General features: G+C 45.0%; 9 protein-coding genes and 1 long non-coding RNA gene across 15 annotated transcripts; 8 read left to right on the top strand and 2 right to left on the bottom strand.

The window, feature by feature from the left end:
- Positions 1 to 1,515: 1,515 nt before the first annotated feature.
- On the top strand, positions 1,516 to 60,549 carry USP32 (ubiquitin specific peptidase 32). Of its 3 annotated transcripts, none has more exons than XM_065732062.1 (34): positions 1,516 to 1,618; positions 16,803 to 16,930; positions 20,754 to 20,859; positions 21,128 to 21,246; positions 23,394 to 23,553; positions 31,538 to 31,669; positions 32,025 to 32,132; positions 32,716 to 32,831; positions 33,214 to 33,276; positions 34,996 to 35,079; positions 37,377 to 37,438; positions 37,554 to 37,656; positions 38,964 to 39,156; positions 39,671 to 39,846; positions 40,153 to 40,293; positions 42,113 to 42,272; positions 44,468 to 44,622; positions 45,309 to 45,390; positions 47,083 to 47,157; positions 47,652 to 47,790; positions 48,051 to 48,156; positions 48,736 to 48,909; positions 49,426 to 49,600; positions 50,106 to 50,257; positions 50,848 to 50,959; positions 51,443 to 51,654; positions 53,026 to 53,210; positions 53,740 to 53,826; positions 54,663 to 54,783; positions 55,153 to 55,344; positions 55,892 to 56,183; positions 56,562 to 57,007; positions 57,578 to 57,670; positions 58,213 to 60,549. In XM_065732062.1, exons 1-34 carry the CDS (start codon positions 1,561 to 1,563, stop codon positions 58,384 to 58,386), a joined length of 4,881 nt encoding a protein of 1,626 aa, XP_065588134.1. In that variant the 5' UTR covers positions 1,516 to 1,560; the 3' UTR covers positions 58,387 to 60,549. The 3 variants fall into 3 exon arrangements, with proteins under 3 accessions (XP_065588134.1, XP_065588135.1, XP_065588136.1); XM_065732063.1 differs by having other exon boundaries at positions 42,113 to 42,230; XM_065732064.1 differs by having other exon boundaries at positions 38,964 to 39,009.
- A 12,558-nt stretch (positions 60,550 to 73,107) lies between these two features.
- On the bottom strand, positions 73,108 to 90,657 carry CA4 (carbonic anhydrase 4). The gene is made up of 8 exons (XM_065732146.1): positions 90,487 to 90,657; positions 80,655 to 80,708; positions 79,739 to 79,909; positions 77,266 to 77,423; positions 76,597 to 76,689; positions 76,272 to 76,335; positions 75,632 to 75,795; positions 73,108 to 74,795 (listed from the first exon to the last, which is right to left on the bottom strand). The coding sequence occupies exons 1-8, from the start codon at positions 90,542 to 90,544 to the stop codon at positions 74,607 to 74,609; spliced, it is 951 nt and encodes a 316-aa protein (XP_065588218.1). The 5' UTR covers positions 90,545 to 90,657; the 3' UTR covers positions 73,108 to 74,606.
- Positions 90,658 to 97,103: 6,446 nt separating this feature from the next.
- On the top strand, positions 97,104 to 98,546 carry LOC136045904 (lysophosphatidic acid receptor 1-B-like). The gene has a single exon (XM_065732134.1). The coding sequence runs from the start codon at positions 97,578 to 97,580 to the stop codon at positions 98,544 to 98,546; it is 969 nt and encodes a 322-aa protein (XP_065588206.1). The 5' UTR covers positions 97,104 to 97,577.
- Positions 98,547 to 99,765: 1,219 nt separating this feature from the next.
- Positions 99,766 to 101,385, top strand: ZNHIT3 (zinc finger HIT-type containing 3). Its single transcript, XM_065732143.1, has 4 exons — positions 99,766 to 99,846; positions 99,956 to 99,987; positions 100,055 to 100,201; positions 100,821 to 101,385. The coding sequence occupies exons 1-4, from the start codon at positions 99,770 to 99,772 to the stop codon at positions 101,009 to 101,011; spliced, it is 447 nt and encodes a 148-aa protein (XP_065588215.1). The 5' UTR covers positions 99,766 to 99,769; the 3' UTR covers positions 101,012 to 101,385.
- Positions 101,386 to 101,639: 254 nt separating this feature from the next.
- On the bottom strand, positions 101,640 to 116,932 carry MYO19 (myosin XIX). Its single transcript, XM_065732235.1, has 24 exons — positions 116,900 to 116,932; positions 115,759 to 115,903; positions 114,910 to 115,058; positions 114,561 to 114,674; positions 113,690 to 113,822; positions 113,386 to 113,455; positions 113,204 to 113,306; positions 112,897 to 112,993; positions 112,320 to 112,396; positions 111,827 to 111,917; positions 110,680 to 110,851; positions 110,385 to 110,458; positions 110,170 to 110,291; positions 108,851 to 108,964; positions 108,492 to 108,668; positions 108,057 to 108,203; positions 107,502 to 107,609; positions 106,874 to 106,944; positions 105,847 to 105,956; positions 103,957 to 104,117; positions 103,347 to 103,476; positions 103,083 to 103,168; positions 102,466 to 102,759; positions 101,640 to 102,131 (listed from the first exon to the last, which is right to left on the bottom strand). Exons 1-24 carry the CDS (start codon positions 116,930 to 116,932, stop codon positions 102,003 to 102,005), a joined length of 2,907 nt encoding a protein of 968 aa, XP_065588307.1. The 3' UTR covers positions 101,640 to 102,002.
- Positions 116,933 to 118,332: 1,400 nt separating this feature from the next.
- PIGW (phosphatidylinositol glycan anchor biosynthesis class W) lies at positions 118,333 to 120,110 on the top strand. Its single transcript, XM_065732204.1, has one exon. It carries the CDS (start codon positions 118,333 to 118,335, stop codon positions 119,824 to 119,826), a length of 1,494 nt encoding a protein of 497 aa, XP_065588276.1. The 3' UTR covers positions 119,827 to 120,110.
- Positions 120,111 to 122,960: 2,850 nt separating this feature from the next.
- On the top strand, positions 122,961 to 139,592 carry GGNBP2 (gametogenetin binding protein 2). 3 transcript variants are annotated; one of them, XM_065732066.1, is made up of 14 exons: positions 122,961 to 123,065; positions 123,549 to 123,666; positions 127,218 to 127,298; positions 129,259 to 129,512; positions 129,748 to 129,846; positions 132,245 to 132,358; positions 134,318 to 134,527; positions 135,499 to 135,673; positions 136,257 to 136,451; positions 137,000 to 137,150; positions 137,326 to 137,451; positions 137,535 to 137,686; positions 137,999 to 138,247; positions 138,938 to 139,592. In XM_065732066.1, the coding sequence occupies exons 2-14, from the start codon at positions 123,574 to 123,576 to the stop codon at positions 139,139 to 139,141; spliced, it is 2,103 nt and encodes a 700-aa protein (XP_065588138.1). In that variant the 5' UTR covers positions 122,961 to 123,065; positions 123,549 to 123,573; the 3' UTR covers positions 139,142 to 139,592. The 3 variants fall into 3 exon arrangements, with proteins under 3 accessions (XP_065588138.1, XP_065588139.1, XP_065588140.1); XM_065732067.1 differs by having other exon boundaries at positions 134,318 to 134,521; XM_065732068.1 differs by lacking the exons at positions 122,961 to 123,065; positions 123,549 to 123,666 and adding an exon at positions 124,871 to 125,163.
- Positions 139,593 to 140,668: 1,076 nt separating this feature from the next.
- Positions 140,669 to 163,210, top strand: DHRS11 (dehydrogenase/reductase 11). Of its 2 annotated transcripts, XR_010621934.1 has the most exons (8): positions 140,669 to 140,812; positions 151,374 to 151,583; positions 157,270 to 157,364; positions 157,599 to 157,728; positions 157,907 to 157,999; positions 158,740 to 158,805; positions 159,749 to 159,947; positions 160,115 to 163,210. XR_010621934.1 is itself a non-coding variant. In XM_065732138.1 (7 exons), the coding sequence occupies exons 1-7, from the start codon at positions 140,681 to 140,683 to the stop codon at positions 159,788 to 159,790; spliced, it is 768 nt and encodes a 255-aa protein (XP_065588210.1). In that variant the 5' UTR covers positions 140,669 to 140,680; the 3' UTR covers positions 159,791 to 163,210. The 2 variants fall into 2 exon arrangements, 1 of the variants encoding a protein (XP_065588210.1); XM_065732138.1 differs by having other exon boundaries at positions 159,749 to 163,210.
- Positions 163,211 to 164,202: 992 nt separating this feature from the next.
- MRM1 (mitochondrial rRNA methyltransferase 1) lies at positions 164,203 to 170,267 on the top strand. The gene is made up of 5 exons (XM_065732133.1): positions 164,203 to 164,919; positions 165,329 to 165,422; positions 166,803 to 166,923; positions 169,543 to 169,662; positions 169,805 to 170,267. The coding sequence occupies exons 1-5, from the start codon at positions 164,246 to 164,248 to the stop codon at positions 169,852 to 169,854; spliced, it is 1,059 nt and encodes a 352-aa protein (XP_065588205.1). The 5' UTR covers positions 164,203 to 164,245; the 3' UTR covers positions 169,855 to 170,267.
- A 1,761-nt stretch (positions 170,268 to 172,028) lies between these two features.
- On the top strand, positions 172,029 to 195,543 carry LOC136045874 (uncharacterized). Its single transcript, XR_010621933.1, has 4 exons — positions 172,029 to 172,130; positions 175,806 to 175,962; positions 177,660 to 177,823; positions 195,366 to 195,543. It is a non-coding gene; the product is annotated as an uncharacterized LOC136045874 (long non-coding RNA).
- The last annotated feature ends 87,530 nt before the right edge of the window (positions 195,544 to 283,073 follow it).

The following is a 283,073-nucleotide window of genomic DNA, read 5'->3' on the forward strand; positions in this document are numbered from 1 at the left end:
TGAGCTTTAAAGTAATATGTATTTTTTTAACCATTTTGGAATGAATGTATTTTGTGAATTGTTTGTTAACCGTGATTAATAATCTTTTCAAACTATCTTAATTCCTCTAGAAGGACCTCCTCGGTGGATGCTTCTGCTTCTTCATTTGCATCAAATACTGTCAGCTGCTTTTGGCTATACTTTAAGCTAGGATGGTGGCGGGGTCTGATTTGCAGTTATCATTTTGGATGGTCATCTTTTTTCACTATAGCCAGTAAACCAGCTGTCATTAAAAGCCCCGCGCTGCCTAATCTCTGCAGCCTGCTAGCAGGGCTTGTGTGTGCTACAAGTAGCCCTTCTGTCAGGGCACAGCAGATAAATACTGAGTAGCTTTGTAACTTTGTTGTTTAATAACATAATTTACTGAAGGAACAGATTAAAGGAGGTTAGGTGGGGATAGTCATGGAGAAATCTGTGTGGAAAGCAGAGGAAATCGGTGTGAAGCCCATAGGCATCTCTTAAGGCACCCATAGTCGCTTCCTGCTCTCATTGCTCTGCCAGTTTGGGTCTGGCTGTATCCCAGTGCAGCTTTTTGCTCCAAGCCAAAATGGAGATTCTCAGCGTATCATTATCTCTGTAATGCAGAAGAGCAACCAAAATACAAAGAGATTATTACTAGGCACAAGATCACTCAGGATCACACCACAAAGTCAGGCATTAAACCATGTCTCCCCAGCTATAATACTTAGAAAAGTGATCCGTCACAAATGGAGCATAGCGGAGCGAAGGCCACGATCTGGAATTCATTTATTGATGAGATAAAGCAGGTTCTCCTCCAGCTGTTTCCAGCATTGGCCAACTTTGCCTTAGGTTGACGTGTCGCCACAACTGTTGTATCCGTCTTCTGGAATATTTCAAAGAGTTTATACTGTACCTAAATCAAAGTTGCTTTGTGTGAGGGACTGCGTGGGGCATTGAGGAGAGCTGTGTGAGACAGAAGGGCGCTGAAGACCCAGGTTTGAAATGTAGGTATGTAACGAGGGGCTGATGTGCAAAGCACTGTTTTGTTTGCAGTGTTTGCTGTAGAAAAAGCCACGTGTGAACCGGCATCGGATAACTCTGTCGTGACCTTTAGTTGGCTCTGAGGGGTGGGATCCCTCAGTGAGGAAACCACGCGCTGGGGAAAGCCTTGCTTCAACAACACCCACCCCCAGCAGCTGAGGGGAGGTGGGACCCTTGGCGCGCAACGAGCAGGAGGCGGGCAGCGCCCCGTCACGTGACGCGGGGCACTTCCCTTTGGCGGAGGGGCGGAGCCTCCGCCGCCTCCTCAGCTTCGGCGCGCGACGTCCGTTAGGAGGCGCCCGGGGAGGGAGTTACGCACGGCCCTCCTCCGTCACGTGACGCTCCGGGGCGGGCGGCTGCCTCACGTGACCCGCCATGGAGGAGGCGGCAGAGAGGGCGCGCGGCCGCCTCCTCCCCGCGGCCCGCCCCGCCCCCCCCCGCCCTGTGCTCCGGAGGCGCTAGCGGCGCAGCCCGGGCTCCGCGGCGCCCCGCCGGCCGGGCCATGGACTGAGGGGCACCATGGGCGCCAAGGAGTCCCGCATCGGCTTCCTCAGCTACGACGAGGCCTTGCGAAGGGGTGAGGGCCGAGGGGAAGGCGGGGGGGCCCGGTTCTGTCAGCGCCCGGGGGCTGCCGGCGGCACCGGAGCGGAGCGGAGTGCGGCGCGGGTGGGGGTGGGGGCTGCGCCGTTCCGCGCCTCGGCCGCGCTCCCGCTCCCTGTGTTTATTTCTACCACCGGGCCCTGAGGAGCGCCCGTCCCCGCGCCCTCCGCCCTGGCGGCGCTGCCCACGCCCAGGCTCCGCCGGCACCGGCCGGGCCTCGTCGCTCCGCGGTCGCCCTGACGGTGGCACCGAGCGAGGCGCGCTGACAGGAGCCGCCCCGCGCCTGTTCCGCCGGGAGCACGCGCTGCGCCCCGCGGGGCCGCTCCGATCCGCTCCGCTCCGCGTGCTGTGCCGCCGTGCCGGGCTCCGGCGCTCCCGGAGGAGGAGCAACCCGTAAACATGGACACGCTGAACGCTCGCGGCTGCACGCTGACAGCTCTGCGCCGCTGTCCGAGGACAAAGACGGACGGAGATTCTCGACAGGAGGCGGTTTGCAGGGAGGTGGATTTCTTGGAATTGTCGGTCCGTGCGTGCGCGTGATGCCGTGCGGGCGATGCTGGCAGGTCACCTGTTTGATGTTTGCAGCGCTGATAAATTCCACCGGCTGAGCGGTACGGAGCTGCCCTGTTTGTGTCTGCTCGCACCTGAGGAGCGTATGGGTGATAGGGAAAGCTGGCAGGGAACAGCGAGCGTTAATTGAGGGAGAAGCAGAGTAACGCCAAATGGGATGGTTATTAGACGTTCATTAGATATTTCTCTTTTTTTAGTGGTGGAGCCACGGAGGGATGCCATGTCATATAGGAAATGGAGCAGCATATTCTAAATACCGTCAAGGAGAGGCAACAAATGCGGGATTCAAACTCCTTTTCATTACAGATTTCAGACAGAGCAGTCTTGAAGAATTTCAGTTCCAGTGAAAGTATCTGAAGCTCTTCCAAAGCACCTCTGTGTATATATAGCTCTGTATAATTGTACGTATTCTTAGAGGCACCGGAGTCGTAAATGTAGTGTGGTAGGAGTGTGAAGTTGAATATAGCAGGAAATGTTTGAAATAAACTGTGTGGAGGAAAATATGTTCATTTGGTCAAAGCTGAAAGCTCATAAATGAGAGAAGCTGAATGTCTGAAATTGTGAAGTTTAAATCAAACTTGTATACTGCTTCAAAATCTGGAGGCTATTCTGGAAACTTGGTCAGGAAAAGTTACTAAACTTAAAAGTAAGGTTAATTCTAAAGTTATTTAAAATTACTTCTTGCACAGTGGATGTAACTTTTCCCTTTAGTGTTATTCTGTCTATATGAATCTTTTAATGCTGGTTTTCTGTCAGAAAGCAGAAGGTTTCTTTCAGGCTTTCCAGTATGAATGGGGGTTTTGCTAAGTGGTTATGTTGCTTAACCAGTGAATCTCGGTGCGTGTAAAACAGGCTAAGTATCAAAACGCTGTTCATAAGAGAATAAAAGCCATGTACATTCACAGTCAGTTAATGTACCTTATCTAATGTTGTGTCTAGGCTATTAAATGTTGAGAAATTTTTATATTCTATTTGTACGTTATCGTAATTTCTCCTGGGGAGGAACCAGGAGTGAAGGTGAGGAGAGTTGCTGTAGTTAAACGCTCAGGGTATAAATAACCGTAGCTAAAATGTAACTTCTGTTCAAAGAGATGAAGATGTGAGGGCAGCGTTAATGGCCGCGTTTGCTCTGGAACATGAGATAGCACTGTGGTTCTTATGGTTTTTTTTATATCTTGCTCGTGGACATGGGCAGCTGACTGCCCTGCGGGTGATGTGGCTGGCGGGTGGCCCTGGTGGAGCTGTCTCGTGGCCCCCAGTGCAGCTGACACTGTGTTACAGTCTTCTTTCTCTCTTCTGCCATTTAAAGTCTTTGATTATGTAGCTTGGGAGTGAAAAGTAAGGGGTACTATTTTAGGCATCTCTTTTCTTGTTAGGAATATTGCTGAGGTACTGTCATCCTATTTACAGTAGCCAGAGGCACAGCTTTACCCATTGCTGTGGGAATGGTAGAGGTTTTGAACTTATACTTACTTTTGAGCGGAGCTCTTCCTGAACCTGGAGACTTTTGAGATTGGCTTCTTTGTAAGAAGGTGAAATTCTTGGGCAGGTCATTATAGGTGAAATGAAGTACTTTATTGCAAACTATGTATAAGGAAATGGGTTTTCTCATCAAACTGAGTTTGTAATGAGTAACGATACAAACGTGATTCTTGAGTTTGTTGCTTTTTTTCTGACCCCAAGAGATCTCCTGATTTGCTGGGGCTGCTGTGTGCTGCGTTCTGTTTAGAACACTTCAATGAGGATTCCCCAGGAAAGGGATGTCTGCATGATATTAATTGATGGCTGGTTTATTTCAGATTCCTAAGGAATCTGTGGAGGAATCAATGACTGTTAATGCACACTGCTTAAATAATGTTTAGAGTGTAAGAAAGACTCACAGAGCATAAATCTATCAAGGTACTTGAAAATTATGAGATGAGGCAATGATCAGAGAAACTTGGTCTCCTATTAAGATAGCAGGTCATGCTAACTGAGGCTATTTTCAGCTTATGTATGCTAGATATTCAGTCAGGTAACCACTTAAACCAAGGAAATGTCAATGAACAGTCATGTGTCTGTGCAATTTGTGCTGGGGAGGAAGGCTGGGTTTTTATTCTGCTGAAAAGTGGTACCATTGCTCTTCCACATGTGCTGGGATGGAAGAGGAGCTGCAGCAGCATCAGAGTGGCTAATGAGTATTGCCTTCAGAGAAAGTGGCTGCTGAAAGGTCTCTGGGGTCCCTTCCTACCAAATCAGGCTGTGGGTCTCTGATCTGGTTACTGCTCATTCGTGTCCTCAAGCTTACAGATCTAATAAGGCTGACAAAAGGATGATGGCAGACTGACTTGCATGTGTCAGTTCATTTCACCCTGATGACAAAATCCATGGGCTCAGCCCTTGAGCCCCAAGAGAACTACTTCTTTATTCTTTATTAATCCAGACTTGGAAATGAACTTCTTAAATCCCAGATGTGTTTGTAGGATCCTTACTGAGGCTGCCTGTGTTATTCAGGAAGGCTTGTGTCAGCCAGCGTCTGATGGCTTTGGGGCTCTGTCATGTGATGAAAGCAGGTATGAATGCATCGCTTCTCACTTCCTGTTTATAAATGTGCAGAGCTGCGAGTAGCTGCTCAAATTCTCAGAGCAGTAATTATTTCACAACTGTGGCATTTAGTTCTGATGCTTGTTTTGGGAGGATACCTCAGCAGCCTTAAGCTGGACATGTAATATTTGTGTAAATGAGTTCTTAAAGTTCCACAAATGGGTGGAAAAAGGCTGCTCTTAGAAGAGAGGTGTTTTTTTTTTAACCTGTAGTGCTGCTGCGAAGTTGCAGTGACTACTTTCTCTTTTACTTCGTGTTCCAAGATGAGAGAAGCGGTGGTTTTCAATCACTTCCTATTTACTGTTGGAACATTTGCATGGTGAACTTCAGTCAGCTAACGATCTCACCTTTCCTGAGATGCCCTTTGTTGCTCTTCAGAAGCATTTATGATATACCACTTGAAAAGTTCTAAAATAGAGAAAATTGTTGCCATCTGATTGAGCTTATGTGAATGCTGTGATTTTGAAGGAGCATGTCAGATGTGTGCACCTTTTGAGCAGGTCTTCAGTTAGCCTTAGCTGGTTCCTGAAACCAGCTCTGCCAGGCACAGCAGTGAGCTGGAGAGTGATGCTTGGGTGCAGGATGGACGCATGGGGGTAAGTCTGACAAAGCAGTGTTTAAGAGTGTGGGTGTTTCAGAAGCAGCAAATGGTTGAACACCTTACAGCAGAAAGCTCTCAAAACCTCTATATATGATTCAGTAAAAGTTGGGAGTTCTCTGGTTTCTCTCTTTAACAGATTAAATGTATCTTTTAAATAATAGTAGTCTCATAATATTAGGTGCATTGTTATCCTGTCAGTGTGTTACTAGAGGCTCAAATCAAAGCAGTCAGGAAAGCTGCCAAGTGAGCGTAAATAGATAATATCATTTCAGCCATGGAGGCTGGGAGCTAAGGGATAAGCTGAACAAATCCTCATTTTGAGTGTCGAACAACTTGGCATAAGCTACGAGTAAACTATCAGGCAGCTATTTACATAATATATTTTCTTATATTGATGCTGTAGATTTAAATGAAGAGCTGAAAACATTCTTGTGTTGTCCTAGAGAAGACATGCCTGTGTCTCATTGCTCATCCACCTTTTTGTTCTGCTTTCTCTTATGTTTTAATCAGTGAAATCAAAATATTCACGGCCAGCTCTTTCTAGTCAGTTTCTAGTTCCTACTTGTGTAACAGCAGGCTTGGATTGTTTATTTTTATTTATTTTATTTTTTAACTATACATACCCAGAGACATTGTTAAACTTTCATCCTTACAGATTTTCAAGACCTGTCTGGATAAAGCCCTCTGCAGTCTGCTCCGAGTTGTGTTGACTTGGCCTTCAGTGCAGGGCTGACCTAGGTGGCCTTCCGAGATGCTTTTGGACCTGATAGATGCTGTGAAATATTTCTGTTCATTTTCAGCTTGGGAAAGCCTTGTTTTTATGCAGTATAAGTTCAGGCTTCTAAGTCTACCTGACAATATCCTAGAGAGATGATAAAATAAGACAGAAATAGAAGCTGAGAAGCTTTTCAAAATGATGTGAAGCATCTCTAATGAAACGTGAAAGATCAAAAAAAAGAAAAAAAAAAAGGTGGGGGGAGGGAGGGGTTACTTGAGTCCTGCTGCACTTGACCCATAGCAGCGTTGGGCTGTCTGGCTGCTGGCACTGTGTGAGAAATCAGTAAAACAACCTTCTTTTCCTTTGTTATGCTTAAGTGGAAGTTGGTCTACTGTCTCATTTTGTAAAATAAGTATGGCATTCAGTTCTTTAGTACTCATAAAAAATGAAATCACCTTCAAAACCTGGGCCTGTGAAGGGAGGACAAGCTGTGTGAGAACAGAGAGCACAGCATTAGGAAGTGATGTGGTTGGGTGAGATGTGGTATGTCTAATTTTATAAATTAAAGTGTACAACTGCTACCTTATGGTAGAAACCATTATGATTTCTCTGTAATTAAGAAAGTCAGACATTACTACTGTCTGTCATTTTTAAATGATAACATATGTTCTGAAAGCTAGATGTGTATTTATTTTTGTTAGCTTGTGAATTCCCAAATTCGTTCTTAGTTAAGTTGGCATGTGAGGAGTGTCTAATGAGCGTGTCTAATGGGTGCTGTAACCTTGAGGTCTTATCTTAACATACCAGTTATTTTTCAAATAATCCTGCTTGCTTTTGTCCAAGAAGAAATTCAAGACACAGTGAACATACAGAAGGAAATGGAGGAGGTGTGGAACAAGTGTTGCATTTCCAAATACCGGAATTGTTTCTGTCTGCTGAGCAAGTTATTTCAAGGACTGTTGTAAGCCAGAGCTGTTCAGTTGTAGGCTTTTGTTTGTTGGTGGTTTTTTTGTTTGTTTTGAGGGCTCCCTGGGTTATTTAATGGTAGGCTGGTGGCTGATGAAGCTTTTCCCAGCAGGGAGCTGTGCACCCCGCAGCTGGGCAGGTGCTGTTAGGGACTGTTCTCTGCAGGACCTGCAGCACGGTGTTACTGCTGCTGACTGAGGGCTGGGAATGTGTCCAAGAGAGTTTGGTGTCATGCTACAGGATCCCTTACAGAATAAAGCACTTATGGACACCTCTGAAGTGAAGCTGTGTTCCTAGCGAGTGGAAGTGGTGTGAGTTTTTCTGCCTGTCCTTGACTGGTAGTTCTTTGCCCTTGTAACCAGCAGCACGTTGACTGTCAGCATTGTTACTGCACCCTGGGCAGCCAGCAGCACCAAGCTACATGCTAGTGACAGAAATACTTGAGTAACACGTGGGGCTCAGTGTGCAGTGGAGACTGCTTTGCAGCACGTGGTGTTTGTTTTGCACTGCCCCAGCTCTGGTGAGCTCCAGGTTGGTGCTGGCTGGTGGCTGGCTTGCACGAGGGATGTGTGGTGGGATGGGAAGTGTGATGAGCACATGTAACGCAAGACTGAAGGCTCTTCTTCATGCAGATTTTCAGAACTGCGTTTTGCAATCTATCCTTTCATAATAAAGCAGCCATATTCCTTATTTAGGCTCCTATATAGGAAAGAAAGTTTTGGAGGTTAATTCTAAATAAGGCTTTCAATTTTTAAGTACTTTTAAAACAAGTTACTTAATTTGTTATTGCTTGAAGCAGTTGTTTTTGTTTAAGTTATAGTTCATCTAGATTACTGTGAATATCCTTGTGATATTTGCAGTATTGAAGAACTGCAAAAAGCATCTTTAACATTTAATTTTCATATGAAAAGGTCATTTACATAATGAGACAATGAAGCCTTTGGGCAAAGATGAACGTAGAAGAAAAAATCCATTAATGTAGATTCTGCCTCCGAGTTTGAAAGGCTCTGATTCACAAAACTTTGAATACTATATTATTGCTAGTGCTTACTGAAGGAAAATACCCTGCTTGCCTGAGGAGTGGCAAAATCCTAATACGCGTTCTGTTTTAAGGGACATCTTGCCTTTGTTAGCAATGTCTGTTTCTATATAGCTTTGGTCTTTTCAGCTGAGCTGCGGAATAAGCCTTTGTTTTGTACATGATGAATCTTAACAATTTGGAGAAGTGGGTTTATCACTCACCCATGCTTACAACTGAGCGTGGTTGGCGAAAGCCTTGCTGTAGGAGATAGTGTTCACCTTCTAACTGCAGTTTTACTGAACTGATGGGAAGGCTGTGCTGGATTTCTGATTCTTAGCAGGTCTTCGTTTGGAACAAAATGTGTCTGCATACAATTTCTGTAGTGTTTCAACCATATCTGTTTACAACTGATGCAAGTCACAATCGTCTTCTGTGCAAGCAGCTAGGTCACTTATCACAGTGACAATAAAACCAGGAATCCTTCATTGTTTTAGTGTAATCCTGATAGGAAGCTGAGTTCTGTGAGGTAGAGGTGTGTGTTTGTTAGTTAAATAATCCAGTAGTTTTTAAAAATGACTTCCTTTAGAAAATCTGCTAACATTTGTAACGAGGCCTTTATTTACCTTAGAGGCAAAATGGGATAAGCCTGAGAAATGTTTGGACAGTTTATAATCAAAGCAGTTCACTGTGACCAGGGTTTATTTCCTATTGTATGCTTTATTTAATGTCAGTGGCCCATGTACTAAATTTGTTACCTCCCTGAATCACTGCTTGTCACCTTTTTGCTCTTTGATTACCTCTGATGCACTCGCAGATAGGTGGCATGGTGTATGGAGGGACAGGCAGCAGTCCATAGAGTTTTGAAATCCTCCTCCTTCGTGGCTGTCAGAGCACAGAGCACACAGCCCCTACCACGTGGAGGTTTGCACATGAGGCCAGCAGCCATTTGTACTTAGTGTGCTGTGTCTGGGGACAAACCAGCCTGCTCTTCTGGGCTGCTGCTTGTGAGCTGTGCAGGTGAAGTGGAAATTCATGTGTGGATTGAGATGGAACGTGGTTCAAACCATTCAGAGTTCCTGGGAGAAGGATGCTGTAGATGCTAACTAATCTTTGAAGCTCTTTCACTTAAAACGGTAGATGATAGCTGGCTTTTTGGAACTGTACAGGGGTAAAAAGAAACATGTAACTTGGCTCCCTATAAGTTTGAATATAAAACCTTAACCTTTTTTTAAGTTGTGAATAAATAACTTCAGTGGCTGTGCAACATCAGATCTTAGATTGTAGGAAGAGGGGAAGAAAAATTATTATGTGCTTTGCGGTCTTAGAGAAGGAACATTGGAAAGGAAGACTTGATGCTTGAAGAGTAATGTGGCAATTGTTCAGAGTCTGAATTGGATCCAGGAGCTCTAAGAGGTAATGCCACTGGGCCAAAATAAGATGTACTTGCATTCTACACAGAGATTTATTTCTCTAACTTTAAAAATAACACCCATTACAACCCCCTCACATGAGCTATGTTTGGTATTCATATTGCACTGATCTTTTTTTTTTCACGTGGTGTTTATCATCCACTCATACCATACAGGTATTTAGTATAGAACGTGCTCATATTTCCTTTGCCTTTTGAGTCATTATTCCTTATCTTAATGCACAGTGCTAATGGAAGTTCTCAGGCTTTGTCCTGCTGCAGGCATTTTTGGCCTCTTCAGTCACGAGCTGAAATACTCAAGCAGGTACTGTCACAGTAGAACTCTACAAATGGTCGTGAGACTGATTTAGTTGGATTTTGGCAATTATTTGAAATGATCGCTGTTAATTTGTTAGCTTGGGAAATTGTGATTTGAAAATATGAAACCTCAGATGGAGAAAGCTTGGAAGTTTGTGAGCAGAACAGGGAGCGCTGCGTGCTGTAAGTCTGTGTGGAAAGGCTGGGAGCAGTGAGCTAGCAATTAGAGCTTTAGTTCTGCAGATTTATATTTCTTCTAGAAATGAACTAGAATGTGGCATCATTAATCTATTTTGGGCCGAAGAAGTACTTCCTTTCAGACCGTGTCTCTAGTAGTTAGATGTCCTGAAACAAGAGCTTTTCTGCACTGGAAATTTCCTGCTCTTGAGAAGAACATTTTTACTGCATTTTATCTAACGTTGTGATACAGTTAAATACTGGGTTTTATCTTAGAAATTAGGGAAGTGAATTTGCACTTCATATAGCTGAAGCAGCACTGCTTTAAGAAAAATAATTGCTGGCAGTCAGTGTCATCAGTATCACCTGCACTGCGTTCTGTGGGGTGTTAATGAAGGGTGTCATCAGTGGAAAAGTAAAACGACTTCTTTATGGTCCCCTATTCTAAAATATTGCAGCTAATGACATGTTCCTTCTGTTCTTAAAGAATTACAATCAATCTTTTTGCCACTGACAAATTCTCCCCCTCTTTTTTATTTTTTGTTACCTGCAGCTCTATTGTCTTCTCATCATCTTGGTTAAAGAATGGCTGTGTAAGTGTCTTGTAATAATTAATCTTGTTCCCTAAATAATGAGTAAAAATTGCTCCATTCCAATTACTCAGTGAAGTCTTAGCTGTGTTAACACAAACTCAGCAGTCACAGTACACAACAGGAATTCAAGAATTACAGCGGCAGAATTTTGGTATTTAAAAAAAAGAAATTATTCAGTCTTTTTTCTTTTTTTTCCCTTCATACCTATTCTTTGGTTCATGGTGGCTCATCCAGGGGATAAAGCTTTTCTTTTCTAACCACAGAACAAATCAAAGGTATGGCATCTTGTGTGTGGAGAGCAGAAGAAGATTTAGTTATTACAATAGGATTTGCCAATTTTCTGTAACGTGAATACTTAGCATTTATGTGACGCTTTTAATCTTCAGAGAGCTTACTTCTCACAGTTACCATCCTCAAAAAGAATGCCATTAAGTATTATTAGCCTGTTTTATCCATCTGTAAAGTATCTCTATCAGGGCACACACTGTCACGTTGCTATTTGGATTATGTTTGCTTCAAGCAAAGCTAATCAGCGCAGGTTCTGTGACAGCCCTCCCCATAAGGCTGCGTGGATGGGAATTGCTACATAATAGCCCCAGCAGTGAAATAATCCTCCCACCATCTGAGCACTGAAATCTTATTGGCTATATTTTATATCCTCGAGAATTAAAGGAGCCTGGTCTTGTGTGCTGTCCAGTCCTACCCTGTAAGCTGCAGAAGAAAGCTGAAAGAACTTGAAAATTCAGAAATCCCCGCAGCTCATTAAAATAACTTTTACCGTACGTGCTCTTGCAAATTTAAGTTCATAGGTTCACAGGTACATGAGGTTGGAAAGGACCTACAGGATCATCTAGTCCAGCCATCCTCCTATCGCCATCCCTTGTAGCCCCACGCTGCTCCTTGCTGCGGTACAGTGACAAGAAGTCAGCAGAGGCACAGCAGAGAGTGACTCAAGGTTAGGGGAGCCCTCACAGGAGGCAGTCCTGCCTGGGGCACCCACGGCCCTGGGCAAAGCCATGGCTGGTTGCTCTGCTCTGGGATTTTTCCCAAACATTTTCCATGCACATTTTACCTCGATTTTTAACAATTGCTTTGATTCTTGACAACTTCATAACCACAGCCATTGAGTCACAATAAGGACTAATGAAAAAAGTAATAAAATTTCCATGTATAACTAGGATGAAGGTTCCTCAGGGAAATATTGAACAAGTGATTACAGGGAAGATAATTGTCTGGTTAGAGAATTATATGCCCTGCAAATTTGATATTGAACCTGTAAAATTGTCACTTAAAAATCAAAACATTACAACTATTAAAATCAGAGGTGGTATTCAGAACCCGAGATAGGTGAATTTGCTTGCTTCCTGAAGAATTATCAAGTCTATTTTAAAATTCAGTTTCGGTTATTTTTAGTGAAGAGTGAACACTGATGGATGCAAATTATTGCTGGCCTTGTGTACTTGTGATCTGCAGGGCAGATGCTTCTTCAGGCCCTGACGTAGTAAGCTGTCTCTTGTCCAGAAGTGACTGGATAAGTAGTGTGAATTCTGATTTCTTTTTTCTTAATAATTTTGTGTCCTGTTTGTTGAGTATTGTGGACATTTTGATGCTTAATAGTTCTGGGGGAAAAGCACCATCCCTGCTAGGTATTTTGTAAGCTACCTCACTCAATGAGCTCTGAGTGTATTTATGCTTCCTCTCAACAGAGCTTTTCCTCCTCTTTTTCTTTAAATGAAATATTTTAGACTTTTGATACATAAAGATCTTGTCCAGTTTTGGCACTGTTACTGCTGCTTATAGCAATGTAGGTGATGCTATGTGTGCTGCTCTGGGGCTGGTGGTGGAAGTAGAAGTTATCAACTCTCTGGATTGCTTTCAGCAGTCACTGCTGCCCCAGTAGGATGGTGGGGAAGAAAGCAGGTAGGATGTAGGTTCCACAGTTCATTACAGGGGCTTTTAATTGCCTCTCAGTTCATAGTGGCCATGGCAGACTACCTCAACCAACTCTGTTACACTGCTGGGAATCTGTCCTTTTCACAGATTAAAGCAGCTCCTTTGTACAGTGCTTTTACACTGTGTTTTAGATCCTTTATCAAACATCTGTCTGATGGAGACTGGAATTGATGTTCATTTTAGTGTTGAGACAATTAAGATAGGGAGAGGTTAAGTGTCTTTTGCCTGAATGTCTCAGGCAGTCTTAAAGAGCTGAATGCTATGCTTTTATTCCTCTCTCTTGGTACAACAACCCAATTTTTCATGCTTTAGAAGGCTGCATTTCATATCTTGTCCTGCATCATCACTGCATTTTATGTTATTTTGCTTGGATTTTGAAGATCAGGAGAAGAGGCATTGCAAAGGAAGGCGTTTGTGTCTGATCTCGACTTTTCTAATAAATGTGAAACAGAAATTTAATGTGCATGTACTGTGATCACTCTTTGCACAAGTTGTAGGCAAGGTATATAATAATTATGCTATATAAGCTATAATAAAACCATTAACCCTGACTAACCACTTCTTTTAACCTTTACATAAGCTTCCATCAAAATTAATATCCATTTCTTAGAATGCTTAACATTCACGTGTGATCTGTTGCACCTTAAGCAGCAGTGCTTACTCATAGACTTTGGTGTTACATCTTTTCATTGCATCTGCAAACCTTTAAACTTTGCAAGGGCGGTGGCGAGGTGCGTGAGCTGGGGAGGTAGGCTGCAGAGGGTGTTGCATGAGGTGCAAGCTGATTACTGGTGCTGAGCAGAGACAGTGGTACATGGCAGTGGTTTCCTTGACCTCAAGTGTTCCTGGTGTTGTTATATATTTAAATTTGTAGAATTTAGGCTGATTTTAACTGTTTTCATGTGCTCTTTGAGAGAACCGTGCTATTAGAAGTAATTTGTAAGAACCTTAGGGACTGATGAATCTAACATGGGAAAGTATGGTAGGGCAAGCACTTCTGCTAGTGAGGAATTAACCTCAAGTTAACTGTATTTTCTAGCTCTGCTTCCAGGCTGGGCAACAAATGAGCAAGAAGCTATAAGTCCATGGCTGGGCACTTAAATGTGCATAAGTCTGTACTGCAGGTACAGCTTTATTCTGAAAGGAAAGCTCCAGGATGAGAACTGCCTGATAGAGGCCTGGAGTGGAAGCAGCAGGAAGAAAGTGGGTGGCTTCCAGCATGGAGCTGTCTAATGATGTGGTTGGTTTTGGAAGGTGCTGTACATCCCTTGAGCTGGACTGCTGTTAGTTTAAAAAAAAAAAAAAGTAGAAATACTACAATTGTAAATCCATATCAACAGCATTAAGTTTAAATAACACTATTAAACTAAAAATAACCTTGGCAATTGGATGAACTGGAGGCTTGTTACAATTACTGTAAGTTGCCCTGACATTTTTAGCTGAGGTTGCAAGGTTTCATTTAAACTTTATTAAACAAACTGGAGCTCCAGTATTCCTTGGAGAGCTGGATGCAGCACTAATCTTCTGTTAAACTGTCTGCAGCGCTGCTGGAAGGCATCCAGCCAAGGTAGTGCTCAGGAGGTTTGCGCTGCCTAGTAAGGTTGCCTGGACAGAATGGCACAGCCTGCATTCTTTCTTTTGGTGGAAAAGACATCTTGCTTCAGGGATGTGATGTGGCAGCGGGCTGAGGCAGATACAATTTTAAGAATTAGAATTCAATATGTATCTATTGAAACTTGCTTTTATTATTTGGAATTGGATCCTTACAATAAGGAGAGCTTCTGTAGTCTTGAGATGTGTAGAAGTAGGCACGTGGTTCCAGTTAATAGCTGCACAGCTTTCTCTGCAATAAGATTGAGGTTATGCCACCTGTTACTGGTAGGAATGACAAGATGTGTTTTGCTGTGTTGGCTGTCATAAACTTATTTTGGGAAGTCTTACGTGTGCTGTTTTTCACAGGTTGTGAATGCAGCAGCAGTGTCTGCAAGCACAGTGTCTGTGTGTGTGTGTAGGGAAACCAGCGTGGGAATGACCTTTGTAGGTGTTGTAGAGACAAAAAAAAAAATCTCCAGTGAATCCAGTGAAGTGCTGTTCAAGGCTGCTGTGTGGAAACTGAGGGCAGTGTTTAACACTGACCTCTTAATAATATCTATTTTGCATAAACACCTCTGACCTCAGTTGGACTGCCTGTTCAGCATAGGATTTGTGCAATCGAGTGAGAAGCAGTGGCTTGTGGGCATGTGGGTGTGCTTGTTTTTATTACCATAATAAATGTATTGCTTCTGGGAATATTACTTTCCTAATTTAGGACTTGTTTCCTCTCATCACGTTCCACCTCTGTGTCAAATAATTGGAAATTTTTTGCTGGGGTTTTGGATTCAAACATTTTATGTCTTCCAGACTTAAACACTGATAATATCTTTTTCTTCTCTACTCATTTCAATAGTACTTTCATGTGCCTTGATCTAAATGTATAATGAATTCATATTTGTGAAGCTTTGCAGATGATTTGACATGGCCTGCTTCAGTCCCTTCAATGTGTCCTGGGGAAGGAAGGGAAGTGATTATCTTTTCTGTAATTCCATGACCTGTTTTGTAGTTTCTATATGCAAACAATAACATTAAGTCATCTCTAATGCTAGTAATTTACATTTGAAACATGACATGGACTGGCAGTATCATCTTATCAGCTACTAAATGTCATACTGAGTTCTTTCTGAAGGGGCGAGCAGTGCTGGTTGGCTTCTCCCTGCCCGTCCTGCTGGCAAGCCTGTCCCTTGGCAGGGTGCTGGGCACTGCTGTCTCAGGCAGTGACATTTCAACACTGTATGTGCCAGGTAGCAGCAATATCTCAACATTCTTTTCCCTTATAATTGGTATATGCTTATCTTATTAAAATAAGATGTGATGATAATAATTGGAGTATGTCTTCTGCCAAATTCGTATTTATTGGTAGCACCAGTGCTGTTTAGATCACATTTCAGGTGTATTTCTGACATCCTTGGGTCCTTTTCCTGGTTTAAAAACAAGTCCCTAGAATCTGTAATAACATTTGAAAAGAAACTTGACTCAATTTGTGCTCTTAAATGCAGCTCTGAAGTCACCGGGATACTTCAGTGCTGATGGGGTTTGAAATTCAGGAGGAATGTTTTGACAGGATTTGCTTTTCAAGGAGCGATTTTTTTTTTTGATGGATTAATTGAAATGTAGAAGCTATAAAGAGTGCTGGATGAAATTCTGAAGCGTTCTGTTTTATTTTGGCTGACAAAAAGCTTGACAAGCTTTTGGCCGTTGGAGTTGACTGGTGATAGCAAGGGAAGGAAAATGCCTTCCTATAAATACAGTGAAATAGCTGTCATGTACAGCATCAGTTCCTTGGTGCCTGGATGGTAAATAATTTTCTGCGGTATGTGGGATCTTGCATGGGATTGAGGACAGTGTGTGTTATGCTCTGCAGCTTGATTTTGACAACGTATTTGTTCTGTACATTGAGATATTTTACAAGCACTTGAGGCTGATGGGACTAAAGCAGTTCTTTGCCTTCCTCAGAGCTTCTTAACCGTGTTGTTAGAAAATTGCTTTATGCTTGTGAAATAGGAAAGCAGGGGCTGCTTTTGAGGACAATCATGTGCAAGTGTATAGGGAATCTCTTCAAACTTCTCTTGTGAAAAGTTTGGACAGGTTTCAGCTGGTAATCAGATTTTAACTACGCGGGAAAACCTTAGGTGAAGAGTTACTTTTAGTCCAAAGTAGCTTTGTTGTTAAATTCATGTTTTGCTCTACTGTCTTACACACCATTAAGTGTTGACCATGTGTTTTTCCTGCAGAAAAGTAGGCTGGTAATGAGATGAGGTTGTTTGAAGCATGCTGCTGGAGCTGCTCTCAATAACGCTCACTGCTGTTGGTTTACAGATCATCTCTCTGGCTTATGTGCAACATAAAATTGATCCACTTAATAATACCACTTAATTTTCCTTTTGCATGAGGATAATGGTACTTAATTAACAACAAACTTAAAATACATTATTGTAGTCAAAGAAAATGTAGGCAGCAAACTGTTGTATTTTGTATTCTCTAGGGTTAGACTATTGGGTCTCATCATCTACCACTGCCTGGGTAAAATATTGCATTTAATTTCTTCTAATCTTTTTATTTTATGGTAAACATAATGTGTACATGTTTTTGGGAGACCTTAAGCTGCTACATTTCTGTGACATTACTGACCAAATCTTTTTTTCTCCTGACTCATACAGTTACAGACATAGAGCTAAAGCGACTGAAAGATGCTTTTAAGAGAACTTGTGGACTCTCGTATTATATGACCCAGCAGTGCTTCATCAGGGAAGTTCTTGGTGATGGAGTCCCTCCAAAAGTTGCTGAGGTAATCTGCAAACTTCCCTGGGAGGTGTATGGTTGATAATGTATAGCTGTGTGTACACAAATGTGCCTATAGAGATATGCAGACAAATTTAATTTCTTTCCATTTTTCATGCAATACCAGCGTGTGTTCTGTATCTGAAGATAATGTAGGAATTATCGCCCTATTTATGCTCTTAGTGGATTTCTTGTTTGTTTGTTTTTCCTGGCTCTAAAGCAGCTTTATTAAGGCTTAAACTATAGTATTCAGCAGAGCTGTGCATTTTCTTTTAAAGTAATAGCTCCAATGTAATATAAAGGTAAATTACTTACATATGCAGTGTAGCCTTGAAGGCATCATTTGAAATCGGAATGATTAGAAGTAGAAAGGGTGGAATTCAAATCTCTGCCATAACACTGGGTCCAAATAGAGCACAAATTTAGTTCTAATAATTTATCCCCTCAAGCATTTGCAAATGCATTAAACTTTGGTAATAGCAGATGATGATCTGAACAACCTATTGGAGTTTAATGTGTTTGGGTAACTGTCTTTCAGTAGAATGAAATTGCAAGTTCTTCATGATGTTTTTGATGGAATGAGATCCTTCTATTCTGTGAGCCTCATTTAAACTCACTTGCCTTCAGACATCTTTCAATAGTCTTGAGCGTGTAGCAATGGAAGTGATAGCTTGATAGGTGGACAGGGAGAGCATCTCCCAAAGGTACCATGCAGAACGATATGGAGATAAGTGTCTTCAGGGAATCTGTCTGGTAATAACCTGAATTATGTCAGGTAATAACTTTGGTATGGAAGTGAACAAGATTTTGGAATTTCCTACTACACTGTTGCCCAGTGTTTCTGTGGAGGTGGTCTGGAACACCCATTGCAACTACTAGTCTGCTTTCCACTGCTATAAAGACAGCAGTGGTAGCTTTTTCCATACCTTGTTACATAAAAGGCAGTTAAGTAGTTAATAGAAAGTAGCTAGTCTGTGTTAGGTGTTTTCTTTGCTTCTGTTTGCTGCTACAGTGCTATGTGGCTTAGCCAGACCTACCCAGTGGCCTTGGCAAGCCCATGGCTGGTTTTGTTTGGTTACTCCCAGTTCTAGATGAATTTTTGACATGGAAACCACACCTGAGGTGGTATGAGCTAGCGACTCATTCACGGGGATCTGGTATTTAGTTGTTTTCCTCCACCCTTTGCGTGTGCTGTAAGATTAAGGACTCTGGCTACAGTAGTCACTGCTGTTGCTGGAGAGGCGAGAAGATTTTGGGTCCTGCAACTTGTTCCTCCGTTTAAAATGTGAACTTACTGTAGAATTCCAGCTCTTTGAGGCTGAAGTACTTGAGGAAACACAAATCTAACTTACTGCTGTGAATAGATGTTTCTGAAATTCATCTTTGAACCTCAGTTCATTTTTTGAGTAACTCAAAGGAGATACAAGCCAGCCTCTTTGGTTATGGAAGTCATTTAACATCCAGCGTTTTTGGGGGAATTTTCAGCTGCAGGTTTGAAGCCTCACTGCAGTCTTACTGCATGTATTTACAGCAGTTCGTATGCTCAGAAATCTCTGGAAAAGGTCAAATTACCAGTGTGGTGATTCTTAAGTACTTTCTTATGGAACTTAATAGAAACGATTAAGCTTCTAAGAGAGATGATTTTTTTTTATATTAATGACAAATAGTGATCAGCTGATCACGTCAAAAGTAATCTTTGAACAATTTAGGAAGATTGTGTTTTCTCTTAAGTCATTTTTCAGTATAAAGAAGAACTTTTTGGTATCAAAATGTGTTAGATTTTACTTTACTGGTCTAAAATTCAAGTTAAATTCTGGTCTATCAGATACTTAACTGATACAATGCCTTAGAGTGAATGTAGAAAATTTTGCTTGTCTTGTCTTGGATAAACTGTTTCCTGATGTGTATACCTGAATGAGTGAGATAGTAACAATATTCTTGTTTTGGGAGATGTGACACTCAGGTTTTGCAAAGGGATTTCAGTCTGTTAAGAATTGATTTTTCTCCTTAATGCACTTCATTGTAGTGGGCTTGTCAGGCTCCTCTGAAAGACACAACTGATGATAGATTGCACTTGATTACATAGAATGTCCTGCACAGTTATGGTTGGATATAGATGTTCTCTTGTAGCATTTGAAATGTGATTTGTGCAGTTATTTCGTAGCAGTTTCACAGTCAGCTTAATTCCAGCTGCTTATTCTTGCCTAGGGGTCAACTCTTTGAGTGAACTGGATTAGTGAAACCTGGTGACAAAAACGGTTATTTCAAGTCCAAATTTGTTCCCTGATTTCATTCACAGTCCCACTACATGAATGCTTGTTTTGGCATAGATATAGGAAGTGGGATGTGGGAGTTGTTGGGCAGGGAAAGGTGCTGGGTTAAACCAGTGATAAAGCTGCAGTGTTGAGAGGCAGAAGAGGAAAAGTACTAATTCTAATTGTACTTAAATGTAGTTGGTAATTCATTCATTTTATTTGTGGCTAAGGATTATTTCTGTATATTTTTTGTAAAATAAATTTAGTATTTACAGTGATGTGGTCAGTGGATGCATCCAGTAGCTTTGTGATCTCAGTTCTGTTTATGAGAGGTCCTAATACCTGTGGGTTTGGTCCAGTGGTTTTCAAATGGTTATCTCTGCTCTTCTGGAGGTTCAGAGAGTAGTGGCTGTCTGCAGTAACTCAGAAGCCCCTCTGAACTCTGCTACTGCTATTTGGCTAAGTTGTGACATAAAGAATATGCTTTTACTGGAGGAAATAATGAAAAAACAGTACATAACTTCATGTACACATCCTGTTTGTAATATTCATTTAGAATGTAATATAAAGCAAAGCAAATAGTATTTAATGTGTACATAATGCTTTTAATAATAAAGTTGAGCTCGGTTTCTTTATTTTGCCCTCTCTCTTTTTTTTTTAATATATCTTATTTAAACTAAAGGTCAGCACATAAATCTGCTATCCAAACTGTGATCAGTGACAAATCACTTTGTTCTGGCCTTTCACAGTAATAGTTCCCTTCAGCTACACTTAATACTTTCTCTTTCTGGTTAGATGCCCTGTGTGATACCTATGAGAAAATCATACTAAAAAATCATACTAAGTGCTGAAATAATTCTTCTATTTAAGAATAATGTGTAAGTTCTGACTGCATTATTTTCTAATACCTCAAGTAGATTTCTCTCTTGTAATACTGAAGAGGTACTGGTGCTTGTGGGGATATCTTAGTATTTAAAGGAGTGCAAGTTGGAAGAGCAGTACAACAACAGATACAAATGCTAATGTTAGCAGAATAGTGTACTAACTTGGAGTGGTCACTGTAGCACAAACAGTTAAAAACCTGGTTGTTTTTTTCCTGTCGTGTATCTACAAATCATTGATTTTTGATGGTTTACTGAAAGCACATCTCCACTGATTGGGTAATGAAGATTATATTGCTCCAACAACCTGTTGGTAGTTCTGAGGTTGTCATACCCCAGTCTGGAGGAGAGTCCACCTTTATTATTTGGATAAAGAAGAGTAGAGAAATGGTATCTGTGATTGAACGATAAGCTATCTTCTCTGCAGGATTGTAGCTTTTTTTATTTTTTATTTTTTAATCTTTCTGTTGAAGATAAAATATCCATCTATCACTAATTGAAAGACCTTCAAAAGGCAACTTTATAACTGAAATCTCTACAAAGGTGTATCAGAATTAATATGAAAAGTGGTTAGCTGACTGTGAGGTGATTAACTGAAAAAAACAAAAACCCACATGCAAAATAAAGCCCCACTGTAACTTCTTGCTTTCAACTCTCTTAATTTTGTGGTTTAATGTCTGCTTTATTCTCCTAGGTTATCTACTGTTCATTTGGAGGAATATCCAAAGGGCTGCACTTCAATAACTTGATAGTTGGATTAGTTCTACTCACTAGAGGCAAAGAGGAGGAGAAAGCAAAGTGTAAGTAATGCAACCTTTAAAAAAAATAATAACAGCAGTACAGTGTGTGTAGAATGTACTGTGTTCCTTTGTATTAGTGGGCAGTGGTAAAAGAAAAGGGAAATATTTCTCAATCTAAACCTTATTGAGCTGCACTGGAATTGAATCGACACAAGTTTTTAGTGCTGTAGTTGTATTGGTTTTGTCACTCTTAGCTATTTCTGAAACTGGTATTTGAAAAGTATAGCTGCAGTAGTTGCTTAAACAAACACTTTTTCTTCTTTCTCAGACATTTTCAGTCTCTTTTCTAATGAATCTGGGAGTTATGTGGTTCGTGATGAGATGGAGAAGATGCTGCATGTGGTTGATGGGAAAGTCCCAGAGTCTCTCAAGAAATGTTTCTCTGAGGTATTTCATACAAGTTTTTTCTATTGCATTAAAAAAGTGAATAGTGCATTGGGCAATAATAATTGGACTCCTAATAGAGGAGCTTAAATTTTGGATTACCTTATTACCTTACGTTGTATGGTACTGTGTTTAGGATAACTTTTGTGTGCTGTGAGGCTTGTGACCAGCACTGGCTGAGGCAAACTTGTTTAATCTGTCAAGGTGTATCATGTTGGATTTGTGGGCAGTGATTACATTCTTCATTCTTGACTGGAATCATAAATCATACGTATGCTGCAGTCCAGTTTTTGGAGCTGACCCACTTCAACATTTTCTATATTTATACCATGTTGATGGGAAATTGATGAATTATACCCTAAAAGTTAATTGCATACTGTCCAACAAATCTGGAAGTACTTTATGAATATCTTGCAGGCAGAGAAGTATCAATCTGATGTGATACTATTTTTCTGCTCAAGAAAATGCTCTATATTGATTATCTTTTAGAAGAAAAATAGTGTAATGACCCACTCAGCAGGATTTACTGACCTGTTAATCATACTAGGTCATTGCTGGAGAGCAAGAAAGTTTAATGTTCCTGTTGTGGGCCTTCCTTCCTGCCATATGGCAGATGAGTTTATGCTTTCCAGGGTGATGTTTATAGGTGCTCTTATTCTTTCTTTCAAAATTATTGTATGTGCTCATCTAGAAGTACGAACTCTGAAGTTTATCTCTTTTTGCTCATTTCTGTTTCTGAAATAAAGGAAATAAATGCAGCAATATCTGCATTGCTCTGGTTGCTTGAGTTCCACCATGGCTTATCTGTGATACATACGTGGTTCAAATGTTTGTTTGTTTTTCCCAAAGCTTTCCTTTCCATTGTCTTTCTTGTTGCTCCAATCAATTTGAATGACATGAAAGTGTCGTGAAACATAACATAGCCCTTCATCCATTTATGGAAAGCAGTGGAGGGAAAGAAGTAGCAGGAAAGCAGAATGGAAGAGGTAGTAAGAAAATGATGTTGTCTGATCCAAACTTCTGGATAATGTTTAAAAGGAGAGTAAGAAGGCAATTTGGTCTGCTCGTTATTTATAGAAGAGTGTAACACTAATATAGGAAGAGGAGGCATAGAAGATCAGTGTCTGGAATCTGAAATAATTCATTACAACAGGAATATGAAGCAAATAGTTCAGCAGCAATGGTGATTAACAGTTTTCTGCAGTTGGCAGTTGCTGTTAGTCCGTGGCCAAATGCAAGTTGTTGGGTTCCCTAGAAATGTAATTCAGTGATGTTTAATGGTCTGTGATATTAGGGAAGTTTAACCAGTCAATGTCTTCAAATGCTTTTTGGTTTGCAGACGCTTGTTATTTTCCCATAGTCATTAGAACCTCCAGATAACAAATTTGTATGATAGTAGGTTTGCTTTTATTTTCAGTATTTCTACATCGCCTACAAAACTAAGTCGTCTGATTACTATGGTTTCATGGCTGCATCTTGAAAACAGTTCAGCTAAATGTTTTAAACAACCTCTTGTCCATTTAAGGTCCATGGATCTATGGTTTTCATGTATTCCTGAACAGCCAATTCCATAAGATGTCCAGAAAGAGAAACTCGAGTTAGGAAATACTGGGAATGTCACAATTACATATATGCTACAAAGTGGTTTTTGGACAACAGAAGCATAAGTTTTGAATGCTGCTGCAGTGATTCTTCATACTATTAGTTATTCAGAACTCTAAACTTTCTTCTGTGTTAGGTGTATATGTACTTACACAGGTGTAACAGAATGCTTATGATTTTTTAGCATCAGCTATTCAGCACAAAAGAGCTTTTGTCTGTCACAATAAGCTCAAATTCATAAAAATAACTGCTGCTGTTCTGAGTTGTAAGAAACCATTTTTTGGCTAATCCCTATAAACTCAGGTTCAGAGTAAATGACTTTCCAAAGGCCATGTTGAGTAGGAGGCTGAAATGCAGAGAGAGCTGAGGAGTCTAATTTCCTTCTCTGCCTTATTTCAGGATGAAATGGGAAAGCAGGCATGGCTCCAAAAAAATAATCTTAGTGCTTATTTTTGTAGGAGATTATTGTTCTTACAGCTAGATGGTTCCTGTTTAATGAGGCTGAGAAAGGAGAGGAAAAAAAATCATGTTTTCTTGTTTTCTAATAGGGTGAAAAGGTAAACTATGAGAAGTTCAGGGTTTGGCTGTTGCACAACAAAGATGCTTTCACGTTTTCCCGTTGGCTGCTGTCTGGAGGTGTGTATGTGACACTCACTGATGATAGTGACACTCCTACCTTCTATCAAACCCTGGCTGGAGTCACACACTGTAAGTAAGAGATGGATGTTGTGCACATTTCTTAAAACTATTTCAGAGGTGAAAAACTGTAGCCTTGCTGCAGTTGTTCATTAAATCTTACTGCTCTGATTAGTTCTGTTCAGCAAACAGAACTTGTCTGCACTAACTTGTTCTCTGCTTTTTGTGCGGTGACATGTCAAACACTGTTATGGAAAAGGGCACCTTGAGTCATTATTTTTAAGGGAGAACAGCATTTAATAGCAGCATTTCCTATGGAAGATGCTTACTACAAGACAAAAAAACCGCACACAATTTCTCAACAAGTATATTGGTCTAGAGAGAGTTGACGTTAATGTAGGAGATGGTGTGTCATGAAACTGTTGAGAAAGTTTTGATGAGGATGTTTGCTTCAAAAATAAACATGCCCTCCTAATCTGTTTTCTACGGTAAAATAAGTAATAATCCTGATGTGTGAGGTAGTCAGAGAACTAAATGAAGTAAAGAGAAGCCCCCTCAGGATCTGCTTGTAGGAATGATCTCCAGAGAACAAATGCTTCCTTATGTCTATATTTTGATGTAAAAGAAGGAGCAGCTGTTTTTGTAGATGAAATGTAAAAACAAAAGGCTGGCAGATCAGATGTGATGTGCACGTATAATGTAAGCACACATTACAGTAAAGTGTCTAGGGGACTTGATATCCCTCAGGTAAAGGGTGTTTGCTATTGAGGTATCAGTGGCTTGAACAATCTGCTTGTGCTTTACGTGCTCAATTTCTTCTCTGGTGGAACCTGGCATTTTATTCCTTTAGTAGTTGAATTACATGTATAAAATTGCATGTGGTTTTTTCTTTTGGTTTTCAGTGTGAGCACTGCAATTATGTTTTGAACATCTAAAATGAAAATACATAATAGAATCAGAATTTATAGACAGGTAAATTTTTTGCATTACAAGAGAGACTGCAGTAGACATGGAGTCTTCAGAAAACCACTCCAAAGCCTGATAGGCAAGTTAGAGAAAGTGGTAAGCAAAGGACAAAAGGGAATAATTAAAAAACTTCTGAATTCTATAGACTGAATTCTATAGACTTTGTGGGTGCTTGGTGTTTTTATCTGGGAGATGTGCAAGCATTGTTGCTCCTTTATGCATTCTGGTTTGTATGGCTCTGTGATCTGTTGGAAAAGCGACCTCATCTTTAAAGCCTTGTTAAAAATGCAGAGTTTCAGATCTCTGCTGGGTGTTCCAACACTAACTGTATATTTTGGAGGAGAAAAAACAGCCCAAACCCTTGTATTAAGGGAAGAAAAAATAAAAATGTGTTGCTACACATGAGATGGGGCCACTGAGAAATGCAGTGTGTTGGGGCAGCTGGCACTGCTGTGCTTCACCAGCAGCTTACTTGAAGCTCTTGGATGCTTCTAATGAAGATAGAAGTGAACAAGAAGTTAAGTTCTCCTTTGTCAGGATTAAAAAGCTGAAATAAAAAGAAATATTTTTCAGTGTTTGAAGTGATTATTGAGTCTTCAAGTATGCAGCAAATCTAGGATCAAGGTCTTCATTTTGTTTAGGAGAATATGCTTACAATCAGTACTGAATTGGTAAAACATTTCAAGCTGTAGTGTCTGCAGGTTCAGTGTACTTGACCTCGACTGGAAAGCTTATGTTACAGGCTGTGTTTGGACTGCTAGATAAAATTAGATTGTCTTAGTACTTTTGTTATCTTACAACAAATGTTAACAGAAAAACCAATGTGTTTGCGCTGTGCTAAGCTTGGCTGCAGCTTGGTATCATTCAGAGGGCAGATGTGGAAAACTGAGGGCACTTGGAGATAGTGGGAAGACAAACTGGTGAACTGCCCACCCCTCCCAAAGCCTGGACAGATGCTTCTCATTGTGTCCAATAGTTTCCCATGGGACTTGAGGCAGTATAGGAATCTCACAACAGATGCAAAAGTAGGGATAATCTGAGTGCTTGTACACTTAGAAGTAATTGCAGTGAATGAGATATGAACACCTGGGACCTTGCATTTTTTTTTAAGTTCAGTATTTACAGTCTAGTTAAGTCGATCTAAAGAATGAGAAAGTAACCTCAACCTAGCTGAATGGGTAGAGCATAGGAGTTTCTTTTTTCTTTAGGCTTGTTTACAGCTCTTCTAATGAGGATAATAGTTGTCCTTTGGGAGAAAAAGGAACAGAAAGAATGTTGAATAAACCCAGACAAATGCTGTTTGCAGAACATACTGAGAGTGCAAGTTGAGAATTTCTACTCTCTGCTGAAAACTCAATAAGCTGTGTGGTGCAGTGTCAGTGTATCCCCACTGCTGGGGCTGTGTGCATTCTGTTAAACAACTGATGGGATGGGGAAAATTGGGGCAATAAAATAGGGAACATTATTAACATTGATTTAGAAACTGACAGTGAGCGTTGTACTGCAAGGCACCAGTGACTCCATTTACATTTGTTTAATGAGCCAGGCTGTCAGGGAAACAAAGGAATTCTAATTTTTCAGTTGTAAATAACATTTGTTTTGGAATGCAGATGACTTCAATTATTTTTCTCTACACATAATTAGAAATTAAACTTCAAAGATACAGGAAGTTACACACACTTGCTGCTTTTAATCAAATTTTGTTCCGTTTCACTTAAATCAAATATGTGAGTCACTTTGTTTAAAAGTTACCAAAATAACTTCAAGTTTTCTTGGTCCATTATTCCCCAGAAGTAGTTTAGTGGTTACACGTCTCCTCTGTGCAAGCAGTGATGAACTGGCACCCATTTGAATTGTCTCAGTTTTCCAGTGTGATCCCATACTTCTTAGTTTTGTTTATTTGATCATTGTATTGAATAGCACTGTAGTGGGACATGTAAATCAAAGATAATCCTGTCAGGGACTACTACTAATTCTAAATTTCTCTGCAGGAGAAAGTTTCCTGGAAATCATCGTATGTCCTTAATGATTACAAATTAAACACCTGATCTCTGGCTCACTAAAATCCAAACACAGTGATTCAGCAGCACAGCAGCTGTTTTCTGGTGCCCTGGCATGTGGGTGCTTGGTACTTGAGGGGCTCTGAGCCCATCCCACCTGCACAGTGGTGCTCCCTGCTGCTCATTTTAGCACATAGATGCAGAAGGGTTGAGGTCTTATGGCTTGGCAGGACATAATTCTTCTGATGCAGCATGAGTGGTGTTGCCTTTTTGCAGCTGTGTCTGTTTGGTGTATCCCATTGTCCCGTGCTGGATTTACATACTCAGGTTTTCTGTCCTTTTCCATGAGGAGATTCGCCTCACTGATCAGAGGTAGCATACTGACAAGCCGTGTAATTTGTCCTTCATTGTCATCCTATTCTTGTGTCACTCAGTTTGTACGGACATTTTAGTACTCTTCTGAGGGGACTGTCTTCTGTTGTCAGAAAAATTCATCAAAGCCCTCCTGCTTTTCTGATGGCTCTCACAGAGATTCAGTACAACAGTGTTTAATCAGGGTAATGACTATATTTTAGAACATAGCTATTGCTAACCTAACATAAGAAATGAGAGAAGCCCTGGATAACTAGATGGCATGATTGAAAAGCGAGAGTGAGCTTTTGAAACTAAAGTTGAAACCGAGTGCTGTGGAAGTAACCTCTTCTGTCAGAGAATTGCATGATGCACATGTAAATCTGTGCAGCACAGCGGGGCGATCACTTCACGTGGGCTGCTGGGATGTGTTTTTCTACCTCTCCAGTTTGCCATACCCCCCCTTGAAATACCATCTCTTAACGATGCATGGAAGGCTCCTGTGTAAGATGGTTCTGAAAATTCAGGTTTTGTTAAAGGTGCTTTTAGGAATACATTCTGTTCTCTACTGTTTTTTTGGGTATGTGATTATGTGAGCTTTGAGGCAAGGTGTCATGCTTTATGCCTCTGCAATGTGTGCTCAAATCCTTAAGGCAATGATATGTACTATATTCTGCTGGGTGAGTGTGTGGTTGGTAGCATCTGATGCACTGTAGCATCTTGGTTGAAGCTGTAGTATTCCCTTCTTTGTGTGTCCTCTAATCACAAATTAAAATATATATATACTAATTAAAGAAGCAAGGGGGGGGGGGAAGGAGGGTCAAAAAAAAAAAAAAGGTATTCCAGCAGAGCAGGCCAATAAGAAAAAGCCTCAGTGTCTCTTAAGCTGCATCTTGCCACTTTGTTATCCTCTTAGTTCCCAGGTTATTTTATGTCCTGCAAAGCAGCTCTCTGTGCCCCTGTTCCCAGAGTCTTCCACATGTTAATTTGAAAGTGGTGAGTACCCATGTTCAGGCAGGAGGCTGCCTGTGTTCACCACGCAGCCCCAGGCTCTGGCCAGGCTGGTGGCAAAGGGCAGTGCTGTGCCTGGGGACTGGGCTTTGCCTGCAGCCTGTCATGGTGAGCAGAGGAACGAGCAGAGTTTCAGGTAAAATGTTGAGAATATGGTATGCTTCTGCTGCTGTGAGCCAGAGAGGATTGTGCCATTAGGTAGGTAAAAATTAAATCGTTCATGGAATGTATTCAAATATATAGTTCATTCTGATGCTGTAAAGTATTGTAGTGAAAACTTAAATTTTTTTATTCCTAAGAATATTCACGACTTTGCTACCTGTATAATATTTAGGGAGTACGTTTCATGGTAATGGAATTAAAATGAAGAGTGCTTTATTTCTTTTCTTCTTAGTGTTGCTGACGTTGCAGCCTATCAATCGCAGAGTGGTGGCTGGTTTTAAATTAGCTTGTTTTGAGTAGGTGTGCAGTTCTTGCTGAAAAGCACTTGTTTACCTGTTCTTCCTTGGCTGTATGAAGACTCCAGTTAGATGTGTGCTTGCCCTTGTCTCATCCTTCCAGTCATGCTTGTCTGACAGCATCTTAGAGAACAGGACTAGAAGCTCTATTCTTGATCCTGCAGATATGAAAGTTTTTCATGTTTTAACAGATGAACAGCAAGAGGGAGATGAAACATCAGTTCACCATCACATGGTCACTTATGCTTAAATTTCACAGGTGCCTAATATGTGTTACCTTGAATAATAACACGTTTGATTGACAAAAATGAATGTTTGCTTAAAAAGCAATTCTGTTCTTATGTTTTGGAATATATTGTATTTATAAGATTAAGTAAGCATTTAAATCTTGACCCACTAAATGAAGGTCTACTTCGCACCTCCTGGTTTGGGCAGGCATTAGAAACACAAGTTTATGCTTTGGAAAGTTAAAATACTTTATGTAAAGCCACTTAAGGGGAAGAGCATTTTTTCATACCCATCAGTATAAGTTCATACACATTAGGATGGTAAGTAGTCTTTTATCATGCTTCATTTAAACTTCAGGATCAAATACGATTGTATGTATATACCCTAAGTGGCACAGGATTGCTCTTGGTTAAGGTGTAATGAGGAATGTGTGGTATGTATGCTGAGATTAATTTGTGACATTATGTGCAAAAAAAACACTGAAGAAATTACCTAACAGCTGGCTTCTCATCTTCAGACTTAAATGTTTACACATGCTATAATCCAGGAAGTCTCTGTGTTTTATGCAAGTGAGATTGGCCTACAATTTCTTGCTATTGAGAGAGAAAAATATTCTTTTGTTACATTTTTACTTCCAGTCTGAGTCATGTAAGTCTGTTCAGTGCAAAGAAATGCTCCTTACTCCTGTCAGTCTTACTTTCTAAAGTGTTTGGCTGCCTGGTTTAAAGCCATTCTCCTGTCCCTATCATTTCCCCCCCCCCCCAGTACAGTTCCTCCTGGCTGTCCTCCCCCTCAGGTTCTACCCTTCCTAGCAGTTCTGTGAATCTCTCCTTGTATTTAAGATTCTGTAAGTTGCTTTCACTTTTCATTTGTTATTTTAATTTTTGATTATTTCTCTTCTCAAAACTCCACAAATAAACTTTTTTGCACCTCCTGGAGAATGCTGATGCTGCAGTCCTAATATGGTACCTGCAGACTCTTTCAGTGTGGTAGCACACTGATCCCTGCAGAGGCAGTGAGATTGAGGGAAAGTGTGTTTTATCTGGCAGACTCTTTCTCACCTGTTGCTGTATTGACCGGTGTGAGACAGGAGTGTCACTGAGTCAGCACAGCACCGCCGTGTTTTGTGGCATGTACCAGCTGCCTTCCATCCCACCTGGCTGTTCTGCTTAGGCCCATGGAACTGTCTGCATCTGTGGCACATCTTAAGCATCTGTGATATTTCTATATGCTGATCTTCAAAGAAATAACTGTCCTGTTACTCCTTGAATTCTAGTAGAATTGTATTCCTTTATATGCGTAGATTAGTGTTTCCATATGTATTCCAACACAACCTAAAGTCAGCAGATGTCCATCCAGATGAGGGAACTGATCCAGCTGGAAAGGAGGAGGAGAGAAAAAACAAATCAGTTTTTTCTGCAGGATCAGTTCTATCATTTCACCATGTAAGAGCACAATAGCTGATAGTGGTGCAAGTGAGAGTTCTGCAGCGTGTGCCTGCACTAAGCAGAAGGTATGTTTTCCTGGTTCAGCCTGTAGTTACGTTTGAAGAACACGATGCTCAAACTGCAGCTTTTGTGTGAATGTTCTGCATGTCGGTGTCTCATTGTTTTGTGCCTGTGTTGTATAGAGGAGGAAGGCTTATTTTCACTGATATTGCTTTTCTAGTTGCTGCCTAAAAGTACAGCGAGATGTAAACCCTTCCTGCTCCTCAAGCCTGACTTCAGATGTTAATCTTTTATTAACAATTTCCAAACTTTCTTCTGATGAGTGTATGATGTTGCATAATGATGTGTGATGCATAATGCCCCCTGCCTGTTGGGTAGCTGCAGTTAGATCATGCTCATATTACCTAAGCTAGTATTTGAAATAAATTATTGCTATAAGTGACATAAATAGGAAAAATCAATACAATTTTAACTTGATGTGTGACTTTTTTGGTCTTTTCTTAAGCTTTACAGGATTATTATTGTTTCTGTAGACTAAACCAGGCCAAATAGCTCAAGTTAAACCTATTAGAAAGCTGGCATGGATTTAAAAGCTCAGAACCATCTGGGAATGGGATCACACGTAGTGGTTCTTAATATAGACAGCTTTGTCATTACATATCTATTAGAGAACCAATTAATTTGCGCTGACCTGAAGCAGTGTTGTGACACACTTGCATATGTAAAAAGGTTAGAAGTATTGTTGAGCAGAAACTTAATATCATATATATATATACATATATATATTTTCAGGAGTAAAACTACAGCTGACCTGTAAAACTTGAAGAAATTAGTCTTTGTATATGTCTTGAAAGAAAACTCAACTTTTCCCTCTGCCTATTTTTATTCACCATTCCCTAATGCCTTTTTACTCACTTTTTTTCCCTTTGTTTACATCAGATTGTGAGTTCCCTGGTATAAAGTCTCTTTTGAGTTCATGTAATCCCTCTGCCCTGTTGTCCAGGTTTCTAGGTGTGTCTCTAGTAAAAACAACAAAATAAAATGAAATGCTCAAGTAGTGTGTAAATGTCACATCGAAATTCAGCCTTGCTGATGTGTAAGTAGGCCCCAACTTTCATATAGGGATTTTTCAGGAGCACCCAAGTACTACATTTTTTTCCTCCTCCCATGACGTTTGTGGTTGCTTTTTTTAATGCTGCTTTACATCCATTGTAGTGAATTTAAATATTTGCTAACTTTGAAAGATGGTATTGCCATATATTCTACCTGGTCCATCCATTGAGAACATATGAAAATGAAGAGATTGCTGGAGCCTTTTGTAGCAAGCTAATTTCTGCACTTCTAAACACTCACTGCTTGTTGATCTCACACTCCTTGACGTTAAATAGTTAAAATTATTCTTCAGGTAAACCAAATAATTACAGATCTTTTATTCTATGGCTTCTATCTTTACCATTTATATGCATGAATCAAACAGGAGAAAAAAATAGCACTGTTTTCTTTGTGACAAAAGAGCACTAGATGTGGTTACTGCACATTTCTAACATGGTCCAGATTGTTACTGAAACTCCTTTTATTTGTGTTGGTTATACAGTGGAAGAATCTGACATCATTGATCTTGAGAAACGATACTGGCTGCTAAAAGCTCAATCGAGAACTGGACGCTTTGACTTAGAAACGTTTGCCCCCTTGGTTTCCCCTCCTATTCATCCATCTCTGAGTGAAGGTATGGAGCTTTGACAGAGCACACGAGGAAGCGGTGGTGGGGCTCTGGTGGTCTCCTGAAGTACAAATTTTTGAGCTTCATAAATGGGATTGTGGGTTGTTGTTTTTAATATTTTAAGCTTAAATTCATTTCACTGACTTGTGAATGTTGGAAATAAGAAATGATGCTGAAGAATCTGCGTTTGTTGTGAAACGTAGAATGACAAAGGGAAACAATACTTATTACCCTTACTGAAAATCAGTTCAAATGACAAATGTTTGTATTTGTCCTTGCAATGTGAACTGTTATAATTCACGTAGGTGCTGCTGTCAGCTGTTTCAGTCAGGTGCTGTAACAGATGCTTTGTGGTTTGCAGGTTTGTTTAATGCCTTTGATGAAAACCGAGACAATCACATAGATTTTAAAGAAATTTCCTGTGGGCTCTCAGCATGTTGCAGGGGACCCTTGGCAGAAAGACAGAAGTGTAAGTATGTGAAATATTAACTCTTAATTTTAGAGAACTACTTCAGTTTGAGCAAGTAAGCTTACTTGTTTTCACCTTAGAAATTTCTTCCACTTCAGTGTGTTCAGCAGTTAAAAAATAAGATGAAGTTTTAAGTAGGAAAACCTCCCTTTATAAAGCATGATGAAACTGAGTTCTGTGTACTTTCATAGCTGAATAGTGTGTTTTATCCTGTTTGCTGTTCAGCTTTCAGCTGGCTCCTAGTCTGCAAGGGTTGTTCTTCTGCTTTGGGGACAACCTTCCTTCCATACTTCTCCAAAGTCATATTGCTGGAACTTAAAGGCATTTATTGGGAATTTCTGAATGCACATGTGTTCCCTGCTAAGTCACATCAGAAAGCACAGCACAAAATTGCAGGAATCTAGATTACAGTTTATTAAACACAGCTGCTCCATTTCCTCACTACCACATGCATCCTGCCTCATCAAAACTGTCAGCACTATATCATGTTCTTGTGACTCTGCAGACTTCCATTCTGAAAGAGAAAAAAAAAAGTTGTTGAGTGGTTCTAATGCACAAAAGTAATTTCCTTTTTTTCCTTCAGTTTGCTTCAAGGTTTTTGACATTGACAGGGATGGTGTGCTGTCTCGCATGGAACTTGAAGAAATGGTGGTTGCACTTTTAGAGGTCTGGAAAGATAATCGTACTGATAAAATACCTGTAAGTTGTATGTATGTATTTTCTTAGTTGCTTGCTTCTGTTTCCTAAAATTGCCTTTCAAAACTAGGAATAATCTTGCTTCACATGTGAATATTGTTTGATCACTGTTTCAGTGAAATAAAGCAACCCTTAAACTCTCTTAACTGTGAACTGTCGATAATTAAACTTTGCTCTGCTGTTAACCAATGTACTGGTATTTGTAATGTATGCTGTTTTGTATGAAGGAGCCTTAGGTACAAAAGTACAATTGCTTGGAAGCACTCAGTCGTGAACTACGTAGTGGTATCGTCAACTGATAGTTAATAATTTTTATTCTGAACACATACTGCTCTAGAGGGTGCATTAAGAATTTAAATGTTTTCTAATCCTTTTGTGTGCCAAGGAGTTGGACATGGATTTGGCTGAAATTGTAGAAGACATTTTGAATGTGCATGACAACACGAAGGTAGGAATTTGCTATTTTCAGTTTATGTATGAAGAAATTAATAAATGAAAAAAATCACGTGTTTTCCTTAAAGCAGAGATGTTTCAATAAAAGAATCTTATAAAATGTCAGTTTTTCCATTAAACTTTTCACGTTGTTTTGTTATAAAGTAATGTTTGAATTTTATAAACCGTTATATACAAAACTAAACCAGAAACACATAACCAAATAAAATTAATTTGAAGCATACGCTGCTTTATAAGGCTTAATTAGGCATAATTAATACTGCTTTTAAATCTGGTCTGTTTTTTCTGAATGCTGTTTGTTTCTTTCATGATTAAATGATCTTGAGGAGAGAGAGGTGGTGCAGTGGTGTACTTCACCTTTTCTGCTCTGGAAAAAGATTTGTGATTCTTCTGTAGTGCAACAGAACTGCATTGATTCAATAGTAACTTTGGTGTTATTACAAACTGAAATGCTTGCAAGTAGCATTATATGTAATCAGTGAATCCATATACCACACTATTACTGTTTGAGAGCTAAGTGTGAAACCGTGGAGGCCTCTGTCATGGCAGAACAACAGATCTTACTAGTTTGTACTGTGCTTTGTAGTTCATTATGAGTAAGTATGTTCTCGCTTTTTGAAATGGGCACCATTATCTGCAAACAATATTGTGACAGTTGTTTCCATTGTTTCATTCTTTCCTTTGCAAACTGTAAGAGGAAGTGCAAATTATGAATAATGTAAGAAAAGCTATGAAGAACTCTTAGTTACTTGTTTGAATAGTTCTCTTACCTTCTTATACTTCTACAAAGTGGTAGACAAATATTTTATTAGCTCTATTACTGCTAAAACAGTAGGAAATCAGTAAGCTCCTTCTCATCAGTTGAGGCTTTTGTTTGCTCCTTTAATGAAGGGTTTATAATAGCAGCCCCATCTCCATAAAGAGTTAAAAAAAAAAAAAAGACTATGTCTTTGGAATATCTTTCTTTTGTGCATCATGGATGTAGTGCTGGGAAGAGCTGGTGATGCATTAATTACATAAATTACTTAACCTATTTTCATATGTTAGTTTTGGCCCCTGAACTTCAGAGCAAATGATCTGTAGGAAGAGGTGAACAAACTGCCAGTGCTCTGAAAGTAGCTGTGGGTTATACTTAAAAATCAGGATTGATCTTATCACTGAATAATTGAAAAGCAGAAAATATTCTGATATTGATCAACGTTATGCTAGTATAACTTTGCAAATGATTCAGAAATAATATGCTGCACTGTACGTTAAGATAATGAGGATTTGATCCAGAATTGTTTTTCCCAGCCTCTTCTGTAGAGGTGCCAAGCATCTGTGCATGCAGCTTATTTGGAAGATCACAAACGTCAAGTTGCTGTGTTTCCTGCACAGTGAAAGCTCTGACCAGCTGCGTACTGCCCCTGCTGCCTTCATGGTTTGGGAAAATATGCAGTCGAGCATAAGCTAATGTGGATTGTAAAGAGCAGGAGCAAAGGTTACATGCTATGTGTAATTTGACGTGTAACCTCCAAGCTTTTTGGTTCTCTGGGTTTCTTGTTATATTTGAACTGTTTTTTTATTTCATTGGATCATGTTTTATTGTGAATGGTAGATGGTAATTTTTCCTCGAACCTCTAGTTTTGTCGTGCCTTCTGTGACACACTTAATGAGCATTTTAACATAAGTATGTTAATAATCTGCTTCTTTTCCCTTTCTTCTTTTAACTAAGCTTGGACACCTCACTCTGGAGGACTACCAGATATGGAGTGTGAAGAGTGCCCTTGCTAATGAGTTTTTAAATCTACTTTTTCAGGTATGTTTAAGAGAAAGTTAAACTTGAAATGTGTGGTAATTTGCTCATCAGCTTTTTGCACAGCAGTGAGTTGCAGCACCTGCATTTGTGTCAGGATGCTTACACTTTTGCCTGTTGCAATAAGTTCTGCATTTTGCAGGTGTGCAATACCTTGATGGAATGATCCTCTAATTGATCATCATTCTTTTCAGTGTATGGAGATACCTAGGGTGTAATTTGTAAAAATGAATATAATATACTCTGTATAAAATGAAATTTTAAGTATATCAGCAGTTATGTTTTCCATTTGAAAAAGGCTTTGTTTTTGAATGGCTGTTCTTCCCCACCTTTGCCAAGTGACACAGGAAACGAGCAGAGGCACTGCTAAGTCTTTACATGCACTTTATGTTTTCTGTTACGACTGTCTGAGGATCCTTTCATTGCTCTTGTAATGGAGCGTCGTATCACTGTTGTGCTGCAGAAGCTGAGGATTAATTGTGCACTGAATTTGCTTTTAATTGAGCTTGAATTGGACTTTTAAAAATCCCTAGAAGAGTCATAATTTAGCAGTGACTTGCATTGTGCAGAAGATAAATCTGTGAGTATTCTCGTTCAGTGCAGTTTGTTCCTAACCTGTTTTCCATAGAACTTGATACTAAATAAAATAGTAATCTTAACAGAGCCTTAGAGATTTGTCCTAGTTTGGTATTCACTTCCAGCTCTGTGTGTATTTGTGCTCCTGGAGGGGTCTGAGTGAAGCAATGGACTTGGTTTTTACATTACCAGTGAAGGTCATCAGTTTCAGGGTTGAGCTGAATGAGGAAAACACGGGGTATTTTTAAAAGATTAATACTGAATAGCATACTGTAGATTCACTTTTTAACTCTGGACTACTTTTAAAATAGTGTTTGGAGCTATGCTTTTCCTAGAACTTTGAGTGAACTGAGTGAGAGTATTCTGTACATCAGATGTACAACTGAAAAGAATAAAACCAGAAAGTTCTGCAATCTTTTTCTGTTTTTTAGACTTTGCTTACGTCATAACCTTCTCAACAATGGTTGTTTTTATTTTCACAGTATCCAAAACGAAATATCTGACTGTAACTTAGTGCTAGTTTACTGTGTGCCCAGCTGTTAGTTTTGACAGTAGAATGAATGAACATCTAATACATTGCTCGTAATGACCATTAGTTGTTATGCATTTCATGTTGGAGGTCTCAGTGATAATACTTACCCTTCTGGCAGTTGAAACACTTCCATTTTAGATATTTTATTTCCCTTGATCACTTTATGACATGGGGCACCCTTGTTTCATGCTTCAAGTCCAAGAATGTGTTTACACAGGGCAAGGTCTGCTGTTGATTGGTCTGGGCTTGTATTTAGAGTGTCATGAGCTTCTGCATCTCATCTGCAGACAGGAGAGCTAAGTAGTCTGAATGGAGTGCTTTGGAAAGCTTTTTTTGGTTTGTTTGTAGCAGGGTGGTTTATGTGAAGAATCTGATACTAGCACAGTGTAACACATCTTAAAAGGAAACATTGGAGCCAGCTGTGTTGCGTGCGCCAGAAAATCTGTTGCTTCCCAGCAGCTAATGGCTTTTGTTTTATTCAGAATGTGAAATAGTCTCTCACACTGTAATATAAATTTAAATAAGATATCTCACCAGTCATTAGAAGGCTCCAGCTGAGATGCAAATTAGTAACCTCAAAAGAGATGTAAGGAAAAGGCTATCATGTTATGAGTAGCAACCAATTTGACAAATGTCTTAGAGACAAGACAGCTGACCCTCCTCCCTGCAGTGGAAACAAAGACTCCTGCAGAGTATTTCCCTGTGCTCCTTGCTGCACACCCTGTGACTGAGGACTGCTGGGACAGAGCCACTGGGGACTTGGTTGCTGCCAAGGCCAGGACACTTGGACTGGGGAGAAGGGAGTAAAGTAGGAGTAAAATCTGGGAGTGCTGTCCTGCACACACAGAGCGGTGGCTATCGAGGGATAGTGCCTTTTTTCTTCTGTACTGTTCTTTTGTTGTTATTGTTCTGTGTGCTGTTTTCTCTTTAAAAAGGAGAGACTAAAGAAGAAATTGTTAGAGAACAGCTTTGTTCAAATTTTCTGGTGTACTTGGTTATCTTAAAAGTGGGAGCAGGTGGAGAATATTGTAACTCTAAATATTTGTTGTTTAGTGATTTCTTTGATTGTAGGTAATCTTGCTACATAGATAAGAATTTTCAGAAAGTTCAATTGAAGTGTTTTTATTTCACTTACCTAGTGTTTGTTTGACATTGGTGCAATTCCTCTTAGAAATTAACTTTCTTTATCCAGGTATGTCATATAGTTTTGGGGCTGCGACCTGCCACTCCAGAAGAGGAAGGACAGATTATTAGGTACATGCTTTTCTCTAGTTCTAAATGTACTTCAAAGTCACCTTTTAATATGATCAAAAGAAGGATTGCAACTTCCCCTTTTCAGTTAATACTCTGTGCTGTTTGTTATTTGCAGAGGCTGGCTTGAAAGGGAAAGCAGATATGGCCTTCAGCCAGGGCACAACTGGTTTCTTATTGCAATGCCATGGTGGCACCAGTGGAAAGAATATGTCAAATATGTAAGTATAAGAGTAAAGTAAAATGAGTAAGTGATTTCTTTGTGTATGAGAATATGTTAATGATAAAGAACAGAGAGCAAGTGACTTCTCAACCACCAGTGCTTGAAATTAAGCATTTCCTGTCTGATAGTGGAAAATAATTGTTTCACTGAATCATTGTTACACAGTGAGCTTTTTATTCAGCTGTTACCTCTTTCAGTTTGCTTTCATCGTTCCTGATCATCAAAACACTTTTTGTAATGAAAACATACTCTCACAACCGTACTTCCCTGAAGTCTCTTGAATCACTTGATGATAAAAGTATGTGGTTTGGTTTTGACTTCATGGTGTTCTTTAAGTTCCTCCAACTAAAATATTCAAGATAAAGCATGTATGTGAATTTGATCTGCATGCTGAAGAAATCATGCTTAATACAGTTTAATTAAGATGGAGATAAATATCCTTTAAAGGAGACAACCAAGAATGCAGAATAAGGGAAATAAACTGTCAGAAGAAATTTATGTAGTTATAACTTGTCACATAAGTATTTGAATTTTCATAAATTCAGATAACAAAAATGGCTCAGAAAATTGCAATGCCTGCATTAACTAATGATGTAATTACAGTTATTCGTTCTGCACAATGAATTGGACAAATGATGACTTAAATGCCTGAAATACTAGGTAATTTGATCCTTGTCATAGTAAAAGTACTCAGATGGATGTGTAACGTCGTAGCTAATACCTCACAGAAGAGCAGAATGCCATTAGTCACTGTGTCTCTACTTCTTGAGCAAAGAGAATGCCCAAGTTCAGTGGAAGTCTATAAATTATTTCTGTCATTCCAATGCACGTTTCAGTCTCAATTTTATAAGCTTTATTTTTCCAGCTTTACTGCAGAGTTCAGGTGTTTGGCTGATCTGATGAAGTCTGAAGAAAGAATGTGTTTTGTTTTGTTCTTGGACATGCTGTCCTTGTTTCACCGTATGAAATTCTGAAGGGACAGATCTTCAAATAAATAATCTCTAAAGAGATTAATAATAATCTCTAAAGAGTCTGTAATTATAGCTGTCTAAAATGGCTGTCATATCTGGTTAGAGAAAACAGTTCTGATATTTCACAATGTTTGTTGTACAGAAGAATATTTTGTTAATTTAACTATTTTGGTGTGTTTTTCTCTTTTGCATCAATAGATGTAAGTTTCTTTTTCTCTGAAGCTCATTGCTGTATGTAAAAGTTCTCATAACTGAATTTTGGTGGTTGACTTGGCTATTATAAGTCTTTGATGCTGGCTTATAAATAACTTTTCCACTTGCCTATCAATTTTAGGATGCAAACCCTGTTGTGATAGAGCCTTCATCTGTCTTGAGTGGAGGTAAGAATTCACTCATAGCTGCTGCAGCCAATACTTCAGAACAGGGAGAAGACAAAATGGGAGGTCTTAATTACTTCAGTGCACCAGAAGAAAAGTTTTCAGATAATATTTCTACTGCATCAGAAGCCTCAGAGACTACTAGCAGCAGTAAGCATAACATCTTATTTCCTTGGAGGTTGAATATAGAAAAAGTTTTGAGAACCCTAGGTGCTGCATGGATTCCTCCAGACAAAAACATTCAAGTCTAGGTTGCAGTTGTATCAAGGAGAAAAAGTAAAACAAACAACAGAAATGATAATGCATATAAATTCAGTTTTGTATATAAGAATTTCAAGAATTTGACATTCAAACATAAGAAAATAAGCACAAATGCAAAGCATGTTTACCCATGTGAATCTAGTTAGGCTGTTTTCAAGGCAGTGCTTCTGTGTCTCAAGTGTAGTTTGCATATAGTCACTTGTTCACCTTTTCTGAGACCACTTATATATTTGCTACTACTATGAAATTTGGAAGAGTTGCATACTGAAGTTTGAAGAATAGAGAACTCCAATTATGTTTTAAAATATATACATAATATATAAAAATCAGTTTAATTGATCCATTATTGTTTTATGAAGTCACTAAATGAAATGGTGAGTGTGTTTTTCATGCTCTGCTACAGATGCTCTTTACCCAGGCACACCAGGAACAGACGTGTGTTTTGCTAGGCAGCATAACACTTCAGATAATAACAATCAGTGTTTCCTTGGAACCAATGGGAATGCTTTGCTCCAGCTCAATCCTCAGAAACCAGGAGCTATTGATAACCAACCCCTTGTAACACAAGAACCAGTGAAGGTAAAAATGTCTTCTGTCGCTTGAAAGCAAAACCAAAAAATAACAGTTTTCACCATACTTGTAGCTGTCAGAGTAGGTGACACAAAAGATGGCTTGTATAATGGGCAGTCTTCAGTGAAATATTTAGCAGTGAAACCTGAGTGTTAGTTATTGTTACGTTTACATACTATCTTACGATGAAAAACAGATGCTAATTGCAGATTAATATTTCAATAATTACAAAGTGTTCTGTGTTCGAGATAAAATGGTTGTGGCTGTGTGCCAGTTTTTGTGTTTGATTTGATGAAATCCCTTTTTGTTCATAAGGCTGCATCATTAACAATGGAGGGTGGAAGATTAAAGCGGTCGCCGCAGCTGGTTGAAGGGAAGGACTATGTAATGGTCCCAGAACCAGTTTGGAGAGCACTTTACCATTGGTATGGAGCAAACCTGTCCTTGCCCAGGCCGGTAAGTTGTGATAATTGAATGCTTAACTTGACGTAATCCATTAAATAATGTGTACAATCTACTGTGTCTGAGCTTTGCCATTTCCACTAAAATGTCCTATGGTCGGTTTCCACTTCATCTGAAAATTCATAGACTGAATGAAAAATTTTGAAGAGCAAGTTGGGGAAATAAACAGTCTCAGAAACAAATGTGGACATAAAAGCAGGAGATTTGTAGGACATACCTCAGAAAATATATTGCAACAGTGCACAAGTACTGCACAACTTATCATGATGGCAAAAACAAAGGTATAAAAGCTTTCTTGAAAGAGGAAAGAAACAACAAAACAACAAAGCTTGAACAACTGAAATTGACTTATTGTAACTATTAGTGATATTTTCTCTGTAAAGATGTAATATCCTTAATTAAAGATTCATTTTCTTACATGAGGGAATATTTGGTAGATCCCTGGTTGGTTTGTTTTTGTGAGTTATTGTTCTCATGTTCCAAAGGCACAACAAGCCTGCATCTCTGAAGGTGATGCAGCATAGAAGCCCTGAGATTGAAATGCAGTGGTTAAAGATACAAGGGATTTCTGCTTTGAGAGGGATTCCAGTACTCAGGCAGAAAGTAGCTTCTCTTGAACAGCTTACATAGATCTACAGTTTCTGATTTGATATTTTGTGCACCTGGCCAGGACTTGGCCAGATGTTTCTTAAGAAACTTCCCTTATTCCCAGCAGATTGTGTCTCAAGGCTTTTACACACAGTTTGGTAGCACAGACATTTTTCAGGTCTGCCTATATATAAAATTTTTTAATAAGTTGTGAAGCATTTTGTAGCCTGCTAAATGAATGTTTATATAACACAGGTCTCGTTTTTTTTTTTAATGTTTTGATTTCAAGCAGATTTGAAGCTGCCCTTTTTAAAAACAGTTTTGTGTTCAGTGATGGAAACGGGAGAGAATTTGCTATATGATTCTTTGAGGATTTGATCTGTTAGCTGTAGTACTGACAGTGATTTTTACAGTGAAGAAAACTGGCTTCTGTTACCCTCCTCCTACACGTTCTCCATAGAAACAAACACCTTTCATAATCCAGAAAAGGCCGTATCACTTTATTGCACCACAGACTAAGATCGTGAGATTTCTGTAATAATGCCAATAGAAGAGAGGCTTCCCTTCCAAATTGAAGAATTTAACTTTAGATATCCTGTCTGTAAAAATATAAGTAGTGTATGTATAAACCTCAGAATTGCAGTCCATGATTAACCAACTGCCATAAGGTTATTTATCTGAGCACTTGAGATGATGAGGACCCTTTGGGTGTGTGCCTCCCTATGGACAGACCCACGTCAGGAACTGTCCTGCTGCTGCTTTCCAGAAAATGTCAGCACCCTATTTTCTGTTGTAACCAAAGTTTAATACCTTGGCAGTTAAGTGCATTGTATTGCTTCTTATAACTTAAGCTGAGATTTTTCTTCTGATACTCCTGTTCACAAAAGTCCTGCCACTCACGTACATCTGCGTTTGGACAGGTCTAGATAGCAAGTTCTTTGTAAGACTGTTGGCTGACAAGCTGCAAGTCATATTCCAGGGAAGTTTCAGCCTTTTCTGTAATGTATCAAAATGCAAGAAAATTTAGGTGTACCCTAATAATATGAAGACTGGAATTTGATACTATAGTATAACAGTATAGTTATATATTATTTTATTTTTATATTGTATATAGATATTATATATAATTATATATTTTTTATTATTACAGTATATATAGTTATATACTATAATAGTATATAGTATAACAAGTGCTTCTGAAACATGTTTTAAATGTCTTCACCAGGTGATCAAAAACAGCAAGACAAATGTGCCTGAACTGGAGTTATTTCCTCGCTATCTGCTTTTTCTGAGACAGCAGCCTGCCACGCGAACACAGCAGTCAAACATCTGGGTGAATATGGGTATGATGAGCCTGAGAATGTTTCCTCAACATTTACCTAGAGGTAACTTAAGAATGCAGCAAGAATTTGAGTGTGCAGTTTCTCAGAAATTGAGATCCAGAGCCGTAGAAGCAAGCTTGCTGCCACTGTGCTTGCACACCAGCTAATCAACTGTGAGGCACAATCAGCTTTTGGTAAAAATTTAAAGGCTTTCCTACCCTCTTCTTTTAAAAGGAAGTGGCAAAAAGGGATGTTTTCATTGAAATCAGTTATGTTGTGTACTTAATGCAAATTGACAAATTCAAAGTGAGAAATGAGCACTGCATAAGGTGAAGAGCTAAGAAGGACAGATCTGATGATCCCCACTGGTTGTTAATTATGTAGCCCTAGAATACGTGCAGGGTGCGTATCTGGCAGTACAGTGGTGATTAAGGTCATCTGGTTCTGAGTTATTTGGGCAGCTAGACTTTGGTGCCCAAAGACATTTGAATACCCTTTAGAAAGGGGCTGAATTAATGGAATATGAAAACTATTACATGATGCATTTTGGAAAGACAATTGTGTAGAATTAAACTTCCAATTAAAATACATATGCTGTAATGGTGGTATTAATGCTCACCAAAAAATGGGTGAAAAAAATGTTTGGGCTTAAAAATGTTACAGGGATTTGCTTTTAGTTATCAGTTTGTGAGTGTAGTTGCATACTCAGCTTGCACAGAAAGTCTGAAGCAATATCTGATTTTCACGTGTATGTGCATTTGGATACACACAGATTGAGTATCCACAGTAACATATGTCTCAAATTGGGCTCATCTGACTACTGAAAAGGGAAAGCTTTCAGCCTTTTTGCTCTTGGCGTACGTTTAAAAATCTCATGCAGATGCTCCATTTTTCACTGCTTTGGTAGAATCACAAACTTCACGTGTAAATGGTGGCTGCCTGCTCGACCAAGTTTCCTCTGCAGGAACTGCCTGCTACCCAAATTCCTGAAATACCCAAAGTCAAATAGAGGGAATTTTCTGACGTGACGAATTTGATCTTGATTTGAAATTATTTTGCTCTGCACTGCACTAATTGCCCAACCAATTATTAATCTTTTTGAGTTTTCAAATGTGCTTTCTTGCTGTAATCTTACAACTAATCCTCTGATCCTTAATCTCAGAAAACGCTTTTTGTATTCTTACAAAAAACAAAATCAGTACTTTGCTTGGTATACTTGAAAACTGATGCTCTGCTGACTTCTAAGATGATTACGGTACAGTCTTACTCTGTTGTCAAATTGCATGTAATACCACATCTTCTCATATGGTACTACTTAACTTATTTTAATCATTTGATGAAAGTAGAACAGTTGTTTTTGTGGTTACTTAATGCAGTTGCCCAGTCAGGCTGTGGAACAAAAGCTTTCCATTAATATGCTACAGACTGTGTAGGAATGGGGAACTTGTGGAGTTTTTAAACTAAAGCAGCTCAAAAAGTAAGATGTAGGAAGTTGGTGTCATCTGTTTCAAAATGAGCTTTTGCAAATGTTTAAAGATGTTTTCATGTTACAGAAAACAACTACAGTCCTGGCTGATGAAATGTTTTGGGCTTTATTTTGCCAAGATGGAATGGTGTAGAAATTCTGATGAAAATCATAAGGATTGGTGTTTTTTTGGATGTTAGTTGGAAGGAGTACTTCTGTTGTGAAATGCCTGGACCACTTTTGTCTTCTCAGGTTGGCGTTCCACCCATGGAAGAGGTGGAGCAAAGTTGTGCTGCTTCCGAGAGCAATCAGACTGATTTTTTTTTCCTTATTTTTAACTTGTGATGTGCTTTCAAAAGAAAATGATTGCGGAATTTTGGAAGCTTTTTCTTTCTAAAATTACTATTGGCTTTGATACCATCTTTAAGAGGAAAAAAAAAAGCAAGACTAGTCCAGTTGCTTCGAAATTTCTTTTAAATTGTTTCCTATGAGAATCATGATGAAGCAATTTTCTAATAGGTTTTGGTAATAATGGATGTGAATTTATCTTCTTTGTGATAGCATGTTTGCTCTGTGTTGATGTGAGATGTTCCCAAGGGTTGGTAACATTTAGCTTTCATTGTGACACTATATTTATTCTGAAGCCAGAAAAAGAAAATTGACTTTTTTTAGGCACAAAAAATAAAATATTTAGAGTATGTGTAGTATGTAAGTTGTTATATATCTGATTTGTATTTTAGTGTGTGTACAGGCATGTACATCCTTTTGCCTTTTTCTTTCATTCTGAACCCAGGCAATGTACCTTCACCAAATGCTCCTCTAAAAAGGGTGCTGGCTTACACTGGCTGCTTCAGTCGAATGCAGACGATTAAAGAGATCCATGAATATCTCTCCCAGAGGCTGCGTATAAAGGAAGAGGATATGCGCCTCTGGTTGTACAACAGCGAGGTAACGTTGGTCTACTCTTTAACAGTGAATACTGTCTATCATATTGTTCTCACATATGCATAGAAGAAATAAAGGCTGTGAGTTTCCTTTGCTGTTCATAGCCATTTGCATCAGAGAACTTGGACCAAAATATGTAAATAAAAATTTCATTCACCCTAGTTTTTTTTGAAGAGATTTTATTGCACTCCAAGCAGTGAAATTTATATTCTGCTGTTATTAGCATGATAAAAATCAATTTTGGCTGTAATACATTTAAAAATTGGCAGTTGGCTGACAGATTAATACTCGTGATGTAAATTTTCATAGAAACTGTTTTAAATGGGAGTAAAAGTATGTGCTGATACTGTAGGCCTCTGCTGATGCAAGCCAGTAGCCACATAGGATCTCTTCCAAATGTGTATGTGGAGAAATCACAATGAGCAAGCAGAATGTGTTCCTCCAAACCGTTGGGTACGTGTAATTCTCTGTTAAGAAATACCACCTAAAACTAGAGTGCTGAAAGAGATGCTTGTGCTGATTAGTGAACTGCTATATTTAATTAATTTCATGTAATTACTTAGAAAGGTGGTACTCTTATGTGGAAAGAAAATTAATACTATTTTAGTTTGGTTGCTTTGAGATTAAAACATCCTTAGAGAATTTCAGAACTAGCAGTAATAACTCTCTGAAGTCTTTTTCTCCTGCAGAACTACCTTACATTGTTGGATGATGAAGACCATAGACTGGAATATCTTAAAATCCAAGACGAACAGCATCTAGTAATAGAAGGTATAAAAGGGGCATATGAAATGGTTTTCACACTAAGAACAAGCAGTTTTTTATGACTCCATATATTCTTAATATATTGTGCATGTTACACCGTGGAGTAACTGCTCAAAATACTGCTCAGATGCATTAGTGTGCTGCCCACAGGTTTATTCTTTGGAGGTATTTGGAGAAGGAAGATTGTGTAAATATGCACTGATCTGTATATATTGAGAAAAATACTGAAAGAAATATCGAAGCTGCAATCAATCCATTACTGCTACAATAGCATCTGGATCACTAGAGATAAAGCAAGAGCTGTGTGGTGCATCTGAGGCTTTTTTATTTGATATCTTTTTTTCCGCTGATCTTACAAGAATTCTGGTTATGATGAACATGTTCTTACAAAGCAAAGGTCAGCACAGCTGCGTGTTTCAGTGTGTATCAGGTTCATTTCCAAGAATTTCATTACGAGCTGCTTTTCTTTTCCAGTCTGCAAAGAACCTAATATATGTGTGCTTGACTGACTGTCTTCATGGTGAAAAAAGTCTTGTTTCAGTTTGTCAGTTGAGTTTTATCCTTCTGTCATGCAGTACTGTGCCTGGCAGAGTACTGTCAGTTACTAATAAATTAGACCTTTGCCAGAGATATCAGAGTGCATGGATTTAACTGACTTCTCAAATTAGTTTGACCTGACTTTTTGTCTGATCTCTTAATTTGAGAAACAGCTCTACTCTGCTGCTGTCCATAAGGTCACACAGGCTACAAATTTGGTTCTTGTGTTCTTTCTGTAGAAGTTTCATTTAGTGTAGTTTTATGTTACACTTCAGGCTGTTGTGCCAGATGGAGTTGTCCTTTTGCCACTTGGCTCAGTTAATATTGATCAATATAAATTGGCACAGTGGCTCATCCAATTAACTGTGTTACCTGCATTAATCACTAGACACGTGGGAAGAAAGGAGTATTTATGTGTAGAGAGGGGAGAGGGTCTGCAGATATCAGCTGAGATATACCTGAGGCTGTATTTGAATGAACAAAATCAACAGTGTCTCTGAAAGAAACTGTCTGCCCCCTCCTGTTTATTTGGTCACCTGTGGCCAACTATTTGTCACCTACCTGATGAGCTGGCTGTGAGAAGTAATATAGTAAAAAATTCCTTTTTTTTTTTTTTTTTTTTTTTTTTAGCAATATCAGTTCCTTAAGCCAGTTTGCTAATGTGGCCAAGCAAGCACTTTGTGTCAGTGCTAGACAGAGGAATACAGAGGGAAGGGATCCATGAGGAGGCGATGGACAAAGTTAGCTTAAGAATGAAATGTGTGTGATTTGTCACTGCTGTGAAATACACTTGCATCTATTGTTGGTTCATGGAAACAAAAAAAAAAATCTAGTGATTGCTCCTGAAATGAACAGATTGATACAAGTCTGAAGGTTGACTTTTTAAGTATTAAGGCAAGTACTGAGAACTGTTATCTGGAAGAAAAGAAAACTCAAGGCTGCTCCCTAAAGACGTTCATGTCATGTGTTGAAGTGATGCTATAGTAGAATGATTTCCAATAATGATGGGAAACAATTGAAAGCAAAAATAAAAATATTCTGAAAATAAACAAATGTATGATCTCAATTAAAGTTTGCAAATTTTAATTAAATCTCTTTAGCTGTTTAAGCTGTCTGGAATATGTAGCAAACAAAAAAATCTTATTCCTTATTTCTTTCTAGTTCGGAATAAAGACATGAGCTGGCCTGAAGAGATGTCTTTTATAGCAAACAGCAGTAAAATAGACAGGCATAAAGGTAAGTGCTTGAGCTACAGTGAGGAGAAAAATCCAAGAGATTACATTATGCTGAAACAACTCATTTTCATTTAAATGCTTTTAATGTTGGAAGAGGTTTTCTATACTCATGGGTCTTTGCTTGTTCTTTGTTTTGTTAACTTAGATGATAGAAAAATGTGAGAGTTGGACCTTGATAGATGTATTCTCAGACACTGTGATGCAGCAGTAGCAGATTCCAGATTTTGTGGGTTTTGTCTTGCCTTTTTTGATGGTAGATCAAATCCAACAATATACTGACTTCAATTTCTGTTGACATAAGTAGAGCTGGGAGAGTGGATGTTTTGAACTGGCTGACCCTCTAGCATCTGTGCTAGCTGTAGTCTCATAAGTGGGAGCTATTTAAATTGTAATGGTTATGGTGAAAAGGTCATACTCTGAACTTCAGTGATATACCATTCCCGACTAATCTTTCACATCTGCTGAACTGACATAATTATGTTTTCTTTTTCTCAGTTCCTACTGAGAAGGGTGCTACTGGATTAAGCAATCTGGGTAACACATGTTTCATGAACTCTAGTATCCAGTGTGTCAGTAATACACAACCTCTGACACGATATTTCATCTCAGGAAGACATCTTTATGAACTTAACAGGTACTTCTTTTGAAACCATTGGCACTTAGGTTTTGTATCATTTTTTAAAATGAGCTTCTACTTTCAGAAGTAGTATGAGCAAATCCTTCTAATTCATTGTTACAAACATCAGCTGTGCAACAGGTACTAGTTTAGATACATGAAACTTTTTTGGGGGGATGAGTTAAAACAGTTCAAGAAGCCTTTGTGCTTCCTCATTTATGTTTATGCTTGAATTTTGTTTAACTTCCCTTTGGTTTTAATTTCTTTGTCATTTCTAGGACGAATCCCATAGGAATGAAAGGACACATGGCCAAGTGCTATGGGGATTTAGTTCAAGAGTTGTGGAGTGGGACTCAGAAGAATATAGCACCACTGAAGTTGCGGGTAAGTCTGTGATGTATGTTATTTAAAAGAAAAAAGGACAAATTCGTTAAAATAATTTTAAAACTATAATGCACTTAGTGTTAACTGTATTGGTTCTGGGATTCAAATCAGTATCTCCCTAGAGAAAGGGAAGGAAGGAAGGAGATGGCGATGAAGCCAGCAAGCATATCTGGAATCATCACTTGTTACTCCTAAGTGGTCAGAGTACTTGCTCCTTTGGGAAAGGCCTGTGTCCAGCCAAGACCTCCTTCTGGAGGAGACCAGGGTGCATCCATCCTGGGGATCAGTACTAGAGCAGCTTTTTGTTGAATATAGACATGATTCAGTGGTTGTGAGCTCAAAGGATTACCTGTTGAAAATCAGAGGTTGTAAGATTTCGACTTCTGTAGCCTTTGTTAGGAATTCAAGATAATATATTGCCTGTCAGTAGTCTTTTATTCTGAAAGCACAGGGGGTTGTCAGTAACTCTTGGCAATTGCATTTGTGTTTGTTGACTGCATGCATTTTCTCTTGATATCTTGATTTGTTGTTGCAACTTTTGTCACATAATGTGAAGTAACTTTCTGGCTTTTTTTATAGTGGACAATAGCAAAATACGCTCCAAGGTTTAATGGCTTTCAACAACAAGACTCTCAGGAGCTTCTGGCTTTTCTTTTGGATGGTCTTCATGAGGATTTGAATAGAGTTCATGATAAGCCATATGTTGAACTGAAAGATAGCGATGGTCGACCAGACTGGGAAGTAGCAGCTGAGGTAGAGGGTTCAAGTATTTTCATTTGTTTGGGTTTATTTTTGCTTTTCTCTTTTCCCTTCATAACAGTAAGCTGTTAGAAACTACTTTGTGTGTGGCAATATTCTTTCAGGATTGAACTGTCTTTTGAAACCCATTAGATTTGTGATTTAAGGAGTCAATTTCACATCTGATCTGAAAATAAGTGTAATTTAAAAATTATAATAAGGTATAACGATCATACTTTTATTCTGAAGTCATTCAAAATGATCTTAAGATTTTTTTCAAGGTGATGATCCTTTCAGAAGTACTTCAGTTGTTGCTTCGATTATTGTGTTGAGGGAAGGAACTGTTCTTTACTCCCCATGAAATTAAATACTCACTATTTTGAATAAATCAGTTAACTGCTTCTGTGGAAATACTCTTAAATTCCGTAGGCTGACAGAACTTGGGAGATCTTCCAACGTAGCCTCTTCCTGTAGTGCAAGCAAGTAGTCTGCAACTTCTGACACTGTGTTTTTCTCTGCAATTTCTTTCAGGCCTGGGAAAATCACCTGAGAAGGAACAGATCAATTGTTGTAGATTTATTTCATGGGCAGTTGAAATCACAAGTTAAATGTAAAACTTGTGGACATATAAGCGTTAGGTTTGACCCTTTCAATTTTTTATCCTTACCTTTGCCCATGGATAGCTACATGCACCTAGAAATTACAGGTGGGTGATGATATTTATTTCCCTATAAACTCATCTATGCTAAAATAGAAGCTCTGTATGTAGAATGGGTTTTCAAGGAACAGCTCTGAAACATCCCAAATTTGTGTCAGCATTTACACTTAAAACATAGTCAAATAATTTCATATTATGGAATACAAGAATTTTCATTAGTATGTGGTTAAACTAAAATAAAGCCTTTAGAAACTGAGCAGAGATGGTCCACCTTCAGTCTTGTCTGAGGAACTTAGTACAGAAACAAAAAATTGAGGTTTAGAGAACTTTACTCATTGTGTTGTGTAGACTGCTCTCAGCCTGCATAGAGCAAGAAGAGTGAAGATCATAAAAAGCTAAACAAATTTTATTGCCTGGTAATAAATCAAAAAGTATGAAATGAAAATTAGGTCTTAGTGGAAAAAGTTACTTTCTATAAGTAGAATATGTAATATTTTATTTCCATTAATTCTTTCCTGGTTTGCTGACTGTGGCATTTCTGTTCCCTTTGAAGTAATCAAATTGGATGGTACTACTCCTGTTCGATACGGCCTGAGATTGAACATGGATGAAAAATATACGGGTTTGAAAAAGCAGTTAAGTGAACTCTGTGGACTAAAACCAGAACAGATACTACTTGCAGAAGTGCACAGTTCCAATATAAAGGTAAAACGAAAAATATTCATTGCTTCAAATTTCATACTGTTATTTGTGTATTTTGGCACATCTTCATTCCTCTTGACATTAAGCTTTGTATACCAAAAATGTTTAATCACACTTTCAGTTAAATTATTTCACAAGTCAGCTTGGCTGTATCTCTATATAAACTTTAATTTATATTGCAATCTTAAACTGTAGTTCAACTTGCTTTAAATTAAAATCAGAGTAAGCTGAGCAAAAATAAGCCGCTTGTAAATAAAATGAGAAGTAAAAGCTTGCAGAAGTTTAATTAAATTCATTACTAATGATATTTTTAGAGAAACATGATATAATCATTCTGTAACAAATCTCAAGTGAGAGTGCTGTGATGAGCTTCAACACTGTCAGGAGGCTGGAGACTGAAGCAGAAGCTCTGTACAGAGTGTATGATATACTTACATTCATCCAAAATCATCCACTTGTTGGCTGTCCTTTCTCCTCTAGAAAGGTGTAAGAAAGCAGATAATGTGATAGGTGTACTGTTTTCAAAAGAACAAAACTTGCTTGGTGTCACAGAAGTACATATGTATCTGACTAATCTTCCCTTCTCAATGAAGAATTTTCCTCAGGACAACCAGAAAGTCCGGTTATCTGTGAGTGGGTTTTTGTGTGCATTTGAAATACCAGTTCCAGGATCACCTACATCAGCATCAAGTCCTGTGCAGTCAGGTAAAAGGAAACACGATTGTTTTCCCATTCACCTTAAACACTCAGTGCTTAGGTACTGCAGTAATTCAGGAGGAAAGCCTTACTACTTAGTACAGTGATGAGACTCAAAGATTTAAGACAGTAGGCCAAGCTTTGGTCTGCAGAGGTGCTGTGGGCAGTCTCTCTGTGGGCTGATGGTCTGTGATCCTTATTATGGTTATGCCCAGCACTGCAGTCTGAAGATCACTAGGTACACATTTTAGTTAGAAATATGCAAAATATTTTGTTATTTGTGGATTGGCTCTGAAGTAGGATGTACTTAAAAAAGGAAAAAAAAAAAAAAAAGTGGTGCTGAGTTTTGGCTTTTGTTTTTTTGTGATTTGAGAGCAAATTGTGATTTGAGAACACCTGTTATTCCTTGCTCTTACATACTCTGGGTTTTGCAAAGCTTGTGATGTGTTATGGTTGATTAAGCTGAGTAAGAATGTAATTATCTGTCTACAGATATCTCAACTGGATCATCTGCTAATGGAGCACCCAACGTAATGATGAATGGGGACCTTCCCAAACCAACCCTGATTCCAAATGGGATGCCAAATACTGTAGTGCCATGTGGAACAGAGCGTAACCTTGCCAACTGGACTCTCAATGGCCACGTGCCCTTGCTTTCTGACAGTCCTTGTACAGGGTACATAATTGCAGTCCACAGAAAAATGGTTAGTAGATTTTGCATTTGTTTTAAATTATTATTTGCATAATGTTTAGAGAAAATCTGTGAAGGTATTCTACATCCATATGATAAATCATTATGTATTTCTTATAAGGGATCGTGAATGTTTTCCTACTGTGTACACGCTGAGTTATTTGGACACACAACTCTTGTGGATTTAAATTGTGATGTCTACTGTTGTTGTATTTTTCTTCCATCTGTATTGGCATGCTTCCCAGTTCTCTAATGCTGAGATTTGTACTTGGGTGCTCACTATCTCCCTGATTAAATGTCCTAAGATTCTTTGAGCAGAAAAAATTCTCCTTAGAAGAACTACTTGAAATGCATTTCTTCTCCATTATGTGGAACAACCTTATTTCACGCACAGCAACAGAGTGAAGATGCACAGTACATTTGTGGCTCATTCTGTTGGCATTAAGTACTCTTTGTAAAAAGCATCTGTAGTAGCATTGAACTCTAAATGTCAAAGTTGAATGGGTGACCACCTCAAATAGCTATGTATTCAGTGTGCACTGTCTTGTGTCTTCAGAGCCTGTTGACGTTTACAGCATAGTGGATGTGGGCTGGGAGGCTATTTTAATTTACTGCTGTTTGTATGAGGCTTTTCTTGCTTTATTCTCTCAAGTTTCTGTTCTCTCAAGTTCAGTAGAATTTCTTAGGTGCTGGGTGAAATGCTTTTGAGCCATTATAGCTTGCTAGTTGTACAACTCTCAGTAAGAGGAAGGAGAAAACTATTCCAGCAGTCTTTGTCCATCATTATCAAAAACATAATTGATGAAAAGGGTCAGTTGTATACAGATTTTTTCAAGGTCATAGCAGTTTACTATACCCACATGTCATTAAATCAGTGTGATAAATCTTTGCAAATGAGTGATGTAGCACAAAGGCCAATTTTTCTGCATGGAGTAAGTTGTGTATTCTGTAAATGCGAAGGTTTTCTTTCTATACAGAACATAAGCTTGCTTAATATAATTTAGGAGCAGATGATAGCATCATTAGGTGTCTGTCAGTATTACAGCATTGCTGTGTGATGAGAAAAGTAAGAAATGTGTATTGTATGATACACAAGAAAATGTACGTAGTTGAAGTAGATGTATGTTGATGTGGTCTAGTGCATTAATAACACTGCTATGATACCATAAAATAATGCAAAAAGGCTTATAGGCAGTTTCAGTGAAACTGGGGGGAAAAAAAGATGAAAAAATTGCTGAAATGGTGCACGTCTAACAGAATTAATGGTTTGTTTTAATCGCTGAAACCTAAAATACAGAACAGGGCCAACATCCTAGTCATTATGGTAATACGAGGTAATGTGTACTTATACCTGAGTCATTCTTTTTTTTTCCCACTTATGCAGATGCGGACAGAGCTATATTTTCTTTCATCTCAGAAGAACCGTCCTAGTCTCTTTGGAATGCCACTAATTGTTCCTTGTACAGTTCACACACGGAAAAAAGATCTGTATGATGCAGTATGGATTCAGGTTTCCAGGCTTGCCAGCCCCCTCCCCCCTCAGGAAGCTAGTAATCATGCACAGGACTGGTGAGTTTGGCATGCCAGCCTTTGACTTGAGCTGTGTAATACTGAAGCTTAGGTTTGTTTACAAGATTATAAAAATACTTGCTTTTCATCTTCATGCATTTCGACTTCTCATAAAGCTCTGCTGAATGAATATATGCTCTTAAATGCATAATTAAGCTTCTAATGTCAACAATTCTAGGAATAATTTTGTGTGCTTCTGCCTGTGGATTCCATACATTGGGTTATTTACATAAGAATTAATTTTTAGAGTGCTGAAATTTAATGAGAATAATTAAAAATATTTATATATTTTTAATCCTTTTACTGTGGCTAAATACAGCATGCCTTCCAGTTGTACTTAAAGGTATGCATGGCACAACTTAATTGGTTCAATTCTCATGCACTGGTTGATACTCAAATAGAAAAATAATGCAACTGGCACATGATCACATTTCACATATCTTAACAATGAATTACTGCATAGTTTGTTATGGCAGGGACTTCTAACCGTCTTGTACATTGTTTCATGTTGTGCTCTCTTCTGTTTCAGTGATGACAGCATGGGATATCAGTATCCTTTCACCCTAAGAGTTGTTCAGAAGGATGGAAATTCTTGTGCTTGGTGTCCATGGTACAGGTAAATTTTTAGACTTAAGGGAATCACTTCAGCAGAAATGTAATTTATGGTAATGGGATTTTGATATATTTCAGTCTGCAGAGCTAATATCAATAAGAATCAAGAATCTAATTTAACCAGCACCCTCACATGGCAGACTTGCGCTGCAGAATAACTTTTATGACTTGTAGAGCTGAAAATTCTGCTGACAGAAACCTTAAAGTAGGAGAAAATCAGGAGATCATTAAATATATATATATATATGAGAAAATAAAACCCAATCTTTTAACTCCTTACCATCTTCTGTGTGCCTGTGTCTGTATGCACACACGTACATGTACATGTTAGGATGATTTGTGGGGATTTCATGCAAAACCCAACTTGTAAAATTTGTAGATTGTCTGCCCTCACTCGTTTCTCTACTTTCTGAAGAGTAAGAACTGAAATGAACAGTTTGATATTCACCCTGGGCATGTTTTGTAATTTTCCCTAACAGACATGCTACTGAAAATTCCAGACCTGTGCTGGAAGATACTGAGGTCATATGCTCATTCAAAAATAAATAAATACAAATTTTAAAAAAGCCCTTTGCCGTTAGGTAAATGTGTGTGCACTTGTGGAAACAAAGCACTGTATTTTTTGTGTGTGTGTGCAGCACGTGGTTCTGCTCAACACTGTATACAATTACTGAACTGCTTCAATTTCTTGTGTATTAAAATTCTGTACTAAACATGTCCTACAAATTGTCCCAATGATTGTTTTGTGAAAATGTCCTTATTTCATACTGAAGCATGAAGTAATGTAAAATTGGACAGGTTTTGGGCAGTGTATATCCTACATCTCACTTTTTGTCTTAGATTTTGTCGTGGCTGTAAAATTGAGTGCACAGAGGATAGAGCTTCTGTTGGGAATGCTTACATTGCTGTAGACTGGGATCCAACAGCACTCCATCTGCGCTACCAGACGTCCCAGGAACGGGTAAAATAGCAACACAAACCCTTCATTATTTGTTAGTAGTTCACCAAGATGAAGTTAATCCTTAGGTTTACTCATAGATAACTGTTTATGATACTGACATCCTTAGGAAAATCTAATGGTAGACATGTAGCTGAGTTGAACTCGAGTAGCTGTCCAGAATATTGTGCTTTACGGATTATTTTTAAACCAAGAATAAGGACAGTGCATTATTTGTTTGCCTCTTCCTAATTGAAATACGTTTTCTGGTGTATTTTAGTGCATCTAGTTTTCATTCTTAGTGTATGTTACTTGTGTGATACTGCAAGCAGAGGCTTCCTCTGAGCAATTTGTGTATATTTCCAAGTCAGATACAGTTCTGTCTCACTTCAGATTGTAGAAGAGCATGAAAGTGTTGAACAAAGCCGCCGAGCTCAAGCAGAGCCCATCAACCTGGACAGCTGTCTTCGAGCCTTCACCAGTGAGGAAGAGCTGGGTGAAGATGAGATGTACTACTGTTCCAAATGCAAGACCCATTGTTTGGCTACAAAAAAACTAGATCTTTGGAGGCTTCCTCCCATTTTGGTATGATTTTGTTTACTACCGCAATAAAAGCAAAGAGAACTGGTTACAGATTTGAAGTGCTAGTTATGTTGTCTTGTTCTAAGAAGTGTTTTTGCTCATGGTCTCAGGGTGGCATTGACATAGTTTGCAGCACATATTTTTGTAGTGCAGGCAAGTAACTTGAAATAAGCCTCATTTTCTTCTGAATCTTTTTAGCTGATAGATTGCAGCAAGAGGTGGCATTTTCAGCTGTTCTGACAGAGTTCACACTTAAGCAGTCTTTTTGGCAATGTGATCTTTTGTCTAGTTGTGTAACCACCTGCTTTTGTTGCTTTTAAACTTGGTAGGTTATGCAAAACACCACTATATTTGTCACTGAAGAGAAGCAAACCTTTCCATCATTTCGCTGTGGAAATGTTAGTTTCATGGTCCAGATCATCACTTAGTTACTGTTTCATTAATATAAATGATAAAGTCTGTATGCTTCAGGAGAAAGAACATTTTTAACAGTGAGATTACTCACTGTGGTATAATCCTTTAATTTTCTTTAATGTATTTTTCTCCTTAGATCATTCACCTGAAAAGATTTCAGTTTGTAAACGGACGCTGGATAAAATCTCAGAAAATTGTTAAATTTCCACGAGAAAATTTTGACCCAAGTGCCTTCTTGGTACAAAGGGATCCGAGTCATTTTCAGAGAAAACAGTTAACTCCTCAAATTGATGAAGTTCCTGAGGCACGGACTCTTCAAGGGGACTCTAAAAAAATAGATCTGCAGATCACTTATTTGGCAGAAGGAGATGTTGTGAACAGAAGTCCATCATCCCTTAACACTTCTAATGTCATGAATAATATCAAAGGTAGGTAATAATTAGGTAAAATTCCACTACATGCTGATAATTGGGAAAAATTATATACTGTGATACTTTTTTTTTTTGCTGAAATGCTCCTTTTTTCTGAAACCATTTCTGTTTGCATTGGAAAACTTAGTGAAGCTTTACTGTTTTATTTTTAATAAGCACTATCAAATACTTGTACTGTCCACGCTTGTGTGTAATGAGCTGAATTGAGTTGTGCTCCTGTGTGAAAGTCTCAGGTGTGTGTGTGCACAGCTACTTCTACTTTTGTATAGCACTCATTAGTTGCAGTGGAACGGTGTTCTTGTAATGACTGATTATTTGCAGAAGTCTGGTGTGTGTGTTTACTTATCTTAATAGTCCACTTGTTTTCTGTTGTAGCATCTCCATCTCTGGGAAGGAAGAGTGGAACCAGCTGTCCATCAAGTAAGAGCAGTAGCCCAAACAGTAGCCCAAGGACTTTAGGAAGAGGCAAAGGGCGTCTGCGGCTACCACAGCTGGGGAAAAACAAGCTGTCAAGTAGCAAAGAGAACTTGGATGGAAGTAAAGAAAACAGCACTGACCAGGAACAGAAAACTGCTTCTGATCGAAGTGATACACTTATGAGAGGGCAGAATTTGGGTGGTAGTCAGAGTGAACTGTATACTGAACTGTGTACTGCTCAGGACAGTGAGGTGACTCTAGCCAATGGGTACATCTGTGAGCAGAATGCGTATAGTAACGGTAGTATCAACGGTCAGCTTGATAACCACAGCGAGGATGACACTGCAGATGACCAAAGAGAAGAAGTTTGTGTTAACCCTATTTACAATCTATATGCAATTTCGGTAAGTTGGCTGTTTATGTAAGTGAACTGTCTTCGTGGCATTGTTTGATTAAATGTTTATTGTTTTCGTTACAAAAATTTAAGATTTATTAAATGGGAGAAGAGAGAGTGTAGTCAGCAAAATAAGTTTGCCTTTAAAACTGAGTGAAAAGGATGTCTCTACTTAGTGCTTTTTCTGCTTGGTCAGATCTAGTAAAAAAAAAAAGTCATCTAATAAAGAAAAGAGTAAAAACGAAACAGCCAGAAATAGCAGGAACACTGATATTCTGTATGAGATGAAAAAAATAATGAAATAAAATTGGATAGTAAAAGAAATTGAAGGGCAGAGGGAGACTGACTGTGGATGGGGCACATTCTGCTGCTGGAGCCAGCACACATGGGGGGTCTGGTGCATGCAGTGTGCTGCTACTTCAGAGGAAGGAGGTTTTGTTTAAGAAAGGGTAGCATTTAATCATCCTTGGCAGGTGTGGATTGTCACCAACCATTGTTACTTAGTAAAAAATGGTGAATTTGTTCTGTGAATTCTCAGCTGTGATGACTGAGACAGAATTTTCTTCTTCTTTTCCCTCAGTGCCATTCAGGAATTATGGGAGGGGGTCATTATGTCACTTATGCCAAAAACCCAAACAACAAGTGGTACTGCTACAATGACAGCAGCTGTAAGGTAAATCTTCTGTTGTAACAAATGGCAGCCATGGGTACCTAGATTCAAAGGAACTTGTGTTTTGTGAAATCTCTTCTTTTAAAACCATAAACGTCTCAAAAGTTGCTTCATTTAAGTATTGTTGTGGCATTTTTTGTTCAGCTAAAATTTTAAATGAGGCTTCTTTCAAGTTAACATTTATTCATCAGCTGCTATCACGTGGTTAAGGAAAGATGCTTGTTGTGTATGAAGATGGAAATGCTGCTGAAAATGGAAATCCAAGAATACTTTTTCATGATGCTAGCTGTTTTGTATTCAATTACTGAATAATTAAGTTCCACTATTTCTGAGTTATTTGCATTTGGCTCTATAAGATGTTATACTTTCCAAGTAAATAATGGAGCCTGATAACTGTAATAAGGAAGGGAGAAAAAGTGGTCCTTCTAGCTGCAAGCAGCCACTTAGGAGTACTGTTTCCAGGGCAATTGTGTGTATTTTAAGTTGAGTGACAGTAACACAATTGTGCCAGTGCCTATTTCAGAACGTGTTTTTCTTTTTTGCAGGAATTGCATCCCGATGAAATCGACACCGACTCTGCCTACATTCTTTTCTATGAGCAGCAGGGGGTAGACTATGCACAATTTCTGCCAAAGATTGATGGCAAAAAGATGGCAGACACAAGCAGCATGGATGAAGACTTTGAGTCAGATTACAAGAAGTACTGTGTTCTGCAGTAAACAGATGATCTTCCATGGACTGTTCGAATATGAGGGATAACACCCTGAAACTTACATTTGGCATAATGTTATAGAGACAGATAAGCTAAGTGTAGTTATTGTACCCTGTGATCTGAAAGCACAAAAAGAGAACCCTAACTAAACAGCAGTTAATATAGAAATAGTATTGTTTCGTTCTGTTGTCTCACTACATGCTCTAAATGTTTCTGATGTTAGACATCAGGCTGAGACTGCCATTGGCCTTTGAATAAAATGGTTTGAGAAAAGCCGACTAGGACCAAATAAGAGCTAAATTTAATAGTCCAAATAAGAGCTAAGCAAAGTAGTGTAGAGTTTATCAACTATTCTAACAACCCCCTGAAGTTCTCCTTAGATTTAATATATGGGGAAAAAATGTAGTGTTGTCTTTGGACAACATGATGTTGCTACCTCCTTTTTCCTGCAGTTTTATTGCATTTTACTGGCAAAACAGGGAAAGAAAGACAATGGAAAGTAGACAAATCTGAAGAATGGACATCAGAAGGTAGGAAAGTTTTCCAGTTTTGCCATCACTAATGTATCAGTTGCTTTCTTTATGTACGTTGGGAGCACAACCAAATCCTAATTTGAGAAGAGATTAATTTCTACACTTGAATGGTTTATTTTAACTGTGTTTTCTCCACGTGTTGGCTGTGCAGATCAACATGTTTCAGGAATGGCTTTTCTGCCTGAGGAGTGCTATCTTAAACTTTTGGGATGCCTCAAGAAGAAACTTCAGGTTGAAGAGAGTAGCGGTGATTGCACGCATGGTGTCTTAAAATGTGCACATTGCACAAGATGTTCCCAGCTTTTGGAAGGAGAGATGCTTGAGCTTATGTTTCATGACTGGTGTTGCTTTTATGTTTGCACTTTTTTTAAAAAAATCATATAATTAAATTCAAAAACAGTTTGTTTTTGTTGTTGTAAGGGCTCTGGAGTGAATGGCTGTGAATTAATCCACTGTGTATTTCAAACCAATAAGAAGCTGTGGCTGTCAGGTAGCTATCGTAGCATTCATGGGTTTTTATTTTTTTATTGGTTTCTTAATTTAATAAGGTTTCTTTTTTCAAAATTTGGTTGCCTTTTCAAATCTTCTGTTTTGCAACAGGTTATGCATATACTTGCAATTAAAACAGAATTGCTTTTCATACCCTTGCAAGATGCTCTTTTCAGTTAATGGGTTTATTGCATTGAAGGAAAGTATGAGCAGAGACCAGGAACAAGATGGTTCTTTTTTGAGTAGGCATTTCTTTAAACGTTTTCAGTGTTAGTGTTTGCATATATGAGTGAAGGAATATGTTTCCAACTTCGCCCCTTTGTTCTTCAGCTGAATCAGATTTTGTCACCTTCCAAATTCATTAGATTCCCTGTTCTCCCTAACAGTTGATACTTATGTTGTTGATGACTGAAATAAATTTTAGGCTTCTTTTTAATGTGTTTTACAAGAATGCCAAGCCCACCAGTAAGAGTATAATTTCCAGAAGGATCTGGGTTTTATCTATTTAAGAAATGATATCAGCTGATGTTGCTGTCTATACTCAAGCCAAAACCTCCTGTCTCTGGAGGCCCTGCCTCTGGCAGGGCAGCAGGTTGCTTCCAAAATAAGTATTGTCTTACTTGTCAAGTGTTGCTCCCTATCCCAAATTGCTCTTTTATCTTTAAAGTGATCTAAACATTGAGACTGAAGAGAAACAAATGGTGAGCTTCTAGGTTAGTGGCTTCATTCGGTTCCTGTTTGTCTATTCCTCCCTCCCTGAACTCCATGAAAAGTGAAAGGTTTTCAACTGATTTACTTTGAAACATTTTATTTAAGCAGGTAGCACAATCTACTAATGTTATTTGATCTTCTGTGTTTGTTACATTGGTTGTAATTAATTTTTTTAAATTAAATTAATTCATGATTTAGTAGTAAATTTATTAAGTTAACTATTAACTACATTCACTTTGTAAATTATTGTATAAAGCTTATTGACAATGCACTGACTTTAGAAAGATGTTAATGTACATAAATACCTTGTAAATAAAATAGTGTTGATGTACTGGAATATGAGCTGTATTAAAAAAAAAGGTATTGGTAATTGTATATGGAGTGAACCTGTTTATCTGTAACTATATTATTCAAACAAATTAAATACTGTGGATGCAGATAGTGTTGCTTCTTGTCAGATATTTTTAATAGCTCTTTTCCTGCTGTAAAGTTTCTGTGCTCTTTGAATTAAGCTCAGATGTATTTTTTCATTCACAAGACTGGAATGTGTGAGTGAGCTCCTCATCGTGTCAGCATCACTAAGCAGAGCTAAAATAACTCGATAGTTCTGCAGTTTGTTTTCGAGTTATTTTAGCTTTCCATCTGAGGATGTTCTGCTCAGTTTTTAGCATTTGCCCATTCAATCCTATTTAAAATGTGAGCCTGTATGTGTGTGAGAGAGAGTGACGTCCATTTCCTTCTCTGAAATAAGTGTGCAGAGCTCGTGCACTGCAGCGCGTTCAGATGCTTCTCTTCTCTTCTGTGGCGGATCTTTGATGACAGATCTGAAATGAGATTGGAGATGATTTAAATCACAGTGGGTGAACCTGGAATTCCTGGTTCAGTACCCCTGGGAAGGCTTTTTTTAGGATTGAATTATTCTTTGAATGCATCGGGCAGCTACAATTCAACCTACAAAACCTCACTCCGGGTTCCCACGCCGTGATAAGCACAGGGCTTGGAGTTTAACGTGGAGTCATTGAAGACTTCCCTTCCAAGCGCCCAGAAATCCCGGACCCAGAGCTGTGCAGACCCATCCTTTCTGTGGAGCTTCAGTATCATCCGCACCACGCGAGGGCAGCGCCGCTCCCTCTTGCAGCCATCGCTGCTATTTTGCGCCTGTTTCTTTGATCAGTTACGCGCAAATAATTAACAGGTGTTTTAGATCGAGCAGAATTCTCGCTTTCATCAGCTGGAAATAACATACAAAGAAAAGGAGAATGCACATCCAAAAGCACAGTCCTCAGGAACGGGCTGAGGAGCAGTGCACGTGTGTGACTTCGGAGTGTGTGCTCTTCACCTGTGCAAGCTGCTGTCTGCACCGTGATGCTGCTGCAGAGGAAACTCTTCCTGTAGCTAAAGGAAGAGAGTCACGTGTAGCTCAGGCAGCCACAGTTTCCTCTGATTTTGTTTTATCACTCGTTACTTCTGTAAAAATCAAGGAGCAACTCGTGCTGCAAAGAGCTCTTCTGTTCCATCCCAGTGTTAAAAGTGCTTAGGTACGGTGACGGTTCCCTGCGCTGTGGGTGAGGTCAGTACAGAGTGTGATGTTTTCACTCACTTTACTTTACAAGTCTCAGCAGATGTTTGCTATCACGTGCCACTAGCTCAGAAGGTTGCTTTTTTTCCCCCCAATTTCTTTATGAAGGGAAAAAAAAAAAGCTTGAGGTCAACTGAAGCTCATTGTACTTCCTCAGGTGGTACTGCAGAGCTTCAGGAAGAGTGGCCCTTCAGCAGCGTGACATGGTGCCAGGTGACCATGGCAGAAAGTCCTTGGGGAACGATTGCACAGCGTACAGAGTGACCTCAGTGTGCTGAGTTTGAGCTGTTGGGTGAACTGGGCTGGGGGAAGCTCTCCACGTGTGCATCGGATTTACAGAGAAAAGAGAATATTTGAGAAAATGTCTTTTTTTTTAGTGAGAATCGAGGGACGCTTCCTCTACCAGGATCCAGGATCTTTCCACAGTGTTCACATTTACTGATTATACTTCAATGCGTGCCATGTCTCTGATGTGCCCTGCTGATAGGTTTGAGCTGAAGCAGAACACCACGTTAACAAAGTGAGAAGTCAGAGGTGAAGTCAACCACTTAAACGTTGGAGCGGTAACGGCTCTGAGGTGAACATGCAGAAATAAGAGGCAAAAATCGATCTTGCTGTTGTTCGGATGTGAGCCAGTGGATAGGTTGTGCTTCAGAAGTGAGATATCACTTGGGGAGGTTGCATGCACTCATTGGTTCACGGGATTTCTCAAAAGAAGGAAACTGTAACCCCAAGAGCTCTGATAAGCGGATTGTAACCGAACTGCGTTTTCATCTGAAACTATTGTTCTGGTGATGAAAGGTAGGTTTTGTATTTTCTCTCAACTCTCCAGTACTGCAATTCATTAACAATGATATTTATTCTTAGGCAATAATCCATTTCAAAAGTAAATGAAATGATCTTTGGAACATGGAAGCTTTGCTCTCGGAAACTGTCTGAAACAAGGGCCGTGAGGTCCTTGATGCATGAGCGCTTGGTCACGTATTTACTTCTTGACTGTGTATAGCACAGACGTTTCCTCTGAGCAGCCACTAACTACATGAGACTTACTGATAACTATAATTGTGACTATTTTCTCAAAAAGGAAGTAAATCTGTCAGCTAGACCAAAGACAGAGTAAGACGGCCTGTCAGGGACTGCAGCACTAGGTGTGTTTTGTTTGATTCCAGATGTTTCCAAAAACAGCATCGTTACGTTTAGCTGGAAATGAACTATTGTTTTTTATTTTTGGGCCCTTGAAGATGCTGAATGGATAACCAAAGAGTGTGCATCAGTATCTCCAAGGCTGGACAGGGAAGCTGGTGTCTCGGTGGAAATGACACAGACTCTTGCTGTATTTAACAGTTTAATTGGAGCCTTAAGGGATCGTATCATGCCAAAAAAACTTGCAGGCTTTTTTTTGCTCTTGAGTGCCCTTTACTCCCCAAATCAGAACTATGAGGACTGTCCGAAATCAACAGAACCAACTTGGCCTGTGTGGATTGATAAAGTGGGCTGTGCGGGAGCTCTGCCCAGCTGTCAGTGGTAGCAGGCAGCCTTTCTTTACAGAGCATGAAGTCTAGCAACTGACTGGGTTTGGTTGTTTGTTTTTTTTCTCCCGGTAGAGAAAGAGAGGGAAAAAAGCAGAAGGGAAGAAGGTTACTTCTTACAGAAAGTACTGCATTGGATTGGGGAGTGCGGATGTACTGAAGTCCTGTGAGTGCCCCCTGCCAAGAGGAGTCAACTGCTGTCACTTCCCCCTGAATTTTAAAAACAAGTTTTTAAGAAGTGATTTTTATCTTTGCACCATTGTTTAAATCTGTTCTGAAGTTGCCAGTTATGGCTGGAGTGTATCCTCTTGTTCCTTGTGCTCCCTTTGCCTGGCACAGGAGATGGTGTCACTTATTTTCTCTCTATCGTCCGTTTGCCCATTATCTACAGATTGGGGCCATTAAACGTCCTGAGAAAGCACACGGACCCAAGGCACAGCTGCCCCCAGCTGGCTGAATGCCCACAGCATCAGCGTGCATATTATTTTCAGCTTTTGTTATACCTTTTTTTCCCTTAGGTCCAGTAAATGGAGGCAAGGAGTTAGTAAAATGCGGTCATTTGTGCTGGCTGATTTATTGTTTCACGAGAATAATCCTGACAGAATCTTGGAAGATTGTGCCTTTTGTTTGGGACCAACCTCCAGCTTCCTTGTTCACGTGTAAAAGATTTCCTGTTACTGAAAATGAGCAGCAATGTTTGATAAGGGCCCTTCAGCAATATTGGCCACCAACTGGAATGCTAAGGATGCTTCTAGATTTAAGGAAAATGAGTATTTTTGAGCCCATTTATGGAATGCAGAAATGCTGCTCTTCCTGCTGCTCTCAGTAGTTCACAAAGAAACCAAAGCACATAGGTGAAATCCTGGCTTTTTTGTTATTTAAAAGTCCCATGTTTGGATATCTACCTTTTTTTATACCATTGAGACAGACCTTATCCTTACCAAGGCAGAAATTGTTTTCATTGGTCCAGAAAATAATTCCCCTGAATGAATTGAGGTTGTTCTATATTTTCTATGTTTTCCATTTGGTGCAACGTAGACTTCATACAAATGAAATAAGTAATAATGAAACAAAATCTTCAATTAATCTTAAAGATATTCTTCTCTGAAGTGCTCTCTTTTTACTTCAGTTTGTCAGTGCTCTGTCGCAGCCAGGTCAGGCTTTCAGGCCTTGTCCTGTAGTACAGATTCTCTTCTAACTTACTCTTCATGCCTTTTTTACTTCTTCCCAGTATGTAGAGATGTAGTGTTGTTTTTACACCATCCACTGGAGATGGTTTTGATGGAACAGATAGAAGACATGAACTATACTGGCAAATATACTGCAGAAGAAATAGTTTGAGGTAACAGGCTTTAACTCGCAGGCTTTGCAGGACAACAACAGAGGAAAAGCTTGACCAGATGAGTCTGCTTGTTTAAAATGTGCTGAGAAATGACACAGGAAGTGCAGCATTCAGCTCGCCCCTCTTCGTGTTTAGCATACAATGACTGAGATGCTTTGCAGATTAAAAATTGTCCCTTCACTCAGTGCAGCATTTTGATGGAGAAAATATTTACTTGCGTTATAAATAAGCCTTGGCCTCCCGATGAGCTGCAGGAAAACTGAAGAGTTCATGCTAAGAACTGGATAACAACAAAGGAAAGCTGTTGCTTCAGAGCCAGGAACAGGATCCAGCACAACCAGCACTGAATTAAGAAAGCCCTTCAAAATGTGCTTGTGTTATGTTTGGAGTAATGAGACAATGCAAGGAACAGTGTGATTACAAACACGTGGCCCTTAATATTGTTACATCCCTCCTCCAAAGCGCTTCGTTGACATTGGACAATTGTCCCCATGTACTGCTCTCAGTGCCCGTGCTGTGCTGAAGTATGCAGCGAGGACAAAAATGGGTACAGAATTTGTTTATGGAGTCACGTTTAAGAGGATGAACTCAGTAACAGGGAGTGGATGGACATGTACTGAGGTGACACAGCCTCAAAGTAAACTGAAGATGAGGACAGTGAGCACAGCACGTGGCAGCAATACATCCTGCCACTGAGGAAGGCAAGGAGCACCCCGGGCTGGGTCAGCGGGCACATGGACGGTGCACTGAGGGCAGGGATCTCCCTGAGATTTGAACTCATTGCCAAACTCATGCGAGTGGGACAGACTGGGTTTTATAGCTCTGATGTTCACTTAGCGATCTGATCAATAATCCACCTGGATTTGGGATGTTTTCCTTTGTGTTCAGATCCATCAGCAAACAGAGCAGAAAGCGAGCTGAGTTTTGTTAGGTGGTGTATTCCTTTTGATGTGTAAGAATACTGCTTGGAGACTTTTACATCAAAACTATTCACAGGGGGTGAGGATGCTTGTTCAAGGAGCAGGAAAGGATTCCTCACAGGAAAACCCAAATGATGCATATTGACCACTCGTGTTTACAACCTTGTTTGAGAGTGAGTGAATTGGAAATGTTTGGTTGCCATGTGGTCTTTTTATCTTCAGCTTTGCTTACAAAATGTTCCTGTTTAAAATAGATTTGATAAAACGTTGGCAGCATATCAGAGAACTAATTTGACCATGATTTGTGGACAAAGATGTCACAGTAGGTCTTTAAACTTCTTTACCTTTTCCCCTCGCTGTATTTCTTTAAATGGTTGAATGAAATGGAAGTTATGATACTGTTGCCTCTAGAGCATGTGATTTTCTCAAATAACAATTCAGTTAATGAAGTCATTAAATGTTGCTTTTAGCATAATCCAGGGATGTGAGAGCTCAGTAAGACATGAGGCGAACTAGCAGCACTTCAAAGTAGTAAAAATTAAGAGTGACCTGAAGAATTACTGGCTTTGAGCACAAAATCTGTAGGAATCATAAGCTTGACTTGTTGTTTAAATGATTTTGATTTAACTGAGACAAAAGTGCTGGCTATATTTTAAAGTAGCCCTCTCTTTCATGTGAGTGACAGGCAGGCTAATATAGTAAGAGGCTGAGTGAGAAGAAAGGCAGAGTTCAAATGAATTAAAAGGAGTTAGGAGTTGATTAAAGGGAAGTAAGGGATGGAACACAGATGTGAGTACCCCCTCCGAACACACTTTGCCCTTAGCAGGGTTGGGTCTCTCTTCCTTTACTGGCAGGTTTTTGATGTTCTGGGGTAGAAAGCAAAAACCTCCTTTACTTCAGCTTTTGTGTTGAAGGAAGCATTGACCCTTTGTCTAACAAGTGCTCGGGCAGGTTATAAATCTGTAACTTTGCACTTCACCTTTTGTATCTTGCTTAATGACCTTTTAAAAATAAATGCAGAGTGGCTGAAGGAAACTGTATCAGGAGTGGAAAAGCTGACACTATGCAACCCGAGCTTCAGTCTGTTAAACAGAACTTCTTTTCTTTACTTTGTGGTTTAAAAAAGAAAAGAAAAAGAAAGAGAAAAAAAAATGGGACAGGGGTGTGTTTTTTAGTTGGCTTCTGTCTTCTGATTTTCAGCTCTTGCTGGAAAAATGCTGTGGGTTTTCTGGCCTATGGAGAGAGGCCTTCAGCCATTCTGCTGTGCCCAGAGGTTCTGGGGCTTGTTTGCTGCCTGTTGTTTTGGGGGATGCTTGCAGGAACCACCAGCACTGCTTTCGTTTTGTTTATGTGCATGAGAAGAATCAGTTTAGATTCGGAGCAGTTCTTTTGTTTCCTACAGTAATTTAATATACATAGCTTTAAGATGAAAAAATGTCATGATATCTTTTATCTAACTCCACGAGGACGTATGCTGTCCCTGAGGAGCGTCTTGATAGAAAATGTTGAATTTCTCCATTTCAATCAAAGGAAAACTAAGCTTTCCCACCATTTAGACCAGTGTGATATATATATATTTGTTGTGATGGTTTGAAGAATGTTTTGGATTTCTGTCTACAATAGTAAAGCACTGACATTATTTTCTGTTGTTTATATATTTTGCTTAAAACAAAAGCTCGCTCCGGAGGGAGGCATTTGAGGAAGAATCCTTGCAGATAAAACCCAGATTTATTTTGGATGACTGTTCTGGTTTATCAGCTGGCAACAACCTGAACGATTTAGAGGGATCAGCCTGCTTGCAGGTGCCTTGACCACAAATAATTTTAATATAGAAAATCCATGGCAGCTGAACTGGCTATCCTTTGCAATCTGTAGTGTGTATTTTCCAGTGATGTTACTGCTTAAAGCCCTCAGACGGTTGGGATGCCAAACAAGAGTGTGTTGTGAGCAGTCCCTGGGGCCGTTGGTAGTTTCTCCACGTCCGCAGCTGTGTGCCCCGGCTCAGAATGAATAGATGCAGAGTGAAGCAGTTTCCAAGTGCCCTCGCAGCCTTTTCTCTGCGGTGAGTCTCTGAATGGTTGCTGCTGCCTATTCTCAGGGTCTAACTGCAAACCTTTTCTTTCAAGTGTGCTTTTCCTCAAAGGCACAGCACTCTGATAAATGTTATGAGGTCAGTCTGAGAAATGTCTTAGATGCTTCACCTAGCAGCAGATGATGCAAGTACCAGCAGGAGGACTGGGAAGCTGTGCTGTCCGCTCTGGGGGAGTTCATACATGACATGCTTGTATTAACTTCTGGCTGTGACACTCCACCCCTTAAGGGACTGTTTCTTTTGTTAAAGCCCTGCCTCCTCCTTTCAGAACGTCGGCGTTTTAGTTCAGCCTTTGCACTTATCTACCATCCTCCAAGAGATTATTCCCCTGCCGTGTGCTTCAGTCCATCAGCTTTGGACCTTTGCACTTTACATAAATGATCCTGCCCGGGTTACAGATTCACGTGGTAAATCACCCCGATGTCGTGTGCAAAGAGCATCCTGCTCCAACAAAAATATATTCCTCATCGATCTGATCGAAAGCCGTATCGATGCCTCGAGCCTGACTTTCCAGGAAGGAGCAGCAATGCCCTGTGTGATTTACACAGCTGCCCCTGTTGGTTTTCTGCTGCTGTGTGACAGTTACGAGGAGCTCAGCACACGGTACTGCACAGCACTGAGCAGTGCAAGCAGTGGTACATCTCACTCACTGCTAGCATTTCAGTTCTGGGCCTTCTGCCCCTGTGAAGGCTGAATTTAAATGTGAACTCAACGTTTTCTAGTAGAAATTGCTACAGATCAATTAAAATATGTAGGGCTGGTTGTGTCAAGGCCGATTTCTTCCACTCTGTCTTTCTATTCTCTTCAAGCTTTGGAGCAATTTATTTCTAATTTGTGAATTCACAGCTGAGTGAATCTCTTGACTTGAAGAGCTGGGTAAAGGATTTGTGCTGATACAGTGTGTATCCTCTGAATTATGTAATATGATTCCTTTGTTTAAACATACAAATTAGTTTTCTAATTGGTTTGCTCATTAAAAGCTGGCAGCACTGTGCATTGCTTTGTGCCATCTCTAATCCTGGGCTGTTTTAAAGTATGGGGGATAAAAGGAGCAAGGGATGGGTGGAGGAAAAAACTGCTTTTCCAGCTCCTGTTAGAAATGATATCACTGTTAATACTCATAGAAGTCATCTGTGACAATCAGATTCCTCTTAATAAGAACAAATAGTGATGTTGACTGAACATTCAGCAAGGAGCCTTTTAGGAACTGCTGGGCACAAATGGGAAGGGAGGAGCAATAAGAGCAGTGGGATGAGAGCACTGCCTTTCCTTACATTCGCTCTCAGATAAGTTTGAGGATGAGAAAAAGCCAACAAGAACCCAGCATCAGTGTCAGGTGCACGCAGGCAGGCTGCCACTGGCTGAGCTTGTACAGAGTGCATGATGCAGAGGGGGCGACACAGTGCTGTGCTGAAAGTGATCTATTTGCCATGGAGTACCCTGGGATAGCTGAGCGCTCCATAATGAGGGTGCAGGATGTGTTAATCATTCAGTTTCAGCTCTGTTGGCAGGAATCTGACAGCTGCTTACAGCAAAGCAGGCACGGACACTTATGGTTTTATTGCCACTGCCCATGCGACCGGCAGATTTTATTATTGTGCTGTTCTTCCTGATTTTATGAATGGAGGAGCAAATCACTCCACTGGGATAAACTTTTGCCAAAACAAAACAAAAGAAGTTTGTAAAATAGCTTTTTCCTTTCTCTGTTTTGTTTTGGTTCAAGCTTTCTCTCTTTTCTCAGCTTTTGCATTTAGGCCCTATTTAGTCTGCTTAAAGCTGAGAACTCCAGGCAGATCTATTTGATGGAGCTGAGGCTGACTGAGCCATGTATGTATCAGCCAAAGGGAGAAAATGAACTACTGAAAGAATTAAATCCTACGTAGCTCACTGTGTGCTGTCTTTCCTTTGTAAGTAGGTTTACCTGTCGGAGTTGGCTGTGTGTGTGCTTCTCTGGTGCAGCTGTGTTACGGACCTGTGTGCACTGCCCCGTGGTACCGAAACAAGCCACAGGGTTTCACCAAACTCACACCTCCATTGGAAACCTAGATCTGCTGCTGAGGTCATTGGGGTCTTGTTGAGTAACTGTCAGGTGTTTTTTCTTCTTAACAGTCTTCATGTGAGGCCTTTATAAATCACTTATCTGCTTCCCTGCCATCTTTTCTCTGTCATAATCTCAGAATTTTCCTATGGCTGCAATAGAAAATGGCACTGACTTCTCCAGTGGGTTCCCATGCAACGGGAATGTTTGCTCTTTATGAGCTTTAATGGCTGTTTTCAAAATAAATCAATCTTGTGTTGTACCTTCTGTATTCATATCAGTGGGATCATAAACCTTAACATCCCATTTATGCTCTGGCGCTGCAATAGTAACAATCAGGACAATAGAAACCCATTTCAGTGTGGTTTTATGAGTGACACCAGAGTCCCCTTTTGCTCTGCTTGATAAGATGCTGTGTTGCTTGCCACTCAGATTGCTCTAAAATTACTGAAGTAAAAGGAGCTGTGGCACTATTTCTGCTTATAACCTGCTTCAGAGCCTTTATCTAACTGTCATAATACCAAAAATGGTTTAGTTCTGTCAGCATTTTGGGGCACTGAAATTCCCTGAGTTTGATGGTGAGTCCTCCCCTTAGCTTATTCATGTTGGATATGAAGTGCTGCACAAAAGCCAGAGCTGTCAGCTGCAGGACTGAGCAGGATGGGGAAGCCTTCAGCTCCTTGGTGGCCGACCACGTGTCTTCCTCCTTCATAAAGCAGCATCTTTCCTTCTCTTAGGCAGATTGCTGATTTCTCTTAGGATAATTCCTAGGTTCAACAGGGACTGCTGGATTCCATGACACAAAACTGTGCTTGACTGCGTGCAAGGAAGCATTTCAGGTAACGTGTACAACAAAGCCAAACGATTCTATGCTTTCAAAGATACAGCTTTCTTGTTGGGAAATGACTATGATTTACTCAGGCCTTAATCTCAACATCAGTGCAATCAGCAAAATGTGAAACTTCTGTCTTCCTCTCTCATAAATTCCTCATGACCACGTGTACCTGTGAACTAACCGAGGTACTTCTCTCTCATGCTGGGAACAATGCTGCTCTCAGTAACCTGGGAAGTGAATGGGTGTTGTCATGATGGTAATTTTAGTAGAGGGAAAGTAATATACTTTTTCCTTCACATAATAAAAAGAAAAGCTATTGGGAAGTTCAACTGCATGAAAATAGGTTATAAGGAAACAAGTGCCATAGGTAATAAAGTGACATCAGTTCTTTGGTACTTTTTAAATTCAAAGTGTGAGTACAAAATGTCTGAATCACTTCAGGAGACAAGAAGTAAAAGATGAGAAAACCTGAACTTATCACAACCTCTGAAAACCTTATACCCTTTGCACTGTAACTTTAACTGCAAATTGCGTTTAACCCTAAGAAAAAAAATAATCTCCCAGAGGCGTTTCAATTAATTGCTGTAGTTAATTACACTCACAATTTTACATTTCTGACTAGTTCTAATCAGGTTTTATGGACGTGTAAAGATTTCTTTCTGATGTTAAAAGCCTGAAGTGGGGTTTGTCTGGGGGAAATGCATTGAAGCTTTGTACTGAGAACTGCGTGTTCTCATTCTCAGCAGTTGGTTCGAGCTGTGTCTGTGTTCAGGAGGAGCAGGGAGGGTCCCAGGAGGGTCCCATCCCCCATCTGTGTGCTGGCCCTGCTGAGGTCACCGTGCCCCCTGCTCCTGCTGCCCTCTCATTCCTCCTCCCATCTCCTCTGATTGCTTTTTAACCTGCTCTGTGAAACATTTCAGGTTCAGAAATGCCAGTGAAGGCTTTTAATAGAGAGGCAGTGTCTCCCACAGCTCAGTTTACTTCTGGACTTGGGGAGGACTCTTGGCAGCATGGTGTGGGTTTCTGGCAATGTCGGCGTAACGCAGCAGCCCTAGTGCTCAGCACACTGCACACATATGTGCAAATATGTCCATGGTGATGGGCACTGGCACGCGTGGCCCCAAAGCACTGCCAAGTGGAAGTGCTCTGGAAATGTCCCCTGTGTGTGCCTGGGCCATCCATTCCCACCAGCCCAAAGCAGTGCTAATTCAATGCCCAGCCCTGGCCTGGCAGCACAGCAAAGCATTGCGTCTGCAAAGGCACATGGAGCAAAAATGCTGACGTGAGCAGGCTGCTCATTCCAGGTTCAGCACTGCCCGAGGTCCTGGCCCTCCTAGCCCTGTTCCCAGAAGGACATCTTGTTTCTCTCTGGCTCCTCACCACTCACCTCCTCGTGCTGGTACTCAATCTGAGCAGAAATTGTGTCTTCAAAAGCAGCACTTCAGCACGGAGCATTCTCCCCTGTGCAAGGTGTGATGTGGTGGTAGGAAATGGGGCTCTGGATCTGAGGTGCTTTACCTTATAGCTTGTACCAATACATGTATTATGCTTAAAAACCAGTCTGGGAAATCAGTTCAGCTGGTTCGTGGTTTTTTTTGTTCATGGGTAAGATAAGGAGGAATGTTTCACCTGGGTTTAATGTGGCAATATGATGTCTGCTGAACAGAAATGCTGCTGCTGAGCTGGCAAGCTGTGCCTACCCTGCAAAGACCACGTCTCCTTGGCAGAAGGGTGGGATGTTAGTTCTGCAGTGCACAGAAAAGGGCAATCTGAGCTGGTGTTTGTCAGCGGGAGGAGGTGACCCTACAAAAAACTGACAGGTTTTGGATAATGACCTTCTGTAGCAGCTGGAAATTAGCAGGTGTAATTCATATCTGAAAAGCCTACGTATGGGAGCACGCAGCTGTAGTCAGGGAGCCCACAGTCAGAGGGGTCTGATAATCTGTGTTGCCAAAATGGAGAAGTATGGAGCCTCCATGCTTTAATTTCTATGAAACAAAAATATTGTGTGCTACAGCGATGTGACTTACACTGAGAACATGAGAAAAATCTAAAGCATTGTCTAAAAAAGTATAGTGTTGAGAATGTACTCACTAAGGGTATGTTCAATCTGCCCATTGCTCAAAACGTGGTGCTGCACACTGAGTAAGCCATATTCTTGGCATCTGCTGAATTGAAGTTATTTAGGTTATATTTGTCTTTGAGCATAGGACCAGTATGATCTTTTCTTGTCATGTTCTCTACTTGCAGGGTATTGAGGAACGTCATGAAAGTGCGCTCAAAAGAGAGAGGTAAGTTGATCTTGGTTAATTTCTACATGGGTGGTTATACCAGGAAGATCTGTGGTACCATTTGCTGCCCCATAAGAGGTGGCACTAGGTCTGGTGAGCAATGCACTGTGCTCAAAGCAGTTTTGTCAGGGACAAGTGGCACTCTGATGGCCAAGGTGCAGTAGAAGCTCCAGGAGCCTGCTGACATCAGTGATAGCCCAGTGTAGTACAATTCCCTCCCTTCCCTCAAACCACTCTGAGAAAAGGCAAACCTGACCATAAAACTCATGGAGAAAATAGGAGAAAGGGGCATATTCCTTTTCTTAATGAATCTTGTGTAGGTTCTTCTTCAGCAAAGGTAAAAGAAATAAAAACTACACCCAAAGAAGATACAGTATGTCTGTTCAGCTTTAATCTTTCTTTTATGTTTGCTTCTTCAAAGTTTTTCAGTTACTTAAAAATACAGTTAAGTTCCTAACCATTCCTCTAAATGTAACAAGGTAAGTTTGCTTTCCCATATTTTCTGAAGCTCATATTATTGATTGTTAAATAAGAAAATAACTTTTCTCCTTTGGTGATCTTAGTTGGCCACACTGTCATGATTTTCCTGAAAATGACTGTGTAGCCATAGTGTAAAATCGTCCTTGCAAACATTGCCCTAAAGAAAGTAGTCTAAATCCTCTAGAATGAAATGCTGTCTTGGGATGGATGGCCAAAATCTGAAGTTCTCAAAGCAGCTGCAGTGTGAATAGCACTGGCTGGAGTCAGCTTCGTCTGTCTTCAGAGAAAGAGCTGGAACAGTGCAAGGAAATCCCACACCCCAAAATATTGAGCTTTTCTGAATGTAACCGGGTAAGATCTGAAGAAATCAATTCTAATTGAAATCTTCTTACTGAAGCTATGGATGTTATCCATATGTATTTTGTGGATGTGTTATTCTTTGAAAAATCATAGAAATATTCACTCTGTTCAAACTGAAATTTAAGTGTTATAAAAAAGTACTGGGAGGAGCCACTTCTTGACTGGTTTCATTTCATTATAGAAATGAAAACTGTAAAGGATCTTGAAAGTGTCGTGTTCCGAACACAGCCCTGCAAAGAGAGGGAATTTCTGCACACGTGCAGTTAGAGTATGTGAACAAGCTTCCCTTTTCCTTCATAGCACATTGCATCAGCCATGGGCATCCTGGAATAGGATGTCATACTGGGCTGAATAAACAGATCCTGTAGAGAGACTTGATATGCAGAATCAGTAGGTTAGATGTAAGTAATCCAGTATCCTTACCTAAGAGTTAACTTTAGGTACTCTGGAAAAGGAAGGGGATAAAATGTGTTAGCACAGATGAGATTTGTTACGTGTCTTTCACTGGATAGAATGACCCAGGCATTGTCCAATTGCGTGAGCATTTTTATGCTCTGTATTTTTCCATCATGCAGGACAATGTAGGCATAGTAAGAACTCCTCCAGGTGTTTGTCTTCCTGACTTGAAATGCTGAATGTAAACACACTCCAGGAAAAAAAAGCCCACCCTCATAGGCACTTAAGAAGAGATTCCTCCTGAAAGTCCTCCACATAACTTGTAAAGTGTCCTTCCAGTGTTGTGTTAAAACTACAGCATTGCTGATAATCCAGCCTAATGTTTTCTTCAAGTGTTTTTAAGGTTTCAATCTTCATAGTTTCATCTTACAACTCCTTAGAATTTTTGAAATTTAGTGCAATGGATTCATTTTACATAGGAGCAGCAGCAGAAGTTGTTGGCTATTGTATGAAGGAGGAAGAGATAATATTCTATACTCAGATATAACTGAGGAGTCGGTGGTTAGAGAGAATACTTGATAGAAAAACAAAACAGAATAAAAGCCCAGAACATTGAATGAGGTGAGAACTGTTCATTGGAAGAGAGAATTCAGGATGCATGGAAGGATCAGAACCAGCACTAAGACCTTAGCAGGAGGCAGGAGGCTGCTGGCTCCAGACCAGTACACAGGTCGATCGTTCAGAAACTGAGCAGGCCGAAAATTTTCAGACATGAATGTTGAGTTATTCCCTCCGAAGTGAACTGTTGAGAACTGGGAAACCTGCAGATATTGGGGGGAAAAAGAAATGTCAAATTCTTTCTTTTCTTTGGAACGCTGGGAGTGCCTGATTCTGTGGTGGTGTTTTGATCTGTATGAACGCACTGCACCTTACAGGAAGCATTGTGATGGAGGCTACTGCTGGAGGTCACCCACTGATTTCAGTCTCGGAAATCACATGGGCTTCCTGTGTGAGCTGAATGCTTTTTGTCCAGCCCAAGGAGCTGGTTAGATCAGACCTCGTGACACACACGTCCTGTCCTTGTCTGTCACGTCACAGTGACACAACGTAAAAGGACAAGGTGTATGTGCCTCATTTCTTTGTTCCCTTAGAAGCTGGCACTGGAGTGAGATGCTCATTCCTGTGTGCTGTGCTACAGACGAGGCTGAGCCTTGCTCTTTGAATGAAATGATTGAGTACACTGCAAACAACAAACAGAGTGAAGGTGCTGGCTCTTGTCCAATTGCTGAGGTTCCATTCCAGGGCATCTTAATTGTTTTAATCATACACTCCGTCAGCTGAACAGTGTGCATTTTAGAGACAGTCATGACTCGGTCTCCTGTTCCTGTTTTTTGAGTGTTGATTTAACAGAGCTACTGTGATGCTGTCAAAACTGGCATTAGGAGAGTGTATGAATTTAACCTAATGCCAAACTTGTGTATGTTTGTCATAGCAACAAAACCTTGGGAACAGTTCTGCACCAGAGGGCTGTGGGCACAGCCCCGAGTTGCCAGAGCTCACAGGGTGAGTCCCTTCCAACTCACTCAAACACGAGTGAGCAAGCAGGCAGGCAAAGTCACGGGAAGCAGATCTTCCAGAGCATCCCTCTGTGACTTACCTGCAATAAACTGAGTGAAATTGGCTTCTCAAACACTGTCCAGATGACAGTCTCGTGGCAGTCAGGAGTGGTGAGGGAGCCCTCGTACCGATAGTACTTTAAGAGTTCATATACCGGCGGGAGAAGAGAGTTCAGTGGCAAAGGCTCCATCAATGATGATGTGTCTAGGCAAACCAGGCAGAAATACTGTTTTTAACAAGCACAGCTGAGGGCATTGTTCTTAAACATCTTCAACTGCACCTGCAGCTAATGGCTTTGTAAATCCTTATCCGTGTGCTCTCCCCAGGCTCACTGGGATGGTCACACCACACTGCTTGTGCAGTCCATGACCACTGCCTGCAAAATGCCACAGAGCTCGAAATATGAACACCTCTCTTATTAAAACAAACATTTGTCTTTGTTAAAATGTTCCTCTCCGTGCTTTTCTTCTCACTTCATTCTCCAGAAGCAGGAGTACTCATTCTGGTGCTTTGGTGTTCTTCATCTGCAGGTATGGAGAACTAGATTTTCTCCCACCTGGGTGCTTGACAAACGAACCTTAATCCTTTGCCTTTGAATTTTCAGGACTGGACCTTGAGTTACCTTATAGAACGTGTGCTCAAAATAAATAGATGTTAATTGAACAAGCCAAGTGTCTTACCTTTGACTGAAATATTATCTAATTCACTTATTAGGGTTGCATAGTTTTTATTCTCTTCATCAATCTGAAATGGAAATATTTTTATTTCAGATCATGTATTCCTCAGCAGGTGGTGATTTTAAATAAATTGTGAATGAAAGCCAGGAACCATAAAGGTAACAGCAGCAAACAGAACATGCAAAAAGATAAAGGAGCTATGTTTTGGCACTGCATGTCTGCAGAATTCAGGAAGGTTTAGGTCTTGGAATAATGTAACATTGCCACAGTGGTACCTGGCCAACTTGCCATTAGATTTGAGATAAAGGATTAGAATTTGGCCACCTACCTTTATAAAGAATGCCAGGACAGCTATACCATCTGCATAGTTCTTTGCATCTGCTAAATCCAAAGCATCTTCTTTTATGTGGACAATATGAAGCTGTAACGAGATAGTTAAGGCCAATTATGTGCTTGTTTTCCTCTGCAATTAGTGGCTTTAAGTGTAGCCTGGCTGCTTCTCTGCACTTTGTAGTAGAACAAGAGCTGCTTTCCCCACCCACTTATCAGAAGAAGTGCTCCGTGGATTGCAGCAACCCTCAATTTTCAGCTGTGTGGTTGAACAGTTAAACTTTTACTCTGTGTTTAACAGTGGGTGGTGGTGTCCTTTCACCAACCCATGTGTACTGGCAGCTTGTCTTGGCTTGGAGAGCATTTCATTTTTCTCAGATGTATAGGTCAGTTCATTGTGGCAGTCCCAGAAATGAATATACAGTCCGAATAAATGGTAATAAGACTATGCAGACGTGGAAATAGTTCTCCTCCCAAAAAGCAGCATAACTTCAGATTTGCTATCGTTACTGTGCCTTTGCTATGTCAACTCAGTACGTTTTCCTTAGTGTTCTGATTATGTATCACTGGTGATTCACAGGAAAACTGTCTGATACTTTTCATCTAACTGTTGTAAAAATACTGAGCGCTTTAGTTACGGCCCAAATCCACCAGCAGTCCCACCTACCTCCATAGCTTGCTTTTCTCCATCTATGCTGTGCTCTGACCCAGGAAAGTAGAGCTGTGCCTCTTGGGTCCCCCAGTGCAGGTGAAATTCTACCGCCTTGTATTTTCCATTCAGACCTCCGCCTCCAATTTTAGCATTCTTGTTCAATGTTACCTTAACTGGGGAAAATGAGTGAATAGTTTCTACAGTGTTCTCACCATACATTAATACATCAGACAGATTGAAGTGTACTCTGAAGTTCAGGTGTGGTTTTTCACACCAAGTGTTCCATGAGTTCAATTCTTCAGAAAATTCTTAAAACATGCTAGCTGAGATGGGTTTGAGATGAAAAGTAGGAATATCACAGCCTGCTTTCTGGTAATATGAAACAGCACTTGGGTGCTCCTCGTCTATGGCACAGGACCTGGATCTTCTATTTCCTTTTCTACCTAGGATTTGCTCTGTGGGCCTGAATGATTTGTTTATCCTCTTAATTGCTAAAGGACTGAGTTACTCATGACTTCATCTGCAGATGTAAGGAAATCAATTTGATAAGCAGTGCTGTATTCTATTCTGGGAAAGTGTTTTATAGCCTTTTATGGCTTTCATTTGTTTATTCTTTGGAGAGTTATCAGCTGCATTTTAAAGAAAGCAGGATAATAGATTGTCTGTTCTCGATTGCACAGGGGATGGTTCACTGCCATTACAACCCAGGAATTAGAGATGCATATCTCATTTGGTAGATCCTATACTTCTTCACTGTGCTCTCCATCAGTGTGCACAAACTTGTCTGCACTATAACATTTATAGACAGGGCTTAAAGACACTACCATCTAAACTCTATCTGATTCTGTTTTAATTTAGATTACTGCTACTACTTTAGACAAAGCATTAAGCCATTAATTTAATGTGAGGACAGATTCTCTGTTAACAGCAAAATCAAATTTTCCCCCAAAAGTATTCTCTATCTGTAGATTGCCATCATGTGTGTAAAGCACACTGTGTGCTTGAGACATCTAGTACATGCTTAGAAACCTGGCTTATTAAGCCCTGTACTTTTATTTTTTCCATAAGGAAGATGGTTTTGGCCTGGATTAAATCCCTGGTGATTTTGCTTCAGTTCTGAATTCCAAATGAGCTGGAAGCTTCTGTGAGTCACTTGGTTACTTGGCTTTTTTATCTTTAAGTGGATGTTAATGTATCTTTGTTGGCTTGGTTTATTTAGACTGTAGGACCTTTGAGACACTGACCTTCACTGTCTGCACATCACTGAACGTAATGATGGTCTAATCTCACGTAGAGCATTTAATTGCTGCTGTAATTTAAGCAATAGCAGTTTCAGTGTTGTTCTCACTGTAGCACAGGAATTGGTTGCACACAAAGGAAAGAGCCTCAAAAAGCCCACATGGAACTCTAATTCTTTTGCTTGATTGGAAACAACAAAAGTCCCGAACGATCTTTATGAATATTGATTTTTATGTAGAAGACATTACAGTGCACAGTGACTGTAATAAGGAGACTCCAAAATGTCATTCTGGAATATAAAATTTGTTAACCTGAATATTAGTGAGAAACCAACCATGGCTTTCTCTTACCATTTGTCAAAACACTGACCTTCTGAATGGGAATCTGCAGCTGTGGAATTCGACCCAGCTGTCTACGTGAACATATTTAACACTTACTACTTCCCCTTTTGAGCATTTGGCCATTAAAAGAGCACATCTGAGATTTTAAGAGTACCTGCAGATAGCTTTTCAGAAATTACTTCTTGCTGCATTTTTTTTAATGGTAAGTTGGCGTAATGTGGATGGAGCATCGTGGTTAGTACTGCCTCGAGTGGAAAGAAAAAGGTGAACCAGTGTTGAATTTCTACTCGTGGGTTTATTGAATACAGACTGAGTTTACCAAGTCAGAAAATAGCTGGTTGGCAGCCCCACACTGTATTACTTCCTCATTTTAAATAAAAACCAGGCAGAAACCTGAAAGGATTTCTGCTAGTTATTTACAGGACTAGCAAGACACGTGCACTGCAAACCAGTGGTTGAATGAGTTTCCCCAGTTGTATTCTTCAGCAGAATTCTTTCTTACACCAAAGCAAGTGTTAGAGAGAGCCCAGAAAGGATGGATATGTTCAGCAAATCTCATTACCTCTGCAAAATCAGTTACCTCTATGCCCACCTGCCACTTGCTTCTAGATGGTGTTAGGGGTTTCCTAGCTGTCTTCAGCTTTGTTCTATACATACGCATGGAATAAATTTTTGTTGAGATGCTCAAGGGCTGTGTTGAGGATCCAAACGTTAGATAATTACAGCCAAGTTACCAGAAAGCCTCGGTTCAGGTTTTCTGAAAGTTTTGGTTCTGAAGGAGGGGTGTGTAGCTTCTTTCTTTCCATTAGGTAGCAGCAGTGATGTGTAATAGCTTGCCCAGAGAAGGGAAAGGAGAGACAGTACAAATTCACAAATAAGTTCCTTGCAATGTATCTGACAGTACTTGCCTGTATGTCCATTATTCTCTATTGTCCATTTTGAAGATTCTTTCACATCGTAACCTTCAAAATACAGTGGCTTCAGGCTCCGGTCATGAATGACATTTTTGGTGACAATATTGATGGGTGACTGTTTGCTCCCTTTGCAGTTGGCACTGACTGCGTGCCAGTGTCGAGGGTCTATTTAAAAATAAAGAAAATATTATTTTTCTGTAGATTGAAATCCTTGATAAAGCCAGAACACCCAACAGCCAATGCACACTTGCCTGGGAATTCAGAAATATCTTTGAAAGAGAGGTCTTTGGATAGTGGGGATTTAATAAAGGAGCATTCTTAGCATATTATTTTTGTAGTTCTAAGAATTGTTAATATGATTCGAGAATGTTAACTGTAATAGGAAAACACAGACATAGAAATGTCTGTAAAATTAAAATATACTATTGCTGCAGTTGGCTGGTTGATTGGAAACTATAATAAAAATAAAGGAATTGATAGTGGTGATGGAGGTGTTGGGATTGAACTGCTGTTTCCAGCAAAGCTGTGTTCAGGGAGGGCAGGGCAGGGCACAGGGTTGAGCAAGAGAGCAGGCAGCCAGCATGGGTACAGCTGGTAAAATGAAGGATGCAGCTGTAAGGAACAAATAGGGGTTTCTCATAACTCTGTCCTCAAGAATTTAAATGTGTCTATATCCAGCTTGCTAGGATGGCTACCTCTGGAGAATATTTTTGTATTTGTAGCATTATCCTTGCTCAACACAAATGAATAGAGCAAGTACTGACATTTTTAAAACACCCTTCCTTAGGTACTCTACTTCTGTTTACCTAAAGTACAGTCACACAGCACTAAATGCAGCTGAGTGCATTGTGCCCTTTGTGAAGCAGAAGGGTCCAAACTCTAATGAGAGAAGCAAATTGTTGAGCAGTACCTTCACAGTCTGGCTGTTCTTTCTTCTGTGACAGGTAGCACCAATGTTGTCCAACTAATAAATTAATAAATAAACAAACATGGTCAGACATTCGAAATCAGATGAGTGAAAAACTGCACAAATTGCCCCTCCAAGAAGCAGACGTGGAATGGGTTTGCAACCTGCAGTCCTTAGGGAGTGATGAGGTTATGACTGGCTGTGCAGTTTTGACATCTGCTTGTTTTTTTCTGCCTAATTTTATTAGAATAAGCAATCTCATGTTTCTAATGTATAAACAATGACTGGTAAAAGTGAGTGCTTTGCTTGTAAATAAATCTTTATCTTGTTGCTAGACATCTCTTGGCAATGTGGGACGCACACCCAGGCCAGCTGGGTTCTGATATCAGGTACTTCAGAGGATAAAGTTAAAATCATGGCAACTCTCCTCTCTTTAGACCTCCTTCTGGCCCTAAATTAATCAGTTTACTGTTAATACTCCATCACAAAACTGTGATAGCACGAGTTATTAGACCAGTGGATGAGTTCCAGTTCTAAACCATTTGGTATTGAAACCTTGGCTCCAGCAGCTGATTGAGGAAAGGTTCTCCATCTGAATTTATGTAGTGTTGGAGTAAATATTGTCTTATCTGTACTCGTCATTGTTTCATTTACTTGGAAATTAACTTACTCAGGATGACTTACCTCACACTCTTTGCACAGGGTTGCACAAGATTGCACTTAAGTGCACCTTGTGCACTTAAAGGTTTTAAGTAACAAAGGGACTCATTTTCAGTAAGAAATGAAAACTCTTCATTCTAACTGAGCTGTGATCACACAGAGAAGGATACAGTTTTTCACTGGAAAGGCTTTTTCTTTGTCAGGAGAAATTTGAAGTTCAAAGGAATAGAACTGATTTAATTTAACTACAAGTTCATCTACTCAGGAAATTAAGGATTTTTTTTGTTTATAGCCCAATGTTTCAATGGTTATCTATGGTAGAAATGAATTTTAGATGGGTTTTAATGGGAATAGTTCTCTTTGCTTATTTAACTTTGATCAGTAACAATTCAAAACCTCTTATAATCATTATTAGCATCAGACTAATCAATTTATAGGAAGTGTTATGGAATGCCACGTGTCATTAGACTGCTAATAGCCATAATTTGTGACCTCTCATAACACATCTGCTGGAAGGCTCACAACTGCTTTTAATGCTTCTTATCAATAAGTGCCATCTTTCTATTATGTATTTAGGGGAAGTTATACATAAAACTTTGATGCAGAATCTGACAGTAACACATTTTTTTCAGGCCTGTGTGTACAAGCCAGTGGGCAGAGCTTCAGCAGTGCTGAGCAATTCCTTATCTCCACTAGGAAACAGCAGAACATTCCAAGTGCAGAATGTCACCAAGCACCAATATTGTAATCAATAAATGCTTGGTAAATAGTGGGTAAGCCAAGCTCCAAGCTTCACAATGCTTGATTATGTTTCAAATGTGTTAAAGTTTGCATGGATAAATGACAGCAGATGTTTTTAGAAACTGCCTTAGCCCAGTGGGTGTCTTGTTAAAGCATTTGCGTGTGCAGGCACAGCACTCTGGGACTGGGATGGGCTTTCTATGCAGGTTATATACACAGAGACCTTCAGGGGAAAAAGTGGTGCACTGTGGGAACGATCTGGTGCACATGTTTAAAGGTAGCAGCGTTTACGTGGCATGAGAGGCTAACTGGGTGCAAAGATTGGGCTCAGACGTTTTGGGATGTGAGTTATACTGAAGAGGAAAGTTGTCAGGTGAAAAATCAAGGTCATATGAGGTACTTCATTTATTTACTGTAAATGTTTGATACAAGGTTTACTGTTCTGGGTTTGTACACTGCCACAATGGGAGTGTGATTGTGACTTGGACATCAGAGCACTACTGCAATGCAGATTAAATTTTACAGCCAGTATGATTCACCTCTGTGAGGAAGTGCGGTCAGTCATTGCTCATTGGGGACAAGGCTGCAGAGCTTTTGGGTTATAACCATAGCATGATGAAAATCAAAGACCACCATGGGAAGCACTGAGTGAAGGTAACTACCATCACATGGTATTGTCAGTGGTCCTGATTCAATGCCTGTTTGAGAGGAGTGAAATGGGAGTTGGGATTGGAGCCCTTCATTGCTAAGACTGAGTTCAACCCTTGTCAAGTAAAGTGACCACCAAACTTATTACCAGCTGGCAAGAGTTTGGCACGTCCTCTCCAATATGCTTGTGAGTTTCAATCAAGTCTCAGTAGATCGACAGACATGCAGGGACGCAAAAAAATCTCTCAACCTGCACAACAAAATGCAGGGAAAAAGAACTTAAAATAAATCCAGACCATCAGTGGTACTCACATCCACCACCCTTGAGAATTCTTCCTTTCTCCTGTTCAATGAAACCTCCACCAAACAGACAGACAGTATCTAATTTTTGCAGACTTTTCACAAAACTCATAACATCTATGAAGTAACAAGGAGTTAGTCATGTTCTGTCAAGCAGTTACCATAGCTGTGATTTAGAAAGCTGGATTGTGTCAGGGGAATAGAGCAGAATATTCAGGAATTCATTGGAAAAAGGTCCTTAAAGCTGTTAAACCTTAAACAATGAGATAATTAAACACTGCAGAATGCAGCAAACAATGAATTAATGTTTCTCGTGAATGAGACTTCTTTTGGTGGTGGTAATGTGCCATTAGAGAACAGGATGTTTGCGTAGATACTGCTCAGGAAAAACCATAGTGCCATGTTCCATGTCACTTATGAGGAAAATTTGTATTTGTATTGGATTTTTCTTTGAATCAGATGCAATTGTTCCCTATGCCTATGGGCCTTGGGTTTACAATGGTCCTTCTTCCCCCCGGACTTGGTTTCTGAAGCAAGTAGGAAAGCTACTTGTCACATTCAGTTGGTTGTCTGTGGTCTGAGGTATGATTATGCCCTAAGGTATGTTGTCTAGTCTAGTTCTGATTGTCTAGGTGGCTCCTGCCACTTCCTGCAGGAGACTTTTCCACCGTCTATTAGACTTCACTGTCAGGAAATGTTTCCTGTTTAAAAGCTTACATTTTCCACTTGCTTATCTGCATCCCATCACTCCTAGAAATATCATTGCACCACCCTAAACAATTCTTTTTCCTCCCTGGTGTTTACAACGTTCAGATAGTTCCTTCATAATCTGTAATTCCTGTTCTTGCTGTGTCCATCCTTTGTCCCATCCCGTGACAACCTGCCCTTCACCTTTCTGCTTCAGTCTTTCCCCCTCTCTTTCTCTGAAGCTTCTTTCTCACATTCCTCTGATCCCACTCTTCCACTCAAACCTCAGCTATCCCCTCTCTTCTTTCATGTTGTTTACTTTACAGCCCAGAAAAATACAGCAGATTTTTTTTTGTGGGAGTTTTGTTTACTTTTGCAGCTGAGGTGCTGAAACCATTGCTGCAATATCAGCAGCACTGCAGGATGCTACAGATTATTCTCATAGATTTTATTAGCTTGTTAGCTAACAGATGAGCATCTTTATTTAGGAAAGCATTAGATCCTGGGCAGGATTTCCAGCAGCTCCTTGTCTCATCGACATTAACTTGAGACTTTTGTGTTGTTGTTGCTATTGAAAGTACATGATTCAGTATACACATGCATTCAGTGCACGTATACCTGTACACTCAGACTTAAAATTGCTGTTATATCTGTGTCTGGCTCTTATGCTGTATTATGTACTCTTGACTTATGTTACAGTGCACCATATAATAGGTGTTACTCTGGCTTTGCTGAGTTCTAGTTTACAGCAGGGCTGCACTGGGCTGAAGGCCTCCTCTTCCTTCACAGACTTCAAGACGGTTAAATTTAGGGAGTCTCTCTTGGCAAATAAGCAGCCCTACTTATCTCTGCTTCTTCCTTGTCAAATTTACAACTGATTTCCTGACCAAAGCTGTTTTTTGGCACCAGAACAGCTGTAAAACAATACAATTACGTATTGTTTTCATTTTATTGTAAATGTTTTCAATTGTTTTAGCTATCAAGCCCAGCTTGGAAGCCAGAGGAAAAAATTCCTTCAGTTGAGAACTCCCTCTTCTGTTCACTTACGCAGCTGGATGGGAGAGGACAGTGCTTCTGGCTGGAAGCCAGAGAGTGAACAGTTTGCTAATGTGCCATTGTGTGATCTAGGAAAAGACCCTTAAGCTCTTTGGACAATGGTCGGACTGCCTGAATTCCTTACTTTGTCCAGCTTGTTCCCCACTCACTGCCCCACCTGGACCTGCCTGGAAGCCTGCATCTGAGACCAGTGGTGCTCAGGCTGGCTGAAAATCGCCCTTTTAATTTGCCTATCTGCAGAAGAAAGTTAATTAAACCATTTCTAACCTTTGAATAAGGTGCTTGGCCATCTCATGATCGACTGACTGATTGCTAGCTGTTTCTATGAAACGTATTTCATCTCTTGAAATGGAAATAACCTTTATGCCACTAACAGCCGAAGTACTGAGACAGTAAGAATACCCTCTGTGGCTCTTTAAAACCCCTCCTCTTTCTCATTCACTGACTGACTCCTTTGTTTGCCCCTGGAGATCTTGTCACCCTCTTTCAGCCGTGTCCTCTGACGATTCCTTGTTCCTGAGATGCACAGCTGATAGCACCTCCTGCCTCGCAGAAAGCCCAGGCTGCCCTGAATGCCACAGCTGCCATGGCTGCAGTGTGCCTGATGCAGGCTGATCCCTTTGGCCCTTCCTATGAGAACTGCAAGTGCTGGTTTTGCACAAAGTGTATTTTTAGCTTTGGTCTATGTTGGGACAATTCTATTTTTAGCTGGCTTTGAGAAACTTATTATCTTTAGTACAAAAGACCAAGCAACTTAAGTGCAAGCGGAATCTAAGTCTGTCTTCCTAATTAATGAGGTTGCTAAACACAAACTAAGCATGTATATATCTGTCTTTGTATATGGTTTTATGTACTACTCATTCTCAGGAAGTCCTCATCAACCATTTTGACAGGCAAAATCAGTCCCAAATGTTTACCTTTACATGCACATATCTCTAACCTTGTTAAAACAGATGGTAGCGACCATTCATCTCTCTTCTATTCGCTTTTACTTGGAAATGTTCTTTTCATAATGTTATGCATCCATACGTATGTGCTTTCCAACCCATTACGGGGACATAATTAGACTCAGAGATAAACTTTACTATGGTGATGAGGGGACTACATCTGATTTGAGTGTGGTGTTTATAACTTGCACATGTGTACATAAATCACATGCTCAGTGAAGTCATACTCTGTAACACCTACAAGCTAAAGGGGATTATAGAGGTTGAGAGGTTCTAGCTTTACACTATAAATACCTACAAATGTCTTCCTTTGTGTCACATAGTGAGGAAGATAATTTTAACTGCTGTAACCTCTGTCATATATGTCTATCCTCATAAATCTGCTGTATCAAAAAAGGAAGCTGACTTTTTACAAGAATAGAGTATCCAGGGCTAAGGTAATAGCTTCTGTGGGGAGTTTTGCTTTGCTTTGTTTACAGCAGAGCAGTGTCAAACTCAAGCAATATCTTTTTGAGTATTTTTAAAGTTTAATTCAAACAAGTTACTTTCTGGTTTTGGAGCCCTTACTGTAATGTTCTGTGCTGGATTTATGCTGACTGATCCTGCAGCTAGATGTTAGTAATCTAACAACTGGCCATTGGGAATGCTCCACACCCCATTAACAAAGCATCACCTATAACGTCTCAGACGGGAAGAAAAAAACCACGTGTATTTACATGGTGACAGACACACAGATGAGAAACTGAACCACCTAGCATGCCTTGAAGACCTCGAAGCTCATGCTAGTTGTTTGGACAGCTAAGAGGAAGGTGTTTCATGAAGCACCTGTCCCTGAAAATGCTTATCTGCTTCCAGTTTTCATAATCCAAATGTAAAATCTATGGGGAGCCGCAGTTCAGTTTTAAGTATCAGTGCACAGCTTGCATTGTGTAAAGGTTAATCCAATGGTTTTTGCTGTACGAGAAAGAAAAGTAATTTATAAGCTGAAGTAATGTCATTTGTCACCAGTGAATACCTCCTATGTATGTCTTCTATGATGCTCCTTTCCTTCCCACAGAGCTGAAGCGAATAGCAGCTGGAACTTTCCTGGCTTGAATGCTGAGAAGGACAAGTTGATGCAGCACACTGCAGTTTTGCATGAGGATCTGCTGAACGGTGAGTTCATACGAATTGATAACAATGTGGTGCATCACCCTGGTCAAGGTGATCTTTAAATTGAGCATTGATGATGCAACTGAGTCCACTGCGTATACAGAAAACTGCCCACTCATTACATGGCACCAGAAACAGGCTGCTAGCTATGGAACAATGGTTTTTGAACTTGGAGCTGTGATGCCCTTGAATGCACCAATGTAGTGAAAAGTTTGTCTGCTCAAGAGCATCAGTTCCTGCCATCTTAGACGCAGCAGTCATTCATAGCAGTCACTGCTCAGCAGTTCAGACAGTCGTGCTTGGGGCCAAGGGGCAGATTTTGGTTTAAGGTGCAGTGGAGTCAGAGGTGATCTTATAAATTTACATGTGTAATTCTGAAAGTGAAAGTCAGGATCTGCAGATGAATTTAAGTTACAAGATGTGACTAAACAGTGCATACTCTTGAACAACTTCACACATAGACTAATGCGAAGAGAATCAAAGCATTCTTGCTCTGACATAATTGATTCCTATGTGGGTAAATTTGGATGCTACTACTGGCTGGCTACAGAAATGAACAGAGTTAAAAGCATTTCAAATGTCATTCCATATGTGGCTCTAATGTTGTCTTGTAGTTGCCTTTCACGAGTCCTCAAACAATGTGCAATGTTGTTTCCTTGCCTGCTGAGCTTGATTCCCTGTCTCCCCAAAATAAAACAGGCTGTTACAGCTAAATGAACAGCCACTCTATCTCATCTGCTGCTTTGGCACAAGTGCATTTCTGTCTTGTGCTGAAGGAATGAGAAAGCAGTTGTTACAGTGCCATACCTCTTTGTGCCTTTATCATAAGCTGTGGAAGGAAATAAGTGCACTCTGAGATTACAGGATTTGCATCCTTAGAGATCCTAGTCAAGCAGTCTATGCCCGTTCTTCTCACATCCATAAAACCCCTTCAGTTGTAACCCAATTATGAAACTCACAATGAATATGACAGTGGAGCAAGCTATCCTAAGTTGCACCTCTATTGACAGTAACAGTCCCTTTTATAGTGCTAAAATTTAATTGCAAGTCCTGTATTTAATGGAAAAGTTTGTCAGTAAAATGTTCTTAGTTTTGAAGGTGTTGAGCACTAAGTGCTGTTACTGGTTAATCACAATGGCAGAGCTAGAAAACTCTCTGCCTTCTGTGTGTACAGATATCTGGCTGTATAGAGAGGGAAGAGCAGTATCAGTGGGTGTCTCTCGCTCTCAGTGCATGTTCAGCAATTTGTTAAATGTGGCCTCTTCTTTCTTCTTGCATACAATGGATCTGACAGTGATGGTATGCACTGATAAATATGGACTATGGCATACACCAATAAATATGGACTATGGCAGGCACTCACAGATAAGGCACCGACAGTATTTTGGCAATTTGAATGATTTTTCACGGAAGAAAAAAATAGAAGAGAGACGGAAGCCCTAAGAAACATATCCTGCATGACAATCATAACTAGGGATCAAAAGTCTATCTGTACTGAGATAGCCCATGTAACTTGTTTGAGATAATACCAGGGTTCATTCCATTCCTCTTAAAGAAACTTATTTTTCAGTAGCTTGTGAACCTGGCTCTAGCTTCAATACAAAACTTCTAGATGGAAATATACTACTGTCTGCTACAACTGCTGTCCTCTGAACGGCACTAGAATGAATTTACCTTTAATAGAACCTCTCTCTCAAAACGTTTGGAAAGTTTCTGATGTAATATTGTAGATATTTTGCTTCACTTCTGTTTGTCTAATAGAGGTCCCAGAGGGTCATTGATCTCTCAGAGGAGTCAAGCAAGTGTTCTGAGGTGCCTCAGTGCCAACATCAATACACTGAGATCCATATCAATCAGTGAAAGAGATGCTGAACAGAGATTCAAGATGGATAGTTTCTCTTCCTGGTGCTGGTTGGTTGGTCCCTGGGCAGGTGTCTGCACCTACGTGCCTCAGTTTCTATTCTGTAATCTAGGGATAATGAGGTTTGCTTCCTTATAAAGTCCTGTAAGGACTGCTAGCAATATATTTAAAAATAATAATAATTTCTACACTGAGATACTAAGACAGATAAGATTGAAAGCAACTGAACAGATGAGCAACTATCAACATTGGCTATTTAAGTGTGGTGAATTTTGAGGCTCAAAAATCATGGCTTCTTGAAATGTCTAGCCTCTGGCATAGTGTAATGTACCCTGTGAAGCTTCCACCTCAGGAAAGGATTTGGAAAGGAAGGTGAGAGAAGAGCAAGTTTCTTGAGCATTAAAGGTTGTGCCATTAATTCTACGCTCAGAAAAGAAAGTAGAAATTGTAATGGTTTGTGGGGAAAAAAGGATCAAAACATACTACACTCATTTCCTGTGTTAATCCCTTCTGCTGAAATACTGCTAAAATGCTAATGCTATAATACCTATATGGGTTTTTTAAGTGGTCTTCTGAGATCCTGAAATAAATGCCTTAACAGAACAGCAAATTTAGCAAAATATTAATTAATCAGTAATAGATTTCTATCGAGCAAATAGTTGTAGACTTTGGAAGAGCAAAGGTTCACTGTGCTTTTTTGTACCTGTCCTACATGTGGAAGCCTCCAGAGACAGAAGAGCTACAAAACACAGACTAAGGAAGAGAGGAGATGTTTGAGCTGTGAGGTATGGATCTGGAAACAGCAAGCTACTCAGGCATGGTTATGGAGCATTCAGAACAGAAAAATAAAATGTGGGAAACACCACAGTTACCCCAATGCTTATGCAGTGCTCAAGGTACTGTCTGAGTAGCTCAGCCCTCTGTTACTTTAAGTCTGGAAACCGAATCTTGAGCTGCTTTAAAACCATGTCTCATAATAGGCTCTTGGTGCAGTGCTTCCCTCTGATACCTCTGATAATACTGTATCTCTTTTTTTTTTCCCTTAATGCAGTCCTGTCTATTTTAGTGCAAACAATAGATCCTTCATTATATTAAGGACTGCAATGTTTATTTTTAATTTTGCGACTGTGTGCTGATATTTACATAAGAAAGGGTACTTATTCAATGTTATAGAGCTGCTGATTTAATAGAAGCATAAAAATATCTTCTGCATTTTTCAATACTAATTACAGATCGCTATTTAATCTAGTCATTGTAAGTGCACAGTGTGCTTATGTACATAGTGCACAGAGTGCAAAAATAGATGGACCTGCTGGGCTAATGCAGCAAAAGACATATTGTTCTTTCTCAGTTGGCAACTACAAGAATTTAATCTCACAAATGACAAAGCAATATGAGTAGAAATCTAAAATAAGCTATTTGAAATTTCAAGAAGTATATTCTCAAAATTATTTTACGTATTTGTTGATTTTTTCTGTATATACACGCAAACAAGCACAGGGATCAAGCCAAACCCCATTGATTTTTCTTGGAGGAGGAAGGTAACTAGAATTTCTAAAGGTAAAAAAAAAAACACAAAACCACAACACTCATTCATTCATGAGAGAAATCTGTATTTGATATTTTCCCACAAATGAAAAAGGCAGAGAAATAAATAAAACATGATTCAGTTTTCATATAGAAGAACTAGAGAGTTTGCCCTGTAAGCTCCAATACTCAGAAACAAATCACAAATAAGAGTAACCTTGGTATATGGGGTTAGAAATAACAGGCAAGGACTTACCTACTGCCTCTGTCTTGAGAATGTGCAGAGAGAAGAGAACAAGGAACAGCAATTCCATTATCTATTTTAAATAGGCTCAGTGTTGAAACCAGAATTGATTAGACTTCTTAGTATGTGATCATATTTCTGCTCTCAGTTTTATACTGGAGTAAGTAGTCCTGGACAGACCTGAAAGCCATAGCCAGGAAGGTGAACTCCTCCCCCTTGTAATTTCCCCAGAATTACTCTACTCATGCTCTGCCTAAATTTATTCATTTCTCCAAAATGAATGGCAAAAGGAATAGGGTTTTCTAGCACTAAACAAGTATCCTGCAGTGAATAGCTAAGACTTTGCAACCTATGCACATCTAGTAACCCATTCATAAAATGTCACATTTTTATTTACTGGTAGCTTTTTCTCTGAGAGACCACATGATTTTCAGACTAATTGTGAATGTATGCATTTAGGTTAGTGTTCTGTTTCCAAAAATTTCAGCAGCACACAGCAGCAACCCTACAAACAGCAGACTGGGGTAACTGCAGGATGAGATTTCTGTGTACAGTGACAGGAAAGGTTTAGTATGTGGCATACCAGCTCTTTTCTCACATATGATTTTGCATTTAGTGGATTAATAGAGACCACGCTACTTTTTTTTTCCTTTAAGTACTCTTTCTTAATGTTCCTGTATATATAAATATATATATGTGTGTACATATGCATATATGTATATATTGTATGCACTCTGTTATACTATATGCTATAGTATATTTTTTTTCTGCCATCCTTTCCTTCCTATCTGAATGCTTTAATTCCAAGTGTCTGATTCAGTGCAATTCAGGCTTTATGTTCAGCAAACAAAGGTGTGTACACAAGAGTGGCACTGCTACTTTTTGATCTATAGTTTCTGTTATGCACACATTTTCTATTTTTCTTTTGGGACTGGATTTTGATACAGCTGAGGATGAAAACAAATTGGGGAATGCAAATTCTCCCATTCTTCCAAATGCTTCTCTCTCCATGGGTGTGCCACCCAAATCCTGGATTGAGTGCAAGTAGAGCAGGATGCTTGACTCAGTGCCTCCCCAGGAAGGGGTGTAAAGTTTATGGAGTGGCATGATGTTGACTGATCACTGCAGAGCTTTATGCCTTTACCAAAAGCTGTGGGCTCTCAGGTGAAGGGCAAGGCTGCTGTGGTGTTAGTAATGGGGTCACACGGGATCAGGCCTGTAGTAACAATGGGAAATCTGACAGCTGACTTATAAGCAGGTGTTTATTCATAAAAAAGATAGCTATAAATAACATTCCAACAATGCAGATTTGCTGGGTAGTGTTTTTCCATCCAGGATTAGATAGCTTAAAACACGAACAGACAATGATTTGCCTAGCACATGGTGCTAAGATAAATAGTTACTGCAGTGATAAGAACAATAAGGGAATTCATTACATTTTTGAACTTCCTAGTTCAGCAATCTCTGTGGAGCTATCTAAGCAAGGTGCATGCTGAGCACGTAGAGGGGAGCACGGCCGTGAACGTGGCCGTGTCAGGTGCCAGCCTTCAAGGGCACCCACAAGATGTTTTACTTTTGGGCTTTTCTCTTTTTATATCCCGGCGATGGTCTTCAGGCAGAGACCTTAATCAAAGCTCTTTGATAAAAGCTTTTTTTCACTTCACTTGTGTTTAGCTTTCTGAAAGCTGAGAGCTTCCTGGAAACACTCTGATTAGGGCAGAAATATCTAAGGGTTAAAAACTTTGTTCTTGAAATTCAGGATCCCTTCTTTTAATTTTTCCTCTTATAAGCCTTGCAGCTTCTCACTCTTTAAGTGGTAATAATTTGCACTGCAGTCACTTTTATTTGTGCTAGAAAGCGTGTTTAAACTCAGTGAAAAATATTCCCTAACCATATGAAGTTTACAATCTAAATAATGAGGACAGGCATAATCTTTTCATCTCATCAAACCTACCTGACCGGTGCTCTGTTATCAGTTTTCTCTGACATCTTTGCACCTTTGAATATTTTTCTAAGGAGTTGCACTGCAGGTGGGTTTTCCATAAAGGTCATTGGACATTGGACCTAAATACATGTAAGGATCCATGTCAGAGAAAGCAAAGAGACAAAGTTTAGCAGGATTCATAAAACTGGAGGTTATTTTTTTTTTTCAGGCAGTATGATTGCAGCTGTGTCCATAGCTACAGGATGGATAAGAGCAGGAGGGAACATCAGAAACAGTGAGTTATTTCCCTGTCTGGTTTATGAAATGCGTGAGATCCAGCCTTAGCCTGCCACTACCAAAAGGGCTTCACAGGACATTCGGAGGGACTGACGTGACATCTAATGAAGCTTACATATGTCTGAGCCAAATGACACTACCATGTGCTGCAGAAAGGAAGTCTAGAGCTGTTCATGGCCTCCCAGGCAAATGATTGCAGTTCCTCTGTACCCGGCAGCACGGAGAGGACAGGATGAGAGCAGGTTGGAGCTGACTCTCTGTTCAAAGCCAGGGCAGTGGCACTGCTCTTTCTGCTGGGGAGCTGGGCTGAACATACTCTTAGAAGGAAGATCTAAGGCGTGTGTAGGTGAGACTGATATGAGTCCAAATCCTGTTCCTAGAAAAGCTGACGTGGGAGGAATTGTCCTTGGAGTTGGAGAGGGAAGCACTTCCGAGAGGTTTTAAACAGATGAAGTTCACAATTACCATCTTGGTGAATGGGAAACATACCCTTCAGAGAGAGAACACACTAAGTATTCTTCCATTGAGCTGTGTGTTGCAGTTTTCTTCGTTTGTTCCCTGACTGTTTAATGGGAAATCTAGAAATCCATGAGCAGTAGCTGTTAGTTAACCTGAAACACTGAAGTTTTATCTTGTATGTGAAAAACACGGGTTGATTCCTCTTCTCCCTAAGTTTGCTGTACTGGGGAACCTTGTTCAAATATGAGGTTCTGAAGCTTACACAATTCTGACCACTGCTTTCTAATAACAGGAGTAATCTTTGTGCTTCTATAGGTGTTTGGTCCAGCAATAAATGCCACTTAGAGATGAGTTACTGTTGCAAAAGGAAATGGGTACACACTATGTACTTATAAGAGGGAAGCAGGGAGGGAGTTGTGAGGGTGTCCTTGCCATTATTTTGTGGCTTGCAGTTAATGTTGTTAAACAGATCTGAAATGTTCAAACCTGATGATTGTCTTCACTTCGTGTTCCTGGTGAGGGCCATGAAAGCAGAGCTGGGACATCAGAAAACAGAAAACCTGTGAATGCAAGAATTCCTCAGGGTGTGGGTGGAGGAAGAGCAGAGTTTTCTGTTTTGAAAACTTCTCAGCAGAATCTTGGAAGGAGATCATACATACCATTTCTGCCTTCCTCCCCAAAAAGGAAGACTTTAATCCACATAAGTTAAAACATAAATTGGATAAATAGGCTCCTTATTTTTATTACTCCCTTTCCTGAGTGTTCCTTACTTGTGGTGAATATTCTTGTCTCAAGGCTTTGCTGGGGGTCAGAAATCAGTCCTCCTCAATACTTAGCCAGCCTGCATTTCACTAGCCATTTTGGGGCTAGGTTCTGTGATGTCTACAGCTTAGTAAAGTGTGTTAATGAAGTGCAAGGGCAGTTCAAGTGAAGGTCGAACTGTTGCACTTCACAGTCAAGAAGGTTGGCTGCGTCAGGCATGGAAGCAGAAAGAAACTGGGAAAATAAAATCCCTTCTCCTTTCTGTGCCTCGCTTTTCTCATATATACAGTGTGTGTGTACACAGCTTGGAAGGTAGCACCAAACCAGCAATAGCAGGACTGTGCTATGGAGTTCTTATTTTCATTACATGGTGGCACCTTTTTCTGCTGTAGTGTTGAGTACAGTTCTGAATGCTCAGGGCATTATCAGCATGAAGAGAATTGCTTTTGCATAGTGCTAAGGTAGAAGTGTATGCTGTCCAAGGGTTACTGTGCAGAAATAAGAGTCAGCTTCAGAACCCAATTTCCTGTTTTGAAGTCTCCTTCGCTGTGTCACAGCTGGGAGCTGCTTTCTGCCACACACTCGTGGTTCCCACTGAAGCCCCATCACTGCAGGTTCTGGGCATTTCTGAGACCACAAGTTTGGTTGTGTGGAGGCAGATTTTCCAGAACGGCTACTTTCAGTGAATGGTCTTTAAAAACTCAAGTCTTACCACAACTCATTCTCCTCAGCATTTTCAGCATCTTCAGTAATTATTATCTTCTCCACAGGAATAATCTGAGGATAATTACTATCAAACTTGTAGATTCTAGGGCAAAAGGAGGTGTCAGTGAGAACAATATGTTACTGCTGGGATTTTTTTAGCAAAATAAAGCAATACTATGTCTCATTCATGAGAAATATCAAAACAACAGCCATTTGGATATTCAGATAAAGAAATCTAAAAACAATTACAGTACTAACAAGAACTGTGGAGAGGGTGAAATCTAGGTAAATATTAATCAGATGCTTGCTAATAAGAGGGTACAGCCAGCATTTAGATTTTTAGCCCAGATTTACCTCTCTCCATGCCTTTCTTCCATGTAATCTTATGCAAATAATTTGTAAAATGTAGATAATGCTCCTTCCCCACAGGTGTGTTGTGGGTGTAAGTATAATAAGATTATGAAGTTCCCAGAATATGTGATAAGGATCACCTTGAGTGGGCATTGTTATACCCACGGGTTCGGTAACACAGAAGCCTTCTGCCTCACAAAGTGTTTGCTTTCAGTTGAAACTACTTTTCATCTCCTTTTATAAGAAGTCAGACTTGATGAGAGTTGAGATGTACAGATCTATGTTTTGTTTTGCTTGCTTTATATTGAAGCAAGCTAAAAAAGTTATTTCCATAATAACACTGTCTTCCGTAATCTAGTAACATTATCATTAATTGTATGCAATTCTATTAGGGAACTGAGATTACAGAGTGTTTTGTTAAGAGCAGCTTATATTTCTCAGTACTATTTTTAATTGCATTCTGACCTCATATAGTGTTTCACTTTTGAACACCAGCTTTTTAAGCTAGAGACATTTCAGGTAGCATCTTCAGGGATGCCTAGGGCATTTTGGAGCCCAACTTCATGGGTACGTATTTCTAAGTAACTAGGATGTTTTTTTGGAGATGTCATCCTCCATGGCTGGCCTGCTGTTCATCACAGACTTCAGTCACTCCACCAGTTCACAGAGTCACAGAAAAGGTAATTGGAAGACATCAGCTTGATCTGGTGTCCTCCACTGTCCCTGACATCCATGCTTGACATTACCTGCTGCCGCACTCACTGTTATTAAAAGGAGCTGCTGACTTGTGGTGCTGGCACTGAGAAGGTGACAGAAATAACAGAGTCCTTGCTCAGCAGCAACCTCACACCAAGGGTGTGGCTGCCAAATCTGTGTGAGGTGTGTTACAGAGAACGCTTTGCCCATGACACTTGAGAAGAATAGTTCATAGGATATTAATTAATCAGCAGACTTGGTGAATCAGTTCTCGGCCCTTATTGCTGTATGATCTTTCTTTGGACTTCCTTGTGACTATCTGAATTATTTTACTTACCTGTGCAAAGCATTTCTAATATATAGTAATTTTACAGTACTGGTTGCACACCAATCATAGTAAGTTTATAAACTTCAACTTTAACAGGAAAAAGAATTTTTCCTTTTTAAGCCCATCATTTTTTGCACAAATTTCTTACACAGTGAATTCTGTCGGAGCTGTCAGTTCACAGATTTACAGTATGACAGCTGAAACTGCTGCTTTACCAGACAGATATCAGCACTGAATGTGGGAAGCCCATAGATGCACATACAATTGGATGCCAGTAACAGCTAGAACACTTTGGAGATGTCTCTCCATATGTTAAGTGTCTCAAACGTGGTGCCATAGAGACCAGCACACACCATTAGGAAACAAAAGCAGCCATTTCTGAGCAGAAAAAAACAACAACAACAACAAAACCCAACAACTGTGCATGTCGTTTATAGTAGCACACTCAAACCTGCTCCAGCATTGAGAATTGCCGTTTTCCCCCACGGAAGCTAATTGTTACAGTAGTGCCCTCTGCTGTTTGACAGCGTTAAATGTAGGTCCGAAGGACAGGTGGTTTTTTTTCTAGTCTCATATGTTTAGAACTCAGTTCTCAAAAAAATAATTTACATTTAAAAAGACAGAGAAAGATACAGTAATATTATGCTGCTCTGTTAATTTACAAGTCTCTAAAGAAGCAAATACAAAATATCCCATTGCAAAAGTATCAAGCAGGTCGTTTTCCTGCAACAACCAGTACCTTTGATTTATAGAAGAGATAGAAAATACAGATAATTTTAGGTGTTTGAGAACTTCTGAGTACTCCAGTACTAGGTGCTGAGATGTCTCTGTAGGCCCAAGGGCAGCTCTGAAGACAGAACCTCCTCCCTCTTGGGAGCACCTTGGTAGTGCTGCTGTTCATTGTGCCATTTTGTTTTGTAGATTGGGGTTTGTTCTGTAAATATGGTCTAAACATACTTAGAAAAACAGCCATCTTATTGGTTGGTAGTTGTAAGCAAGAGACAGTAAACAATTTGGTTCTGTTGTCTCCCAGTTAAGATTTAAAACTCCACATTAAGGGATTATTAAACACACACAAAAGGAGGAGTCTGTATTAAGAGGGATCTTTCATTATTTTACAGAGCAGTATTTCTAAGAATAGAATTGCAGGTTTTGTGGCCAGGTTAGTGACAGAGATAAGAAACCTCCAGCTTAATGCCAACATTTTTGTCCTCGTTTGTGTCTGGTCTGGGTAGGGTCAATTAGAGGGATTAAAACAGAGATCTTTAAATGCCATAACCAAATTTTGTTCTTGATAAAGGTTGTTCTAAGCGGATCAGTTCTATAGTAGTAAATGTGTTTTCCAGCTTTAGCTATCCTAGCAACTGAAGTGCTCTGAGTTGGTAACCCAAATATTTAAAACCACAACTGGTTAAAGATTAATCCACTGTCATGATGATGATACGCCAATAGAAGCTGTTTGAAGACTCATGTTTTGATTGAAGAACAAGGTGACAGGAACGCTCAAGTCATACAGTCTCTCTTGCAGAATATGAGATGTTTCAAGCGGGTCGTTAGCGGTTGAATCTAGGATTTTCCACCATGAAAGGATACTCAAACTGTTCTGCAAACCATACAGAAATCTGGAGTCATAATTTAGTGCTTGCACTGGGCATCCCTCAACTGACCATTAACATAGCATCTGTGATCTTCAACTGCACAGCCATCATCACCAGAAAGGCAGCAAAGGATCTGCACAAGCCTATCTCTATACTCTTCTGCAATTTGGCTTTTTCTGATCTCTTCACAAGTTTTTCTGGTTTTTGGATTTCAATGCTGTTCATCACCAAACCTGACGACACAATCTTTGGATCCAAGGATATGCTCGCACCTTATGCCTTGTATACTACATCTATTTTATCCACCATCTATAACTTGGTAAGCATTGGAATTGAACGTTACCTAGCTGTGGCTGAAAGTATTAGAACAAGGTTCAGAGTTGCTAGAAGCCATTCCATAGCTGTAGTTTTAATTAACTGGGTCCTTGCTTTCTTTCTGGGCTGCTTGCCATTGATGGGATGGAACTGTTTGCACACAGGAAAAAATCTCTCAGTCCTCTACAGTCCTTTTTGTGTTGATTATCTCATCTTCGTCACCACTCCCAATGTTGTGGTGGCTTTTATCGTTCCTCTGTTCACCTACCTTAGAATCATTATGATCCTGAGGAAAAGAAAACTGAGAATGAAAGCATGTGGGCAAGCTACCAGTACCTACAAGTCAGCTGAAATCCAGGTTGCCAGAACTAGTATTTTTATATGGCTCCTGGCGTTGGTGTCCTATGCTCCTCTTTTTGCAGGAGTCATCTTCGATGCAATAAACCACCAGTGCCCCCTCGATCTCTACCCAAGCGTCTACATCTTCCGAAACTGCACGGCTATGATGATAACCATGAACTGTTTGGGAAATCCCATAATCTACACTCTGAAAACCAAAACCCTTGGGGCTGAACTCAAGTCTCTGAAATGCCTTTCCGGCAAACGTCTCCAAGCCTGCACCATTGCCAGCATCTAACCTCGACCATTGTTTCGCATCCAGGGCAATGGGAGCGCCCTGAAGCGATGCCCGAACTCCGCCGCCGACTGCGGGCACTTCAGCACCCGTGGGGGGACAGCTCCGGGCCGGCTGCGGTGCTCCTCGCGGCGTGGGGGGCGAGCTGCTCCGGCCTATGGATGGCAGGGAGAGAACGCTCTGGCTGGGAGCGAATTACACTCATCAGCCGTGTTTGCTTCGTGTTTGGGGACTGGCTACCGACGTGCTCGCTTTGCTGCTGAGATTCATCGCTTTTCCCGTTGTTTTTGCTTGTTTGTTTGCTTGCTTGGTTTTGTTTTGGTTCTGTTTGGATTTGAAGGCGGATGAGCGGCTGGAAAATGTTCACGTGCGTAGGGGAAAACGTTTGCAGCATGTGAGACTGTATCTTTTAACCTCTGATGAATCGGTTCTTGAGGCATTCAGCGCTGTTTTTCTGCTGTCGGTGTAGCTGCAGTGTGTAGCATCGTGTTCCCATAAGAGCTCTGTGACCCCAGGTTTTGTGTCCCTGCTCGTAAACAGGAATGTGCTCGAGTGCCGTGCTGTCGAAATCTGATTCCATTTAGGAGAAAACCTCAGTGGAGGTTTCCTTTTCTGAACTGTAGTGGCGGTCCTTGTGCAAAGCAAAACAAAATAAAAATCTCAAGTTTTGTTGAAGGAAAAGGTCTCCCCTCCCTCCCTCTCTCCAAAGACGAAGTGGCTGTTGGTTAATTAACTCATCAGATCCTGGGATAAATGCTTACGCTGAATGACACGGGGATGCTGTCTGGAAGGGTCTCAGCGGCCCGGTTTCTTCTCTCTCGCGCAGTGAGAAGCCTGGAGGCACTGACCCACGGACCCTAGTGACACTCGCCGGTTGTTTGGCTGTGAAGCCCAGCTCAGAGGAGCTGCTCCCCAATGGCTGCGAGGAACGCATACTCAACATTTTACATCACAGCCATAAACCCCCCCTCTGCAACTCTTCACACCGCAAAGCTCTGGGAGACCACAATCGGTTCTACAACCCTACCTAAGCGACGTGCTGAGCGATCACAGTGCGGACGGGCCGCCTTTCGGACTCGGTGATCTCAGATTCGGTGCCATTTTACTCCCGCTCCGCGTCGGACCGCCCCTCCCACCGCCGGCTCACGGTCCCGCCCCGCTCGGCGCTGCGCTTCCCGGGCGCGGCGCGGGGGGCGCTGTGGTGCTGGGCGCGGTGCGGCGCGGCCATGCGCGCGGTGCGGTGCTGTGGGGAGTGCGGCGGCGGCGCCGCTCAGTACCGCTGTCCGCGCTGCTCCGCGCCATAGTGAGCGCCGGGCGGGACGGAGGGGGCGGCGGGAGGAAGGGGGGTGAGGGCCTGGGGGGCCGCCTCTCTGAGGGGCCCTCCCGGCCTCATGGTGTTTCTCGTCCTGCAGCTGCTCCGTGCCGTGCTGTAGGGCGCACAGAGGTGAGTGGGTGAGCGGTGGGCCGGGCCGGGCCGGGCCGGGCGGCCATGATGGGGTTTTTCTTTACAGAGCGATGCGCGCCGCGCAGGGAACCGCCGGCGGAGGAACGGGCGACGCAGTGCGGCCCTCCCGCGGACGGTTCGTGGTCGGTGGCCGATATCCTGACGGAGGAGGACGAGCAGGACCGCGTCCCGCTGCAGAAGCTCAGGCTGCTGGGTGAGCCAAGGACGGGAAGTCGCGGCCACGCTCGCTGTGCCCTTTGCGAGCAGTGCGGAGTCACGGAATAGCCCCGAGCGGATGGAGGTCGGGATCCCCACAGCACCGCCTGAAGCCCCATGTCACAGCGGTGTCACAGCGGTGTCCCAGAGCTCCGGCAGCTCGGGGCTGTGCCCACTGCCCTGGGCAGTCTGTCCCTGCCCGCTGGGGTACCGACCTGGGATCAAGTGCTGGTGGAGGAGATGCATAAAAACAGGAAGCAAGGATTTGGTTTGCGACCAGCGCTGTATTTGTGCTTGGTTATCACAGGAGTAGGACCTTACAGGCTTTGCCCCAAAGTGGGATTTGCTGTGGATTTCATGCGGGCGCAGGGATTAATCCTCTAATATGTCTAGGGAGCCTGCTTTGCAGGAGGGTTGGACTCGACGATCTCTAGAGGTCTCTTCCAGCCCCTACAGTTCTATGACTTAATTTGCTTCTGACACAGAGACAGGGCTTAGGGCTTCTGCCTTCCCTTGCTTGAAGGCTGGACTGCCTCACTCCTTAACACAAACTAAATCCTTTACAATGGGGACTTTAGGGAAAATACCACTCATTATCTTCCTTTCTTTCTTTAAAGGAGAATCAGAAGAACTGAGAGGCTTGCTGCTGAACCCACACCTCAGGCAGCTGCTGCTGACCATTGACCAAGCAGAAGAGAAGAGCTCTCTCATGAAAAAATACATGCAGGAGCCGCTCTTTGTGGAGTTTGCAGACTGCTGCTTGAGGATTGTGGAACCCCCAGAGAAGGAGAACATTCTTCCTGAGTGAGCTTGGGAATATTTTTTGTTCCTTAAGGTTTTCTTCTGGCAAAAGCCATTCTGCAGTGCTCCACGGTGCATTGTGCTCTGTATTCCCTCCAGTTCGGTTGCTCGTGAACGTCAGCTCTTACATTTTCATTTTAGAGTTGATAAACAAGGACGTAGTGTTGGACAAATTTCTAGATGCTAGGAATTGAATGTGGTATGATGTGGACTTGCCCTCTGTTGGTACAAGAAACCCTGTCACCTTTGGAAATACCACTTCTTGGTAACAGTTATATTAAATATATTGGCATTTGTCTTAACCCACAAAACTAACCTGAGATGCTTTTGTTGACCTTGTTGTGGACAGTCAGATGCCTTCACAAGATACTTAACAGTTTATTTAGAAAAGCTGAACATTTTCAAGACCCATGTGCACAACAGAGGCGGAACAGGGTGCCCGGATGAGAACCTTGGTCCCGCTGCAGAGGTAATGCTGTTGGTTAGGTCGTGTTAGAAACACACAGACCACAATGCATTTTGGTCCTGTAGATAAAAAGCAAGAGTCTGGTCTTGCTCTTCCCTGAGACACCTGCCTTTAGTGTTACAGTTGACTCCTGCTTACTTCCTTGGTCATGGGTTACTGAATGTGCTACAAATGTGAGACAGCAAGAGCCCAGCATATCAGAAGCATTTGCCTTTTTTGCTATCTCATTACCAGCCTCTCATTTTGACCATATACTGCCAGAATTGTTCTGTTCAAGTATATACCCTTTAAAGCGTTTGATCTATTTTAATTGAGTTCTCATAGTGCTGATTATTTCCTCTAACGTGTGCGTGTGTGAGGGGAGAAATGCCTCCCCTGCATTCTGAATTTGAATGATAATATACATATACTGCATGATTATAGGAAACTCTGAGGTAGCAGCAGATAAAGACATTGAGTAACTTGAAAAGCAGCAGCCTGCAGACAGTCCTTCCCTGAAGGAAAATGTTCCATACGTGCGGATGGCCGAAAGTTATGTTGGAAGCAGTTCTTTTTTGTCCAGTAAAATCTGGTTAAATCCGGTGATGGAATAGGCAGCCGTGTGGGGACTGACATCTGCGTAATGCAGGGGAGACTTCTTGCAGTGAAACCTGACAGATCCCTAGAAGAAAACAAGGTGGAGAGGCCAGCTGATGCTTTGCAAGACTGTGATCTAGTTCTGCTGTTCAGACAAAGCACTGCCTTATTATACAAGCAGCTGATAAGTACAGCTGAAAGCTTTGATCAGTTTGTTCCTATGACAGACTAGCAAGAACTTTCCTTCTATGGTCTTGCATGAAAACCATGTCTAACCTGACCTATTAATGTCAGAATCATCCTTGCATATCTCAAGCAGTGAAAAAAAGAAACGCTAGATTGATAGCAGACTTCATGGCAGTACTGTTCCAGGATCCTTACCTCACAACAGTTCAGCTGTGCTGTGTGAGGTATCTTACCTGTGGGAGAGCTCTAATAGAAGTGATGCCACAGCCTAAGATGCTGCCTTCCATCTTGTAGCAGCCGATCCCCTGAAGTACTTTCAAGCAGGCCAGCAGGGACAGGTCTCTCCGGAATCCCACTACAGTAACAGGTGCAGCAGACAGGACGAGGCCAAGAGGCCAGAACTGAATGACTGCACGTAGAGGCCAAGCTGTTTCTGGAGAGCATGGTGATTTGGCTGACACTGCTGAGGAAGGTGCCTTTTCATCACCCTCATCTAATTCTGCTGCTGCTAAAGCAGCCATTTTTGCCTGATAAAAGAGATGCAGAAAAATAGTCTCAGAACGTCTTAAGCAAAATGTAAAACCGCAGAAGGAAGAGACTAAAACAAAGTGCAACATAAGGGGTGGGATGCAATCTGGGATGCTTTCCCATTTTATAAAGGTAATTAGGAACAAATTCATTCTGTGGTCTCTAGCTACGTCCCCAGAAGCAGCTGTAAAAGATTGCCACCCATCTTTCTGTGCTTCTGTTTTAGAAATGTTTTCTGAAGAACTGACAGTATAGGTTTTGCACAGTTACTGCAAAGCTTCACTCACTCCACTTTGATCCTTTTCTGTACCAGTGTACTTACTTTCCATCTCCTCCATCCATGCTTAATGACATCTGCAGCTCTGCGCATCCTTCGGAAGCGGTTCTTGGCCAACCAGGAGCGAATAGCTGAGGATTTAATTAAAAGAAATCTGAGCACAAAGAATCTCAGCAGCTGTTGCACACAACGTCAGAGAGATGGCACTTAAACCTTTTCCATGTTCAGTTAGCACGTTCATTCTTCAAATGGATGGGAAACTGGATATTTTACTACTTGCATTATGTCCAGCCACACTCATAAATCTACCTGCTTGGATGAGGGTTGCAGACCTTCTCTCCTTTGCAAGTTTCTTCTGTTTAAATCTTCTCCAGCAACACTGGATGCAAAACGCTTTCTCATTTAACACCTCTGCTCTTCTGGCTTCAAGTTGCTCTAGCTGTGTTGGGGAAATGAGCCTGCAGTTAATAATAGTCAGGGACTGAGCTGTATTCTTAACCCTTCTACAATCATTTGTTGCTTGTCAGTGTCCCAAGATTGCTTATAGTTTAGAGGTGACGGCATGTCATTAATGCTTATTATATATGATTATACAATGTGTAAGATTAAAGTAGAAAGTGTAAACATCTGAGGGGGAAAACACTCCTGAAATCACAGCAGCAGCTGGCTTAAAACTAGCTCCACTGAATGAGGGTTGGTTTTTCGTTTTGTTTTTTTAATAGCTATATACTTCAGCATGCAAGCTTTGTACAGAAGTGCCTTCTTTGTATGTGTCAAAAAAGGATCTGCTCGGGCCTGTAGCCAAAGCTGCCACCTGAAGCCAGGGAAAGCTGTCATCAATACTGAAACAGTGAGAATACCAGCAACACGAGGCACAAATATATTCCAGAATGGTTAGCTGAGGAAGTGGCACTCTTACCACAGAATTAGCCATAAATACTTTGGTTTTGCCACAGTACACTGAAGTACTCTCTGATCCCTTCCCTGCTGGTTCGGTGGCATTTTGTCCCATAACATTCTCCAGGATCTCAGCAACAACAGAACGTGATGCTTTGTTGTCATCCACCTCTGCAGTCTCATCTGTAAATGAAGCATTGAAGAGAAGGTATTGCAAAATTTGGAAATCCAAACCAAATTCCTGCCTTTACACTGACACACTGTAGACATCTGGGGGGTGATAGCTGAGGGATTACTAGTTCTAGCCATTAGGTAAAAATGCACACACCTAGATTTTGCCACGTGCTAACAACTAGAAAGACAGCTCGGTGTGTTTAAAGAAAGGATGTGTTTTGGGTACTGATGTATTATTGACTCCATTATGGCATATTCAGGCTAGCACAGATAACAAATGACATTCTGTGTGGATCTAAACAAGGAGAGCAGCTTGTCATCAGAAAATCTGATGAAATAACAGAAGCCCAAAACTACTGGGAACAAAGCTAAAAGCAAAGAGTTAAGACTTGTAGCTTTAATGTACTGAGAGATGCAGGAATAAAAAGCAAATGCTATGCAATTCCACAGCTCTAACAGGGTACTGGAAGCAGCTAAAGGAGTCAGGGACACATAGTGTTTATTGCACCATTAAGAAGTTATTAAAACCATTTCAGGGACTTTGTTGTTTTTTTACATGATAAACAGGTTATCCAGATGAACCTATTTGGACACAGAGGAAGACTTAATTCAGACCTGTCCTTTAAAGAAAGTGTGTTCTCTAGGCAATGCTGCATGAGTTTTCTGCATGCCTAATGCCAGAACCTGACAGCCTTTGTATCTTTTCATCCTGGATGCTGTTTGTTTTTCTGCTATAATTATTTGTGAGTAGATGAGAGCATTTTAAGGCACTGAAAACAAATACAAACAATTCTTGCATACAGGGAAACATCTGGTGACTATGATTATGTTCATGGGACCAAGCTGATACATAAACAAAAGCTTATCCTTGTATTTAGGAAATTGTTTTACTTTGTTTGCAGATTATAACCCACTGAAAAGATATAAAGGAGTACTGACCTATCGCAGTGAAGCATTCCGACTAACAGGTTTATAATTAAGGGAGAAAGAAATGGAGTGTAAGTAATTTTCCAGACTGTACTTCATTGCTTCATTCTATTTCAGCAAGGTGAACAGATTTCCAGCCATTTAACTTATCTGAAATAGGCTGGTACGTACTGACCTTGTTTCCCACACACAGTGGTTACTGAAAAGTCTCAAGAAGATGGGATTAATCTGGGACAGGGAAGGGAGTTGCATTAACCTTCACTATGAAACATCACTACCTGATGATGAGTTCTTTCTTCAGGCTCTCACCAAAGACATTACCTGGTAGGCTGGATTATGTTTTTTAAAGTCCATCCTTGCTCTTGGTTAGAAAAAAGAAGTACATACAGAAGTTTGCAAAAGGCAGAAGCAGCAGCAGGATCCAGGTAAGCTAGGTCAGTGTGGTTGGCAAGAAAACAAAGTGGAAAAGAAAAAGGAAGGATAAGGAATGTAAGCAAAAAGGTAAGTGGTTTTCAAGTTTACTTAAGAACTATTTCTAAATCAGATTATTTTACATCATAACTAGTTGCTTTTACCAAAGAGGAATATGGAAGAACAGTAGTAAAGATGAATGTTTTGCTCTTTTTAAGAGCCTGCTACATGTGTTAGGCAGATTAGAAACTGAAGTCAGTTCAGAGAGCTTAGAAAAGTATTTTGAGGATAATGGTGTTTCGAAGTGCTGAGTGTAATTATTGCATCTCATCTATGTGAGATCAACTTGGTGCACTGATAGTTTTATCTTACAGCAGAGGGATTATCTAAACAAACATACCTTCCTTCTTGGCAGTATTGTAGTTGCTTTTCTCACGTGTGCTGTTTTTGCTGGACCTACGTGATTGTCTCAGTATTTCATAGCGATCAGTGAAACTTTGGAAAGAGATCCTGATAGACAAAAGTACAGTTAATGCTGGGCCAGTATCATTTATTTACCATCTGGTAAATAACCTATCCTTTGAAGGGAAAATGGCTGAAAAAATCCAACTCACAGTCTGCAAAAAGACTGATGTCTGTACAGTCACCAACGTGCAAGAAACTATAAACTTGCTGAAGAAATTCAGGAGGCTGTATGCTGCCCAGTAATAGACAAGAACTTTTGGTTGTGACACAGACCAGACATTATGCTTTTTAGATGTGTCAGTAAGCTTCATTCCATTGATACAGAGCTGTCAATAACATGTCTAGCTCAGGCCTCATTCCCTCCATCCTCTAAAGACGGTCACAAAAGCCCAGCAGGATGACTGGCTGCAGTAGATGCTGTACTGAAGAAGACCACACTTAGATGAATGCTATTTTTTCATTTATTTTTGATTGCTGCAAATGATACTATGGAGCACATTAAAAGTATGAAGTACATAGATAGTCCACATCAAAACATTTGTTCTTCAGCTTCTCAGACAGGAAATGTACAGTGATGTCTCAGGTTTGGGGCTTTTTAGACACACTCACACACGTGAATTAGTTAGGTATTTGCTAGATTTTTAAAAGTCTGATGATAATGAAACGTGCTGCTTACTGTGCAGTTACTGCACTTCTGTGCATCCTGAACTAGCCGTGTCAATAGCCAAAACACAACAACACAGGTATTGCTGTCTCCAAGATTTGAAAGGTGCTTGAATAAGCTTACAAGCAATCAGGGAGCAGAACCCTTCAGATAGCTTTAAAGGAATCCCTGAAGTATGGTGGTATAAAACAGACTAATATTTGAATTTCCTGCTTAAAAGCTCTTCTGAATAACTATTATATCACTAATTGCTATAGAAATGGATTATGCATGACTTGCTCAAGAAGTTTGGACTTACCTAATAGGGAAGCCTGCTGCGCTGATGGAGATGGCTTCAACTATTCCACATGCCTGAAGCTGGCTAAGAACCTGAGGCACAAATGGAGTTGTTTCAGGAAAACACTTGTTCTCTGTGGAAGGTGCAGTGAAGGTGTACACGGGATGCACTCAACCCAAGCCACATTCAGCTCAGCTCAGCCACCACACTCATGGTCAGGGAACAAATGGAGAGGGTGGAAAAGGGATTACACAGCTGATGAGTGTTTTCTAACACCCAAGCAAGATTTTTGTTGTGGGTTTATGCTGTGAAGATATCTTTGTGACCACAGCCAAATCACCTTTATCTGCTTTGTGAGCTGAGAAGCTATCATCCCAAATAACCTATGAGTGCTGTGGTAAAGGAACCTCCTATACAGCAACAAATAAGTTGCACCTGAACAAGCTGCTGAGCTTATTAGTGTCATTTTAGACAGGCTTTGTCACTGATGGTTTATCTCGGAAATTTCAAAGAAGAAAAAACTCTTTTGAAATATAATGTGAAAAAAGATTTACAAGTGAATCACAACCAGCTAAGACTGAGTGCAAAGCCTTGCGCATTATTTCTGGGAAGCTTCTGCCTTAGTAAAGAAAGGTTTTGGAGAAGTTACCTCTTCTTTTCTAAAAGTCATTGCCTTGCAGTCAGCATTAGGCTTGATGCATCGAATGTAGTGTGGTTTGGTGCTATTCAGGATGTGCATGAGATTTTCAAGTGAACTCTGCAGAGAAGTACAGGAAAAAACAGGTGCAATTAGGGCCTCCACAGGTAGTTTAGTGAATCAGTGCTTTTCTAAAAGAAACAATTAAGCTTTTTTTTTTTTTTTCCTAAGAATGGCTTTACACTCTCAGTATTAGCACAGCTAATTTCTCTATGGATGCTTTTAGAAATGGCTGATGATAAATTCAGAACATTTCCAAAACTGTATCAGAGCCGTTAGTTGAAGCTAACCCATCATGAAGAACCCATAGAAAAAAGCCTGGCAGAGGCAGATGCTCAGCTGTTAAAGTTAAAACTTGGGTGAGTTAAAACTCCAGACCCACAGATCATCAAAGCCTGATGCTATTTCAGTTTTACAGGCATCTCATTTAATAACAGTTACTGATTTGGTCCAACTGTGTTTTCTCATCTCAGCAGTAGAAAGCAGAATCTCAAGTAGTCTATGTACCTTGAACTTTGACACCACTGTAACAACAGTCGTTTTATTCTGCGTTTTGGTGTTATTTTGGTTGTTTTCTGCAAGAGGAAATAATTTTTGAAGCAAAGCATCCTTAGAATTTTGGAGAACATGGACGAGCTCTGGTGGAATGGGGTCCTGCAAACACAAACATGACTCGTTAGCATTTGGACCTGTGCAGAAACCTGCCAGCTGTTACTAGAAGTTCTCCATATGTAGATGGAGATGTTATTTCTTGTGCCAACTATGATTTAGCAGCTGTAGTTTCAAATCTGAAATGGTTTGCAGTAAGATGTGACAATTTGGTAAGCATTGCTAAATATACATGCTAGTGATGCTCTAATCTGAATTTGGTTTTGGTCTGTAATGTTGGGAGCTTGGTGTTTTGTTCTTTTGTTTCTTAAATAGCTGCTTCTGAAAACCTACCTTATTTTTCTCCACCATTGCTGCGAGCTGATAGCAGACTCTGCCAGCATAATGTGAAATAATGAAGTTAGGCTTCTTACTAAACTTGTCTCGACTTAAACATTGATTATCAGACAAAGCTTTTTCGATCCGAGTTTGAAACAGGTCAGGGTTAGAGGATCTGTTCAGACGGCATTCCTGCATAACAAACGAGACAAAATTGTGGCATCTTACATTTGTCCTAAGCAGGTATCTTTGAGTAATTAAAAGCAATATCTGGCAAATTTCATTCTAATTCAGCATTCATATTTTCTTTGCTGGCTTGGAATGGAAGGTGGGCAACTAGGCCAGAAGGATTAGCAGTTTAGGTGTGCACTTACCTCATTCAGCAGAGAAAAAATGCTGAGAGGATTGCCTTCTATCAGATCAAGGCAGCTCTGGTTGTCCTGGTAGTTTATGAAAGACCACTGCAGACCTTCAGATGCGTATTCTTCCTAGAATAAGAGAGAAACTGAATGTTCTGCAGCAGAGGGCACTAGAGCTCAAATAATGGCATGTTTTTTTCTTACCATTTGATGCAGTTACTGTTTAAGCAAACAAGTTAATCAGACTCAGCCTGCTCATCCAAAGCTCAGGTCATGAGTTCAATGGGAATCTTAAGAAAAAAAAATACTGAGGATATTTTATCCAAAGTAGCTTTTGAGTACGTAGCAGCAGATCCTACTTGAACAATTAGTTTAATTATTTGGGAACTTTACAAGTTTATCAGTGAGAGTTGCAAAGCTGCTTTACAAAGTAAACAGTCACACTAAGCTCTGCTGAGTTTTCCCTTGAAGGGCAGGGAACACACAGCCCTAAGCCTAGCACTGTGTGCCAAACTTTGCTAGCTGGGCTTAGTAAACAAAGCCTAATCCAAAAGGAAATGGACAAAGATATCAGATGAAACCATTTGTACAGTATTTATGCCAAATTCTGGAATAAACTGTAAGGAGTGCTTAAGAAGCAGGAGCCTTGGCCAGTTATTTTAAATGTCTCCTGCCAAAAGCTTGCTCAGCACAGCCACTAATGGCATTCAAGTGGTTTGGGACACAGCCAGATCAGGAGAACCAAGAGGGCAGGCAGTAACTGGTAGGAATGCTATTAAACAGAGGTCATGAATCAGTTTCGAGAAAAGTGATTGTGTGCTTGAACTTAGTTTCCATCTTCACTGACCATTAACCCCTGGCATACTGACAAAGGCAGGCAGGAAAAAAAAGTTGGTTAGCATATGAAAGCACAAATTATGGGCAAAGAAATACTTATCTCTTGAATAAACTGATACCTATGGTCTGAGGCAGAAAGTGCCATCATGTTGGTACCATTAAGAAAATAATTTTCCAGATTCCAGTTAATGACAGAGATCACTTGGTAATGCACATGTAATACGGAGAAATTCAACCAGGACTGAATGGAGCGTACTAGAGTAGCAGCCCAGGCCTGGCAGGAACTCTAACTCTCAGAGATGAGACCGTGAATTAGCAGTTTGTATGGCCAAGTGGGTTAGTGACCGCAGTGTATTTAGCACATCCCACTGTTTTTTGTGGCATTATTTGCTTGACTGAAGGTTGCAGTCTGACCAGAAGCACAGAAATACAATTAGAGAGACAAAAAATGCTGTTTTAAATTAGATATTTGACATTAGATCTCAGTGGAGTATTACCTGTTGAGCCTTCAGATAGTGTGCTACAAAATGCTGCTGCAGTTTCTCATTGGCATAGTTAATACAAAGCTGTTCCAAATTGTTTTCAGGGAAGGCTTCAAAACCATAAACATCCAACAAACCTAGAGGGAATATCAAAATAAAGTGCATTTTAATCTAGGAGTAGGCTGAAGGGCTTAAGGATGCTCAGTTAAACCAGGGATGAAAAACTATACCTATGAAGCTGGTCCACAGTGATGTATCTGCATGAATGCTTTCGTTTATGACCAAAACGAGCCACTCAAACAATCTGCAGACAACAACAACTGAATTAGTTGGAAAAGTGCTTGCTTTTTTTACTGCTTGAACAAAATTCATGCAATGGAATAGCAGTTCTCTGTAGATCTCACAGAGTCAGTGTCTGTGACCAAATCAAGGCTGTGTCGAAAGGGAAAGGGAAAGGATGCCTCCCTGGCTGCTGTATTCCCTCACAAAGATCATGGATCAGCACAGCAGCCTGCGTGTCCTTACTTAGCATAGATCAGTTTGGCGAGGCAGTCCCTCCTAGTGGCACACTCAGTTCTGGAGCACGGCTTCTTGAAGACTTGCTGTTGTTTTCCAGCAGTTATTGTTCGAATTCTTAATGATTCCAGTAGCATCTCGACAGGTATCTTCAGCAAGTCTCCAGCAGACTTCACAGAGTCTTATTCAGGGGAAAAAAAAGTTTCAAGATTATCTGTAGTGTCAAATAAGTGCAGGCCCTTTGCAGTTATGGAAGGTCTAGGGTCGATACTAAAAAGAAAACATGGTTCTTCTATGAACTGCCCAATTTAAATGTGGGATTTTGCATCATTTTACCCAAACTTAGAGGAAGGTTTTGACAGTCAGACTCTTAATTTGGATGTACAGTATCCCTGGAATTGCAGGAATGCTATTAAGATGAAACAGTACCAAAAAAGCCTGAGTTTGCCATGCTGAAGAAAGCATTGTAGAGAATACTCTCTAGGTTGTGGCTTTGTTACTTGTTCACCTTTTTTGAGCAGAAACTTCTCTTCTTTATTGAAATGAGTATTTGCAGACAAAGGATTTAAGATACTGCTAACCTGAACTATATTCAGTACTATTTGAATGTTCAGCAGTGTGAATTCAGAGCACGTGAAATAACAGTGGGAAATTTCATTGTTCGGGACAGTTTTAGTTCTGAAGGAAAACCAGAGCCTTGCATCTCCTAAAGAAATGCAGAAACAACCTATGTTCTGTGCAGCACACTAACAGATTTGCTCTGATTATGTGGGATGTTGGACTTTATCAGGAAAATTTCAAAGCCTCAATTTTAAAAGCCATGCTTTCCACTCTAGGTCAGATTTATGGAAGTCTTATGATGTCAGTGAAAGATTACAATCAAGTGTAACAGTCCTGCCAATAATCCTTCTGAAATGACTGTCTACAGTTGCCATGACCTGTAACATAATGATGTTATCTCTCAGAGCAAGGGAGCGTTAGGATTTTGTGCAGTAGTTTGAAACCATGGAGCTTGGAACACAAGCACGCTTAAACTTTGGTCTGCCTATGACCCTGATAGTCTCCTGTCAAGCAGAAGAGCATAGTAATCCTTTCTACTAGACCTCTGCTCTAAGATAGCAATCATCTTTAGAGTATGGCATGCTTAGTGCCTTACCTTTGGCTTTGTCTTCTAGTTCACAAGGCTGAGATTCATCCAACGGATTAGAGAACTGAATGTTCCCAAGATGGAGAAGGCCTGACAATACCTGCAATATAATCAAGCACTGAGTTTTCTAAAACAGCTCTCCTCTGAGGCAGCATCCTCTCAGCCTTGCCACTCGAACAGGGCAAGTCAAAACATCTCTGTACAAAACAAGCAAACAAAAAGCCAACAGAAAGGAAGTAGATTCCAAGTTTCTACAGTAATTCATGTGCCATTGCTGAAAGAAATCCAGAGTCCACGGGTGTGGCCTTTAGGTTAAAAACTAATACTTGGTTATACAACCTAAAGTGTAGCTGCGGGCATTCCAGGCACTGTTGCTGCATCTAATACCAAACAACCCGAGCTCTGGACATTGATACAGATCTGCTTCTGTAGAAATCCCAGTGCTAAAAAGACACTATAAACACTGCCATGAGCTTTGTGGTGAGCATGCATTGTACCTGACCTTGAAAATATTGTTCTGCGTGGAGCAGTCAATGCCCAAGTGAAACATTGCATCTCTGGTCACCTCGAAGCAGTCCTCTGAAAAGCCAAATGGTGTTACTTAACACAAGGCCGTGCACACAGACGGAGGCACGCAGAACAGTCTCCTCCATGTCCAGTTCAGCTGGAATTGTCAGAAGAGATGGAGGGAGCCAGCTGTTCTTTTGGTCAATCTCAAACCAGAAGTTGGAGAATCAAGTCACAAACTGACTGCTGACTGTGGCTGTGAAGCTGGGCAGCAGGTTGCTGAAGCACATCCAAAGACAAGGCGGTTTCTAAACATAACCACAGAGCGATGCAAACTTGCTAGGCCAGAAACTGCTGTTTCGAGTCAGGTGAAAACTGTTAGCAGTGCAAACTGAAACTTAAAACTGAATCACATTAATGCAGATGGCTTTGCAAAATCTGCTGTGGCCAAGCCAGGAGAGTGTTGGCTGACTAATCTGGTCACAGGATTGAATAGGACAGATGCATTTTTACCTGCCTTCCCTCAAAGTTGCAGCTGTTATTAATGGACAGCCTGTGAAACTAATCTTTACCCTCTAAGTTTCTCTCAGAATTCGGCAGCCAGTGGTAGTCAGCCCCTTCTGGAAGGTTCCACTCCCGTCTCTCCTCTGCAGTGGCACCTTTTGTGATCTGGAGACACAAAACAAAGTAATGACCAGATTCTGCCATGGGTATTTACGTCTCATAGACAGGGAATAACGATTGACTGGGAGTACACATTAATTTGGAAGCATGGCAGACAGGTGAACTGCTAACCCCTGGAAGTGACAACTGTGCTAAATCTGGTGATTTCGTACACGGTGTTTGTAAGAAATATTTAGCAAAATTAACAACACAGACCTGATAAAAAATATGGAAGTTTCTTTCATTGGGGGCCTGGTAGGCAACTCGTGTCTTCTCCAAAAGGAAAGTCTGAATGGAAGCACTGCTCAGGTGGTGGAACCTAGAGGGCAAAAGAAAGCAGATTTATCAAAATTCCCCTCACCCAAATTTGAGGAAGAAGATAATAGGTAATTTCTAACCTGTCCAAGTGAAGCTGAATATATTTTCCAAAACGGCTGCTGTTGTTATTCCTCAGGGTACATGCATTTCCTGTGAAATTACCAGAGACACAGGCAACATCATCAGTGATTTTACTCGTCCATGTCGGACATACAGACATTAAGGTTGGTTTGTACACAGTTCCAGCATTTGAAGAACCTCTTAAGGAGATTTAGAGTTTGTCTTTGAAGGAGGGGAAGAAAAGCTAGCTTAGATTTGTATATGAAAAAAGAAAATTCCCACCACGGCCACTACTTGTTCATGCCATTATAAAGCTACTTTTACCAAATGCTTCCATGATAGGGTTGGAATCCAACACTCTCTTTTCTATCCGTTCCACAGCTTCATTGCCTTTTGAGGAGGTAACAGAAGCAGCAACAGAAGCATAAAATTTCATAAGGCAGCGAGATGTCCAGGTCTGCAAGAGACAAGCTTGACAATAGGCCTTTGTTCTTACCATGTTATGAGTTATGTCAGTTAGTGAAACAGTGCTAGCTTCTGAAAACACAGTTTGCATCAATGATAGATAGTGACAATGCTAGAGAGTAATGATGTCAGGTTTATAGCTCTAGCTCAGCCCAAACTTTTTGTGCATAAGCTGATGCATAATAGACTCACGTGTAAATCCTTCTGGAATCAAAGAGCTCTGCTGAATGGCAGCTTTATCAAGATGTAACCATCTGGAGCTTAGAATTAAGAGCTAGTATTTTAAGATTAATTGAATATAAATAGTCTTTGAGTCACTAACACTCAGCAAATCATGTTCTCGGGCTTAAAAATATTCTCAAATATTTTGCTAATAGGAATGGATTTTACAGAAGAGGCTAGGACAGAAACTCTCCTGTCTCAAGGGTTTGCTGAGACATGACCTCCCTAACACTGACTGTGGTGAGAGTTCAACTCAGGTGCAACTCCTGTCTAATGATTCAAGTGTGGCCCTTCCACAAGTGACAGACCACCTCCAGAGCAGTTACTTTGAGTCTATTTGACTGCAGCAATCATTGAATGTGTTATGCATACATCAGGAGAGTCTTGCTGGAGCAGAGTGGCTGCTTGCTTTGTCTTCTTTGCTCACTGAAGTACTTTGCACTACAAATCACTGCTAAATCTCAAAACATAAAAGGAATGTCAGGACAACAGAAAACAATCTCCTTACCTTCCCAGCACCGCTTTCTCCACTAACAATGATGGACTGGTTCGTGGGGGCCATCTGGCTTTGGACATTTCTGTAGGCTTGTTCAGCCACTGCATAGATGTGAGGCTTTAAATCCTGACAGCAAAGCAGAATATTCATGTTTAAGAGAAGAGTAATTACATAGTTCTACAGCAATGGACAGCAAAGGTCTTCTTGCATTTATCAGAAAACAGTACTTCTCTTTAAGTGCAACTCATATTTTGGTAGAAATGGGTTTTGTCCTTTAGAATTATTCAGCTCACGTAGAGATTTTGAAGAACCTGAAATCTGAGTTCTGCAGGAGGACAGGTATTTCACATAGAAAGATTACCTGGGGCTGAACAGCAACGTGGTACTCCCTCATAAGCTGGGGTGAATAGAGGCAGGAGATAGGCTGGAATGGATTTAAAGCCACCAGGCTGCAGCCAGCGTTTGTATAAAACAAGTTTACGTTGTATCTTGCTTGAAGACATTTCAGAACTGAAAGATACGCCTTCTATTAGCATGTTTTGAAAAGTGTATTTGACTCTTTGTGTTTGTGACAAAAATCTTCAGATATGTTCTCTATTATGTTTAACAGAGAATGAGAAGCTGAACAAGAGAAACTTATCAATATAATGTACATACTTATGCCTTTAAAAGTTGATCTTTGTTTTTAAGAAGCTTAAGTGTTTTAACTCTACAGTTCATTAAGTCACATGCTTTTATGGGCTTTTACACAACTCCCAGGAAGCAAAGCTGTACATTTGCAGAGCAGACAGAGGCAACCATTCCCCATCTGCAGAGGAAGATGCCTGTGCTTGTCTCAGCTAAAAGCCAAGTGAGGAATTTGCTTTTCCAAACCAATTTCGTGGACGTACGTTGAATCTATGTTGAAACCTTGTTTTCTGATACGTTTGTATAAAACTGAACTGCAGTCACAAGGTCACACAGTTTTCCAGTGCCATGAACTCTCAACCAACGCCTGGTTTCTTGAACCAAAATACAAACGTATTTTGCATGCAGAGCTTGCTGAGAGATCAGTATGGCTAACCCTACAATCAAAGTGTTGGAACATTTTTTAACCAAACATGATTTTCTAAGCTGATTTGAGTAGGCTTTGGTGAGAACAGTAATGACCATGTATCAGTAGCCTGAAGGGAGACTCCTCGGGAGATGCTCCTCCTGGCTGACTGCTTACCTGTCGTTGTTGTCACTGGATTGACTTTTGTGAGATCGTCAAAAAGATGCAGCTTCTCTTCATCACTGAGAAAAGCTCTGACTTCTTCTTCATATGATTCATTCAGATCACTCTGGGTGACGGAATCTTCTTTCTGGCAGCTTACCTAGGGAGGATGTCAGATCAGCACCAGTCCATGGCTGAGTGCAGCAGGACTGTCAATTCAGTCCCTACAAGCAGTAGCTCTTCCACCACTTCCATGTAACACAAGTTCAGGCCCAGCAGGAATAATAACTTAGTATGTTGGAGCTACTGTTCCTCCCAGTTTGAAAGCAGTGCCCTCCCCCTGCATCACTGCTTCCCATGGCAGACTCTGCTTTTAGAAAGTAGTCTGGGGCCTATGAGATATGGGAGGCTGATAACACTGAGGGTTGAATTCATTGCTGGCAGTACAGGCTGTAAGCAAAGGTGCTCAAAAGGAAATGTCCTAAAGCTCGTATTATCCATCGCTTGTAATTACGCAGGTCATTCAGCACAGACACACTTGTACAGTGTCCTTAAATGAAATACTTCGAGCCTATGAATGTCACGCATTCAGAGCACACACTGTGTTGGGCAGAGGGAAGCAGGACTGGCTGCAGAGCTGAAAGCCACTGCTTCTAGGAGAGACTTCTGTTTTCAGAGCAGAGATTGAGGATCCCCGAAGTTGAAGACTGCATGCATTACAGCCAGGGGGGAGAAATGCTAACACTGTAAGAGGTGAAGGTTATATTAGGTGAAGATTTGTCTCCTTTGAATCACTGGAAGTATTTGAATGTTAGCCTCTGGGCTCCCATGTCCTTGACCACAGTAGTTGGAAGGGCACACTTGTTACACAAGTGTAATGGAAAACTTAGCCAGAAGAGAGATTTCAGGTCCTGCTTGTTACACTGGGGCTGGAAGGGAAGAGCTGCCAGTCCTCAGTTTTGCATTCTGGATATTCCTTTTCTGTTCCCCATCTCCTTGACAGGAACTGCTTCAGAGTACCCCCACTCATTTGTATTTAATAGCATAAATCCACAATTCTTTCCAAGTTAACCATGATAATGAATAGCATCGCATTATTTATACACAAAACATGAAATTCAATTAGCAGCATTCTCAATACATGAGCTAAACTCACCAATAAATGGGAAAAAACACTGCAAGGCCCCATTATTCCTAAAAATAATGCATCAGTAACATACACATTCAGGAGCATTATTCTGTTTTGCAGACAGTGGCAGAGGTTCATTCCCAGTCACACAATACTTTACATATCAAGGACAAAAATGCTTAGCAGTGTGGCTGAGCACTGCCATCACTGTTTGCTGTTACTCTGCTCTGAAGGTGCAGTTGTTTCACAGGACCCGAGGAAGGGCTTCTTTTTGCTCACCCCTTTGCACAAAGTCTCAAATGAAATGCCGACTGCTTAGCCAGAAGTGGAATGGTTTTTGCAAACGGATCGACTTGTGACAGCTGCACTGCAGAGCTGACACTCCTGAAAAGCCACCCTTAAGGATGTGCTTGCTTCATGCATTAACATCGCCTCGTAACAAAAGTCACTACTCACTGCTGAGATGTGTTAGTAATGCACTTCAAAACCGCACAGTAAATGGGCGCGGCCGGGCTCCTGGCGTAGGGGTGGATATACGTTAGCAGTTACCCAACCCTGGCTGCAAGGAAACAACCGGGAATCGCTTCCCGGCGCCGCGAAAGCACTCCGCGCACGCAAATCCCGGCTTTCTGTTACCTGCTTCGGCATCCCGGCTCTCCTCCGCGCTGCCGTGGGCCGGGGGCTCCGCTCGGCTCCGTCGCGCATCACAGCCCGAAGATCCCTCGGGCGGAACGAGGAGCGCTGAGCGCGGGGACGGCGGCCACGCTGCTCCCACGGGGTCCGCACGCACCGCCCCACGGCAGCGCCCGGAGGAGCGGATCCGCGGCCCAAGGTCAGCGGGCACCGCGGCTCGGGGAGGGGCACGACGGCCCCGGACGGCACAGCCGCGTCCCGCCCGCTCCCCGCTGTCCTCTCAACCCTGGGGGACGGCGCGATCCTCCCCGGGCCGCACTCACCGCGGATCGGAGCGGCGGCGGGAGGAAGGGGAGGAGGAGGAGGAGGAGGAGGAGGAGGAGGAGGAGGAGGAGGAGGAGGAGGAGGAGGAGGAGACAGGGGTTGCGGGCACAGCTCGTGGCGAATCGGGCGCTGCGAAACAGCAGCTGCGGTGCGCCGCCGGACGAAAGTGCGGGCGGGGAGCGCGTGCCGCGTTTACCTCGGGCGGTGCGGCCGCTGTGAGTTTCGGGGTCGCGGCCGCATCGCTGCGCTGCGCAGCCGCGGTCCGCGGAGCGGTGCACGCGGTGCGGTCGCTCGCGATGTTATTTGCTGTGTAGAGTTGGGGGAGCGAGGAATTGAAGCGCGTCCTTGGAGCGGAGCGGGTGCTCGGCTTCCGTGTGGGACGCCTGGGCTGCTGCCGCCCGCGAGGAGCCGTCCGTAGCGCTCAGCGTGGGGGGGAAGCTTTGAGTCCTGCTCTCCCGAACGACCTCTGGTCCGTGCTTCTCGTTTCAGAGGAAGAAAGCAGAATGTCACAGAAGCACCTGAAAGAAGCCTTCGTCAGTAACCTGAACGGAACCGGCCTGCTGGAGGTCTCCCTGGGCACGGCCGTGGCCCCGCTCTGCGTGCTTTGCCGGGGGCTGCTCTTGGTGCTGCACTGCCAGCACCGTGGGGAGCCCTTAGGCTCGAGGACGTGCAGCCTGCTGCTGGACTTCGTCATGCTGGTCGCCCCTCTCCTGTTCTCCTGCACAGTTCTGTCGCCAGTGCTGGTCCTGGTTCCAGCTGTCCTCGCTGCTTTCTGCGTGGGAATATTTTCTACCATATACCACCGAAGACAGCACAACACCCGAGTGCCTTTCAGGCAAATGGTCAAAGGCTTTCAGGAGGTGTACCTGGATGCACACTGCGTTCCGGCGATCACCGTGTTCCGTGTTTATGTCAACGTGTTGACTTCCATCAGCATCCTAGCTGTGGATTTCCCGCAGTTTCCACGGCGATACGCCAAAGCTGAGACCTACGGAACGGGAGCTATGGATCTGGGGGTTGGAGCTTTCATTTTTGGTAATGCTCTCGTTTGTCCCGAAGTCAGACAAAGGACGTCTGTGATGCAGTCCAGATTCTCCAGTTTGGCCAAGCAGCTTTTTGCCATTTGGCCATTGGTTGTTCTTGGCGTTGGACGACTCCTTAGTGTTAAATCCATAGAGTACCATGAGCACACTTCAGAGTATGGAGTGCACTGGAATTTTTTCTTTACCTTAGCACTCGTGAGGCTTGCAGCATCTCTGCTGTTAGCCATACTTCCCAAAAATAAGTCTTGGATTGTGGCTGTGACTCTCGCTGTACTTTATCAGCTCGCTCTTAACGTTACCTCTCTGAAGACATTTGTCTTGCACGGCAGCAATGGCAAAGATACCAGGACTGGCTTTTTAAATGCCAACAGGGAAGGGCTGCTGTCCCTCTTTGGGTACCTTGCCATATACATGGCAAGTGTGCAGGTGGGGCTCTATCTGCTGAAGCGCAGAGACTCAGTCAAAGAGTGGATGGGAGCAGTGTGCCTCCTGCTGCTGGCAGCTCTTGTGCTCTTCGTGTTTCTCCACGTGTCCCAAGCCCACGCAGACCCCGTGTCACGCCGCATGGCCAATCTGTCCTACTGCCTGTGGGTCATCGCTCACTGCCTGACCTTCTTTGTCAGCTTCGTGGTGGCTGATCTCGCTCTGGTGTTCACAAAGCTTCTTGTGAAGGGCTCTGCTGTGCCCTCATGCTGGCGTGCTGTGAAGGCACCAGGCAGCAGGGAGCCGTGGCAGGCAGAGGCTGAGCACAGCTGCCTGATCGCTGCCATCAATAAAAATCAGTTACTGTTCTTCTTGCTAGCCAATGTCATGACTGGTGTCGTGAATGTAACGATAGATACCATGCACAGCATGGCTGCAGTAACACTATGCATACTGCACTTATATATGTTTTTGAACTGCTTCATTATGTACATATTGCACACCAAAAATATAGTATTAAAGTTTTGGTGATTCCAGTCTGTGTTAAGGGGACAAGCTACCAAGCTACACACTGATGTATACTAACAGAAAAAGAAGCATCTTTCCTATTATTATCAATAAGATAGACACGATATTTTATAATATAGTATTTATAACAGCTTTTTATGACTTAGGGATATTTACTGTTATTTTTATGCATTCGTTTTTGCATTTTGTGTCACCAAACCTTTTTTTGTTGTTGGTTTGCTAAGTACTGGTGCTGATAGAAATATATTAACGCACACCTTTCTGTAAGCATCTATGCAGAAGAGTAACATTATGCAAGGAGTGAATCTGAGAGGTACGTTTAAGCACTGGTAAAATTCAGTAACAGTGTGTAAAGTAGCCAGGTGGAAAAAAAATAGAGTAATTACATAGGGAGAGATTTAATTGCAAAGATTTAGTTAAGGTCCTTGCATAAATAATAGATAAGAGTAATTCTTTATATAAAATGTGTCAAGTAAGTGGATGCTTTGAAATGTTTTGGCCCTGGAAAGATTTATGCATATATTTAACTTTGATGGCAGTAACGGCATGTGGAATGTTAATCATAGACTGCAATCTAAATTAGCCTTTGAATTAAAGCTAGATTTATTTTCACCTTCAGTGGTGAATGCAAATGAAGACCCTATCTGAAGCACTATAAAACTCCACTGCAGATGAATTCATACAGTAGTAGCTGGAATTTGTGGTGCAGGTAATAAGAGCTACATGGACTTCCCTAAGAAAATACAGAGATGCAAAACTACTTCACCTGTGTGCCAGTGTGCTGTGACAGCTCGTCCTTAGGAACGCTGCAGAATATGGTCTTCAGCTCTGCTTTAAGTTACTCAATGCCCACATATTTGTCTGCAAAGTTATTTTAAACAGTGGCTCGTTTAGTACTGTGTTTTGACAGCTGAGATGTCTTGAAATGGGAACGTGCCATACGAATTATTAGCAGACTGTGTAAATGGAAAGCAGCATGCTGCAGTACGTCAGGGTACCGGTGCTGTATTGGTGAGAGATGTGCTCACGTTCTCCATCTGTCACAGCCTTCTTGCAAGCTCAGAGTAGAGCACCCTTTTCATTCACTTCCCTAAGTCTGACCGCTCTTCCTGACCTCAGTGAGAAGAGAAATAGGTTTAAAAATCATGAGGAATTCAAGAATGCACAATATAAACAGTTCAGAAGCAGAAGACAGGTGATAGTTGATGATGAATGTCTGATGTTAATGGAGTGACAGGACAGTCCATGGGCCATATTTCAATTTTTCCTTTCTCTGTTGAATGCAATGAATCATAAAACCTAAGGGAGATAAGGCCTCTAAATCAGATTCCTTAAGGCAGAAGTGCTGGGATGTTCTTAATTTAGGAGGTTCTCTCAGGCTTTGGCCAATATGCAGACAGAAGATGGTATACTACAGACACACTGAGAGCTTGTAACTTCCAACGTACAGCCCTATAGTTCGTTTACTCACAGATATTCATTTCTGAAGTGCTTGAAGCACAGGGCCTGCAATGAGCTCTGCCTGAGAGCACAAGTCTTACCACAGTGGTTCAGCACGGAGGCGTTAACCGGGCGTGACAGAGCTGAGCTATGTCTGGACAAGCAGTGCTGTCTGGATGCAAAGTGCACTTGGTGAAGCAGGAATTCTGTGGGAGGGCTGTGCAGAGCTCGGTGGGCAGCAGCTGCACCACGGAGCTGTGGCTGCAGGGACAGAGCCAGCAGCTGAGGGCACTGTGAGAGGAGACCACGGCACAGCACTGCTCCTCTGAAGCCGTGTGAAGAAAGCTGTTCACCGCTGGATTAATGAGCATCCATTAATTCCCATTACTTATTGTCAATAACAACCGTGGCAAGTTCTGCCCTGAAGCAACCAGCGGTTATTAATACTGACTGTTTTGACTATGAAAGGATACAGATAATTAACCGTGCTCCTGCAGGAACCGAGAGATGCAAGCAAGCGCTCTGATCACAGAACCCACACAAGGAAATGGAGCTGCAGTGGGTTTGACAAGAGTGAACTGCACTTAGTCCAGGCCCATCCCTGCAGCTCTGCGCCCCATGGACAGCACACCACGTTTCATCTCACGTTTGGATGTGTTAACGTGTGTAGGCTTATGCAGATCTACAGAGATATATGACAAAATGAGTCTTTATCTGTTATGTAATTAGTAAAAGTTAGGTTACGAACTGTAGCACACCACTGACTTCATAATAACTGTAAAGCCAGAGGGCCAGGAGAGCAGAAATTGAATCATTTTTGATGCCACAGCTCTACAGAACGACCTGTTTGTAGTTCTGCACGACAGATAAAATGCAGGTGAGCTGAGACCTTCATCCTTAAGACTGTTCCTCAGTCAGGAGCCATCAGGTCCTTCCTACCAAATGTCATTATTTTTAGATGCACCGTGTTTGTATGCAAACCGCAGCGTGCCTTCCATCCTTTGAAGTCAAACGAAGACTCAAACGAAGTGTACCATGCAGGTTCAAGCTGTGTCCTCACCACCACGTCCCGAGGCACTCCATCTCCTCCAAGTGGAAAAAGGGCACGAAGCGTTGGCACAAAGTGCTGCCAGCCTTTACTTTGCGGGCAGAAACAGCTCCGTCCCCCGCAGATCCTTTCCCGGGAATGAAAGCTACACAGAACCGAGCGTGATGTTTTCGTACATCATTTATTAACGTGGCCACGTGCTGCTCCCGGGAACGCAGCGTTTGGGGCTCCGCTGCTCGTTTCTTTTTTTGCTTAAGAAAACCGTGAAAGCGCACAGAGCGCAGCGGTGCGAGAAGCCCAACTCCTCCACCGAGGGCAGGACCGGGCCCAAGAGCGCGCTGCGGGACCGAGACCTCACGCACAGCAACGACGCGGCCGCGCCCATCAGCGAAAGCGATCACAGCCGCCGAGGACGAGCGGCCGCGGGTGGTTCCGCGCCGCCCGCGTTATTTGCAGCGCCCGGAGCCGCTCCGCCGCACCCCGAGCACCGCAGCACCGCCTCGGGGCCGCCCCGCGGCCGTTCGGAGCCGTTCGTAATACACCACCGCCGCCGCCGCCTCAGCTGGACCCGGCGCCGCTGGCGGGTGAGGCGGGGCGGGAGCGGAGGGATCTCGCGAGAGGACGGCGGGGCGGGGCCGGCGGCGGCGGCGGGGAGGGCTCGGGGAGGGGGAGAGGAAGGAGGCGGCTCTGTGGCGGAGCCCGTGGTGTCCGCCCGCCTGTCACAGCGCCCGGGCCGCGGACTCGCGGAGCACCGGTAAAGGCCGGGGAAGGGGAGGGGGGGAGAGGCGGCACGGGCCGCGGTGGGGCTGGGGGGAGAGGGGGGAGGGATGGAGGGCGGGCGGCTCCGGGCTTCCTCCGCGCCGTACCCTGCGGGCCGGGCGGGGCCGGGAGGAGCGGGCCGCGGGTGGGCCCTCCCGGCCGCTGCTCCCGGGGCTCTCCCTTCTCCGTCCGCCCGACCCGCGGGAGGCGCCGTGGGCGGCCGGAGCCGCCGGGCTGGGGGCGGGCGGGGGTCGGCTCGGCGCTGCCGTCCGTGCCGTGCCAACCTCGCGTTGCCCCCCGCTCCCTCGGGCTCTGCCCGCGGCCTTCCGAGCCCGTCCGGCGCCGTGCGGGAGCGGCGGGCCCGGCGCGGCGCGTGGTGAATCAGGCGATGTGGAGCGCAGGCTCGCTCCCTGCTGGTGGTGAAAGTGTGCCGGGGGAGCGCGGCGGGCGTTTACCTCTGGGCGCTCCCTGCTCGCAGGCTGCAGCGCGGGGACGCGGCGGAGATGGCGCGGCTGGTGGCGGTCTGCAGGGACGGGGAGGAGGAGTTCCCCTTCGAGAAGAGACAGATCCCCCTCTACATCGATGACACCCTGACGGTGAGTGCCGGCTCCGTTCCGCCCGGCCCGCGGCGGCGATGTGTTGCAACGCCCGGGCGAGGCCTTTCCCAGGCTCCTCCCGCAGCGATCTGCTCCGCGGTGCCTGGGGTTACCGAGCGCGGCCCCGCGGGAGACCGTGGGGCTGAGTGTGTGTCTGCCCGGGGACGGAGGGGCTCGGAACCCTGCCCCCGACGTGAGGCAGAGCCGCTTTTAGGTTCCTAAGCAAAGGATTCGTATTAACGTTAAACCCAAGTCCTTTCCTTGCCGTGTTTTAAAACAGGTGAGGAAGGGCTGAGGGTGTTTTCCTCAGCTTCACCTTAAGGTAAGGGTTACTGAGCGTGTAGCAATGTGCTGCTGCCTCTACGGTGACAGAGCTGAGTATTACGTGATCCCTGAAACGTGGGGGTTTGCCACTGCTGGGAGGTTCAGCAGAGAGCGAGCAGGGTGCAGCCCGGACCCTGCTCTCCCTGCTCTGCCTTCTGGCTCTGGAGAAGCACCCACATGGCAGCAGTGTGTGCAGCACCTCTGGCTGCAGGCCGGCATTGCTCTCAATTGTTACAGCAGGAGAAGGTAATGTTGAGAACTAAACGGTGTAACCAGGTATCCCCCTCGTGTGTGAATTGTGGTGTCGGTTTTGTCATGTGACAGTCAGTGCTGTTACTTACATGATGTACCATGTATGAGCTTTCATACTCTGACCTCGTGTTTCAATGTGGAAGAACACCTGATTTGCCGTCTCTTTTTTTTTTTTCTTATACTTTTCTAACTTAGTAATGTAAGTTCTTCCGTCTTCCAGAGCAAAACACTTGGGCACCTTCAGTCTCTGAGCCCCAGTGACACTGCAAAAGATTCTCTGTCTTGATCCCATCTGGTTTTGCTGTATTTGAAGGGGGCTGTGTTTCAGTTTTGGTCTCTGTTAGCGGTACATGGTGTTAGTTGTTGTCGCTAGTTTCTGGCCTTGTGTAGTCTGGCAGTGCTGGTTAACTGTGCTGTACACTACACAGTCCTCCACTCAGATTTTTCAAAGCAACACCCACCTCCCTTGCAAGGATTTATTGACAGCACTGTGTAAGAATATCTGAAGTTTTGAGTGTGTTATACTTCGTCTGCTGAGGCCGTTTTTGACCCTCTTTTCCTCGTATCATTTTAAGATCTTAGGTTTTTTTTTTCCTAGATTCCCATGTATGAGTGACTTGTTGGGCTGTGCTAAGCAGACTCACCATGCCATAGTTACTGTTTGCTGTACTTAATAGGTTGAGAGGGAGGATGTGAAAACTCGGCCAAACCAAGCGTGAGATGGATGAATTGACTTAGGCTGACCTGAAATTGCGTTTCTGATTTAGTTCCAGAATTTATTTCCCTGCCACAAATTCTGCACAATTGCACTGTGTTGTCGCTGTAATTTCTTTCTGCAGCAGGGGCACGCTGTAGGCATGATGGAGGAGGTCCCTGTAGCTGTAAATCAGTTTTGTGTCCATCAGGATGAGGGGCATTTATGTAAGTGCAAGTCATCCTCACCACAGAGAAGTGCTTATCTTGTGTCCGCTTTTCTTTGTTTTTCTGTTTTGTTGCTGCTGTTAAAAGCATTCGGATTTCTAGAGGATCTGGGAGTGAATAAATCTGCAGAAGCAGAGGAGTGAAGCCATTGCTTCCTTGTCTTGAAGCCTTCTGATTTTTATTTTAATTCTTAAGGAGAGCTATTGCAAGAGATAGATAGTGAGATAGTCGTGCTTGAAGTGGGTGCTGTTGTCTTTGGAGCGTGGTTTTATCTTTAACGTTATCTTTAAAAATTGATGCTTATGGGAATTAACTGGCGTGTGTTGACCCATTTGAAACTCAAAAAATGGAAAGTAATGGGACCACTGAGTCTGCTCCTTAAGTCTTGAAAGCAGTGGATCAGTAGTTGTGAAATAGTGAGTGAGTGGCTTAGAGTGCTCTTCAGCTCGCAGCGTCGCCCCTGGTAGCGTGGACACCTGTTTGGGTGCAGTGTGACACTGCTCCACACTGCTTGTATGCTTCAACCCAGAACAAAAGGAGCTTTAAATGTGTAGCCCTCTTTATTTCATAAGCAGCTTTCAGGGTCTCTAGGAGGCGTGCCACTTGATGTGGCCATGTGGGAATTCTTTCTTCCAGTCGGTGGTTTGTGTTTAACCGGTTAATAAAATCTCATCCAACAGACACATGAATTAATTCAGTCTTGGATAATGTAACTGTGTTGTACCAAATGCCCACGGGTGTTGTCTGATAGCGGACAATAAATGTGAGGGGAAAGAAATGTGCAGATGTGTCTCTCTCTTTGCTGTTAGCAGGTAGTGCAGTTACTTCATGTAGCTCGTTCCTGATGCGGACATGAAATGAACCATCCAGGAAACTGTCACTGAGCAGCACAGGTTTGTGCTGCTGTGCACTGTGTGGGGCAGTGGCAGTAAGAGGGAAGCTGGAGGAGAAATACTCAAGGGGTCAGGATTTGCAGTGAGTGTGGCCCAGTTGTGCACCAACGATGTGCTGCTGTGCTGATGGTCCTCTTCCAGGACGTGGCTGAGCCAAGGAGTGCCTTGCTCTGTGGCCTTAGAGAATAGATGTTTGTTTTGGAGCAGTGCTGAGTGCTGTAGAAGTAAGCGTGCAGTTCTCTGGGGGTGGTGGCAGCAGTAGTGATGCCAGCAGGGAGCCCTGTCCTTAGCAGCTGCATCAAGGAAGTTAGTGCTGGCCTGTGGAAAAAGAACAAACCAGGCTGTCTCATTGTGGTGTTGATGGTGGTAGAGTTGTTTATCAAGCTGTTGTTTTGTCTTTCAGATTATAAAGCAGCCTTTTGGTGTTGTTGATAAAACTGTATTTCTCAGTTAGGTCAAAGAAGATGAACAAAGCCAGTCTTTGCTTTTGCTTCTAATTGGCTTTATTTTTCCCCATGATTATGGTGGGAGTTTCGACTAACAGTTATTTCACCATTTTTTTTTTTTCTCAAGGAATTGCCCTCTTTGCTTAGTAATTGGAGAAGGATTATTAATTACTTACTGATAACCCCAGTGTTCTGTAGGCTCAACATTTTTCTTGGAGCCCCTTGAGTTTTGCAGCTGCAGACACAAAATGAACGATACCGTGGATACCTTGCTGAATTAATGCTGTTTTAAATTCACTTTTGAAGGAGACAACTCAAAGTCATTAAACAGTTGTGGCTGTTTTATTCGTACCTTTATAAACTGTTTTGCTGTTGGATCAGTTTGTGTTGAAGTGCAATTCTTTTTTTCCTGTAGATAGTGTAATATAAATAGAAACGTTCCATCTATCGACTTCTGCTCTCCTACACCAGCTGTTAGAATATCTGCTGTTTGTAACCCTCCTCTAGGACATTGAATTAGTGACAATTGTTAATTTGCTCAAGTATTAACTGTCTTAAACTGTTCCAGTGCTTTTCCAAGCTTGCAATGCAGTTATGTTAAAAGAATGAGGATTTAACCTCATCTGTCTTCATGTCCTGTTGTTCCTAGGGAAGTAAAACAAACAAATGCTGTGTATTCAACTTCTGAAAGCTTTCTTTCTCCTCTTTCATGTAGATGGTGATGGAATTTCCTGATAACGTGCTGAACCTAGATGGACATCAGAATAACGGTGCACAACTAAAGCAGTTCATTCAGGTGAGTATCTCACTGTTTTTATTCAAGAAAGCCACGCATCCTTAGATTTTGATTTCTGTGTCTTCCTGCTCCTACATCTCTAGGAGGTTGTCATTCCTGGAATGACTTCATGGATGACACATCAGTACGTATAAGCAATTAATGCGTTGGTACCAAAGTGCAGTGGGTGCATGCACGTCCAGTACTTCACAGCTCTTCTATGCTGTCACCTTCCCAGGAGACACTGCTGAATCCAATTAAAATTAAAGACTGTACACTGCTGGTTTATTCTTAACAGAAAGTATGCTTTCTTGATAAGTTTGGACTTCTTTCTAAATACTCCTGAACTGCTTAGACCAATAGGAGTGTGTACTGCTGAAGATCCTACATTAGTACTGTAACAAGACAGCATGAGCGTGGTATTTTACAGTTGAGATGTAGCTGAACAGTGACAGATGTTTTTGTGGTGCCCCGGGTGGTTATACACTAACAGTGTCAGTTGCCCTGTGACACCTGTACTCAAAAGAAGGAAAAGCAAAAGACCACAAGCGACCAGAGCCTGGTGTCAGAAGGAGCAGAGCAGTTCGGTGGTGGGCAGCTCTTACTCCTGTGCTGGGTTTGGCAGCAGCAGTTTGAACATATGCTGCATATGAAGCATAGCTGTGTTGTGAAAATAGCTCGTTTCTGTTGTTGCTGTGATTAGTACTATTAATGACAGAAAAGAGGATTATTTCAGAGTGCTATTGCTTGTCAGATTGTTTAACGTGTTTTCCTTTCAGAGCAGTATTTTCTGATAATAGTTTACTTTTTATAACAAATTACTTAAAGTGAACCAAAAATAGTTTGGTGCTTTGGTTGGTGTGTTTATGCATTCCATGTGACTGATTATTTTGCTATATTTTGTGGTCTTCTTTCTTTCCCAGCAGTTGTGACAACTGAGCCCTACGTTAGCAGCATGGAGCTGGGCATGATACGACAGCAGTATGGCAAAGCATTTGCTGTATAGATACAAAGTACAGCTTTGTGAGCCTGTCTGTATAAGCAGGGGAAGATGACACAATTAATAGAGTGACAGCACTCTGCTCCTCTAGTTAATGTTGGGAAGTGCCTGTAGTGCTGATACTCGAAGTGCAGATTTGTTGGCTGGTGTGTGAGGAAGAGACCATCTGCTCTGTTTAGCTGTGCTAGTGGAAGTTCAGAGCTGGTAGAGTCCGAGCCAGTAAGGTGGCAGTTAGGAGGAGAAGCAGGAAGGTATGTGCTCCTGTGGGTGTGTGTGCAGGGGTACGCTTGACTGGGGGAGGCACCACGAGCTGTTTATTGACATAAGAAATATTAGAAGGTGTTCTCTGTAAAGTTCTATTATTAGCACACATTGAACGTTCACTGCTGAAGTAAAATGCTTCACCCCGAATAGCAATGTATGCTTCCCTAAGTTATGGGTGTTAGATTTGAAATGGGAAGTGGCATTTAGCTTGTCAGGAATGGGACTGTAGAGTTGTTTTGGTGTGAACAAATGACAGTGGCTGTGAATGCGAGTTCCATACATAGTGATGAGTGTCCAGGAGTTCCCTTTCTGTGTGCCAAGGATGAAATGAGTGCAAGTAGAAAGTGGAAGTGTGTGGAGTTGTATATGAGGCCCTTTAATGAAACATCTGTGCTAAGCTGCAGAAAGAAGGGTTTCTTGGTGATGGGGGCAGGGAGGTGTGCTGTCTGCTTGGCAGTGTGGCTCACTGATAGGAGCAGCAGGGGAGAGCAAGAGGGAAAAAAGTTATTTCCTTTCTGAGGGTAGACTGTAAGACTTGAAGCTCGTGGGCTTTGGTTCACTGAGTACTGGGATTAATAGGAAGATGCTGACCTGAAAATTTTCAGCACTGTGTATGGTTTCCTGTTCAATTATATTTTGATGAGGAAATGTTGTCAAAAGCAAAGGTGAGTTTTTACTTTTTAGTTTCTAATTATTTAATTTCTTGTTCTCTTTTAGAGACATAGCATGCTAAAACAGCAGGATCTCAATATTGCCATGATGGTGACGTCACGTGAAGTCCTGAGTGCTCTTTCTCAGCTGGTCCCATGTGTGGGGTGTCGTCGCAGCGTGGAACGTCTGTTTTCTCAGCTGGTTGAGTCTGGAAACCCAGCCCTGGAGCCTCTTGCAGTTGGGCCAAAGGGGGTTCTTTCTGTAACTCGAAGCTGTATGACTGATGCAAAGAAGCTTTATACACTGTTTTACGTGCATGGGTAAGTTAGTCCCACAGCTACCTTAAAACTGTTACAATTTACATGGGAAATCCATGCTGTATTTTCCTTGTGTACTGCAGAAGTGTTTGTCATAAGTAAAAGTAGGAGCTAGGAAGAAAGAAAGCTTTAGATTTAATGTTCAGTAGCATACTGCTTATAGATGGGCCAGATCAATCCTTTAAAATTTCTCTGGATAACCATGTTTTCAATCTACTGTGTTGCACTTTTCCTGTAGGTCCAAACTGAATGACATGATTGATGCAATTCCCAAAAGCAAGAAGAACAAGAGATGTCAGTTACACTCTCTGGACACACACAAACCAAAACCTTTGGGGTAAGTTGGGGTTTAACACTATAAATCCTGAAGTATTTGAGGAATCAAACCGTAGGTAGATACAGGTCATTTTTATGCTGTTATCTGTTTACCAGAGTAGTAATTTCCAAGCTGTTTGGATTATAGTAGTCCCAGAAACTGCATGGAAGAGAATGAGAGGCACTCAGGAATTTGGGATGGTATATGTTACAGTAGGTTTGCATACGAAAGTGCTTGGGCCTTCTACTGCTAAGATTGTCACGTGTAGGATGACAATTAAGGATGCTTAATCCTTTCCACACTGCCCTTGTGCATGTTTCAGTGTTGGTCAGCAGACAGTGCTGTGTGCTCTCCTGCCCTCCCAGCACCATGGGATGTCACTGCTCAGTGTGCACTGTTCCTGCACCCTTTGGCAGAGCTCCCTGAGCCATTTGGTGATGTTCTTGTGGGAGCTGTAAGGCTGCTGTCAGCAGTCAGGGCTTTCCCAGACCTGCCTGTTGCTTCTAGCTCTTGTGTTTTTGCCTCTTGCATTTTGGGCTTTGTTAATTTGATGGCAGGCTGCTGTTGTTCCTCTTCTCTATAAAATACCTGTGTTTAATTTCAAAGCTAGCTGCTGAAAGCTAACTTGCCCATTACAAACCAGTACTTCTGTGTGCTTTTTGTATCTCATTTGAATTATAACATGGGATATGGTCTGTCCAGGGCCTGGATGGCTCCTGCATTGTGATACAAACAATGCTGTAGAAAGAGAAACTACTTTTTGTTTTCTACATTGAAGTGATTGATCAGCAGTTTTTCTCAAACTGAGGTGAAATGGTATATGTTAAACAAATGTCACTTTCCTTGAGATTACTTGAAAAAAAAAAGCCATGTTTGGTCATTAATTAAAGACTTGGTTGTGGTTGGGTGGCAAAGTTCAAGCTAAAAAATCTGTAAAAGGTACTTTCTCAGGTTTGTCAGCACATTTGGAGTACATCAGTGCAGAAGATGCGTGTGTGCTTCTCTGTAGTAGAGGCTGAGATGATCAGAAGGACACACCATGCAAAGCTGTGGTGTGGGGCTTCTGTTTGGTCGTTGTTTGTGCTGATGCTGAGGTGATAACCAATAAGTGTTTTTCCAGTTTGTTTTCAGTAAGATTAATACTTCCTTTGTAAGGATGTATATGGCAGAACCTGCACTTAGCGTTTTGGCAAGGCGAAGCAGTTCTGCAAATGAGCACACAGAGGAAAATGTTGCCTTGGTGCTGGGAAGTCCCCTTAGCATTTTGAACACTGGCAGAATAATGTGTGAAAGAGCAGTGCTTTAATACACTGCGAGTAGAGGTTTTGGCTTTTATCTGATATTGTGGTGTGTGGACAGTGAGTGTGGTTTGCTGGAGAAACACAGCATGTACTCTGTGTTGTTACTCTGCAGACACACTCGGGGCATGCAGCTCCAATACTTCCCCAAGGAAAGCTCCTGCCTGGAGTGGAGGAAAGGATAGTAGCAGCATAAATGTGAAGGAAAAACCCTGAATTGTAACTGTGTGTAATTACACAAGTTGTGTAGCTAGGAATGCCAGCTAATAGCTCTGGAAAGTGACTGGATGTTCTGTGTTCAGCTGTACCTGGTTTGTCACTGCTCAGTTCCAGGTAGGGCTGAAGAGTGTCTTAAATCCTCATCTGGCAAATTACTGAGATAGCAGCATAAATACTCTGGATAAACAAATTATTACATGGGAGTGCTTTTTTCTCTGTTCTACCACTGTGCTATATCCATACATGAGTTTAAACAGAAGTGACCGTTGTGGTAGAACAGCAAATGTACCCCAAGCTGTGAGTGGAGGTCAGTTGCTCCTTCAGGTTTGTTCTTAGCTCTGTGAGTGTACTTTGGGCACATGTAGTTGTGGTTAGGAAGTTTAATGAAGTAAGTGGATGTATGAAATGTAAACTACCAGAAATATTACAACTTGGGTATGATTATACTTAAGCTAATACACTGAAAAATTGTTACTGGCTTTCAGCTATAGAAAGTCATCTTGGATCTGGGTTTATGAGCACAGGTAGCAAACTCAGTATCTTTTATCTGTCTCTTCTCTGTGATTTAAGGCTTAGCCTGTAAAGGCGTTTAGGCAAATGAAGGAACACTGAAGCATTTTCATTTGAGAAAAACAACCAGTCTGTAGTAGATATGGTGCAAGCTTACAGTTTCTTTTACTATATGACAGTGAATGGAGCAATAGTACATTCAGTGCAGAGAAATTAAGTGCAGATAAGAAAAATAGTGAAGACAGCAAGAAGGAGGAGAGCGAATGTAAGATCATTTTCCACTATGGACCTTTCCAGGGAGTGGTCAGGTAAACTACCAGTGCTTCAATTTACTTCTTTCCCAAACTGCTAGCAGAATAACTCACCATATGGTCTGTCTTGTTTGTTTGCAGGGGATGTTGGATGGATGTATGGGAGCTCATGTCCCAGGAGTGCAGGGACGAAGTAGTTTTAATTGATTCTAGCTGCCTCTTAGAAACATTAGAAACGTATCTACGAAAACACAGGTATGTTACAAGAGCAAAGACACCTGGAGAAATACATGCTGCATTTTCCTGTTGATCAAAATAGTTGTATTGTCTACACAATGTCTGGAAGTTTAGACTTCTTCTGGTAACATTCTGATACCTTTCCAAAACTAAGATCTCTGCTCTGTGGAGGTAGAGAACCTTGCCAGCTGGCATTGTAAAACATCAGGTTGTAAACTGCAACTTAAAATTGTGTATTCTCTGTATTTGTTCAAATTGTAATCTGTTACCTGAATCTTATTTGCAAGTTTAAATCTTGTGGTAACAATGAGTACTCTAGCAGCAGCTTTGGCTTGCACTGATACATGAACATCAGGATTTTGGTTCGTGGCTTTTTTGGGTTGTTTTTTTTTCTTTTTTGAGAGTGGATGTAAACTGCTGAGCCATGGTAAGAATTCCAGTCCTTTTTTGTGGTACTTAAAGGTTTATGATGGATGTCTTTAGAACTCTGTTTTTGAGGGGATCTTGGATTACTTTCATTCTAAACTAATACAGAATAACAGCAATTCTGTGTAATAGCAGGAAATAAAGTCATGTCAAAGCAATGCGTTTTTATTAATATAGGAGATTGAAATCTATGATTTCTGTCCCGTAAATTTTCCTTTCAGCCACAGCTTGTAGGGGTGTGAGGCAGTGCCTTCCAGAGCTGCCCTTCGCAAGCAGCCTGCTCCCTTTGGGGTTATGCCACCTTTGAGGGGTGTATGTGTTTTCAAAGTAAAGGCAATGAAGCAAGTAGATGCAGGTTTCAGGCTTGGCTGGTGTTGCTTATGAATCCTGTTCCTAAACAGAATAGTGCCAGTGCTGTTACACTTCTTTTGCAGGGAAGCAGTGGGGCACAAACTGATAGTTGCATGTACATGTTGGATGGTGGCTATAGCACTGGTTAAAGCCTTAATTTCCAGCGGTTTCAAGGTTCAGTTAAAAGCTATGGGGGCACAGATGGGTGTGGGGGTGGTGGTGTGGAAATAACACTTTGGAAACAAAATAACTTTAATCTCCTGTGACATTAAACATGGTGCTGGCCACCTTCCTGATGCTAACCTACAATAATGTGACTGTTTTCTTTCCTTTCACCGCAGAAACTAGCCAGTTATAGTTCTATCAGACACCAAAATATGTTTGACTTAGTGTTGTCAAGTGACTGGACAAACTAGGGAAGGGAAAAACACCATCCAGAGATGGCATGAAGAGCAGACTTGTCAAGCTGAAAGCTGAAATGTGAGCAGCTTGTCTGACTTGCATTTTTAGAGTAATACAGCAGGCGTTTCGTAGCTTCTTGAAGATTACTTCTAAATTAGTTCTGTTGTATTTAAATTATAACAGACTTTGTAACTGTACTATTCTCATATCAGCTGTCTGAGCTGTCATGTTTACACCGAGTACATGTTATTGTAAACAAACCTTGTTTCGCTATCTGTAGTAATCCAGCAGTTCAAAATCTATTTAAAGGTGCTTGTAGTGGAAGCTACTCTTATGCAGCAGGCAGCATAGAACTGTTCTCTTACTTGTTGTCACTCACTCAAGTATACTTTAAATAACTGCTGTGAAGTAACTTGGAGCGTGTTCCTTTTCCTGCCTTGTACTAACAGTTCGGTTTGCTCACTATCAGATTTCTGGTCTTTGATCATGTATGGGATTGCGTATTCATCTAGGAATTTCTCCATATTAACAATTAGCTTGATTGATGTCTTGGAGCGTGGAAGCTGACACTCAGGCTTGTAACGTATGATGGGTGGTATAGTGTGTGTGGTAAACTCACGTGGCTTGCATCCAAAGCCTGTGACCGTTTCACGTTTTCAAGTAAGAGAAACCTTAGCATGACCTATCTTGACTATAGCATGCACTATTGAAGAGCTCAGTGTGCTTTAACTTCGACGAAGCTGCTCCAAAATCCTGCTCCAAGAACTCAGTACCGCTGCGTTTTGTATTTCACTGCAGGTTTTGCACTGACTGCAAGAATAAAGTTCTTCGGGCGTACAATATTCTTATTGGTGAGCTAGACTGCAGCAAAGAGAAGGGCTACTGTGCTGCACTGTATGAGGGCTTGCGTTGCTGCCCACATGAACGCCATATACATGTATGCTGTGAAACAGATTTCATCGCACACCTCTTGGGTCGAGCTGAACCAGAGTTCGCAGGAGGGTATGAGTATGTAATTTGCTAGAGTGGGCTATCTAGCGCTTTGCTTCTTTATTTTATTCTTGAATGTATTTTGCAAAAGTGATTTTTTTGCCTCCTTGCTGCACAATAAACCTCTGAATGTAAATCCTCCTATTGAGGTAGACTTTAAAGACAGCGCTTCAAGGTAGTGAAGATGTGCATTTGATTTTTCAAGTGCATTGAACTCCGAAGGCAAGACTGCTGAATGTCTTCTACTTCATTTGTTCACTCATTAGGGCTGCCTGCTTTTCCGTTGGAGCGCTCAGAGCTTGTGAAATAGAAAGAGAACCTTGGCTGAATGTTTCGCTGAATGCTCAGTGTTGAATTTAATTTCGTTGCCATTTCTATTTTGTAGTAACATTTGAATCTGTTCCTTGCATCTTAAGATCCTTCCGGTTGAAAATACAAAGCTCAGCTCATTGTCTTTAGAATTAGATCGTAACAGTTGGATGAGGAGGGTGGCTGCTTTTCTAACAATTTTATTCACCATAGATAATGGTTTGATACTGAAGCGTATTTTATTTTAAGGTAACATAGATGTAAGACAGTGCATAATGTAATATAATGCATACACTTCAGTTCTCTGGCATACAGATCTAGGAACTTAGTGTTTGCTATACATAAAGTAAAAACTTCAGGAAATCAAAGAATGGCCGTGTCTCTCTGACATTAAAACTCCACTGATCCCTTCCAGCAGGAGCAAAGAGACTGAAGGAGGTGGAAGGCAGAGTGCAGCTGAACCATGCTGTGTGCCAGTTAGCATGTCAGGAATGTAGTTCTGAGCTGGTCCTTTCTATTTTGCATCTGCATGCAGCGCAGCAGAACTCAATTAAAAGAGCTGTTCATGCAAACATAGCTTCAGTTGTACGTACAGAAAATACCTCCTTGAGTTGCTTTGATCTCTTGGTAGACTTCCAGGTACTTTAACAATACTTTGCTTTGGTTGAACTCTCCTCTAGACGAAGAGAAAGACATGCTAAGACAATAGACATAGCCCAGGAAGAAGTTTTGACCTGCCTGGGTATTCATCTCTATGAAAGATTACACCGAATCTGGCAGAAGTTGCGAGCTGAGGAGCAAACGTGGCAGATGCTTTTCTACCTGGGGGTTGATGCTTTACGCAAAAGCTTTGAGGTAAAAATCCTTCATTTAACTTGTATTTCATTGCTGCAGTGACTGTGTAGCTTTTCACTGAATGCATTTTTCTGCTTTGTACTAAGACTGGGCTGGAAGGAGCTTCCAGGGCGGTGTGTTGGATGCCCTGTTACGTGCTGCGTTCTGAGAGGGGGCTGCACTTCAACAATGAGGCTGCCTGGAAAATCAGTTGGGTTTTTCACTGGTTCCTCTAGGCAGAAAGCTGCAGGAATGCTGAAGCAGTAGTTGTAATGTGCTTTTCTCTCCTGCTGTGTTAGATAATCAGAGTTTCTACCACGTAAACACAGATCCAAAAAATGTGTTCAAGTCTCTGGCTTCTTGCTGAAAAATGAGACCACGAGCCATGGTAATGAACACAGTGCTCCTCCCACCTCCCATCCATTCCTCTTCTCTGTCAGTTGAAATCTAGGGGCTAAATCTGGCACTTTTCTTCTACAGTCAGTAGTTGCCGCTTTGACTTTATAATTTAAAGTGCTTGCCAGCTGTTTTCCCCCTTTCTTCATAAATGTAAAAGCTTGAGTTGCGTTAACCTCTGTAAACAGATCTAACCTCTTATAAACAGATGGCTGTGGAAAAAGTGCAGGGGATCAGTCGGTTGGAACAGCTCTGTGAAGAGTTCTCAGAAGAAGAAAGAGTGCGAGAACTTAAACAGGAGAAGAAGCGCCAAAAACGAAAGAACAGACGGAAAAATAAGTGTGTGTGTGAGATCCCCACCCCTCTGCAGGCTGCAGAAGAGAAGGAAATAAACCAAGCAAAGGTAAACACTGAGAGCTGTGGCTTTCTGCAGGTGTTAGATAACTGGATTTCTGCCTTGGTGCTTTGTTCTGCAGTTCTGGAAAGGGTTTTAGGAATTTCACGTTTGGGAACCAGGTCTTGATGGCTGCTGGAATTCATCACTTTTCAGATTAGTGCAGACTTCTTGTGAAGTAGTTACCTCTGGGTTTGTTTGTTAATGTGAAGCTAGGAGGTCAGCTTGTGATGGAGTGTTTTTCAACTGTCATTTCCTTAAAGATCACTTAAAGAGATTTCAAATGCTGCAGACCATTACCATTAAATTGTTGGGAAAGGAGGGATGAAGTGCAGTTGTTGCTAGAAGTCTGACCTACAGCTGGCCCCCACAAATTGTCGTGTTCTTGTAAAGGGTTTTTTTTCCCACTTGTGTTCCTGAAGAACTATAAGCAGTGCTGTGGCTGCTATCGGTGTCAGCTGCTGCTTAAGGGAAGAGTATCATTTCTTAAAACACCATCTGGGCTACTTGCTGTAATTACATATATTGGTTTTGTGGATTTTGTTATATATTTGAAGGAAAACTTGGACTTCATGGAAAATAGCTGCAAAGCCTGTGGTAGCACTGAAGAAACTAACAACTGTGTAGAAGTCATTGTTACCAATGAAAGCACTTCTTGCACCTGTCCTAGTAGTGGTACCTTATTAGGTTCACCTAAAATAAAGAAAGGTATGTCAAACGTTGGTTGTTTTCCATTTGTAAAAACATCTGTCATTTGTGCAGTAAATAGTGTTTGGTTACTTTTAAAGGTAACTATTTTTAAATACGTCTCTTGTCATTACAACATAATTAAGGAATATGAAACAGCTACTGCAGATGATTGTAACTTTCTGCTTCACCTCAGGTTTATCTCCACATTGTAATGGCAGTGACTGTGGCTATTCATCTAGCATGGAGGGCAGCGAGACGGGATCTCGAGAGGGCTCGGACGTGGCCTGCACTGAAGGCATTTGCAACCACGATGAAAATGGTAGGTTTGGCAAGAACTTAGCTTCATGTGCCCTGAAACAATATTTAAGTGTACCTAAGGAGAGCGTGCTCTGTCTTCTGCAGGAGATGATTCCTGTGTCCATCGCTGCGATGACAAAGAGGAGGATGGGGACAGCTGCGTGGAGTGTTGGGCTAATTCAGAAGAGAGCAACACAAAAGGCAAAAACAAAAAGAAGAAAAAGAAAAGTAAAACTTTAAAGTGTGAGAATGAACATGTAAGGATCTATGAGTATTCTGGAGTAGCTACTTAAATGGATCCCTTCCAAAGTAGTTACTGAAGCATCTGAAATTCCCATTGTGACTCATGCACAGTGAGCTAGCCAGGGTCTTCTGATATTTCTCCATCCAACTTTTGGGTTTGAGGTCCTTGAATTGCTTGTGCTGGTGGTGGGAATCTCTTCTCTCATGTGTCCCTAAGCACATGTGCTTTTGTGCACTCTGTGCATGAATATGCCATTTTCCTTTCTTCTTTCCCTCCATCTGAAATCTCAGTGGTTCAGTTTTAACACCGCTGTTTTTGATTGTAGATTCAGAAACTTGGAAGCTGTATGGCAGATCCAGGTATCAGAGAGACCTCAGGAAACACCACGCACACAGAGTTTCATCGTGACAAGACCAAAGACACACATGCTGAAAGCTGCTGTAGCTCAGAAAAAAGCGGGCAGCAGTTGCCTTGGTTTGAGCATATGAAAAATGTGTCACAGTTTGCAGAACCTACAGAAATGTCACTTGTTCCTGATGCTGGAAAAGGTGCCAAGAGCTTAGTGGAGCTCCTCGTAAGTAACTGCAGTTTTAGGCTGCTGCATACTGCTTCCAATCGTTGTGATTGAGGGTGGGGTTTAGAGCTTCACAATGCCCATGAGGAACTGTTACAGCAGATAGCATAGAGAGCTAAAATGCATTGCTTACTCTCCCAGTGTTCAGATGGTTTGCTTTTGCATTTTCCCTGTGAAGTGTTTCAGTGTTTCTCTGTGGATTGTGAAGTGCTTTACAGAGGAGGAGGGATTACCTGTCACTGGAACACGAGTGAAGGAACTTGTAGTATCAGTGTTGTTAAGGATTGAACCTTCCCATAAAACAAAGTGTGCATTACTGCTGCCTTTGTGCTTCAGTCATTGTTTCCCATCACAGGCTCCTTGGGCATGCTTCCTCGTGTCTCTTCCTTTCCCTGCTCCTTCCTCATGCTGTGCTTTTCTTTTGCTGTAATTAACAACAACAAAAAAAAAACCCCACTCACAAACTCAAATAGAAGCAGCTCAGTGGAAATGTGCTAACACTGAAGCTTACTCTGGTAGGTTTCATGACTGCACAGACCACTCTTACCCAAAAGAGCAGAGCAGGGTGGGATTAACCAGCTCAGGCTTCTGGTGTTGTCAAGCAAACCAGAACTGTAAGCAACGTGTATGGAAGGTGTACTTAGAGCAAGGGCTGTGCTGCAGACTTCAAACACCTGTTTTTGTTTGTAGGATGAGTCCGAATGCACTTCTGACGAGGAAATCTTTATCTCACAAGATGAAATACAGTCGTTCATGGCAAACAACAAGTCTTTTTACAGCAATAGAGAACAATACCGACAGCATCTGAAGGAGAAATTTAATAAATACTGCCGCTTAAATGATCACAAGAGGCCCATTTGTAACGGTTGGTTGACAACAGCTGGAGCAAACTAAATACAATAAAATAGCTCTGTCTTTCATTGAAATTCTCAAGATGACTACTTCGCCTTCTCTTTCAAAAAAAACTTAATTTAGTGAATTATGGCAAAATTTTATCTTAAATTAATGTGATTCTTTTTTTTTTTTCTTCTTCCTTTTTTGGGGGGAGGCTGGTGGAGGTGATTTCATTACGTTTGTTCTTTCTTCAGGCTTGTATCTTTAGTTGAGTAGCCGTGCAAGCCTCTCTTATAATTTAAGCCATCTCTTTTCATTAAATGTTTCTCTGACTGTGAGACTTACAAAAAGCAAACTAGTGGCAAAGTAATGTTGTACCTATAACTCTGTACAGAATGGCAATGAGCTGAATATAAGATTTTACAAAGTAGACATCCATTCGCAAAATGTTTTGGATGTAATATGTTGAAGCGCAATGTGCAAAATTTAAATAAAGAATATTTATTAATATGCATAGTAAAAACGGGTGTACACGTTCCTGCTTTAAATGCCTTGGCAGAGGTTTGAGTTGGTGCTGTTCAGGGTGGATGAGGAGCTCTTAACTTTGGTCTGTGCAGCTTCTTGGAGGTAACAGTGAGGTGAAGGAGCTTCCTTAGGGGAAGCACAGCTGGTTCAGTGCTGCTGGGGAGCAGTGTGCTTCTGAACCTGTGACCCCGTGCTGCTCTGAGGGTTTGATGTTTTCCATTGAGCTGGTTCCCTCTGCCTGTGAGTTGGGTACCACACTGTTGACAAAGCCAGCGTCCAGCTCAGCATAGATACTTTTCCATCCTTGTTCTTACTGCTTGTAGTATTTAGTGGCCTGACTCGTGTGTAAGAGGAGGATCTGACAAGTGGCAAAGGTAGGGGATGGGGAGAGGTGTGATGGGGGGAGCAGGGGGGGCTGTGTGATCTAAAAGTTATGTATGCATAAAGAAATGGAGAGGCAAATGTATTCAGAATAATAAAACCTCAGTACTTCTCATTGTTCTAACACACAGTGATAGTGGTTTTAAAGAATCTGGTGTGAAAATACATTCATGTGTGAGCTGCAGCTTCGTCATCTTTTTCAAAGCTGAGTGCTGCTCCTCTTGCAGCTGCCCGGGCCCTCTGTTAGTTCACATATGCAATGAAACATTGAGTTAAACGTACAAAGCAGAGTGCCAGCAGCTGGAAAAGCTGCTTTCCGGGGCCCGCAGGCAGCAGTGCGGGCTGTAAGGTCCGCAGCCCTCCAGCCGAGGTCGTACTCGTAACGCCCCGCCCCGGGGCGCTGCATCTCCCGCCGCCCTTATGGCTGCGGTATCTTTCCGGGCCTCTTTAGATTTCTTGTAACAGCGGCGTCCGTTTGCTGTCTCTTTTTTCATTAGGCAGCTCCCGAAGGGTCAGCGCACGCCGCGCTGCGGCCGAGACCGGACAAACTCAGCGCGTACAGCGCGGGGAAGGGGCGTGGCCACAACGCGGAGGGCGTGGTTACAACGCGGGGGGCGTGGCCAGGCGGTGAGGGGCGTGGTCAGGCGCGGCGGGCGGCGCATTGTGCGCGGTGGCGGCGGTGGCGGCGCGGCCATGGAGCGCTGGACCGGGCGCGTCGCTCTGGTCACCGGCGCCTCTGTGGGCATCGGCGCGGCCGTGGCGCGGGCTCTGGTTCAGCACGGCATGAAGGTGGTGGGCTGCGCCCGCAGCGTGGATAAGATCGAGGTACCGGGGCGGGGCCGGAGGGTTCGGCTGCGGGAGGGGCGCGGCGGATCCGATAGCGGGGTTGGGATCTCCCGGAGGTTCCTGGGCCCGGTGTGGGGTGACGGGCATCCCCGGGCCGCCCCGCGAGGCCTCGGCCGGCGGGACCGGAGCGGTGCGTCGCCGGCGGGGGGGAGGGGGTGGGGATGTGGGGGTGGGGGCGATAGGAGAGGTCCGAGCAGCGGCTCCGGTTCTGTTCCGTGGGCCGGGGAGCGTTCAAGGACACACGAAGCCGCGCTCAGACGGTCTCGCGCGTTCCCCTCCGAACAGCGGCGTTCTGCGCTTCCTCGGTCCTTAACGCGTCCTTCCCTGCTCCAGCGGACCGACCCACGGAGCTCGCGTGTCGCCGGAGGGGCGGGGGAGTCCTCCGGGGCCGCCCGTGGGCTTTGGTGCGAGGGCAGAACCGCAGCTGTCCTTCAGGAGGAGGCTGAGCTGTCCGCGTGTGCTGCTGCCGTGCCGTGCCCTGCTCCTGCTGCGTCCCGGCTCTTCGCTTTGTGCAGGGGGTGCAGGAGCGGTCTGCGAAGCAAAAGAGACCGCGCTGCCGTCTGAGGGTGAAGAGAGCGCCGAAAGGTTTTGATTCCTTTCTTCTTACGATTTTGTTGACGTTTCTCTTCTTTTTCGCTTGTTTGCGTTGCGTGGGAAACTCGGATCGGATAAAACTCAGGGCTGGATGGGGCCGTGGGAGAGCTCACACTCAGCTCGGCGGGGAGGAAAGCTGCGGGCAGAGCAGAGCAGTGCAGAGCTGTGGCACTGAGCTCTGTGCAGGCACACAGTGCTTCTGCTGCCCTGGCCCGGGTGGGAAGGTCCCACTCTGCACAGCACCACAAATGAATGGCCCAAAAGGTCGTGTGAAACAAAGCTGCCGGAGGCAGTGCTGCTGAGGAAGGTAATGCTTGGAAGGGACAGAACTTTTGCTGTTCTTCATCGGTCTGAGGGGTGCACACTGCTTGTAGGGAGGATAAAACATACAGATAAGACCTCCCGAGCTGTCCCCTGGGCCTTGCTTTCCTTGGGATCTCCCAGCAGTTCGGTGCTGCTCACAACGCAGTCATGCGGTGGCTGATCTCCCTGGGTTGTTTCAGTACACGGCTGTGCTGAGCGGTGCTGACTGTTCACCTCTCGTTGCTGTCATCTGTCAAGTGCTTGAGTTAAACAGTGCAGCTCGTGTTTGTCCCTGGTTGGTTCTTTCTCCCAGGCTCTCTGAGGACTGCCTGGTGTTTGCAGCCATTTGTTTTGGTAGGTGTCTGGGCTGTGTTTTGCTCTGTTGCTATTCTGGTTTTATTTAGTATGCAGAATGTGTCCTTAATGAGGAAGAAAATGCCAGAGATGCTGCTTGCTGGATGGGGCTGGAGCTCGGGGTATCCCAAGGTCACAGTGGGAACAGCTTCATCCCTCGTCCTGCTGCAGGTGGGGCTCCTTGCTGCACCTCTGAGGGATGCATGTGTGGTAACCAAGCTTTCCTCTACTTCAGCTTACATTTTTTCCTCAGAGGTGTTTGAGCCTCAGATCTGAGCCCACAGTGGGACTTGGGACTTTGGACACGTCCGTAAGAACCATCTCAGGGAGCGTGGGCGACGTGGAGGAGCCCAACCCACGAGGCTGCTGCCTGCAGATGGGCTTTGGGCACGTGGAGCCATGGGATGGAAATGAGAGTGTTGCTCCCTTCCCTCGATTAGTTATAGTGTAACCACAAAACGCACTCTTCTGTTACCTCTGGCTGCTGTTTTCCAAGCTGTGGGCACCTTCTAGGAAGGCATCCTGGCAGGAGCTGTGGTGGGATGGGGAGGATGTGCTGCTTCCAGGAGGGCTTTGGCCACAAAGGGCAGGACAGAGCTGTGCGAGGCTGCTGGCCCTGGCAGGGCCACGAGAGCAGCGTGGGAGAGATGAGAGCTTGGTGCTGTGGGATGAGGATGTGGGATGGGCTGGAGCATCTCGGTGGTAGGTGCTGCAGGACAGATCTTTTTGCTCTCTCAAGATCGAGTAGTTCACTGAGTACCACTGTACATAGTATGGGAGTGTGTACCAAAAGAAAGAAGACATCTTGAGATGGGAAGAGTGCAAATGGTACCGTTTAAGAACAGGGATACGGTGCTCACCTTGCAACATGGAGCATGAGTTTTTTTTAATGTTGTGCACTGGAGTCATCCATTTCAAGGCAAGGTTGCAGGAACCACTCTACATGGTGGCTTTACAGCCTGCTGTAAATGACTGAAAGAGTATGCTGCCTCATGGGGAGTTTAACGCAGGCAATAAATACTATGTCAAGACTTCTTAATCTCTTGGAAAATCAGATAAGGGCTCGAGGCAAGATAACGAGCAAATTGCAAAGCTGTGGTTCTGGTACAAAGCCTGTGTCATGACTCCAGTGCTCCTTATTTGACTTCTGGATAGTCCCTGGCACTCGTGCACTGCAGCAGCCTTGTTCCCGTGCCACGCAGGGGAGCTCAGATGGAGCCCAGCGCTGCACTGTGTGGCAGTGCCTCTTCTTTCAGAGCTGGGTTGGATTTATTTTTTCTCCTCTTCTTGCACCTTCATCTGTGGAAGCTCACCCTGGCAGCTCGGTTCCCCCACAACCAAAGCTGTGTGCGTTTGAACCGCAGTGCTGACCCCTGTGCAGCTCTCACTGTCAGTTCCCCACAACAGCCCTTTGTTTGCACTCATTGTGCCGCAGCGTGGCCGTGTGTGTGGGCCAGCAGCAGTGGCTCTTGGGCTGCAGTCAGTCTTGGAGGAGCGAAACACAATTGAAATGGTTTTACTTCGTTCCTGCATGCCAGAAGATAATTTGGGTTGAAAGCTTGCTCGAAGTGCGAAGCCCGGAGGTGTCAGCAGCTGCCGCAGACTTCTTGGCACGTGGGCTTACAGGGAGCACTCTGCTCTTCTCTGAGCATTTCAAGTCAGGAGAGAGCTTAAGTGTTTCATGAATGAGCCCAGAGCTTTGTGCAGATGAAGCCTCTCCCATCTGTGGTCGCTGTGCTATCACCCTCTGGCTGGGGCTGCAGCATCCCGTGGACCAAAGGCAGTGCATCACTTGTGGTGCCTTCATCACACATCTCCCGTGTCTTTCTTCTTCACGATGGTTGGTGTCTGACCCCTCGCAGCAGCACGGGGAGGTGCAGGGATGGGGTTGCCTGTAGGACAGAGTGTTTGCTCTGCTACATCTCAATTTATTTTGCTCTTCTCTTCACCTGGGTAAGGGAAGGCCTGAGAGCAGCTTTGGATGTGCCCTGGTGCTTTGGGAGCTCAGGGAGGTGTGTGCAGGACAAGCCGTGCTGTGGGGCTGGCACCCCAGATGGATATTTTGTGGTGGTTGTTGAGGAGAAGACAGAGCTGTGCAGGAAGCAATAAACGTTGCTTCAATTACGAGGCTTAACTGATTGATTCTAATGCATTTGTGACAGTTATTGATCAAAGGTAACATTTATAACCAGGGACCGTGTCCTCAAGGTTAGATCTTGCTCAAGAAACAGCCTTTGATAAGCTGAGCTGTGGCTTGCAAGCTGGAGCAGCCAGCCCCGGAGGAGGTGAGAGCTGCCTTCTCTATGCAGGGCCATGTCTGTGTGGGAGAGGGAAGGGACAGCCACACTGCACATCCAGCACAGCCACTGCACGGTGGCCGGGCCCTGCCTGGGCCACCAGGGATGCTCTTGGCCCCTCGGTGCTTTCAGGCAATTGACATAAGGGCCGAGTTGTTTTATAGCAGGTGAATGTGGAGCTTTACTGCATTGCATGAGAGTGCCCACGGGTGGCAGGAGGTTGCCTGGCTCCAGCAGGCCCCGTGCTGTGACCTGGCACTGCAGGTGTTGGGCTGAGCTGTGAGTGTCCCATGCATCCCCAGGTGTCACAGGGCCCTTGGCACGGCCTGGCCAAGCTGCTGGGCTGCAGGGGGACTCTGAGTTGGTTGAAGGTGGTGGTTGCAGGAACCAGCAGGGTAATCCCAAGGCAGATTCTGCTTGTGAATGAATGACCTTCAGAATCTCCTTGGCTCTGGAGGGGCAGTGGTCACCGTGCTGGGTGCTCAAGGCCTCCGAGGTGCTGTCATTGCCCCTCGTCCCTGACCAGATCCCTTCCTGATAAAATGAGAGATCCCATATCTGCTGCTCTGCACAGTGGGAATGAGTCCTCTGCTGCCTGATGGCTTTCCCCATCTGTGAGGTGTGCAGGGGAAGGTTTGCTTTGAACCTGCTTCAATTCATCTTCCCTCCCCTTAACGTGCTTCTGCCCTCTGGGGTTTGTTAATGGCCAAAGCTCTGCAGAGGTACTGGGGACACTGAGGACTTAACCCCATCTCCTGCCAGCGTCCCCGTGAGGAGTGCTGCTGCTCATTCCCCAGCTGATGCTATCTCTCGCTCATCCCGGTCGGTCCTGCATGGATTTAAAGCTCAATCTTGTTGCAGGGCGTGAAATGGGATGAGAATTGGCAGCACGGGACCTGTGCTGTGGCTCTGCTCGCCAGACTTTGCTCTCTGCTGCACTCATGCCAATCAGCTGCAGCCCTGCTGGGGCTGGCGGCTTAGCTCGGGATTAGCAGCGGTGCGGATGTGCCCGTGCTGATCCTGCCATGCCAGGACCTGGCATGGTGCTGGTGGCACCCACAGCCACGCTGTCCCTGCTGGTCGCGCTGCAGTGTGCCCGAGCCTTCATCTCAGGGCTGTAAATCCCCAGCGTGCTGCAATTTGGGACTTGCACCTGAATTTTGCTGCCGGGGGATATCGGGGAGGCAGCGAGGGAAGGCCTGCTGCTCTGCAAGCATGTGCTAATCTTGCCTTTCAGAAGAGGATTCGTTGAGGATTACACAGGTGCAGAACGGGAGTGGTGAGGCAGAGGAAGGCTCTGCCTGGTCCTCGCAGCAGTGTGTGGGCAGACACGCAGCGCTGCCGGGCTGGGAGCTGGAGAACGAATGGGGTCGTGGAGAGCTGAAAGTGGGAGGCTGGCTGTGGGGTCTCACAGGAGGGATGTGCTGCTGCTTTGTGGCAGCGAGGGGCGAGTTTTGGCCGTGCACCGGGGGATCCCTCTGCTTCTTTCCTCCCAAAGGAGCGAGGCGTGCTCAGGTTTTCCTGCTCTGATTCCCTGTGCGAGGAGCTGGGTGTGCACCGTGGGGTGTCTGGGGTTGCTTCAGTGTCCCACGGGTGGGGACAGCGGGGCTGGGAGCAGGAAATCCCCAGGCGAAGCTTGTGGGTGCTCCTGCACCTCCCGCACAAGCACAGCGATGCATTTGGTTACAAGGCACGTGGCACAGAGATGTGTGCCGTTATCTGCCGGGCGGGCGGGCTCAGCCATGTGTGTGCAGGTTGCCTTGGCAATGTGTGCTGGAGCGGACGGCGATGCAGCAAGATGCATGAGCTGTCATTCTGCACACGGGGAGGCACAGACCCCCTCCCCCCCCCCACAAAGCCCCCCCTTCTGAGGGCTGCTGGGGGCTGGGAGTGCAGGACAGCAGCTGCAGCCTTTGAGAGGGCGTAGGAGTGGTGAGCAAGGAAAAACATCCATGTGCGTGGCTGCACGGGCACCTGCTTTATGTGTTTTGGAGCTGAAAAGTGGGCAGGCACCCAGCACGCTTGTTTTAGGATAGTCATACCTCAGAATAAAGCGAGGAATATTGCTCTAATGAGCTGTCATAGTAGCAGCAGCACTTCTCCTCCTCCTCTGCTCCAGTCTGTAAAGATGTGATCTGAGCCAGCACCAAAAAAAAAGCGCCTTCAGCCATGATGTAAGGAGCAATTGTTGGAATGCCTTGAGGTAGCAGGAGCATCCAGGGAGGTGGAAACAGAGTGATTTGGCCTGATGTGTGTGACACCAGAAATTTAAAATGAAGTGAGCTAGGAAAAAAATAAAAAAATACATCTTCAGTGCTTAAGTCCTGAAAGGTACAGGGATCAGAGAGGGCTTGGAGAAAGAGCACAGCTCCTCAGCCCCCTGAGGGGACACCTAGAAGCACGAGGACATGACTGCACAACCAGGTGCCTGTTGTTCCTGGGAACCTGGCTGAGATCCTGAGCTGAAGCCAGCTGAATGGCTCTTGGGCTGCCTTCCACCTGTGGACAGGAGGTGATGTTTGTGGGATGGGATTGTTGTGTGGCTCAAAGGGGCCAGGCAGTGCTCCGGGGTGCAGCTGCAGAGCCTGGGTAGCATCCAGCACGAGGTGCTGAGGTGTCACTTTGTGCTGATGGAGCTGCCACACGCCAGCTCTGTGCCCCTTGGGTGCCCATCCACGTTGTTTCTCACTGCTGGTAGCTGGGAAGCTTTTCCCAGGGTTGTATTCCCACCTCTTCCATAAAGTGGGGTCTGTTTTCTTGGGGTTGTTTATGGAACGTGTGCTGATTTTGTGTGCCACCTTTGTGCCTTTACAAGGGCTGTAAAATAAGTACATTTAGAATGATGAAGGGTGAAAAAATATGCACAGGGACCTCAATTTTCTCCAGGTTTTGAGGGTGGTTTTTTTTTCTTTTTTTTTCTCTTTGACAGTGCTGAGAGTTTCTGGAGCAGCATAAAAATAATTGTCTCCCTGATTAAACAGTCTGTACTTCAGATGCACTTCAGGCAAACAGTCTGAAACCGGTGCTAATGCTTCCTCCTTTGTAGGTTTTCCTGCTGGTGCCCCCAGCTGAGTACTGCATGTTTGCTTTTCCATTTGAACCCTATTTTCCACGCTTTCCTATCCCCACCATTCTGCCTTGTTTTGGAACAGAGGAGGATCTGAGCCAAGGAGCAGCAATTTGCAAACAGTAAGTAAAAAGCATTGATTTAAAGCTCAGGAGAGGGAAGGAGAATCACTTTACCATTTTTATTCATTTAGAAAGTCTTTTTAGGCTCCCGTGGAGGCCCTGTCTGGGGAACTGATGCCATACAAAGGGAGCTGGAAGAAATCTGAAGTAATGATCATATGGAGGCAAAAAGCCCCAGGTCCCTGGCTGCTCCTGGGTGGGGTTCAGTGCAGTTATCTCTGTTTTGCAGAGAAGGGAACTGAGCTCTGAGTCTTGCCCGTGGTCACTGAAGGCACCATGGAAGTGGCTGGAATAAACCCCAGCTTTATGCGCTGCTCGCTGTCGCACTGGTATTAAAACTTAATTAAAAGGAGCTTCAAACCTGCCAATCAGTGAAGTGAAAGGGTTTTTAAGCCCCTAGTTTTCTTTTACAACTGTGAGGCTGTTCATTAGGTTGTTGGTTTTTTTTTCCTCCTTCATTTCCTTTAGATAGCAAATGTAATTGGGGTGACTTTAGTTTCTTTCCAGTTGGTTTCTCGGTACGGCTATGTTTTTAAGCATAGGCTAAGTCAGTAGGATGCAAGCACCTGTGATGAATGGCAGGTCAGATTAAAAATTACCTAATGGTTTCTGCTGGCTTTAATCTCCCTGAACTAAATGTGTCTGAAGTTAATAGGATGGTTTGCCAAATAAAGCCCGACGCGACTCTTTTTCTTTTTTGCCTCCCCATAAGAGTCCCCTGAAATGTTTATCTCAATTAGCTTTGTAAAACCATGTCACCAGGACCGAATCTAATTGCATGGCACTGTGCCCTCTGTGAGTGTCCTGTGCACAAAGAGTGTTAACTCTTTCTTGGGAGAAACCTGACATTTGGAAAACAGCTGTTAACGCTGTAACCTCGGCTGTGATTATTTTTCCTTTGTTGTCTCATCTTGGTTGGAGCAGGTAGCAGTGTGCCCGGCTCGGAGCAGTGCTGTGGAGCGGCTTAGGACTGCTTGCAGAGCTTCCCCTCTGACTGCCTGAGGTCTCTGGGCTGGGTTGGTGCTGGGATGCACACTCACTCTTGAGTTGCTTCTGAAATCTGAGAAAACAGCTTTTATTTCTTTTTTTCTTCTTGGTACGTGTGGTTTTCTTTAAGTGGAATGAGCATTAATTGAGGGACTTAACTGTTGCTCTGGAGAAAAAAAGTCCTGCAAGCTCCCTAATTAAGAGGCTGCCTTTACGTGTGTCTACAAACTGAGCTGTGGTTGATGTTCCTTTGAAGAGCCAGCAGTGGCTTTATCTGGAGACGCATGCAGCACGTTCAGCTCAGCCTGGTGTCAGTGCTGCTCGGCGCTTCGTTTTCAAAGGGAATTTGTTAGCACAAGTGCAGCCTGAGAGATGAAAGGATCCGTGCTGATTCCCATTTGAGGCGGTGAGAAACCAGACAGGAAAAGCAGGATCTGGGGAGCCGTTTGTGAGCAGCTTTCTGTGGTCAGTGGCGGCTGGGGAGCCTTCCTCCGAGTGAGGCAGGGCTTTTCTGGTGCTGTATCTGAGCCCTGAGCTAAGGAGAGGCATGCAGGTTGGGGTAGCAGCTCCTTTGCATGCCTCTGTGCTGTGGCATGTGGTGCACGGGCCCCTCCTGCCTCCATCCAGGAGCTGTGCTGAGAGCTGCACCGACTAGCAGAAAGTGACAGCTGAACATGGAAACGGAGACATTGAACATGGCAGCTCCCTCCGGGCTGCAGATGAGCTTGTCTGGCCTTCCCTGGTCGTGTCCCTGGGCTCTGTCTCCTTCCAGCCAGCTCCCCTGGCACAGATCCATTCGCGGGGGGTTCACCTGGATCCCTTGTGCTTGTATTTATCTTTTGAAATCATGACTGTGACATGCAGCCGTGCAGCCTGTGCAGCAGGGCTGGGTTTGGCTGCAGCCTGCCTCACCCGCAGGTTATGAAGGACATGGCGAGGGGCACTCTTGCCCAGTTTATCCCACCTGTAACTTTGCAGGAGCAAGGCCTTATCAACCTGCAGTAGTTCAGCATTCTCCGACAGCCCTTCATTCTGCTTTTAATTTTCTAGACGTCACTCCTGCAGATTTTTCCCAAACTCTTTTCTAAAGGGTGCACTTTGATCTTTAAAAATACGTTTTTTTCAAATGTGACCAGCACATAGCCAACAAGACTGCACATACAGCGAGGTGAAGCCGGCCCTGAGAGGGTGCAGGGATCAGTCCAGTCCTGGGGACACCTTTGTTCTCTGCTGGGCAGAAATATTGCTGAGCTCAGCTGCAGCAGAGCTCTCCCGAGAGCGTGATGCTGTTGGGATGCATCGATCTCCAACTGAGCTCAACATGCCTGTCCTCTCCTGGCATGGTGCTGTGACAGCAGTAATAATTCCTGTGCTGCTGCAGTGCCTTGACTGAGCAGTACCGGAGGGGCAGCAGCTGCTGGAGCAGACCTTGAGGCTCAGGCTGGTGCTGCTTGTGGTCTGAGACCTGTGGTGACCTGTGGTCTGCTGCTGAATGCAGGACAAGGCAAACCAGAGGGGGCTTAAGCTCACACTCAGGGGCTCACATCGCCTCCATCTTGGTCTTAGGTATTGAGAAAGGCTGAAAATCATTTACTGAGCAGAGCTCGTTGCCTCGGAGCAATGAGAGCACAGTGCGCTCTGGGTATGAATGTTTCAGGGCTCAGCGTTGGCAGTCAGCTCACATCTGCAGGTGGCTTTTCTCCCCTTTTGGACACGGTGACATCTGACCAACTTGCTGTCCTGCCTCAGTGTGAGCCGATGTCCATCTCCCCTTCCAGCACTCTGTGTTATTTTGTCTCTCGTCTGATGTTTGTTTTGGTGCCTGGGTATCGTTCTGGCCCTGCACCTCTCAGCATGCAGGCCTGGGCCGGGGCTGTCTCAGGTGAGCATGGCGGTTGGCAGTCAGCTTGGCACGCAGGGAGGAGCAGGACAGCCACCTCGGGCAGCAGCAGGGCTTTATTGCCCCCACTGAAATGTCACGTTGCGGGGAGCACTGCGGGCGACACTGTTTGAGTGACGCGGTGGACGTTTGTAGCCCGAGTCCATCTCTCTGCAGAAACCAGACATCACGTGGCTCTGCCTCGCGCTGGGAGCTGTCACCATCTCTGATGTGACACATCAGAGCTGAGCTGCTGCTTCTCGTTTGTGTCAGGGGAGCAGGGGCATCCTCAGAGGGCTGTCGGCAGCGCTCGGCCTCTCGTTTGCCTTATATCTGATACGGGATGTGGGGGCTTTGGGATGATTGTTGGTAATGGCTGATGAGGGATTGTAAGGCGTGTGACAGCCGTGTCCTTCAGCCCCTTGGTGCTGGGACAGTCCTGCAGCACATTGGCCCGGTCCCACAGCAGCACTTACTGGTGGTTTGCCAGCACCTGCTCACCTGGAGCTGCTCACCCTCACTTAGGGCAGTGGACAGCACAAGAGTGTTCCTTCTTTGAAAGAAATAGGTGAAAACATTAAAGCCAATGCGAAGCTATGATCTACAAATGTTCATTTGTGACAGACTGAGCTCTGTTGCTGGGACCACCACACGCCCCATGCAGCACAGGACACAGGGGGGACTGCGTCAGGCTGAGCTTGCAGCCCTCAGAGTTGCAGGGCTGAACTGTAGCCCCTGTTGTTCCCATTGCAGGGTCTGTGAGGCTCGTGGTGCCGTGCTTGGGTGTGCTGCAGACGTTGTGCCTTGGTATTGTTTGCAATTCTTGGTACATAATCACAGTGCTAATTCCAGGCAGTGAAAAGCAGCGCTGCTCTCCTGGGCCTATCCCCAAACAGAGAAGGCTGATGGATGTTGTCTTCTTTTCTCTCTTCCTCAGAAATTGGCAGCTGAATGCCAGAGTGCTGGCTACCCTGGGACCCTCATCCCCTACAAGTGCGATCTCTCCAACGAAGAGGAGATCCTGTCCATGTTCTCTGCCATCAAGACCCTTCACCAGGGAGTTGATGTGTGCATCAACAACGCAGGGCTGGCTCGCCCGGAGCCCCTGCTCTCGGGGAAGACAGAGGGCTGGCGGACAATGATAGATGTGAGTAGTGCTGTGGGGAGGGCAGGAGCTGTGTGCGAGCAGTGGCCTGGGGTCCCTGAACACAGCCATCTATGAGAAGTAGATGAAGGGAACAGGAAATAGTTTTTCACATTTCTCTTTTATTTTTTGATGGGATCACTTTCCCGTTGACTTTCCACTTGTCTCAACTATGCTCAGCTTATCTAGATCACATAGCTTTTTTTTCTTCTGTTCACCAGCACCGTTGTACCCATCTCTTTTATTTTGTGCCTGGAGCTGAGGACTGCTCCCCCCCAGCTCTGACATGGCTCTGTGCTGGCTGGGCAGGAAGTGGAAAGGCACTGTGTACTGCTGAGCCACGAGCATTCGCCCCGGAGCATGAAAAGATTCAATACCTTCAGTAGCATTTTTCCTTTAGATCAGTGTGTTTCTACAAAGTGATGAGCCTCACTTTTTTTCCCTCAGAATAGGAAATTGAATACCCAACACTGGCTTTTGTAGCTAATCCTGTTAGTTTTAGCAATGGGTTTTAAAACAGGCAGATTCTTTTTGGCTTAAAAAGCTGTAATGCTTTTGTCTCTGAAGCTTCATTTTCTGCCTGTAATCTGGTTAAAGCTCAATCCAAACGAGACCGTTTCATCTGCCAAACTGAGTGGCAGTGCAAATGTTTGGTGCCATTCACAGGCAGCACTTCTCTCAGGGTGTTGCTGCCCTAAGGTGCTGCTATGCATCCTTTTGGGACTCATCACTGTGTGGCAGCCCTTTTCTGCACACACCTGGCATCCACAGCTGTGGGACACCTGTCTGTTTTTGTGCTGCAGCTTTAGGTGGGTTTCCCCTTCGTGTGCTCCATATTTTTGTGCATGAAAGCACCATCTTCATAGGGAACAGGATTTGTACTTGTGCCTTTGAGTAAACTGCAGTGTCTTTGCAGCAGCAGCTATGTCGTGGTGAAGGAAAAAGATGTCTGTTTGAAAAGTTGTTAGAAGTTACAGGCATGGGGCCCCTGTGTCTGACAGCAGAGCCAGCCTGGATCTGTCTGCCCCGTGGCAGCCAGTGGCTTTCCATCCAGCAGCAGTTCCACGGGCTGTGTAAAGCAGAACAGGCACATGGAGGCTTCGGACTCCTGCTGCCAGGGTGAGAGCTGCTGTATTCTGTCTAATTAAGTTCTTGTTAGGATGTTGGCTGCTCTGCTCACTGCTGTGACTGCAGCCAAAGCAGGCTCTGCTCAGCTTTGTCTGCCCAGCCAGGCTTTTGTGGGTTGCCCAGCCCGGGTCACTGCACCGACGCATCTCCCTGCTCCCAGTTGCCATGGAGTCTTTAAAGAAAATTAAGTGAAGTGTAGCTGAGGCTGAGCTGGTATAAAGCAGGGCACTTCCCAGCGTTGTTCTGCTGCAAGCCTGGCCCCGTGGGTCTCCTGCACCTTGTCCTGGTTGCTGTCATCCTGTCTTGTCTGGAAGTGTCAGTGTGCTGCTTTGTGTCCCCTCATGCTCCCTTTCCTTTGTTCTCCTGACCTTTTGTTCTTTGTGAAGTGGGCAGGCTGGAGCAGGGATGAGGCACTTGCCTGCTGCCTTCTCTCTGTGCTCCATTTCCTGGAGCTCAAGTGGGAGTGCTCACTTGGTCTCATCTTCCACTAATTTTAGGGAGGAAGGATTTGGAATGGGGTTGCTCTGCGTAGCTCCATGCTGGTATTTTTGGCGGTCAAAATTGGGGTCTGGGAACCTGTAAGGTTCTCCTCCTTGTGGACACCACTGTGTGCACCCTTTGGAGCTGCTTCGGGATGATGGGTGGTGTGGGAGGAGAGAGGCAGGGCTTCAAATCCACGGGGACAGGTTAGGAGTCCAGGCTGGGGTTGTATTTTATTCCCAGAGGTGATCTGCACTGATCTTGCTCTTTTAGCCTGGGGAATGGGCTGAGACACCTAAACTTCATGTACAGGTCCCCGGGGTGGCAGCAAGGTCTGGGGGGAGGGATCTGCACCGACAGCTCTCCCCATGCAACACATCAGCCTGGAGGAGTGCTCGCCACATCCATTTCTTCTGCTTATTCTGCAGCCTTCAGGGTCAGAATAGGGGAACACTGCCAGCACCTCTCACAGGCTGCTGAGCAGGAGCTTCTTCCAAAGGCAGTGTGGAGAAAGGTGTCAGTGAACAGCGTGCTTAGAGACGTGGCTGGAGAGTTTGTGTGTGCTGCTGGGCTGCGAGACAGGGAAAGTTTCTAAAGAGCCATCAACGTATTGATGTGGGAGGCATTAGGGCCTTAAATTAAATTAAAGGCTTTTTTTTTTTCTTTTTGTTGGATTGATTTTTCTTTCCATGCATTTTTTATGAACTTTGAGGCTGGCTGTCTCTTTTCCAGGCTCCTCTCTCAGTATACATCTAACAGCTGAAGTCACATTCTTATTTACTTACTCCCCTTCTTCTTTAACATTCCAGTTCCTTATTGTCTGGTATTTGTTCTAAAGGGAAAAATCTCCAGGAGCTTATTCTCCTCGGGGTGCTGGATCCTGAAGTTAGGGATCGCATCCCCACTGCTGTAGAGCAGTGCTGAGCTCTGTGCTGTCAGCTAGCAAATTCGGTGTGTGCAAGAGAGGGAGCTTTTTTTATCTCAGGCATGTCCTAAGCTCTTCATCTTTTGGTTCACAGCTTCCCCCTCTTTTCTCTCTGCTGGTCTGTGAGCCTGTGCTTTATGTCAGTCTGGAGCAAAGTCCTCCAGCAGTCCCTGATCTGAGTGGGAGCCACCGGGGCCGGGTGCTGTGTACACACTGACTTGGGGCTCTGGGATCTGAGCAGTTCCTTCACGTTTTGCCTACTGACCTTTACAGCCAGGAATTCAAGCTGAACTTTCCACTTGCACTGTTCCAAGCACAAAGGACCTCAGCAGAGATCCTCCCATCGCTGTAGGCACTGAATGGGTTTGATTCTTCTTGGCATAATTCAGTGGCCAGTGAGGCTCTGTCCTTCCTTTATATACCATCTGTGCATAGATGTGTGTTCTGTAAACCTGCATCTGGGTATGTGTTTGGGGGTTGGGATGCTCAGTTTGGTTTCTTAAAACGCCCTGATTCAAAGTGCTCAGCACTTCCAGGAGCAGGATCCTTTACGTTCTCCCAGCCTGGCAATGGGAACTCATTAATTACTGCAATGTGCCCTTATTGTTTCTGTTGCATTAACGAACACATGCCATGGCTGCAGCCCTGCTGCTTTGTGCAGCACGCTGTGCAAACTCAGAGTGCAGATGTATTGGCCATCTTTGCCAAGACACCTTTGAACGTTTTGTTCTTTCAGTAGGAAGGAGTGCTGAAAAATGTCTTGTGTGGGTATTTGTAACAAACAGCTTTGATATTGTTTCTGGAAGTGATGTAGCCACAGAACTCACTGGTTTTCCAGGCATATTTTTAGTGCTGCTCTATGTTTTGAAAGGGGATGAGGATCCTGAAGTCCCGTGGGTGCTTTTGGGAGAGGAGCTGCCTTCCAGCCAGTTGTTTTGTGCTACCACGGTGCCTTTCCGTGTGGGCTCCAGCCTTTCCCATGTGGCTGCTGATTAGTACCTTGCTTTGCCAATAGTTGTCAGAATGTTGTAACTGTGCCCACGCAAGGAAGCATTGCTGGATGTGAATCACAGTGCTGAGCCCGGCTCCATCCTGCAGCCAGGCTGATGTTACCCTCTAGTGGCCCACGGAGATGGAGTGGAGCAGGCAGGGACAGCAGCAGCAAGGCACTGCCTTGAGGCTCAGTGCTTCTGGAGGAAGGGGGGAATGCAGAATGGGATTTTAATATTACTTTTTATTTTATAATGCTCGAAGTTGGCTCTTCACTTGCTTGATGAACGAGACCGGAGCAGCTTACTCCCACTTTCCCTGACTTTTACTGTGAAATCCCAAAGATTTCAAGTGCCCTGCCCATGCTGGGCTTTGCTCCAGTGCCAAGGTGATGCTTCTGCTGACATGTCTGCAAAGTTGTGATTCTGTTTCTTCCTTGCAGCGCAGCCAAGGTAAATCTTCAACCTGGTGCTGGGGAATTATCTCTGTAGTTCCAGGTACGATGGCTGAGATATCTGGCAGTGACTGTGTGCTCAACCAAAGTGCACTTGGATTAGGGTGATTACTTCACTTACTTTGTTGCCTGGGCACTCTTTGTTAACATGGGACCAGATAAAAGTGCTATTCATCTATGCAAGGACCAAAACCCACAAGCACAGCCTCTGTTAATGAGCAGGAAATAATGACCAGCAGCAATGGCTGGAGATCCTTCAGCTGACCCCCAGTCATCCCTCCAATGTGCTGCTCAGTAATCACACCTCTGAAATCCATCTTTTTTTGCTTTCTAGTCTCCAAATTAATGTTCTTCTCTTGTGGCCGCGTGTCCTTTTGTGCCGCCAACTTCTAGCTAGCCCTCCCCGATTTTTGTTTCTGAGTTTTATGGAGATGATAGACCACATGACCTTGTTCCTGCTCCCACTTCTCCCATTAACAGTTACACCTGACTTCTGATTCATCAGAAATTTACTTCTTCCTGGACATTCAGTTCACAGTAGTGCTTTTAAACTTGCCTGGCCTGCTTGCTTGGTTAAAAAGTGACACGCCATTCGGTAGGGCCTGCCAGCATGTCCTGCACTGAAATGGTTTCATCCATTCTGGAGGGCTTCAGCACATACTTTCTACCATTTGTCTGCTCTTCTGAACCTAAAGCACTATAAACTTGAGCAGTTAGCACTGCTGCTGACACGGCTTCCTCATCAGTCTCACACATGCCTGTGGGTGCTTTGGTGCTATTGCATTACAGGTGGGGGAATTTCCATATCTCTGCTTTCCTGGAAACTCTGAGCGTGTGTTTTATGGCCAGCAAATTGTCAATCTGTGCATTAAAGGTGGCACTGTGCAGGGATGATGTGACTTGAGTTTAACCGAACCACAGCATGCTGGGCAGTGATGGTTCAAAGAGCAAGTCCCTGGAAAGCTGTGGGTTGTGTGCTAAAGGATAAATCACCATTTCCTTCCTTGGTTTATCCAGTTGAGGAGAATGTCAGAAAACAGCATGGCACATTGGTGGCTTTCATATCTCAAGGATTCCTTGCCCCTTCGGGCCCTCCTCAGGACTACATGATGATCTTTGGCTTCATTTGTGCGTGGGAAGCTCTTTGGCCATGTGGTTTGCAGTGCCTAGGAGTGCCTGGCTCTCTGACAGGCACTATCTGGGGATTTCCACTTTAACTAGCTGACCTATTTACCTGCTGCTAGGATCCTATCGGCTCTCCAAACCCTGGTGTGCTCAGTGCAGATAGTTCTGTCTCCTGGAAGGAGTGCTGACTGTGGGAAGTTTGCAGCTCTCTCACCTTGTGCTCAGCCCTCAGACTTGCCCATAAAACTATAAAGTCTATTTGTTTTTGGCAGGGCCCAAGGCCTCGTCTCACAAAACAGGACCTCTGTGCCTCCCCTGCCCAAACCCTTTGTTATTTGCAGCCCTGAGCATGGTTGCAATATAATGTGGGCTGTGGGGGGGTGTGTGCAGTGAGGTCTGTGTAGGTGCATTTCCCTCTGTTGGCGTTAACAGGAATTGCCACGCACTGGGACTGAGCCCTGCGGGACAGGGATAGGGCTCCATTGGTGCAGCTTTGCCTCAGGCTGGTTATCACCGTGAGGTCTGTGGTGGGGGGCTCCACAGGTCCAGGGCTGCTGGTCTTAGCCTCCTTTTCTCTTGTCCCTCAGGTCAACGTGATGGCTGTAAGCATCTGCACCCGAGAGGCCTATCAGTCCATGAAGGAGAGAAACATTGATGACGGTCATATTATTAACATTAACAGGTACAAGAGGTGGGAATGCCACCTGTGGGATTAGAGTGGAGGAGCTCACCTTGCTGGGTGGGTGATGGTCACCCAAGGGTGTGGGGTGTTTCCCAGGATCGTGAAGGCTTATTTTCCAAACATTTTTTAGAGCCTCTGCTTGTCTGAATACAACGAAGACCAAATATGCTGTTGGGTCTTTCTCAGGACTGCATACCTCCCCCCTCAGCACTCTCATTTCTGCTCTCTCCTCAGCATGAATGGTCACAGCGTTGTGCCACAGTCAGTGGTGCATTTTTACAGTGCCACCAAGTATGCAGTTACAGCACTCACAGAGGGGCTGAGGCAAGAACTCAGAGAAGCAAAGACTCATATACGAGCTACAGTGAGTACTGTGAGGGTTTTCACTCTGCTGGCTTTGTGGGTGGTAGAGAGCTGGTAAGTTGTGTGGGGCAGAGGTCTGGGGTTTTTGTTTTGTTTTCTTTTTGTTTGTTTGTTATTGGTTTTTCTTTTGCTGAAGGAGAATTACGAATCCTATTAGGATGTGCTCTGCTCTTTTCCAGTGTATATCTCCAGGACTGGTAGAAACGGGATTTGCTTTTAAGCTTCATGATAATGACCCTGAGAGAGCTGCTGCAACCTATGAGAGCATTCGGGTAGGACATGGAGAAATGGAAACAGAGAGAAGTGGCTCTGGTCTTAGTCTAACAATCTCTCTCCTGGTTAATTGCACAAGAAGATAGTTCTGCACAGAGTGCATAGTGCTTTCCAGAACAGTCACTATCCTCCAAGTCAAGTCTTGCCACTTAGGCCTCAGATATTGCACTAATATTTAAACATTGTGCAAATTCTCATTCAGGCTTAGTTTCCCACTCTCTGTATTTTTTTCTTTCTTTGATGTACCTGTACATAAATTATCAGCCAGCTTTGAGATTTTTGCGGGCTGCGACCTCTTTATTGAAGAGAAAATGCAATAAAATGCAATAAGCAAGCGTGTCTACACAAGGATGGTCAAGAAGTGTGTGCTGTGTTGTGAGCAGCTGGCACGGGATTTCTTTTTCTTCTCTGGTAATTTTTTTTTGTAAGGATGGCAGTGCGTGAGCTGGCAGAACTGCTTCATCTCTGTTTGTCTGCCCAGCACTTGAGGATCTTAGCTGTAGCAGACACCTCAAAGCATACTGCAGAAAGATTATTCACATCAGAGGAAGATCAGCTCCAGATACTTCCTTTATTAATTATTTTTAATGGATTACTCTTTTCCTTCTTGCTTCCATCTTTTTGTTATGCCCCACTGATGCTGTTGAAACTTGTTACTGATGGTTATGAGAGGAGTGATCTCATGGTTAATTTTCCCTAAGGTTTTATTTGTCTAAGATTCTTTTTTCTGTCTTCCCAGTGCCTCAAAGCTGAAGATATGGCTAATGCTGTCATATATGTCCTCAGTGCCCCACCTCACGTACAGGTAAGCTGTGGCTGGGTTGAAGGACTCTGTTGTGGGTATTTAAAGGAGGAAGGAGTAACTGCTGCCCTGATGTTTGCTAATCAGTATTGCAGCTGCATGCTTAGCAGAGCTGGGGATTAGTAGTGATCACATTTGTTTACAGTTCCCTTATAGCTGCTTTGGGACCATGCTGCTCAGCTCACCCACACCCCTCTATCTATCCATTGCTCTGACTGCAGAGGACTGTGCAAAGCAGGAGAATGGGAGGGATACAGGTGTGTCTTGTCCCTTTTGGACACTGCCATCTGAGATTTGCTGATGGTCTCACAGCTGGTTCAGGTTGCCAGATGTGTTGGGCTGGATCCTGCCAAGGTGCTTGTGCTGCCAGAGAGTCTTCTTTTCTGGGAAACAAGAAATAAGTGACCAGCTTTGAGCTGGAGCCAGGAGGAGGAAAGAATGGTGTCAAAGTTTAGAATGTTGGCTAAGTTGCTGTTGCAAAAGCAAACTTTGATCACGAGATGCTTAGCAAATCCCTAGTGTGATCTCTGCTCCTTTGGAGCAAGGTGCAACCATCTTGACGTTAGGTCAGTCTAGAAGCACAGCAGCTCAAGGGCTCTGGCTCTAGTGAAGCTGGCCTTCTTGCCTTAAGAGCATAAAAGGTCCTGCTAGGGGCTGATGTGGAGGGGTGCCTGCAAGCAGTGTTTCTGCTTCAACCTCTGAGCAGGAGCATACTTAAGACTTGATGATAAACCTTTCAGTTCAATGTCATTTCATATTCTTTTCTGTGCACATTTGCCCTTTGATCCTTTCTGCTAAAGGCAAAGCAGTTACATTCACTTCTGTTTCTTTTTGAACCTCAGCTACATAGCCTTCTTCCTAGTTGCAGGAAGAGCATGCAAGTACGCAGTGCAAGGTTTAAAATATAGTCAGTGCTGCAGTGAAATCGTGTGCTGGTCTCTTCTAGATTGGAGATATACAGATGAGGCCCACGGAGCAGATATCATAGCAAATGAAGAGGACCATGAGCAGCACCATGTATCCACTCCACTTGGAACCCTCTGGCAATGCAGGGGTTTCGACAGCTGGCTAGCAACGTTTTATTCAAGTACCAAGGATTGTGTTTGAAGAATTATTTTTCTCTCCCTCTCTCTCAGCTGGTGCTGGTACGGAGCCAGTTTTAAAAAATATATACGTAGTAGTGGGTTGTTTTCTCCCCTACTCCTTTTGGAAACTGTGTGAGAGTAAAATGTATTTGAAAATAATGCAGGGAAATGGTTTGTGGAAGATTGTCTCCAGGCTGGTTTATTCTTCTTTTTGCTTTCTTTTCAAGGTTTGTTTGATCTTATTTGATGTCTGGACATAGATGAAGTGGCACAAGGTGTCTGCCAGCTTCCATGTGCTTAGGTTTTGAGATTTCCAGTGGATGTCATCCATTTAATTTTTACGTTTCTTCTCGTCATTTTGATGCTTGTTTGGTAACAATGGATGTGATATTTTCTTCTCTCATATCCCGCTGCCCTAAAGCCAATGTACAAACTCACCCTGCCTCCCCAAACCCTCCTTTTTGCGTTCAAATGAATTGTGCCTGCCGAGTTTGAGGAGGTGTAAATGTGTGTGCTGGCTGTTTCTTTCTTTTTAGGTAAGTAGGTAAATAGTTTTGGGAAAAGACCTGTATTTTTTTGCAGGTTAGAATGACCTTAAGTGGCATAGGTACAGTAAGAGTGAGATGTTTGGTATTTTTAATAAAAATTAAATGTGCTGTCTTGTGACCACCTTTATCCTTGGCATCATCTCCCAGCACTCTTGTTGGTTTTTTTGTATGTTGGATATTTGCATGCACTGATGCTTTTTGGAAGTATTGATTGGTCTTTGAATGATGTACGACGCTGTTTAAATGCTGATCACTCTTAAGCTGGAAATAGTGGAATTTTGTTATATGCAGAGATAAAAATTGGAGAGAGAGAGAGAGTGAAACGAGCTGTGCTGAAGCTGTCCAAAATGAGAAGATAGTAGGGACATTTGCCTATAAAGCAGCAAGTGAAAGGTCTGCTTTAGATCTACTGATTCTATGCTGTTGTGGCCCCATTATTTTGCTCTGGTTTTACTCTAACTCAAAGGAGGGGGGAGTTAGCCCCCTAGCCGCTACATGCACAGCTGGAGTCCACTTGAGTTGTTTTATTTACTCTTACAGTGTGGCAGAAATGTATCTGCACATAGCCCAGCTTGATTTGGAGCTGTTAACATACACGTTGCCTTAAGACTGCAGTCTCTCCTGCTGTGCTTTGAATTTCCTGTAGTACTTTGGCAAGTGAATGTTTTGTTGTAGGTGGAGCAGGTGTGATCAGTTGATCTGAGCAAAGGACTGAGAACCAGAGAAACTTGCTTTGGACTGTTGCTTATGCCGTTGTAGCTCTGTGGGAGTTTGTTAGTGTTTCACCACCATAAGGAAGACCAGAACTGGGCCACTATGTCGTGAATTTCAACTCTCTGTATAACCTTGGGCAAGTCACTTTACCTCTCTGCCTCAGTTGACCCATCTGTCAAATGGGGATAATAATACTTACCTACCTCACAGGGGTGTTGTGAGGACTCACGAGCTGTTTTGTAAAGCACTTTGAATATGAGAAGCGCTATGTAAGTGCTGAGTGTTGATATGAAGTATTATTATTAACTGAATCTTGTGATTCGTAGAATTCCTTGTGCCAAAGGCGAGCACACATAGAAATCTACAAGGGGGAAAGTGGTAAAGCATTCCCTCGTAATGGTAAAAACAAAGGCAATTTGGCCCCTTTTTTTTTCTCTCTTTATAAATACACTCTCGTGGTGTGTTCTGTCTCTCATCTGTCACCAGTTTCTGCTAGCAAGTACACGTAACCTTGTCTGTAGATTTGGCCTTTTAATTTACTTTGAGTGAAATTCATGCCCTGTGGCAAAGTCTTGTACTACTCTGATGCTCAGTGCGGTGGAGAAAGCCTGTGCTAGCTGGAAAAGCTCTTCAGCCTCCATGCTGCTGTGCTGCTCGATCTAGAGGCCTTTCACTAAGGAAGGTCCAAGCACAGTTGTGCTTTCTGTAACCCTCCCCCCTCCCATGATGTTCAGCTGTACTTAATATGAAAACTCTGGGTGTTTTCCATGGGTTTTCTTTCACAGGAGCTTGTTTAAACTCAACAGGTACAGCGTGCACTGTTTTTTAAAAAGAGAAGACAGCTGACCTAGAAGTTGAGGGCCAACACAGAGAGAGTTGAGAAATTAGGAACTTCAGAGCAGAAAAAAATAGGCAAGGCTGTGGGAAGCACTACTGAAATGTCTGAATTGGTCGCTGTAACTGTGTGTGAAATTCCACAGCTGCTGAAATGCATGGCTGAGATGGGACCTGGCTTATCTTTCTGCTCTGCAGATGTAAGGCCTTGAAAAGGGGCCAGCCTGGACAGTCACTCCTTGCAAATGCAACTTGGCTGACCTGCAGCCCTGGAAGTGTTTTTTTCTCCACGAGCGTCTGTAACATTTGCACATTTTTAAAACATCTCATCCTTGAAGTGATATCTATTATGTTTTTCCATTTCAAACAAGATTTTGGGGGATGATTTCTGCTGCCAGATGACTTCCTGCCTCTGGCTGCTTTCCCATGTGAAGTGCAGCCCACAGAGGGGTTTGGCATGGGGTGCTCGGCCTTTCTGCCTCGTGTGGCCTGCTGGCACCTTGAGCCTTCTTCCTGGGTTGGAATGAGATTGGCAGTGTGACCCCAAGGTGTTCAGAAACCCCAGCCAGGAGAGTGACCTGTGTAATTTCTCAGTAGGCTTCTAAGTGTGAACTAGAGAATAAAGGATAAAAAGAGAGGCACAATGTGGTTCTTTTGTTGTATATAGTAGTTTGTGTTAAAACGTAACATCCTTTTTACTGTTCACAGCTAAACCTATCTTTTGTGAAGAGTTCAAACAGAAACATGTGAATTTGGTTCCTCACGGGAAAAACTTGCAATTGCTTTCTAGAGCAGAATAGCATCCAGTTGTCTCATGGATGACCTGTGGAGGTTGGACTCGCCCATCCCTGTTCAAACGAAGCCGTGCTCCACAGGGGTTTGCTGAAATCCCCAGGTAGGCTGCTGGGTTTGGCTAAAACTATGCAAGGGATGAGCCAGTGCTGCTGTGCAGAACTTGGATATTGAACTCTTTCAGTCTCCTGCACTCGTTTGAAGTGGGGTGGATTATTGGTGTTGTTAAATGAAGGCATTTTTACTTTCTGGTCCTCTTTCAGGTTGTCCCAAGTGCAGAGGCTCAGGTTTGCTGTCATTAAAACACAATGTTTTTGCAAATAAGTAGTGAGTAGCTGACTTGGCTGCCTTGCTGGATTTGAGGCAGGTGTTTTGGATACCTTGTAAATAGGTAGAGAGCATTTGTGGAATTAAAAGCATGTTTGTTTTTTCTAATCTTGTGCTTTCCTTGTTTTTCCAATGTAATAAACGTCATCAATTATGTTAATATTGCTGCACCTCTAGGAGATGTTATGTGGCAGTCTGTGAGCGCTGGTGCCAGATCTCTGCTGCTGACTTTGGGTGGGAGGAACCACGGGCACGGTTGGCTCTGGTAGACTGCAGGAAAAGATCATTTTACTCAAGAAATCTCAACCTGTATAAACAGTTTCATATTTTTGAAGGATGTCAGTGCTTCCGAGTAGAAGACTGAGACACTTCTCTCTGCAAAACGCTTTTAGAAGACGTTGTCGTGGAACAACTGACATTAGTGTCCAAATGTGAGGGGGAAACGTGTGGAATAAAACCTCGGCAGCCCAGAAGGTGCACAGGAGGTGTCTTTGTACCCGCTGACCTGATCCCTGGTGGCCAAGCTCTTCTCCTCATTTATGAGAGCGAAAGAAGGATATGAAGTGCTCTGCCACGAGAGCAGCATTCTGGTTTGGAGTTCTGGGTGGCCGTGGGCTGGGGTGAGACAACGTGGGGCTCATCCCACGCACGCTATGTACTCTACACCATACACAGCGCCAGGGAAAGCGTGTTGTGATTCCTGCGTGGAATACAGGCAGGGTTTTGCTCTCAAGACATGTATTCCCGGCTCATTTGAGGCCATCTGGTCTGGCTCCTCAGCCCATCGATCTGCCCCCATCCAGGCTGGGTCGGAGCGGCTGCGGTGCTGCTTTTAGTGGGGTCCATAGTGAGGCGCATTCCTATTTAATTGAGTTTTAATTGGGGGGGGGGGGGGGAACAAGGCTGCGGTCCGCCGACCGGCAGGGGGCGCTGTGGCGCAGGGCGCCCATCTGGCCGACCGGAAGCGGCGACGTGAGGGGGAGGGGTCACGCGTGACCGCTGTGGGCCCTCAGGTGCGTGCGGTGCTGCCCACGTGTTCGGCCCGGCCCTGTCCGTGCCTGGAGCTTGTGTGTTTCTCCTTCCCCTTCGTTCCTCCCCCCTTCTTCGGGTGGTAGCGGAGGACTCTTTCCCGTGTGGGTAGCTATGGAGCAGGCGCTCAGGTCCCTCTCCCGTAGGGCCGTGGGGCTGCCGGCCGCCGCCCGGAGCCGCTGCTTTGTGGCGGGCCCCACGCGAGACAGTCAGCCCTCGAGGTCGTGGACGGCTGCGGCCCGAGGCGGGGACGGCGCCCGCACTTTCCGTGGGGGCCTCCACGCGGCGCGGGGGGGCTGGGGCTCGCCGGGGCGTGAGGCCTCGAAGGGCGGGAGGAGGCCGGAGGGAAGGCCCCTGCCCATCCAGAGGACGAGGGGCAGCGAGATCCTGTTCGGCGTGGCGCCGTGCTCCATGGCCCTGTCCCAGGCCAGGAGGGACCTGTTGAGGCTGTTCCTCAAGCGCAGCGTTGGCCCTCAGCGTCTCGTCACCGGCGAGTTCGTGCTGCAGGCCGCGGCCCGCGGGGTCCCCGTGCTCCACGTCGGGAGGAGGGAGCTGGATGAGCTGTGCGAGGGCCGCGTCCACCAGGGAGTGTGCTTGGAGGCCACCCCGCTCCGCTTCAAGAGCCTGGAGGAGGCCGAAGAGCCCGATCTGGGGGATGGAGAGAGCCCGAATCGACAGCTGCTGTGGCTGGTGCTGGAGCAGATCCAGGACCCCATGAACCTGGGGGCACTGCTGCGCTCTGCGTACTTCTTGGGGGTGGACAGAGTGGTGACAAGCCAGAGGAACAGGTACGGGGTCGGCTGTCCACTCCCGTGGTGCTCAGGGTTTCTGTTTTCTTTCCCAAAGAGGGCTTTCTAAGACTGACTTCGAGGTCTGGAGACCTGAGCAGTTGAGGCTGTGAGATGCAGTGTTCTGCGCTGGCAGGAAACCTCCTCGAGTGCTCTTTTTTTTTTTTTTTTAAACCCATTTCATGTTTTAATTGTCCAACTGCACGCAAACTGCTGCAGCCTGTCTGCTGGGTTTGTTCTCGAGTCCTCCTCTTCCCCGTAGGAAGTTGCATCCATTGAGAAAATAAGACTTTTTGCAGACTTAGATGAAATCGGGTTGCAGACGCAGGAGAAGAAACGGAAGCAGAAAACCTCTTAGTTTTCTCCTTCTGTTCTTATATGAAACTTTTCCTTTATTTTTCCCTTGCAGCTGCCCCTTGACTCCAACGGTGAGCAAAGCAAGTTCTGGAGCTATGGAAGTCTTTGATGTCTACAGCACAGATGATCTCCGGAGCTTTTTGAAGGTAGAGTGATCCATGGTTTTTTTCCTTTCACTGTTTTACAATGTATGGGGAACTTCAAATAGTGCATATATTGAACAGAGAAGGTACAAATAGAGGACTTGGTTATTTGCAGTGTTCTGAGCTCCTACTCTGCATTCCTGGTTTTTGCTGCTGGTGACATGTGCCATAGGACGTCCAGTCTGGTGGAGTAGCAGTTCTGTGTTGCAGGATCTTTCTGGAAAAAGGTGTTAGCATGGTAACAGACTCAGTAGGATGGGATCTGTCCTCCTGCCCATCTGTGGGGACCGGGGTTGGTGCTATTGCACGCCGTGGATCTTGCCTGATGTGCACTGAAGCAATGTCCTCGAGCTTGGCACACGATGGCAGCATTGGGCAGCTTTTAGTGCAAGGGACTTGTGAGAAACAAGGGCTGTGTGTGAGCTGCACCCAGTCAGTGCTCCAGGGGTAGCTCTGCCTGTCCTTTTGAGGAGGAGCTCATCAGATTGTGCTGTGACCGTGAGCAGGAGTAAGCATGGACTCTTCCCACTCTGCCAGAAAGCTGATGCTTGGCAGTACAGTATGTCTGTGGCAGCTGGAGCTCTGAATGATGAAGAAATGAAAGGCACATAAAGAACACTGATACTGAAACAGCTGGAAGAATCACTTTGTTACTGTAAAGCTTGAATTATTAACATTTTGAACCATTGCAGCAGTTCATTTAATTGGAACCAGATTCACAGACCTGACCATTGGTATTGCCTGGTGTGAATTTGATATAACTTAATGTAAAAAGTGTCAGTTTCACAGGAAATGAAGCTGGCAAGAAGCTGGAGCAGCTCTTTTACCATTAAAGTAGGTTTCAAAGACAAATAATTAAGGTTCTTTCTATTAGGGCAAGGGAAGGAAGGCTGTTTCTCTCGATATGTGAGGTGCTGAGTGTTGAGTGCCCTGCTTTTTTATGAACTAAGTTTGAGAATGCGCATTTGTGTTTGAAAACATTTCTGGGGGCTTCTGGTGGTTGAGCTTGTGCTTCAAACTTCCACTGCGTTGCTCTCATGCTGATTTGTTTAACACAACTCTTTCTTTATGCTTTTCTGGCAAAAAGAAAATCCTTCTAGAACTGCTGTGTTGGCAAAAAAAAAAAAAAAAGTAATTTCAGTTTCTTTTTGTTTGCTTGATGAACTGGAAGAAGTACCAAAAGGAAAATTACTTTTGTTTTTCTTGATCAGGTTTGTGTCCTGGTTCTGGTAGGGCTTTGGTGGTAAAAATTCAAGGGACGTTCAAAAGCCAGTCAGCCCCACTGAAAATCAAGAAATAAATACGGTTGTGTATGTGTCTTATTTTCTTTTTAGGCTTGGGAAGTTGTTTTTTTTTTTTAACATTTGTTTCTTCTCTTCTCAGGCTAAAGCTGCAGAAGGCTGGGAGGTTGTGGGGACAGTGAGCCAGTCTGAAGCTGTGGAGAATGTTCCTGTCATCAGCTGCTCGGAATTTCGGTGGAATAAACCCATTATTTTAGTAATAGGTATTTCTATTTCAGTTTACAGAGCTTTGGTCTTGTGGCAAGTGCATATGTGAGGGCATGGTCAGGGTGGCATGCCATCCCCTAAGCTAGTTGCAGGTCTGTTATGTTCCGTTACGCTTTGGTCTGGAAAAGAAAAGCTGAGCTAGAAGTACGAGAATGAACTGCCTGCAAATAAAATACGGTCTCAGAAGAAGAGGGAAGGCCAGGAAGTTTCTTGCAGTGTGCTGGGTGAGCAATGAGTGCCGCCTTCCCTGTCCTGAGCAACTAAACTGTGATTACCCCAGGGCTCTCTGCTTCTCCTCCTCTGTGTGGAGCAGATTTGCAAAGGGTGCTGTCCTTTGTAGGCAGAGTATGGAGCTGTGTAGGCTAACAGAAGGTGAAGGGAAGGGGAGTAATGGCCTTGTGGCAGCAAGAGGAAGAAACCCGCTCTGGGCTCCCTTGTGTGGCATCTCCTTGGCCCCCACTCTGTCTGTCACCTGGCACAAGAGCTGGCTTGAGCTTTTATGCTTGGAAGTGGTGTCAGCTGGTGATGAGCCATCAAGGGGCTGCAGTCCTGCCCCGTGCTGTGGTTTTCTTGGCTCAGAAGACATTCCTTTAATTAAAATGTTTATTGAACTCCTAGAAATACTGACAAGACAGTGCAGCAAATCTGGCATCTCTACAAGATGTGTGAAGCTATATTGTAAAGGGAATAGGGAGGCTGGCAGCAATGCTGATAGACCACAAAGAAATGCATCCCAGAAACGGCAACAACACCAAGAGAAAGGAAGGAGGTGAAAGTGGTGGTGGTGTCATTACCTTGAATTATGAGAGATTTCTCCAGGAAAAAGTCCAAGTATCTTTTTGTCAAGGGGGATTGGAGACTGATTGGTGGATGCATAAGGAGAGCTCCCAGACCTTGCAGCAGTAATGATCTCAGCTCTCTGCTGAGCACTAACTCTTCGCTGAAAAGAAAATTGAACATTACGGTTGTCTGATGCTGGGATTGTTTGAAGAAACATCTTGGATCTGAATATGTAGCACAGCTCTAGCAACAAACAGAGCAGCAGAGGTATATTAGCATGGTAGTGAGCTACCTGGCATTGCACAGACTGACCTGCAAGTTAAGCTTTTGCAGGCTTCAGTTCACCCCTTTGGTATCTCCACTGGCTTAGCAATGAATGAGTCAGACAGTCCAAGTTAATGTTGTTTGCTGTGGACTCACCTAGGGTGGCAGGCAGGCTGCCTGGCCTTAAGACTGGAAGCCTCGTGTGGACAGGAACGGATTGGGAGCACTTAGATGTCCAAGGAAGTAGTTTGCTCTTGCACGTTCAGTTTTCATCTTGGGTTTTAAGGCTGTTGTGGAAGTAGTGATTTTATCAAGATGCTCGTTTTGCACCTTATTCTGGACAGCCAGCACTGTTCCCTGCCTGGATTTGAACATCCTGGACTGAAAAATGTGGTTGTGTCAGTGAGAGACAAAACTGATAGTGAAGTGAGAAGCATTTGGTTCACCAATATGGGCTAGAATTTTATCTGACTTAGTAGTCAATACTCCCTCCCACGTGTCATACTCTGTGCAAGTCTTTTTGCCCTGAATTTATAGGTCCTAATTATTTTAAGCAGCCAGAGCCATAAAAAGCTTTGTAAAAGCTGGAAGCCAAATTGCTGCCTTTATTAGGAATCGAAAGACCTTTATCAGGGAGAGGAGAGGATTGCTCCAAGATCTGTGGGCACCTCTGGTGATAGGTGCTGTCCAAGTTGGAGCAGAAGTACAGAAGCCCCTATTGAGCAGTGTGTGCTGCTGTGGGGTGAGTGTGGACCAGAGCACAGCAGTTGAAGGGGAATGTGGTTTCTAGTGTGCTGAGCCCAGTTTGTTAGGGGGCGAGCACATCTCAAAATGAGCCAGGTATTCCTGCAGCTGTGTAGCTGTCTGTGTAGCTCTAAATAATGAGTGTGGAAGAAGTCTTCGGGGAGCTGAGCGTGCTGGGAGGTTTGTGGTCTTCTGCATTTTCACTTGTCTGCACATAGGATTGTTTAAAGCCTCTCCCTTTCCATTTCCCTTTGTGACAGTGTGAGTCAAACAACTACTAATGACCTGGGATAGATTTCAACTCTGTTTCACCAGTGTATCAGCCCAAACATATCAGGGCTGTTGGATGGTTTAACAACTAATCAATTGAAGCCTCTGGTTAAACTGTCTGCATTCACAAGTTGCACCCAGCTGGTGGTACTCTCTGCTGAAAGGGCTGAACCTGTCACTATCGATAGGGACTCAGATCTGCTGTGCCACAGGAGGCTGGTGGCCTTGTCTGCATTGTCCCCTGGTAGCAGGCTGTCTGTGGGCAGCTGCACAGTGGATGCCTGCACGTGGGAGGCATGTACTTGAGCTGCAAGGCTCTGTGCTTAATGCTGGGGTGCAGGTGTGATGTACAGGTATCCCTCAGAAACACTGTGGGTGCTGGGAGCAGATCATGGGAGGATGGAAGGGGCCAGGGAGGGAAGGCAGGACAGGTGCTCCTCTGCCTCTGGTCGTTGCTCCATGGGAATTGGGAAGTTACCTAACAGAAGAACTGTACCCATGAGTGGGAAGGAGGAGCGTGGCTGTGAGCTGACCTGAGCAGTGTCTTTGTTCTGCAGGCAGTGAAGGTGATGGCCTTTCCCTGGAGACACAGCTCCTGTGCCAGCAGATGCTGGTCATCCCCTCCGGCAGGGTGCTGCACCGGGGCATCGAGTCGCTGAACGTCTCCGTAGCCACTGGTAAAAGCAGATCCTATGCAATGGCATTGGTCTGAATTTCTGCCTTTGAAAGTCAAACAAGCATCCAGATCCTCAGAATGATTTTCTTAGAGCTTTAAAATGAAAGCTTACTGTGTTGTTTTTTTTGTTTACTCTCCTACAGGCATTCTCCTGCACTCCATCTGCAGCCAAAAGCTGAGGCACGGTGATTGATTGTCACCTGGCACGTGGTGGGAGTTGCCTAGCCCAATCTTGGCTGGCAAGAAACTGCTTGGTGTTCCTTGACTGTGTTCAGTATGGATATGGAAGTGCTCCTTCCAGGCTCTACACCATCTGCAAGTTACAGGATGAGCCCCACTGACACAGGGTGTGTTCTGGCTCATGTACCCCACCAGCAGAGCTCTGGCCCAGCACTGAAGTCATGCCTGCGTGCAGTAGGTAACACATTCCACCAGCACCTCGGAGGAGAGGTTATATGGAAGGAAGACAAAGCTAGGCTTTAAAAGGAGGCAGCCAAATCCTTCAGTTATAGCAGTAAGTGGCTGCAAGCCTTATGTTTGTTGCACAGGGGACTTGTGACATTGCTTAGGCTGTGGGTTTGGGGCTGTAGATGAGTGGTGGTTCGTGGTTGGTGCTGCCTCTGAGAGCAGCCATGCCCTGTGCCTGCGGTGCTGGTGAGAAGCTGGTCTGATTTGGGATTGCTCAGTAGCCATTTATTCACAGTGAGGCTGTCTGTTACACGTTGCTGCTTGAATGTCTGGAAACACACCGTGTTGTATTTGATTGTAACACAAGTCTGCAGCCGTGCCAAAGGATGGACATGACCTGTTAAGAAACAGCTGTAGTGGGGAAAAATGCAGCCCATTAAAATAAAGCCTCTGTAAAGATTTGTTGTAGACTTGACTCAATCCTTTTTGTCTCACATATAAACCCAGAGTGTGATTAGTGGAACAAGGCACTTACTTCAGGTGGGAACGGGGAGTCACGAGCTTGTTCTCTTCATCCAAGGAAGTTTCCTTCTCATGATGGGTCTGATCCAGCTGGGTGCTGAGCTGCCCAGCACTGCTGTCCACACTGATGGCATGTGGGTTCAGGGGCAGTGGTGACAGTGGCTTCATTTGCAAATATCCTGGTTGAAAACCAGCCTGGCTGAATTATTGAGAACCAAATGAATGTTATCGCTTAGCACCTTAATTATTTTATTTAGCTACTGTGGCCCTTTGCATAGGATTCCTCATTAACACTTAATTTACAGTGCCCTTTAGGGATAATTTCAAACAATTCAGCTTAGTCTCCCTCCTCTCCCCCTTCCAAGTGAACAAGTAAATCACTCAGAGTGACTAATTAGGACTTTCCTTTGAGCTAAATGAAGTCTGTAAACCGGTCTGTGGATGTGGAGGTTTTTCAGATGTGTCCCTGCAAGAGGCTGGCAGCCTTGCTGGGGGCAGTGGCTGCTGTGGGATGGGATGAAAGGAGGGACAGGACATGGGGTGGGACAGGACACACTGCTCTGCAGCTGCAGTGGCTCTGGGGACTCTCCTGGCCGAGGTGAGCACGGAGCGTGGCCCAGCCTGGGATCTAGAGTCCAGCGATGGGTTTTGTGGTGCTGATTGCCTGGCTGGAGCCTTAACTCCTTCCCCTGCTCAGAGCCCTCAGTGCAGTGAAACAGAGGGGCTGGGGCTGTGTCTGGAGGTGCTCCACGTGGATGGGTATGGGTAAGCTGTGCCCTGCTGACCTCTAGGTGGGGTTCTGTACTGCTCTGCTCAGAGGGATTTGGCTTTTCAGTGGTGTTGAGTAGTCCCTTCTGGGTCTGCAGCTGCAGCTGAGGGTGCCTGTTGTGGCAGAGCGTATCCTGAGCTGTCTCCTCTGCAAAAAAAGCAAAACCAAATGCCCCCAAATGCCTGCTGCAATGTGAGCAGAGCTGTGGTGCCTGAGTGTTCACTGAATAGCAGCTGAGGTCTGGTGGACTGCAGCAGTAATGGCTCTTGGGCAGATGTGGAGCACTTAGGTTTTGGGGCTGAATGTGTCTGGTTTTAAATTGCTGAAATAAAAAGGGAAGGGGCTGGGGAGGCTGCTGGCACACTGTCACCACGACGCTGGCTGTGCAGCTGTGTCTGTGCCAGCAGAGGGTGCCCGTGCTTTAGATTTGCTCATTTTTCACAAGCCAGATTCAGCTTTCAGGGCTAGCAGAATCCTTCCTCTCCAGCAGCAGGGATGAAGATAAAGCCTTTGCTTTATTCTTGATCTGTAGTGAAGTACGTGTATAAATAGTATTTATATAAATATATATTCTCTCTATAAAAATAGATATAAGAGATTTCTAATTCCATACAAACGACAGTTGCTCTGTTAAAATTAATAATAGTCTATTTCTTTGTGCAGTACTTAAATATGAGGAGACCCTTCAATAAGTTTGCTTGTGTTTGGGAAAGCCACGTGCCCTTCGACTGCACCCAGCCATGGCAGCTCACCCCACAACAGACAGGCAGGTGAGTGGTGATGGAGCAGGAAGCTCTTCTGCAGAGCTCCCAAAAAGCTTTGAGACCTCGATGCCATTAAATACCTCTTTAGGCCTTAATTTGGTGCTGCAGGGTCAGACAGGGCTCGCAGGGTTTGTGTTGAAGAGGCAGTGGTGCTTTATGGTTAGAGTTAGTGAGAGTTTGCCTGCCAGCTCTGTTGGCACAGCCAGGGACAGTGCTGGGTTTGGTCACGGTGCCAAGCAGAGCAGCACCTTTGGAGCTGGAGCTTTGAGTGCTGCACGGTTTGCCCCCGATTTAATAAATGCAATCCATTAATTGGATCATTGCCTGCTTCTGCAGTTAATTTCCTGGATATTTTTAAATGTTAAAATGTAGTTTTTATAGTCTTTCATTATTTTTAGCCTTAAGCTCAACTATAATCGTCCCTGTAATGTAACTGTAAAAAAACTCAAGACTTTATATCATAAAGGAGGACATTAATTGTCATTTTTTGTGTACATCAGCAAGATCAAAACATGCTTCCTGATTACTTCTGTTTGTACATAGAGTTTCTTTGATATTTAGATACAAATAAAGCAGTGTGTTTGTGTAATTTGAAAGTCAATTCCTCCCTCCCTGCTGCTTGTCGTGGATTCCTTTTGGAAGCATATTTACCAAATTGATTTTAAAATTCAGTAATTGCCCTTCCAAAATGATTTCTCAATAATCAAAACGTCCCTCAGCGTGGCGGCAAAATATTTGTCCTTGCAGCTCAGCAGCCGCGCTCCCCAGCTCTGCCTTTCTGCCACGGTGAGCACAAATCTCTTCATCCCCCAACATCAACTCAGACTGCCCCGGGTTCCTGATGGCCACACGGTCCCAGAGGTCCGAGTGGTCCCATGGAGGCACAGAGGGTGATCCTGTGGCACGTGGATCCCCCGGGCACAGCAGGGATTCCTCCAGCGAGGAGCGGAGTTTGTAAATGTAATCAACCTTGAGGTCTTGTTGCTTCCACAGGTGCAATTAGCATCACCATCTGCTAATCCATGATTAACGATGTTTACAAATATGCTACAACATGTTAAAATGTGCCTGCGTTCCTTTTTGGTTTTTCCCCCTCTCCCTGTTTCGATGGGGTTTCCCAGCTCCCCGTGCTCCCCATCAGTGCAGACGTTTTGTTCTCATTATTTAAGAGTGGTGTTCCACTCCAGACCAGCTGTAGGAATGACAAGTTCAACTCGGAAGGTCGGTGCTGCTAAGTGGGATTTAATTGCGTGGGGGCTGAGGTACAAACTGGTGAATCTGAATAATAAAACTTTCTGGGAAGCGACATATGGCACAGTTTAAGTAAATCTTTATTGATCGTCCCACGACTGATGTGTTAATGGCTGGCAGTCTTTGCATTGGGTTTGATGTTGACGTGGAGTTTTAATAACGTCACCCAGGAATAGCATGGCTTCTAATAGGAGGGTTTTATTAGGAAAACAAACAAACAAAAAAGTGTTTTCTATTAACTGCTTCTTTCTTTTCAACACAGATTGGAATGCTTTGTATCCCGCTGTATGTCCTCCAGATCTAGGTGACGTGTAATTGCTCGGTAATTGGTAGAACCATGTAAAAGCCATGGTATTTGCCAGCCAACCCTCCTAAGTCACCATGAAATTGAAGTGTGATATTTATTCTCTATAAAATTTGCGACCCAAATGTTGTGTAACATCAGGCCTGGATGACTGCGGCTGCGTTTCGCAGGGCTGTGCTGCGTGTGTGTGGGGCTGACACCTGGGGGTGGGAAGGAGCTGGGGGGTTGGGGTGGGGGGGGGTTTGCTTTAAGGGAAAGGCTTTTTAACCTCAGTTGGGCTTCAGCCTCTGAGTTGTTAACGCTACCTTAAGGTCCAGCTCAAAGTGATGGAGGTTTTGAGGTAGCCCAAAGGGAATCCCGTTCTCGAGAGACGTCCCTGCTTGGAGTGAAGCATTTCAGCATCTTGTTAAGGAGGGTGTTCAGGTGCGTTTGTTCCTTAGTGATTTTTGTCATTTAAATACAGTTTTAGTCCAGAGCCCTCCAGCCCTTATTCCTGGGCAGGTTCTGCCCCAGCTGCCCACAATGTGGGGGGAGCTCAGGGACGGCCCCTTGCCCACTGCACAGCTTTGGCTGCACACAGAGGTAATGGACTTGCTGATGATCAATAATTTTATATACTTCAGAAGTGCAACAACATGCTTTAGCTCCGTGCAAAGTTAAACCTGCCAATTTTTTCTTTCATTTTTCTTTTTTCTTTTTTTTTTTCCCTGGCCTGTTTTAGAAGCTGCAACATCAGCAGTGTTTCTCCTGCACTCCACAAGTCTTAGCTCAGCTGTTTTCTCCGGAGATCCGAAATGCGGCCGCTGCAGATCCTGGCAGTGCCGTGCTCCGTGCCGTGCAGGTCTCTCTGTGAGCTTTGGGAACCTGCAGCTCTTCTCAGCATTCCTTCACTCTGCTGTGACACAAAGGGTCCTGAGCGCTGTGGGTGAGCAGTCCTGCCTGGCTGGAGGGGCTCAGCTTTGTGTTCTGCAGCAAAAGAAAGGAGCCCTGGTTCTGCCCGTGCCTTCATTAGCACCTGGTGGTGCAGCAGGGCTTTTCAGGCCCTATCTCAAGGCTTTTGCTGGAGATTACATCTCTACCTAATGCGCATTTTTCTCTAAACAAGGATGCTAAATGGCCTTTCAGTTCCCTCTGTAATGCCTTTTTTAATGGATGGTCCTGAATTAAGAACGTGTATATATATATATGCGACTCCTAAGAATTTTCTAAGTGATACTGAAAACCCATTGTGAGGTAGGATTTCTTCTTGCAAAATTATTTTAATGAGGTTCCAGTTTATTTTCTGGCCATATTTTACTTATTTAATCCTCCAGAGGCGTTTTTCAGAGGCAGCATCTCATTTTCAATGCAACTATTTTTAACGTTAGGGAAAACTACCTTGCTGAAATGCATGAAGGAAGAAAAAAAAAGAACCAGAGGAAGATGTACGAGATAAGAATAAACTTGAAAAGCTTTGAGGTGGTTTATGGCTTCTCTTGAAAGAATAACACTTCATGTATTTTTGTTATGGTGTGGTTTAATGATGCTTGCAGGGAAAAGATAAGGTAGAAATGGAAATATAAAATTAAACCAGCAAAGTGAATGTGATTATTTTAGTTACTAGTATTACCTGGGGAAAATGCTCTGGGGTTTTTTTATCTAGTCTAAATATTTGCTTTTTGAAGAGGGAGAGCCCTCAGCAGCGCCGGGCTGTGATGCGAAGCGCTCCCTGGTCCTGCAGCCAGACAGGGACTGCTCCCTTTTGTTATTGTTAAGGACATTTGATGGTTTTTAAGGGATCTGTGCCTCACAGCTGAGTTTGCTGCCCTTTGGTGTACTGCCCTGCCCGCAGGGATGGGCAGCAGGACATGGGCACAGCTGGTTTGTAGGGCATGGACCTGTCCCATCCCATCCTTGCCCTGCGTGTGGCCTTGAGTTTCACCAGGTAGTTAATTTTTCAATTTCATCCATGGATCTGCAAGAGCGTGGAGTCTGTTTACAATTAAAGTACTTGCAGATTTATGCTTTTAATTCAGATAGCTGAAAAGAAGCAGTTTCTGTGTAGGTTTCTTCACTATCAGAATCTAAAACAGATTATTATGTAAATTTTTTTTCGATCCTAAATTCATTATAATATTCAATTTCAGGAAATGCTCTTGACCATCTGCTGCTGCTCTAAGAAACGAGTGTTGGAGATTGTTTGCTACCAGAAATATCAGAGGTATCTGGGATAGATCACTGCAGAGTATAAGGGCAGAGTGCAGCCACTTATGCGAAGCCGTGCCACGAGCCTGGAGTTGGAAGGTACTGCTCCTCCCCAGCCCTGGCATGTGCTTTTCCTGCCATTATTCAACATCTGAATGATAATCAAAGATTTTTTCTGACTCCACTTCCAGCTTTACCCCCACACATCTAGTAAAATCTCTTCTGAAAGAGTGGTGAGGCATTGGAACAGGGAAGTGTTGGAGTCGTGGTCCCTGGAGGTGTTCCAGAAGTGTGGAGATGTGGCACTGGGGGAAGTGGGCACAGTGGGGGGCTGGGGGTTGGGGGTTGTGGAGGTCTTTTCCAACCTAAGTTATTCTGTGGTTCTCTGATGGCAGTGATGGGTTAACTAAGGTGATCTTAATGGTCTCGTCCAACCTGATTTATGCGATTCTCTGAAATCACAGAGCATAGCACGTGCTGGACTTTTATTTTTCTTCCCATCCTTCCCTCACGTACAAACCGTGAAGCTGCTGTTTCCACAGCTGGAGCCCTTCCTTCCTTCAGCATTCACGAAGAGAGCTGCCCCCGTCCTTTCCCCGCTTCGGGGACATTTCTGCTCTGGTCTCGTGCAACCCAGTGGGGCGAGAAGGGCAGGACCCCATTCTGGGAGGCAGTGCTGAGCCTCCACCCATGGGTGCTCCCCCTGCCCTGACTGTGTGCCCCCGCAGTGTGTGCATGCACCCAGCAGCTGCGAGCGGCCCCGCGTTCGATTGCTGCGACCGCCTGGGGAATATTGCTCACTAATTATAGAAAACAGAAGACGTGTTCCCCTCCTCTTGATTTTTTTTATTTTTTTTTTGATAAACATTGTCTCCTCTCAACAGCCGAGTGTTTAATTAGTGTTGATTGCTGCTCGTGTGTTCGATAACTGCTCATCAGACGGAGGTGTCCACTGATGCAGCGTGGCCTGGAGCAGCGGAGGGTGCTGCTAATTAGGGATGCCATTTATTTTGGGAAGTCATGTGGACAGCAGCCCGACTTTTAGGTTAAGTTTCAAGGTTAAAGGGAGACGTTGTGAATAAAAGAGATGGCCCATAAGAGCCAGGAGCTCTGATGGCAGCACCATCTCCAGCATGGGGGCACCCACGTGGGTCATCCCTGTGTGTATTTCTACACATATGTAGTGCATGTGTGTGTATATATGCACGTATGCAAGGCACTCCCATTGAGAAGAGGAGAAAGAAGACCTCAGACACTGAGTTCCTAAGGGCAGCTGCTGATGTCATCAGGAGGACTTGGCACAAACGGGCTCCTCTCTTTTCACAGGAACGTGTGCCTGTGCCAGGTTTGCCCCAGCACCCACAGCAGCATGAAAACACTGAGGGGTACAGGAGCATCCCTTGCCATGGGCACGTGGGAGTTCCCAATTCTAGCACGGTGGGCAGGGCTGGGTGCTGCTGCATGGTGGTGTGAGCAAACGCCGGTCTGCTGCGTCCCTGTCCCCATTATTTATTTATATGTTTATTTGCTGTGCCACCTGACAGCAGTGATGGAGCTGTCATGCTTTGGTGGCCACTGGCTCGTGATCCAGCACCTGTTCTCTGCGCTTTAATCTCTCCTCTCTGCTCACATAGAGTCTATACGTAACCCCCAGCCAAACAAAACCTGAAGAAAAATCAAATCTAATTATAAGCCATTGATTTCTCTCCAAATTTGCTTCTAATACACTTTTTGACTACTCCTTGATTCCTTTTTTTTCCCCCCCCCCATTTTTCCCTTCCCCTCTCCTACCCCAGCTGCTCAGTCAGCAGCAGCCTCCTCCCGTGGCACCAGGAAGCTGCAGCCTGCAGTGTGCACACCAAGCCCAGGAACAGTAGGAAATACGTGGATGGACGCAGGGATTTTGCTATGGCCAAGCAGTAGGGATGATCTGTGTGATGCACCTCATCTTAAGGGACAGGTAGGACTGCACAGCTTTCCTGACAGTTTTTTCCCTTCCCTCCCCCTGGGTTCTTCTCTGCGTGCTGCTGGATGGGCTGGGGTTGGGGATGGGGCAGGACGGTGTGGGGCCAGGCAGTGGCATGTGTCACCCTGTGGCTTTTTGTTTCTCGTTGGCTTTGTGTCACCCCTTGGCTCTGGGCCACGCCGGTGCAGTCAGGGAGGAGACCCCAAGGCCGTGTCACTGCCACCCACCTGTCCCTGGTGTCACTGCTGTGAGGGTGATGTTCACCTCCAGCAGGAGCCCCAGGAGCACTGAATTGCAAGGGAGCATCCAGATGTATCGTGCGAGGTGAAATACTTGAGCTGAAGACAGTTTGGTTGTGTTAATTATGGAAATCTAAAGATAATCTATATTTAATGTCAAATTTTTCTCAAATCTACTAAAGAATGAGGAGAATATATGCACATGATGACATTTAAATGAAGAACAAGGTGCAATTAAACTCCAAAATGTACAGTAGACTAATTGGGAGAGGATGACAAATATAGTTATCATCAGCAACTAATTAGGGACCTGCTTTAGCTTTCCCTGCTTGATTAATCTTGACTAGGTGATAATAAGTTGCACGGGACCAGGTACCTCACGTAGCAGTTTGGTGGCAGGAGCTGGTTTGTGGCTGGGGAGCACACGGGCTCAGGTGGGACATGTTGTGTAGGGGCGTGAATGGGTTCTGTGTGATGGGGTGGTGTGGTTGGGGTCCCCACCCCGTCTTGTTTTGAGGTTGGTGCTGAGGATGCCTCGGTCAGTGCGGCTTCCACGTTGTTTTGGCATCTCGTGGGCAGTGCCACAGGGTTTGTGGGGATGGTAAACACCTCCACTGAAGTGTGAAGGGGCTTTTCCCTTCCACTTGTTCCAGGTGGCTCTGGGAAGGGAGGTGTGCCCGCTGAGCCGCGTGGCACGTGCCAGCCCCACTGACACCGCCGAGATTTACATGCTTATCTCTTTGCTTTGAAAGGTAAGAATAATAGTAAAATGTTAATGCAGCACTCTGTGTGTAATGCTGTACATAAAGGAGTGACATGATGTGAGAGACTGATAAATCATGGCTGCTTTCTGACCGTCATCTGCACAACGTGCACAACTCATGGCTTCTCCTGGTGCAGGGAGCCCAGAAAGGCTCCTGGGAGCAGTTGTTGGAGCTGGGTTTTCACAGAATCATAGGGGTTGGAAGGGACCTCGAGAGATCATGGAGTGCAACCCCCCTGCCAAAGCAGGTTCCCTACACCAGGTTTTATGGCACCCATGTCCCTGTGCTGCCTACACTGTGGTCCACACATCCTGCTGGCATCACTGTGCCAGGAAAGCAATGCCACGTGCCACGATGCTCACACACTGAGAGGAGCACTGTGGCTGCAGGGATGTCTGGGTGCCTGATGGGTGATGGGTGCAGCCATGTGCTCAGCCCAGCCAGCACTGTGCTGGGGGTGAACTTGGCTCGGTCACCATGGAAACAGTGCTGGCCCCAGCGCTGCTCGCGTGTGCACGAGTCCCGTTGACCTCACTTAGAATTATTACCTTTGGCCAAATAAAATAATTTGTGTTAATAAAGAGACCATTTTCACTCGGCTTCCAAGCAAGCCTTCCCCAGAAGGCAGAGTGACTCCTTAATTACACTTTTACTGCAAGGTGATTAATGTTCAATATGTGATACTCCGTTTAAATAAGTCGCTTATTAACACCTTTAATATGTTTTAATTTTTTCCCCCCTCTTTTTCCTCCTCCCTGCTCCCCGTGGCACGAGGTGGAGCTCTGCTCCTGGGCACAGCACCCACGGGCTGAGCCACAAAAAGCCCCAGAATGGGGAAAAACCCACGTGGTTGGGGTCAGCAGCAGTGAGGTGAGATGGGCAGTGTGCTGGAACCGACTGTGCTCCCCCAAGTTCTGGGGACGGGGAATGCACGTTGCTGCTACTGCACATCCCTAAAGCTGCACCTGTGTTGCTCTGAAAGTGCATCTGATCCGACTCTTCGTTGCATTTCATCTGTGCTGTCAGGCCAGGAAAGGTCGCTTGGGTGCTGATTCCTCAGTGCAGTGTGAGGAAAATGATTGCAAATGTTTCCCATGACTGAAACGGATTGTTTCTCAGGGTTGCAGAGAAAGTTGGAAAGTTAAAAAGTCGTTTTATCTCAACTTCTTTTAGGAGTAGTTTTATTTGTGCAGCAACAGATGTGTCCAGGTATGTTATTGCTTGTCACAGGGAAGGCTGTGTTAGCAGTGACAGCCCTTTCCACATTGCTTTGCTTTTCACACGTGTGACTTTTCCAGCGTGTGCTCTGAACAAATCTTGGTGTGATTTGCAATGCTTCACAACGGCTGAGGGCGATGCGTGGGAAAACTCATCTTAGAAAGTACATAAATGCAAATCTGATGTAGTTGTGGGGTGCACACGGGCGGGGAGAAACCACCAATGTTATTTCCAGACTGTGCAGTGGAGAGGTGCTCCAAGGGATGCTCTGAAGGATGCTCTGAGGCTGGCACTGCTCTCCTCCTGCAGCCTGTGCAGGTTTGATGCCTGGGGCTTGCTTTCTTCTGCTTTCCTGTGTGTCAGGACATGCTGCAGAGTTTAAATCACAAAGTAACCAATGGTTTCTAAGTGAATTTGCCCCTTAATTTGTCAGGAGGAGCTTCAGAGGAGGTGCTCAGGTGCTCTCGGTTATAAATGTGGTGGAGCTCCTTCATCTGTTTTCTTTCCTACTCTGTGCCTTCTGCGTGGAGTTGGACATTTGCTGTTGCACTGAAGGAGTGGGATCTGCCCTTTGGTGATTTTGGTTTTGAGCACTCATTAAATGATGAGAACAGTTCATTTCAGAGGATGCCGCTGTACAGCCCCGTGGGAGGGGGACGCGTGCTTTCCTCTGGCTGTTTCCCCGGGTTTGGGCTGTCCCCTGGTCCACTTCCATCTCCTCCTAGTTTCCATCCCCTCTGAGCAGTTCAGGAAATGGTGCAGCTTTGCCCGGGCTGTGGAAAGAGGTGAAGCTGTGCTGCAGGAGGGTGTGAGAGCTGCGGCGGTGCCAGTGCTCAGTGAGATGTTTCCTCCCATTCCCCACCCCGGGCAGAAAGACACCGTGCTCCTCCACCCTGCATTTCCCCTCCAGATGTTTGTGAGCTCATTAGCTCCCAGGGCTGAGCCGCACATCACCGCGCGGTGCCTCGAAGTCATCCGTTCCAGGACTAATTCTCATCTGAAATGAGCTTTCATCACATTCAATAAAACTTCAGGTAATTGTGAGAGCGGTGTTTCTGTAATGCTCGAGGCCCAGCGGATGGCTGCAGCCCACCCTGGGCTGCCCACACCCAGCAGTGGAGCAGCTCCGTGCTCCCAAAGCTCAGCCCCAGTTCTCTCCCTCTACGGCCGTGGCCAAAGCTGAAATGAGAAATTCAGCAAAAATAAAATAAATAGGGAAGTGCAAGTATGAAGGCAAACCCACAGAGGCGTGTACCTGTGACTTACAGCCCGCAGCTGCTTTTATGGAGGTTACTTACTCTCTGTAAATTGATGAAGCTTAAAGGGGAGGCTAAACTTTTAGCCGATATATAGGTGGAGTGATATTAAATTCCCGTACTAAAGATCATCATTAACCTGTTTGTTTTTTATGGGGCTAACAGTAAACACAATGGGCTGTGAACAGCGCTTTTAATTATTCCAATGAATATTCATAACGTGCAGGACCTTGAGAGTAAATAAAGGCAAGAAATTATTCTGCAGAGCTTGATATGCAGAAAGAGCCTTAAACTCAGAGGGAGCAAACTGAAATACACTCTGTGAGTGTCTCGTCCTGCAGTTGCTCTGTGTTGAGGGGACGCAGCTCATGCTCAGCAGTTTGTTGCAGAGCCTCTGCTTGCGAGCTGGCACTGGGGACTTCAGGGTAACTTTGCTCTTCAGAGTTCCTGGTACAGAGATGGAGTACCTCATCCCCACACGGGGTTCGTGTGTGCAGGGAGATGTGTGTGCAGAGAAGGCAATGCTGCGTTTGGGGACGTGAAGTGGTGTAACTGTAGGCACGAGAGCTGTGTTCTCATGTGGGTAAGCCCTTTCCTGGCTGCTCGGTGCTGCTGGCAGAGCTGGGACACCAAGGATGTGACCTCAGGGTTGAGCAGGAGACGCAGGCACCGTTTCTTTGCACAGCTGATGATGGCCCCACACCAAATCCCACTCTGGTGGAGGTGGGACAAGGACGGGGATGGCTTTGCATGGTGCCCAGCCCTCCCCATGCCTCCCTCACCTGTTCTGGCTCGGCACCAACGTGCTCCCCACCCCGACTGCCTTCATTATGGGCTGCTGGTCCGCCAGACCGCAATGCATTTATAATTTTTATTGTTATATCTTTTAATTTTATTTTGCTTTCCTTGCTGTCTTGGAGAAGGGAAGATAGGAGTCCATATTTATTACAGTGCAAACGATCTACCTCCGCGAATGTATGTATCAGTTAATTTAATCTCAGCGGTTTTATTTAAACTGTTTTTCCTTCCTTTCTTTACTTCCCTCCTCCCACCTCTCCCCCTCTTCCTCCTCCTCTTGGAGCAAGGTGATCAGTTTGTTTAAAATAATAATAAAAAAATAAAGAAAGATGGAAAGTAAAACTATCCCGTGCCTTTTATAACCGGAGCTGAAAAGGCTTTTTCTGGTTGCTACGGCATCGCGCTGCCGTTCCCGCTTCCGCCGTGTGCCTCCCGTGGCCCCCAGCCTGATTGACATTTACAAATTACCAAGCTGAGAGTGTTCAATCTTTGACCCGTGTGTTTCTATTCAGCAATGAGTGAGATTTGCAAGCATTTTGTCATATAATTACTGCAAATCCCTTGAAAATTTCCACAACAACGCCTAGATGAATGGTAATTTGTGCAGACAGCCGCTGATGCCTTTACAATGCACTAAGATGCAAAACAGTCGAATTTTTTATATATATATATATATTTTTTTTTGCCTGAAAATTTCTTGGGGGGAAAAAAATGTTGTGCATGTGAGCGTGCTGTAAAATATTTGGATTGTTAGATTTATTTGCTTACACAGCCTATATTTGTGCTGATTTTATTGTATTGACTATGTGCATTTTTTTCCTCCCGTTCTACAGTTTTATTGTGCGTTGGTCATATGCATACATCACCAGCATTGTTCTCCAGGAAATTTATTCCACCTTTCAGCGTGCTCTTGATAGGACTTATTGCATTACTAGTTAAGTGCTGAGATTTGCTACTACAAAGATCTGAAACAGCCCCTTGTAATGTTTATCCGCCAGCCCCAGCTGAGGTCATATGTTCTCATAGCACTTGGTGTGGCACGGCCACGTCTCACGGCCGCTGGGATCCAATGGAGTCTGGGATGGATCCAGTGCTGCCCGAAGGAGCAGATGACAGCACCTGTTGAAATCACACGTGTTTATTCGTTACTGCGTGTATTTGTCTGTTGTTGTGTGTATTTTCCCACCTGTGTCAGCGTGGTTGCTGTGTATTGGCCAACGTGCCCAACCTCATGAGTGGAACCACCAGCAGCGCTTCGGAGTCACTCAGATTGCCTTTCCAGACTCTCCCTCACTGATGCTACAGTGATGTATGCCTATTTATTTATTTATGTGTACATTTATGAACGGTGTACAAACCTTCCCAGAGGCTGCAGGAGCAGTGGGAGCTTCTCCTCTTGCAGACTCACTGCAACCCCTGCAGGCGTTGTGATAACCAAGCTGCATTTCAGTTGTTGGCACTTTTTTCTTCCTCCTGCCACTGGATGGTTGTGTTGGCTCTGCTGTCTGGGCAGTGTGAAATGCTGGGCTGGTGCTCCTGTCGTCGTGCCCACTGCATGGCACAGGGATGCTGGGCTCCCCAGTCCTTCCCATTGTTATTTATTGTCACCGTGCTGTTCTCACCGAGTCAGGCACCGCTTTCCCTTTGCTGAGGGGTTTCCACTCTTCTCTCCGCACGCGATTCTCGTGAGCGGTGGAGAAGCGCAGACTTTGGGCTCTGTGAGCACATCGGTGTGCACGTGTAGGAAGGAATTGTGTAGGAAGGAATTCTAGGGGCTGCTCCTTCACATCACGTCCCTGCAGTTTGTGACCAGTTGGGTTGGAGGCCCTGGGGTGGCTGAGGGCAGGTGGCACAGCCCTGTCCTGCACACCTTCCGCTCCTGGAAAGACCGATTTCTGGTGGGGGAAAAAAAAAGAAAATAAACTCACAATAAAAAGAGGTTTTCTCAAAGCATCTCTCCCAGCACTGCCCGTCCTGAGCTGCTGTGTGCTGGGTCACTGTGACAGATCAGAGGGAGAGTTCAGCAGCAGCAGTGCCTGAACAAACCGCTGCTGTCATTAGGCTGGAAATGTAATCTCTGCGGAAGGAGAGGCCATGGTAGACTTAGCAAGATCTGTTCACGTTATGGGAATTTAATGCACCTGGTAGAAACTAACTGCAGGTCATCAGTTTTTATTGGCATAGTGCAGACGTGCAGTGTGATGAACTGATCTGGCAAAGCATTAACAAAGATAAAAATAATAATAATAATGAAATCCCACGTCTGTGGGCTTTGGTTTGGGTTGTTGGTTTTTTTTGTTGTGGCTATCCCTGAGTTGGGAGTGAATGCTGCACTTCAGGTGCTCGTCTGTTCTTCCCCTGTAATTTCTGCTGCTGTGCCACTGATGTAGATGTGCTCTTATGCAGAGTTCACAGATAAATTTTTGTCTGACATGTATCTAGAACTTCTGTAGTCACCTACTAATTTAAACCAATTTGCCCTAGGTGATGGGTGAGTACACTTGAAAATTAAATGGGTCTGATTTAAGCATCCCTTCTCCGAAGCCAAAGATTATATAATTAAATTAAAAGAAAATGTGTTTTATAATAAACTGTATTTCCTCTTGGCGAAATCCAATTTTGAAACAAGATTGTAATATCATATAGAAAAATGTTTTCCCATGGGTATTACCAGTCTATTTCATTTAATTGTTTTCACCCATCGTATGATGAGCTTTCAAAGTCGTGGAAGGGGCACGGTTTTACAAAGAAGAAGGGGAAAGGTGGCAGGGAGAGGGGAGGATGTCCTGCCAGGCCTGGGCTGGTGACGTGAGGGGCTCAGTGAGCAGTGGAACCTGACTGCCCACAGGGCAGGAGAGCGGTGGGTTTGGGGGCACTTGCAGCTGACCCTCAGCATCTCAGGTTTTCCTTCCACAGCTGTAGTTGGGCGTTTGAGGAGGCTTAATGAGCCATGTGTTAAAGATTTTGCACTTAAGCAGAAAATGTTTAACGCTCTGGGTCTGAGTGCGGGTGTGCTCCTTCCCCAGTGCCGCTGTTGGTGTCGATGCTCGGGGTCGGACGATGCCGTGGTCTCCTGGGGGAAGCAGGGAGGACTTCTCATACGTGGGTTTGGTGTCCCAGCAAAGCGACTGCAGCAGGGGGAGCAGCCTGGCGGGATGCTTTCAAGTCCCCATGGCCACAGATGGGACCATACCACTTCCTTCCATGTCCTGTCAAACAAATCTGCATCCCTGCAGCCGTGATGTTCCTGGAGCCACTGGTTTCTCCATGCCAGCCACGAGCTGCGAGCTGGAGCCCCAAAATGAAGCCTTGCTTGCGGGCTTCCCGGCTGTGCTGTGCTCGGAGGCCTCGTTAAACCCTTCAGAGCCTTTATCGGGGACAGAAACATTGACTTTCTGGGAAAATGTTGATTAAAGCAACAGCGAGTGGGAGCTGGAGGGCAGTGCTGCTGGGCCCGGGCCGAGGAGCGGCGCGGCGCGGTGATGCGATGAGCGCTGCTCAGGTCGGGCTGCGCGGGAACGGGGACGCGGGAGGGAGGAAACGCTTTCTGTGGTGTGCAACCGCCGTCAGCCATTTTAGGTTTCTGAATCCTATTTCCCTGGTGCTTCCAAGAGAAGCTTTTGGGGGAGTCCCCAGCTAAAACTCAAATTTGCATTTAAATGGAGTTTTTCTCTTTTTTTTTTTTTTTTTTTTCTAATGAGCAGGATGCATGGGAGACTCAGACTATTAGGTTTCCTTGTGGGAGAGTGCGGAATTCTCTCACCTTTTACTTCCCACCCCCCTCCCCATCCCCTTTAATGCACACTTTAAATTAGACATTAAAAAAAGGGAATAGTGCGTCTTTAAGGAGGATATAATCATAAACAAATAAGTCTCGTTGCCCTTGCAGCAGAACTAATCTTCCCTCAGCTGAGCTGTGATATAGATCAGTAACAAGAGCCACGCGCAGGGGGTTCCTTTGAAATGCATAATACCTCCTCGTATAAATTGGAGTTGGTGTGATGGAGCTGTGAGATGACATATTGTGGCATGACCCCTCTCTACTGATTGTGGGTGAACCCTGCAAAGGTAAATCTAACACGGCGCACACATCAGACAATTTCATTTTCATCACCCAGGGACAAAAACATAGCAACAGAATCTTTTCAAATGATAATCTGCATGCTGGGCGGAATATTTTCCCTCCCTCCCTTCCCGTTTTTCTTTTTTTTTTTTTCTTTTTGCATGTTCAATTCATGATGTAGGTGAAAGGAATTATAAATTGCTTCCAAAGTTCATTCATTCCCTTCTTCTCATTCTTCCCTTTCTTTTCCTCCTTCTCCTTTTGCTTTTGTTCTCTTTTCCTCTCTACCTTTCTCCTGTCTGTTTTGTGGTGGGCTTTTTTTGTTTGTTTTTGTTTTTCTTGAAAGAGAAAAGGACACTGCGAAAGTTTGGCATTGTGTACGTGTAACTGATTCATTCTTCTCATCCCCTCAGGGACATTCCAGTAATAATGATTTATAGGAGTGCAAAAATCTACGCTCTTGCTGTCACCAACTAATATCCCTCCTCCTCTCCAAAAAGGGAGTTTTCCTGGGGAAAGATCTCCCCATACGAATCCTTCTCCCCTGCTTCTCTCTGCTCCCCCTTCCCCTTCCTGCACCATTCTGTTGAAGTACTGGGAGCAATCAGCTGACGTGCATCACGCCGGCCAGGAATACATCGTCCTGCAAAACCCTATCTTGTCTAGAACTGGTCCCAGTTGACTGAAATGATGTTGCATAGCTGTTCTTTGTTCTTTTATCCGATGGTTCTGTGTTGTGATATTTGCAGTCTTGTTTCTGATGTGCTGTGCTGTGCAGGGCTGGGGAGGCACAGGCCCTGCTGGGAAGGACAGTCCATGCTGTGTAAGCAGGCCTCGAGGTCCAGCAGCCCGGCACTGCTCCAGCAGGAGGGCTGAGAGCTGCCCAGGTTGGGGCCGTCACATCATCCCGTCATCCCGTCCCTGATGCTGAGTGACACAGCTATTGTGTGTGCGCAGAGCGACGCGGAGATGGCTTTGTCGGTTCCACGTAGCGTGATGGCCGTCTCCTCCTCACCGAGGAGAGGAGCAAAATTGAAGGAGAAGAGGTCAGGAAGACCTGGTCATCCCCTGCCCTTCTTCCACACTGCTCCTTCCTCTGGATGGAAACGAGGGATGACAGCTTGCGTGCCGCCTGGGACTGCTGGGATGCAGAAGGACGTATGTGAGAGCAGGGCTGGGCGGTGACGCTGACACCGCGGTGACAGTGACAAGTTCCTCCATTAGGAGGGGTCCCCACCATGCCCCCAGCACCAGCCCTGCCTGGTGTCCCATGGCTGCCATGGGGCAGTGGCCAGGGAATGGCTTTGTGTGCCCCATTGGCACGTGGGTGCAGAGCTATCTGGCCATCCAGGCCAAGGTGGAGCGAGTGGGAGACCTAAGGGTAGAGCTGAAATGCATGATGCTCCCATCTCACCTTTGCTTCACCGGTCACAGAAGCCTCCCTCGGCCTATTTACTCTCTCAGGCATCTATTTGTAAAAGTTATTAGCAGATTGCTGGTTTTCTATCAACCTCAGGCACCATTCTCCCAACGACACCGTTGTGCTGTAATAAAATGCATCTGATAATCCTCAGATAAAGGCTGGGGAGGTGGGAGAGAGGAGGGGCTCTCACATGGATCCTCCAAGGGACGGGGGCTAGAAAAGGGTTAAACCCTCGTGTTTCTAAAAGGCTGAACTACTGTATGTTGTAGTTTTCAACTGCAAATCATCTTTAATAGCAGACATCACGGGATGGCTCATTACATTAAGCTATTTTTCATGCTATCTCCTGTAATATCCTTTAATCCAATGCGTTTCAAATCACCTCAGGCTAAAATAAGAGACATAGCGATGTAATAGCCTAGTGTATTAGTGGGTTAATTGCCCTGTTGTACTTTCTAGTAGATATCTCTGGAATGAGTTCTCTATTAATTGTAAATTGCTTAATACATTTAACTCCTTGAGCAGCTCCGCGCCGTGTCTGCGGTGGGCGGCCGAAGTTTGGGCGGTGTCCTGGCTGCATCCCACCGCGTGCCCGTGGCCGTCCCCAGTGGGGCACCCACGGGAGGAAGGCGTCAGGGAAGCATCCCATGTCAGCCCCGTGTTGCTTTCATCCGGGGAGGATGAATGGGCGGCTGCGCAGCGCTGCCGTCGGATGCGGCGGCGGTCACGGACGCACGCGGCGTTCGGTGTCGCACGAAACGCGCAGCTGGTTGTTTTCAGAAATGACTTCTGTAGCAGTAGGCAGACGTGGCTGCAGATTTGCAGTCAACTCTTCTGAAGATTGCAGCGTAAGAGCTGGCGGGTTCGCCGAGGGCAATGCCGCTCCTGGATCGCTCCCAGGCGGTGCGGGAGGGATGGAAGGAGGAGCAGCCCAAGCGGTGCTGTGCTGTGTGCAGGTGAGGCATTGCTTGCTCATCTCTTCAGGGACATTCTCGTTTCTAAAAGTGCTGGCAAAAACGTTACTGCAAATTTAAAGGGGAGGTGCGGAATAGGAGTGCAGAAAAGCACCGTGCTCTGGAAATTGAGGAGAAACTTTCCTGAAGTGCCACCTACTGCTTAAAAGCAGCAGCAGGGCGTGGGGATTTGACCTGTGCCTGAGAGCTGCCCAGCACAGTGCCCACGGCACACAGCTCTGCGCCGTGTCTGCTGTGTAAGGGAAATACAACGCCTGTGAGGCTGCAATCCAGGGAGCCTTTATGTAACACGCAACTTCAGACGCATGCTCCAGTTCCAGTGCTTTTAACAGAGCAGCTCCTTACAGCTGGAATGTTTAGGGGAGGTGATGTTGTGCTTGGGGTGGGAGCTCAGCAGGGCTCCCCTGTCCCAACCACCACATGCAGGGTTCTGTTCCTGCTCACATCACCTGCAGAGCTTCGTGCACGATTATTTGGGCTTAACGAAATAGCATCACTGTATTCCAAAACACAACACAAAGGTATGTGAGAGACAAGCTGGGTGAAATGTTTGCAGCCCGTAGAGGAACGTTCCTGTGGAGCTGGGGAGACAGTTGTTCTGAGAAGGAAAGACACCCAGTGCTTACAGAGCTGGAAAAAAATCCATCGAGTAATTCTCTCTCTATAAAATAGGTGGTAATGCAATCTGAGCTTAATTTTGATGGCACGCTGTACTTCATAACAGCGACAACACCTTAAAAAATGTAATGAAAGGGCCTGATTTATTACCGAAATAATCCATTCAGCACTCCAATAAATAAAGGGAGAAAATACAACCAATGTTTCAGGAAAAAAAAAGAAAAAAAGAGAGAGAGAAAAATTGCACCGCGTAGCAGTTTTCTGCAAACGCATCCAGAGGCTGTGCCACATGGTTTCCCTTGATTTTTTTATATATATATATTTTATTTTTTATCGATTCAAAGCCAGATTTGCAGCTCAGGCCTGGTGTCTGCTCTGCGTTTACCTCTAAAATTCCAGCTCTGATGCACACACAGTGGCTCTTGGGTGGCCACGGGGAGGAGGAGGGGAGGGGGAAACCCCTGTGCTCTGCCTTGCAAATATTTGATTTCAAATACGCTCTCGTAGCTGTTATGAAGTGCAAAGCAAACATGTTTTCTCCTCGTGCCAAATTTGTTTTAATAACGCAGTGTTACTTCTGCACATGTCATCTGCAGCCTCGCTCTGTTCCGGTGGCACTCGGCCCGGGGTGAGGGTTGGGTGTTTTATGCTCCCTCTCCTTCGCTCCCATTAATCTGTTTAACATGCTGGCGATGGCAATGGCAGCAAAGGCGATGAAATCCCTGCGTGGCAGTGCTGGTGATGCCGTTGTGCATGCATGAGGATCCCGAGCTGCCCGAGGAGGGTGCTGGCTGTGCCCCCGAGCCCTGCCCGGCCTAATTGGGCTGTTTGTTTGGCAATAAGTGATTCCTGCCTGTCGTGGGCCGGATTGTTTTTCACACCATTAAATGAAGTTCTGCCGTATTGATCCCTGTTTTTCCAATTTGAAGCCTGGAAAGTGATGAAGACATTTTCTTGTTTTCTCATGTACTTTTCCCTCAGTTCATTTAGGTGAGCTGTCTTTAGTTCCTCGCTCCGCTCGCTGTAATTGCTTCTTCAGAGTAATGCTGCACCGCGGGCCCTCCACGGGCAGAGCGAGGAAGGCCAAGCTGAAGTCATCAGCAGAAGGTTGGTCACAGATGACATCTCCAGAGCACTGTCTGCTGCTGGAGCCTCAGTCAAACAGTGCCCAGAGCTGAGGGCAGGACCACAGGACAGCTTCATGCTGCTCAATAATTTGGCTCCAGAGCTGGAAACACCACGGGATATTGGTTTTCTTTGGGCGCAGATGTCGTCCTGTGTTGGTGTTCGGGTGTTTGTGAGGCGTGCAGGGGAACGCAGAGAGGTAGCTCCTTTCTGCTGGTGTCTGTGGGGATGTTCCTGCTCCCTGCGAGCACAACATCAAGAAGAAATGTTCTTTCCCTGGCTTATCTTGTAGCTGTGCAGATGGGAAGCACTGAGGGCTGTGGGTTCGAGGTGCACGATCTGTCCTTTGCTCTCTTGGCATCTGTTATCATGGAGGCCCCCGCTCCTGAATAGCCTTGCAAAGTGCTATTACAGTACCAAACAGTCTGTAAAATAGACGAGAGATAGGGAAAGGGATGCAGCAGAAAGATGAGCTTGTGCCAATATATTATTCCAAGAACAGTAACAAATCCAGAGTGTGGTTTGAAGACATGGTGCCATGCAGATACACAGGGACAAAGCTTGGGTTGGAATGACACATTTCAGCAAGGGAACTGCACTGGACATGGGAAGGAGCAGAAATTCATGAGTCAGAAAGGTTTCAAAATCTCCTTCCCTTCCCTGCGATCGCCAAATCCTCAGAAAGAGGGTGAATATAAGGAAAGGGGGTAATTCTTAGTACCAGGAGATGTGGTCACCACCTCAGCAGTAGGAAAGAGATTGTGTGTGTGCGTGCTTTTTTGGTTTGTTTCTTTTTTTTTCTTTTTTAATTTATTGTAAACTACCTTATGACAATTGGTGATAAAAGAGCTGAGCCCTTTCAAAAATCCGTTTTAATGAAACACCGTATGACCTCATAGATATGCATAGGATTTAGAAATAACATGGATTTTAATGAAGGTACTTGAAAGGTATGGTGCCATATTGCAATTTTATGGAAGATCTTAGATTAATGAAATTAAACGTGAACTGCATTGTTTAGATGATGAACTTAAGGTCATATCTGCAGCATTTGAAAGAGAAACCTTGAGTGGAGAGTGTAGAATCATTGATTTAGACCCTGGTAGACAGCTGAATAGCAAGCATTGAAGCATGAAGGTAAATTCCCATATTTCATTGTTAGAAGGTTAGCTGGTGGCTGCCAGCTTTTCAGTGATAATCACCAACCAATTCCACCCTGTTTCAAAAAAGATTTTGCCTTTGTGTGCTAAGACACTTTTAAAAACCATTACTGTTCAAAGCAGGGGCACGCTGTATAAAGAGAAGCTATTTCTGGGAAGTACAGGATGGCAATGAGTTGATGCTGTCCTTGGATAGCGATGCTATTAAGTTCATTAGGATAATCATCCATTTAAAATGCTTATAAGGAGAATTTAGACTGTTTGAGGGTGCCAGACACCTCCTACTGCAAGTCATAGAATCAGAACTACCTGTCACCAGTAATTAGCTCTTTTGCTTCCTTAAGATGGTTTATAAGACAATGGCCCTTTCAGGTTTAAGTACTGTTTTCCTCCCAGGCACACACAGGCGCGCAGCACACACACACGCAGGGAATGGACGCGTGCACGTGTGTTGAAGAAATAGACGTGAATTTATACAACAGGAAAATTGCAAGGAATGAAATCCTCGGGCCTGAAGAAGAAGTGATAATGGAATGATACTGCCAATTACAGCTCAAGAACAGTGTTGTCACAGGGAACAGCTCATGGAGATGGAAGGATGAGGGGAGGAGAAAAGGTTCCCTTTTGACAGTTTGCCGTTAAAACGAATTTGTCAAGGATGTTAAAATTAGATTTAACTGGGCCAGATCCTCAGATGACATAAATCAGCCTGGAGACTTCAAACCATGAGCTGGCCACACATTCCTCTTTGTTCTTTCTTCATCTTTATTATCTGCATCATAACACTGCCTGAAGGCTGCAATGATGCTTTAAGCCCCATTGTCTTAGCGCTGTACCGATGCAGTAAGAGAAGGTATTGCCCTGCGTTCCCTGCTCTGGGCACTGTTTTTTATCACTTAAAACATCTGTGGGTTTTACAAACCAGGGAGGGTGAGAGGAGCTGCTTTCCACAATGGCACAAGTGATCAGTTTTTTGCATACCAGAGTGAGAACATGGAGATGGGGGCAAACCCAAAGAGATGCTCGCAGGTGGGAACGGGGTGGGTGTCATTCTGTGTGTGTTCACCTCCAACCTGAGTTTCTGGCAGGCTGAGCGAAACTCTGCCACGTCAGGAGAACTGCCAGTGAAGAAATTAGAGAAGAAATAGTGTTAGATAATGGTCATAAATGCGTTATGATCATTCCTTTCATTAGAAACTTCCCTGTTTCCTCCCTGGCGTACACCAGAAACAGCTTGCACGTAATTTATTTGTGTGTGTTTGGGGAGAAGAGGCAAAGAGAATAAAATCTAAGCCATTAGACATTCAAAAAGACAGCTGGGAGATGTAGGGACGTGATGCTTATGAAAATAAATGGAAGCCATGTGTCTAAACCCCGTGGTCATTCTTGAAGATCTTGTCCCTAGTAGCTATCTGGCAGTCCATTCCCAGTGGGGCACTGCCTCTCACATCCCCAGCATGCATCCCGGTGCAACTGGGCAGTAAGAGCAGCTTATGTGGGATCCAAGGGGGCCAAACCCAGCTGTGCACCACGCACAGCTAACCAGCGCTCTCAGTAAGGAGAGCACATAACCATGCACATCCTTGAAATGTTACAGAGCATCACAGAGGGAAGCTTGCTGTAGAGAAAAGTCAGAGTCCCCCAGCAGGTCAGGGCGGATCCAGAGGTCTCTGCCACGTGCAGCTCTTGGCATTGGTCAGACTGACCTGGTTCTGTGGAGCTGCTTGGCCGAGCTTTTCACAGGTCCGTACCATCCCACTCTGTGCTAAATCTGCCAACAAATATTTTTTCATTTTTTAAAGAATCTATTGGCATTGGCCACTTCAGAAACGCTGACCCATTAAGTCTAAACAGGCAAGTTAGGGTGTGTTAAATATCAATTGATTATAGAACCCATATTAATTGACGTTTAGCAGCCCCACTAATGGAGAGGAGCTCATTACATAGCAGTTAACCCTCAACGCATATATATTAAATAATCAATTAGTATTTATTTAACATACAATCACCTCCCTATTAGAGCTAAATTAAAAGCCTCTTTATGGAGGCCTAGCAGAAAGCGCTGCACTGTGCTAACCTGCAGCCAGGAATGTGCATTAACTGCGTGGATCTCCGTTAGCTCCACTGCCCTTAAAATACTTTAAGTGACAAACTGGAAGAAGGGTATTGCTGTTACACCTGGCCCTGGGCTGGGATGGGGCAGGGGGAGGCACAGCTCATGATAAATCTTCCATAGAGCCGTGGCAAGAGCAAGCACAGCTCCTGCAGCACAGCGTGCTCCTGGGAGAGGCCAGGATGAGAGGGAAGGGGGGGACGGGGGCAAAGTCAGAAGTTCCCCTTTGAGGACAGATGGGAAAGGTGCTGCCTGTCCCGGGCTGAGCTCTCTGTGTGTTTGAGACATCCTTCAGCTGTGAAAAGGTGGCTTTAGCACCACGCCTGAAAGCAGGTGGTTCAATTAAAAGTCTCTCTAAATGATAGGGTGGGTGGAACTAAACAGAGAAAGGTGAGCTGAATTTCTCCAGAATAAACACGGTGCCAAAAGAGCGCCCGTAGCTCTGGGCGGGGGAGGGTGCTCGTGCTGGGGATGTGCAGTGGGTGTACCCCAGAGATGTGGGATGCACAAGGGGAAGGCCTTAAACTAGGAGAAATGTATTTTCAAGGGTATAAAAAAAAAGAGAGAGCAAGGAGAGAGATGTGGGCAGACAGCGAGGCTATATAGAAAGCAAGAGGCAGCGTGGTTGGGTAATGGAAATAGGGCAAACTGGGGAGCTCGGAAAGGAGGAGAACTAAATTGCTTAAAATGAGTCTCTCCTGTGTTATGTCCTGAGCTGCCATTTCCATCTGTGTGGAGTGCAGAATATAAGCAAATGGATTTACACCAAACAGAGATAGGAGTAAGGTCCTGGCAAGGAAGAGTAAAGCACGGAGCAATTCTCTTTTCCTTGGAGCCTCGGTGAGTTTTATATTTGGGTCTAATAGGTCCCAAACCCATCTGGAGTTGAATTATATCACCCTTGCCCTATGCAATAATCTGTTTTCTGGTGGGGGAGAGCTGGGAAATCAAGCAGCTTCTCCAGAAGTCAATTTTGGTTCTCAAAATGGAGCCAGCTTGAGAAATAGTCATTGATCCACTTCTCAACTTGGAGCAAATTTCCATAAAAATAATCAGATGCTCCCAGCTGCCAGAATGTGTAATGCTGCCTGTTTCCCTGGGTGGGGTGGGAGGGCTGGGCGAACTGGGGCTGAGCAGGCATGCTCACGGCTTTGGGCTTTGGGTTCCTCCTCTTTGCCATACAAAGTCTGCATTGGGAGTTGCACGGGGGAGGGGATGGGAGAGGATGCCTCGACCGCCCTCTTGGCAAAAATAAATGAGCTAATGAAAGCAAGTTGTTTGGCCTCGTCCTCAGCTGATGGAAACTGGAGCTGCCCTATCAGCCTTAAAAAAGCCTTGATCCCTTTAGGCTCCTGAGAAAGTATCTGTGAATAACCCAGGGAATGCAGCTTGCTGAGACACCCTGGAAACTTGGGGAGCTCTGGGAGCAGGGCAGCTGATTCCATTCCTACATGTGTGCAATGGGGTTTGTGTGTGTCCCCCCCCCCCCCCAGCCCCTGGCTGCCCCAGAGGGAGAGTCCCAGCCCCTCTGCATCTGTGGCTGTGGAGCAGCAGAGGGTGCCAAGGGGTGTAGGGGCCACAGAGATGGGGCAGGACCAGGCACATAACCAGGGATGTTCCAGAGGGGGGAGTTTGCTGAAGGGGTAAGCAAAATAAAACAGGAGGAACGTGGTAATGCTTTGTGAAGGGTGAGGGTAATAACAAACCTGAGAGAAATATGTTACTTAAAACATCCAGCCAAAGACCCAGACAGGATTTTACTGAGAACATTTAATTGTATTTCAGGCCACCTCTGCTTTTCATCTCTGCTGTGGAGTAAAGTGCAAGCACGTGTCAGTTCCTGCCCCCCAAAACTCGGGGAGGACTTTGCTGTTTGCTGCTCTACAGTGGAAAGAGACCTTCGTGCTCTTCTGCCTCCAAGGACAGCACCAGTTGCCTGAGCAAGTGATGGTCACCTGTATTCACAGGTATATGATGTATTTTTAGCACCTGCAATAAATTACTGCTTCTTTCCTTACAGCTTCTGGAAACATTCCCAGTCCTTGGCGTGTGCATCAGGACTGTTGTGCTGCCACAAAGAGGGAAGTATCTCGTTCTCCTGTTATTTATCAGCATATGCCATAGTGTGAGGGACCATGCTGGGGGGGGGGAACCTTGCTGTGAGGGGCACTGGGTAAACACAACCAAAATGACAGCAGTAGTCCTCATTGCAGGGCGTCAGCAACTCAGACAGCCACGTCAGTGAGGGAATTTGAGAGATGGGATGTGACACAAGCGAAGGGAAGGATGGGACAGCCTGCAAACACTGAGCGAGCTGCGTGATGTTTTGTAGGTGTGTTCATTCTCTGAAGCACCTCGAAGGAAACACAAATGAAACTACCCTGGACGGGTCTATGGGCAAGCAAGATCTGCTGGAGCTTCATGTTACAGATGTAAAGACTTCCTTATCTCATAGAGATAACGAGAGGGCTTTTGGAAAACTTGAGGAAGCCATTGGAGGGCTGTTTGTGCCTAACAGCACAGTGGGATGTCTCACGGAGCCTGAGGAGCAGGGAGTTGTGCACTCTTCTATTAATAACAAGCAGAAGGAAGTAGCAGAACAGAAGCAGCGGAGCAAATCCAAAAGCCAATGCTCCACCAGACAAACAAACAACTCACCAAACAAAAGCAGATCGATTTCCGAGGTAAAATTTGTTGGCAGTCAGGATGGGCCGATGTTTCCTAAAGCAACCAGTTTAATCCCTCCATTCTGCAAAGGCAATGCCAAACAAAAGAAATCTGCTAAACATTTTCTATTAGCCTGAAATTTTACCGCAGAGAAAATGATAACGCGGAAGGAATTTCCTTGGGAAAGGAAAGAGAAAAGGGCGCTGCAGAATTAGTTCAGTTCAGATGACTGCAATGCTAAGAATGAATTCTGGGGCAGGACAGTAAACTCAGCCATGAATATTAATTCAGCTTCTTATCATCCAAGGAGTTCAGTCACTGAAGCCCATTCAGAGTCTGTCTGGTTCCGCAGGCTCAGAGGGATGCTCCAAAAAAACTGCTTTGAAAATCCCAATCCAGACACGTGTCCAACTTTATAAAGATCCTCCTGTGTGGCTGCAGAGAATAAGTAATTTCTATCTGTAACACGTTATGAAGTCCTCAGGAAGTAGGCACCAGGGCAGTGTAAAATGGTTACTTTAGCAGTATCTTCTCTTACAATTGCTTGTTCCCATCTCCACGGAGGGTGGCTGGCAGCACCGTGCTGCAGTGATTTAAGCCCACCAGGCTCCGGTGTGGGCTCTCTTGTGAAGTGCCTGAGCTGCTGTGCAGGACTTGGCCATAAACTGCACAGCTCAAGGAAGATGTTGCTTGTTTTCTAGGACAGGATGAAATCACCCCGTGTATGTCCTCTGTCTATTGCCTCTCCGGGCAGGGAAAACATAAATGCCTTTCCCATGGTTTTATTTATTGCCTTTCTCTGTTTCCTGGGAAAAGCCTGTTTTTATTTTTTAGCACTTCTGTGTGTGTGTGTCTGTGTGGGGTAAGCGTGTGTGTGTGTGTGTTTAGGAGGTTAAAAAAAATTTCTTGCTGTCAGCAAGTGATGTTACAAACCTGCTCTGACAAGGCTGGTTGTATATTTACAGTTGGTGAGAGCGAAGGCTTCATCAATCTTCACGCTTTGAAAGGGACAGGCCCGCTCCCATGAGCACCTGCTCCGGGAGAACAGCTGAACTGTGACTTTCCAGGGAGCTAGCTGTAAATTTTAGCCATTCCCCCCGCAGCCCACGCATGCTTGAGCTCTTTAACCTTCCCAGGCTGGCAGGAATCCCAGCAATCAGTTTAGTGCAAAGACTGGGGTTCTTTTTAATTAACCTTTTGTTTCCCACTGCAGGTGTTTCAAAGTTTCTTAACGTTAAAAAGGAGGAGGGAAAAAACCTGTTTGCAGAGGTGCGTCCGCTCTCTTCCACTCTTGCTATGCTCGGCGATCAAATGGGACCAGTCTTTCTCGTGTTTCTGCTCCTCATTTGCCTCCTGCATGCAAGATTATAACAACATCTGCTGAGAACCTCTGTAGGCATCTACACGAAGTATTCCCGTGAGCGCGTTTCAGCGTTGTCCTGCAAGGTCACACTTCCATCCTTTGTGAGGCACTGCTTTTCCAGCCCACACCGCTTTCTCCAGGCAACTTTCTCCCAACACCTGCCTCCCTGGGTGGGTTGATGTTCTGTTTAATTAGTTTGGCCTCTCTCACCCGGGTGGGGGAAGTTTGATTGGAGATTCAGACAACACTTGTGTTCCTCCAACCTCGGGTCCTCCCAGAGCACACCATGGAAGGAGAAAAATGCCCTTTCCTACAACTCCAGCCAGCCTGTCCTGCGTGGAGCATCTGTGCTGGTACAGCACACAAGGCTGGTGAGCAGTCAGAGCTCAGGAAACGTGTTGGTAGAGCACAGGGTTTACCTGCATTGTGTTTGGGAAGCATTGCACTATTTTTCAACATAAAAGCACTCGGTTTTCCTCAGCATTTGCCCAGTTAATAAAAAGAAGCCGTATCATTTTTTTGTGGTTAAGTATTGACAGTGTTTGCTGCTTAAAGGCTTGCCATGTGAAAACCCAGCCAGCTGAAATTGCAAACACCTCGTTTCAGAAGGGAAATATTCCTGCGCTGTGAGAAGAGAGTGCTGTTGTCCTATTTGAGCAATAAAACTGGTAGAACAAGGCTGTTGTATCTCTAAGAAAGTTCATATGTGGAAATTCATCACAAGGAAAAAAATACATTTAAGCCTCACTTAAAATAATAAAATACATCTTTTAGTGAAAGTTTCAGACTTTTCTGGATAAGAGGAATAATGGTTTCTATAATTTAATAGGTGCTAAATTTGGTGAGGAGTGCCAGCAAATCCATTTCACCTAATGATATTTTATCTCCCTTGAAACGGTCATTTTCATGAATGCCTTTTTATTGGTTCCCTTGTCCCATGAAGCACCCAGGCTGGATCTGCTGGTCCCCAAAATGCAGTGTGTATAGCAGTGGGGATGAGTAGGGAAACCAATGAAGAACAGGGACACAAAACACGGGCAAGAACTGCACGACAGTTCAGTGTGCTCCCTGCATATGAAGAGCATCATTACTTTGACCTGAAGGGCTCTGGTTTCTTAGCACTTGCTCTTGTTGGCATTAAGGTGGATGCAACTATTACAAACTAGAGATGACCCACACGGAACTGCAGGTGACAATAACATTGAGAAGACTGGAAATAAAGCAACCAACGACCCACCCCATCTGCTGTCTGTGACCACTGTCGCTAAAAACAAACCATGTTTCAGGAAAGGGAATAGAGGATTATTTTTCTCTGGTTGGGAAAAACAAGTTGGAAGTTCGTCTTATTTTCAAATGGGAACAAAATGGAAAGAAGGGGAAATATGTAAGTTGGTATTGAAGAGGCAGTGCACGGTGTTGAAGCGTGACACATAGAGCTGGCATGAAACAGTCACCAACGTTCACAGACAGCACAAGGTCTTCGCTGCCCACCCTCTTACATGCCATGTGCTTGTAATTCTGTTGTTGTTTTTTTTCTAGTTCTGCCACCCTTTGAATTCTCCCATCTGAAGCAGCGTGCAGCCTGCCTGGCAGCTCCTGCAGCCCTGCCTGCGTGCAGGAACTACAACGTGATCATACTGGGTCCTGAAACTGCAAATGCAGAACGAACCAAGGAGTAAAAGAATTGACAAGACAAGCAGTGGTGGGAAATGGAGGGAATACTGTGAAAAAGGTTATAATAAATAATAAGAAATGTTGCATGGGCCAAAGGAATAATAGATCAGCGATGGAAAGACTCTAAAAGCTGCTGAGGGTTATTTATTGATGGACATTGTTTAAATAAAAAAAAATCAGTGACAGTTCTCCTTCGTGTTCACAAAGGCAGATGGCAGGGCAGGTGCCAGAATGAAAGATAGATTTCCTTTTGCATAAAGAAGAAATATTGAAGGAAACTGAGCAGAGGTGATGGAGAAATTAGAGCGTTGAAAGACCCTGAAAGCATGTGGTCCACGTCAACCCGCTCTCAGGATTTCCAGCTGAGTCAGCAGAAAGCAGGAAAAACTGTTGCGGGAAATGAGAACCTCTTTGAAGACCAGTAATGGAGAGGTTCCTGCAAGTGTCACGTCCTGAGGCCTGAGGAAAGCTTTCCAGGAATTAAAATTGGAGGTACAGAAGGTAGCTTGCATGGCCAATGCACATCGTGATCTGGGACTGCAGTAGAGAAATATTTAAGAGAAGTTATGAATGTAATTAAGGGAAACCATCAAAGATTCAGAAATTGGAAGCTGTGCCAGTTAACGGGAGGAGCAGACAGACAGAGCGTTTCTGAGGAGCTTGTGCAAATCAGCCAGGGAGAGCCAAGGGGTATCACCTGTGCAGTGGCAGCAAAGGTTGGGTGTAACAGTCAATGTCATGGACTGTTCATGACAGTCAAGAAGAGTGGAAGCGCCTGGCCGAGCTCCCACACCAAGCTGATGTGAAGATGCGTTGGTTTCTGCAGGCAGGGAGCTTGGGGGGCTGTGGGCTCCAGGTGAGTGGTTATGGAGTGAACGCAGCTGTGGGCACCAGGCCTGGTGGGCCCCTAATTAACAGCTCTCCAATCAGCCCTGCAGGAGGTGAGTGCAGGGGGACGTGGCAGCCCGGCTCCACGTTTGCTGCACCCCACAAACCCCTCCCTGCGGGATGAAACCCCCCAGAAAGTCCCACGAATGGGGGGGGGGGGGGGGGTCCGTGGGGGCCTTCCTCAGAGCTCAGCGGGGGTCTGCGGTGTGAAAGACACACACCGAGAAGGGATGGCGGAGGGAGGTTTCCCAGCACAGCTGCACGAGGGGTGCTCGGACGGAAGGAAACTCCCTTTAGAAGCACGGGAGGGCCGCAGCACAGCAGAGCTGAGCCCCGGGAGCGCGCTTCGTTCGTGGGGCACCGCCGCGGCCGCGCGCCCGCCTCGCGCTGCTGCGGGTCCGGCTCCGTCAGCACCGCTCGCCTCGAAGGAGCCTCCGCCGCTAGAGGCTGCTGCACTCCTCGTTAACACTACGGCGGATCCCGACGGTAGGTGCTGCGCGGCTGGGCGCTCCGAGGGCGGCGGGGCGGAGCGTCCCGCACCCCGGCGGGGGGCGGCCCCGAGATGGAGGGGGGGGGGAATGTCCCCTGAAGGGACGACCCCGCCCTTCCCCCTTCCCCCCCCCCCCCCCCCGACGTTGGGGTGTGTTGTGTACAGTAGAGACGCGCGAACGTCTGGAAGAGTAAATCGGTTACGGCCCCAAAGTAAACGCGTCTGCAAAGGAATCCTGGCAATCCCTGGCGAGGAATCCTTTGTCTGTGCCAGCGGTTTACGGGCCGCGAGCAGCGGCGTTTCTTCCCGCTCTCGTCCCCTCGTGTTTTCACTTCTGCGTCTTTCAGCGGTGACGTCGGTTCAGGGTTTGGTGCTGTGCGGCCCTTCACCCAGCAGACACTGCCACGCGCGGTCAGAGCTGCCAACAAGCGGTGGGAATGTAGTTTGGAGGCTTCAGGAGAACTGATAGAGAAAACGTGATAAATCCACGTGGCCCCTCAGTTAGAGAGACTGCAGAGGGAACAGCACCTGGGCTTGAGGAGGGAAGAGGTTTTTCTGGGAGAAAAGGGCACCGTGAGCCTTCCTGTCCACGGTGGGCTGCGTGTGAGGTGGCATTGCTGCTCCGCCTTGGAGTAATTTAATGGACCCGATATTTTAAGGCACCGAAGGGAGCGGTGATGTTCATTCGACGTGTGAGATTATAAAACGATGAAGTGTTTGTTTGCATGGCCTGGGTTGGTAATGCCTACTTCAGAGAGCTCGTTGTTTTATTACCAGCTTTCTGATGGGGGAGGGCGGAAACGGGAACAGCAGAATTATCAGCATTTATTTTGTTGCAGTTAGGTTTTTATGAGGACGGGGATGCAGATGGATATATAGATATGCACAAACAACTGTAAATGTAGGATGGAAATAGATTTATCTGCCGAAGTCAAATCCTTGCTGCTCTTTGCTTCCTTTCTGAGGATGTTTGTCCGCTTTAATGAAGTATTGAGAGCAGGCAGTGGTGCAAGGGGGTCCTGTGGGCAGAGGTGAACAGATGGACCTTGTAGGCAGCATGAGTTATCTTCCCCTGTTTCATTGCTGTGGTGGTTGTGCCTCTTGGAGGTTTTGCACCTGTGAAGAGGTGTGTAGGTACTTGGGAATGGGATATCCTGGGCTCCGACTCCATAGATGGCATCAGTGTGCCTTGGGATTATTGTATTTTATTTACAAATGCCTTGCTGTTGTAGGCCTCTGCCTTTCTGTGGTGCAGTAGTTAGAAAATAGATTAAAGTTAAATGAACACATCACTTTGTTTGTTCGTTTTTAACAAAATCTGTTCTCCACTTAGCTCCGGATTTGATTGAAGACTGCATTGCACTTCATGGTGTGGATTTTGCCCAGTTTATGATTCTTTGTCTGAGATAACATAAAAGATGTTGGGTCAAGTTCTGTTTACGTTGTGGGCTGTGTAAACGCCGTGGTAGAGCACACTCCTACCTCTTACCAGGGCCAAAAGCAATGCGTGTAAACTAAATCAAGTGCATGGCTGTAGGCACAGGCTACAGTAACTGGGCTGGACAGTAAATATGAAACCTGTGTTGGTATCTTTACTTCCAGCCTGCTCCTTCATTTCTCCTTTGTGCTTTTGCTACCTAGGCATCATCTCTGATTCTGAGAGCTTTCCTCCTGGGCTCCCGATAGGTAATGGTAGAACAGTTCTCCTGGGATCAACTTGTTCTCCACCTGATGAGGTGGGAAGATGGGACATTATTCCTGATTGTGGCTGGAGAGAAGCCCTGCTCTACCACCACTGTGTCAGTCAGCCAAATAAATATAAAAAAGTGCTGCTTTATTCTTACGCTTAGTATTAAAAACAAACGTAATACATACTTTTGAAATTACCATCATCTCTTATTGTTCTTATGCTACGAAACCTCAGCTGTAGATGCAGTTCTACTTATGCACAGGCTGTAAAAATTGAATAGTTCAGAGGAAGTCTCCATGACGCACACAGCCCGCTGCTTGAAGATGAGGTTCTGTAATTCTGACTGCAGACAATCCCTGGAAACTCACTGACAGCAGTGTTGTTCCACATGGACACCACAGCAGCAGAGATGAATCTGGCCAACGGTGTCTCTCCAGCATGGTCCTGCAGAGAATTAACAACAGAGTCGTTGTGTTTTGTCCCCGTTCCTCCCGTGGAGTGCCTCTGCTGCTACAGCTTGCAGCACTCTGCAGGGACACAGCAATGGTATTTTGCAGAGACAGATCCAGTGTAGCTGTCATTTCCCTTTGTGGGGAGTTCCCCTTGGTGCCTTTCCGGCCCACGTCTCATATTCTGTGCGTCCAGCGGGATCTGATGGTTGAAGCCTGCTACCTGGGATCCAGAATGAATTGTTTGTTTGCTCATGAAATGTTTTGCTTCCACAGTTCCTTCCCCTTTGCACACACAGACATGGGCGTGCATTCACACAGGCACGCGGGGGCTTCATCATACAGCAAATTGCTTATACACATGTAAGCAAATATCTTCTCAAATCATCTCTTATCACCAAGTGGGGTGTGGTGCTTGTTGTTCAAGGGGTTGAGGTTGCCTTTCAATCTGCCAGGGCCAGCCTGACACCAAAAATAAACAGCATAAGCCTGGAATGGTTGTCACAAGGGGCAGAGAGAACTTGTCAGGCAGGAGTGTGTGAGCCGGCAAGATGATAATGTGGCATGACACTTCTGAAATGAGACACCGGTTGCCATGGTGAGGAGTCAGGAGGGACTATCTCTCCAGAGGCTGAAATAAAACATGCTTTAAATGATGTTTGATTAGAATTTAGATCATGTAACTGAGTGGCTGTACCCCTTCCCCCCCCACCACCTCATTTTTTTTTTTCCCCCTTCCCTTTACTTGTTGTCATTGTTGTCTTTGGATGCTGGTGGAGTTCACTTTGGGAAGAAGGGGCTCTGGGTCCGGAGCAGCCGTGGCCGTAACCCCCCTGCTGCACCACTTGCAGTGTGCTGAGAGGTTACTTAGTTCCATGCCCAGTCAATTATGCTCCTCGCTAACTCTGCTTGCGTTTCCCACTTGAGTCCATCATAGTTTAAACCAGTTAAAAATGATTCCCTCTGCTCTGAAGAACAGATAATCAATAAGACCCTGAGAATATTTCTCGTCTTCGTTTGCTTTCCCTGACTGGTCCACTCAGGGTATCCGTCATCTTGTTAATATATATTAAAAATACAGTCCATGAAGTCTTAAGTGCAATACCCTTCTTGGGCTCTTCATATCAAAAGAGGGTTTTAATGTGTGTGTGTGTGTGTGTGCCAGTCTAAGTGGTTGAGAGAGTAATGCGGAACACTGAGGCCTTGTAAATGAAATTTGTTTTTAAAGTAATTTTAGCTTTCTTTGTAGTTCAATACAGCATGCTGCTCAGTGTATTTATCATATATTTCCCAGCGAAAGCGGACAGTGTGAGATCTGGTCCTTGGGCTACAAAATTTGTTAATTCTTTGGTGTTTGTTGGTATATCCAGACATTTTAAAACCTTGAAGCAGATATCCTATGCATCAGCAAGTCTATTGGACAGTAACAGCCAGTTGCAGTGCCAGCTGGATGTGGATAGAAGCAAGAGCAAAGACACCAAGTTCTGATAGTTTCAAGATCACCTGAGGGATGGCTGTTTGTCGATGTTGATCAGGTAGATTTGCTGGTGCTAATGCACACTGTACCAGGGCTTAATTTTTTTTAGGTGTCATCTCTCATCCTTCATCCTACTCCCATTACTTCATGTGAGTAGAAGGTGCTAAAATGCAGGGGGCTTTTTTGGCACGCTGAAGCAAACTGAGTTTGATGTCTCACTACTGGGAGTCATTGATAAGTCTGTATTGGATGGGTCAATGCAGAAGCAAATGTTATTGGCAATTTTTTGGCTGAAAGGCAGAAATTTAATCATGGAGACTCTACCGTAGTGTACGCTGGATGGAGATACTTTGCACACTGGTGACATTCCCATGCAGCTTTGAACAGAGGTCTATGTAGCTAATAATGATATTCTTATATACATACTGTAAATGAGCTTCCTCTTTTATCAGCACATTTAAATTGTGGTCATTTGCTTTGGTAATTGAAATAGTTACAACAGGCCAGTGAACATGTGACTACAACTACGTTTTTCTCAGCTATTAAAATCTCTGTGCAAGACCATGCTGATTAGAGTCCCTATTGTGTGTATTTAGGGGGGAAAAAAAAGACCATGTAGTGGCTATGTATGAGACAGAATGTATTCTAGGAGTCACACGATGCCCTGTAATTTATGGGAGACAAAGAGGTACATTAGATATTGTTAGAATACATAATAATCCTCTGGCAATAATTTATTCGGCTTGCAAGGTTAGGATCTCCATAATTCTTAGTTGCACTCTAATGAAGACTGCTGATGCTTATTATATATTTTTGTGTACATTAGAGGTACCTGTGAATATATGGATACTGTACTTGCCTCCTGCTACCCCACTACTCACGGAGCTGCCAGGGGGACTATATTGTGCGGACCATTTGTCTAACTAGTCCAGGAAAGTGCATGAGCTTTATTGGCTTCTTGTCAGAGGCTCTCTGTAACTTCATGCCCGTAAAACCATCTGCTGCATATTCAGCCTGCTTTTCTCAAGCTGCTGGGTCAGCCCTGGCTCTGGGTGACAGCAGCATGCTCCGGGTGTCATGGACTTCAGCAGCACAGGCTGTCTGTCTGCAAGCCCACGCAAAGCAGATAGACGTTTCTGCCACGTAATTTAGGTTCTCCATGCCATGGAATTTACTTAGCACTGACACAGAAATGAGTCTTGGAAGTGCTGGAAGATCCCAGGGCTGCTGCTGATGGCTGCCCAATAGCAGCGTGGGCCTATAGGCATGTTACCCATTGTTTTCATGTGCCTGTTAATCTGTTTTTGAAGGCAGTCAGCATTGTGATCGTACAGATGCACATGATGATGCTCACACCAGCAGAGTCATGAGAAAAGCCGCCTGGCATGCTTCATGGCTTCTTGGTATGCAAGGCTGTAACATTAGACATCAGCATCTCATAGCAGTGCTGCGTTCCCAGCCTTGATTCAGTCAAACCACTCTCTGTGCCAGTGACACTACTTCAGCAGCTGAAAGTTGCTTCATTCCCTTCTGCTGGCATGGCTGCTGCCAGGATGGGGGCTGGGAAGCCTCTCATTTCAGGACAACATTTCTAGTTTTACTTATTTATTTAGTTTGTTGAATCGACAGTGAGGTTACTTCAGAACCATAAAGCTCAATAACTCGTCTTTCTGAGAGAGCCCAGTTTCTTTATTCTGCTGCCTAGATTGCACTCTGCCTGCTAAACCCGAGTGCATCCGATCAGCTTCCTGGTACGGGATTTGATTGGATAATTAACAAAAAAAACAAAGAGGAAACGATCTGGAAATCATTGCGCTGCTTCTTGAAATACCTTCTGTGGAAACTGATTTCTTTTTCTTGAACCTTGTACTAAAACCTGCAAGATTCTCCCACAGAGAATTTGGCAAGCTTTCTTTTTCCCACCCTATTTCCGAGCTTGCGTTCCCTTCCCGTACTCCTTTCCTTTGGCACAAACTGCCTTTCCACAGCATTTGCATGTGCTGTTGTAGCACACAGCTCTTCTGATCCCATGTCAGGTGTCAAATCTTTAATATGATTTCCTACATGTTTGACTAATCAATGCAGAACATCATCACGAAAGATAATTTTACCCTCTGGCACTTCAGGGACGGGATAATGAGGCCCGGTGTTTTCCATTTTTTATTCTTCCACAAGAATCTACATTTTTTAGTCGCAGCTAATTGATTTAAGTTCATGGAGGAAGGTTTTTTTCCCTTTCCCTTCCAGTTCTTGGATATTAATGGATTCTAGTGAGCTAGCAGAGCTGTGTGATCAGTATGTTTAGAGATTCAATATACTGCCGTTCTGACCTTTCAGAAGCCAGGGGAAAAGCATTAGGCCCAGCATGTTGATCCCACGTGAACGCTGAAATCTCCAGCAGTTTGAAGCTTCTCGAGCTGGCTGGAGATATGGACACTCTGCAACAAGAGAGATTTGTCCTCGCATCCTGCTCAGTCTCTTTTACCCCATGTCCAGGCAGATGTGCTCTTTATGGGTGCTACCTGGCAAGGTCGTGGGCGTTCCTGCCTTCCCATGGGACCAAGTGAATGGCTTCAAACGCTGTTTCTCACTTGGCAGCGATGTGACAATGAAACTCTAAGTGCAAAATGTGGACATTCCCCGGTCCCTGATGTATATTATCCCCATAGGCCACCAATCCACTAGGTCCACTGGATGAGACCTAAAAAGGAGTACGTTCCCACTGCAGTGTGTACCCAAGGCTCTAAAAAAGTGTTCTAGGCGTTTTTTTTTATGAATAATTTGTGTGTTTCCTCTGTATTTTACCACCATTAACTAGAGTTATTTTTGTATTATTATTTTATTTAAGGGATGGCAGCAGCTTATGACAGATTTGTTTAGGGTTAGCCCTATTCATAAATTAAGTGGCAGATAAAATTTAATTTTTCTTATAAGAAAAGCCTATAGCTCCTTAAATTGCTCGTTTAACATCACTGTAAAGTAATACTCCACTTTAGAATGGACATCGTATTAACTTTAAAAGGCCTATTTAAAGTGACGGTTGTCAGTGAGTGAAAGCCAGATATGGTAATTTCAAGTTACAAATCAGAGTGAGGAAACTGTAGAGCGGACAACCTTGTTAACACAAGCGCGACGGAGGAAGCACTGGGGTCAGAGTGCCAGCACGGAAAGGAATAAAGACACAGCACCAAAAATATGTCCTATAATTAGGGCAGCTGTAAGAGTCAAGGTTGAAGATTCTTCACCATGACATGTCTGATATAGAAAAAGTGATAGCCAAGAGTAATCACTTAGAGGCAGCGAGCCTTAAAGGAGCAGCGCTGCTCTTCCCCTGGCAGGGCAGGGGAGCCTGGAAGACAAAGGCCGGAGGGGCACAGCGTGGCTCCGGAGCAGTGTGTGTGGGGAAGGAGGAGGGAGGAGCTGGAAATTTCAAGGGTCAGCACTCAAAGGGACCGAGAGCCAGCAGCAGCGAGGGCTTCGCACAGGGGTTTTCTGATCGTGGTGCGGAACAGAGCGGTGTCTCAGGGAACACCGTGGGTTACGCTGGGTGCTGCGGGGGTGACCTGGGCTTGGAGAGATTGAATGGGAGCAGCGAACCTCCCAGGGAGAGGGATGGCAGGAGGAAACTGAAACTGCATGGAAGAGGGCACGGAACTGCACAGACGTTCGAAGCACGCAGGAAGAAGCCTTAGAGCAGTGGGCACGCATCCAGATAGATGAGCGTGGGATGCGCAGTTCCTTCCTCCAGTTTGGCCTTCCCCAGGGCCAGGTGCTGCTGGGGGTGGGGGGAACAGAAAACACCCGGACCCCACCTCGTCCTCAGGAGGTCAGCCTGCCCCTCTGCTCGGGTGGGGTAGGACCATACCGAGGTATAAACCAGCAGGAGCGCTCCTCCTGCTTCCTGTGGGAGCCTTCGTGCCCTATGGTGCATAAGAAGGAAAGCAGTGGGAAGCCTTCCTTGGCATGCTGGCAGGGCTGGGCTGGCAGAGCTGCTGAGACCTGGCCTGTGCTGCCTGCTTGGCAAAAGCTCTGTTCTCTTGTCTGCATTGCCCAGAGGAAGTTCCCTTGCCAGCTGGGTCAGAGTGGAGGAGCAGGCAAGGAGACATTTCTATTAGTGGACGATGCCTGCTCGGGTGCTTCTGGCTTTCTGAGAATCCTTTGGGGTCTGTGGAAACCTGGTCTCTGCTGCCCCTGCGACCCTGCTGTGCAGTGGGTGCCCAGGGAGCTGTCAGAGGAGAAGCCTCTTGTGCTGCATTTCCGTGGGGAGCAATCCTGTCCAGCCAGCTAATGAGGAGTGACATGGGCACATGCTTTCCTCCCTTACTCCCCACCTCCTTCACGGGATCCACTTGAAAAGATAAAGGAAACAAGTGCCTTACTCCCCAAACACTCTTCTTTCCCCCCATTAAAGTGTATTACACAAGAGCTGATGTAATGTAACGTCGCCCATCTCCAACTGAGCTTCCCTGCCACGCGTTTGAGAACTCTTGTGCTGGTCCTGTGGTCTCTGGGAGCACTGAATAATCCACAGCATCTCTCTGGACAAGCCTGTTCCCTGCTTAGGCTGAACAATTTCTTACGGTATTTAAAGGTTTATCAGTAAGAACCACAAGCCCTTGAGAAAGGGACTCTTTGACTTTGCTTTGGGCTACCGCCTCCCCTCCCATGGCTATCACAGCAGATTCAGTTACCTTACATCAATTTTTGCCTACCTGCTCGTAGAGCCAACCCTGTCTTCAAGGGCAGGAGAGTCAGCCTGCCTCTTTGGACATCTTCGGTCCCCACGGTTTGGTTTGCAGCGTGCTTGCTATGGGTTTCAAAGGCAGAAGGGAAACTTGATGAGCCCTGAGGAGCAGAGTTGCTGTGGCACTGGGCAAGGAGCTGTGTGGCAGATCACGGGCTGGGCGGCTCGGCTTTGTCAGCCAGTTTATTTTGCCTTTGTCTTGGTCGACCTGTACTTGGGGACGCTAATTCGATTTTCCATTGAGAGGTGCGGATATCTATATTATTTTCCTAAAACTCCAGAGAATATTATAAATTTCTTTTTATTGCTTCCAGCCATGTTATTTAAAGTAATTAACCTTAATTTATAAATTTTTATATCAAACTGCCTTTTAACTTTTAGAACTGGCAGGAGAAGTCCATTTCCCAGGGCTCCTAATAGTTCTCCATTTAATCAAAATTCATCCATCAGATTCCAGTGTTAAATCATCTTTTAATTGGGAGTTACATTCTGGTTAATAGTTTTATAATTCGCCGCCTCTAATAGTTTTTACCACAGGGATCTACTCCATTTTTTCTCACTCTATTATTCCTGGTGTTCAGCAGGGACATTTTAAAAACGTTCACTTCCCCTGCCTGTTCTTTGTGATCTCATTAATTCTTGATAGCAAGTTCCCTTTCTCCTCATTACTGGAGCATCGCTACCTTTGTCACGAGGTGAAACCTCACTCATTTCTACAAGTGCTCTCCATTTTTTATTTTTTTTGCCTCTTAAAAAAGCCCCCAACCATCTACAGTTTATTTCAGCAGATAGGAACCTGTGCGCTGCGTATGGTTTTGGCACCTGACGTTATGGAGCTTTTGGGCTGTTTGGCTTTGGGGATAAGGACTTTGTGTTTGACTTTGTGTTTGCGCAGCGTTTCTCGCAGTGGGACCCTGACACTGGTTGGGTTTCCTGGGAGATCCCCCAAGTCAAAGATAGGAACTATTAATGATGGTGACGTAGGAAAACAATCCAAGAGTCATGAAAAGGAACCAACAGGAACGGCAGATCCTTTTGGAAATCCATCCAGTGTGTGCTGGAGCACCTTTTGCATTCTGTTCTGCTGGCTGCTGCTGACATTCACCAGCCTAGAGGAACAGAGCCATGCAAACCAAGTGCTGCTTTACTTGCATGTGAACTCTGCAGCATCACAGAGCTGCAGGGGTTGGAAGGGACCTCCAGAGAGCTTCATGGCACTTTGCTGTCGGACACGCTGCATGCAAAGAGCCTCTGGCTGCAGCTAGGCTGGCAGGGCAGTGCTGCATTAGCTCGACATCCTTATGAAGCAATGCACAGAGACCCAGGAGAAGTAAATAATGTTGTATGTGAGGTAGTAAAACCAAGCTTGGAGTTTTTGAAAGAAAACACCTGGAATTAGCATAAAATTAAATCTGAAACCGTGATTCTCCAAGGGCTGATCCTCAATTTGCAGATCCACCAAACCTCTGCAAATGAACCCACCAATCCTACTGACAGCCTTACAGGAATATGTTATATTGACTACCCCAAGTCGGCCTCTGCAGAAAAGAGTGTGTTATGAAATACCATGGGTAAGAGCGAGGGAAAGCCATCTCCAGGTTCATACTGTAGTCTCTGGAACAGTCATATGTAACTCTGCATAGGACAAATAGGATGGACAAGTGTAAACAGAATTATAGGACAATTATGGTGGTCCTTGGAATAACTGCAGGGCTGTCCACAGTAATTGTTATGTCTCCATAAACTAGCAGTGCACTACAAACTGCCATACCACAGCCCTTCTTTGGTAACACAATGACTTTTCCTGCTTAAAGTATGTGCCAGTGTAGTCATTTGATATGACAGTGATTACAAAATACTCCGGCAGTTTTAATTGACTAGTGTTGAGATCATATCAGCAGAAACAGACAAGATCTTATCTCGTGTATGACTTCCATCCCGCCTGGCTGTTACAGGATTTATGTTAATAAGGACTGCAGACATTACTCAGGTATGAAGTCCTCACACCATAATGGCACAGGCTTTTCCTTCCAGTGCTGTACTGCCCAATAAACAAAGGTTTGGCTTTTTGCTGGGCGTGAAATGAGGAGTTTGTAGGATTTCAGTGCAGTAATTCAGCAGTGAAAAGACCTCCAGAGCTCCATGCTGTATCTGAAGAAATTACCATAGAAATCCAAAGCAGCGCTGCGCGTGCTGTATGCATAGCAGGCACACTATTACCACCTCCTTTGTTACTGCTGCAAACATTTACTCGAGGAGACCTTGTTGTCAATGAGTTTTTGACAGAGGTCAGAGTATTTCTGAGCGAAACTGAAAGAGGTCCGGGACTTGTATCAAACAGCTGACAGCATCAACAATGCTGTGTTTACTCATCCTGCATGCTGGAAAAATTAATTAGGAGTGTTTGCGAGATGATTTGAGCCTGCAGAAGCCTTCTGTGCTGTTGGTAACGCTGTGCTGTTGGTGCTGCTCTCGCCTGTGTGTGGAGGAGGACCGCAGCTGGCAGTGGATGGCTGGGGGTTGTTTGGTGGGGATGTGACTGAGCCTGTTCTGTTCAGACTGCAGAGGTCTTAGCATGTGCTCAAATGCAGTCCTGCAAAGAAAAGGAGACCTCGGGACAGGGAGCAAAGCTGCTGCTGTTTGTTTTTCATTTTGGACAGACTGGGTTCTGGCAGCACTCACCTTCCTCCTGGTTTGGGGTGATGTCAATAAGTGGAGAGAGAGCTTTGTCCTTTTAGGTCATATCACTGAAACCTCTCAAAGGCTTTACAAACTCTTATGGAAAAATGCTGCAGGATTTAATGAGGTGTAATAACCGTTTTATAGACTTTGGGAACTTTCCTGTAAAATTGTTGTCATCTTAGGGAAAGCTTTATCTACCCGTGCATGTGTGTACTAAAAAACCCTTGTTCTTCTTTTGATTGATTCAGGATTATTGCAGTAGAGGTGATTTATTTTTTTTAAGGAGTCTTATTGGTTTCTGGCTCTTCTATGCAGTTTTTCTTTTCTTTTTTTTTTTGTAAGAAATATTGTATGTGTCTTACACAGATGGGAACTTTGGAGGCTTTGTCTAAGCCTGAGTCACTGCAGACCTTGGGTTCATGCTGCCAAGCCCTGGCTGCTGCTGCTGACAACAGAAAGCCTCTCCTGAGCCTCCCCAAGTGTCACTTTCCCTTTTACATCTACAAAGATGCAAAGTGAAGATTGATTGGACGTTAAGACCAGCACCTTTCATTTCATTAATGTATAGACATATATACATATCAATATATATATGCATTTTATTTAATATTTGGCCACTTTAAATATTCGTCTACTGTTTTCATTCTGTTGCTCTTTCCTAATGCATTTTTAAATGCTTTCTCTGGAATCAGCTCAGTCTCCTCTTTCATGAATCCTTATCTCTGTCCTATGGGCATCTATATCCCTGCCCTAATGTTCCACTGTACAAGTACTGAGCTGTTCATGGCCCTAATCATAGAAAAACAGATGATTCATTACTGAAGTGGATGAAATAAGGCATTAAATATTGGCATAAAGAGAAAAGATAAACTGGTACTAGATGGTTCATCTCTATTAGCTAGAGTGTCTGGGGAGACCACAGAAATAAACCTAGGGTTATAAATATTGCCCTTGATTAGGGACCTGCAATGAGATCCAGGAGAATGAACTTGTGTGCCCTATTTAAGCCCACAGTCTGTCTGCAGGGCTCTCTCTGCGGGATCAGGGCTGATTAGAGCTGGAACATGTGGCAGCAGCCAGGGATTTGGGGCGGTGTAATGCTGCAGCTAACTGTGGGCATTCACCGTCAGGAAATAACTCAGGAGTAATGAGAGCTAAAATAATCTTGTGAGCTCTTATGAACTGCAGTTTGGACATCATCTGTCAGCTTTTCCCGTCAGGTAGGAGCTTTAAGGATTTTATTATAAGGAAAAAGTCAGCTGAATTCACTGGATTGCAGGAGTTGAAGGTGTAAGCAGAGGCTCAGATCATGTAAAACTTCTGAGCTAACAAACAAAAACCCAAACCACAGGAAGGAGGTAAACCTACACCGAGAAGCTGCACGCCTGCACACGGGACATCGGTGCCTTAGACCATGCTGGTCTCAGATTACAGCTAGGAGATCAGGTCCGAGTGACTAGTCCCAGATTTTCCTTTAATATCTCAGCCCAGACTTGGAAGATGAACCTGAAGTGGGGGGGAGGCAGTGGCTGGGGAGGGAGGCACAACGCATCAGGCTTGTCCCATGGCTGCATTTGGTTTCTGGTACTCCTTCCTGGTGGAAAGCAGCTATGAAGGGTTTGTAGGGTTGTGCTGTTTTCTGTGCCTGCTTTGGTCCACGAGCCGCCTGCAGGATGGGGGTAAGAGAAGAGTAACGAGTGGAGAGGCCCTGGCAGCTTAGAGCAAATGCGTGGGACACAACTGTATTCCTGTTACCGAGTGAGCAGGGATCCTCTGCAACTGCTGTCCATGAAATAACTGTACTCAGGCACAAAATGAGACCTCCCTGGAGAACCGGGGGAATCAGGAGGATGGGGAAACAGCCCTGAGCACCAGCTCTGCCTGCCGATGTCATGTTCAGCTGCGTGCTGTGATGTAAGGCAGCCCGAAATTACCAGCAAACAAACACCGAATCCAGCCGTTCTTCATTTCTCTGCTGTGTGGGCAGAAACTCATCTGGTAGCCTGTAACAGAGTGCCCGGGTGGGGAGCAGACAGGGAGGCTGTTCAAACAGCTCCTCCTGTGGAGATGCTGCGATGTACTGAATTGTTAAGAAATAGTACGGGGTGTAGTGCTCTCTCTTGTTCCCTCCACACATAATCAGACAGAAAACATGCAATGTAATCTCATGCATTTGGGGGAAGGCGTAATGAAAACTGGCCTAAACACAGGCTGTTTTTTAGGGAGCCGAAAGGCTGTTGGCTGTGCTGTTGTGCCCCAGCTGACTGCTCTCCCAAAACGTGACAGTGAAGGGGGGGGACCTTACAGAACTAATTTCGTTAAAATTTACACTCCTTGATTTTTGTGCCTCGTCTTTTTCCCTTTCTAGTTTTGTAGCTATGATGCAGTATTGATCCAGAGATCTATAGGATCATACCATGGCTCCAGGTGGGTGACAGAATTGAGGCTAGGCTTCATTTCCATTTGAATGGTGCAGAAAATAATTCCACTTTCCAGCTTTTATTGCTCAGAACATTGCATTTCTCTCATTGCAGCGTATAGGAATTAGCTCTGGAGGAAAGAAATGATTTTTTTTTTTTCTTCCCTTGATGAAGAGTGGAGTAGAAAGATTCAGGAAGATGTAATGCAGGAGAACAGGCAGCAAGCTCATTGCTGTCTGAATTAGGTGAGCCTCGGTTGCTCTAATGAAACGAAACTCCTCATCTCGGGCTCAGGCAGTGCTCCTGTGAGCTGGTGGTCTCCAGGCCATGGATTCCCCACCTGGTTGGCACTGTTTTCTGTAGTAACACAGTGTGTTAAATGCAGTGATAGTGGAGGAGCATACAACTGTTCAGCTCTGTTCTGGATGCCTGTAGGAGGGGACACGTGAAGAAATAGAGCAGGACAGCAGGAGCTAGAAATACCTGTTGCTGGAAAATATCTCTGCACCATCGCTGGTACCTGAGCCAGCTCTGTCCGTCTGAGTGAGCCACTGTCATTTGCAGCTTAGACCTGCTCCTGCAGCCCGAGCTGCCTGGGACAGGCTCCTCCTGTGCCTGAGAGTGTAGCACAGCGTGGTCCTTGCTGGGGCTGCAGTGACAGCTGGCCCGAGGCTGTGTGTGTTGAAGAAAGGCTGCAGACTGTATTAAATACTGGCTTCAGAGACCAGGGGAACCTGCTGGTTCTGGAGCAAGGGCAGGATCGAACTTGCAGGAGGGAGAGAAAATAAGTGACATTGAAACAAGGTGTGCCTTCTCTGAATTCATGGTGCCTTGCTAATGTGTGCAGGAGTGACACCACCAGGCTGGAGGATAAGAGGTGATAAAGCTGCTTTTTGTCAAATCTTGTGCTAGTACTCCTTTGAAATCATCAAATCTTGGCCGGCTCGCAAGTTGTCTTGTACTTCCCAACCTCCCCCCCCCTCTAAATAAAAGACAAGCTCATGGCTCAGCGACTGAGGATAGCAATTGAAATGGTGACCCACTGGACTATAGTATGGACATAGTTCACTCAATTTGCTGTGTGAATTTAGTAAATCATAAGTAATTTCTCTGCAAGAGAAGTAGGCTGCCACCTGCTCACGAACTTGACACCCTTAAGTCACACATCTGGTATTATATTCTGCTAAAAAGTTTTCAATAGAGTTATTTCCTGCTGAAGGGGAAAGAGGGGAGGAATTCAGTACCCTGCCAAGGAAACGGTGCTGCCTCTGCCCCACGTCCAGCCAGGAAAGAAAATAACCAGGACACGACTTCCAAAATCCAGCGGCATGCCCTGCCTGAGGAGCACAGCTCACAGATCAGGGAGATGCTCTTATGAGAATACCTGTCCTTATGAAGCACTCGGTTTGTGCCACCCATCAGAGCTGCTGCTGGGCAGGTCTCCTGCAGTGCCAGTCACGTTGGCACCCAGAGCAGGGCCTGCTTCAGTGCTCCTCGATGAGTGTTTGAAATGCACCAGGCTCCGGCTGTAGGATTTGTGCGTCCTGTCAATGACAAGTGGAGCAAATATTGACAGTGCCTCTCAAAGACTCCAGTTACTATTGCTCTTGTTAATTCAGGGCAAAATTAATCCTTGTGCCAAAGGCCTGTGTTAGTCTGTGCTATTGAAACAGCTGGTTGGTGTATGGATTAGTTGCTTTGCTCATTTACTTTGTGCTCATAATTTGTGCCATTGTAAAAGTTTTAGTGCCCACTAAATTTTATAATCTGGGATTTTGAGAACTTGGAGTTGTCATAGATGGAGACAGCACAGTGGCAATACATGACACGCTCGTTCCCAGCTTTTCTTCAGTTCCCAGGCCTTGGAAAGCCTCAGAAGCTTCAGGAAGGAGTACGTGGAGGCTTTTTTCCATCTGAATTTTTAGTCTGAATTGTGTGCAAACCAAGCCATACAGTCTTGTTTAAATCCCAAATTCTGCAAAAAGAATTCATGGAAGCTTAAAAAAAGATAATCAACGTGAGAGTGTGGGGAGATGGAGACCAGGTTTGGAAGATCCAATTAGTTTTCTTCCTGAAGCTTGCAAGCTGCTGGGTAATGCACTGAAACTCTATCTCTTTAAAAGATGCCGATGAATATAGGGGGAAAAAAGCCACAGCAAAACTTAAAAACAGACATGGAAAAAAAAAACAAAAAAAAACCTGGATTAAACTGTCACTCATATTCACAATCTGTCCAGGAAACTCATCCATGTCCCTACAGGTAGCTAGTTATCCCATCAGGAATTTCATATTCTTGTCTGAATCCTGGAACACAAATTGGTCCGGCGCTATGGGTCTGCCTTGATTAGGGTCTGCTGACACAGATGTCCACAGCATGGGTTCCCAAAAAAGCCTGCTTAAATAACTGCTTCTTTCCCCAAAGGGATCAAAGGTTGAGATGATCTTTCTAGATCTTTAGCCAGGCTGTGCAAAGCATCCGCAAAGTGTAATCCTCTAACCTGTCTTTCCCTCCCTCCCTCTCTCTCTTTTATTTATTTTTTTTGTAAGCATGGTATAAGTGGAGTTTAAGGGTTTATCTTTTTTTCTCTATAGAGAACAGCTATTATTTGTAAAGAACCCCTGAAAAAGAAAGTGCAGCCTTGCCTTTCTGAGAGACAGTTGGGTTTTGGCTGCGCTGTCAAGGATAAGGCCCAGAACATCTCTATATACTTGTGCAAATATCTAATGTTGACACCTTTTACCAGCTCTATTGTGGCTTCCTTTTCCTTGATGAACAAAATCCTCCCGTGGCGTGGCCTCTGAGCGTCATTATAATTAAAAGAATTAAAATTCAATTTGAGCTATCGTCATTACACAATGCAAAGTTCAACGCCACCAAAGGTTGATTTTATTGATTCTGTATTGGGTACTCCGTGGAAATAAGTTACCTTGACACAAACATGGGATCGGCAGTAGAAGGCACAAACGGTCTGGCTCCACTCCTTGCTCACGTTTATTGGTAGTGGCACCTTGCACAAACCACTTGTCCCAGTGTTTCTATATTAAAGCACACTTCTTCAAGATCACCCCAATTACAGAATCATCTTCAGCTTAAACAGCAATATAAGATTTTCAGCCTTGGTAGAAAAATACCTACGCAAGAAAGTTAAATAATACAAGGCTTGCTGGAATTACAGTTCTCAGTGCCAGAAAGGAACTTAATTCTTCCATACATTTTGGTCCTCTTTGGTTGCTTTTCCTACGTACCTTTACTGCTGAAACCTGCATGTATTTTTTTTTTCTTTTCTTAGGGCAGGATTTGTTTCATTAAGAAACAACCAGCTCTCATCATCAAATGGTTATTCAACGCAATTATTTCAGTGTATTCAAGAGCCTGAATACACACTTAAAATCAGCTCTTCTCAGTGTAAGATGCTTCCTCCAAGCACTGGTGAGAATCGTTTGTGTTCTCTGCAAATGCTCCTGGAGCAGAGTAGCTGTAGTTCATGCTTCATGTCATGCTTCGCTGCCCTGCAGCGAGGCTGGGCAGGGAAAAACTGGGGGTGGAGATGCTGACAGGGAGACTGGGTGTGGGAAGTGCAGAAATTCTGGGCAGCAGAGCGGCATGTGGGCAAGAACACGGGAGTGATTGATCTTCGGAGGATTTGTTTCTAGCCTTTATATTAGCATTTTCAGTTTGTGGAAGAGTCATATTTCATTTTTCCCTAGAGTGCCTCTTTGCATCAAAGCCTCTGTTGTTGCCGTGTAATTAACTATTAATAATCACCAAGGATTGAATTGAGTGGGAGAGGGTTCCTGGGCGGCTCGCCTGTCTCCAGAGGAGGCTCCATGCCCACGTGCTGGGGAGATGGACTGGGAGCAGGGAAGCAGCTTCTAAGGGCGAACCCCACTGGACGTGGGAGCAACCAGAAGGTGTGGTGTGTGTGCACTTGAACCTTGCCTGCTCCAAATGCATTGCCTTTCCCATTACACTGGAATACCTGCAGCCCTGTAGTAGCCCTGTGCGTTTTCTAGCAATTGTGTTGTGAGGCTGAAAGGGAAGAGCTAAGCCATGCGCTTGATAGAAGACCCAGCTTCGAGATGTCCTCACGGGAAGAGCAGAGTGCTGGCTTACAGCAGGTGCTTGTGTCTGGACTTTGCAGGCAGACCCATGCCGGTGGGGTTAGGAATGCAAGCGAGGTTTGAATTGACCTGCAGGGTTTATTCTGAATTAGGAGCTATCTAGGGGAGATGTCCCCCTGCCCAGCGTCCCTGGCACTGAGCAGGACAGAGGGCAGGGAGCACAGTGGTTTTCTGTTAGTGGTGTTCAGCACTCCCTGAGCTGCGTCTCGGAGAGGGGAAAAGAGCTGGTTGGGAAAGAGAAGTGTTACTGGTTGTTTTGACAGGAGAAGCAAACTGCCTGGGAAGATGTTGTTTTCCTGTTACGTGGCTGCTGCTCGGCTTATTGCTACCTCATTAGCAAGGAGTTACCTAATTAGCAAGGCAAGCTGTTAATTGTGCATCCCATTACTCAGCTTTAAAAATTCTTTTAGATGTTAAAGATCTTAGAGATAAGGAATTGCCACAAAATTGTTTTCTTTCAGTGTGGATTTCTTGCAGCTGCCAGAGCAGAACAGATCGTGAACTGCCACCACCACGTTGGGGAAAAAGCGACCGAATTTCTCGTGACAGAGATGGCACTAATGAACAATAATCATTTTAAAAAATATAATGGGAAAGACTTGGGAAGGTTAATAAGAGAGCAGAACCCCTGTGTGCTGAATCAGCCTAGATAAGAGAACAAAAACTACATGTTTGCTAAAATAACTTTAAAAACAAATAACATCGACTTTCCACACCTAGTGGAGACCAAATTTTCACTTGCTTGCATGCCTGCTCTCCCGGCATGCTGGGGCCTGTCACCGTTCCGGCTCTCACCAGGACAGTGTGACTTTGATTTTTGACTGCTGGGCAATCTTTTTCATCAGATGGAGTTGGATTGCAAGGTGGAAATTAGGTGTCCCTGCCTCTTCCCACTCCTTCAGCTCACATGAAAATTTTGTGTTGAGGACATGTGTCCACTTCCTACCGGCCCCACCGCGTGAAGCTTTGATTAGCAATTATTTCTGAGACATTAAAAAACACAATAGAAGTTGCAGGACTCTGCATTTTCCATTGTGATTACGAAGGGAAAAGGAAGGCTGTGGTTACAACTAGTTATTTCTGCATGTCAGAATGTAAATTATTGGCGTAGCCGTCTGATAACGTGCACGGCTCGTGTGCCAAGTGCTTATGAGTGTTAAGTTTGTCTTCATTTGCACTGATTAGCTGGCTTACCAATTTTACTTTCAGGGAACAAAAGATTGAAGCAGGTAACACCGAGTGCTTTGCTCTTCCTGTTTATTGGTGTCTTTACCATACCTTGCTCCTCCCTGAATCTGAGCAAGGACTTTTGGGTAAGAAAAAAGCGACTTGAGCATGGTTTCTCATGGGGTGAAACTAGAGGCAAAGAAGAAGCGCTCGTATCGCTGATTGCACTATGGGTTAAAATTCTTCTTCGATAGTCAATAAATTACACACAAATAGTTACTATTGCTAGAGTGAGCTGGCAGTTTGCAGAAGGGGGTATGTGGTATCTTAACGTGCAGCCAGTTGTAAAGGCTTGGGAAAAAAATTTCAACTGCACATTATCTGAGTGAGCTTCCATATTTTACCATGACACCGACTCAGAGACTCATTTCCCTGGGTTAAGTAGTGTGGGGTGAAGTATCTGCCGCTCTCCTTCTCCCTATCCATCTGCTGCGGTATTCTGGGCATTTAACCTGGAGCGCCTGCTGATGTATGACCAAATCAGAGAAAAGAGGCCACGCTGTTTAACCCTCTCCCTTTGTAGCTGCACTTAATGAATGTCACACAGGCCCACTATAGAAATGATGGAACATCCATTCTGGCAGCATGAACAGAGCCCACCGCGCAATGATATGGTGAAATATGCTGAAAATATTCACAGGAGCCCGTGAACATAAACCCATGATTATTTTTTTCCCTTAAATCTCTATTTTAGCTGGTTTTCCCCCATGTACTGAAAGTGCAGTTCCAAGCAGTGTCTTCTTTTCTGAAGGGAGGAAAGCTCTATTTTCGTTTTAAGGTGACTGTACCAAAATTGCTGACTTATGCTAACCAGCACGGAATTCTGTTGTCTGTGGAGGTCTTTTTGTCCTTCTAAAAAACGTCTTGTAAATAAGATCGCAAGTCTTAATGACACTGCCCAGTAATTTCTGGTGGTAAAAGTAGGTCTGTACCTTCTTCTGCAGGAGTTATTCGCATGCAGGCATGCACTTTCTGCTGGTCCACTTCTGTGTTCACTCCCAGGAAGGCTGGAGTTAAAAACCCGTGCCTTCTGTAGGGTCCTTGCTGAGCGAGGGGCTGCTTGATGCCTTGGATGCAGGCAGAGGACGCTGTATTCTGCTGATAGTTTTCATAGAGATCCTCCCTAAAGAAGCACACTTGCACTCTCTGAGTGTTTTCCTAGCTGTGCTGCTCTTAATTTACAAAGCCCCAGTTTATGCTGAGAGAAGCTTGGATCTAAACCTTCTCAGAGGTTGTCAGCAAACTCAGCGTGTAGGTGTGCGTGAACATGACCTCTGTAAATAAATGGATGGCATGCTATCATGGGGACCTTCTTTGCACTCGAGCTATTGAGTCATCTCTTCGTAACTGCCTGTTATGAACCAAGTGGTGGAATTCCAGCTCAAACTTCTCCTTTGTTTACGGGAGACGTGCCGAAGAGCTAGCGCTGAATACTTAATTTTCAACCTTCTAACTACGTATGTATTTATAGAGAGACCAAACAATGTTTGTCTCAAGGGTCTATAGATAGTGAGCAAACTATGTGCGAATCTCCATTTCTTTGTAAAAAAAAAAAAAAAAAAAAAAAAGGTTCAGGTCTGTAATCTCAGAAAAAAGTCCTATAGACACCCGCTAAAATAGGTGAGGATGAGGAAAAAATAGAAGGCACAGCTTCTCACACTCACACGCTGTCTCTAGGACACTGTTCCCGTTTTCAGTCTGGAGGAGGACGTGCAGGACTGGGTGTGTGTGCCATGCAATGTCTGCTTCTCTGGTCTGTCAGATTAATGCACCAGGCAGGAATTTGGCCTGCTAGGCTGTAACCGTTCACCGAGTCTGAAATACCATTTTTAGCATTGCTATAGGCACTCCTACAGATGGATGGTGACATTAACACGGCCCTGTGGCGTCTGATCTTTTTGCTGAGGTTAAAAAGGCACAATATCCCCATCTTGGAGCCTGTGGTAATAGCTTTAGTCAGGTGTAATTTGGGTAAGACACACAAACAGGACTTCAGCAGCAAGCCATACCTGTGCTTTGTGATACTCTTCTCTGCCCTTCCCTCTCCCTGGCGGGAACCAACCTGATTAACTTATTAAACGAAGCAGAGCGCCGTGTCATCTCTGCACGTTACTGCACAGCTTCCAAATGGCCAATGATAACCACCCCGTGACCCCAGAACTCCTGCAGCGTGAGGATGTTGTGCCACTGCATCCTTCAGACTGCAATGGTAGTCTTCCAGAAGAAGGGTGATCTTCAGAGGTCTGTAACTGCCGGAGCCGCTCGATGCGTGCTGTGCCTGCCTCCCCACGTGGTCTTTGCTCTGGCAGACATCTGTGTGCTCGTGGTGATGCTGTCCTGGAGCTGCTCGCGCCGTGTCCCCGACGCCAGGCAGGCCTGACAGGATGGGCGCCCCAAGATAAATAGGCACCTTCTGTGCACCGCTGAAAATCGAACCGTCCCCGTGCTCATCTGGAGCCGGCACTGAATGGATTGTCACAGGAGGCCGGGGACGTGCGGGGGGGGAGTGTTACTGGGGCACTGCCACGCTCTGTCCTTCTGCAGAAGAGGCTGCAGGGCCAGCACCAGCTCAAGGATGGCAGGCACCCGGATCTGTGCCAGCAGCACCCAGCTGCAGCCGGGCACCCGAGAGCCGGCGCTGCTACCACGCAGCATATGGGGCCCCGTGGTGGTACGTGGGAGGGGGCAAGAGGAGCTGGGGGAGGGAGAAGCATGCATATAAATCATTATTGGCGAACATCTCAGCTCTTGAGCCAGGCTGTCGCTTGCTGCTGCTCATGGTGCAGCCCAGACATAAATCATAATTCCCCTACAATAGATCCTTTTGCAGCCGCCATCAGGAAAAGTGTGTTGGTTTTATCGATTTTTTGACACCGGGGCCCTGGCAACGGCCGCTCTGAATCATTATGAAATGAAACTGATTAGGAATTCATGGAATACTAAATAAACTTTACGAGCCCGTTGTAAGTTTTTTGATGCATGGGGAGCGGAAAATGAAAACTAATGATATAAAAATTACACAGCGTGCTGAGTATTATTATACCGCTATTGATTTGTTTCAAACTGTACATCAAAATCGAAGTGTGCTGGGTGTGCTTGGCTGCAAGGCTGATGCTCAAAAGCTTTTGAGGTTTGTTGTTTTTTGTTTTTTTTTTTTAATGCTGGCTCCAGCATTTTTGCCAGCCGGAGCAGGTTAGTGGCACTGCAGATCTGAAGCGCTCCGTTCTTCTGCAACCACTCTTTGCGTGGTTATCACTGGCTTTATTCTCCTCTGTGCCTGCGGATTCTCATGAGAGAAAAATATATCGATGAGGTTTTCAGCCTAAGTGGATAACTCCCCACACGCACTTCTGCTCTGGGGAATTTGACTTCTGTTCCTTAATAGGCAGCATTGCGAGAGGAGCCCGAGACACTTGACAAACATTTATGCAAAATTGCACAAAGGGATCATTTGTTCTGCTGCTAACTGCAGCCACCTCGGGAGCGAAGGGTAACAGCTGGCTGTGATGCTGCCCATCAGCGTGGGGCGAGAGGGGATCGCTCACGGTGTAAAAAATATGTTCTGCAAATAAACAATAGGATCCGGCCTTAAAACCAGTGGAAACAGGGAGTAGAAATGGTGCCATTTGTTCTCTGTTTTTGACAGCACAATTTGGACAGAATTAAAGTAGAAATTAAACAAAACCCCCAAACCTAGCGTGGCTACAGTTGTTTCGGGATGAACTGCTGAATGAGAGCAGATGTGCAAAGTCAGATCTATCGCTGGCACTGGCATCGTGTGTCTTGGAATAAAAAGGATCGCTGAAGAGATCCATAGGGGCTGGAAGGTCATCCAGTCCAACCAACCCCTGCTGAGGCAGGCTGTGCAGGAGCCTCGTGCTGAACCTAAACCCAAGCACCTGACCGGGCTGAGTGCTGCAGGCATGGTGCTGGGAGGTGTTCTGGTTGGGCTCCTTTAGGGCCACCACCTGCACAGCAGCACGTGGTCTGCATGGTGGTTGTGCTGGGTTCTGTTTCAAGGCTTTGGGGCAGTGCTCTGGTTGAGATGGTCCTCCTGCTTTGGTTTGTCTGCTTGCCCGTAGGTAACTAGCTTGGTTCTTGAGGGTTTCAGTTCTGCTTGTTTCCTATTTTGTAAAACAAATACAGAACTCGTGCTATTGTGTATAAATCATCACGTGGAAAAGGTTTTCCTTACTCTGGTGGGAGAAAAAATCAGGATTTAGAAATTTCAGCCGGTATAAATGGAATCAGCAGGCGATGGACGCAGCTGTAACAGCCTGTGGCAGAACTTCCCAAATGCAGGAGCAAACCCTGCTCCTGCGTAATTAACACCTTACCATTGCTGACATGGGCACAGGACTTCTGGTGCAAAGAGCTTCAGGTGTCCTCAGCTGTGGGCCGAATACTTCATCGTTACAGGCTTTTGCAAATTCAGTGGTTCTGAGATTCTCAGGGTGAAGTCCCTGTGCTAGTGGCTGTGCTGTAATGCAGGGGACTTCCTAAAGGTAGGCACCTGTGGCAGCTCTGCTTCTAGCCACCAGTGCTAGCAGTCATCTCTGGCCTAAGCATGTTGCCTGTAAATGAGAACATAATGTTGGTGAGTGGAAAGAAAATCCAGCAAAACCCAAGAGCAAGAGAAAAGGAGGAAATCTAGGCAACTGAAAATAAGGTGCTGATCCACAGAGGCTGAGCTGCCATGTCCCTCGGTGTTCTCCTGAGATGTACTTGTAGGGTGATGTAGGGTGAATACCGAAATGAATAGTACCCTGCAGGGTGATGGCCCGAAATGAATAATACCCTAACAGTATAATCAAGATGGACAGTATATTTTTGGATGGATTATCCAGATGTATAAAGACACACAATAAATTAGGAAGGGCTCACCTGGAACTCCACACAAGAGGGATCTCCAACTAGAGACCCTTCCCTGGTGGCAGTCCGCCCTTAAATGGGGTGTGGGAGCGGTGGAGCCATGCTCCACTCCTTCTGGTCACACAGGTGATTTGCCTTCGCCCGTGCTCCTGTGGCTGACTCAGTTCTCAAGTGATCCATCAGTGGTTCAGGCCATGGTTCAACAGTTCCCATACAATGCTTTTCTGTTCGCTCCTGCCTGGTTCCAGCTTGCTGCAGGCACCCATAAATTCCTTGACAGCCATGTGCTTGTAATGACTATGTATGTTTAGGTCTGGTGTAAATGAGGAACTGTCCTAAATGAAGGTGGTTTTCTTTTTGCTGCCGTACTGAATGTAGTGGTGATGTCCGCTTTATATGGCTTGTCAGAGCGTGAGTGCGCGCGCTGGGGATTTTTCTAAGATATGTATATTGAATTTAGATTTGTGCTCTTAGTACCTTCACTCATTCATTCAGAGCCATATTGACTACATAAATTGAGTGTTACAAGTAAGAGAGAGTTTAGCCATTATTTTCTCAGTGATTTGATTTAATGGCCTGAGTGTTTTGGCCATTACTTCTGGCTTTTCATTTGCATGGATTCTTGGCTTTGCTGATTAGCATGTTTTTTATATTTGCCATTTAATATTTTCCCCTCTCGAAAAGCTGACTTTTTTCATCATTAAATCTCTCTCTTTCTGCCGTGCACACACGTGTTTATATAGCATATGTGTCAGACCGCGTGTAGGTTTTTTTCTCCCACATCTGCTGATCATAGAGTTAAATGCAGCTGTCTGTTTGACAGGGATGTTGTGTACTGTATGTGGAGTGATATACAGGTCAGTATATTACCAATGAATAAAAGTTTCCTCCTAAGGCAGCTGCTGCAGATTACTTAGTGCTTGACATGGCGTGTCTTTGTGTCACTGTTACCGGGTGAAATTAAATCAGAACAGGAAAATATTAATTTAAAGTAGGGGATAGAGGCCGCTCACTTCCAATTACTCTCTACCCTGTCAGCTTTATATGGGCGCAAACAAGGAAGGAGGCTGGATTAATTGCTTTGGACTCTGCCCCACTACAGGCCCAATTATAGAAACATATTGGCTCCCAGCACTATTATATACACTGCTGTGCAGGAAATTGTGTGAAATTTTAACGGATTTCAGATGTAATAATAGAGAACACGACTCAGGACAGCATTAGCAGGCTGGGTGGAATCTTTACGGATGGGTTAAGGTTAAGCTGTTTGGGGGTCCTTTGTGTATTAAGGGATCATCTGGTTAACCCATATACTGGGAGCTTTTGATACTGGCCTGGGAGCAAACAGAATAAAAACATTCATCCTCTGACAACAAGGAGCTAAATCCTCAGTCAGAATGAGGGCGAAAGCATACAGCGTAGGGGTGGAGAGCACAGGGCTTGCATGCAGGATTCTGCTGAAGAGGGAACGTGAAAATGTCTTGCATAGCAGAAAAGACACTGATGTTGATAGATGCTGTGTAGGAAACGTTCCTGGCTGGTGTTTTGCTTTTGAGGGAGTCCTACCCGCAAAGCCTGGATCAGAACAAATTGCTGCTAATGCAGAGTGAATGACGCCAACAATTTAAATGCACACTGGATAATTCTGTCAGCAGTTGTAGGAATAGATTTCAGTCTGATATTTAAGTTTGCTTGGCGTTATTGTTCCTTTTCCTAAGTGAGGAATTCTGTCTTCTTTTTTTCTCTTTAAACCCACGTGTTGAAGGTGCATGGTAATTTATGTGCACATACGTATTATCCTCTCTCTTCCTATCGTAAATTATTTGACTTCCTGTAGCCAGGACACAGAGCAGCTCTGAGTCCTTCCGAATGTGCCATCAGATTGCTGTGTGTTGGTGTGTGTTCATGCACTGCACATCAGATGGAATTCTGGCATGTGGAATAAAATTATTATCTTTTTTCCAAGGTTAATTTTCTTGGAAGATAGTCTTTGGAATCTTATTTCCTTTGTTGTAGAGCTGTTTATTTGACGTGGAGATGTACTGTGTCTTTGTGGGTGGTTGTTTTTTTGAGTGTTTTCATTCTCTGATGTTTCAATGAGTGTTGATTTAAGAGGGGATGGGTGCAGTGATAAACTGATGGACTGTTTTGGACTGGTTGCTGGTACTGTTTTCTTTGTTCTTTCTCGTGTTTTGGTTCACTGTGTTTGACACTGGGCAGTGAGCAGGTTGGTGCTTTTTGGATTCATTCTAAAGCCAACTGGACAATGTGGCTCTGCTCCACGAAAAGTGCTGTGACCATTTCCCATCTGAAAGCGGGCAAAGCAACAGGTGAGCTCAGGCACAGAGCCCAACTTGCTCCTGTCTGTTCCTTCCAGGTTCTGTCCTATGTAATGAAGATCTTCAGTGAAGTCTGTGCTCCGCACTGTGAGAGCACGGTCACACGTGAGCATCTGGGGAGGGATGCAGGAGATCAGTGTACTGCCAGCCCTTGTGAGCTGGTGCATCTTCCAGGTGAACTGGGGTGGAGTGCTCTGGAAGGTGAACAGGGGATTGATCCACAGGTGTGGAGGAGGAAGGAGTGTCTCTGATATTCAGGGTGTTTTGAATCGGCCCGATAGAGAAGTAAGGAAATGGGTGTATTTGTCTGCAGTCACAGGTTTTTCTTCAGTTGTTCAGTGAATGTGCCTTTGATCTCCTACACACCAAGTGCTTTGTGGATTAAGTTTCACATCTGCCCTGTTCTATGGAGCGAGAGTAAACAGAGGGTTTAGCAAGTGTCTGCCACGCTTCCTCGGGACAAGCTCAGAAATCCCTGGAACTGTGATCTCTGTCACTTCTGCAGTGACACGGAGATGCAGAGCCCCAAAGAGAAGGCAGAGCAGCTTCACCCATTTCTACGCCGCCGCCCCTTGCAGTGTGCAGAGGGGCTCAAGTGTGTGTGAGCTGTTCGAAGGGCACGAGCACTGGAGGTGTCTCGGGGCACACTGACAGCGAGCAGGATGGGCTGTGGGCTGCAGCCCCCGGGTGAGGGCACTGTGTCACAGTGGGGCTGGGGCTGCAGGCAGCTCTGTGGGCCGGGGCTGTTCCCTTCGTGCCATCCTCAGCATGACTTTGCACGTAAATTACAATCTGTGCCTTCTAACGGGGATACAATGAAAGAGTTGCAGTAGCAGTGGTGATTTAAGGTGGCAGGGGAAATACGTAAATTGCTGTCTAGAGAATCCAGGACAGGAGAGGAAAAGTAAATTTTGAGCACAAGTGTGTTATTGAATGGCAAGTTCTTTGCTATTTTAGTCTGTTTGTCTATCTGAGGGAAGCTTATTTGGCTTCTGGATGATTATTTGGAGGAAAGCTGCGTCTCTTGCCCCACTCCTTGTCTCCCTCCGGCTCTGCTCCCCATCTGGTGAGCCAGTGGGACTTGCAGAAACCTCAAAAGTGTGGCTTCCATGTTTGCAGTTTGCTCTGGTTTTAAACCAAGAGGGGAGTGAAGCACTGAATTTAATACATTTGGTTTGGGAAATCTATTTTTGTTCCCTTTTACTGATTGTCTTGCAACCATGTCTGTTACGAGTGGAGAGCAATGTATATAGATCTCAGGAGAGATGCACAGAATCTTATTCATGAGTCGATGACAGTGTGAAAAGTCCTTTGGCATTGAAGGCACTCTCATACAGTGAACTCGAGCGGAGGGGGAGTGCTGGGGAGGCTGCAGTGGTCCGGCTTGGCAGGAGCTGTTTGTCTTTGACAGAGCAGGGGAGAATACTGGAGGCCCTAATGGCAGCAGCCTTTGGAGTCTGCCCAAAGTTTGATTACAGTAAACAGAGTCTTTTAGGAGCTTGGCAGAATCAGCTGATGTTTTTCTGGCGGAAGAATAAAAAAAAAGTATTGCATTTAAAGAACATGAGATGAACTTGCTATGGCCTTCTGAGCAGAAGGACTGGGAAAGATGCTCGTGGAACTGAAACAGCACAGAGAGGGTTAATACTTTGCTTTGTTGATTTTCAGTAGTGCCCATGGTTTTACTACAGCAGTAAAGCCTCTTTCCTTTTATGTTTAAAAGCCAGAAAGGAAAAAGTGCAATTACAAAGACAACTAAAATCTTCACTGGTACTCAACAAGGTAATCAGTTCAATTGATTTTTTTTTTCTCCTTAGCTAGAAAAGTATTTAAAGTTGAATTCTAGCTGTGATTTTTATATGGGGAAAAAAGAATCTGTTCTCTGCAATGCTTCCTGGTTTTAAAAATGCTCCGTTTTATTTGCTCTATAAATGCAAACTTATAAAATGTGATAAGGGATCTTTTTCCTCTCCCTGCACAGGCAGGACCTGACTATACTCACTGCTATTCCTGCATGGCTGCCAATTGCACAGGCAGATATCACTCCATTAGTCATTAGCATCTAAATCATTCCACTTCTCATTCAGGTTTACTGGGCTGTGATGGCTACTAGATTCATAGGACACCTGAGCCAGGTCTTTTGTACAAGGTCTCCTGGAGCAATTGATTGTAAAAAGACAGCAGGAGCGCAAACCACTGGTTTCTGTGCCTTTTGAGCAGGAAGGATGGGCCCTGCTATCATATGTTTTCCCTATGAATTATTAAAGGCTTTTCCTTGGAATACTGTACACAGATTGAGTTTGTGAGTAGTGGTACACTGCTCTTCGACACACAACAAAGCAAGGCTTTCTTTGAGGGGGGGAAAGAAACAATTTCCAAAGGTGCTTGGGAGTACCTCGTACTGGGACGTGTGAACATCTCCTCGCTGTCTTTCCTGTGGTGGCAGGGATAATGAACCTATGAACCTATAAAGAAGGTCCTTAGAGCTTCTCTGACAGCTCTGTTCTATGGGTATGGGAGCAAAATCTTGTTTACCTGGAGAACAGCAAGCGTGACTGACACAGCATCAAGGGCACTGGGAGAAGTCCACCAAGGGAGGAAGAAATGCCCACGTTTGTTTAATTTGAACTCATGACTTCTATGGGGAGAGGCGACGTGCAGTGAATGTTTTTTTGGGGTTAACCCTTCCAGTGTCCACATGCCATCCCTTTGCCTGTGGACTATGTATTACAAGCAAGCTCACATAAATTTCTAGCAAGAGTATCCTTTCAAAGCCCTCAAGCTAGAGGGATCTTTAGTCACTTTGGATTGGACTGGATTTGAAAATAGGTCCCTGAGGTGAAGGGCCAATATATCAAACCAGTAAATCATACTTTATACCAACTCCTAATAATGAATGAAGTGCCATTTCATACAATACCTGAGTTAGGATTTTATTGATTAACTCTCATCTTGGTGTTCCACCCAAATCTAAGATATATTGCCTGCTGTAATTCTTACATTAGCTGTCAAATTCATCTTGTCTTCCCAGGGTTATGATGTGTACAGAGCAGACAATAAACAACATCAGTTTCAGTGTTTATCTAATGAATATACACAGGCCAGAAAGATTAATACTTATTTGATAGGCAGAGCCAAGAGGCAGGAAGTGTCTGTGTTTGGGGCTAGAGCCCAGCACTGCCATGGTGGGTGAACACGATGGCTTGACAGAGGAAGCACGCTTATCTTGTCCCACTCCTCCCTCCTCCCTGCCAGACAGGAATATGTAGGACAAATCTTGAGAAAGTAAAGGTGATTCTGTGTGTGTGTGTGTGCTGAAAAGGAGCAGCTGTGATAGGAAGAAAGCTGTAAGTAAACACTAAATCAATCTTCTGAATGCTTTGCCAAGCCAAAGCTTTGTCACAGGCGCTGCTCTGGGAATCCAAATGCACCTGCACTTGGTCTTCACCCAGGTATTCCTACCTGTGGGCATTTTTATTTTGCAGATCTCCTTCCTTACACATTTTAAGATGAATATCTTTCCTGGGATCCCCCAGGCATGGAAGTGGGTCACTGCCAAGGCTTCGCTAATCCCAAACTTGCCCGTTCACACTGTTAAGCAGTTCCTCTTCATTTCTCATGTGGATTTTGGGACTTGCAGGCCTGCTGTCATCCTGTCAGGGTGCACTTGCACACCTCGCAGCCATATCCTTGCAGCCTACGGGAGGGAGGCAAGCAGGAGAACAGCTTTTGGCACTCTGTGACAAACCACTTCTCTGCTCCCACCCTTCTTTTCCAGCTGAGGGCTTCCCCATGTACGAAGTGCTGCCAGTTGGTTCGGTGATAGATCGGCCACCCAGCACGTGGGGCTGGGTGGGGGAGGTGGGCTGCTCTGGGTGCAGGGTGCTGCTCAGGATGTCCTTCACCCACTGCTGTGGTAGCTGCCGGGGTGGGGGGGGTTTGAATCTGGGCTCCGTTGCATGAAGCTCATGGGATTTAGTTTTAAATCCCTCTGTGCTTTGGTCCTCCAGTCTGTAAAATGGAGAGATTTGTGGCTCTCCAGGAGAGGGGCAGAGGAGGTTTGATCTATGTTTCTTGAAGCGCTGTGAAGTACCAGGATAAAAGGCACTGTGCAAGTGCAAAGGGCTTGTGCTTGTCTGTTGAGCAGAATCTTGGCCTGCACGCTTCAGTTCCTCTGAGAGGAGGTGTCCAAAACACTAGCTTAGGGATGAGAGAGCAGGAGAGGTTTATCTGCCTGCTGCTCATAGCCAGAAATCACGCTGGGACGGGTGTGATGCTTCAGGTTTTTGTTAGGTAAATATGTGCTGTTCTGCTGGCTCAGGTCTGCCTGGAATGTAATGAGCATTAAAGAAAGGAGTGATTTGCTATGGGCGGATGTGGAGGAAGCAAAGCTGCTACTGCTGGTGCGTGTGCTGAGTCAGGCTGACCCTAGGGGAGGCCGGAGGCTCAGAGGTGCTAGCCACATGCTGATCCTGCTAGCCACAGCAGGTATGGGCTGCTCCTGGCTTGGCAGCTGAGCCCTCCATCATCCTCAGATAGCAGTGCCTTTGGCAGATGTGTGCCGTGTTGTAGTTTCAATTGCGAGCTCCCCATGCCAAGGTCCATCTTCCCTGTCATTCTTTCCTCCAGCAGGGGGAACAGCAGTCCCGAGTGGGGGCCGATTCTATGAGGACATTATGCAGGTGACATTTTTTCTGAGCTTCCCCAGCCAGTTGTGGTGCACGATGCATGTTTTGTTTATACGTCCCACCCCTTCTGTTACCTAAATGTAGTCATATCACATCCTACTGAAAAATGCAGTATTGGAGGACAGCAGTGAAGCCTGAAAAGGAATTGCTGCTCTCTTTTCTTCCCTTCCTTTCTCTTTGGTCAGAGTTTGTGTTTGCATTTCCCAGCATGAATCAGTAACACATTACAGCACAGAGCAGTATGCCACTTACATAATCTAGAATACAGCGTGGGATACACAGTTGCGTAAAGGAGAAGTGCAGCAGGAGCTGGCTGGTGAAGGATGGCAGATTGCAGCAGATATGGATTGATTTAGACAGCTGAACCACTTATATTATTTTGGAGACTTCAGTGAGATTGGAGAGCGTTTCTTGAGCTTTGGTGGGAGTAACCAGCCTGCCTGTTCACCTCAGCCCCCATCCCCTGGGGCAGCAGCAGTGCAGAGCATGGCTCCCACCACTTGTGGGCCTTGGACAATTCCTTGGCGTGCTTTGCTGGGATGGTTGGTTGTCTTGAATTCCGACCAGTGAAGTGAATAAAATAGCAGTAGTTGCTTTTCTCCTGTCTAAAGGCGTGCAGGCATCTCACTTGGATGAGTGATAGTTGGAGTACTGCATGTAAAACGTTTGGTGGCTGTTTCTTCACCTCCCATAAGGCTGTGTTCAGCTGCTGATGAAGAGACACTTGCAAGCCCAAACTGGTGGATAAAGTGCTCTGTAACACTTTGGGTGAAAGGAAGTAGAATGACCTATGCTATTTCTTTTTAGCACCATTTAAGCTGTAAAACCAGCCAACCAACTCTTCCAAATGTTGGCTGCTGAGATTGACTGCCGTCATGAAGATAACAGGTGGGAAGTATTTTTCTCTCAAGACCACAGCTGTCCTAAATCAGCCAGGTGATCTTAGGAGGCCACTGCGAGTCTGAGTGCTGAGCATTCCACCCAGGGACATAAAGACACTAAGCAAGATGCCACTTGAGAAGTGTTGCCTCTTTTTTTCCCCTTTTTTTTTTAGCAGTAACTCTGCTTTGTAAATGCAATTGATGTCTTGAGTGAGGAAGGCTTCCTTCAGCACATGTGAGCTTTGTGGGGAAAAGTGTATGAGCTGTTGGGTTTCTGTTCCTTCTGTATAAGCTTGCACTGAAGTCACAGGGCAGAGCCCTGGCTTAGGACAGGGGACGTGGGTGGCCAGGCCACATGGAGTTGCTGTGTGGGTTCACTTAGCAGCGATGGTTTAAGTGCAGCTTCCCCTCAGATGATGGGAAAACCTCCTGCCAGAGCTGTGCTGGTCTGCTTGGGTGGAAGGATTGCTTCCCCCCCAACTCCGGTTGCTGCCTAGATGGCCAGGCTTTCACCTAAAAAGCTAACAGAGTGACTTGCCTGGAAACAAATGGTACATGGAAACACACAGACACAATGGTAAATCATTACAGGATGATGCTAAAAGAAAACATAATAAATACATCTCTAGGTCATCCGTGTAGACTTTGAATAAGCAGCCCAGCATTCCTCACCCATCCTCCATCTGCTCCAAGAAAATCCCATGTTCAGTATGCCCTGAGCAGGGCTCAGAGCTTCTACTGCTTTTGCTGCTTCTCTGTGTGTGAATGTGGAGGAAGCCTGAAATCAAAGGTGCTCTTCAGTGTTCATTTAAGGTAAGCACAGACCTTGCTTTGCGTAAGGCACTCCCGAATTTAGAAGTTTGGAAAAGGCAAAGACTGAGGAACTGCATGTGAGACCAAACTGTTTCAGCATTGCTCTACAGTATTTCCTGTGCTAACGCAGATTTGCTTGAATACACAAAACAAAGAGAAAAGCAACAAAACCAAACCATGTTCAGTAAAAGGGTCTTCAGAGTTCATCCTTCATGTCCTCATCCTATGTCTTCAATGAGTATCAGCAGACATTGGGGATTTAGGAACTTCTGCGTGGTGGTGAATTGGGTTACTTGTTCTGTGTGGCCTTTCATAGTTGAATTCAAGTTGGTACAGAGTTAAAATAGTTTCAAGTAGTGATCACAATGTAATCTTAGCAGCCAGGTTTCATTTTTTTCTTTAATGTTTCTGATGGGATGTTTTTTCTGTGGTCGGATAGTTGTGCTTGGTCATGCATTTAAATCTGTGAATGGGGGGGGGTTGTTTTGGGGGAGGAGATGGGGGAAGAGCATGTAATGGTGGGAGTTTTACAAGTGTCTAAAAACAGAAGCTTGTAATGAAAGTGCTTTCTCAGCCATAACTATAGTGTGCTGGCGTAATTGGAATGCTGAGTGGTGCTGGGTTTAGGAAGGTAATAAGAACTGCAATCAGTATTAAATAAAATGTATCTTCCTTTAGGGGAAATAAATGTATATTAAATCAAATATTCATGAATCCAAGTTAGTCTTCATACATTACACAAACAGTTTTTCAAAAATGCAGCTATCCAGAAGGCCTGTTTTGGTGTGTGTAAGGAAGGGTGAGCTCGTTGGCCTCTGTCTTGGGAGGGAAGAGCCTACCCTGGAAGGGGGAAAGCTCTCCATGCTCCTGCAGGTCTGAGTTGTGCAGAAGCAATAGAAGAAATGAAGCTGCCTCTTCCTGGCATGCAGAGGGAAGGAAAAGCTTCATGCAGGAGAGGCAGAGCTGTTAGTCAGTCTGCCAACTTTAAGTAAAGCTGTGATGCTATCAGTATGGTGTGATGTAGGAAGACGTGAAAGATGTCAGCTTGCTACGAATTCCAGGTGTGGGTAACATGCCTGTGTGAGCGCTGCAGCTCTGCAGGAGGATGCCTTCCTGCTTCTCATCCCAAGGGAATCCTCTGTGCTTGCAGTTCGGTGCCATGCTGGGCTCTGGGAAGAGCAGATGTTTGTGACAAGAGGTCTGGGCTTGGTGGCCTCGGTCCCAGTTTCCATATTGCAGTGCCAGTTTAACCAGAAGTGGTTTTTAGTGTTCTTTTTTTTTTTTAATGTGATTTAATTTAATCACTCAAATCAAGCTATACTTACGAGGTAACACCTATATGCCTAGAGGACAAGCAAGTCAAGGTTTGGGTTAGTAAAACAGTGGGGAATCTGTAGGTATTTCTAGATGAGTTTGTTAAGTTTAATCAAATTGGGCTTATTTGAAGTTGTTGGCAAAAATCTTCTGCGCAGTTTACAAAATGACAGTGCTTTTATCCAACAGCTGCAATCGATTTGCCATTTGATAAAAATAAGTAAACACCTCTGAGCAGCATCCTTATCCCTGTTTTTATGTAGGGAGGGGCAGAGGCACAGAGATGGATTCTCTTTCCTTCCTGGGGTGAGGAGGGTTTCGTTCTCGAAGACTTCCAAAAGAGCTGCATACAGCTGAGGAGAGAGGGCTAATTTGTGTCATTTGCTGAAACAACCAGGCTCTTCTTCCCTGCTTGGGGAGTTATTGATTTTATCACTCTACGACCTTACATGTGTCACCGTCTTCTGCATGCTGGCCTGTAGGAAGTGCTATCTACTGATTCACAGCTGAAGAATAATCTCATTTTATTTGTGATTACCTTCCCATTTTTGGCTCATCAGCCGTGTGCTCTCATTCTTCCTGTCAGAAAAGGGCACACAAACCAACCACATCCCCATCCCATACACCCAAACTGTGCATCTCTGCAGCCCAAAGCCTCCCGCTCCTCCCAGAGCAGGAAGGACCTTGCTTTTTGAAGGCTCATTGCCACCCCATTGATTTCATTGCCAGAATGTCTTCCGTGGTGACACGTCCTCAGCCCTCAGTGAGTTTGGGAAGCAGGAAGCAATACGTGGATGTGTAACCCTACAGGATCGCAGGGGCAGGCAGCTGGGGCCTGCTGTGTGCCTTTGTGTGCCATCCCTGACAAAATCTCAGCCTGCACATTCAGGAGGGAAAGATTATCGGTGATGCCGTTATGGAGGAGGGGTGGTCGTAGCAAGAAAATATATGGAGCATCTATCAGAGCTTGCATGGTACATTAATTGTCTCTAGCTTTTTTTCCTTTCCTTCTCAAAGCGAAATTAATTATGGGGAGGTGATGTTCCTTTAATGAACATCGTTTAATTTAAAAAATGGACGAGTATACTACCATTAGGACTCTTACTTAATGTAGTGTGTTTTCTTAAGCTAAATTCAGTTATTGTTGCATTGTGAAGGTGCAGAGAATCCCCTCTCTCTGATCTGAGAAAGGAGAGAGCATCCTGGCTGCCGAGCATCGCTTACAAACAGAGCCCAATCTCTCTTTGCCTGTGGGGGACACTGCTTGACTGCTTATTGCATATTTGATCAGCTTCTGGATCCAAGAGCCTCTGATGGGTGTTGAGGTGGCAGTGGGGCTCAGACTAATGGGCATGGTCAGGAATGGGAAGGTGGGGACACACGGCCCAGTTTGGGATGATCCCCCTCTTCTTAAAGTACACGGCAGCGCAGCAGCACTCGCTGGGAAGTGCTTGTAGGTCAGCAAGAGCTTAATGACATCACTGGTGGAAGGTGTTTCTTTAAGAAGTGAGAATAAGCACACGGACAAACAACCTCTGCTCCTCTTTCTGCTCCTCACCTGGTGGGAGCACACCACACTGCTGCTGTCCTGAGCCTTCCTTAGCAGCACCCCCCACCCCCAGCTGAGGATGCACAGCTCTGCAAGTGCTTCGAGGAGGACCTGAGTAAATGGCAGTAAGGATGAGAAGATGAGACTGTAATTAAAAGTAGAAATGTTGAATTTGCTTCAGGTGTTGTGTTGTCAAATCACATCATTATTCTGGAAACGTTAATGTCGAAACTTTGTGGGAATCGGTGTCGAGAACTGTGCTCTAATGGTTGTGAAGGCACATGGTCTGCTAAGCATGAGGCTTTCTTGAACCATACTTCTAGATCTGGTGGTCAAAAGTAGTTTTTCTTATAAGGAAAAGAGGTCTTAATGTTTTAATTTTCATTTCCATTTTTTAAGGATCAAATACAACGTTCCCTGGCGTCAGCTGTCAGCACTTACACATGAAGTGTGGTCTGAGGTGCGTACGTCATCTTGCATGACTTTAAAATATCTGTATTTTAGGGGAGAAGCAAAACAAACCCTCGTAAGCTTCTGTGTGTGAAATAAGAGCTATTCAATAGAAACCGTTACTGCAGCATGCTGACTTTTATTTCCTGCGTTGCTGGGTGAGGTTTTCAGTGATGCCCCCGAAGGCCGAAGGGAAGGAGCAGTGACCTCTGCTTCTCAGCGCTGCTGGGCTGCTTCCTAAGCCCAGCACATGTGCTTCAGTGGCCTTTGGATCAGCTGGAGACATCGCTTCCCTGCTGCCAGGCCACGCTTCCCAGTTTCCAGCTTCTTTATTTCTTTGGCATCGAGTGGGATGTTTGCATTTGTTCAATTGGTGAGATTGGAGCGGCTGTGCGTTGTACTTCTTGGCCTTAGGCTTATTTTCTTTAGTTTAGCCTACGTTTGTGGGTGAAAGAGTGGATGAGCTCTTCCCCTCATTTTACCTTTTTATACAGTGTAAACCACTCGTGAATTTTCTCCCTCCGTCAGAGGGTTATTTAATCTGTCGTCTCCTTTTGCCGCGCTGGGGGGAGATGAAGTATTTAACACACAGGAGAGATAACACCTCCGTATCCATCACACGTACGAAAGTCAATTAAGGTGACAAGTGCTACGTGAGGATAAAATGTCCCTGAGCGACGAGCGTCTCAAACTCTCCGCTCTGCGCATCGCTGGCTTTGCGGGAGCGGGGTCCGTGCGGGGCCGCCCCGCGCCGGTCAGGCTGCAGCTGCGCGTCCGCACCGACAGGGGGCGCTGCCGCCCCTCGGCCGGGCCGGCACTGAGCGCGGGCTGCGCCGCGCCGGGGGGGGCGGTGGATGGGGGGCGGTGGATGGGGGGCGGTGGGATGGGGGGCGGTGGGATGGGGGGGGGGGGCTGCGGGACCACCGCTCCTTTCGGCTCTGAGGTTCAAGGAGCGATGGTTCAGCGGGTTCTGCAGTCGCACTCATCGATTCTTTGTGTCGCGCGATCGGCTTTTCGGTCCCCTTGTATTTAGAGATCTCTCGTTTCGCCCGGAGTCGAGGCAAGTTCAGGAAACCTAATTAAGTGGGTTTTGTTTTTGATAATTAGGTCCCTAAAATAATTCATAGGTGGTGTTAATAACCCCGTTTAAAAAAAAAATAATCTATTAAGCTTTTTGGAAAAGTTGGACAGAATCCTCTGTGCTGTTTTTTTCTCTCTCTCCCCTCCTCCTTTTCCCCTTGGAGATGCGCTGCTTCTTCCTTTTGCAGCACGCTAATTAAAAACAGTAGGATTATGGTGGGGAGTGATACGCGTGTGGGGTTATCATCCACGGGGCAAAAGGAGGCTGCTGCTCTCTTCCCCTGCCTCGCTCCGAGGTACGCTCCGCGTCTTTGCTGCGAGCTGGCAGAGTTCACGAAAGGACAGATTGCCTTTGCACGCCGCCAGGACCCTTGGCATTTGTGGGGCTGCAAGCCGGCTCCAGAAGGGAAACGACAGGAAGAGATAATCTGTGGAAAACGTTGGGTTTGGATCATCCGCTGCGACTTGTGAAAGGCCGGCTTCCTTTTATGGGAGAGCCTCCCCCAAAAGACCGTCTGCCAAGGGAGGGCTTTTAGCCACGTTTGTCCCAGCCTGCTCCGGCCCCTGCCCTCCCTGCCGGGCATCTCCTGCCTCGTGACGGCTCTCCTGGCTCCTTGGCAGTGCCGTGCTGGCAGCAGCCATCCCTCACGTGGGGAGCGTTTGTGCAGCCAGTCCCAGCGCGCTCGCTGCACTGCACCTGAACACACATTGAGACTCCTTTTAGCGGGAGCGAGGAACCAGCTGCCCCATTTTACACGAGCTGCTGACTGGGGAGAGGCTTCTGCTGGGTTATTTTCTTCCCTTCACTGAAGCGCTCTCAAACTATTGCAGCTAGGCGTTGTCCGTCCGTCTGTGCTGCTTCTGTTCCTCCGTACCGTGGTGCGCTGAAGGGTTTTGCTGCCATCTGTGTGCAGCCCTGCACCCTTAGGCTGCTGTGATGCAGGGAACCACGTGCCCTTTGGGATGCCAAGGGCTGACACGGATCCTTGGAGGACGTTAAGCAAATGCTGCCTTGTGGCAATGCACAGGCATATGCCAGCTCTGGGGCACGGTGCTGCTGGAGCCGGTACAGGAACGCTTTGTCCTGCGTCCTCAGGAGGTGTGTTCCCATGCGTGACAGGAATGGCAGCAAGCTCGTGGCATCCCGTGGGACAGGCTGGATGGCTTTTGTGTGCAGGGGCCTTGCCCTGGAGTGCAAATTCTGCTGCTTTCCCTGTTCTGGGATGTATAAATTACAATAGGAGGTGTAGCGGGAAGATCTCCTAGTTAAATCTGGCGTTGCCTGCAGGCTCTGCTCTTAGCATCATCAGGGAAAGTTGCGAGCCATTTTTTTCCTGGGATGAGGCTGAGATGATGGCTCAGAAGCCCAACATGACCTTCTCTGTGGGCTCTGAGGCACGTCGCACGTCCTGAGCAAGCTCGCAGAACGGTATTTTTCCACCACCGCGTTTTCTTCCTGAAAATCAAAATGCAGATCTCTTTTTTACTCCTCATGAATGTCAGAAAGTCCTACTTCCATCTTCACCTGCACCTCTGCGTTCGACGTGAACCCTCCAGACTCTTGATTTATTACGGAGCACCAATGGCTGGAGCAGGAGAGCCACGTTAAAACTACAGAAGTGGCCGATGTGACAAAATTAACAGTGGCCAGCAGAAAGCAAAGGTGAATGTTAGCACTCAGCAAACTGTGGCTTGGGGAAGCCAAGCTGACTTCACATGCCGATTGCCAAAAGCCTCCTGCATGAGCACAGGGCGGGTGGGCTGCTGGGGGAGCAGCAAAGGGGAAAGAGCCCCATGGTGTGCTGCCCTGCTGGACCCACTGCCTGCCACTGGGGTGGCTTTCTTGGCGAGGAAGGATCCCTCTGCAGAGGGGGCTTAGGCAGCGTCCCCTCCGGTCTTCGAGGTAATGAGATTTGGGCATGCACGGCTGGAGAAGGTACAGCTCAGACAAATGGGAGACAGCTGAGGGAGAAGGGAGGGAAAAGCCTTCTGATCACCTGCAGATCGAGACCTGTGCTGGAGCTCTGGGCGGTGTTTATTCTGAATGGACAGGAGGGGGCAGGTGTCATATTTTGAAAGCGGATCTGAGGTTTGGGGGGATGAGGTTAACGATGGGGTTATTTGTTATGAACTTCGAAGTGGGGATGGTTTGCTGAGTGTGCAGCACGGAAATCTGTGGACGGGAGCACTGCTCTAACAAAAGGGTGAATCACACGTTTGGTGAAATTGTTTATAGCAGGCCAGGGTTCAAGTGGTTTGTGAGATTTTGCTGTCACTTTGCAGGCTTCAGGCCTCTCTTTTCACCTTGACTTGCAATTTTTGCAGCAGTGCCATTCCAGCAGGGACCCTCTCTGTGGTTCTTTGTGATGTGGCAGGCAGGAGCCAACCCTCCTGTTGTCTGGGAATTTTCCATGAGTTTCACTCGAGCAGCTCTGATGAAAACAAATGACTTTCTGGATGGGTATTTCTGAACAAACCGCCTCTTTCCAAGCAGCACATCTTTCGTGTGTGAAGCAAAACACGGAAGAACTGGGCTGGCCAACTTGTTGGAAATCATGGGTTGCAATTGGGATGGATAGCTCTTTATGAGACTCCAAGGCAAGATGCTTCCCTGCTACTCCTATAGGAAAAAAGGGGGAAAGGTTAATGCAGGATGAATTGAATTATATCAGTGAAAATTGCTTAATTAGGAAAAGCATCTCGCTGCAAAATGCACAAATAGAGCTGAACTCACAGATGCATTAGGGTCTTCTGCGCCAGGAATATTTGTCATCTCAGAAGGAAGTGGAAGAGGCTTGTTCTCGGTGTCACTACATGCTGTGAAATGCAAATAGAGGAAGAAAAATTAACACATAAAAGAAATGCACTGTTTCTGCAGGAAAATTCGCCAGCTCAGGCTGAGGGAAGTGGCTGAGAAAGGGAAAAAAAAAAAACAACCAACAAAACCAGCAGAAAACAGTAGCGCTATTTTTAAAAAAATTTTAATAATAATAATTTTTTACTTTAGAAAAAGCACATTTTGTATTGCAACTTCCAGTGCTCCGAGCTGGAGGAGATAAGATTTAGCCTGGGAGAGAAAAACGCTGCCTAGAAATATGTGAAGCCAGAACAATCCTGCAAGCCAGGCAAGTGTTTGCAGAGCTGTAATTCTCCAACGAGCAGCAACTGCAAGGAGTATGGGAGCGTGAGAGAAGGGAAGAGGAGGAGCCGAGTGCTGTTGCACTGCATGCATTGATTACTCACTGGGGAAGCCAGGTTCCTGGCTCCAGCATCCCTGCAGCCTGCCCTCCCCATTTACATAGATAAAAAGGGACATCTCGGTGTTGCTCAATTATGTAAACTTACTGATTTATTTTTAAAAACACCTGTTATGAGGCATTATTGAGTACCTTGGATTTATTGCATCTACTTCTTGCCTTTCTTTAAAGGGTTTTGGAGTCTAATTGACTTCTTGACTCGTCCTTTGATTCTCTCAGCCCTTATGGATTTCACGAGTTTAGGGTGAGTTTCTGGGGTTGGGCAGGGTTGGGCCTTTAAAGAGGAGAAGTTTGTCCTGGGCTTACCCAGAAATCTGGATGAGGGTGAGAAACAGGGCTCACTTTGGACTTGAGCTGTAGATCAGCAAGGTGTCTGGCTCCTCGCTCCTCCTTCTGATTCAGCAGGGCCACCTCCACATCCCTACACCGTGGTATGGTGCCAGAAGCCTGGCCTTTGCAAGGGCACAAAGGGGAGAGGGAAGGCTTGCTTGAAATTTCCTCCTGGCAGTTGCTTTTAATTGCAAATGGTGTGGTTTTTAAAGGGGGGAGGGAGAGCTCTTGCTTCAGGCTAGGGAGCAAGAGATTGAAAGCTTGCTGCTGTGGTCATCAGAGGTGAAGAATAAGTCATAAGTGATACAAGGGCAAAGGCCAAATATAGACTGATAGCAGCATTGTTCCCGCAGCCTTGGAAAGGACCTTGGTGTGCAGCCTGCTGCAGGCACCCCACCTTAACCCCTCCCAGCCCAGCACTGGAGGCACTGCATTCTGGTGGTGTCTGGATGCCATCATCCAGCCAAGCCACTGGGTTGGCTCCTGCAGAGCACCCAGAGCTGCTGAGAAAGTTCTGTGACCTCAGCAAGGGAAAGAGATCTTCCTCCATTGCTTAAACAAATAGATGTGGCTGTGGTTTTAAAAGTCGCCTGTGACTATTTGCTCCAAAATTCCTGCAGTTAACTTTTGTTCTTATCCCAGGCAAATTCATGTCTTTGCCTCAGTTTATCCTTGGAAAGTGAGCACCATGTGTTTGGGAGCAAACCTCGCAGTAAACTCCACAGGAGCTCCAGTTCCTGCACTGCAGGCTTTGCTGTTGGGCTGTTGGGTGGTCTCAGGTCCTGTGTGATGCTGCCTTGCCAAGGCAAGTCTCAAGCATGGGCAGAATTTCTTTGAAAGCTGATGGATGCTGATCCACATCTGTTCATTCCCGTACCAGACAGATGCGAGGTGCTGTATACCTTCCTTCTACTTAGCTGTATTTGTTGGCATCTCCCTATGGCAGCATACAGCATGGGTACTCCCTTACCTCCAGTCCTAGTTTTACCACTGACCTGTGAAAGACACAAGCTGATGAGTTGGTCTGAGAATCAGCTGGCCCCTTGGGGAAGTTGGGCAGAGCTCCTTCCAGTCAGCATCCCCATCCCTGCTAACCCCCAAGGGGGGCTGAGGTGTCCCTGCAATGCCCTGCCGTGGAGGGCAGGCTTCCCTGAGTTGGGCTGCAATTGCTTCCCAGCTCCTGACCTCGTTCCCCCCAGTGGAGCACGGTGGCTGCCTCCCACCCTCCTGCATGGCTTTCTGCAGCTGGCACCATAGGCATCCATCAGTCACTGTCCATGGTTAATGCTCAAACCAGCTGTGGCAGGCAGCCAGCAGTCATGATACGATCTTCCTGGAGCAGAGAGAAGCTTGTTGGCTTTGTAAATCCACTCGCCACCCTTCCCCCTCCCTGCTTCAGGTCTTTCATCTTTACAAGAAAGTGTAAAGAAAGCAGTTCTCTTAAAACATCTGAGCTGGTGCACCCGGAGCTGCAGATCCCTACAGCACCAGTCTTGGGGAGGTGAGGTGCTGTGCTGGGTGCTTTCCTGTAGGAGCCCCTGAACACCATGCAGCCCCATGCCAGGCTGGGACACTGCTGCCGTGGTGCGACCTGCCCATGCCTGTAAATATCCACATGCTCCATTTTGCCATTTGGAAAATGGAGGAAAAGGGTGACGTTTTCCAGCAGGTGTGTTTGCACGCCGTCGTAGCGGTGTGGCAGGGAGCACATCCCTTACAGCGAACGGGAGCTGAGATCCACACACTGCGGCTGGCTCCTCTGTGTGTGAGGGATCTGTGGCTCTGCTGGCTGGGAAGTTAGCTCCTGCCCACAGCTTTGGCTGTTCCGTTGTGTTTGTTTCTCAGGAATTTGCACCCATTGATTTTTCTGGGCTCGACTTAGCGTCACCTTCACCAAAGTTTAATGGAGATGCAATAGGGAATATTTTAGCACGCTGTCTTCCAGGAGAGGGTGTTGCTGGATCCGTCTCTTCAGACTAGAGGCTGCCTTCTGTGTTTGGCCTTTCCTTCAGGTGGGGGTCAGCGAGGGGTTACAGCAGTGTGAGTGCACATTTCTTTCCTTCCTACGCCTCATGCCAATGGGATACCCAGGGAGCAAGAAAGCTCTGCAGGGAAAAACAAACGCACGCCTCAGCCTGTCACCGAGCCCCAGCCTTGCTGCGGCAGTCCTGTGCCCTGCATGCATTATTCCTCAAATCAAAGGAGGAATCAGTGAGAAGAATGTTTAACTGGAGCCTGTGATCCTCAGGTGTGACACTGGGGGCCCCGCTGCAATGAGATGCACAGTCATGCTCTCTCTGAGACGCAGGGTTAAAGATTTGCTTGGGGCCAGTCAATAGCACGCACTGAGTATCTTCCTCAAGAATGTGTCTGCTCTTTTCCTGCCTCCAAGTAGCAGCACTTGAGTCTCAGTCCCCTACTTGAATCACTGCACTATCTCCACTTCATCAGAAACCAGAGAGTTGAGTCTTTGATGATTGTTGTGACTCACAGTGTCACAGAACTACTTACCCTGTGATTTCAACTTTAATCACTGATCCACTATCTATAGAGCTGCCTGTGGAACAGTTCAAATTGTAATTATAGGAAGCTCATCTGCTGCAAGCCACAAAGCAGGCTTTACCATATGCCTTTAAAGGTGAACTAATGTCATGATGAAATAACTGTGTTTTGCTGCAGATTGATACCGCTGGCTGGGAAGTTAACATACAGGATGAAAGCTCTGACATTTTGCAAGCTACACTATCGCTCTCTAAGTCATGTTAACCTAACATTCCCTGTTGTTTTACAAGGGATCTGCAAGTAACTGGGAAGTGTCCTCAGATGCCAGGGATGGGGAGGGTGCGTGGTGCAGGGGGAATGTGCCGAGGCAGGTTACCGGGCTGTACAGCACTGCAGGTGCAACAGGAGCTCGAACGTGGCATGCGTTTTCCTCGTCTGACCTTGATGCTTATTTTGATCCTTTTCCCTGCTTCTGGAAGGTATTTGCTGATTTCTGAGCTCCTATCATCAGCCCCCGCCTCCAAACCTGTCCTCAGTAACCCTTTTCAGGGGCTGTGTTGTGCTTACCGTTGCCTGCTGGAAGTGCAGGTGAGGCTGTGCATCGTTCTAGGCGTTCCCCATCCTGCTCATGAACGTTCACACCCCTAAAAAACTCAGCAGTCTTGCATGAGGGAGAGACCAGGCAGGATGCAGGTGCAGGGAAGTGGTCCTGCTGAAGTTTGTGCAGGACGGCTGCAGCTGCTCACTCGTGGCTGTGTATCTGAGCACCTGGCTTCTTGAAAACCCAGGAGAGAAGGACAGAAGCAATAGCAAAATTTACCTTGTATTTACGTGTATAGGAAACATTAGTTGCGTTTTCAACAGCAAAATGGGAGCAGCAAGGCACAAAGCTGTTAAAACCTCATTTCCAAGGTGCTCCGGCTGAGTTGTGTGCCAGTCTTTTTCCAGCAGTGCAAAAGCACAGTGTTCAGGTGGAAGCCGGCGTGGGGTTTCAGGCTGGGCAGCTGCAAGCCCAACCCAGGCTTCCTTCAGATGTCCTTTCTACCACACTTCTCACCACAAACTGGGGATCAATGAGATCAGCAAGACCGGAGCTGGCAACCCGCTGTGACTCCAGGACCTCCAGCTCTCCCTGTGCTGGCCTGTTTCTCTTTCCCTCTGCAACTGGCCACATAAAGATAAGTAACGAAGATAGTTTTATTGCAAGCAGCTGGGGAAAATCACGTTGCTTCAGTTTCCATAAAATAGCCGAGCCTCAGCTTTTTTATCCTGCCCATTCGCACATCCACTATAAAAGGGACATCAGTTATAAACATTTCCTGTTTGTGCATACAGTCTTCCAGTGCTTATGATGTATAGACTGACAAAAGGCTTAATGCTTTGAATATATAAAACACAAGGCCTGTGCAATGGAGGGTGACAGTTGCCCTTTAATGTTCTGCTTTTTAAAGATCAGGGTAGAGTTCAGAAAGCATAGTCATGAGGTTTAATGATTTAATGGGGACGACTGGGGAGCAAAAGTAGTTACTACACCCTGGGGAAAAGTGGTTCCTCATACATATTACTTTAGCCTAATGGCCTATGAATGCTTCCTCTGTGGCATAGGAGGGTGTCACGGTACATAGACTCTATAATACTGAATGGGTTGATTAAATGCATATTAAACAATACTAAATTGGAAAAAAAAAAAAAAGGCACCACCAACTGTATTTATTCTGTTCTTGGAAAATGTTGTTACTCATTCAATTTCATTTGTGATATTATTATAATTTTCCCCCCATTCCGTGCTCGTTGCAGAGCGAGGGAGCCATGTGTAAACACTGCGGATGGATCTGAGGTGGCAGAGTTCCCACTCGGAGGTGGCTGGAAGGGCAAGGAGCTGTGCCAGGGCTGGGGAGAACCTCAGTGGGATGGGGGCTGGGGAGGACCTCAGTGGGATGGGGGCTGGGGAGGACCTCAGTGGGATGGGGGCTGGGGAGGACCTCAGTGGGATGGGGGCTGCTGGGGGTGGCGGAGCAGCCTGGCTATCCGTGATTGCTGCAGGTGGGCTCTTCTGAAGCTGGTGTCCTTGCTGGTTCAGGTTCTGTCCCACGCTTAGCACGTTCCCCATGCTGTCTGCCCCTCTTGGTGGGAGCTTTGGTTGTGCTTTGGTGACTCGGTTGCGGGACACAGCAGTGCCGTCCCTCTGGCACCCAATAAGGGCCACTTTGTACTCCCAGACAGAAGGCATGGGTGACCTGAGCTGTCCAACTGTCCATCCTGCCTGGGAGCCCAACAGGGAGGGCAGCCCCCATGCTTTCAGCAGTGCTCTTGGCTGTGGGGCCTTTTCACTGCCTGGCCCCACTCTGCTTGTGATGTTCTGCATCTCATGTTAAGAACTGCAGCACCTGCACTGCCTGGCTGCCATGGCAAGCCCAGCCCTTCCAAGGCTATTCCCAAATAAATGTAGCCAGTACACCATCATCATGCCTTTTTAAGACCCAAAAAAGGACATGAGTGAGTGCTACTATCTTCCAGTTCTGAATAATCGGTGCAAATTTATGATGTTCCAGAATGTTTCACTAACCACGACTTGCTAACGTTGTTAACGCTGCCTGGAGGTGATGTGAAGTCTGATTAAGTACGATCTTTTTGGAAATCTCTGTCAGTTCTGCCCAGATATTTTTATGCCGTAGTACACCTTGTGTGGGATGTGTTTTAATTATCTCCTGTATTTCACCACTGACATGTATATTCCCTTCCAAATATTGGTACCTTGATGAGCAAAGTAGCTTTTTCCTACGGCCTTTCTACCAACACGGATTTGGTATTGTCTTTTCTTTTTACTGCTTCAGTCAGTTGCTTTATTCTGCACTCTGTAGTTTCAAATGCAATTTACAGTCCTTCATGCTGTAGAAGTAGCTGGAGCAGTGAACACCGTGGAGCAAGCCCAAATTAAAGCGAGAGGGTAAATTGTCTTTGTAATAAGAACTGCAGTAGGGTTGCAACTAACAGAAATAACTTGTCTGGAGGAAAAACAGCACTCAGGAGGTGTGAGTGGAGGATGGTGTGAGCTCGGGTCCATAAGTTCTGTGGGACTCTTAGTCATTCTTTCCTCATCTTCCAAGTGCTGCGGATTTGACGAGGACGGTGTTCAAATATTGATTCACATCCACCGTGTGAACTGTTCAACCTGTTCTGGGAGTACATGAATATGAGAAGAAGAGTCTTTAACATAATCTAATGGCTCTGGATTGAGAACGTCATCGGTTGTGGCTCCGCTGACAGCTCCTCAGGTGCCCTCGTCTGTCTTCAGTCCTTGTCCTAAAAACCCATTTCGTATATCTCTGTCGTGAGGTGACTTTAAGCATTTGCCTTCCCCTGGCAGTGAGCATGGCTAGAAACTTGTGTGCTCTAGAAGTCAGTCCTCTCTGATGCTTCCATGGCTCGGAGCAGCTGGTGATGCTGAGGGAGCCTCTGTGCCATGCGATGAGCTGCGGGAGGACTCTGCTTTACTGCGAAACTCCCTCATAAACCATCACCCCATCAGCCAGGAAGCAGACCTTCTCTCCCCCCCTCCCAACCATTTATTATTGATAGAAGCATTTTATAAATAAACATCTCTAGGTAACATATTCCATAAAATATCTAATTATAGATTATTGGATTGAACATTTCTTGCTTCAATTAAGTGATGGTTTTTTCCCCTCAGGAAGCCAACTCGGTGCTCTTTCTGGGGAAATTATGTGTATTTATTCTGTGTTCTATAGGCAATGTCTTTTTATGTTGTTAATAAATAAGCTACAGCGCAGTGCTTTACCCTAAATAAAACTAATGGAGGTCAGGCTTTGCATTTGTTTTTTGTTTCCCTGTTCAGGTCTCTCTACAGTGTTCTTTGTAAGGGGGGGGGGGAACAAGAAGAAAGGGATGAATGAAAAAGCTTAGCTCAGGGAGCTAAACCTGCATACCACCCCCAAACAGGTGCATTTAAATACTGGAAAACAAACCAAGAAAATAAAGATCGAAAGCACAGAATTCATGAGTAGCGTCAAATTTCAGTCCCATCCATCTTTTGGGTGAGTGTTAGGGTCTTGAGGTTTGAGCGCTTGATTCGAGCTAACAGAAAGTTGACCTTTTCTCACTGAATTTCCCTTTAGCTCTGGGATTGAACTCCCTGGAAGGTTCTGAGTTTCTCGATATAAACGGAGAGCTTGTGCTTTGGCCCATCTGTTCTGGATACAGAAAGGTGCTGCCGTGGGGAGCTGGCCTTTCTGTCTGCCTGAAGGGCACTTGGCTGCTTGCACAGCAGAGGAACGGGCCAAGCTGGGCTGCGTGGCTGTTGGATTTCTGTGACTTTCCTTTCCCTGATGAGCTGCGGTAGATGAAACGCATCAGTTCGGAGCAGGTCTCTGCAGCACAGTCAGACTGGATGCCCTCGTGGGTTCAGCACTACGGTTTCCTTCTGCTGTGGCATCTCCCAGTGCAGCTCCTCTAAGCTGGAGTCAAAGCTGGGCGGACTGAAGGGACTTTGAAGCCAGCACGCGGAGCTCGCCCGCTCTTCCCAGATTTTCACTGCTTCTCACAGTCTGTAATTTCCCTTTGGCAGTGGTGGCACTCTGGGCTGTGCCATAGGAAGGCACGAGTGTGCTCTGAGGTCCTGGAGCTGCTCTGCACCCCATCCTCAGTGCTGGGGAGGGGCTCTGCTCGGAGCTGCAGCCCTCCCCTTGCTCCCTTACCTGCCATTTTAAACAAATGCAAATTAAAACCCTTCGTCGGGTTGGTTCATTCCCTTCCTTCGTGTAACTGATGTTATTGGATTTTTATGCAGCACATTACACCCTGAGCCATGTCTTCTACTATTTTGCTTTCAAATTGTATCTCCTGCCATTTGTGTCACATTTAAAATGCTAACAGTATAGAATGTCATTTACAGAATCGGGGCGTTTGCTGCGGAAAATTAATTTGACTTATTCCTTCTGCCTGTTCCTATCTCCAGGCCAATATTATGCTACTCATTCTACAAGAGTAATACTTAATGAATAGGACTATTAATAATGTCAAGGTCCATGGGGGTCTTATGGGTAACGGATAGGCGTAGACTGTAAGGGGGCAGTCACCTGACTTCAGTTAATGTTCCATGAAAATATCAGGCAGTGCAATGTAATTATGGAGCAGAGGATAGTAAAAAAAAAAAAAAAAAGAGAGAAGAAAGAGAGAGACACAGAGTTCCTTAAATATTTTTTCAAATTAGTAGGTGCTTTTTCGCTAATTTACCTGAACCTTCCTCTGACCGGGTCAGGACGCTGCTTAAGATTCAAAGGGAAATATCAGCTCAGTGCCTGCCTCGTGAAGATGGCATGCAGGTGGATGAGCTCGCAGTGTGCAGTGCTGGGTGTGTGTGTGTGCCCAGCATTGTGTGCAGGGTGTGGGGTGCACGCCTGCGTCGCCTTTATTTGCCATGTGAAATAAGGGTATTTATTTATTTTGGTTTTTTTTCCAGCTCCTACGTGTATCTAGCATTTAAAAAGATGAAAGTCTATTGGGGAAGACATAAACATGAAAATTTCTAATGGGAACAAGCTGCAAACAGAAGAAATAAAATCTGCTCGCCGCTGTTTATTGTGCTCCTTGCTGTGAAAATAGTAGCCAGGACGAAATGGCTGGAGGCACAGCCTGCCGTGGGCAGGGGGCATGGGAGGGCAGCTCTCATTTTTCTCCCCATGTTCAAAGCTGCCAGCAATGCTAATGCAGGTGTCGCAAGCACATGGAGGGGGAAGGAAGAAGCTGCTTCTTGGGCCTAATCCTGCACTTGCTAGAACCAGCTTTTTTAAAGGGAGTTTTACAGGGGTGTGATTTGATCCTCTGATTTTGTTTTTTTTCTTCTTTTTTTTCCCAAGGTCTCAGCCTCTAAATCCGCGTGGCTAGAGTTATGTCCAGGAATACTGGGTGTGTGTGCAGGAGGAAAGGGATAAGGAAATTGTCTCCTGAGACATGCTGCTTCTCAGAACAGATTCTCAGCTTTTGCCATCGTTTTCGGTAGTTAAGTGACACTGTGGTGTGATGGTTAAATCTGAAAAAAGACCTTTGGGAACGTGTCAAAGGCTGCATGTGCCTTTGAGCAAAGAGCTAGGGAGCAGGTTGCTAAGTCCGGACCCTGATTTTTGAAAGAGTGGATGAAGAAGACTGGAAAGAGCTGAGGCTATGCAGCAAAAGAAGCAAGAAGGAGGCTCTGTGTTTCCAGGAGCAGACTGTGTGCTGAAATTGCATTAAAAGGCTCTGAGCCAAGCTGGGTCATATTGTAGTACACATCAGCAGATGCTGTGGCAGGGACCTGGGGCTCTGCTCCCCATACCTGGTGCTCTGGGAGGAGCTGGAGGTTATAATGTGGCCCAAGGAACCTCTCTAGCAGCTGCACTTGGGAGCTGCGGTGGTACCCACCTTACCATGGTGCCTCAGGGCATAGATATCATCAGGAGAGCGGTCTCTGGTGTGTCCCATCGTACATGGCTGGCCATGGAGGCTGAGCTATAGGATGCAGAACGGGCAGCCATGAAATGCTCCAGCGTGGCTGGCATTGTCTGCCTCCAGGGTGAAAGATGGAGGGGAGGATGGTGATGCCAAAAGCTCTAGAATGGGAAGAAGGTCCTTCTCAGCCCCTGCCCATGCAAGACCTGTGGTTATCTGAATGCAAAATGCATTTCTCTTCCATTTGTGGTTGAGGGGGTCTGTGTACTTGGGACTGAAACCAGCATCCACAAGGAAGGAGGACATACTGAGTGTTGGCCAAGCTAAGCATCGCTTATTGGGCTCCCCCTTGGTTCCTCCTACCCCTCTTCATCCTCTTCCCATTGTTATTTTTTCCCCTCCAAGAAGCTTTATTCATTTCTGAAGCGTGCATTAATATCGGCAGCATTAGGCAGCCCCAGTATGTCTCGTTGCTGTGTGCCTCACTAATTCTCACTATTAGGCCACCTGCTGACAACTCCCGAATGGAGCCGTATCCCTCTGTCATAGTTCGCCATGAATAAACATGAAAGAGACAAATGAGGCAGCGCTGGCGGTTGCTCCGCAGCCAGCCGTGCGTTATTGCGAGCCCGGCACCGGCACGCAGCTGGCTGGGCTGTGGCTGTAGGTGCACACACCTCTTGTGCCCTTCGTGCCCCCGCCGGTGGCTGCTCCTCAGCAGTGGGCTGAGAGCTGGGCTCCTCTTTGCAGTGCTTGGAGCCCCAGCTGTAAGAGATGTGGCATGGCCATGTTGGGTTAGCAAGCCAACTGCCTTCCTGCGGCAGGAAGGCCTGCGAGGATGGGTGCTGCTGGATTGCTTTCTGGGGACGGTTAGCTGGGCTCTCCCAAATGAAACCTGTGTGAATTTTAAGCAGTTTTACAAACATGGCTGAGGTTGCTCTGGATTCTAATTCATTTTAATTCCCAAGTTCGTAGAGACGGGTTGGTTGCAAACACACGCTTCAGAGGAAGTTTGCCACTGGCAAATGGTGCTGGTCAGGAGTTAATGTGCCCCACAGACCTCCCCTCCTGGGAGATGCTTTCGTGGTTGAGGCAGGAGATTTCGAGGCAGTGAAAGAAGCAACAGGTTTTCCTGCAGAGACCTGCCAACACGAGGCTGGCACGTGGGCTGTGGTGTTAAGAGCTGAAGAAAGGCACCAAAGCACTGAACAGTTTTTCCTTCTCCATTCTTTCAGTTCTCTTAATCCTTCTTAAATCAAAAAACTTATGGGAACATATACCGAGGGTTTTTAATTTGTTTCTTTATTTTGCAGAAGAATATTTATTTTTAAATAAAACACAAAATCTCACCCCCTTAGTGAACATGAACTCCTGTTTGAGATTTTCCCGTGGTGGGAAGGCAATACACAGCTCTTGGACCGTGTCAGCAGAGGGGGAGAGAGCTGCCTCTGACTGCCTCTGATAGTGCGGAGAATGGCTTTGCCAGGGCTTTTCTAAAACCTGCATGTTCTGCTTTAACAGACATGACAGCTGATTTCTGTAATGGTTTCCCTCTTGGCTGTAGGATGTTGGGTAGGTAACGAGGCTAGTGTGTGAACTTTTAAGGGATGTTCCTTCTGTGGTATGCATCGGAGTTTTAAAGACGTGCACACGCGTGTGCCATGGAGGCACAGCTTGCACTCCTGGACGTGGCTGCAGCAGCTGCATCTAGGTGAGTGCTCTAAATCCCCAGATCACAAAAAGCTCAGGGGCCATATCCACAAACCAGCACAGCTTCCTTCCCTTCGACCCCCATCTTCTCCTGCCACTCTTTGATTTCTCCTCTTGCCTCAGATTTACAGCTACCTTGTCCAAATATATTACAGGAAATAAAGGATAAAATGCTTTAAAAACCTACCTTCCCAAGCAGGAGAACAGGCTTTGGTGAAAATAAATGAGCTGGTTTGTTATATTGCTCAGCCTCTGTCACATGAAGGTGAGGCCTCCTTTTTTATTATTATTATTTTTTATTGCCACCCATTTGCCTTCATTATAATTTATTTGTTAATCCGTGCTCCAGCTCATGAATTTTGCATTTGGGGAGGTGGAGAAAAAGGGGAGGGGGATTCAAAGCACCAAAAAAGATGCTGGCCCATGTAAAGGTGAAGGACACAGTTGGAGGGCAGGGCTGCCTTTCTGGCCTTCCATCATCCTGTTAAAAGGCAAATATGCAGTCAGCAGAAAAAAAAAAAAAAAAGGGATAAGGATGTCCCAATTAATAATTATTCCGATGGCCTCATCAGGTTTCAGAACCTCACAGGTCAGAGAGGACAAATCCAACCCCCCTTCTCCCAAGCTCTTGTCCTCAGGTGTGCCCATGGCTTTTGAGCTGGGCTTCCATGTCTCCTGTGCCAACTTTCCTTCCTTCCTCCCTTTTTTTTTTTTTTATGAGGCATCCTGAGTGTAAAAAATATGGCCTGCCTTTATGGTGCTCCAGCACGAATGAAGCTATAAAATTATGAACAGTTTTTATGATGGCTATTCAGGGGATGCTTTTATATTGATGGTGCGCATGCTGTATCTATCTTTTTTCCTTTCTTTTTTGCATCCCTTCTTTCCCTGAAGAAGATGGCAGTACCTACACGCGTAGGGGGGAGGATCTGTAAGGGAGGGGGGGCTGTGTAACTATTTTTCATGCATTTAATATATTAATTATCTGGTAAATGCTCCCTAGGCTGTACTTGGGATGCCGAAGAATGACAGCTTTTCAACGAAGCTCCAAAGGCAGCCCATCAGCCCACAGTGTATTATGTCGGAGAGGTCAGGGTGGGGTTAATGTAACTTTTTATTTGCTGATTTTTCATAGATGGGAGCGAAGCTGGTAAGGGGAAAAAGAGAGAGAGAGACTGAAAAGAAGGTGCAAAAAGAGCAGAGATAATGGCAAGTCTGTTATGTGCCCCTCCTGCCTCCCAGCCCGCTCCACGGCAGATAGGTTGATTATGCAAATGAGAGATGCTCACAGCCTTCTCGGGATGCTCCTTCTCCAGGGGCTTCTGCAGTAACGGGGACAGAAGTCTGCGAGGGGATAGTCTGTGCAAGAGGCAAGGAGAAGGAGAAATCCCATATGCAATAACTAAACCGAAAATAGATCATCCATCCTTTCTGAAAATAGAAATACCTTGGCAAGCGGCGCAGCGGGGAAGCGTGGATGCTCGGCCTGCTTTGCAAAGGGCCCACGTGAAACCTGGGCTGGCTGTGCAGGGCTGAGCTGCTCTGGGGGGTCGGATCCTGATTCCTGCTCGTGCTAAGAGGTCGGTGCTGGGCTCCAGCTGTACAGCTGCCCTGAGTGGGTTTGGTGTATGCAGTGAGGACAGGGGTTTCTTCCCACCTCCCTGAGTGCAGGGCAAAACTCCAGCAGGTGTGAGAAGCTGTTTGAGCAGATCATTTTTTTGTTTTCAAACTGTGTATCGGAGCTGGACTGGGGCCTTCCTGACCTGCTCTGGGCTGCACTTGTTCCTGTGGCAGGTGAAAGCTCACTGCGTGCTGCTCTGCCTGTTTGTTCATGAGAAATCACATCTGCATTACCCACTTTTTGGAAATGTCAGTATTTTATATTCGAGAAATGTAAAATAAATAGAACAATAGCTGGTAGGTAATACGAGGTGCACAAACTTCAACAGAAGTGCATTAAAAAACAAAAAAAGCAGAGTAGCCAGCTCCAGCCCCTCTCACCTAGCAGAAATTATTTCTGTCAATATTTTTAATTTCAGCTCGTGGAAGTGGAGGCTGAACGTGATGGAGAGCTGAGGTCTAAGCAGATGGTTATGAGCTGGCTGATAAGCTGCCTCTGTGGCCAGATAACAGCACAGCAGCCTGGAGGCCCAGCACCTCCAGCTTGCTCTGCCCTGGAGGAATTTTTGAGCATCTTTTGTTGTCTTTGGTTAATTTTGCAACAGAGAAATGTGTTTGCTGTTGCAAAATAATGACACCTGGGAAACAACCACTGAAGGGAACCCCACACAAAATGCCACGGCTCTGATTTCCTTAAGGAGACTGTCGGTTCTGGTTGCCCTCCAAAAGCTCTGGGAAGGCCTTAGATATTTTACAAAGAGCACAATTTTAAAATTAATTTCACCAAATAATACCTTCACAGTTAATGGGTTAATGTCAGTGCTAAAAGCCCGGAATGGACTGGAAGCAGAGCCGTCGCTGGGCGACCTTTCCTCATTCTACTTCAGTAACTGCGTCCGCAGGGAAAAGCGACAGAAACATCAAAGCTCAGTTTTGTTCCCCACATCTTTGGAAATTTCATGCCGGCGCAGGAGGGGGAAGCGACGATGTACCATTGTGATTTCTGTCGTCTGCTTTGCCTGCAGCCATTGTTCCCTCGCAGCGATTCCGTGTGGCATGAAATCTGTTTGTTCTCTGTCTGTCTGTGCTGAAACCACCCTGAGCTGGCATGGAAAGGTTTTGGTTCTTCAAACTGATCTGTGCCATCGCCCCAAGCCTCGGCGAGCCCTGCGGTGCGGCAGCGCTGGGATCTGAGCAGGCGTTTGTATTCCCAGTGCAGAGAGAGAAACTGAGGCCGGCTGGCAGTGCCTGGGTCTGTCCTGCCAGGGTTGTGGTGTCTTGCAGGAACAGAGGTGTACATTCTCCAGCTCTAACAGCAGGGCTAGGTGTTGAATATATGTTAGTAAAACTCCCAGCAAAACGCTGGAGAAGTTCCTAAGGGGGTCTGGATTTAAAGTGCTTTTCCTTGGAGGAGTAATGGGATGTGCAGCTCTGTGTGCTGGCTTCCAGGCAGCTCCCCTCAGTCGTGCATGCTGCCTTTCCCTTCTCTGCTAATGCTTAAGCCAGGGAGAGAGCACACTCGTTGGTTAGAAACTTCAGATGAAGATGCTGAGGGTGAGAACAAAACGGGGTTATTCTGACAGCCTGTAAGGATTCACAGCTGTGGCTTTCTGCCCATGACACAAAAGCACCGGTATGAAATGAAATAAAAATCAGCTGAAATAGCAGGTGTCTGCAGACTGCAGATCCCTTCCAGCTTCTGTTGGTGTCTGTTGTGCTGTGAGTCCAGGGGAGTCCTGGCAGGGCCCTGGGGACCGGACACTGCTCTGCTATGGGAACAGTCCTGGACCGTTGGTTCTGACCTCATAAAACTGGGTTGGAAATGCAGGCGTGATTAGCTTAATTCCACATAGATCTGTGTGTGTTTCAACAGCAGTGTAATAAATGCAAATGGCCTGCATCTGGCCAGCAGAGCTTTCCATGATTTCAGGAGGGCCCTCATGGTGACAGCTTTAAAATGACAAAGCAGGGGGGAAAAAAAAGCAGAGTGTGGTCAGTGCTGTATTAACTGCACCCCGAGAGCTGCAGAGCATCGTGCTGAGGGGACCCTGTGTTTCACATGTCAGACCCAAGTACGTTCTTCCTTTCAAACTGCATTTCTGTGGCACGCTGCCTTGCAGTCTTAACTTGAAGCTCACCCAGAAGTTCCTTCCTCAACATTTTTTTTCCTTTTAGTACCTTTATACTGCATGTTGCTCAAACGACACAACCAGCCAGCAGTGTCAGTGCCCAGGCTCTGGGGAGGCAGGGCAGGTGTCCACAGGAGCCAGGCTCATGCAAGGAGGATGAAGGCTCAGTCCCAGGGTCCACGTGAGTCCCCTTATGTTCAGTGCACGTGTAACTGTGAGCTCTGAGGGCTCTGAGCTAGAGACGAGCGTGCTATAGAAAGGAGGCTCTGATATCCTCGCATCCTGGCTCACATGTGAGTGCTGCTTTCCTAATCCCCAGTGTTAGAAGAAAAACCTCTCTTTGGCATGGCCACACGACAGGTTGCCTCTCTGCAGAAGCATGGCATTGTGGTTCGCTCAGGTGGTGCTCCCAAAGCTGCCTGAGCTCTGCCTTGTGCTCCCTGTGTCACACGACGTGGGAGAAGGTCCGCTGCTCCCAGAGGACAGGGGGATGCAGGAGGGAGATGCTGTGGTGGTCATATGGGTGTCTCAGTTCTGGTGTTTTTTTCCTTTGAACGCTGAATTTTAGAGCTTCTGATTCTCTTAGTAACTCATATTTTAGGGTCAGTGCCAACCAACCAGACGAGCTGCGGATGAAGGATCTATTTTTGCTTTAGCATATTTTTAACCTCTTTTTTTGTTGTTCCAAATGTATTCATGCCAGATTTAAGAACAAACAAAACCCGCAAGGAGCCCAGTGAGACTTTTTCTCTTGTTAATACCTGAACGAAGCCTGCTGTGATACAGGGGCCCCCTTGTTCTCCCGGAATACGTTACATGGGGAGTTATTTGGAGGCAAGCTGTGCTTTTGAGCTGGGCAGGGACAGGGGGTGACCTGCCCTGCCACTGCTGAAGAGCTGTGGTGTCCCCTGGGGACACATGGCTCTGGCCCCTCTGGGAGATGTATGCCCTGTGCTAAAGGTATCCCTATGTAAACCCAGAAGAGCATCATTGAAATTCTAATTGACTCAGTTAGAGCTCTTCAAACTGCTGAGAATTTGCATTCTGTTGCAGGGCAGGCTCGTTCTGCTCCTTCCCAGCACCCTAAGGTGCTTGATACCTCCGTGTTAGCATGTGGGTGTTTTGCTCAAGAAAAGTATTTTTCTGGCATCAGGTTTGCCTGCGTATCTTATAGTATGTATGTACTCTCCTTCCTTCCTTGAACACAGCCCTGTGTCTGTACGTAAGCATATGAAAGCTGTGTGATTCTACCCCAGCAATATATTTGGCCTGGATTATTTCAAGTATTCCATTCCCACCATGCCAGCAGGTCTGACTCGAAGGATATTTGTTAGTAAAATGAAGGTGTTAGATGGAGGCTGAGCGCGTGGTGGATTTTTTTTCCCCCTCTATTAGTATTCTCTGTCTTATTGCTCAGTTATGTAATCACAGATGTCGCTGTGATTTGCACATATGTTTCCAGTTAAAATACAAGCAAACAGCCACACTGCCTCCGCCAGAAAGCTGCGAGTTCAGATGGATGCCGGGGGCAGGCAGGTGAGGGGAGGGAAGGAGTGGTCAGTCAAATCCAGACTATTACTGAAAATAATCAGGAGCGGTTGGCAACCCTGCTCCTGCATATTCGCCAAGTGCTCGGTGATTCAGCCCTTCTCCATTTTCAGGCCAATGTGGCCGTCACTCTGAATTATTTTCAGTGAGCACTTCTATATCTCATGTCAGTTCCCAGTTCGAACCCATCACCGAGTGTCGAGGCTGCGACGTGCTGTACATGCCGATGAGCGTCCCCCCCTCCCCTGCTTTGCTATTAACCTTTCCTTTTACCAGAGTTCCCCCTTTGTCCTGCTGCAGTTTGCAGTGGCTGATAGAAGCAGCTGCCTGTGGCCAAACGAGCATCACATTTACATTTTCTTTCTTGAACCAAAGAGTGAGACACAGAATTGCTGTAAATGATCTCCCCTTTCTCTTTCTACCTTCCCCCTATCGTCTTTAATGCATTGCCTAGAAATCTATTTCTTATCTAATTTTACTAGATGGATCAACAGGGCTAAGAATGTAACCCTTTGTCATCTATGGAAATCTTTTTATCCCATAAAAATGATTAGATTTGATGCAATTAGGATTATGAGGAGGTGGGGGGAGCCTGAGACAGCGTGCCTTGTCTACTGCTGTCTGCTGACATATTAACAGCCTGTTTATTAACTGCTTTACATTTGGGCTACGAGCAATGCATTCTTATGCCTGATAAGCCCGGGGAAACGAACACGTGCGCCGATATGAAATTTGAGCCTCGCTTTTTTGGCTGTTCCCCCTCCCACCTTTCTGCATATGAATCTGGGAGGAGGGTTTTACCTGGAAACAAAACCACAGCTGCTGGAAAAATGCAGGTTTCAAGGTGCCGCTCCTGCGAGCAGTGGCTTGCCAGCTGTGCCTACCCCCGTGGGAAATGCATGACCGTGGCTCCGCTCCTCTTCCCTGCCACCCCTTTGTGGTCCTGGGACGGGTCTGAGGATGTCTGCTAGGAGCTAAGAGCGTGCCAGCTTCCTTGGGATCACACCTGGGCTGGAATCCGTTGTCCTCTTCTCCCACATCACCGCATGGCTCAGCAGCACACCCAGCCTGGATGCATCCCCGGGGCAATACCATGGTGGTCTGGGGACACAAGCTGCAGTGCTTTTTCCATCTGCTGCCAGAAGGTTTACCTGTGGGTCAGCTCTGAAAGCGTGGGGCTGATGCTGAGCTCACGGCAGGGCTGTGTGGGCGCCTGCAGCATTCTCCATCGCGCTGCTGCATCCCTGCGTGTGCAACTTTTTCATTACTTGCTTCTGTCTTCAGCTGTGAATATGGGAGCAGTATTGCTCCCGAGCCTCCACTTACATCTGTTCCTTGTTTGATGCAAACAACTCTGTGCTGAGGGTAGATGGTGTGAGCAGATACAGGACTCAGAAAAAAAAATAATATATATATATATAAAAACAAATAGATTTACAGTATGTCCCAGAAGTCAGTCAGTAAAACGAAGCTAAATAAGGCTTATATCTCTGCCCTTGCAGGAGGTAACAAACCCCAGCCGTGGGTGTGTGTGCACCTCCACCTGCTGTGTGGACTCGGGGCTGCCCCTGAGCAGCAGCTCTGCAGGAGCAGCATTTGGGGCCACGCTGCTGCGGGATGCGCTGCTCCGCATCCAAAAGGAAAGACAAAACCCAGCCTTTGTTTCTCGCAGATGCTGGCACAGTGAGAATACTTACTTTCTGAATGACTGTTACTTAATAGGAGTGCAATTATTTTTTCCCGGTTTTGTTTCCAGATTGCACGTAGCGTCGTATCGTAGCTCACCGGTCCCCTCCCCTCCATTTCTTTCGGGCGTCTGCCTTTCATTGCTGCTTGTTTCGTGACTTTGCTTCAGGTTTCTAAAAATAACTTCAGGAGTGAGGTTCAACAATAGCAACTGCATACACCCCTCTCTGTCACGCTGCGCCTGCCTCGAAAATCAGATCCCAGCAGTTGGCAGAGACCTGCTGCGTCGACGGACGGACAGCTGCTGCTCCGCGCCAGCGGGCGAGCTGAGCCTGGCAGCCTTGGTGCCAAGAGCAGCCCCAGTGCTGCCAACAATGGGTCAGCACTTGTGAGTGCTGGGGGGAGCGCAGTCCTTGCTAGGGTTCATCTCAGCTGCTGGCATCAGTTAACAGCTTCCCTTTAAACTTGGAGAGGTTTCCCTGCCCAAAGCTCTGTCCCAGGACCAAAAACTAATGAAGTTTTACATATTTCTTTTTTTGCCCCTAAAACAGAGTCGGGTGTTCAGTTACTCCAGCAAAGGGAGCTGAATGATGTCTATTACTTTCTCCTTAACAGGGAGAGAATAGGCGGGCTGAGCTGGCTTGACACCACGCTGTGCAGCGGGCACGAGAACTGGGATAACGCTTGTGCCATGGGTTGTCTGCATCTGGATCAATTGGCACTCACTTGTCTCCGTGTCCCAACAAAGGCGTGGGGTGGGATGAGCGTATCTAAGAGCTGATGTTGGCCTTGCTTCTTCCTAGAGAGACAATTAGTCAGGCCCTCGTTATTAGGAGCAGCACTAAGCGATGCACATCAGGTCCTGCAATGCTGGTAGCAAGACCCTCGGAGTTTACGCAGCATCTCGTGGCTCCTGCCCTGCTGCACTCCCTCCCCTCCCAGCGAGGTGAAGGCCCAGCCTAAAGACATCTTGGATTGTAAATGTGCCGACGTTCTGCCTCCCCCCTTGACTTCCAATTGAAAAAGATTACAAATAATGTTAAATAATATAGTTTATAACCTCAGGGCTGTTTTCAAAGGTGTATAGACCGGCTGTCAACAGGCAGAGAGGTAGGGAAGGGAAGGGAAATTATAGGCTGCACAAAAGAGGAAAGTAAAAGTGAAAGCTCCATAAAAGAAAGTGGAACTATTATGGAGCAAAATGCCAACTCATTACAAAACAGCCAAATAAGAGAGAAATACAGCTTTACCCGTAATAGCAGTTTACAAGGGAACATTGTATTGCAACATAACGGTGGTGCTATAATTTGCTCTAACAACTCCAATTATGCCTTTTATTGATTTGGCAACACATTTAATAGGAGTAGCCACACCTCTTGTGTTACAAATCATTAAAGGTGTTGAACAGTGTAATTTTAAAATTGTCCTTCTCCTACAGATGTCAGTGTGACAGCATAATTTCCCCTGATTTCTGCTATGTAAACAGCGCGTTACAGTAATTTCCCCCTTACAAAGCAGAAATGTTGTCAGCCTGGGTTTTTTTTTTTGTGCAGAAACATCCATTTAATATTTTCCCCCCAGTCTATTCTCCTAATTGCTGTTTGTTTCCTCTTTTTTTTTTTTTTTCCCTCTTTCTTCCTTTTTTTCTTACCTTTGGAAAATAAACATGCTGTTTTGCCATCTTCTACAGCAACCTTAATTGCTACTTAAATCTTCAATATGCACTTAACATTGGGGAGGTAAAACCCTTTTGGTTCAATTCTGTTCCACTTCACTCAAGTAGCGTTTCAGAGCTGGTTAAAAGCCACGTATCTCCTGGCAGCAATTTGGACACAATTCCAGCGCTGACTTCCTCGCAAAACTCACAAAGCACCTCAGAAAAGAACCAAAAGTTTACAAGTTTTTGTTTCCTTCCTGCTACGAAGCATGTCAAGTTTGCAGGGAAAGCGAGGAGTGAGCTCCCTTGCTCAGAATTGGTGCTTAGCCACGGGAAGGACCTGGAGCAGTGTGCCTGCACGGGACTGCACACAGCAGCCCTGGAACAAAGCTTGGCTTTAGGAACAGCAGGCGATGGATGGCTGGGCAGGGCCTGACACTTACACTGCTTGAAACCTGGGGCAGTGATTTTCAGGCTCCAAGGAGAGCAGTTTTGGAGACCTTACTGAACTGCACACTCACCTTTTCTGCAGCTTAAGCCTGGAGCCACAAGGACAAATTTTGCTGCCCGTGGGCAACCAAGAATGCGTCTCTCTCTCTTCCTAAGCACATGCGGGCAGTGACGTGTGTAAATGAACTTGACAGGCTCTTTGACAAACAAACAGAGGCCACCAACCAAGTTTCTGGCACGCCAACATGCCACATGTTTATGCCAAAGGTGCCACGGTGCCCTGCGTGCCCGCTCCCGAGCACGGGGCCCCCGGGCAGCAGCGAAGCGGAGCCCAGCAGTGCTTGTCTGGCTCCAGCAAACTGTCTCATTAACAGCTGCGTGGAGCCAGGGAGGGAAGAGGGGAGGAAGAAGAAAACCCCGAGGAGCGTGACATTTTTCACGCTGGAGTGAGTAAAGCAGCAGCGTGTCCCACTGCCAGGGCTGACCCCATCCGCCCCATCTGCCTGCCTAGAACAAAGCCTGGGAGCCAGCTCTGCCGGACCGGCACCGGCTCATGGCCAGCTCTGCCCAGCAGCTCTGTGCAACGTTTCACACACGAGTGTGCCACGAGGTGCCAGGCACATCCACCAGGCTGCTCTCCTCCATCCCCTTGTGGGGCTCCTCAACCTTCCCAAGTTCACGGTGACATCCTGGCCGAGACATGGAGACAGGCTGCTGTTAGGGGGTGTCCTCTGCTGCTGCAGGAGGCACAAGTTCAAGGTTTGGAAGGAGCCTGTATTCAGCCTCGTATGCCCTGCGTGGCTGAGCATTGAGGCACAGCTTCAGCATCCAGGAGGGAGGGCTGTCCTGTCCGGCCAGGAGGGCTGGTTGCAGCGCACAGTGCCAAGTAACCTGCAGGTGCATGGTGTTTGCCAAACAAAACCCTTAAGCATTACCACCCGTGCCTGGTGATCTTGATTTAAACTGGAAGGCAAAGCACTGGCTGTGGTGGGAATCGTGACAGATATTTATCGCGACTGACTTTATTGGGTGAACTTAAACTCACTTGTGGAAATTCGGTGAGGCAAAGCCGTGCTGTGACATATAAATGCATTTGTGACCGACTCCACATGTAGCTCAGTGTGCTGGTGCAGCATCAGCCTGCACACTGTGCTCCTGTTGGGCATAGCTGCATGCTGCTGCCCCGTGCCTGCACTGCCACGGTGCTCTGGGTCCTCACAGTCCCAAAAGTTTCATTCTGCTAAAAAAATAAGGCCAAGAGCAGTGGGCTCTTACCCCTCTTAGCAAAGCACATGAGAGAGCCGTGGGACCCAGCAGTGCCCTTTGGGGAAGGCAGGCTGCCTGGTGGCTGAGGGATGGCCCCCATGTGGGGACCTGGCTGCTGTTGGGCTCCGGGTGTAGCGTTAACTCCACGCTTTTCTGGGGAGGAAATTTGTTTTGCTAGAACTAATAATTTGCATGCATTTTTCATTAGCATTATTATCCTAAAGAAAGGCTGCTGTAGAGAGCTGGCAAAGAGAGGAGATATTTGCTGCCTCCAGGGGAATTTCACAAAAGGAGAAGGAAGGAGGGGAGTGGAGCTGAACAGCAGCTCCTGTTGGTATTCTGGTGTGATGCATCTGAGCTGATCTTCCCAATCAATTCAGACTTAATACCAAAGCCTGCTCAAATATACAAATCATAAGCAAAGATTTTGGAGGGGTTTATACAGCTTGGTTTGCCTAGGTTGTCTTTGGATAGAAATTGTGAATTTTTCCTGTTGTATATGACCATTACTGTTGAAAATCAGTCCACACGCCAGGTCACTCGTCCTTTGCCAGGTTAGTGTTGGATATGCCAAGAGGACGTAGGCTAAAAGTAGATCTGGGAGGCCTCCTGTATGTCTGCTGTAATGGCAGCAGGGAGCAGGAGCGCGGTGCATCTGTCTCTTTCTTCGTGCTTCCCCTTCCCCTGGGCAGCCACAGGATCTGGGTGCCTTTTTTGGACTAGCAAGAGAAAGCAGAAATAGGGTGGAAGACACAGAGGGAATGGCAAGCGCTTGATGAAAAGTGCTCTATAGGGAGAGTGCTTCCTGCAGCTCTCCATCACCAGGCTGGCACAGGGAGAGCTGTCCTGTAGGGCTGCTCTCCGGGGACTCATCCCAGCTTTGGGATTAGGAGCGTGGGCACAATCTCCTGGCACAGCCAGGAGATGCATGGCAAGGGAGTGTGCTTTGAACAGCCAGGGTCAGCCTGCGAATCCGAGACCCTCTGACCACCGAGGGATGTGGGAGCTGAATGTGGTGGATATGCACCGGGGCGATAAATTGGCAGCACATGGCATGCTGGGTGTGGATATCAGATTGTCACTGCCCCGCTGGGGACCCTGCACTGCTGGCCTTGTGTACATCTCTTGCCAGTGCTGGGGGCCTGAGTGTGAACAGAGGTCCTGGGGAGAGGGAAGAGATGGATGGGCACCATGATTTCTCTGGAATTGCACAGCGTGGAGTTGAGAAGAAAAAAACAAACCTAAAATGACAAAATAGCCACCAGCCTTCTCGTGGTGAGGAATCTACCTCTGTGTGGATATAAAGCAAATGCGTTGCGATGTGAGCGGGGGGGGGGAGGCTGTGGCTGTGGTTGCTGGTGGGAGGTTGCAGCAAGTCGGGCGATTCCTCTTCTTATAACGATTTTGGTTCCATTTAAGTTGGAGATCAGATGCTCCCCAGTGCAGATATAAATTATGATGGCACTAAACTTCAGTGCCAATAAACTCCCCAAATTTATTTGCGTTCGTCATCTGGCAGTTTCATTTACAGTGAAGAAACTTTAACTGTGGATCAGATCTTTTTAATATTTCCTCATAACTTCCCGGTGACAATCAGCTTTTCCATTAGGAGAGATCAGACACATAAGTAATACTGAGAGAGCTGCATGAATACCAAGTCATTCATTAGGAGCAATGCCACCACAATGAATGCTGAGTGAATAGACAGTGAGGGGACGCTGAAAATTAAAGGTTATTCTGGGTTCATTAACTTCTGCACTCCTTTCTAAAACAAAACCTTGGCTGAGAGCAGCCTTTGACTCCTAAACGGGATCTCCTTGTCCCCTAATTTAAAAAATATTAACATCATTTAACTGTTTCCCCTTTCTGCTAAATATATAAAAGAAGAAAAGGAGCGTTGGAATTCGTGCTCACGGAAATGACAAGCACACACGGAGCTGTGCGTCCGCACGCCGGCTCTGCTTGCCGCTCACCATGCCTCCTCACTGCTCCCTGTGCCTCCATTCCCAGTGCCTCCTCCTTGCAGCAGTCAGCCCCAGGGCCCTGCTGCCCACAGGGGCAGGTCTGTGGGTCCGTCCTGGCCCGGGGAGCCATGGCTTTGTTGGCATCCAGGATGGCACGAACCACTGTCACCCACTGCTGCGCCCTTCTGGTGCAGTGCCCGCATGCAAGCCGTGGGCAGAGCGATGAGTTACCCTGCCTGGGTGCCTGTCGAGCTCCCCAGCACCCCATCCTCACCCCTCTCTTGACCTCCTTGGAGGTATTCAACCCAATGGTGGTATGCAGGGGACATGAGTCAGTCTGGTGCAGCCCTTAATATCATCTATCGGCTGGATAACAGGTCCTCAGCGTTGAAATCTGATGTTTTTAGCTGAAATGTGCTTTCCCCTGCTCTCTGCTTGCATACTTAACCAAACAGGCTGAATCCCCCCTTGGAGCAGGGCACGAGGCTATTTCAGGCAGCGTTTCTAAAGCCCTTGGTAATTCCTAGGTGGAGATATGGGAGTACAGCTCTGAGCAGCTCACTTTAAAGCTAGGAATCATTTCCTCTTTGCAAGGTCTTTACGTTTCTGCTATTTAATTCAGATTTGTGTCTGTGTGTGTGAACATGCCTGATCTGTCTTTAGCTAAACAGAAAAATTAAGCTGGAAGTACTGTGGTACCAAACGTATTTGCTCGTCACAATCTCTAAGGCAGCAGATGCAGTGGGTAGGACAGGGGCTGCTACAGGGAGCGATATGTGATGCTGATGGGTGTTAGAGCATGCAGAGAAAATGTCATTCAGGTGGTCAGAAAGAGCAAGCTGTCCCCGTGCTATTTTTATCCCAGGCTCCGTAACTCAGCTATGCCTTCCCAGGCTGTGTTCTTAAGCGTTTGGGTTATTATCCTGTAAATGTCACTCATGTATGAGCAATACGGATGGGTGACGTGCGGGTTGGTTGAGGACCCACAGACAAAAATGTGCGCAGTTTCATGGATGGGAGGAAGGGCAGGATGCCAGGTTCCTTTGTTAGTCACAGTTCCTAGTTTTCACTTCTCCTGGCTTTGCCTCGAAGACAAAAGCACTTTGGCAATGGATGGTGACCACCAAGTCCCCAGAGGTGCTTTCAGAGGAGGAACGGAGGTGCTGTGTAAATGGTCTCAGTGGAAATCTGACAGCGAAGGCGCCTGAGTGTTATCTGCCTCTTCCTCTGGGCCCTCATCTCTCTGGATCTGCTCTCTTAGCTGTGCTATTGCAGAGCAGGAGCTCCCAGCCGGTTCTTCTGCCTTCATTCGGTTTCCAGAGCCTCGGTGCAGGAAAGCTCCAAAGCAGTTTGCCTCTGTCTCCCTCTAGCGCGGCACTGAGCCTGGCCTCAGGTTCACTGCCTGCACTTGGCACGCACAGTGCCTTCTTCCCTTGCCTGTGCCATGCCATGCGCTGCCCTGGCAGGGACGAGGCGTGCAGCTCCCAGCTCTGTGCTCCCTCTCCTCGTGCCATCCTGCCCAGCTGCACGAGCTCGGTGCCTCCCACCTCGTGGAGCCCGCTCTTCCCCAGCTCGGGACCTCTCGACTCTCCCGCGTGGCACAGCACGCGGTACTGCCACGTCCTTTTGTTGCAGAGCCCAAATCCGTGTTCCTGCGGGGTGGGGAGAAGAAACATCGCATCCTTTTTATTTTCCCTCTTCCAACATGGGTTAATCTGTTTAGCTTTTTAACCTGCGAGCCGGAGGAATTCTCAGCCTCCAACAATGGGAAGCTGCTGAGCTGCGGATGGGGGAGGCGGAGAGGAGAGAGGATGGGAAAAGCTCTGGCAGGAGCCGGGAGGTGGGGCTGGCTGCTGAGATAAAATATCCTCCTGAATTTCTGGCTGGAGAATTATGCTGATGGTGGAAGGCGAGAGGTTAAACAGAGGCAGAAAAGTTTGTGTCAGCCCTTTTTGATTTCTCCCTTCCACAACTGCCACCTCCTTTTCTCTCCTTTCTCCCCCCACCCCCCTCCCGCCCCGCCCCTCCGTACCCCCCTCCCTGTTTGGGAAGAAGGAGGTTTGCTGTCTTTGTATTTTAACTGTAGCAAAAAGATTAAATTGTTTACGAGCCGTGAGCCCCGGCTGCCTGGATGAGCTGGGGGAGACAAAGATAGACAGTCTAATTCTCCGGTGTACTTTGTGCTTCCGTCCCCCTGTGCTGCCACTAATTCTTTTATCTGGCCCCAACACTCCAGGCATTATGTGCATTCATAAAAAAAAAAAAAATCCTAACTGAAGCAGGCAAAATTACTGTTCTCTGCGCTTTACCTCTGATAACAATCTCTTGAATACTGATTACTTTTTTTTTCCCCAACACAAAGCGACCAACACAAGTTGGTCTTTAACCCTTTATCTTTAGCAAGCAGAAAGACACGAGGAACATCTTACTCAGTTGGAAAAAAAAAATAGCATACAGAAGAATTACTGTTATCTCCTAGCCAGAAGAGGAACAGCAGAGATAAGAAAAGCCTGAAGAATTAAAAGGAACGTTGCATTTGGGCTGTAAATTCGTGCTGAAGCTGGTTCTATTTGTCTGTCACTAGGGTTCATAATTTTTCGAGGTTGTTTTGATGGACTTATTGTGAAGACTGCATAGAAAACTCATCAGCATTTGTTGCCTCTGAGCATTATTGTCAGTGGTAACCGCATGGTTATAGACTGGAGGAAGATAATGGTTGAAGTATAAAGGAGATAAAGGCAAAACCTCTTCTCATTAAGGGCTATCTCCACCTCTGCAGACTCTACAGTATTGAGTGACTGGCGCTAGTGCATTGGGCATAAATTATAGCAAAAAAACTAAAGGCAGCATCATTATTTCGAAAAAGTTATAATGACATGCCACGAGCTTGAGACCTATTTACTCCAAAGACTGACAATAAATACAGGGAGCGCTCAGTGCGGAGTGACCAGAGCTGCTCCTATCGATTGCACCCTGCACACATCTGTCTGCAGCTGGGCTGTGCTGGCGGGCAGCGTGGCCAGGGATCCGTTCAAGCCTGCAGTGGGCACACAAACCCAGAAAACCCCACTGTTCCCCATTGAATAACGCCGTGGTGGAGTCCAGGGAAGGGACTGCTCCTTGTTCCTCTGGAAAATGTCTTTTTTTCTCTCTTTTTTTCTTTCTGTTTTGGAGAAACTCACCCTGACCTCAGCTTTCTCTGGAGGGTTGTGCTGAGATGGTGCGGGAAGGGTGAGACAGAGCAGCATGAGACTGAGTTCCCTTGCAACGTGTGTTGCCTTCATTGGTGCCACCACGTTGTTTGCCTTCCCTTTCTGTTTTTTTGTTTGTTTTTTTTTCTCCACATTGCTGTTCTGCAAAGTGATGAAAGTCTTTCTGTTGCCCCTTCTAGGTGCTGCTCTTCTCCCTTTTCCTCCTCCGTTGCCTAGTTTGATCTTTTCATCTTCATTGCTGCGGTGGGGGAAGAATTATGTTCATTTCAAGTCGGACCCACAACAGATAAAGCACAGTCCTTAAGTTGTTGATACTAGGTGAGCTTGTAAAGAGACAATCTGCACACCTGTAACGGTGATTATCTGGGGCTTTCACAAGTAGTTGCTAGAATGGAATTAGTTTCCAGTGCCCCTCTGAGGCAGATGGAGAAACTGAGGCCCCGAGGTTGGGTGAAGCCGTGAAGATTTGCCTGCGGTGCCCCGCTCTGCTGGAGCTCGGGTCCCAGAGCCCTGCTTTAACACCTAAACCCTGTGCCTCTGTAGTGACTGTGCTGGATTAGCGGCCCTAGGGGCTCCTAATCTGTTACCCATATGGCGCACACAGTGCAAGGATCTACCCGCTGATCTCCCTTTGTATTTCTGAGCTGATAGGTGGGACAGTCCCCCGAGATCAAAAACCAGTACCATCTTCCGGCCCATTCAATCTGGATTTGCCAGCACGTTGCCCAAGAGAATGAAGCCGGTCCTGTGTTCCTCCTCCCATGTCCCCGCAACCCCTACGTGTGGTCCTCCCCACATGGGCTGCACTCCCACAACCTGAACTCCCATGAATGTCCTGTCACCGAAGTAGGGCGGCTCTGGGGATGCTTTTGCTGATGGAAACGGGGCAGTGGTGGCACTTTGGGACAGGGCACTGCTTTGTTGGCTTCTCTTGGAAGCGCCGTGGTGTTTCAGTGCCCCTGGCGCCCATCTCTGTGCTCGAGGAGCGTGCAGGCCACTGAGCACAGCAGCAGTAAGCTGCATGGCTTCAACTGTGGGAAAGGAAAAATGCCAGTGCCATTCCCCAGCTGCACCCGGAAGGCAGAGTGTGCGATTGCCCTCGTAGCTGTTGTTTCATCAGCTGCCATCGAGCAGATGCCTAGCAGCATATTGACTCCATCTATAATCCTGGAAGAAAACCGAGGGAATGTGAATTCTGGTTTCATTTCTGAAGCTTCCCAGTGACATAGTGCCCAGTCTGCAGGGAGATAAGAAGAGCAATAAGGCTGTTGCACTTGATTTGGAGGTTGTTCTGCTGTTGCCACCAACTTATTGATAATTTTACGTCTCGCTGCAAATCAAGGCAGACCAAAGAGTTGATTGTTGGTATCTGGTCTGCACTCCTGGCTTCAGTTTTGTCATCAGTATTGAAAGTAGGTCGTGGGTTTGGGCTCCAGGTTGGAAAGCAGAGTTCTACCTGCTGCTTCCAGCATCCTGGGGCTTGAAACGAAATGGAGGGTGAACGTTTTCATTGGTTTCATGGGTGATAACCCCAGGGTTGGCTGAAGAAATGTCACTCTAAATACAGGTATTGACCTAGTAGAAGTATTTTTATTTTATAGTGCAAAATGCCAACAATATCTACCTGACAGCTCTCAGATTATAATATCTGTTCCTTACCAACATGGGTACCAGCCTCCCATTCAGGCTTACAATAAATACAAACATGGGTTGCAGGAGTATTTCATTTTTGATGACATAGCAGTGGTTTTTGATTATATAAATCTAGCTTTAGAAAACGAATACAGCTTTGTGACTGACTGAATAAATAAGTAAATGCAAATGTAAAAGTCCTTACAAATAATAATAATAATGATAATAAAACCCACTGCTTTCGAATGGACATTCAGGATCAACTAGAAAACATTGCACTCTTGGTGTGAATAGGAGAAATCAGTTGGGTGCAGCATGCAGGCGGGTTCCTGATAAACTAATGCTCCTTCACACAATTTACAATCCAACTGAATTCATTTGCATGACAAAATTGGCTCGGGTATTCATGTGTTGCAGCAAGACAAGTGTAACATTACAAAGAACAAGTAACCATGGGGAAGGTTAATGCAGACAATAAGGAAATACAATGACATGAATCGCGTTCTTCTTTTACCAACCTTTTATCTGAAATAGAAAAATAACAAGCTCCCACCCCCCATTTCTTGCTTGGGAATAAAAGAGTTGTTTTATGGAAGGGGGATAGAGAGAAAATGTGCAAAGTTAGCAAGTAAAGATCTTGAATTCCTCTTTTTCTCCCTCCTGGATTTGAAGAAGTGTGCGCGTCTGTTTGTGCACGTTTGCATTTGTGTGTGTGTGTATGTGTGTGTGTGCAGGACAGGCTGGAGCTGAAGGACGGAGCGTTGTTTGGGTGCTGCCCGGCCACGTGCAGCTCATCCATGGGCAGCAGACGTGTGGCCGTGAGCTGATGGCCCATCGCCTTCGTGCAGCAGGAAGCACTTCGGAGTCCTTCTGCTCAGCAGCGAGCTTTGCAGGGTGCTGGGTGCTCTGTGAAGGTGTCAGTGTTTTCTGCAGGTCAGGCAGCGCCTGGGTGGGAGGATCTCCTGAAGATCACATTCCCGGGTGCCCTCTAGCTACAGGAAATTCCCCGTTTGTGTAGAGGCTTCTCTTTATGCAAAAGATTTTTTTCCCATGGGAGTGTGAGCTCCCTTGCAACTGCTGCAGACAGACGATGCGGGTGATGACACACTCGGGTTCATTTGGAGTGAGATGGACAGAATTCTTTCTCGTATCCCATAAAGCTCATTGTTGTTATTTTCAGTTAGTGCTGCTAAAAGCCCTGGTCCTGGTGCTCTGGAAACCTGCCTCTGCCCACTGCTCTCTGCACACTGGGAGTGTGGGTTTGCTGGGATGGAGTTGGAGGAGTCCCAGGCTCAGCTCCCGAGGTCCTGGGGTACCCTCTGCTGTGGGGCTGGGGCCTGACGCTGCCTCAGATGTCACTCCCAGCACTGTGCAAACCTCCCGCAGCTGGAGAGGCTGCGTTGAGTGCAGATCCTAATTATTCCAGCCCAGAACTGCTAGGAGAGAAGAGCTGTGCTGGGTAATTGGCTAAATGCTGAGTGCATGGGGGAAGCTGTCTGGGAGCAAGGAACACGTCACCCTCCGCAAGCAGACAGCATCGCTTTCCTCATTGTTCTCGAGGTGGAGAGCTGAGCTCCCTTTCCAGACAGGATTAGAAACTCTGACATAGGCACTCGCTGAGCACAAGGACCCCTTTCTAGGCCAGCTTTGCTCAGCGGTGCAGCAGGATTGTCCCTCGACTGCCACCCACAACAGATCTGTAACAAGTTGACAAACGACTAATTTTAATTTAATCTTTCAGTTTCCAACTTAATGATGGAAAAAAAAAGAAGAAGAAAAAAAATATCCAGGGGAAGGAAGTGCTCACCCGCATCTTCCCTTCACACCGTTCACGCAATGGGGGAGCGTCAGTGCAAAAATGGTTAGGAGCACAATGAGAGCCTTACGTTTTTGAATTAAATTTAACCCCAGGGTGCCACCGCTTCAGAGCCTTTGGAGGCAGAGTTGTAAATCATGGCAGCAGATTCTGCTTCTGATGAGCACTTCCCATCATGATGACATTTAAACTATTAATTAATTAGGAGAGAGCAAGATGAGAAGATTTGGAATTCTCCCCTTTGGATAATTACTGTCGAACACATTTGTTACTGTAATGAACGAACAGGATGTGACTTCAGCAAGCGTGTTCTCCCTGCGTGTGTGTCTTTTCACATTATTATTGTTTCAGCCTGCTTTAAAAGGTGCCACGGAACTTTTTTTTTCCCTTGCAACCACAAATAGAGGTCGCTTGTGTTTTTAGCACTTTGGCAACGCGGTTGTTGGGAAGGAGGGTGTGGGTAACAAAAGCGAGCATGCCCAAGAGCTGCACTGTGTCCTGAGCTCCGCAGGTGGGCTGCCTCCTCACTGGGCACATGTGAGCTAGGACCCCCGGTTGTACAGTGCTGGGCCCTTGAGCCTCTCAGCAAGCCCCCAGGCTGGTGGCAGCTGTCCTGGTAAAGCTTACCTTGGAAATGGGCAGAGACAGCACTGGGTGCAGGCTGTGCCCTCAGAGCTGTGCAGCAGATGCTGCCCGAGGCTGAGCAGCAGCACCAAGGTCTCCTCTGGCTTTGCCTGGGGTGGGTGCTGAGCCAGGGCTCCACCAGTGCCTCCCATCTCTGCTGGCCCTCCTCGCCCCAGAAAGCGTTTGGAAGGCTTCCCTGCATGTCCCTGTTTCCACAGGTTTTCATCCTCTCTGAAAGCAGTCACGACTCCCTAGCAGCATCCCTGCTTCCCGCTGGCTGAGATCCTTGTTTACTCCTCCAGTGTTAATATGCCCTTTCGCAGATAATCAATCTTGCTTGGCAGGATCAATTAGAATGAAGTGGGGATACTCCACGCACCTCGCTCTGGAATTTAACTCCCTCGTCCCGCGCAGTGAGGTGTGAGCTGGGCACACAGCCGTGCTGCAGTCTGCCCAAGGTCCTGGCAGCTCCAGTGCTGCACCCGCTGCCCCGGACTGAGCTGTCCTTGGCTGCCCCAGAGGGCTGTCCTCAGGTGAACTGGGGGTGTTTTCTGCTGAAAAACATTTCCATTTCTTATTTTAGGTGGAACTCTCTAGCTAGAGGTGTTTTGTATTCATTTCTTTTGGGTTGGATGTCAGGAAAAAAATTTCTTCTCTGGAAGAATGGTCAGGAGCTGGAATGGGGCTGCCCGGGGAGGTGGGGGAGTCAGCACCCCTGGAGGGGTTCAAGAGACGTTTAGGGGTTGTACTGAGGGATGTGGTTTAGTGGGAAATACTGGTGCCAAGTGCAGGGCTGGATTGGATGATCTCAGAGGTCTTTCCCAGCCCTTGTGATTCTGTGATGCTATGATTCCCTTTCCCATCTTCCTCCTTTAACCTTCAGAGGAGAGGTTTTTTTCCTCCTGGGTGTTTCCATGGCACTCTTCCATTTGGTCTCCATTCACAGTTCTCACAGCGATCCTTCCGAGTCCTCCGAGCAGGGTCATTAGTGATAAGCACTTTATTTTCATTTTGTTTGTAAGATTTTGTGATTTTTTTAGATTTATAATTAATTTGCTAGAAAGTAGTGGGCTGTATGTGAAAAGGACTCAGATCTGAAATCCAAATTGAGGGATATTTGAGGGATACGGTCGAATTAATTTGTGCTTTGGTATCAGTAATGATGCTGGAAACCTTTGGAGATTGAGAAAGGCTTCGTGTGTGAGTCTGAAAACACAATCAGAGAGCAACCATCGTCTTTCTGGAGATTCTAGATAATCCATGCTTCAAAGCAAAACCTGTGTTTCAGAATATTCATCCTCTGATATTCAAACACCCAACTTTGTTCTCCTAATTATTATTATTCTTTTGATGTTCTATCAGACGAGTGCCATAAGGGTCTTAAAAAGGGCAAAATAATTATTTCCTTTATATCTTAATACCCATGTGATGGGGAGGCTTTGGTGGAGAAAGGAATATTTTTGACAAATCCAGGGGGGGAAGCTTGGCAACATGGTATAGTTGAGTGTAACCATAAATAAAACCCTGTGTGAATTCCCCCTTGGAGACACTACAGATCTATTGAACAGGGCACCCTCTCTATAAAAATTGTTCTTGAGAGGTAATAGCAAGCTATACATTATGAAAAAATATAGCGCAGGGATTTGCTGTACTTGGAGCAAAACTATGAGAAAAATGGTGGGAGGTAATAAGGGATTGTCGTTCCATCCCATTAGAAATGTGTTTTATTCCAGACACCCAGATTTTATCTTCCCCCTGCACCTGAATTAGAAATGAAACTGCCAACTTCCCAGGATGAGCAGAGTCCGCACAGTAATGTATTTTCTTTTTTTTTTCTTCTTTTCTTTCTTTCTTTCTTTTTTTTTCCCCTTCCCTTTCTTTTGGGGAAGCTAATTAGGGCAAACAGAGATAAAACACACTGTGTGTTATGAGCCTGTAAATAATGGGGAAAGGTTTCCTTAGGAAATTAGCACCAGGACATCCAGGAAGCTATGAAATCAAAAGCCACAAATACACGCTGCGCTCTCTACGTAGATTAAAATAATAATAAAAAACTCTAAAAACAGTCATATACCGAAGGGAATCCTCCAGGATTTAACTGGCACAATCCTGTAAAAGAAGTTCAGTAAAAAAAAATCCACTCATTTCTAAAGAAATTTCCCAGATTAGATTTGTAAATCAAAAACCAATATATAACATGCAAGAATTGATCTGTTTTATATTCCTCAGTTACATTTTTGTGAAGCACATTTAGAAGATTTAGAACGTATTTGCGCCTGCTGGTTGAGCCATTATATGCTTGAGTTCATACATCTATTTGTGAGGCTATAAAACAGGCATCGACTACCCATGTAAATTGTGTTCTCCACAATAAATTATATGCATACTTGCAAAAATACATAACTGCTGTTGGTTGGCTTACGTAGGCTGAATACTAATGATGTTTAAAGTTGTATTGTCCCTCTTCTCGGGCCTAATTTAGCCTCTACATCAAAAATTATGTAGGAAAAAACACTTTATCCTCTCACTGAGAAATAAAATGGCACTTACGGGCATCCACATATCTTTCTTTTATGAAACACCACCATTTTCATACTAATTTTAGCTGCATAGGGTTCATGGAAAAGTCTGTCTCAGGCAAACCTCTTAGGAGAGACTTCAGCACGTGGATACATGCACAGATAGAGAAAATGTACTCCCATGGTTTTTACAGAAATGAATTGAGCTTTGTGTGTGTGATCCGAGCTCGCAGATAACGTGGTCCTTTATGATACCCACAGCATCTTCAGTTCCCATAGTTTGGAGGCTCTCCTGGTGGATCCCCGGGGCTCAGAGCAGCACTGCTCCATGTCTGTGTGCTCGGGGGCTGTGCCCATGGTCGGGCTGTGTCTGGGCTGGGGTGGCTCATTCTGAGGTTGTGTCTGGGATCGGGGCTGCTCTGCCTTCACCATTTGGGGGCACTTGTTCTGCAGCATTACACGTGTTTGTGGAAGGCAGCTTCCTTGGTGCAGAAAGGAGCAGCCACGTGCCACGCTCACACGTGCTCTTCGTCCTCGTTCTGCAGTACCCCTCTATTACTTGGCTCTCTCATTAACCTCGTATCTACTGCTTTGCCCAGTTCCTCTTTCTTTGCCTTTGTGTTCGGCTCCATCTCCTTCTGAGGTTTGGCCTCCCTCAGTGCACTCCCCCTGAGCTGCCTTTATTCCCACTGTCCCCGTTCCCTCCCCATCACTGTGTGGCTCTGCCTGGCCGAGCGGGCACGGAGCATTCCCCTGCCCTGCTCCTTCCATGTGGGCCGGGTGGGGAATATGGAGGCTGTCACACACTTCCTCTGCTGCCCAATGATGTGTAGGAGAACAATATATCCCTTTTATTGGGCGTGCAACTGGGCAGAGGAACGAGAGAAGCAAACTGCCTCCTTTTTCTTCTCCCAGAATGTCCTAATTTCCTTTTTTTCCCTACCATACATTGCCCACGGCAGCCTCTCAGTGGTTTTGCTGAGCATGCCCCAAAGGTTGTGCCTGCTCTGAAGGATGCAGCAGGCTGTGCTGCAGGGCTGTGCTGCCATGCACTGAGCATGGCCTGGCTAACTCAGCACCACTCTTCCCAACCCAGCCCAACTGTCCTAGTGCAGAAATGAAGGTCTTGCATCACACCCAATCCTAGCACCATAACAGGGCAGGTAACGGGCTGCTTCCCAGGGCTGGGAGCTGCCAGAGAGACAGGTAAGCTGGTGCCTGACACCTGAGGTTGCCCCCCTGTACCCCACAAGCTCAGGATGCTGCCCCAACTCCTGCAGACAGAGCACAGCTACAGATGACGGCCCCGTAGCGAAGTGCCTGGGTGTGGGCAGGGGGTTCTGCATCATTCACACACGTCCGCAAATGTCCCTGATTTTTTCTTATTGTGTGATCAAGTTTTTAACTTCTACAGAAGCTGTCATTAGTGGAAATGGTCTGTGGTGAATCAAAGGTCCCGGGAGCTGAGGTGGTTAGCTCTGGGGCTGGCCCAGCATACCGTGCACATGACTTTTCTGTGTTTGGGAACCAGCAGAGGAGAAGGCAAAAAATTACCATCTTCACACCCCAATTAATATTTTTCATCACCACAGGAATCCTTGTGGCAGAGCCTCAGTGTTCAGCCATGCCTGGGAAAGGCTCCACAGAGCTTCCCCAGACCGCCCCAACTTAGCAGGGCAGAACTGGCGTCTGCAGCACAGCTCTAGAAGTGCTCTTGGGGCAGTCCCATAGGGCAGCACTGCAGGTGCCCACAGCAGAACCTTGCAGCACAGCCTGGCAGCACAGCCTGGCAGCACAGCCTGGCAGCACAGCACACCACAGGAGCACCGCTTTAATGCTGCCTTTCTGAGCTGCAGTGACTGACAAAGTAACCTAGATATAATTTTCCTTTGTGTCAGTTCTAGCCACTAAAATTAGTATTAAGAGACACAGAAAGCTCAGCGGAGTTTTCCCAGTTTATCCCGCGGCTAATCTTTTTATATCATTTTTTTTTTTTCCCTTTAAAATCAGGGGGAGGGGGAAGCCCTCTCATTCCCTGCAGCTGACATGTCTGAACTACTAACATATGTGCTTCTTATACCACATACAGTAGCTTAGGACTTTTCAAAAACACAGAACCCCCGAATCCAATAAAATTGCAAATTTCACTGTATTTCACAATATCCTAAATAAACATGAACAGCGTGCATTTCTCTTTCTGGCATCAAATATTAATCTGTCCGTGGTCGGAAATGTGCTTTCCATCTTGTGTGCGCTCACATTGGGTAAACACTTGGGAGATTGCTATTCCAGACCTTTCATTCTCTCCTAGAGTCAAGAGCATGACAAATTTTTCTCCTAATTACACCTGCCACTGTTTGCCTTCTAATACTGTAAATCCTCCATCACATAGTTTTTCAGATTCAGGATTAGGTTCCTTTTCTGTCATACAAATGATGGGAGGTGCAATGTGCAGTTAGCAATGCACGTTATGAATGTTTAGGTTGGGTTGTCATCCTTTTTATTTATTTATTTGCTCATTTAAAAGTGAGGGATCCGTGAGCAGTGGTTTCCCCACATTTGGCTTGCAGTGTTGAATCAGGACCTCCTTCAGAAGGGTGTTCTGGGGTCTAGCTAGGTTTGGTACGAGCCTTAAAGCATTGAGGGGAAGATCCTGAAGCAGCACGAAGCAATCCTCTGCCCTCCATCCCGGCCCAGCTGCCCTGGAGGTCTCCCTGCTGCTGCTGGGAGCTGCTGCTGCTGCCCGGTGCTGCTCTGCCATTGTGTTTGAGTGAGAGTCTCTTGGGCAAAGAGGCCATTTCGCTTTGCTGGTACAAATCCTCCATTAATGTGTTACAGCAGGGGGGCAGAGAAATTGGGCCAGCTCCGAGCTAATCGAGAGTTAATACGCGAACGATAAGCTGAGAGAAAAAAGGAATATGGAGCGAGGAGGAACAGAGGTGTCCAGCACTTGTGCACGGGGTTAGGTTGGCTGTGGGTTTGTGTGTGGTGGTGTACAGGTATCCCCAGCACAGTGTATACGCTCTGTGCAGCACCCTGGGCACAGCCAGGGGCACGAGGGGTGCACAGGGCTGGAGCCTGCAGAGGTGGAGTGAAACATCTGCTTACTGGGCAAATAAATCAGCCCAGCTCCTGCTGGATAGGAGCATCCGTGGTCTTCCCATGCAGCAGCATGTCTCGCCACTTGCTTGACAGCACTTTGCTAGCCAGCTGCCAAGGAGACAGCCCTCCTGGTGGGCTCCCGAACTCACGTCCTTTTTGCAGGGATCCTGGGCAGAAGGGAGGAATTTGGTTGAATAGAAGTTGGTCTCGGTTTTCAAGGTGTTGCTAAGATCAAATGCCTTCTACCTGATTTCTTTTCACTGCATGATCTTGGGTGTTCTTTTATTTATTTATTAATTATTTGGAGAGAGATGGGGGGGGGGGGTTCACATTGGTTGAAATGTAAAATGCTCACAGGAAAAGCTGTTGGTTTACTCATATCAAATTCCATCTTGCTGAGTAGCTGCATCCCTTTAAGACAACCCTTAAAGGTAACCTCCAGTTTTGGATGGGGGAGCTCGATACGCATGGTTTGGTGTACATGTATCTGATTATTGCTGCTCTCCAGAGGAACAGTGGAAATACTGTTTTTGTAGCAGAAAGGGAAAACTGCATTTAAAAAGCAAAATGCACACTTGGATTTCCAATGCTCCGTGACCACAGAGGGGACCCCTGGCCATGCTCAGACCCTGATTCCATTCGATTCTCCTTTTGCTCCACGCGTGTGTTTAATTAATGGGCTCTTAACTAATACCATTTATTAAGAAGTGTTTGCTGTCACCTTGTGTATGGGCAAAACATAGCAAAATTTCTGTTAATGTTAATTCAGAGAGGAGATGAGGCTGAGCTGAATGAAAATCTCCAGCTCGCATAGTGCTGGTAAGGGCTGGAGTCACATAGCATACGTTTATCATGGGAAACAAAGCCTTGGTTCAGATATTGCCTTAGAACTCAAGCTGCTTTGGATGGAGGGTGTGAGATTCTCATTTGTCTCCTGGATGGAGTACCTGAGGGCCACTTTTAGCCCAATGTCACATCCCAGCCTGGCATGGCAGGGACGGAGCTGTGCCCGGCAATGGCAGAGCCCATTCTGATCAGCTCAGGATTTCTTCCAACTCCTCAGCAAGAAGCACATGGCAGCGACTGCCCCAAACCCCGTGTGCTCACAGTGGTCCATGTGGGGCTGGCTGCAGGGAGATGGGTGATGGGTGATGGGCGATGGGCGATGGGCGATGGGCCGGGCTGTGCGGGGCTGTGCTGCCTCCCAGCCGCTGATTTACGGTGCCTGGCCGCAGCGGGGACGTTTGGTGGCGGTGACCGGGTTGTGACCCCAGCAGAGAGCAAGGCAGGGTTTCAGTGAGGCACAAACAAAAGGTTAAATGCTCCAGTTCTCAATGCATACAGAGCCAATCACTCTGAAGAGACCGTTCCCGTCCTTTAATTGCTTCTTTATTTCATGTAATATTTCTTTCACTTGCACGCGCGCTCTCCCTCTCGCCTGCACTTGTACACACAAACTCTCCCTCTCTGAAACATCTCAATAGCAGCCACTCCAAAACCAGGCAGCAGCAATCTCCTCCTCACAATGGACTGGATGACATCTCCATCACACGTGGCAAGTCGAATGCTGCAGGAAACCCTCCTGAGGGTCCCAGCGTGGGCCGTGGGGCTGTGCCGTGCCCCAGCAGCAGGGCAGCGCGGGGCAGTGCCCGGTGTCCCCATGGCACAGTGGGATGGCTCTGCTCCCCGTGCACGGCTGAGTCAGACATTGCACTGTGGATCATGCGTGTGCGAGAGCTTGGAGTCACCGGAGCGACTCTTTTGTCTTCTGCCTTCAGCAGAGGGAGGAGGGAAGCTGCGTGTGCCTCCTCCTGAGCTGGCTGCTGCCCCGGCAGGAGAAGTGGGACTGCAAAGAAAGGCTGTAAGGTCCCGAGTCCTGTGTAATTCACATCTTCCAGAAAGTCGCCTACTAAGTAAGCACACAGTGCCCTCTGTAGTGCCAGCAGACAGAGGCACTTCTTTTTTTGACATTGCATACTGTTAAGGTAAAAAAGGCAAATGCGCAAAGTTTGTCCCGATAAAGAAAGGTGACGAAAAAAACAAAGGCACAGGCACCAGCTTCCTGCCCCCTGGCTAACCCTTGCAGGAGAGGGTTAACATAATCAGCATTTAACTGGGCCAGAGCTGCTCTAGTGTCACATGCAGCTACTTTACAGCTGATGAAGGGCTTCACAGGCAGGTTGGTGCCAGGTCCCAGATCAGACAGCGAATTTGAGGGGTTTATGCTAAGCAGGAACAGCTGTGATGATCCAAACTGGCTATCTGTGACCAAACTTCCCCCATTCCCCTGAGCTGCGAATGGAAAGCAGAAGGAAAGCCCATGTGTCCTCGCCTGGAGTGGTGCTGGCTGCTCCCGCTGATGAATGAGCATGGGACATAAACGTTGAACTTTGATTAATTCTCGGTGTCCAAAACCCGCTAGAACTTGGCCATTTGGCCTCGTTGAAAGCAGCACTCAGATGTCACCGTGATAGGAAAAGCAGAAACCACCTACAGCAGCACTGGCTGTAAAACATCAGGAGGAGAAAGTGACAGCTCCGAGCATCTCACTTAACATACCTAAAGGGCTGTGCCGCATAACGCTGCCGGCATGAATGGGTTCGCTCACAAGTTACATCAACAAAGCGATGATGAATTGAACTAAATGAACTGAGGCAGTCCATAAAAAGTGTTTGCCTTCTTTTTAGTCCTGGAATTGGAGTTTATGAAGTGATTGTTCAAGATAAATAGGAGATGCTGCGATAAGTTCAAACTACTTTAGAAAACTATATATCCCTATCCCATAAATAGTGGGTTTTTTTTCCCCCTCAGAGAGCTGATGTTTTTCTTTTGGTGGCTTAGGGTTTAAAACTCAGGTTCGACCTGAAATATCAGCAGTGTTAATGACATTTAAGAGTAACATCCTGGATTTATGACACTGTCATTTAATCCAGAGGTCTCCAAATGCCAAGTTAAACCTCTGCCTGGTGCAGCTCCGTGCCCAGCGTGCGTGGGCTGCTCGCTGCATTGGAGCAGTGTCTGCATGCTCTCCTCCCCATCCTATGCTGAAATCCAGTGGGGGAAAGGTAAATCTCTCTCTCCCCCCAGCTTGTCGCCCTCTAACTATCCAATGATGCTCTCGTTAAGCACGAGGAATTACATCTGCCTGTAAAAAGCTGAGGATACCTTGCTGTCTGAATATACAGTGCCCTAGAACAAAGGCACTGTAATTCCCCATGTGAATATTAGAAATAGATGCACATGTGTATTGAGCTTTTCAGAACAGTGTGATTATATTTATCCTCCCGCTCGTGATTGTAAATTTTTCTGTGTAAGACTGAAGCCGATCTTTCACATCCCAGACTGCTTTCTTCCATCTCTTTTCAGCAAACCAGCAAGATGCTGTCAGACGTTTCCCCTGTGTCACTCACATTTTCAAAGCCAGTTTCAAAGGTGTTGCCCTGTTTGCCTTAAAGCAGTATATAGCAGCAGTAGCCTTTACCAGCAGGAATTTAGCAGCTGAGGCACCAGCTGAGCTCTGTGCCATCCCAGCACATCTCAGCAGCACTGCCCTGCTGCTCGGATGCAAACTGCTGTGGGCATTCATCCTGGGGAGAGCCGTGGCTGCCACACGAGGGCTCGGCCTCTGCGTGGTCCTTCTGGAGGAGGAGATGGGAAATAATTGAGATTCTAAAATAAGCAGTTGCTCTCTAGTTGGTGTTAATGAGCGAATGAGATTTAATTAATTTGGTCCAGCAACTGGGTCACTGGTTTTCCCAGCTAGAGGAAAGGCGTGGGTGGGAGGATAGCATCCCTCACCCAAACACCTCAGGTTTTATTCAGAGGGTTTCTTGAGCTTTGTGGTCATCTCCATAACCCCATCAGGGTCCTTGGCTGGTGCAGCCCGGAGCTCGCACGGCACTGGGTAAGGAAGGCAGCAGTGCTGGGTGCGTGATGCGGGGCTGTCCGCCAGCCCTCCTCCGCTTCGCCTAGCGTGGGTGATTTTAGCTTGTGTGAAATTAAACTCCCTCTCTTCGCAGCCCCACTTCTTCTCACTTATCAAAGCAATAAAACGCCAACTCCTCCCAACTCTGCCCGCATGTAAACAGTGCTAATGCAGCAGCAAAACACGGCGGTTCGCAGCGCTGCCGCTGCCCGGGGAGCCAGCTCTGCTCCTCCGTGAGGCACAGGGGAGCGAGGGAAGCGCTGGCCTTGACTTCTATTTCTCACTCCTGCTCGGTATTTCTGACTCTAGCTGGTTTGTATCACCACCTTTTATTTAAACATAGGAGGTTTTTTTTTTTTTTTTTTAAATTTAAATTAGATCTCGGAAAATAGATACTGTGCACCTTTGTGTTGGTAAGAAAAAGAAGTGGTGTCATTCATGTCAGATAATTGGTGGTTTTAGCTCTCTGCAGAATAAATTACAGCAGTCATATAATGGCCTTTCATCCAATCACTTCTCTACTCCAGATCTAGACTTGAAATGAGGTTTGTTGAAAACATCATTTCAGGGATTATTGACCACAGCAAAACCTTGTTGTACATGTTCTTTGTATGCATTGAAAATACACGAGTTAAAAAGGTAATAGTTGGTGCTTCGCCGGTGAATTGGAAGCTGGGGCCGGGAGGTGGGAGCTGGGGGTACCACCACCACGCTGTGCTCTGTGGGGGAAGGAGGCAGTGGGGCCGGGGCACAGCCCTGGGGTGGTCAGCAGGAGGTGGGCTGGGCACTCCTCTTGGTGGGCGTTGGGGCCAGCTGGTGGGGAGTGCTGCTGTTAAGAAGGGAAGACTTGATTTAGCCCATTTGGTTGACCAGCAGGCTAATGAGCAGGGATGTTTTGATACCTTTGCTATCTTCTGTCTGTTTGGATGATCATCGTGGAGGTAATATGCAAAAGAGATAGCACAAATATGATGAGTCGGTTGTATGGGTTGCTGTCTAGGATTTGACTGCCTTTCTTCTCATAGATGTACCATCTCTCATGCAATCCTTGTCTCTTTTAGGGGCCTCTCTGTAGTGCAGAAATACATTCAGATAATCTTGGGCCAGGAGTTCAAGCCATCTTTATGTGAGAAAAGGTTAAAAGACAATGTGGTCATAACCTACAAATACCAGTGCAGAAAGAGTAAAAGACAGTAAAAGACTCTGAAGCTGAGCAGAAATAAATATGTATAGCTAGGATCCATGGTTGGAAACCGACGGCAAATTCAAATGAGAACTGAAGTGTGTGCTTTGACAGTCACAGTAATTAACCATTGGAGAAAATTGCCAGGGGATATTGGTAGATGCTCCATCACTTAAGTTTTATAAATAAAGACTGAATGTCTTTATAAAGCAAAACGGTATTTCTTGGCAAAGAGTCGTGGATGAGCTGCAGGAGCTATGACTATTGAATTCTGGGTTTGAGTTCAGGTTGGAGGCAGTGCAGAGGGGCTCGGTGCATCATGCTCCCTAGAATCCCAAGGACCTGCTGTTCTGAGAGCTGGCTGTCGGGCAGCACAAGCTGTCGTGTGTCCGGGCTCCTCTTTCAGCCATCTTTTACTTTTCAAGGATTCAGGAGCTTGGTGCCTCTGAGCTGAACAAAGCCCTGCTTGAGGAACACAATAGACACCACAAAAGCTGCTCTGGTCTTGCAGCACTTGTCACAGGGAGTGAAACAACTCTGATGGAATAATTGATCATTTGCTTGACTAAGGATCAAAGCACCTGAAACTTGGTCACCTCCGTCTGCTATAGCCCGCCCTGAAAAAATACATTCTTGAAAAATAGTCTTTTCAATTTACATTATTTACTCCCTTTTCCTTCTTATTTCAATCTAGCACAAAACCTGACAGCTCGGAGGGATGAGCGGTGGTCCTAGAACAGCAACCATTCGCTCCAACAGCTCTGGTTTTCTTAAGCAAGCTAGGGGATTTAGACGCCCAGCTTTGCATATAGATGAATGGGAATTAGGCTTGCCATACCCCTAAGCAGCTTGGGAAATTTCAGCCCTTGTATTTCTGTTTCACCGCTCAACTTCTGATCCTCAGGAAAGTTCTCCGAGCTGTTCTTCCACCTGCTGAGTCCGAGGGGGGAGAGGCGGCCGGTGCGGCCCCTCATCTGTTTTACTTTCACCCCTGTGACCATTCTGTGAGCCACCAGAGAAGGGGAGGAGGCAGGTTGG

Source organism: Cyrtonyx montezumae, unplaced genomic scaffold, assembly GCF_038088225.1.
Source record: "Cyrtonyx montezumae isolate F1298 unplaced genomic scaffold, pur_monq_1.0 scaffold_15, whole genome shotgun sequence".
Taxonomy (NCBI): domain Eukaryota; kingdom Metazoa; phylum Chordata; class Aves; order Galliformes; family Odontophoridae; genus Cyrtonyx; species Cyrtonyx montezumae.

Excerpts from the sequence above, each read along its gene's own strand:
- USP32 (XM_065732062.1), top strand. The coding sequence starts at position 1,561 with ATGGGCGCCAAGGAGTCCCGCATCGGCTTCCTCAGCTACGACGAGGCC. Across the intron at positions 20,860-21,127 it reads AGAGGAGGAGAAAGCAAAGT|ACATTTTCAGTCTCTTTTCT; the intron begins GTAAGTAATGCA and ends CTTCTTTCTCAG. Across the intron at positions 57,671-58,212 it reads ACAATGACAGCAGCTGTAAG|GAATTGCATCCCGATGAAAT; the intron begins GTAAATCTTCTG and ends TCTTTTTTGCAG.
- CA4 (XM_065732146.1), bottom strand. The coding sequence starts at position 90,544 with ATGGAATTGCTGTTCCTTGTTCTCTTCTCTCTGCACATTCTCAAGACA. Across the intron at positions 79,910-80,654 it reads AGAACAGCCAGACTGTGAAG|ACCCTCGACACTGGCACGCA; the intron begins GTACTGCTCAAC and ends ATTTTTAAATAG. Across the intron at positions 77,424-79,738 it reads AGAGAATAATGGACATACAG|TTAAGGTAACATTGAACAAG; the intron begins GCAAGTACTGTC and ends CATTTTCCCCAG.
- LOC136045904 (XM_065732134.1), top strand. The coding sequence starts at position 97,578 with ATGAAAGGATACTCAAACTGTTCTGCAAACCATACAGAAATCTGGAGT.
- ZNHIT3 (XM_065732143.1), top strand. The coding sequence starts at position 99,770 with ATGCGCGCGGTGCGGTGCTGTGGGGAGTGCGGCGGCGGCGCCGCTCAG. Across the intron at positions 99,988-100,054 it reads GTGCTGTAGGGCGCACAGAG|AGCGATGCGCGCCGCGCAGG; the intron begins GTGAGTGGGTGA and ends TTTTCTTTACAG. Across the intron at positions 100,202-100,820 it reads GCAGAAGCTCAGGCTGCTGG|GAGAATCAGAAGAACTGAGA; the intron begins GTGAGCCAAGGA and ends CTTTCTTTAAAG.
- MYO19 (XM_065732235.1), bottom strand. The coding sequence starts at position 116,932 with ATGGGGCCTTGCAGTGTTTTTTCCCATTTATTG. Across the intron at positions 113,823-114,560 it reads GAGAAAGCGGTGCTGGGAAG|ACCTGGACATCTCGCTGCCT; the intron begins GTAAGGAGATTG and ends TGTCTCTTGCAG. Across the intron at positions 112,994-113,203 it reads ACTTCCATATTTTTTATCAG|ATCACAAAAGGTGCCACTGC; the intron begins GTCTGTGTTGTT and ends TTGTGTCTCCAG.
- PIGW (XM_065732204.1), top strand. The coding sequence starts at position 118,333 with ATGTCACAGAAGCACCTGAAAGAAGCCTTCGTCAGTAACCTGAACGGA.
- GGNBP2 (XM_065732066.1), top strand. The coding sequence starts at position 123,574 with ATGGCGCGGCTGGTGGCGGTCTGCAGGGACGGGGAGGAGGAGTTCCCC. Across the intron at positions 132,359-134,317 it reads ACGTATCTACGAAAACACAG|GTTTTGCACTGACTGCAAGA; the intron begins GTATGTTACAAG and ends ATTTCACTGCAG. Across the intron at positions 138,248-138,937 it reads AGAGCTTAGTGGAGCTCCTC|GATGAGTCCGAATGCACTTC; the intron begins GTAAGTAACTGC and ends TTTTGTTTGTAG.
- DHRS11 (XM_065732138.1), top strand. The coding sequence starts at position 140,681 with ATGGAGCGCTGGACCGGGCGCGTCGCTCTGGTCACCGGCGCCTCTGTG. Across the intron at positions 151,584-157,269 it reads GCTGGCGGACAATGATAGAT|GTCAACGTGATGGCTGTAAG; the intron begins GTGAGTAGTGCT and ends CTTGTCCCTCAG. Across the intron at positions 157,729-157,906 it reads AGACTCATATACGAGCTACA|TGTATATCTCCAGGACTGGT; the intron begins GTGAGTACTGTG and ends GCTCTTTTCCAG.
- MRM1 (XM_065732133.1), top strand. The coding sequence starts at position 164,246 with ATGGAGCAGGCGCTCAGGTCCCTCTCCCGTAGGGCCGTGGGGCTGCCG. Across the intron at positions 164,920-165,328 it reads GTGACAAGCCAGAGGAACAG|CTGCCCCTTGACTCCAACGG; the intron begins GTACGGGGTCGG and ends TTTCCCTTGCAG. Across the intron at positions 166,924-169,542 it reads ACCCATTATTTTAGTAATAG|GCAGTGAAGGTGATGGCCTT; the intron begins GTATTTCTATTT and ends TTTGTTCTGCAG.